Source organism: Arvicanthis niloticus, chromosome 21 (assembly GCF_011762505.2).
Source record: "Arvicanthis niloticus isolate mArvNil1 chromosome 21, mArvNil1.pat.X, whole genome shotgun sequence".
Lineage (NCBI taxonomy): Eukaryota > Metazoa > Chordata > Mammalia > Rodentia > Muridae > Arvicanthis > Arvicanthis niloticus.
Window position 1 is genome coordinate 42,731,285 of NC_047678.1, and position 202,123 is coordinate 42,933,407.

A 202,123-nucleotide genomic window follows, 5' to 3' on the forward strand; every position below is an offset into this window, starting at 1 on the left:
TAGGAACTTACTGGGGGAGGGAGGGGTGACAGACAAACATCCCCAGTCACAGGTAAATGGGCTGGCAACTCTTGAGTCTGAATTTCACAGGTGCATTTCACAGTGTCTCCATTCGGTTCTCCTATTGGATGTCACAGGGTTTTTTTATTTTGTTTTGCTTTGTTTTTCTTAAGTGAAACAGCACTGACTAAGAGTACGGCAATAAAAAAGGGCCAATCCCTTGATTCCCGCACCGTAGGGCAGATACTGAGTTCAGCTGGTGTCCTGAGGGCTCGGGATGCTATGTCTAAATAGCAAGGGAGGATAGCAGTTTCTTGATTAATCAGTGAAAGAAGTGCTCTGTTGGTAAACAAATAAAGAAAGCACATGATGTTCTTCCGGGGAGCCTGAGCTCAATTCAGATCATTCATGGGGAGCAGTGGGCTTACAAACAACAGTAATGACAGCTTTAGAGAATCAGACACCCTCTTCTGGCCTCCAAAGTCAGAAGTTACATATAACCTCTGTGTGTGTATGTGATGATATATTTATATATTATAATATATAAATATAATAAACATACTATATAGGACAATATATTTATCTATTACAATATATGTGTAATAAATGTGTTATATATAAACATATATTGTATATATGGAATACATACAGCACTAACTTTCCTTCGGTTTAGGCAGGAGTCACACTCTGACATCTTGCCCTCCCTGCCTTTGCCACCACTGAACCTATCTTCTTCTGCTGTTTCAGGAACTGGGGTGACAACATTACTGGACAGCCAGTGATTTCGTTCTTATGACATGAATATTAATGACTGTTGAGTCAGGAAGGCAGTTGCATCTTCTCATCTTTTAGTAATTGCCTCAAGTTTTCCCACTCACCTCATGACTTCATTAGATCTATAAAATGTCTGAGGATAGATAAGGTTTCCTCAGTGGCCACACAGGGAGATGCTCTCTGTGTTCTGTTGTCTCCCCAGCCATCTCTCCTCATGTCATAGGCTGAGTGTAGACTCACCCAGGTCTCTCTGCATGGCCATTCTGGTTGGTGTCTCTAACTTGGATCTGTCTTCTTTCTCTTGATTAAGCATATCCTGCATTGGTGCCTCAGTAATGGCTGCTGAGGAAGCAACTTTTGACAGTATATTCATCTAAAAATATTTTCTTTTAAGCTTGGTTAGTAACTTGAAAACATAGGTTCCTTGGTTTGAAATGGTTCTCCTCATACCTCTGAAATTATTTCCTGTCATCAGGCATCTGTTATACTTTTGAGAACTCCAGCATCTTTATGCACCCAGTGCCTGCTGTAGAAGGTCATTTTCAACATTTTCTTCTTTCTTCTATTCTTACTGCCATCCAGAACCTATATGACAGGCTCCAAGGCCACCTGATCCTGTTACTATGTACCAACTTAATGGCTCTAAACTTGATTCTAAGGGCCAGAAATGGGCTGGGTTGGGCCCTCAACTAAGGAGGGGGGACTTTCAGTTCAAATAAAACTTTGTCCTTGATTTGGATATAATAGCTTTTTTTTTGAGATGTGAAATATCTAAATGTTTATGGTCTTGGTCTCTGAAACTTATTCTTAATGTTCAACAAAAATAAGTGTAAATAATAGTGATAAATATGAAAGTGAAATATAGAAAAAGTATGAAAAAATATATAAACATGACCTAGGTGTCTAACAACAGAGGAGTGAGCAAGAAAATATAGTATACATACACAATGCAATTATTTTCACTCACAAAGAATCAGGCTATGCTGTTCACAAGGAAATGGATACAGCTGATAATAATCATATAAAATAAATTGTGTCAGTCTCAGAAGACAAATAACATGCTTCTCTAATTTGTGTTTTCTAGACATGATAGATACACAAACCCATACATGTACAAAGGACATAAGAACATAGTAAAGTTGTTAGGGGTGGGGTTCAGTGGTTAAGAGCACTGGCTGCTCTTCCAGAGGACCTGGGTTCGATTCCCAGCACCTACATGGCAGGTCATAACCACCTGTAACTCCAGTTCTAAGGGATCAGACACCCTCTCTTGCCTCTGTGGGCATCAATTAAGCATGCAGTATACAGACATACGTGTAGGCAATACCCTCATACATATAAACATAAGTAAATAAATAAATAATACATAAATAATCTCACGACGGTGGCGAAGGGTATCCTGCATGTAAATTTGGAATGCCTTCTGTTCTTTATGAAATGTTAAAGTGGTCCTTGACTTATAGAACATTGCATATTAAATCATGGAGTTTGACTTCTTCTGAGACTAGCCACGTGTGGCACCACACATTCTTGCCGTGCTGGGCAGCCATAGCTAAACACAGCTCCAAGTCACAGGACCCTGTTACCGAGCCTTGCCGGTTGGTGTACAAAATGCACTGTTGGCTTACGGTGTTTTCAACCTTTGATTGGTTTATCAGAACATCCCCGTGGTACATCAATGAACTTTTGTCTACTGTAACCCACTTCATTTCAAAATGTCGAGTTTCATGTTATATAAATCACATCTCAATAAAAACATTTTAAAAGTTCAGTGGGCAGCTTGATTTGTGGACGAACTTACTATATGGCAGTATGGTGATAACTCAGGGGTTCAGAGGGCCTCCTGCTCTTCCAGATGACCTGAGTTTGGTTTCCACACTTCCTACAGGAGCGGAGTATTTCCCCAGTTCTCCTGGGCTCCTATGGCACCTTACACACCGTGTGATCTAACAGTTGGCACAATCTGTGGTGGCTGGTTGCTTCTCCCTTGTCAGTCCCCATGGAATTGCATGCTTTAAAAGCCGGAGTTTTGGTTTGTTAGCCCCAAGCACAAGCCTCTTATATAACGAGATCTCAAGAAATGTTTGCCTAGGGGAGTTTCTATTTCTGAGCCATTTTAATGTTGCCAAGCCAGCAGGGTTCTGTACTACTTGGAAGGGGGGGGGTGTTAATATTTTATTGTTTGTTAATTTTTATTTATTTATATTTGTGTGTGAACATGTGTATGTTTGGGGGTCTTTTGTGAAGGTCAGAGGTGAACCATGGGTGTTGTGGGGGGGGGCATTGTAGAGGTCAGAGGTAAACCATGGGTGTTGTGGGGGGCATTGTAGAGGCCAGAGGTGAACCATGGGTATTGTAAGGGGCATTGTAGAGGCCAGAGGTGAACCATGGGTGTTGTGGAGGGCATTATAGAGGCCAGAGGTGAACCATGGGTGTTGTGGGGGGCATTGTAGAGGCCAGAGGTGAACCATGGGTGTTGTGGGGGGCATTGTAGAGGCCAGAGGTGAACCATGGGTGTTGTAAGGGGCATTGTAGAGGTCAGAGGTGAACCATGGGTGTTGTGGGGGGCATTGTAGAGGCCAGAGGTGAACCATGGGTGTTGTGGGGGGCATTGTAGAGGCCAGAGGTGAACCATGGGTGTTGTGGGGGGCATTGTAGAGGCCAGAGGTGAACCATGGGTATTGTAAGGGGCATTGTAGAGGCCAGAGGTGAACCATGGGTGTTGTGGGGGGCATTGTAGAGGTCAGAGGTGAACCATGGGTATTGTAAGGGGCATTGTAGAGGCCAGAGGTGAACCATGGGTATTGTAAGGGGCATTGTAGAGGCCAGAGGTGAACCATGGGTGTTGTGGGGGGCATTGTAGAGGTCAGAGGTGAACCATGGGTGTTGTGGGGGGCATTGTAGAGGTCAGAGGTGAACCATGGGTATTGTAAGGGGCATTGTAGAGGCCAGAGGTGAACCATGGGTATTGTAAGGGGCATTGTAGAGGCCAGAGGTGAACCATGGGTGTTGTGGGGGGTATTGTAGAGGCCAGAGGTGAACCATGGGTATTGTAAGGGGCATTGTAGAGGCCAGAGGTGAACCATGGGTATTGTAAGGGGCATTGTAGAGGCCAGAGGTGAACCATGGGTGTTGTAAGGGGCATTGTAGAGGTCAGAGGTGAACCATGGGTGTTGTGGGGGGGCATTGTAGAGGCCAGAGGTGAACCATGGGTGTTGTGGGGGGCATTGTAGAGGCCAGAGGTGAACCATGGGTGTTGTGGGGGGCATTGTAGAGGCCAGAGGTGAACCATGGGTATTGTAAGGGGCATTGTAGAGGCCAGAGGTGAACCATGGGTATTGTAAGGGGCATTGTAGAGGCCAGAGGTGAACCATGGGTGTTGTGGGGGGCATTGTAGAGGTCAGAGGTGAACCATGGGTGTTGTGGGGGGCATTGTAGAGGCCAGAGGTGAACCATGGGTGTTGTGGGGGCATTGTAGAGGCCAGAGGTAAACCATGGGTGTTGTGGGGGGCATTGTAGAGACCAGAGGTAAACCATGGGTGTTGTGGGGGGCATTGTAGAGGTCAGACGTAAACCATGGGTGTTGTGGGGGGCATTGTAGAGGCCAGAGGTGAACCATGGGTGTTGTGGGGGGCATTGTAGAGGCCAGAGGTGAACCATGGGTGTTGTGGGGGGCATTGTAGAGGCCAGAGGTAAACCATGGGTGTTGTGGGGGGGGGGCATTGTAGAGGCCAGAGGTGAACCATGGGTTTGCTTTGGGACAGGTTCTCATGTTGACCTGGAACTTAGCCTAGCTGAGTCTAGCGTGTCTAGCCCCAGGGCTCCTCCTGCTCCATCTCCCCAGGGTTGGGATTATTGTGTACAGTGCCATGTTCAGCTTTAATGCGGGGGGGGGGGGGGGGGGAGGTGTTAGGGATCTGAGCCCAGGCCTTCATGTTGTGTGGTAAGCTCTTTACCTACTGAGCCGTCGCTCAGTCCCGGGAGCAGATGTTGTTGCTGAAACCTATCTGGGGAGATTCCATAAAGCGAGGGTGTCTTCTCGTCATGAAAATAATAAATGTTACGGGCAGCGGGGAACGGTGTGACTCCGTCCCTGTGACTGGCAGCTGTTCACCCACCACATTCTCATGTGAACTCCAGCAGTTGGTGGCACTTCAGTTTGCAGGACAGAAAAACAAAAAGACAGAGAAGAACAGACGAGCAGTCCCAGTCCCTGTTAGATTATAAATAAAGTAGCATGACCAGACTGTCAATTTGGAAGACAATGCCGGACTATAAAGAATTGTTCAAGAAGCCCAAGTGTGATGGGGGAGGAAGACTCCCACGGCCACAGGGGTCATCTGGTGCTCAGCTCTGGACAAACTTAAACCTCTCTCCTGGTAGCTTTCAACACAGAGACCAGGCTCCCTGTACACCCAGGTTCACCGGGTTCTGGTCCTCCCACGTTTGTGAGTGGCTTCATCGTGTATTAGGCACATAGGGCTGCCATCCCCCTCTCCCATTGTCTTCTCTCTCCCTCCGCCCTCCCTAGCTCTGGCTCCTTCCCAAGTCTCCATGAACATCTGGAACGATTTTTCCATTGTTCTTGATCTAAGTTTGAAAAAAAAAAAAAAAAAAACCTCAGAGAACTTTGCTAAGTACCGTGTCCTTTAATGTTTACGCCGACTCGATTTCAGACATTTCTCTTCCTGTGCCTCTGACTCACGTGTACCTGACTCATCACATGGCTTTTCTTCCCTCCATCATCTTTTTTTTACTTTAAAAAAATTTTTTTTTAATGAGCCTTTGCAACCTGGAACCTGGGATAAACCTCACAATCCTAGTCAGCATCACCTACCTTTTCTCCCAAGAAGGTGGGTCCTGAACCAAAAAGAATATGCCTGAGACACGAGGGAACCAGGGTGCCTTTGCTTACCCCCAAAACATCAGCTATTGATATGGGAACATTAGGGTGTCTTTGAGAGTGAGGGGCCTCTTGGCAAGCTTGCCTCAAAGGTCTAGGATTTCAGAAACTTGACAGCACCTTCAGACAACAGCTTTTAGGTTCTTGTCTGGAAACTTCAAAAAATAAAATTTGTGAACCAGAGAGTGAAAGGGGGGGGAAGAGAGAGAGAGAGAGAGAGAGAGAGAGAGAGAGAGAGAGAGAGACTGACTCTTGTAGGAAATGGAGCACCATCAAATCACCAGGCTGCTATGCTAATCTGGGGCTCTTTAAAGTAGGTCAAGCACAGGACAGGGAGAGAGTGAGTGGGTGCCTTAGTCTAACCTGGTGTCCAGAGCCTCTTCTCTTGGTGCCTGTCACACAGTCACAGTCTGAAGAGAGTTTCTGATCAGTGAGTGGCCTCTAAGTCAGATCAAAAACTCAAGGAAGAGGGCTGGACACCAGGCTGGAAACAAGAAGTGTTTTACCCCTTTTCTCCAAAGGAAAACATTTCTGTGAAGGGAGGATGGAAGAGGGAAGCTCCCCAGGTGCAGCTACAAAATTAGCAAAGACCACACACGGGGTAAATAGTAAGCAATTGTAGGCATTGGGGTTGGAGTGGGGTTGGAGAAGACTCAGCTTCATGTCCAATCTGTCCTCAGTATCCTACCCGGTGTGAAGAGACATCTGTCCATCCGTCACGCAACAAGAATGCAGGTGCATTTTTTAAAACAAAGTACCTTGCCAACAAATAGTGGTCTTGAAATTGTTGACCTGATTTCTGAATCAAATCGTGCCCCACAAAGAGTGAGCAGGGTAGATTAAATTGTAATAAAAAGAATTAGTCTGCACATTGAAGACAATAACCAGGAATGGTTTTGTTAATGAGTGACTGGAGCCTGCGTCTCCTCCTGCCCTAACAGTTCTGAGAAAGGTTGTCTTATTTGGTTTATTATTTATTTATTTTTATTGGACAGATTTGTGCTCAGAGGGTCAAAGCCCCACTAGTAACACAAGAAACTTTATAAACTATAAGAAAAGAACAGGGTGCAGAGAGACAGACAGACAGACAGACAGACAGACAGACAGAGACAGACAGAGACAGACAGAGGTCGAAGGGTTATCTTTGGCTTCAGGTCATCCATCAGTTGACCTTTGGTACAGAAAGTGGTCAAATGTCCTCCAGATCATGTCAAGAATATGCATATATTGGCAGGAGTCAATAATTCAGAACTTGCCAGAGGTGAGATTCTTCAAGAATAGGAATAGCAGATGAGCCTGGGAAAGCACTGCCCGACTCTCCCTGCCCCGCTCTGAGCTGGCTCTCCTAGCTTGCATCCCTCCTCCTGACTGCTCCATTAATATTTGATGTCCTTAAGGTGGATGACAGCAAGCTCTCAGTAAGTGTGATGTACAGCGGTACCAACTGCTTCTACTTTTCTTTTTGTCTGAGTGTTTTGGGGATAATTGCCTTAGTGTTGCTATCTGTCCAACTTGGTGATGACCCCCATTTTACAGATGCAAACATGGAGCCTCAGCTGGCTCTAGTAACTTGACCAAGGCAACAGAGTCAATGATCTCAGACTTTCCAAGTGGAAGACCATGTTTCTGATGTCCCATACCTTTCTGGCTGGATTCAGGGGGTTGCCTGCTGTTACAGTGGAAGCTCTGACTAATCCTGATTTGCCCCCAACCAGAGAAGACTGGGTTTACTCCCTGCCTACTTCCTCACTGCCTTCCACCACTTGCATGAAGCTAAGCCGAAACAAAGTCTACTCTTGGGCTGCAGAGGTTCTAACACCTTGGCATATCCAGCTCCAGCTGGGTGAGATGGGAATGAGGTCCTGCCTACTCTTTGCCCCTTCTGGCTACTTGCTGTCCTCTGGGCACACTGAGCAAGATGAGGGAGAAAAGGAAAGATCAAAAATTGCCAAATTCTTCGTGCAGGCAGGTGGCATGCCTCTCAAATGGAGAGAGACAACTGTCTCAGCTCAGAGCACCGTCGGGAACATCAGCAACAGCCTAAAGGCAGCTCCAGAGCATGGCCCTGAACAGCAAATGAGAAAGAAGACAGAAAAAGAGATGAGAAAGAAGACAGAAAAAGAGAGGGGGGGTGGGTTGTGTAATGATCTGGAGTTCTCATTCGGATGATGGGCTCCTTAAATTTATCCACAGCGATGGGGTGATTAAGAGCTGCTGGTATCACAGGCTTTGGGAATGAGTCTAGCTGGAGCTAGGAGCAGGAGAGTGGTGTATCCAAGGAAGTTGGAGTGATGGAGGCTGGGCCTGCTGAGCAGAGCTGCCAGCACCGGGTCCAGAAGGCTGATTTCCGCCTTCTGCCTTCCGCCTCTGAATTCCAAAGACATCTAAGTGCTTCTTTGAGCTCTGTACTGCATCTGTCATGAATCTTCTGGCTCCTGCATCCTTTTAAAGGGGGGCGGGCAGGCGGGTGGAGAGAGTGCCGTATCCTGGCTGCTCTTTAATAACAGGGGTGGCTTGGTGAGTGTGTGTGAGTAGGAAGGACTCGAGAAGTGGCTGGAGCCATGGTTTCCCTAATTCTATTAGAAAGCCAGTGGACAGAGGGCTGTCTGCTGGCAGAGCCCAGAAGACGGACATTGTAGCTAATGAGCCTGTGATGAATAGGGATCTTGGGAGCCAGTCGAGTTGAAGCTCCAGAGGGATCCACGGCTGAAGTGGAAATTGTCCTTCAGGAGCTTCCTAGACCACAAGGCAAGGGTACCCAAATAAAGGGTCCTTTACCCAAATAGGGTACAAGGGTACAAGGGTACCCAAATAAAGGGTACAACAAAACCAAGCGGCATGTCTCAGGGGTGACACACGGGCTCTATATACCAGTGACAAGGTCCAGGCCCCAGCACACAGCCCTTGTCCAATCCCTGTTCATGGCACACTGGTGAACGTTTCATCAGTTCCTATTCTAGGAGTGGAGAAATACAAAGCACCTCTCTCTTGATGAGCCTCTCTCTTGGGGCTTGGGAAATGGCTCAGTCAGAAAAAAGGTTGAGCTCAAGAACCTGAATTCAGTACACTATGATCTACACACAAAGCTAAGCACTGTGGTGTGTGCTCGGAATCCCAGTAACGGCAAGCTGGCAAGCAGAGGCAGAATTCCAGAGCTTGCTAACCAGCCTACCTCACCTAGCTTACTTGGTGAAGTTCCAGGCCAGTGAGAGAGATCTTGTCTCAAACAAATGAGTGAAGGCACCCGAGGACCGACATCCAAGGTTATCCTCTGACCTCCACAGTCACACACACAGGCACACGCACACAAGCATGCACACACAGTGGCAGTGGAGAGTCATACTGCAACTGCGAAGGGGTGCAGTACAGGGAGGGAAGAGTTCTTTGAGCCATTTCGCAAACAGCATGTGGTATCCCGGCTCTGGCCCACTCAGCTTTGAAGAACTCCAAGTTTATTTTTATCTCACTCAAGTTCATGGACGTTGGTTCAGATTTATATTTTAAAAGGTCACTCTAGCAGAAGTGAATGGCGGGGTGTTGTAGGGCCAGCCAATTGAGAGAATCACTAGCTCTCTGTATCTGTGCGCATCTTCGCTTGCAGACAGCAACGCTTTGAAATGTTCAGGGGAGTTCTTGCATCTGGACATATACAGATGTCTCCCTAACAACACAGGATGACAACTGTGTTTTAGCTGTGTTAGCTGGGTGGCACCTTGCAAGTCACCCAGAGAAGACTTATAGCTTTGGGGAGGATTATGCTATGTATGCAAATTTGTAGGAGGGACTTGCACAATCATGGGATTTGGTATGCAGAGGTGGTACCAACCCCAAAAGAATCCAAAGAAGGATGAAATCTCATTCACAGCCACCCCTACCCCAAAGCAGCACTGCACTGTTTTAAAACGGTCTTGGGTTCACTACACACTGTAAAGGGCAAGGAGGTGGCTCAGCAAGTGAAGGCACTTTCCACTAAGCCTAGTGACCCTGTGCAATCCCCAGGAAGGAAAAAACTGGCTTCTGCAAGTTGTCCTCTGACTGCCAGACTCATGACAAGACATGTATACACACACAGATGCACATGCATGCTCTCATATCTAAGCAAATAAATGTAATGTTTTTCATGCATAGTGTGAACTCTGCGGGAAAGACTTTAACTTTTAAAAAAATCAGTATAATTGGTTTGTCAAGAGCTGAAACAGATCACAATTAGGAGTAACAGGCATGGTGTCCACCCCAGCAGCCCTTGGTCTGCAGGCTTACAACAACATGCAGATTTCCCTATTCTAGCATTGCCTTTCATATGACAAAGGCCTGGTTTCCCTCGACTGAGAAATCCCTGAGGGAAGGAAGAAAACCTTAGTCGTGTGTACATTCCACGCTGCCCTTCTCTAGCTTAGGATAGAAGCCAGGGAGTAGCAAGTGTCATCATGGATGGATGGATGGATGGATGGATGGATGGATGGATGGACAGAAAGACACAAGACACAGGGTATAGATTTCCTTATGGAAAAGGGCTTCATCCCCCAGCTGAGGAGAAATGGTGTTGAACATACCCCTGAGGGATCTTACTATAAAGGGAGATGCTGGGACACTTATGTACCTCACCCCATCCCTCTCTGGTTGGTATAACTGCCCACATTCCTCCACACCCAGTTCTTCCTGCATCTAGCCCAGTGACTTCCTGTGTGTGGGAGAAAGCCTCAGGCCTGTGTCAGCAACATCTGATCCAGGTGCACATGTAGCAGGCTCCTGGACATCAGAAATGCTTTGCCTCAGAGTGAGTAGATCCCTCAGCTCATTCCAACCCAGACAGGTGCTTTCTTTGCAGATGGCCAACAATCACTTGCTTTCTGAAGTGACATAGGCTGCCCGTGTCATAGTCTAGCAGGTGACTCACAGTCTCTGCTCCTCAGAGAGCAGTGCCTCTCTCTCTCTCTCTCTCTCTCTCTCTCTCTCTCTCTCTCTCTCTCTCTCTCTCCCCCATTGCTCAAGCTGCTATTGCCTGTATTCTTGTATTTCTTTTATTTCTTTATTTTATTTGCTTTAGTTCTCAGGCAGAGTCCAGGGTTTTGCATATACCAGGCAAATGCTCCGCCATCGAGCTACATTCCACAGCGAGTTATTACAGGATTTTGGATCACTGGTTGCATTGAAGGTGTGTCCACTAGTCTTAAGGGCCCCCTCGCCAACATGAAACCTCTAGAACACACTGGGTTGCAGCTGCTCTGTCCGACAAAGAGCAGAAGAGCTTTGAGGTGAAAGGAGGATGTGCCATCTCGCTTAAACAAAGCTGTATGGTTCTGCTGATGTTTCTCCGAGCTTAGATGGCCCTTCCAGCTGTAAGGAACATATACGAGGAAAGAAAGAACAATTCAGTTCAGAACAGGGAGGAGGAAGAGCTGTCCACAGCTGATAATAGAACTGCTGGGCTGAAAGTTTCCCATTGTTCTGCTTTTTTTTTTCTTTGCATTTTAGGAGACAATGGAGGGAGCTGGAATTCTTGTTGGAAAGCGAATTCCTTTTCCACTCTGAAAGAGAGCAGTGTCTTCTGTCTTTCTGATGTTCTTATTAAGAACTGGCTATCTGTATTCACCTGCAGGATCCTGAGCAGGAAGGATGGGCTCACGGGCACCAATCCCAGAGAACAAGGCCACTGTGTTAAGTCACAAATACTTCCCTGATCATTGGGACCAAAAACTAAGACCTTCGATGAGAGCCCAGCAGAGTAGGTCTGGACCAAACCTAAGTCCCTTCAGAAGGTAGTGGCTCTTTCAGGTCAAAAGAACATGGGAGAAAGCAGTGCAAAAGGTGCACAGATGGACTCCACATGAAGCCTGAAGGAGTAAGTTTGGGTTGGGGACCATTCTCAGCCTGTTCCCCAGAAGCTCAGAAGCATGAATCACAACAAAAGTTCATCCATGTAGTCTCATGCAGTTCAATCATTGGCTTGGGGGTGGGGTAAGGTTGGAGGATTTATGATGAGGGGGAAAAGTGGGGGCAGGTGAGTCTCTGATGGGCTGAGGCCAGTGTGAGCCCAGTAGCCAACACTCCTGACAGCTTCAGACACACCCAGTTTTCCATAAATGGTCTGTGTAGGTTTCCACAAGACCCACCCAGTAGAACAATCATCACTCAGAGTATCTTCATCTACGTTGTCACCGGCATCTATAAACACCCAGAACCGCAGTGAAGCAGGATGCTACCTCACCTTTAACACATCTCACTCAGTTTGCCATGGAAGATGGGCCCTTGAATTTAACAGCTTGTAGAAGTTCTCCCTAGAACTTCTCATCCATTAGCTTCTGGTATTTTAATTGTTTTTCAAATAACTATGCTGCTTGACTTCAGTGAGCCTCGTCATGTTGAAAAGTGAATCTGAGTTGTGTTTCTATGGCCTGAGTCACAACCAAGTAGAGAAACAAACAGGAGCACAGTGTTGAGTTTGTTAAGTTCAAATGGAGTAGGACCAGGTTTATCTTCACTGGGAGCAGTTTCCACCTTCGAAACTACAGAGCACAGAAACAAGACTCGGCATACTCTCAAAACTGGAGGTGTGTGCGGTGCCATTTCGTCTCTCGTGGACATTTGCTTCAGATAAGCAGCTGACTCAGTCATGTGGACACACTTCTGCACTACTCAGTACTCTCAAAATCTCCTCATGTGCCTTTTGATTTGCCCTTAACACTGACCCAGCAAGGGAAGGATGCCCACGTTAGAACGGGTGGGATGTGAAGAAGGAAAAGGAAGCCTGCAGGAAGAAATGACTCTCACTTAGCTGGTCGTTAGCCAACTTATTATGTCCCTTCCTGCCCTTGTTTCTTTGTAAAAGAAACAAAAAATGCACCTGGCTTTTGTGTGCACGTGTGTTGGTGCACCTGTATGCATGTGTGTGTATGTGTGTATGTGTGTATGTGTGTATGTGTCTTGGTGCATCTGTATGAGTATGTGTGTATGTGTGCATTTATGTGTAGATATGTTCATGTGTGTATGTATGTCATGTATATATGTGCATTTGTGTGTCTGTGTGGGTATATGTGTAGTTGTGTACGTGTACAGATATGTATGTGTTTATGTGTATAGTGTGTTTGTTTATATGTGTTTTATACCTGTATGCATATGTGTGCATGTATGTGTGTAGGCTTGTGTATGTATGTGCATATACATATGTGTATATGTTTGTGTGTATGTATTTATATGTATGTAGGTATGTTAGTGTGTGTTTGCACATTATTGTATATGTGCATGTGTGGGCATGTGTGTATGTGTATGCATAGTTATGTATGTATATATAGGCATATATGGGTGTATATATATAGGTATATGTATTGCTTATGTGTGTATATGTGCATGTATATATGTATGCGTGTGTATGTGTGTATGCATGTACATTTACATGGCAGTCAAGGGTTGATGTTAGGTGTCTTGTTCAATCTCCACCTTATTGTTGAGACAGTCTCTCACTGAACCTAGAGCTTGCTTAGAGTCTATTTGTCTCTACACCACAATACTGGGATTACAGGTGCAGATGTCTGGCCTGTTTCATGGATGCTGGGCGTCTTAACTCAGGACCTCATGCCTGTGCAGCAGACACTTTACTGACTGAGCCATCTCCCCATCCCCACCTTCTTTCCATCATTCTTTCCTTTGTCCTATAAGTTAGTCACACTGAAGGCAGCTTTGGCACTGGAGGCCTGTTACATTCTAGGTGTTGGCTTGCAGAGGTAGTTTTTGTACTGGGCCGGATGCAGCTTCAGTGTCCTATGCCTGTTCCCAGGCAACAAACAGAAACACTGAGACCCACCTCATTTTCTTGAGGATGCCCAGGCTGTACCAGTACTGAAGCTGGCAATTAATGTCTGCTGGGCTTTGCAGGGCCCCAGAGCCGGCTGCTCACTTGGGGTTCTGGCAGGATCCCATTGATGATTTTATAAACACGAGCTCCCTCCCCTCTTTCTCTTTGAATATTTGCTTATATACAGTTTCTCACTTTTCTTTCCATCTCCCCCCCCCCTTCCCACGTATACACTAAAATAACTCCCTTCTGCAGCATTGTGAGAGGGGGCTGCGGAAGCCTGTGGTCTCTTCCCTTAGCTGGCAAGCCGCCAAGCAATGGGGGGTGGATGGGGGGTTCTGGCCCCGAACCAAGGACACAATTATCGACATGCTTAGCATCGGCTCCTCCAAGGGCCCGCTAATGAGATAACCTGCCATGCAGGTCTTTTGCCATGCTCATTTGGGGGAGGAGGGGAGAGCTCGCTCTCAGGATTCCCTTAGAGCACTGGGAAAAGTGGAGTCCCTTTGCCCAGCCTGATGTTTCCTTTCGTTAAAACAAACGAACAAACAAAGGCACCTCAGCGTGCATATGTACCCCTAAGTCATCTTGTTTGCCCTGTCTGATGTTTCTAAGGAGTGAACCCATTTCCAAATTTCCAGACTGGCTGAAGTAGCTGCATACTGAACACATATCAGTGTCACCCAAAAGCTCACATGTCCAAAGGAGATGAAGTGCTCCAACTCTGAAATTAATCACAATCAGTTGTCTCTAAAGCCCTGGAGAAGCCTGCTTTCAGTGATGCAGCCTGTGATCGATGACACCTGAGGTCACACCTTCCTCAGTCTTCCTGCAACTTCTTCCTTCTTGGGCTGTGAAGACCAAAGCTCACGCCCAAGTGACAGGTCTGGCAATGTGGAAAACACCCACTGGGGACTCCTACTGTGTTTGCAGCAGCATCAGAAACTCTGTTGTTATGCATGCCCGTGCTCACAAAACCCAGGCTGCAGTAATGTCACAGGCAGGAATGAAGAACAGGATAGATGGACAGGTAGAGCCAGGTAAGGCACACACCTGCTAAGCTCTGTAGGTGAACTGAATTGCACATGGACATATGGCTGGGGGCTGCTAACAGCTGACACATTCCACCCCCCCCCCCCCAGAAAAGCCAAATATCTAAAATGTGACATGAAATCTCTGGTTTTTCAATTGGCGTTTAAATACATTTTGAACAACACACAAGCCCCATCATGTACCTGTCATGAGTTGGATCCTCCCTGTGGCCCTGAAGATAGTTGTCAAGCATGAATCGAGGCTTCCTGGGGGAATTTACTGATACCCATGAACTCCTCAGAGACCTTCCTGTTCACATTGTTCAGGGGAGAGGCTGAAGAATAGACCCACATTCTCCAATAATATTTCCAGACTCATGGCAGCTAAGAGACCTGCAGTGGGAGACTGCCTCTGCGTCAGCCTGCAATGACAAAGCAGCTAGTCACAGCTGAGCCAAAGATACTGGCTCGCTCGGGCTCAGGGACAGGCAGCCCCCGCAATCCAGGTTAACCCAGGAAGTTGGGCCATGTAACCTCAGTCAGTGGATACTGAATAGAACCCCAGTATCAGGAAGATAAATGCTGAGCCGTTTGGGCTAAAACAAGAGAACAGCCCGGGCATAGTGGGGTATACCAGTAATCCTGGCACCCGGGAGGGAGGGGCATAAAAACTGAGGAACTAAAGCCACCTACGTTCTGAGACCCTGTTTCAAAAACGAAACAACTGCCTCCGCTGAGAGGGAGGGGAGAAGAAGAAGGAGAGAGGGATGGAGGGAAAAAGAGATGGCTGGAGAGAGAGAGAAAGAGGAAGATGAGCAGAAATACCAGTATAGCCCCCTGCTTTCCAACCCCCACCCTGAAGTCCCAGACCCTCAGCTGGAAGGTAGGGAGCCAGGCTGTACAGACTCATCCCGCAGCCTTCCCTGAGGTCTTGGTGCCTTTCTGAGGCCAGCTTTCTTCCTGCTCCTCGGGGCAGCCTCTATCTACTTCCCTTCACCAGTTGCATATGTTAAGAGTTCACTGAAGACAACGCACGCTCAGAGTGCGGCATTCACCTTCCTCGGCCCCCCAGGTAACTCTTTCCTGTTCCATGAGCAGAAGAATACTCTTGCCCACAAGGTCTACCTGGCATGTCAGGCATCCATGGTGTCTGCGTCTCCTCTGTGAGTGTTGCCTCCTCTCTGCTGCCTCTCATTTGAGGTCTACACTCAGAGCTGTTTCATGGTCCCCACAGACTGACGGGGATACCACGTTGAAACTCGCTGCACTTGACACCACAGTCCTGCTGTCTGCTTTTGAGGCTCTTAGCAACTTTTCGGTGAGAAGCTTCCTGTTTTCTTTAAATTGGGCTTCATTGGTTGTGTAGTTAATATTATGTCCTTTCCTCTGGTCTTTCCTGAAGACACACTATGCTCAAGGGAAAACTGGATGAGAACACCCACAGCTCTCCGGGTCCCAGTTCCTTCACCTGTAGACAGCGGTCTCACAGCAGAGTTGCCTGACTAGTTCTGACTACAGTAGAGAGTGTTCTCACACAGCCAGGCACGGAGTAGAAGTGGATGCTCCCTAGTCTTCTGAACCATGGGTGCAGGACATCCTTAGGCATGCGGACAGAAGCTCAGAGAGATTCCCTATTCATAATAAAATGTTATTTGTTGAAAATATATCACACATCAGGCACTTTTTTCTTCTTCTCAGCTTGTCCTCATAGCATGTAAAGTCTCTATTTTATAGAGGGGAAACTGAGTCACAGAAGGTTCTATTCTGGGAATAGAAGGGCTCCTTCCTGTTCTTGGGGCATGGAAAACATCTTAGAGGCATCCATAAGGCAGCTCAGAGCCTGCACCCAGAACAAATCAGAAAAGAAATAAAAGTCATAATTTGAAGTCTAAATGTCTGTACTTAGAACACATTTGTGGCAATGGGGACACCATCAGGTTCCCAGGGGCTTTTGATAATCCTTGGGGACACTGTAGTATGCATTTCCAATGGATGTGTTTTAACATTGTTCCCAGAATCATAGAAAGTACTTGCTCTTCACCTTTTCTAGGAGAAACTTGAATAAATGTTTATTCACCCCGGATAAGACACTAATGACAGACCAAAGAAAGTATTCTACTAAGTCTAGTTTGCTAAAACAGTGTGTTTATTAGGGTTATTCACAGGAGCAGGGGGAGGAGTTGTTCAGAGGAACAGGAGTGACTCTTGTGGCTGCATCACCCCAACGTCCACTTTCCTGGGTTTTATGGCCAGCTTCACACTGCCAAGTGTCACTTGGAAAGAGGGAGTCTTGATTGAAAGATTCCCCAGCTCAGACCTGCCTATGGCCATGTCTGTGAAGAATTATCTTGATTACCGATTGATAATGGGAAATCCCAGCCCACTGTGGATGGTGCCATTCTTGGGTAAGGGGGTCTTGAACTATATAAGAAAGCAGGCTGAGCAAGCAATGAGGAGCAAGCCAGTAAGCCACACTCCTATTCTCTGTGGTTCCTGCCTTTAGAGTCCTGCCTTGAATTCCTGTCTTGAGTTCCCTCAGTGATTTATGGTTGCCTGGAAGTCTAAGCCAAATAAACCCTTTCTTTCCCTAACTTTGCTTTTGGACCTGGTATTGATCAGGGCAACAGAATACAAACTAAAATGAAGGTTATCAGGAGGTCATACCTGTGGATAGAGAAACCGCATAGCAGAGCGAGCAGACACTGTCCTTTAGAAGAGAGTTCAGAGCTGAGCGAGAATGGATGGGCTCCAGTGCCACCAGGCAAGGAGCGCTGAGGTACAGGAAATAGAGTTTTGGAAGCTGAGGAAGACTTGAAGCCTGCACAGCTGGGTTGTCAGCTCAGCCAGCCTTTCCCAGAAAAATGGCAAGACCAGCCTGGAAGACAGTCCAAGATCTATATCATCATGGCTGTCACAAACGCTCCTTCCCTGATTCTCTTTGTAGGTCAAAGCTTCTGGTTTCCTCGGTGATTGGTGAGAGAAAGCTGTGGGTTCCCACTGCCACGCAGTACGAGTGCAACAACACCAAAGTGAAAACAGAGTCTTTTTTCTTAACACTCTGAACATGGAAAGGAAAGGAAAAAGTGGGCAGGCCTCATATACACACAACATGTTCCTCCCCTGTGTTCCTTCTCACTAAAGCAAGCACAACTGTAGTAGGATTTCAGCCATGCCTGCCATGTTGTCTCTCTGCACAGAGTTCTGGGTGTCCCTGACATGTGACAGACATGGCTAGTGCCTGCCACTAAAATGTGGGACTTCCCTGACTGCCCAGACCCCTTCTGAACTCTGCCTGGTGAGTACTTTCTGGGAAGACCACATGCCGTATGCATGCTGGAGAACCAGGGTCTCTACAGCAGCCTCTGTTCAAGATGGAGGAGTTATTGTCAGGTTAGTAGCCCAGCCTCCTGTCCTCCCTAGTAGGACGGCTTATCAGGTGCCTGAACAGTAGCACTAAGTCCCAGCTGCCCTCAGAAGTTAATTGGTCAAGAAAACCTCCTGGACCCGGAGAGATGACTCAGCAGTTAAGAGTACATATTTCTCTTGCAGAGGACCCGAGTTCAATTTCCAGAAACCACATCAGTGATTCATAATTGCCTATAACTCCAGCTCCAGAAGATTTGACACCCTCTTCTGGCCTCCAAGGGTATTATACTCACATGCACACATATAGACATGGAGACTCACAAATATACACATAATTTAAAAAAACAAACTACGTAAAATCTATTTTTTAAATTTTGTCTGATGTGTATGGATGTTCTGTGCATGTCTGGTGCTTATGGAGCCAAAAGATCCATCAGATCCCCTGGACTGGAGTTACAGGTAGTTGGAAGGAGCCATGTGGCTTCTGGGAATCAAACCCTGGACCTCTGGAAGAGCAGCAAGTACTCTTAACTGCTCTGCCATATCTTCAGCTCCTGCTATTTTTAAAAGTTTCCTGCACTGACTTTGCCCTCCCATAAGTTACTTCCCCAACCTTAAGGGACTTCTGTTGTCTCCTCCCAAATTAACTCCCTTGAATTCTTGTTCATAGGCAACCTACTGGGGACACACTGTCACTCCACCTTGTGCAAAAGAGGGTCATTAAACAGCATGGGAAGCCGTACAAATCACTTAACTAGCATGTAACACTCACCCTCTTATTGAAGGGTGTTTGGGGTACTTACATCTGTGATGATAGCATTCATCCTCAGAATATAGAGTCACATGGAAAATGGGCCCCTTGGTATGTCTGTGAGGATTATCTTGATGCTATTAACTGATGTGGGAAGACTGTCCACCATGGGCAGCACCATTCCCTGGCTGAAATCCTGGACTGCTTAAATGGTAAGGTTCATGGAGCTGCAGCACCCAGTCATTGTTCTATGTTTCCTGACTGTGGATGTGATGTGACCTGCTATTTCAAGCTTCTGCTGCCTTGACGTCCCCCTTGAACTACGAGGCAGAGGAAAACCCTCTTCCTTAAGTTGCTTTTGCAAGAGTATTTAATCACAGAAACAAAGACAGCATCCTATGGACAGAATGACTAGCCACGGCAGGATCTGCAGATTCAAAGATTCTCAAACTGTCTGTAGAGTATCAACTCTTCCACGATCGACACATCGCTTTCTTCCATACCACACATACAAAAACCATCATACAGAGAGCACATCCTGATGACAGGTCTTCACCCAGGAACTTCAAAGACAGCTGTGAGTGAGCTCCAGCCGTGTCCTCATCAAGATCCCCATGAAAGGTCCTCTCGTGTCCTGGTGTGTGGAGGTGCTGGGACAGGCAGGGCTTCGTACACAGAAGGCCAACATTAAGACGCAGCCCAGCTTTCACCCCACTTTAGGCGATGTTGCTATGTTGCTGACACATCCATAGTTTGAAGGATGGAGCTCACCTATCTGGGTTTTAGATTGACACAGTTGGGGAAGACACTCTGTGGCTTGACCAGCTTTGCTTTCAGTAGCCACACTGACAAAGTGCACTTCAGCCTATTGTGGAAACAGCTGCTGATGGAGAGTGGGGAAATCTGAGCTTAGTCTTCATGCCAGGCTCGGTCTGGGAGGCAGGATCATGGAGGGAAACGGCACAGCTGTGCTAAGGCTGTATGACCAAGGGGCTGTCCCCAGACACATCCAGTTCCATTCCATGTAGCATAGATCTACAAGATCCGGCAGTCAGAGACACAGTTACTTGCTGAAAAATAGCACTGCCATGTTTGGGAGCTCCTTCTGTATGGCCCCAAGGCTCTGTGAGCACGAAAGGCTTTGTCCCATCCTCCCTTAACTGTTGCCACACATCCTTACCCACTGAGCCACCTTCTCTGCTCCTGGAATCTTCGTATTTACATTTCAAAATGGAGAACCATTTCTCCAGCGTTCTGTCAAGGCTTGGTAACTGCAGTCCACCATCACCATGCTGTGGTAGATTGCTTTAGTCAGGGCTCTCTAGAAGAAAGACTGGTAGAGTTCATATATGCTACAAAGTGGATTTATTACCAGTCTTTAGTCCACATTGGAAATTTGAAGAAGCTGGGCACTGATGTCTAGGAAAGATGGGGGCTGAGCAGTAGTAGATGCACTCACCAGCAAGGCACTAAGGCAGACAGGCAAATCTGATGTTTTCTCAGACCTCACTACATCTGGGTGTGGCGTGGCTGCTGCACTCTATAATGTGCTAACCTTTATGCAGCCTGCAGCTCCTGGAATTCCCACTGTATGAGAAGATACAGTATCTACCTCAGAGACTTATGGTCCACCCCAAGACAGGACAATCAAGCTCAGGCTGTGGCATCAGAACCAGAGTCTCAGAATGGAGCAGCTGGATCATGGGAGGACAGTTAGCACGGTGGCTAAGGGCAGAGGTCACCTGTGGCCAGCACCTTTAGTTGCCAGATTCGTACTCAATTTGCAAGATGATACAGCCCACGGGACTGCATCGTAATGAGACTCGGAACCAGAGTCTGCTTTGGCTTCGGTTCCCGATATCAGAACTTGCTACTTCACAGTCTTTATTGTGTTGGCAAAAGGGAGATTAATGCTGAGAATGAAAAGAAGCCATATTAACAGAAGGGACGTTTTAAATTTGTATTCCAAGAGGCGAATCGGCAGCATTCAGCGGCGACAGGAGCCGAGGCAAAGAATGGCATGTTAAATTACCCCTGTCTCTGGCTGTCAGTTAAAGCACCTTCCCTGCATTCTTTTCTTTGACCAAGTACATGTGCATTTCGCACACAGTGTGAAGGCAACACACGCTAACCTGAAACATTAGTCCCTCCCCCAGATACAAAGGGTTCTGTGGGGAAGGACTCGGAGTGCAACAGAAGAATTGCTTTTATCAAGCAATTTTTTGTGTATGAATATAGGTCGATATGAAAGTGTATGTAGTGTGTGGTATGGTGTGTGTGTGTGTGTGTGTGTGTGTGTGTGTGTGTGTGTGTGTGTGATGCAGTTGCAATTAAAAAATAAAGACTTCAGCAGTTTGAATCATAATGATTTGCAACTAAAAATCCATTAGCCCTGTCTATGGAAGATACTAAATATACCCAGTGTCAGGATGTGGTGGACTGGAAGGGCAGCCTTAAAATAGTTCCTTTGGAAATAGCCCCTCTGCACATCTTTTCTCCACAGATCTATCTCCTTGACATACATTCCTGGGGAAATAAAGCAGATGCACAGAGTGCAGGGAGATCACTGTGGAAGAAATAACAGACTAGACTGCTCCATGGTGTAGAACCCCGGCCCCCACCCCCCGGAATTCCAGGCCAGGGGTCCTGCTTCCTCCCCAACTTCAGGACATCTGGATGGAGGTGACACTGATAAGAGTCAAGTTGCCTCATCACCGGGCAGTCTTCCGGCAGCTGTTAACCTAAAGCATTTAACATGCAGATATTGCCAGGGATGGACAGACAGGCCTCTGGTGCCTCCTGAGGGCTTGTCCTGGCAAGGAGATACTTGTTGTGACTCTGGAATGTGGCTGAACTCCCAATGGGTAGTTTCTACTGCTGTTACGTGGCTGCCTGTGCAGTGGGCTTCAAGGGTTAGGAAGTTACCTCCCTAGGAGCAACCCACATACAACTAACTCTCTCCGCTCTCCTGACTCAATTTGAACAGATTTTGTGTTACTTCAGGGTTTCTCAGAGGACTGAGCCTGATCTCCCCAGATCAGCTGCTTTCCTCCAAGCTTCTGTTGGCCACTTCCCCTTTCCAGTTTCAATTCACCCCACTCCCTTCATAATATTTCCTGGGGAACCCCATTCCGACACGCTGAACATGCCTGAATCCTTCTCCCGTGTGGCTTCTGGAAGAGCTCAAACAAGAGCTAGAACGACTTCCATGGCCGCTGTTCAGAGTCCTTCCCTATTTTTTTCAGAGTGCAGATTGAAAGCTATTGGAAGCATGCCCATCTGAATTTTTAATATGCTATAATTATGTGAGATGACCTATGGAAGCAGGGATGGAGATGGATGGAGAAGAAAGAGCTCTGGGGTGAACCTGCCTCTGAGCAACTCCGGTGTGTTTTCCCATGGGGTCACCTTGGATGTGTGTGTAAGTCAAACCAGGACACCTGTAAACCTTCTAGAAGATATTCTCCAGCACTGGGAAGAATGGAGAAGAGTGTGTGGCTTGATCAAGATAATCTGGGTTTGTGAAGAGCTCAGGCTATCTCAGTCCAGCTCCTTCCTTCAGGTAGGTAGGAAGGAATGGAATTACATATTCCCTACTAACGAGGAGCCCTTGGCCAGCAAATCTCGAGGCATCAACATCTCCTAGAAACACATGAGTGAGGAGGGGCTGAGCCACAAATTCATCCAGAAGCCTCCTTAGCAGACCTGGCATTGGGACGTGGTCACCTCCGGGAAGGAAGGATTACAGCGAAAGGTCAATGGGTGGATGCATGAGTTTGATAAGATATGAGCACTACTATTAACAAGGAAACCATCTGCTTTGTAATACTATTTACAACTATAGATATAAAATCCAAAACCTTGAGAACGTATAATTTGTGTAATGGCAGAGGGCTTAGTCAAATGCCATCTTTTGTAGAAAGGAGCCCAAATACATATGTGTTGGCTAATTGTCATTGTCGGGCAGACTGGGCTTGAGAGTCTCCTAGGAGACATGCCTCCCTCCCAGGGTGCCTGTGTGTCTCCAAGGAGGCTTATTAAGGCAAGAAAACCCACTCCGAAAGTGAACTGAGTCAGCCGACTTAATAAGGACAAAATGGAACGCAGGAGCCAGCTGAGAGCACCATTGATTCCTCTGCATCCTGACTATGGACACAATGTGACCAGCCGTCTCCCATCTCTGCCTGTCCCCCCCCCCCAGCCCCCAAGGCAGACTGTAGTATCAAATCTGAGCCAAGGTGAACCCTTCCTTCCTGAAGGTGCCTTCGTTGGCTATTTTGTCACAAACACAAGAAAAGTAACTAACATGAGAAGCTAAGACATAGAGACATCATCAGTTCAGAGCCAAATCCTTCTCAAGGTCTTGGCAGTGGGAAGCAGCAACAGCAGAGAAGTCATGGGCAGAAAAGAAGGCTTTCATTTTTATTGTTTATTTTAATTTTCGACTGACACATGTGTGTACTCATTTCTTTTATTCCTGGAGTTAACTTTTGAAAAAGAAAGAAGACATGGAGAATAAGATTTAAAAAAAAAAGAAGAAGAAGAAGAGAAGAGGTCAAGGGGAATTGTTAGAACACAAAGGACTTGATCTATCTATAAACAAAGAATAAAACTGGACACAAAGACAAAGAGAAGAAGTAACTGAATCTTGCTTCTTTACTATGGCTGTGCCTTTGCTCAGTTTTCCCAAGAATGTTGACAGGATGAGGGAAAGTCTGTGTCTTCTGAATTTCAAAAATGACAACATGGCTTGTCTCTGTTAAGATCTCCTCCTCCCTCTTCTCCCTTTTTTTCCTCCTCCTCCTCCTCCTCCTCCTCCTCCTCCTCCTCCTCCTCCTCCTCCTCCTCCTCCTCCTTCTCCTCCTCTTCTTAAAGCTAGTTTGCCCATATTTGGTCCTCAAAGGTTGCACTTGTTATCAGTTAGGCATCTTTCTTTTTGTATTAAATTGTAAGTTAGCTAATGCCACCTAACAAAACACCAGTGCCACACAATAGGCACTTGCTTCTGTGCCTGGAGAGGTCAGCACAGTGGTCCTGTTTGCTTTGACTTGGATTGACTGCCAGTCTAGGGTAGCCTTGACTAAGACAACTGAAAAGAACTGCAGGCTCCTTCAGTAGCCAGCCAAGGCACGCTGTCAGGAGGAACAGTAGAGGCACAAAAGCCAGGAAGCCCCATTGTATTTGTGCTGTTCACAACAAATTGGCTCAAATCACACATTCTATTGATTTAAAGCCAATTATGTGCGCCATTCCCAGAGTCTATAAGAAAAGACAAAACAAAGATTTGTAGCAATGAACGTGGAGACAAGAAGGCATAAAAAAAAATCAAGACAGCTGTCAATCACACTGTTTGGCAAGGGGTTGGCAAGTACAGACCGAAGGTGAGATCCAACCACTATCTGGTTTTTACAGTTTCATTGGAGCACACCCACATTCTGTTAAGATGTTTACTTCCTGTCCTTGAACAGAAAAGTCGGCAGGGGTCTGAAGAGCTGGCTCAGTGGTTAAGTGCACTGGCTGCTCTTGCCATGGACCAGAATTCAGTTTCCAGCACCCATATGGTGGCTCACAACCACCCACGGCTTCAGTTCCAGGGATAAGAGCACTGTCTGCTCTTGTGGAAGGCAGGAGCTTGGCTCCCAGCACCCATGTCAGATGTCTCAGAACCAGTTAGCTCCAGCTCCAGGGAATCTGATGCCTTCTTCTGGCTTCTTCAAGTACTGTTCTCAGGAGTGCATATCAACACAGAGATCACTCTCACACATAGTTAAAAATAAATCTCAAACGTTATTTCTAATTGTTTGATTACCACCGATTCTGCTGTATTAGCCTTGGGTCTTTTGACATTACTAAATTTATTTCTCCGTTCAATCAATATTTTACAGATTCCTAGGCGCATCCTACCTAAACAAACAGTTGCACTGTTTTTCTTTCTGATATTTATGCTCTTTGTGTCTTTTCTTGTTGTTTAGAAATGGCTCAGATGTCTAGTACAAAGCTGAGCAGATGTGGTGACCACGGGTGTTCTTGACTGATTTCCAACTCTCAGAAGGACAAGATTCAAAATATTACCAAGAGACAAGCGTAAGCTATTAAGTCTATAATAGATTAATTTCATCAATTTGAAAAATACCCCTTTTATTCTGAGTAACTATTATGAATTGAGTGTTAAACTCTTTGTCTGTAACTAGTCAGACAATGATATGGGTTGTCTTCTCTGTTTTACTATTGAACATACTGACTGATCTTTTAAAAAATTAAACTAACCTTGCATTCCTCATATAAATACTATTTGGTATGAATTATAATTTCTGTAACTCAATGTGAGGCTCACTTTGCTAGAATTTAACTAAAACTCCTTCTACCTACAATTTAGGTCTGACTTTTATATTAGGGTGGCATTCGCCTCATGAAGTTAAACGAAGCGTTCCCTCCTCCCTTGTTTTGTGAAAGTTTGTACAAGACTGGTTAACTTTCTACATGTTTCATAGAACTACCAATTAAACCAGCTGAGCTAGGAAATTAATGTGCAGGGGAAACTTAAGACTAAAGCTGTTTTTATTACAGCATTGCTCGGGTTTTTTTTTTTCTTCCATACTGTGCCTATTTTGGTAACTTATATTCGTCAAAGAATGTAAAGGAGTTATCTATTCTGTCTGATTCGCCAAACAAATTGTCATATAATTATTTGGAATGGTGGGTTGTTATCCTTACTGTCTGTAGGACATAATATTTTTCATTTTTGATATTGCCCAATTCCCCCCTTTCCCTCCCTTCCTCCCTTCCTCCCTCCCCCCTCCCTCCCTCCCTCCCTCCCTCCCTCCTTCTCTCTCTCTTTCTCTCTCTGTCTAGCTACTAAGATCGGTCTCTTCAAATAATAAACTTCTATCCTAGTTAATTTATACAGCTCTTTGCTCATTTTTATTATGTTAATTTCTTCTCTCTCTAATTTTGAAGCACATGACCAGACAAAGTTCATGAAAAACTGCCAGGCACAGCAACTTCCCACAGTACATGACTGCATGGTGCCTTCTCCCTGTCTTCTGTTCATATAGCATTTCATCAAAAAGCCTGGAGATCCTCTGTTTACCACACAGAGGCTTCTTGATGCCGGCTCTGAGGATCATATTCTGGTCCTCCTGGTGTGTGGGGAACACTTTACTGCCTGAGCCATGATTTTCATATTCTTAATCACTATTGGGATCAGACATCACACTATGTGTTTGGTGGCCCTTTGTCTTACCTTTTGGAGACAGGGTTTCACGATGTTTTCCGTGCTGGCTTTTCACTAGTGGCTGTGACTACAGATGTGTACCACCACGCCCACCTTTCCCTAGTTTTAAACAGACTGCTGACTTTATTGGGTTGGTAGATTTTTATATTGCCCTTTCTTTGGTTGTGCTTTGCTGTATTTCAGGACTCAGCACACAGCTCAGCTCTCTCCATGACGTCTCTCAATCACGCCGTAGGTTTCTATCACTCAGTGTTTTACTCTCTGTGTCTTCTCAATGCTAAATTTACTCTCGACTCTGCAAGCATCCTTGTTCACCGCCTATCGTTTATCTCATGGCTGATCCTAAATCCACCTGGAACAATTTGTTTATGACAAGAGATAAAAATCTAAGTTTATTTCCTCTAAGCGAATAGGAAATTATCCCAACCGTCTCCCCCATTGAGTTGAAGGTCCTGTCTTTCTCTTCCAGAGTTATGATTCGGTGAGTTCACAGCTGGTTAGCTTTCTGCTAATCCTTTAGTCCTGGGCCAATGGCGGATTCCATCCCTTTTGCTGTGGTTTGGGCATAGTTTGTCCCCTCCAGATATTATGTTAAAAGTTATTCCAGAGTGCAAGTGTCAGCAGGCACTGAAACCCTGGAGAGGTCTTTGAGTCGGGTTCTTTCCTCATGCTTGCTCACATAGGCTTGCACCAGTTATGGTGAGAACTGATTACTGAGTTTAGGCCACCCCTCACCTCTCCTATCAACTTCTGCCAGTCATGCAGGCCAAAGCCTTTATCAAAAAAAAAAAACCAAGCATATGATGAGGGTCCAATTACTGGAACCAGCAGCCAAAATAAACTGCTTCCCTTTATAAATAATCAGTGTCAGGTGTTCTCTTACAGCAACTGAAAACAGTCTTAGAGCCTCTTTAGAGCACACTCTGCAAGCAGGGGACCTTCGTCTTTGTCCTTTTTTTTTTCTTTTTCAACTACACGACTTAGCTGTTCTCATTAGTTTTCCACTGGGATAATTTTAGCAAATTCTACTGGAGTTTGGCCAACGGTCACTCGGTCTCCTGATTACCACCAATTATCATTGCTTTGGTCAAGAAACGAAACACGGCCTGTGCTCATTCCTTCTGCTCCGCTCTGCATTCTTGAATCTCCTACCTTCTTGCCTGTTTTGTTGCCTTGTTTTTATTTGATAAGCTTTGTGACGTAGGTCACACTCATCGGCTCACTGGGTCATTTTCTTCCTAGGTATGTTTCTTATAAACAGCATGCATCCATTTTCGAATTTTTAGAAAAACAATTTGTCTGCACCCAGACACACACCCGGCAGGTATGAACCACCCACAGTTGTTTATTGCTAATGTGTTTTGCTGTATTTTATATTTTTTTCACTGTTTCTTTTCCTTGTTCATTTCCCGTTTGTCCCATCCTTTCTTCCCTAATTGTCTAATGAAAACGTAAACTCAAATCTTTCTCATCAATACTCTTAAACTGTGACTCGCTTGTATTTAAATTTGTCCACTCACTTTAACAGGCTCCACCCACCTTCAGATCACAGCGACTTCACTTGCCAGCACTTAGTCTCACATCTTGACATTGGTTTATCTGGCCCCAGGTTATAATGATAATAGTTAAGATTATTAATAGTGATATTACTTTCATAATATTATTTATATAACTCGAGCCAGACAGTACATATTACTTAGAAATAAAACTCTTTATTTTTTTTTTGATACTTACTCTCCTTAGATTTTCACTTGTCTCCTCGCTCAGTGATACAATTCTCTATACTTCACAGAGTACCGGAGGCTAGTCATCAAGTCCTGACATCTAAATGGTCTTTGGTTTCTCACTCGCCTGTTTGAGAGTTTATGAATCTGTTTTCAGAAGCCTGCACACCACAAAGCCTCACCCTGACCAACTGAAATGTCTACATTTATTGAACATTAACCTCCTCAGTATGAATGCTGAAAAGAGTGGCTGGTCTTGACAACACAATCTTGCTCTGCTCTCCTCATGGCCACTGGCCCTTGTGATGTCCATGGAGGGAATCCAGATGAAACACAGTGTGTTGGAGGTTCATCACAGGCAAAGGGAGTGAGAGTGGACACTGACCAAGGAAAACATTGTTCTGATTCACAATTTAGGAAGGTTTTAGAGAGTCTTTAAGTCTCTAGAGAAGACTAAGGAGCATTTTTCTGAGTGACCAACAGTCCCGTTGGGATGGACTCTTACAGGAGGGCCATGGTATCGCTTTCTTCTTCATCACAAAGTTTCTTTCTATGCAGTTGACCCTATAAAGCTGAGAACCAGATCTATAATTCCGGTCCCTGACATTGCAGTTCTTGTTTCTATAAGCTATTGATTATAAAGGAGGGCTCCAGCCTTGATATCCTTCGATATCTAATTACTAAAAGCTGACCACATACCTGAAAGCATCAGTGCTGTTGAAGACTCTGGGTTCTATAGTCATGTTTTCCTTGAGAAGGTATTTGTGTTTAACTGGGAAATGAATGAGAAACCCTGAGGATAACACTGACACTGCTCAGCCCTCCCCACGCTCCCCTTTACCTGCACATCCTCAGGATTCAAGAGCAGGAAGAAAAGCCACAGGCTGCCGTTCGCACAGCCAGGGAAATCTGTTTTTGTTTCAGTTTTCAAATCCGGCAAATCATTGCTTTATAAAAGTTATCTCTTCTGCAAAAGAATTCAATGCATATATTTAATATCTAAATTCTCTCAAATACTTCAACTATGATCCTATGTCCAGACATCAACTGAGTTTTTCTGTTTTAAATGAACACATCAGTTGTGTAAAAGCTGTGGAAAAAATATCTGAGTGAAGTCATTTGGGGAGGGGAGGTTTATTTTGGTACATAGTTGAGAATACATTACATATATATATATATATATATATATATATATATATATATATTTGTGTGTGTGTGTGTGTGTGTGTGTGTGTGTGTATCATGATGGGGAAGGCGTGTGTGATGGTTTGCATATGCTCGGCCCAGGGAATGGCACTATTAAAGAATATGGCTTTGTTGGAGTAGCTATGTCACTGTGGGTGTGGGCTTTAAGACCATAGTCCTCGATTCCTGGAAGTCAGTATTCTGCTAGCAGCCTTCAGATGAAGATGTAGAACTATCAGATCCCCCTGTACCATGCCTGCCTGGATGCTGCCATGCTCCTGCCTTGATGATAATGGACTGAACCTCTGAACCTGTAAGTCTGCCCCAATTAAATGTTGTTCTTATAAGAGTTGCCTCCGTCACAGTGTCTCTTCACAGCAGTAAACCCTACCTAAGTCATCACGGTAACAGGAGAAGGGGATGCCTGTCCTTATCGTATCCAGTTGGGAAGCAGAGAAGCAAATGCCTGGGCTCAGCTCACTCTCTTTATGTCAGTATATGGAGCCCATCCTACGGATGGTGCTGCCCGAATTTAGGGTAGATCTCCTCTCCTCAACTAACTCTCGTAGAAACATAGTCAGAATAGTCACACTCAGAGAAGAGTCTCCTGAGTGATCTGAATGGAGGCAAAAAGACCTGAAGGTGAACCATCACAGCCTCTAAAATCAATTGATCAGGGAACTTCCTTCATCGTGTTTTAGGTACTCGAAGTTCAAGAATGAACCCAATTCTCACAAGATCTTGGAGGACTTGGTTACGATTTCTGGGTATGGACATTGTCACAATCTTGTTGAGACAAGACCAAAAAAAAAGAGAGAGAGAAAAAGACTATCCAAAAGCCCCTTCAAGTTACAGTCTGCATGTGTTGTAGATTTTGCAGACATTTTAAACAGACTATCACCACTAAAGATTTGCAAAACCATAACTAATAACCCATCTCCGGTCTTCCTCCTGAAGGTTCTCAAGTTAGCAATACTTTTCTTCCCATCAAACAACCCAGAAAACCAAGGTCTCAAAGACTGACAGACGGTCCGGAGTGATAGTCATCCAACCACAGTGTGGACGGAGCCTGACATTCAGCTGGCGCTCTGTGAACATTTGTTACGCGAAGACTCTGAATCTTTTCCCATCAGCTTTGGTCAATGACATCTCCCTTCCTTGGTTACTCTCCAGGTCACCAAGGACTGTTCACCAGCACATTGTTTCTCAGAGACACGAGCTACAGACAGGTTGGAAGGTCAGCCTCTCGATTGTGGTACTTGTGCATAAAATACCCTCTCAGAAAACTGTTCAGAAAGAAGCTTAGGACTTAACCTAATCCTCTGCTTTTTCTATTTAAAAAATCTGTTTTTGAGGCAAGGTCTCACTATATAGCCCTTTCTGGCCTGGAACTTGCAATATATAGATTAGGCTGGCCTGTAACTCACAAGAGACCTGCCTGCCTCTGCCACTTGAGTGTTGGGATTAAAGGTATGCACCACCACACCTTTCTTAAAAATTCTTAATAATTTTAAAAGAAGAGACTCTGTAATTTTCTTCTGCATTTGGGGCATTTAAGTGAGGTTGTTAATCGTATGGCCACAGACCAATCACAGAAAAGAAAAAAAAAAAAAGAATGAAGGTTTTTGGTATGTGTGGTGGTTTGCATGAGCTGTCCCAGTAGTTCTGACATCTGAATATTTGGTCACCAGTTGGCGGGTTGTTTACATAGGATGAGAAGGTAGGGGCCTTGCTGGCCGAAGTTTGAATTCTCAGATGCCATATGTCATTCCCAACACACTGCCTCTGCTTCCTGTTCACAGTTTAAGAAGTGAGCTCTCAGCTGTTCTCAGCTGCTGTGTCGGCCTTCTGCCATGCTTCCACTTCATGATGGGGATGACATAATCTATCTCCCTGGAACCATAGGCCCAAAATAAACCATCCCTTTTATAAATCACCTTGGTCATGGCGCTTTATGACAGCAACAACAAGTGAGAATGACAACCAAATGAGCACGGTTTGCAGATGTCAGGAGCAGATACCCTTGGCAGACACCGTGGCACGGGTCGGTATCTTTACCTGGAGGGCCTGGGGCAGAAGCATCTCAGAAGCCGGGTTCATCTCAGGTTTTAGAATACTTGGCCTCTGCGCAGTGAGATGATTTGGAGACTCAAACAGGTAACGTGTTTCATGCGCACGTAGCCTGAAGGAAACAGTACCTTGGCGCGCCTGCCCTGTGACTGGGGGAGTCCTCAGGGGTTAGCCACGTAGCTTTCGGCGTGCAGCATCATGGCAGACGCTCAAGAATCAAAGCATTTGAGGTTTTGGAGTTTGGGGTTATTGATGCTCAACCTGTGAATTCTTTGTGGTAGGGCACACCACTTTCATCTAAGAAAACAGCAATAGTAGCTGGGTAGTTTGAATGAAAAATGCCCCCCTGTTATAGGCTTGTGTATTTGAACTCTTGGTACCGTTTGGTACGGTTGTGGAACCTTTAAGGGTTGGAGCTTTGCCGGAAGAAGTTTGTCACTGGGGACAAGAAAGTTTATAGCCTGGTGGTACTTTCAGTTAACTCTCTGCTTTGTTTCCTGGTTGAAGACAGGATATCTCAGCTTCCTGCTCCACTCACCTGCTGCCACGCCTACTGCGACACTTACAGTCTCCTTCTGGAACATCAAGTCAAAGTAAGTGCTTTCTTCTATGAGTTGACTTTGGCCATGGTGCTTTAACACAACAACAGAAATGTAACTAGTACAAGTAGCTTCCACACTGGGGCCTAAGACCTCCCCCGACATAGGTCTCTGCCCAGGCTTACAGTACCAGTTTGGTATCTGTGGGGCAGGATTTCCACCTAACTGGAAAGAAATTGGTTGCACCTATTTTAATTGTACTGCTATTATACACAAGTGAGTACTTCTTACTGGCATGAGGGCAATGCAGTTTACAGGGTCCGTAAATGAACAGGACAGTTAGCAATAATCCCCCCACCGCCCCACCCCCACAACAGTCTGACAGCACCTTCTGGTACTGATAGTTACCCTGCTGGAATGGCTTTAAGCACAGTCTCAGGCTGATTTCCCCATGTCCTGCAACCAAAGTGGCCTCAGGATTTAGATTTACAGTCTAGTTCTGGCATGCGACTGATAACAGTAGCAATCGACTTTATGATTTGTGGGGGTATCAGGGATCTTCCTGCCCAATAATTTCTAGGGAAGTTGCATATTCTTCAAACTGAAATGTGTACTCAGTAACTCTGTGATGCCCAGAAGCACCTTTTCCTGCCCATGCAGGCTGCCTTCCACATCTTTTTCACATTTATTAGAGTGTGTTTTATACCTAATATCTGTGTTTGTGCATATGGGTGCATGTATGCCATGGCTCACATGTAGAGGTCAAAGGGAAAACTTTGAGGCCTTTGATTCTCTTCTTCCACCATGTGGTGCCATTGTAAGGCTTGAAGCAGTCACCTTTGTCCACTGGCTGATCCATTTTAATGGTCTTCTCTTATAGGGAAGAAATGCATGTGGTATATTCTGGGGGGATAATTGCATACTTCTTGTACAAGTCTACTTTTCACCTGTACCGTTCTGTCATTCACTCATCTTTCACACCTCTGGTGAACTGCTGCTCTAGCGCCTTCTAGAAGCCCACGAGCACAGCGTCTGGCTCTTTGTCAGTCCCCCCCACACCCCCCAGAATTTTATCTGAAAACAAATCTTGCCACTATTGCTTTCAAGTGACCCAAAAGAATTCATCATGTTCCCTCCTCCTTGATCCCTCCCTAATTCCTTTATGAACCTGGCTTACATGCCAGCTTCAATCATTCAGACTCACCAGAGCCTTTCATATTTTGTAAAGATCATGTACCACCATGGGGTTCAGCAAAGCACTAAATCCCAGGACCAAATCTGAAGTCTCTGATAAATTCTTTCTTCTCCTTGGAGGACAGTCTTCCCAGGACTAGCAAACAGATCAGACAACACCTCTCTCGTGCCCAGATCACCTGGTAATGCTTGTCCTTGTTCCCTTGTCTTCTGGTCCCTGATGTGCTTGAGCCACACATCCTAATGACACCTGGGAGCTATAAGGAACCGATTTCCCTTCTGTTGCTTCAGGTTGCACAGCTTGTGTTCCAAAGGAGGGTGAGCAATGACATCCTTGGTTTCTCTGTTGCTATGACACCCAGGCACCCCATCCATCCCTTGTCCCGTGGGCTCTGAGGGCTCCTTAATTTCTTGTTTGAAAAAAAATCTTTCCTAATTCAAGAAGTTCAGAGGCAGAATATTCTCTTATGGATTTCTGTCTTTTTTTTTTTTTTTTTTTTTGGTTTTTCGAGACAGGGTTTCTCTGTGTCCTGGCTGTCCTGGAGCTCACTCTGTAGACCAGGCTGGCCTCGAACTCAGAAATCCACCTGTCTCTGCCTCCCAAGTGCTGGGATTAAAGGCGTGCACCACCACCGCCCGGCATGGATTTCTGTCTTAAGGCCCCATCTGTGTGCCGAATTGTGGGGTTTCCTCTCCTCTGTGATAAAGGTTCCACCAGCAGAGTATCTCCTCGATTCTTGTCTCTCTTTCCTTCCTCTCCATCCAAGTCTTCCCAGTAGTTTCATGTTTTTGAACTCTAGGAAGGGTTCTTTAGTCCAGGTATAGTTTATGCCTGCTTTACCCTAATGCAAGCAAGTTCTTTCAGTGCAGACAGCTAATCCTCAGTTGTATGTCTCATCACCCACAGCAAAGCCCACACAGCTGCTGTTGGAGCCTGCTTATGACCCCATGCCTTCTACTTTCAGGGGCTGTACCACTTTCCCTAGACGCCAGTCATTTGGGGACACTCACATGGCAGATTCCATACATCTAGGAGGCTTGTCACTCCATTCCAAGTAGAAGACGGCTGTCCTGGGATTCCCTCTAAGCACACTCGACCCTCAGGCAGCTTAGCCTTGAATGCATGGCTTCCACCCATAGGAGGGAATGAATAACTACCACAGCAGAAGGAAGCACACATTCCCAATCACACAGGGAAAGTAGCCATATTGGAATTGCCCGAAAACACAGGCCACCTCCAGACAGATAAGCCCACCTCCACCCTCATTGCAAGATAATCACCCACAGTAGGGGGCCATTCAGTTTCTCCCCCACCCCCAGACTCATTCTGTTGGTTCCTGTGTGACAACAGGTTTATGACTTTTGCTGTCACATGAACAAATGTCTGTTCATCCACATAGGGTACCAATGATCACCAAGAAGCGATTTGACTCAAGTCTAGCTTGGTAAGGCAAGGGGTACTGGGGTTATTTCCTGGAGCTGGGTGAAAGACTACTTACTTGCAGTAGCATAAGAGGTGATGCACACCATTGGACTTCCCAGTGCAGCCGGCAAGAAGTGCCAAGGGAGGGTCTCTTCTTTCCCAGCAATCTTTTACTGTGTGTATAAACTTGATGGAACACACACACACACACACACACACACACACCAAAACAAAAAAGAAAAAGAAAACACCTTGTCTTGTAACTTTCTTGTGAGTATCCAGTAGAAAATGTTTCAATTCAGAGGAAGTAACCAACATGTGGAATACTCTTCATTCAACAGCAGTGGTGTGTGTGTGTGTGTGTCTGTGTCTGTGTGTGTGTCTGTGTGTGTGTGTGTGTGTGTGTGTGTGTGTGTGTGTCTATTTTACTCAACAGCCAAAAGAACCTATCTTGCCTCATAGGAAAACCCCCTAGAAACTTATAGGAAAACCTGTAGAAACTTAAAATAATTGAATTTTAACTGTATTCTCTGACTATAGTAGAATCAAACCAGAAATCAATAACAAAGGTGTCAAAAAAAATCTTCAAACACTTGAAATTCAGACAACACATTTATAAATAAACTACAGGTCAAAGAGGATGTCTGAGAGGGGAATTTAATGTATTGGAACTGAACTGTAATGAAAATACCTACCAAGACTATCAGGACACAGTTAAAGCCATGCCAGAAGGGAAGTTTACAGCACTGGATGATTACAGCAGAAGGGAAAATTGCAGCCAATAATGCAGGTTCCTCACTCAAGAAGCTAGAAAGGTACAGCCAAGTGAACCCAAAGCAAGATACAGAGGAGAAAATGCGGAGAAAAATAATACCATTCAAAGGAAGAGACTTAGAGAATGTCTCAGTCAGCAAAGCACTTGCTTTCAAGCATGAGGACCCTCAAGACTGCACCCTCAGAATCCACATAACGTGCTGGGCACACTGTAATCCCAGCTCTGGGGCGGTAGAGACAGCAGCATTCTAAAGCTCACTGGCTAAACATCCTACTTGGTCAGTGAGCTCTCCTGTCTCAACGGACATAGACGACATTCTGGAAGATGACATCTGACATTGTTCTGTGACCTCCACGTGCACAGACATACATGTGCACATGCACCCACCCCCACACAAGCACACAAACATGCATAAAAAAAGAAAACTAAACAGGAAATAACACAGCAGCAAAGTGTGAGATGAAAAGCCGGCTCTTTAATGAAATCCGTAAGACTGATACATCCCAAGCTAAGACAAAAAACACAAGTCATCAATATCAGAAATGAGCGTATTGACATCACTACATTTCTGCTACAGTTATCACACAAGCATTAACACAACATCAACACACAAACATCAGCACACAAGCTATGCTACTCTAAACTACAAGTTCTAGTCATTAAAAGAAATTGTAGTTTCCATTTTTTAAATTTTTTGTTTGTTTGTTTGTTTGTTTGTTTGTTTTTTGAGACAGGGTTTCTCTGTGTAGCCCTGGCTGTCCTGGAACTCACTCTGTAGACCAGGCTGGCCTCAAACTCAGAAATCCGCCTGCCTCTGTCTCCCAAGTGCTGGGATTAAAGGCGTGCACCATCACTGCCCAGCTAAGAATTTATTTTTATTATTTTAAATTACATGTCTGTGTTTGGGTGTGTCCATGAGAGTCTAAGTGCCCAAGGAGGCCAGAGTATTGGACCCCCTAGAACTGGAGTTACAGGTGGCTGGCAGCCTTCATGCGGGTGCTGGAAACTGAACCCTCTGGAAGAGCCACAAGTATTCTTAACTACTGAGCCATCTCTCCAACCCCAGAAGAAACTTTAAAATTTAAAAAGTAATTTAATTTTCCTCAAACTAAAAACTAACATTGAACCAGCATTAAATATATCATTTACTCCTATGACCATTAAGAGAAATTAACTTTACAACCTAAAAGCTTATTTAAAAATTTTCCACGGCCAAATGATTTTAGAAGAGAATTTTACCAAAATGTAAAGAATTAACAATATGTTTACATAATGTACTTCATAAAACATAAAAGGATAGACTACTTCCCAATTAACTTCAAGAGGCTCTACTCATAAAACTAGACTGTAAACAAAGAGTAGTAACATTCCTGTCAGCATGAACTTAGATGTGAAAATCCACAACAAAATTTAATCTAAAGATGTATAAATTATTATTAATATATGTTTGCCCATTGGGATATTACACAGATGAATTACTTTGATTCTACATTGGAGAGCCAACCACTAGTAACAATGTGTCATATCGTAAAATTATGGAAAGGATCAAAAACATCTATAAACCCTTTATCTAGAATTTTTCATGGTGAATGATTTTTTCCCCTGAAGATCAGGAATGAGGTAGGTTGTTTACATCAGCATTCTAGCCCAACAAAGAGCTGGAGCTTGTAGCCACTGAACTAAGACAAGGGGGAAAAGCATGCAGATATAAAGGAAGAAACCAAATGTCCCTTGTTTTCAGAGACAGCCTGATTGCCTCTGCAGGAGACTCCTACATGTGCTAAGTAATATCTGAATGGTCACAATGATCACGCTCAATTTGTAAGTCATTTAAGATACAGTTTTAAAATTGTATGTCTGTGTGGGGATCTATGCACTTGTGTACGGTACCAGTGAGGTCAGAAGAGCATGGCAGATCCGCTGAAGCTAGCACAGGTGCTTCTGGGCTGCCAGTCTTGGGTGCCCGACTGAACTCCAGTCTTCTGGATAAGCAAGAGTGCTTTTAACAGCTGAGTCCTTTCTCCAGCCGAAACATGGACATTTTAATTATGTTTCTATATCTCTAACAAGGATCATATGGAAAGCAAAAGTTATCTCATTTTAAATGAGATAACATTTACAGCTACTTCCAAACAGAAAGGAGAAGAGAAGAAAATAAAAGGAAGAAAAAAAGGAAGAAAAAATTCTTAGGTATAAATCTAAGCCAATTCTAAAGTGACAGTTAAAAATAATGAATAAACAACAAGAGATATACTGTACTCCAAAAGAAGCAATGTTTAAAAAAAAAATCTTTCCCCCAAATTAATCTATAGTTGATGCAATTTCTAACAAAATTCTAAGGTGTGTGTGTGTGTGTGTGTGTGTAAGCTTGTTCCTATAGTGTATATGGAATGACTAAAGCAATCCTTAAAGAAGGATTGAATGAAGGATTTACCTGGTACAGAAGCTTGCAACTTAGCTGTGAGACAGCACAGCACTGGTGAAGGTTAGGAAGACACAAGCTGATGGAGCAGCGTGCAGACTACAGAAGCAGACCCACATAAATAGACCACCTAGGTTTCATTGTTACCCACACACATTCTAAATAAATAAATAGACAAATTTACTCTTAACATTGGGGGTAATTGTCAACACTTAGGGTTAAACAAGAGTTCTCCGGCTTAATACAAAAATGAAAGATTGGTAAACTGCATCTATCTCATCTAGCCTGGAAATTTCTGTTCTGCAAATTCCCAAAAAGAGGTTCGACAGACAACCCTGGGGCTCAGATAAAACGTGTGAACATCTCACCGAAGGACCTGTTATAGACTGCACAAAGAACTCTTCTTGCCTGGTGTGACCGAGGCACTGGGTTCAGGCCTAAAAACTAAAACCAAACAAATGAACAGGCAAACCAGACACTCTAAATGGGATGTGGGCAAAAGTCTTGAACAGATATATTTTTTTAAAGGGTACAGCAAAACTAAATCGGTGTTTTTAAAAGTGTGTTCACTATAGTTAGCGCTCAAGGAAATGTACATTTTCTTGAGCTATTACTACATCTGTCAGAATGGCTAAAGTATGAAATACTGACAGTACTAAGTCCTGATAAGCCGCACCACAAATCGCTAATGTGCACGTGTTTGGTGGTGTAGGTATTCAACAAGACATTCACAGTGTCGTATACTAATACACAGCCCAGCAACTATTTTCCTGGGTGTTTATCCCCGAGAAATTTTATGTTCCCACATAAATCTGCACACTGATGTTTATAACATTTTTATCCATAATAACCAAAATAGAGAAACAGCCCTTGGAGGGTGTGCTTCACCATGTGGCAGTTAAACGCTGACCCCTGGATGACCCTGGAGACCCTCAGGCCATGAAAGCAATGCCTTGATCAACTATTGACTGTAAGTAGGACGGAATTCCAGGAAGTAACATTGAGTTGTTTCCTTTTCTTTCCTCTAACGAAAGGATAAAGAAAATGCTACATGGCTATGTAATTTCATTTATTCAATAATCTTGAAATGAGAAAACTTGGGGTAAGGAGGAGTGTTGTCCCTGGTCGCTTTGGTGGGCTTTGCTGAGTCAGCAGCGGTGGTATCTATCCAAAATTGCACGCGTGAATAAAAGAAGTAGAGGTGAAATTAAAGATGGGCGGGGCCTGTCCATCAGTGCTCAACCAATATCCACTGATACGGTATTGTTTGTAGTTTCAACCATTGTTAGTTAGGTGCCTGGGGGCTGTAGCTCAGTTAATAGAGTTCTTGGCCCCAAGAAGCCCTGGGCTTAGATCTTCAACATCATGCACACAGGCCTGGTAGTGCAAGCCTGTAACCCCAGCTTTCCGGTGCAGGGGCGGGGGAGGAAGCAGAAGTTCAAGGACATCCTAGACTACCTGTTAAGTTTGAGGTCAATCTAGGCAATAAGAGACCATATTTCAGAAAGAAAACAGCACCAAAAAAAAAAAGCGTGAGTTCTTTCTTAGAACTGCATGTAAATCTACGATTCTCTCAAAATCCTCCGGTTTGATTTCCTAACGGTATGAATGCTACCGGACTGTGTGTAGTCTTACAAGCCTTGAAACACACAAAGACGAGGGACAGGTGATTTCTTAAATTTGGGGACACTACCTCGCTCTTAAGTGCCACCCCCTCACGTTGCTGTCAGCGACTGCGGGAATGTTGGATCTGGGAGTGGGCGAGGAGGAGAATTCAGGGCCTGGCCTCGCGGCGATCAGGTGCGTGTGGAGGTGGGCGTTTGTTGATGTGAGCGAGCGGCAAAGCCCAGAAAGAATGCGACCAGGCAAAGCCTGCCGTCCTGTAAAAGAAGGAACCGTGCAGAATGCCAGTTGGAGAAGGGTTTCGAGGAGGGTGCTGGAGCCTCGGGAACGCCCTCCCGTGCACCTTTCAGGAGGCGGTGGGCGGCGAACGAACCCCCCCGGAGCAGTAACCGAACCCCGCCACGCACAGAACCAGGTGAGCGTTGGACCCTGCGCGGAGGCGAGGCCTCCCGGCGACCGCTGCAAGCGTGCGGGGCAGCACGGTTCGCAGAGGCGGCGCCGGGTCTCGCAAGCTGCGGCGGAGACGCCAAGGAGGCTGAGAGTGCGGAGAGGGTGGGGCGTTGCGGAGATCCCGCCGGCGCCAGCCGTGGAGCAGCGGCTGGCTGAGGGCACGCTCACCCAGGCACGTGGGTGTGGAGCCACCGGCGCCTCCCGGCCTGCGCTCTGCAGCACCGCAGCGCGGGTGCAGGCGCGGGAGCAACTAGGTTGGGGAGGGCTGGGACGCGCGGCCCGCACCGCATCCTGGCCCGACGCCTGGAGGCGCTCTCCACGCGCGTTCTTTTCCCGCTGCCCGGGCCTCCTTGAATCTCCGGGAGTGGGAAGCCGGAAAGCTGGAGGCTTTGTCCAAGGGTGGTTGGGGACACTGGAGCTTCCAAACCTTTCGCTCACACCCCTGATTAGAGATGACGGGGCGGAGACGTATGGACGTTGACCTGCCGACCAAGCACCTTAGGGGTTTGCGGGGACTCTACCCACAACTGAACCCGGGACCCTGGGGGAGTCGTCAGGTTCCACGTAGGTAGACCCCGAGCTGGCGCAGCAGCGGATCGCCGTCTTGGGTGCTCCGCAACGGCTGCGCCCAGCCCTGGGCAGCCACGCGCACCTAGTTGGGGTGCAGCGGAGTGCGCCAGGGACGAAGATGGTGGGCGGGGCGTGAGGTGAACAGCCAACAAGGTGGGGACTTGGGGAAGGGCAGAAAGCTTGAGAAGGTAACAGTCCCACTGTCGCAGCAACCCTGGACAGGGTCCATGATGTGCCTGCCAGTCGCACTGTGGTCTGGACAGGCCTTGGTCCCGCTTTAGTAATGAACAGAGGGGAGACTGCCGGCTCAGACCCTCACTAGTGCTGGCCAGTGTGCAGGGATTTAGCCATAGGGGCTTGGAGAGGAAAGAGAGGAGGATGGTGCCTGCGCTGTAGGAGATAATGGCACTTAGCGCAGCTCTTGGGGACGTGCCTGCAGACAGGGAGCCTCCGAAATCCATTTAATCCCGGGACCCCAAACCTGCCATTTGTCCCATTCCACCACGCCCTCTTCGCAGCTTTCCAAGATTAACCTGTCGATACTTCCAGATCTCTTTTAGATTGAAAATCAGGACAGACTACACTTCATTAGTATGTCCCACCCCTATCGCCAAAAGCAGCTTCTCATGACCCTAAGGTGTGGTCACTCCTGATGCACAGTTCAATAGACCTCTGACGGTGCCGCAGAAGGTCGCTGAAAGCAAACGCTCTGCAGCGACCTGTCCGGTTCAATGTCACCCTCTTCATCCCGGCTGTGTGTTCTCTCAACAGGGCGTGACCCTGTACACAGACAGGGGTCGAAGTCAGGGTTCCAGGGTCCTACCCCAATACAGACACTGTTGCGAACACTCCCATCCTACACTGCAAAAGGCGTGTCCAGTTTCTCTCTCTCTCTCTCTCTCTCTCTCTCTCTCTCTCTCTCTCTCTCTCTCTCTCTCTGTCAATGGTACCCAAGGGCAAGACACACGCAAGTCCAGGATCTCCAGCTGTGCTGGACCCAGCGTGTGTGTGTGTGTGTGTGTGTGTGTGTGTGTGTGTGTTGCATTTAACTGCACAATCATTCCCAGACGTACAAGATAAAGCATGGGCTGGGGGGGGGGGCAAAAAAAATTGATCTACAGTTTCAAGTTCAAAACCACAACCTTGAGGCTCTGAAGAAGTGTTCACCTCCTTCCGGTTTAGGCTTCCGGATATCACATCTTTGAATACATGCCAGACCCTCAGAAATTATCTTTTCAGGCGATGCCACAAGTGAGCTGTATTCTCCCAGCTTCCCAGGTCCTTACCAAAAAGAGGTGTGGGGTGTGTGTGTGTGTGTGTGTGTGTGTGTGTGTAAATGGATTATTTTCCTCCTTTTATATATACTGTAGTTTTGAGAAAGAGTAGCGAGGCATCCGCTTGGAAAATAAGATGCTTCTTCAGTTGACTGGCCCCCTCCCTCCAAAGTTCTGTCTAGCATTGGTGCCAGAAGCTTTACATACAGTTAAACTTCCTACTAAGCAAACCTGCTGGACATTTGTCCTGTGCCCAGCGAAGCCACACACGCATGTGTCATGAAAGGGCTGGGGAAAGACGTTCTGGGTTGAGGGAGGCGTCGCTTCGCCCGTAGAGGCTGAGAGGGAAGTTGGAGCTACGAGACCAAGGGCCAGAGTCCCGCCTTCTTCCCCATCTGTGCTTTGGACTATGCGGTTTCTGCCTTGGCCAGAAACCGCATCCACGTCCAAATCCAGTACAAAACTCCCTTGTACAGAAGTTAGAAAGAAGCCAGTGTAGAAAGAGACAGTTTGCTTCTAATAATCGCCTAAGTATACCCACAGTATGGCCCAAGTGGCAAGCAGACGTGGGATTCACGGTCCCCATGTGCTGCTGGGGTTGGCGCAGACGCGTCCGCGGGCATCGCGGCGGACGTGACACCGCATTTTCTCCGAATTCCTGCCATCTAGGATGGTGCAGGCTAGGGAGGGGGTCATGGGGAGGTGGAGTGCTCGGCTGCGGAATCCGCTCTCTCTGCAGAGAACTGGAGCATGGAACAGCGCGAAACTCTGAAGGCGTTCACATTCAAGAGAAAAGCAACGCCCGGTCGTGGGTGGTTAATAGCTTCCCACAACCATGAGGCGCGTCCCTGGCGGCGTCACCACCTTATGTTTTAATTTGACCTTTATTGGATCTTTGCTCCCCTAGGCTGAGGACTGGACTTGCACTCAGAAGACCACTGACCTCTCTGGGGAGGGTGGGCCTTCTACTGTGGCTCCCTTCTCCCGAGGGAGCCGGCTCGAGTTCAGAACCTTATAGACCTGGAAGTTATCAGGCATTCCCGGGCGTGGTCTAGTCGTGGGGTGGGGGGTGGGGGGTGGGGGGTTTCTAGCCTTGGAACTGGGCGGTGTCTGCATGCATCGCATCGCCTTAAGCTGTTCTTAGGTACTCACTCTCTCGCCGGTGCGCAGAAAGAGACAGAGAGGGGAGGGGTCACTCTTGACTATGAAGTGACGGTGGTCTATCCAGAGTGTCAGTGTGTGTGTGTGTGTGTGTGTGTGTGTGTGTGTGTGTGTGTGCTGCAGCCGAGGAGGGAGGGTTCTACTGCCAAGGGCAGGGCGGAGGACTGCGAAGGCCGGCTGCTAGTGGAAAAGCCTTCCCAGGTTCAGCTGCGGTGATCACCCGGCACTGCAGCTAAAGGGGCTGGTTGCACCTTGCGTGCTCCCCCCGCCTTCCCTGTGTTCCCCGGCTTTTCCGGGAGGAAAGATGGGGTGCCCATAGCGGGTGGGGCGCGCCGGCTGCCCAGTCGGGCGGTCACGTGTCCCCCTCCCCCCCTACTGCAGCGGGAGTTCCAATCAGAGCTCGCCAGGGGGCTCCTCCCGGGCAGGAACCACCCGGCTCGGCGGCGCGGGGTGGGCCGTCATCACCTGACCGCCCGCCCCCGCCCCCCGCGAGTAAGGGGCGGTGGTAGCGTCTGCTCGGTTACAAATGGCCCCTCCCGCCCCGCTCGCCCGCTCGCTCGAGCTCGGCGCGGACCCGCCCGGGAGCGCTCCTCGCAGCAGCTGCCCGGGTCCCACCGCCCTAGCAGGAGAAGGCGATCAGACTACCTCGGAGGGCACGCTCAGACACCCAGAGGTCCGGCTACCTCAGTGGTCACACTCGGCACCCTGTGATTCGACCACCCGTGGAGGCGCGCTAGCCCTCCGGGTGGGCGTGCTGGACTTCTCTGCGGCGGAAGTCTGGACCACAGATTGTGACTTCTCTTCTAGCAGTAGGTGAGTGCCCAGAGGGAGCGCGGGCATGGGATACCCTCCTACCGTGTGGGAACCCCAGGATCCTCTAAGGCACCGGAGGTTTGCTGTAATGACTAAGTCAAGCTTGCAGAACAAGTCCGAAGTCACTTGCCTTCTGGGCCTCCTTTTCGAGTTTCCCCAGTCCCTGGTTTGAGAAAGCACTTTGATTTGAGAAATTCTTGTCTTGAGATACTTGACAAAGGTTGAAAAGACACTCAGATAGGAGCCGGTAGCTGTAGCTAGCTGGCGCAGACTGGGTACACCCAGAGTGTCTGAATGTGGGGGGCGGGGGCCCTTTTGAGAATCAGCTCTGGGTAGGGCTAGGGCGAAGCCTCTGGGTCCGGTCACTCTGCACCCAAAAGCCACTTGAAATGCCAAGGAGAGAAGAAACAGAGTGGCTGTAGATGTTGCTAACCAGCTAACCCCCTCCATTTCTGATCTACCCCTGTACTGCAGGTTATTCTGCCAAGGATGTGTGAGACTTGAAGGCACCTAGGAAACACCATTTTTACTTTATGACTTTTTGGCAGAAAATATGCGTTAAAGTGTTGAATTACGAGGAAAGATGGGGAAAATAACTTAATTCGCATTTTTGTAAAGTTTTTGTTTGAAATGCAAGGCAATACAGATGTAGGCATTTAAATCATATTTTGCGACTATACCTTTGGCTTTATGGTCCGTATATTTCTTATAACCTTTCAAACAAAACCCTAGAAAAAATAAATAATTAGATAAATAAATACCAAAGTGTGTGTGTGTGTGTGTGTGTGTGTGTGTGCGCGTGTGTGTGCCAGTGTGTGTGCGTGCATGTCAGAGAGAGAGAGAGAGAGAGAGAGAGAGAGAGAGAGAGAGAGAGAGAGAACAGAACTGAAGGAAGCAGTTCTGGGGAACAGAAAACAACCCCCTCTGATGAGTACAGTGATGGCCAATTTAATTTGTCATATGCCACTGAAGGGAATGTCAAGCTGATAACATGCAGACTGGAGAGAAAATGAAGTAGGAGTTGCCCCTAGAGAAGGAAATAAGCCCTGATCCAATTACACTGGGGAAAGAGCTGAAGGCTAGCCCTTCTGCAAGGGAGCTAAGTCTTCCTGGTGGAGGTGGAAGGGTGCAGTTTGGGATACAAGCTCTGAGTTCAGACACCAAGCAGCATAAAGGTGAGAGAGAGAGAGGATGAATATGAGAATGGGGGGGAGAGAGTCAGGATTGGGAAAATGGGTGTGTCCGAAGACAGCGCTTACCCATTTACTCTAGCTTCAGTTGCTGAAGGGTTGAGAGGTGTGCTGACTCATAAGGACGCCAGCAGGGCTTAGCACAGTTAGATTTCACTTCTAGACCTTAACCATCGTGTGTGTGTGTGTGTGTGTGTGTGTGTGTGTGTGTGTGTGTGTTCATTCTTATCAGTCTCCTCCCTAGGAGATTTTCCTTGGTCTTTTAGATTCACCCCCTTCATTTTGATAACCACCATCTGTGTTGGTGCACACATCTCTTTTGGCTTGACACAAAGGTTTTCATCTCCCTCGTAACATTAGAATCAGTGGCAGTCTTAACACCCGATTATATTCAAGGTATTTGTGGGGAATATTGGAAAACTAGAATGTGAACAATTCAGTTTCCTTAACAGCAAAGAACCTCTTTGCCATTACACTGCAAGACCAGGGAGCCCCACCCTTCTTCTGAGTGTCTGCATGACACCAGGGAAGGAACCCTGCAATTGCAGCAGTGCAGGGTGAGGCAGCACTGGGCTCTGCAATGCCTGTGCCTATGTGCAGTAATATGGGGGTGGGTGTCAACTCCTGTGCAGGCTTCAAAACCTAATATTGCTCCACTTCACCTGCCAGCTTCACAAACCATTATTTGCAATAACTCCGAGAGGCTGCCTTTGCTGGAGAAGACACAGAGCGAGGACTGCTTCTTCTAAACTTTACAGTCTGGGAGGTTGAAAGACTCGGTGAGAACAAACAGCAAAGGCTTTCGGTCTCCTGATAAGATTTCTTGATAAAAAAAATAAGGGTTTGGGTTTCTAGTGTTTTCTTTTCTTTGATGCGGTTTTCAGGTAATATATGGAATAAACAAGCATGCGTGGTAGTTAAGCACCTGGTATCTTCATGAGAACAGGAAGAAGAAATAAATGGACGAACTAATCCTTTCCCCGCAAGCTCCATCAAGCAGAACTGAGTCAGGACATGCCACATCTGATTAGAGGAAGCCGCCTCTGCAAAGACAAGATTTCAGATCTATAGGAAAGAAAGTATTATACGCCCTTTGAAGAAAGAGGCGTTATGAATTCATAATTCCAAATTCTCACTGTTACCCGTCTGTGCGTCATCCGCACAGACAGCAGGGCTGACCAAGAGAAAGAGACGTCTAAACCATTTTTACTTTCCACACACACAAAAAGAAAAGAAAAGAAAAAAAACCACATTTTTTTTTCCTCCAGAAAGATGCCCTGTTGGCCACCTACCATCCATTCTTAAGGTAGATAAATTATTTGAAAGGAAGAAAAAGATATTTCTCACCTGATTGCTAGAATGAGCTAGCACATTTCCAGATCTGGCTGGACCTGTTAGCACTTAGCTCAGCCATTACTCTGAGTGAAAATTGCATGTTCCTTTTTAAAGAGATAATTCAAGTTCAACGCTGACGAAGCTCCTTCTGTCCCCCCAACACACACACACTTTCCCCCTTACATTATCTTCCCATCTTTTAAATCTACAAAACACTACAAATCCCAGCACCTTGAAGGCTTTGAGTCACTGGAACAAGCAATCAGGTAAATTGCCTGTGATTGCAGGTCATTCTAAAATCAAAATCGATTTCAGTAGCTTCAGGACTCACATGGACAGGATAGCTCTAAAGCGAGGCTTGGGTGCTAGTGTCTGGGCAGCCGTGCTTCAGACGGTCTTCTCCTAAGACATCCAGCGATTATCTGAGAAAGCTGGCACTGTCTACTTACTTGCTGTTGATTGCAGTGAGAGAAGGTTCCTGAATATTACTGCCTTGAGTTCCCACAGTAAATGTATAAACTGCATTGTGTAAGGAACATTCCAGAACATCTCAATGAAGCCAGCGATCTGGCTGAATTAACACCTGCCCTGCTAAAGCACGCCAACAAATCTCCCCCCCCCCCCCCAAGAAAGATGTTGTTAATGAACAAATCTTTTTCAGGACACTGGAGAGGATTGAAGGACAAAAGGAGGGGGTGTCGGATGTCTGACTTACAGTGGGCCTCTGAGAATCTTTTTCATCTGCCCAGGTCACATCACACCTGAGACTTATATGTGGTTTGATGAAAACCCCGTTTGCAAATCAGCCATTTCAGGGAATTTTAGATTTTTATGTATTTGAAAATTGATACATTTTTATTCATCAGTTTTTATGTATTTGAAAATTGATACATTTTTATTCCTCTCTCTAGCATGTGTGAGTGTATGCATACTCGAGTGCCTGCGTGTGTGTGCGTGTGCGTGCGCGCGCGCGTGTGCAAGAGTGTGTCTGACAGTAAAAGGTAGCTTTAAAAAACCTGAAAACTGGGTGTGGTGGCACATGCCTGTGGTTACAGCACTCTTGAAAGACTAAAAAGCAGAGCAAGGAGGATTCATGTTCAAGGCCAGCCCTTGTCTCAAAACACAGAAGCCACAAGCCAGCATTCTCCACCCCAGCATTTAGAATTGCAGCTCCTTTCATTGGAAGTGGCATTAAATACTTGCATGGACATTTCTGCAGGATTCAAAAATGTGCTTTGCGTGCACATTCTGCCGCGTGCACGCGCATCCCACACAGATGAATTTGCTGCTTGGGGTTCTTTGATTTTTCATTTTGAGGAGACTTTGGGGTTGTCAGATAGCTGGGCTATCTCGACCATCAAGACCCTCCTCTGACTTTTTTTCAGTGTCTCTAAATATCATTTTTTTTAGGATGCAAATTTGAAAGCTTGGAGTCAAAATACTGTGGGTAGCTTTGCTCAGACACAGTTCAGGATTCATCTGGTGTGGTCAAACTACTTGGACTGTTCTCCGTCACTCACAGATTTGCAGACAACCCTAACTGCTAATGTTCTGGCTGTTTTGGTCTTGCAGGTGTTGACTGGTCTGACTGCTGCCCTTCTGCCTGAGAGTTCAAACTGTAAGTTCAGCAAACTAAATAATTAAATATTGATAGTTTTAGAGATCTATACTGATTTTCCAGTCTGTCTACTCAAGATTCGGGCTTCCTAAGAGGAGAGGGGGTGGAGACCATCGCCTGGGGGAATGTGTGACATGGGGACATTTATTTACAACCCAGCAGTATGACTTTCTATGAACTGCTTAGGCTACTGCAGCCATTGACCGGCTTCCTTCTACGCTCTTCCTTGCTACACTGTAATAGGACAGGAACCTTCATTGCAGCATTTGACTGGCTTCCTTCTGAACTCTTTTTTGGCTACATTGTACTAGGAGATGAAGCTTTGGCATCTGGGTAATGCTGAATTAATATTCCCCAGATATCTTTTTCTTTCTGGGTAGCTTTGTGTGTCTTCATGTCGCAGTTCAAGCAGATGGCTCTTAATATGTGAATACTTCCAGATTCAGGAGCTGAATTCTTTGGGTCAGATGAAATTCTGTGACTAGCAATTTAACATATATACTAGCCAAAATGCCAGCTTCCAGCTGATGAAGGCTGTGCTCACAGAGTACTATACTAGTAGCTTATAAAATGGAATGTATTAAAGAACTCAACACAGAGGTTGCACAAGGCAAGACTTTACAGACTTCCTGGGGCTGGTTCTGCCTTCTCTACCTGAAGGGCGTCAAGTGCTTCCAAATGTGACTCTTTAAGCAAGGGGGATTATCTGTGCTCTGAAGGGATTGGTGCTGGAAGAGACACACTGCTGTTTCATAGGCCTTGACATGTAACTTAAAATATTTAAAAAAAAAAAAATTCTTAAGCACTTACTGCATTCTGTCAGTGGCTGGGCTCTGAAAAGCTAGTTTTTAATAGAAAAGACATTTCTCTTAGCTTACCTTTTCTCTTGTTTTTCTACTATCCTGTGTCTGCCTCCTTGTCTAAAACACGAATTTCTGTATCATTCACTTCAGTTATAAATACCACTTCCATTTTGTTTCTCGGTAGCTTATTGCTAGAGCCGATAACAGACTTTCAGCACAAAAGTGTATTGATCACCGAAATCTCTTTGGAGCTTGACTGAATATACATAATGGGGTGTCAATCGGAGGAAAATCTCATAATAAATGGCAGGCGACTTGTATTCCTGAGAAAAATGTCTTGGGCAGCACACAAAATATCATGTCTACTGTAGCATGACAAGCTCACCTCACTGGTCTCGGCCGGTCTCTGCACATTCATGGAGGATGTTTAATAGCAAAGGCAGGGTTAGAATGCCAAGTTCCCGAAGCTTTCTTTTGTTTGTGTGAGAGGCATTTTGTACACTCCACAGAGTATAAACATCTTCTAGAAGCACCGCCAGCAAGAAAGATCTTTTATACCTGAGGAATTCATAAATTGCAAACAAATCTGTTTAAGTTGATGTATATTTAAAATCAGCACTGATTTATGCAGTCCATATTTTTAAATTTTTTACCATGTGTGTACCAGGGCATACACACACTGTATGCAAATATTTTCAGTGCATGTATGAGAACACACAGTATATTTAGAGAGAAGCCTGTTTTACATAAATTATTTTTAAGAGCAACCAAACAGAGGAATAGCCACACATTAGGAAAGCCACGTTTAATCCTTCCACACACACATACACCCCAAGCTTGCTGTTGGATGGTATGTGAAGGAATTTCATTTTTATAATTTTATATGAAATTCTACTTTTCCTGCCAGAAGTCTTGGATTATTTCTACAAACCCAATACTGGAGAGGCTGAGGCAGGAGGATAGCTGTGAGTTCAATGTCAGCCTGGGCTACAGTGTGAGCTCCCCCCACACCCCATGTCAAAACAGTTGATTTTCCGGCTTTGATGGCCCACACCTTTAATCCCAGCTTTTGGGAAGCAGAAGCAGCGGGATCTTGGTGAGTTCCAGGACAGCCGGAGCACTGAGCTAGTAAGACCTCTCGTCACAACAAAATAAAACAAACCGGTCAATCAATACAGAGGATGGGGAGCCCGCTATCCAGAAAGCCTCCTCTACTTGGCAGACTACAAGCCAAGGAAAGACTCTGTCTCAGAAAACAAGGAAGATGGCGCCCCAGCACAATAGCTGGGGCTAACCCTCAACCCTCATACTTGCAGGCACTCACATCAACATGCACCCACACACGTGATACACAAGTATCACTTGACTAATAATAATACACATTGCTTTTCCTGATAGAGCAGTCTTAGAGAAGCTAAGTGTCCCCAGTGAGAAGGGACCTTCAGATGGGTGATGGTAGGCCTTTCTTGCAGGGTCCAGTTCCTTTATGCACTGATTTGGCAGCTGTGGCTGCTGGTTATCTATATAGAATTCCACTACTGAGGGATCATGGGAGGTCCACAGCATTAGCTGACACACTGCTCCACCCTATGGCAGACCGGACGGAGGCGTGTGGTGTTTTCCCAGTCAATTGGGTGAGATGTAGCCCAGTTACCATCGGATATGCCACCTTGTCCCTAAGCAAATGGAGCGAATGGTTTTTGCCATTGCCAAAAATCAAATTTTGGATTTTTTTAAAAAAAATATAATGATTTAGCGTGAGTGTGTGTGTGTGTGTGTGTGTGTGTGTGTGTGTGTGTGTGTTTGCACATGCCTGGTGGTGGTCATACCACAGTGTGCTGTGGAAGTCAGAGGACAGCTTGTGGGAATCAGTTCTCTCCTTCCGCCATATGAGTTGCAGGGATCAAACTCAGGTGACCTTGCTTGGCACCAAGTTCCAATATGCTGCGGATGACAGGGGTGGGGGAGGCGTGCAAGAAGAAATTGATGTTTAGAGAAGAGTCTCAGTAGATCAGAGCACTTGCCTCGTGACCATGAGGTCCTGAACTCAGATGCCAGCACATATACAACAAGCTGGATGTGATCCTGTAACCTTTGTACTCCGTGTGGACAGAGGCAAGAGGGCCACTGAAGCTTGTGAGCTGCCAGCCTATCTCCAGGTTCGCTGGGAGAGCCTCGATAGAGCGGGACACCTGGTATCGTCCTCTGCCATCCTTGTGTGTATGTACACACACATGCACCCCACACACAGTATCATTACCCTGTGAACAAATGTCCGTTCCTGCTTCCTGAAGCATTTAAGATGTATTCACCACGTGTGATGTGTTTATCCTGGGCTCCACCTCAGGAGACATTTATACTCAGCGGCGTGCCAATCAAAGCACTTGACATTAAGGTCCAACCTTCCCTTTCTATTGCAAGGACTTGCACCTTTCTTTCCTGCTACTTTGATGAAATGTTTTTCACTTGTTTTTATTTTTTAAGTTTCAGTTAGCACATGGGTGGGGTACAAAGTTTTCGAGAAAATAGATTGCCAAAAAGCTGGTGTTTAGAAATTCAGGGATGTGCACTATGGGAAAGCTGCCCTTACTGCTAAATCATTACTATAAAATATGCCTGATAAATATATACATATATATGTAATCAACATATCAACAGCTTGGTTCCAATTAAAAACTGTCTAGGGTGTGTGTGGCTTTTCAGAGTTAGTCCAGCTGCATAGCTTCAGCTTGGAGACTATGCTGGTGCGATTTTATGAAAGGTAAGTTTAAACTCAGCTGTGAGAACAAGCCTCATGAATTTTAACCTGCAGAGAAGTACATATGCAAAAGTTGGAAGAAAACTGGGACTTCTTGGATGTCTGTGATGAAAGAGAAAAATTAAATCCTAGAGAAAGAAAACTTGGAAAGAAAAAAAAATATTCCCGAAGAATTTGAGTAGGAAATCTGCATTTGTAGACCTTACTTGTCTTGAATGTTGAGTGGTTTACTGATGTATCTCACTAAAGTGGGCCAGAAAAGAATTTAATGTCCCCCCACCCCGTGGGTTTGTTGACATAGGCTATAGCATTGGACCCCCGTGGTACATACTCACAGGATCCATTTTCTCATTGAAAAGACATTAACATATCTTTTGGCTACACACTATCCAGTTTGGTAATATAAATAAACACACTACCTAAATATGTTGTATCCTTGCCAGTTTTAAACCTATACTTAGATTACAGTTTTAAACTTATACTTAGAACTAACTGGGTAGAATCAAAAACAGCTTCAATGTACCCAGCAAATTTTCGGTAATACTTTTGAGTCATTTAAAAATATATTCAAGGACCAGGGAGGCAGTTCAGTCAATAAATAGCGTGGTGACCTGAGTTAAATACCTAGAACCCATGTTATAAAAGAGAAAGTGGGGGGAGGCCAGGTGTGACAATATATGCTTGTAATCAAGGAAAGCACCAGCCATCCTAGCTGAATAAGTGGGCTTCAGGCCAATGGGAGACCCTGTCTCAGAAAAACAAGATGAACAGTGACTGAGCAACAACCACCAAGGGTGTGCTCTGGCCTCACATAATGTGTATGCACTCAGAATCATGCACACATGCATGGACACACACACACACACACACACACACACACACACAGAGTATTCAACATCACCTGAAAAGCAGCAGAATATACAGCTGTTTTGCAGGCGTGACATCACCACCTCTGGAGTTTGCTGTTTTGTGGCATAGCAGTTAAAGATCTAGACGTCCCTATGCATCCGTTTCTTTGTAACTGAGCTTTCAGCAGCCTTAAATGTGGCATCTTCAGAGTTACAACAACCGAGTAGAAGGGCAGCTCAAACTAGGTCTCATGGCGATGTAAATGAGACCGAGGATGATGTAGATGAAGAAGATAATTTGCTTTTAAAAACTTTTGAGGTTGGTTTCTATTCCACTTAAATAAAAACACACATTTGGGTAAAGAAAAATTACAGTGTATGTAGTAATACAGTTATCAGAGTAGTTGGGCATAAATGACTTTTAATAGTTTAGCTTTCTGTTTAGTAAATAGTTTATTTTACGTTTTTATTGCTTGCTAGGGGGAAAATTGAGAGGAATTTGCTTAGGGTCTATAACTGAGTATCATGCAAGCTGGTCTTCCCAAGGAAGTATTGAAACCAAAAAGCCTTCAGCTCACCTTCATGTGTCTCTCTCTCAGACCTCTAGATCACCACAGAAGCAAGAAGAATATGAAGTCCTCAGGGATACATAACATTATTATCAATAAATGTGATTAAGTATAGGACATACAGTGCAGAATCATTAAGAACATTGATGCTTAAGTGTATACGTCATTTCAAATGAGCCAAAACTATTATTAAGCCTAACACTTAGACATGCCCGAATGTTGTATAAAATTAAAGAAAACAGGCTTGTTGGTTTCCACTACTTAGTTTTGTACGAGGCGGATACTACATTAATACTATAGTAAATTATCTTCTGGGAAAATGTCTCAGTGGATAAGGCACTTGCAGACCACGTATGAGGACCTGAGTTCTGGTCCCCAGCACCGTGTGAAGCTGGACATGGCTATAGCACGTCTGTAACCGACGCACTCTTACAGTGAGATGAGAGATGGAGATTAGAGAATTCCCAGACACTGGCATTCCTGTGTGGAGCAGAGCCCAGCCTCAGACAAGGTGGAAGGCAGGTAGGACGAGCACCCAAGGTTGTCCTTAGACCTTCACAGGTTACACCATGACCTACTCGAGCCAGAGATTTTATTGTTGCTAGGCAGATTTACCATAGCCTCCCAGAAACTGAGTGGAAACTGAGTGGCGATTTATTTGTTTTTGTTTGCTTAATGGGGGTGAGGAAGCTTTAAGGAGCTAGACTTTTTTTTTTTAAGTAAAAAAAAAAAAAATGTGAAACCAACAAACTGTACTTTGAGCTTGAGTTTCCTCTTTTGCCTTGCTCTGTGGCTTTGTCCCCTTCACACCATGTTTTGGCCACAACTATATAACAGTAACGTAACAATATGCAAACCCAGTGAAAGAGGAACTAGATTTTGACTAGTCCAAGTAGAGGGTGGCCTTGCCTATGAATTCTGTCTCCAGGAATATGAACATCCAGTGTCAGAGCCAATGTGATTCTCAGACTAGGCAGCCACATGTACTTCATGGCCTCCACCTCATTGGTGGGTATCCCCCTGTGCTTGGCATGGAACCCAGCCTTGCTTATGCTCTCACTAAGCTCCACCCCACACCCGGGTTCTTTTTCCGCTCCCTAGACACCTGAGCTTTTCCACAAAACTCTCCAGAACCATTTTTTCTCTTATTCTAACAAGATGAAAGCTTACAGCGTTCACTATAAAATATTAAAATGTGAAACCTACATAGGTCCACATGACTGGGCTCTTGCATTCAGATACAATCCTCAGACATCATTTTTTTGGGAAAAAAAAAAGAACAAAAATTTAAGCCTTCAAAAAGGTCCACCTACGTCATGAAGTGCTAGCCTCTGCCGACGCTCTCTGAAAATGCTCCTCATCCCGCTGTGTATGGGGCTGCGATGCCTTAAAGCAGGCAAACAGACAACCTCTAAAGCTAGAATTTAAATTGATAGCAAAATACAACACACACACACACAAACAGCACACAGGGAGGGTTTATGGTGGTGACTGCTTATGCTTCTTGGGAGGTATTACTGAGCGCAAGGAAACCAGCCAAATGCCAGCATTTTCTTCTTTTCCTTTGTAGTACCCAACAGATAGCACTGAAAGTGACCATGACAACAGAATCCTCTGAGCTGTCCTAGCCCTGAACATGAGCTTGTTTGGTTGAATCCAGAGTCAGCATCTTAACTGTATCATGCTGTGGAACTCAGCGGTACTAGACATGTTCTCTGTACGCACAGCTGCTTCGTGCTTGAAAAATGTACAGAGTGCCTAAGAAACTAAATGTATCACCTTAAAATTTTTTAAAATGTTATATATTTTCTACATATTGGTTGATCCAGGTTTGATGACTGATGGGTAAATGTTGGCCCTGCACTAAAGTCCTTAATGCTCTGGACATTGGTGGCTGTGTGGTACCAACCATAGTGTGCCCTAAGCATGGTGGTGGCACAGCACAGCCTGGGGCTGAGGCTTGGTCTAGGAGGACCAAGTCCTCTTGGGAATTGGTGTATGGTGCCACTGCAGCTCCAAAACTCGGTGTCCACTTGCCACCAGTGCCAATGAGATGTGACTGTTAAGTGCTCTTGAACAGGTATTCTTGGCAGTGAGGGAGGCCTTTGTATTTCTTTTGGGTGTGAATGTGCTGCCACTACTTGTGGGTGCTCTCTCACATATAAATTTAAGGCCAATGGCTCAAGGTGGCATGCCTTTTGCAATCCTGATTTCTGACTCCTGGACACCACACAGGCACCGGCCAGTAATCACAGGTTGTAATCACAGCCTGATGAGATGTACCATTTCCCTCTGTTCCACTGAGACTGAGTGAGGTGAGGAAGCCTGATATATATATATATATATATATATATATATATATATATATATATATATATGACATGTATATATGTGACATGTATATGTGATATATATATAACAGGTTTATATGTATATATAATATATACATTATATATACATATATAGTTGTATATATCACATGCATATCATCCCGTCTTGCCCACTGTCACCTCCTCCCTTTGTTATCCTAGTTGTTCACTGTCCCTGCATCTGCAAAGTGCTTTCCTGAGCCATGAAAGTACTTTTGGAAAATACAACCCATCCCCTACCTTCTCCTATCACAAAATAAGGCCCTTAAGACATTTCGGACAAGGGTAGCTATCAGGAACAAAGGCTAGTCCATTTCCCCAGTTCCCTGGCTCCAGGATGTCTAGATCAAAGCTAGCCCAGTGGCTTCATCTTGATCCTTCCTGGCAGAGCCTGGGGAACTCCCATTTCAAGAATTACTAGTGCTTTGAGGGTGGCCTCAGAAGTCTGAGCCATGATTTCAAAGTCATCTGCCTCCATCCCAGGAAGGGCCTTGGGAACCTTCTTTGGATAGGTCAGTGTGGAAGTGCAAGCCCTGGCCCTGTTTTTGAATGACCTTGGTTTAGGCGTGTGGGAGCTGGGGTGCTGAGGGCCTCATCCTGTCAGCCAGATAGGAGTCAATCTGAGGAAGAGGAGGAGGAGGCAGAGAAGGAGGAGGAGGAGGAGACAGAGGAGGTGGGCACAGTGTTAGAAGCCGAGAGGCACCTGTCAGTACAAGCCTGAGGGAGGTGGAAGGCAGCTCACAAGTACTCAGGTGTGTCAAGTGTAGGGTAGAGATGAAGGGAGGCAGCGTAGCCAGGCTTGCCAGCTTTGGGTCTACCTTACTCTCCTAGGCCCTTCAGTTCTGTCTTCAGAGTACCACGGGCCTACATGGGCCTCCAGTCACCTCAGCCTCCCTGACTGGCTGGGCTAGAACAGCTTTTTCTGATATGATCATTGCTAAGTGCTGCTGCTGTGTCCACAGTAGGTACCAGGCAAGGCTGAGGTGCAGTTGTTGCTGACAGCTGACAGATATCCTTACCTCACTCAGCCTCAGTGGAACAGAGGGAAGCAGTAAATCCCAGCAGGCTGTGACTATTAAATTGAGTAGGACACTTCCACATGCTTGTCACTGAGAGGCCATTGTGGTGGGGAGTGCATGGCCAGCCTTTCTCTCTCTCAGGTTGCCTCCCTGTTGCAGCCCTTCTAGAGCCAGGGGTACATTGGACTGGGACTGCCACCTTTCTGTAACCCTCCTAAGCCATGTCCCTTATTAGCCCCACAGGCCTGATGCCCAGGAGGAGGCAGACAGCTCTGGGAGGCCCCCACGCAAGCGCCTCCTCACCAACAAGGCCTGGGCCTTCGGGGAAACTGCTCCTCTACTCTTTGCTGTCAGGCTTGGGGCTGACAATTAAGCCACTGAAAAAAAGAACAATTCACAACGGGCCTACACAGAGAAGTCTTTTCGTGCCACAAATGGCCAAATCGTCCCTGTTGGCACCATTTATGTCTTGTGTATAGGAGGGACTGTACTTGAAAATGGTCAAGAAGCCTCGCTCAGAAAAGGGTGTGTGGTGGTTCTATGGAAAGCATCCTGAGAGAGTTTATTGTTTCCAACTGTGAGGCGGCTGGGGGAACAAGAGCTCCGAGTTTGCTCAGTGGGGGTTGGGGGCATTCTGACACAGTGACGGTCACTCTGGCTGGCAGAGCCTTGGTCATTGACACTATAAGCTAAGGAGGCCGCTTCGTGGCTACAACCAAAGCACAGGCCCTGCCCAGCTCCAGAACCATCCAAGATAGGACACAGGGGCCTGTATGTGTACAGGATGGTGGAACCTAAGGCCTGGAGCACACTGAGCCTCTGGCATGGGCTCAATGGTGGCTTGATGTCACCAGGCCAAAAGCTTACATGGAAAAGACAATGGCTTGCTGGCCTGAGTGCTCTATCCACTCACAAAGATGCTCACAGACACCCTTTGAACTTTCCATACAGGCATGCTAGTCCATAGGGGTCTTCAGAGGGACCTGGTATGACTTTAAGGATGCAGAGCAGCTAGGAAACCCACCTTGGGTCTCTGCTCCCTACTTGGCTGGATACAGCAAGTCAAGTCTCTTGTAGTTCTCGTCATTCCCTAATAGACTGGTTGAGAAGCAGATGCGTGTGGAATGTGGGGCCCTATGCAGGTCAGGGTCACATGTAGCTACCGGGCCAGGGCCCAGGAGCAGCCTGTGAATTGGGGCTGTCCAGGGGTGTGCCCTGTGTCCATTGGCCATCTGGTCCTTGAGCAGCAGCACCCAAGATATAAGGGAACTTCTGCACCGCCCCCACCCACCCCCCATTATGACTACTGTGTTAACTTTGCAGCATTGCCTGGGCTGAGCGTCTGACTGGCTGTTTCAGTTTTATCTCTGTAACCACCCATGCGTTTTGCCCAGAGTGAGCAGGCCAATGGCTCAAGGTGGCATGCCTCTTGCCATCCTGCTGAGGCCTGGACTCCACACAGTCTCAGCCCAGGCTTCCAGGCCCTCCACACCACCCACTCCAGGTGCTTCTGAGTCATGATCTGTGAAGAAGAAAAGGAAGGATGGAGCCAGAGGCTTCATTGCTCCAGGCCTTCATTTCCCACAGCTGCCTTCTCTCAGTTGGGCTAGCAGGCCCCTGCAGCCATCCACGCACTTCCCAGGCCCCACTCAATTCTGTCTGATGTACAAATGACTCATTTCCTCAACTTTCCCTTTTTCTTATTAGAAGAATGAACATCCTGCACAAGGATTTATATCTGTCTCAATTAAATGTTCCAAAGGCTATCAGAACTGGGTCTGTTGTTGTTTCTTTTCTTTTTTCTTTTTCTTTTTGTTTCTTTTCTTTTCTTTTCTTTTCTTTTCTTTTCTTTTCTTTCTTTCTTTCTTTCTTTCTTTCTTTCTTTCTTTTCTAATATTAGACCCTATGTCAGCAAAATCTGTAGCCATGTGCCCTCATCCCTGGAGATGGGCTTGGGTGAGATCAGCTCCCAAGCATTGAGCTGTAGGACATCCTTAGCCAGAAGAGAGCAGAAAGAAAGGTGTCTTAGTTAATTTTCTTGTTACTGTGACCAAATATTCTAAAGAAGCAACTTAAGGGTGGCGGGGTTAATTTTGGCTCCTGATCTGGAGTTCATCATGGTGGGGAAGGCAGAGCCGCAGAAGCATGGGGCAGCTGCTCCCAGTGTGTCCGCAGTCAAGAGACAGAGAGGGATGCTGGGCTCGGCTCACTTTCTCCTTCTAGTGCGATCTGGGACCACAGCCCATGGAATGGCCCTGTCAACATTTATGGTGGTTCTTCCACCTCAATTAACCTAGCCTAGATAATTACTCACAGACATGTCCAGAGGCCTTCAGTGATTCTAGGTCTAGTCAAGTTAACAATCAATATTAGCCATCGAGATTGAAGAGCAGGCTAATGCTTTGGGGGTACACAAGTGTGTATCATTCCTGGTGCCTCATGGCCATGTCAGCAATGAGAACATAAGGCACATAGGCACAAGCTTATAGGCACAAGCTTATAGGCACAAGCTTATAGGCACAAGCTTATAGGCACAAGCTTATAGGCACAAGCTTGGTGTGGTGGGGGCACTGACAATGAGCCTCCATGCAGGGATTAGCTACTGAGCACATTCTTGAGTGCAATAGAGCACATGCCTGAATCCAGACATCTGGGGACACATCCTGGGGACACCTCCTCACTGCTGTGCATCTTTGGGAAAATTATTGAATCTCTCCAAGAATCAGATATTGACTCTGTAAAAGAGTTTTGTTGCTTCCCTGAGAAACATGTTTAGTTGCTAGAAAGGGCTGTTCAGAACACACCCAAGTCACAGTGACAGTCCCTATTCTATATAAACAGAGGCAGCTAGCCATTCTAGCCTTCCAAAATCAGAAGACGCCCCTGCCAGCCACATCTCAGGATTCTGGGAGAATATGTGTCTTAGGGTTTATCTAATCTACTTAAGCCACACTGAGTTCCACAGAGAACTGCTCTGTCTTTATGCTTGTTTGTTTGTTTGTTTGTTTGTTTTCCTCAATTGCTTCTTGATAAATAAGGCTAAGGCAGGCATTGAGCTAGCTCTGGAGCCAGGCCTGGGGCTCCCAGAATCTCTGTCCTGAAGTGTTTGCACACCATGACTGTGTTTTCTTCCTTTGATTACCTGTTCTGAGTGAGGGTGGGGACAGAGCTACACCTGCTGCTATGCATTTCTTCTTCTGATAGACACCTGTCCCTTTCCAGAAAGCTCCTCTTAGGCTCAGACTATGCCACACCCAGTGGTCCTTCCTGTGGCTGGCTCTGGTCTGTCACAGCCTCCATCCCATATCCAAAATCCACGAAAAAGACATCAGATGCCACCAGGGCTGCATTAACAAGGAATGTGGTTTAGGAACTCACCCAGCCCTCTTGCCCCAGGTGTTCCCTGTGGGACATTCTTAGCCTTGTGATGGTAGGCAGGATATGAGTATGGTTCAGGGGACTAGAAGTCCCTCCTATGGTTGCCAGGCATCAAGAACACAGGCAGCCAACTGTGTAAGCCCCAGCCTGCTGTCATCCTGGCATCTTCATCTCCTTCACACCCACACACTCCATCCAGAGCTGCCATTAGCCAGAACCTTCCCCCCACCCCAGAGCCCAAGTTTCCCAGGCCCACATGGGTCAGGGCCTCCCCTACTCCTTCCCCCAGCCACTCATCATCCAGGGGAACCTTGCCTACAAGAATAGTCTTGTTTCCTCCCTCTTCTCTCCTGGGCAACTTCTCCATGCCTCAGAGTTTTAGTTGTGTGTTCGGGAACTGTTTGCTTCTTCTGGTCTCCACTAGCTGTAATGTTTACCAAGGCTGGACTGTGTCTGTTACTCTCTGTACCTTTTTCCTAAGCAGTCCTGACCATCATAGCTCAGAATTGGAGAGATGAACCCAAGAAGACAGACAAATTAAGAAATGTCTGGGGACCATGTGCTCAGGTGAGAGGACCTATTGGAAGTAACTGGATGAGTACAAGTGACTGAAGGAAGCCCCCAAGCCCACTCAGTGGCTTCTTCTGCCTTTGAAACTACCAAGAGCCATTCAGGCCAGGCAGCATAAGTGCTTCTGGGAGCGTGAAGGAAAAAGACACTTCCTCTCCCCTAAAGGGTATTAAACTCAGACTGTACTAGGGATGTCACAAGAGTCTAATATGGCTTCTTAAGGGCCTTTGTCATGGGACACAGTCTCAGTTCACTTACATCCAAGCTTTGTGGGGTTGGCTGGCCTCATTTACTTCTCACCCAAGGAGGAAGTGTGGGCTCAGAGAAGCTGTCACTGCCTTCTTCCTTTTCCTCCTCCCCTTCCCTTCCCTCCCCTTTCCATGAACCTGCACTGAGCAGTCCTCCTGGGAAGAAGTGAGGATTTAAATCTCTGCCTTGACATGATCCACACAGCCATCTCCAGGATATCAGCAAGATGAGGATCTAACATAGGCCAGGACAATTCAGAGATGGTGATGATGTGTAAGGCAGGGCAGAGATTCTACCCACAGAATGTTGGCACTGTCTGGATTTGTCCGGCAGAGGGTTGCCATGTATAACTGAGTGTTAACCAAGCAGGCTGGAGGTCTCACCCTGGGACTGAATGTTGTCAATACCTGAGTGGAGTTGGGGGACATGGATGGCAACATAGACAGGGAGAAAGGCAGGCTCTGGTCTCCCATCTGGGCATGGCCTCATTTGCATCTATATCAGCATGTGGGGGTTGTGAGACAGGGCAGTTTGGGGACGCACAGCAAGGAGAATGGCATTCATGCAGGCAGAACTATAGCAGGCAGGATCTTGAAATGGTGGTGGGAAGCGAGACACTTAAAGGAAATAGACTGAAGACAGAATGCAGACAGTAGCCGCTGGAATGCAGGTGGCACCAGGCATGGCAGCCAGTGCCACAGTCCTAGGTATGGCAGAAGCACAAAGATCACGAATTCAAGGATAACCTCAGTTACATAGAGAATTTGAAGTTACCCTGAGCTCCATGAAGCCTGGATTGGAAAAAGAATTCAGGGGGCTATTGAAGGCATTCCTTGGTGTGTGTTGTCCAGGCTGTGCTGGCAGGGCTCTGGGAGGCTCGTGGGAGAGTGAACCGTCATGGTCAATGTTTCTCCAGCCCACCTCGTCTCTTATCTCTTCTTCTGCTCTGCCATCTCTCACCTTACCTTCCTGCTTGTTCTCTGCCTGGCACTCAAGGCCATGGCATTCTTCATTTGCCTACTGAGGCTGACCTGAGGACAGATAGAAAAACTGCCTCACTACAGCTTCTCCAGATCCTTCAAACGGACATTTTGCGTCCAACAGTAGTTGTATTTCTTCTCTAGGAGGTGTAGGGGCTGGAGAGACTGAGGCAGGGAGATTGCCTAGACCCAGCCTGGGCAACATAATAAGACCACGTCTCAAAAAGAAAATGGACAGATAGGAAGGAAGAGATTGCATCTTTGGTCTCTCACCTCAAACCCCACAGCTATAAGAGCATGGGACAGGAAGCTGCCTTTCCCTTTGCGTTGAGTCTGGCCCCCCACTGTCAGGTCTCCATTCTTGCTTCTGAGAAGGCTTAGCTGTAGAGATTACCATGTGGACCAGGTGAGTCTGAGCTGCTTGTCTTTAACCCATTCTTGGGTTGATAGGGTGATTCTGCCTCCCATGGATAGCACCAACCCATGTAGGGAGCTAAAATGGCGGACATGGTGTGGTCTGGGTTGAAAGACCCCGCCAACGCTCCAGCTTTAGTTTCCTGTGGAACAACAGACGATCTATCCTGGTGTGAACTGGGGTATTCAAACCTCTAGCACCCTGAAATCAGTGGACACAATCCTGGGGCATCACCTTGCTGTCACCTTTGCCTCTTGCAAAGCAGATCTGTGACTCCCAAAGCTTGCAGTGGTGTTGCAAATGTCAAATCTGTATAAATAGAATGGTAAGGGTGTTGTCTTACCTTAGAAACAAGTAATTTTTCTACACTTAAATTACTTAAGCCACCAATGAAAAGGTTTATAATTAATATTTGTTCTCCCAATGAATTTAGCCTCATGCAGAGTGCTCCAATTTCTCCTGTAAAATGATTTGTTGCATGAGATATCGTGAGAGCTTATTTTTGTTCTCCTTCTAACATGAGCTTTTACCTTTAATGGGGTCACAGACAACTGGGCGGTGGCTTTAATGATTAAAATAGAGATGACCCCATAGCCCCACCTAGTTAAATGTGTACCCCTTTTAAAACTCTGTTGACTCTTTGTATTAACACTGTATTGTGTGGGAAAACTTGATACAGCTTCTCTGGTGTCTAACAAGCAGCTGGGTAGAGGCTTTCAACCCTGGTGCCATAATACTGAGGCCAGTGTTTTCATGAGAGAAATTAAGCAGCAAGTCCAAACCTCAGCGGTGCCAAAAGATGTTCAGTTAGATGTTGGACACAGGAGTTCCATGGCCAATCTTGAATTAGAGTGTCAATTGTCAAACAAGTTTTTTTTTTTTAAGTGTGTGTGTGTGTGTGTGTGTGTGTGTGTGTGATATTTAATTAGCAGGCTAATTATCTACCACAGATTTAGAATTGCAGCCCTTCCTGGGAAGTGGGAAATGCTCACATGTTCTCTCAGAAGTGACTGCATATACAGAGACTACAGATTGATTTTAATGCTAAAATACATACAACCTTATCGGAAATACCAAGTGTGTGTGTGTCCCTTATCATTGTACAATGGTGACTTTTGTGCCTCCTGGGGTACACTCCTCACATTCCTACAGGCTGTGATGTCTGCCTTGTTCCTTATGAAGAAGACCGGAACCTGAAAGTGGTTGTCCTACCTTGGACCTGAGAAATTAAGATCTGCATATGTGTGACAATAGTTTTTCCGTCCTAGAAAGAAATCAGAAAGCATCCAGACGAAAGGTTGCTTCTACTGAGGCTCTCCAAAATAGATGGATATAAATGATATTGATTGATTCCCATTGATTTTTTTTTCCTAGGGTTTTTTATTCTGTGGAGTCGGAGGAGTGTGTGAGCTGACGGTGCTGGCGGCTTTCTATTTTTATAAGAACTCCAGCAAATTCTAACATAAATGTTTCCTGAACATTTCGTTATTTTCAGGAAACCTGCATGAGAGCAGCGCCCATCCAAGGGAACAATGAGGCGTTCTGCTTTGTCTGCCTATAGGAGCCACGAGCTAAGAAATGCCAGCCACCTCAGCATGATCTTTCTGCATTTCACAACATTAATTTTAAGAACAGCGACTTCTGTTCTAGGGGCCAGGGCTCTGTATGTTCTCTGTACCTCAGCTCTTCTCTTCCCAGTTTTTTCTCAAACGGATAGATGCTTGCCCAAGGATGAATGAGAAAAATGGTGAGGTCCTGGGTATTTATTTCATGACACTGCCCACAGGGGCTCGCTGGCCTGCAGGCGAGATGCCAGCTACCAGCCCTTGGCTCCTCTGTGAAAAGAGCCTTTTAGCTCCGTCACCTCCTGGAGAGAGCTGATTTTCCAGCAGTCTTGCTTGATCGGGATAAATAATTAGAGAGCTTGAGAGGGAAGAGACATCACCCTAGTGCTGTGTGTGACGCTGCTAATGTAGCCAGCCCCTGTGACTCCAGGCTGATACAGTCTCACAGCTTCTTTCTCTACAGCTGGGAGGGGGAAAGATAGGAGGGGGAAGGGGAGGGAGAAGCAGCAACAAAGCCTTGCTTTGCATTGCCTTGAAAAACCAAAGAAAACAGCTCCTTATCTGGTATGGGGGTGAGCCTCTGTCAACCTGCTCTCCAGTGTCTTCTCTTCTGGAATCTGCTTGCCTGGGGCTGTTACCTGGGCATACTGACTTATTTCACGGACTTACCGGGCTGTTGGAATGTGCCGGACTCTGGGTGGTGTAGGCTGACCCTGAAGGGACTAATAGCTTGTTGCCAAGCTTTTACAGGTATTCATTAAAAGCCACTTTTTAAGTACATTCGTCATATATATATGTGTATCTCTACAAATACCTGCTATTCTGAAACTTACTGGGTCTTATCCTGTCCTGTGTGGTATTTGTGAAAACTTTGTAAGGCAGTGTTTCTCAACCTTCCTAATGCTGTGACATTGGGAACGAATCCAGTTCCTCATGCTGTGGTGACCCACAACCATAAGATTATTTTTGTTACACCTTCATAACTGCAGTTTTGCTACTGTTACATTATATCTGTGTTGTCTGATGGTCTTAGGTGATCGCTGTGAAAGGGTTTTTGACCCCCAGAACCCCTAACTTGAGAAACACTGCTCTAAGGCTTAGTGAAGGGCTCAGGTTTCCTCTGCATGTTTTTACTGAAGCAGGCCAAACTGATGACTGAGAAATAATAATTGGACTAATGGTGTCTTGCTACTTATGAGAAAGACACAGTCACTCATGAATAATATGAAATAGAATATGACTTTAATAATTAAAATTCATAACCACCACATGGTTGTATAATTACAAAATCTCCTTAATAAACAGGACCAGAGCTGGAAAAAAATGTATAAAAGAAAGACAGACCATAGCTTTGGGGACCTCTCCTAAGCTAAATGGACACACACCCCCCCCCCAACCAATATCAAGGTACATAGCAGCCAGCTACCTCCCTAGCCAGGCTAGACTCTGATTTACTCACTGTAAGTCCCAGAATTAGTGGACCTCGTCACTAGTCTTCCATGAAGCTGAGGGATAAAGGCTGCTTCAGTCACTGGCTCAAGCCCTGCTACATCCTGGGTTTGAAAAACCAGGATACTCTAGGTCCATCCACAGATTAATCACCCACTGTGATGAACTTGACATAGTCACACTTCAATGTTTTTCTTGCTAAAGTGTATTCAGATCACACCTCCTCTCTCAAGATTTTTTCCTTCTTCTCTCCTTTCTTTCTTCCTTTCCTGTATGTGTGTGTCCATCCACTAATTTATTTAAAAAGGCAGTTTGTCTTGGAACTAAAAGCAGCCATGGCTGGTTGGTGTTAACCACCTATTTAACCAGCTTAGAAACTTCCTCCCCCTCCCCTTCCTCCTTTTCTCTACCACCGGTGTTCTCTCCCACTCCCTCACTCTTTCCCTCCTTTCTCCTCCTTCCTTCCTCTCTTCCCTCCCTCCTTCCTTCCTCTTTCCTCCTCCCTCCCTTCTTCCCTTCCCAAACCCTAGGGGCTTTTGAAGGCTGCTCTGAGGCTGAGGAGGTGTCAGAAAACTGGTCACCAGTAAAACGAGTCCTGGCAAGAAGGTACGCACACAGGCATGGAGTGTGGGAGAGACCAGAATGTCTTGGGTAGGGTAGTCCCTGGAGAACCTGGAAACGCCTGTCTCACTGTAGTGGCACAGTGTCAAGACTCTGTCCTGGTGTCATCAGAGAAAAACCTCTAAGGGAAGCAGTCTGCAGGAACCCTTGCTCCCAGTGCGCCAGCTGCGAGTCCGGCCCTAGCGGGCAGGGTCTTTGTCTGCCTGAGCCCCGCGCTACGCTTCCCATTGATTTTTAGCAACGCAGAGTTGCCCCCCACTGTCCCCCCTCCTCCGCGTCTGCATGAGGCGAGCCCGAGCCCGCTGCAGCTGCGGGGTTCCTCTAACTTTCTTTATTACACACACACACACACACACACACACACAAAAAGAGGTTCCTCCGGCATCCGATGGAACCATTCCATCGGCTAATGACGCTGACTGGGTAAGTAGGCTCCGTGCTCCAGTGGCCAGCCTTGGGGCTGTGCGTCAGGCGTGCAGGGGACCCAGCAGATGCAGGTGTTCCTCCACTTTGCAAGGTGAGCTCGCCCCTCCCCCGACCCCTGGGGGCCTTTCTTTCTGGGGTAAGCTATGAGTTCCTGCTTCCCAGGCATCTCAATATCTTCCCGGAACTACTCTCGTGCCCAGTCTTAGGCTGTGTTGGACCGCGGTAGCCCTCCCTGCCCATCTCACCGGGAGTCTTCTGCCCATCTTGACATTGCAGGCTGAGTTGCTGATTTATGGGCACAGTATGTCTTATTCTAGGCATTAGGCAGTCTAGGATGCATGGGATCTCCCCCCTCCCCCCCCCCCCCCCCAGACTTTGCAGTCATGTTCATGACTAGAAAAGAGAGACAAAGGTGCCAGCCGGCCTTCCATGGCTAGCCTTATGCTGCTCTATGAAGGGCTAATTAACAAGTGTGTGTATATATACTTCTGTATGTATATATTTGTTGTATATCTTTATATAGTGTAATATATGATTAGTGAGATATATATCTCTATCTCTATCTCTATCTCTATCTCTATCTCTATCTCTATCTATATCTATATCTATATCTATATCTATATCTATATGGGAGATGTGACCTGGGGTTCCTTGGATTCCTGTATATTTAAAATGCATACAGCTCAGCTATCCCCTCCCCACAACATTTGACAGGTAACAGCTTCTGGTCTGTAGAGATTGGATAGGACACTGTATGGTTTCTGTTTGGGAATGACTCTAGGGTTGCGGTGGGCATTCTGCGTATTTTAATAAGGTATATGAAAATGAATGTTGGGTTTTATTGGCAGCGATGCTCCCCGCTGCGACGGTGAGATAGGATGTGGGTTGTCTGCTCCCCTTTATTCTAGCTGGAACTTGGTTTTCATCTTGCTACATTCCCAGCCGTCTGCTCCTCTATCTAGAACTAGACCATTTCGTGAAAAGTGATCTCAACCTTGTTCATCATTTCCAAGATCTCTGCTATGTCTGTAGGCTTGGCCTACATTGTGCTACTCATTTGGTGGCATCTCTACAGGAAATCACAGCCTGGGTCAATATGCACATATGTCATGCCCCACCCTAGCTAAGTCATCTAAATTGTTTTAAGAAATTATTTTTAGGCCAGTGAACACTTAGCGGAATTATCTTTAAAGATTCTGATAAACCTATTTTTAGTTTCAGCACTACAAATGCTTGTTCAAAGCAGCCAGTTCTAATCAATCTTTCTAACTAAATATATTTATGTTGTTAACCATTAAATCAGTGAACATGCTTTGTATGAAGTAGCCCATCTAATAAAATAGACATTTCACTATGCAAAATACCTCTCTAATTTTAAACACCTGAATGCATTTGCGGTGCTCAGAGAGGAGACTCTGTGGAAGACTGAATTAGTCCAGCAGCATTTGTCCTGGGTTTACATTCTCTGAGAACCTACTCTGCATTCTACACAAGAGCCTATCACTTTAAAAAGTGATCTGCTAACATGTGTTCAGTCTATATTGTATTAAGATAAATGACGGAGTGTGCATATGTTCATATGTGATTTGTTCCGTGGGTAGAAATGACAGCCATCCTGGTGGCCATAAGGAAGTGGCTACCTTTATGAGAAGGAGTGAGTGGAAAGTCCTTCAATGTAACTCTCCCGCTGGCTTCTTCAGTGGCTGTCCTTTCACTGGGGAACACTGAAGCAAAGACACAAAGGCAGAGCATTATTGAGCGATAATATGGTCTTTTTATTTTGCTTATTTAATTGCGAAATTGTCTAAATGCCTGATGGTCAGCAGAAAAGTTACCCTACGATTAAATGCTGTGGTGTGCTGTGAGAAGGGGTTAGTGTTCAAGGAGCATCATTGTAGATCCGGATGGGGGTGATAGCTTATGGGAAAACCAGCATGGCAGACTCAGAGCGAGTGTGGAGTGTGGTGTCTTTGTGACTGACTGCTGTGTGGCAAGCTCGTCACCTATGTCTGAACCACCGTGCTGGTGTGTTGCCCGTGGAAAGAATGTGTAAAGTTCGCACAGCCATGATACGGTTATTGTAGTGAGCCATGCAAATGTCTTTCTGAGATCTTGAGAACAGAACCATAGAACAGAATGCAGGAAGCACGCAGGGAAGGGAAGAAGGGGGGGGGGGGTTAAGATGCGACCGAGATGACAAGAGATACTGTAGCTTAAAATGTGGGTTTTTGCAAGAGAGCAGACCACAGGCCTTCCTTTAGTGGCACACTCTCTCTCTATGTGCCCTTTGTTTACTGAGGCACAGTTGGCATTCAGTCCCTAGGGAGGGTTATGGTCTATAAAATCTTTTACTGATGGCCTGAATTCTATTGTGTTTTACAAAATGCATACATTTGAACACACATCCATGGAACAAAACCCTGTGTACTGTGCCTTCATATAGCTCTTTTTAGATTGAAAAAGAAAATCAGTCCAAACCATTTTAAAAAATGAAGGGTTTCTTTTTTTCAGCCTCAGAAATATTTGAGGCAAATATCCTAGCCTTGCCTGATGTTAAACCATCGTTTCACATATTCACTTAAAGTAAAAAGCACTCCTCATTTTGATGAATAATTAAAAGGGATAGGTTGATATGAAAGGCTGTACGTGGTTCCGCTGTGGCTGCACCAGGGATCTAGGGAATCAATTCCACTCTGAAAATCCTGTTGATCTCTCATTTATTAGGGGTGGCGTAGGGAGGGACAGGCCCTCTGGAGAGTGTTAGACATTATTTCGTAGATATTTTACTGGCGCATGAGTCTTTTTTTTTTTTTTTTTTTTTTTTTTTTTTTTTTTTTTTTTTTTTGCGTTTCTAACTTTAGCTAAAATTAAGATAGGACACTTTGGGGATGTTAGTGCTTCCCTCATGTTTACCAGGGACTGTATGTCAGGAAGATCAGAGTTCAAGCCCTAGAACCGAAATCCAAAAGCCTGAGTGTGGTAACACACACCTATAATTCTAGAACTGGGAGGCTAGTCTGCTTGCTGTTCCCAGGCCGAGGAGGAGGAGAGACCTCCGCCCCCAAACCAAGCTGGATAGTGTTTCTGAGGATGACACCCAAGGCTGGCTTCTGGTCTCTCCCCACCTCTCACATACAGAGAGAAAGCAGTGGGAGGGAGATTGAACAAGGTTTGCATGTAGTTTTGCAGAATTCATCTCTCAAAAACGATGAGATGCCTTAGTGGTCGCTTTGCTTTATAACTTGTGGATCAGTGGCTTATCTATTTACTTGAGATGACTAGTCTTAACAATCTGACCTGTCTTGGAAAAATATAAACCAGCAGTCACTTCCTAGAAATCCCAAAGGCTCTAAGCAACTAGTTCATAGTGGACTTGCAGTAGACATTTGTTAGTTTCTTTGACTCTTCCCCCCTGTGACCACTGGGTGATTAGTGGCCATGGCTTGTGTGGGATCTAATGTGGGATGAAGTTCCATGTCATCCCTCAGCTTTCTGCACCAGTCCCCAGTTCCAGAGCAGTCAATCATACTTTCCCTTTGTACGTCAGGATGGCCACAAGGTCAAAGTGCTCAAGGTTAAATAGCACAGCCTCACAGAGACATCTTTGAGTATTTAGACAGTGGGATATTTTAGAAATTGAATGTGGCGACACTTCCTTGGTGTGTCTAAAAAGGCTTACCAAACGCAGCATCCTAGACAAGGTTCCACAGCCTAAAGAGAAACTTGTGACATATTCTTACACTTATTTAAAGCGTAACCTTCACACCAATGCAGAGCTACCAGCGACGGCTAAGTAACAAGGAAAAGAACCGTGTGCAGAGTTGGTCTGAGTGCTGATTTAGACTTGGGAAATGACCAGGGTAAATCTCACTGAACCCCCAGGTCCTTAAGGCAGGGACCAAACATGTTCCTATAAGTGGATGCTCACCCAGATCACCTCCTAAACAGACCTCTCTTTCTGCCCTCAAGAATTTTGTGTCTTCCAAGAACCCCAGAGGCAGGAAGTGGGCTAAGGAGGAATGTGGGCCTGACATGACCCTTTCTCCACTGTGTTGTATCAGTGGCAAAGCAGGTGATATGTGTCACCATGGTATGGGGACAGGGGCTGAGTGTTTTAGCAGGGGAGTCCAACGAACAGTAGAAGGGAAGCTGATAGAGGAGCTTCCATGTGCTGGTGGGTGGCAGGGTGTGACGGGAGCCTTCCCACAGTACCCCCACCACCAGCTCTTCAAGTTCAGCTCCTCCCAAAGACACTGCCCTTATTCTTAGTGACAGCCCCCAGAGCAGGCTTCCTGCTGAGCTGCATCTACCCATGTCCAGCCTATAAAAGCAACACATCCTGCTTCTTGTTTCTAGTCTTGCCCGGGTTCTTCACAAAGCAACCAGATCATGTAATCCCTCTGCCTCAAGATGTTCTGCTGGCTTCTCCATTCACTTGGAATAAAATTCAGGATCCCATCTGATGCCTTCTGAGAACTTGGCCCTGCCTCCAGTAGTTCCTCCCTAAGTGGTCTCTAGATCTCACCAACCATTTTCTGCCTCAGGGCGTTAGGCCATGTATTCCATGGCAGGCTCCTTTGTATAATTCAGGCTTCAACTCAAATTTTACCTCCTCGGAGAGGCCCATCCTTATATCTAAAGGAACTTTCTCACTGGCCCATCACCCCATTTTCTCTTCTTCGGGTACTTTAACCTGAGGTAAAGTCCCTCTTTCACTTGACTGTTTCCCAATTCTCACTTTCTTCACGGCAATGGAGAGATGGCCGTGTTCTGTGCCGCACCTCCCCACACAGATCCAGGCAGCTGGTTAGTATTTACTAACGGAATACATGGGCACTTTGTGCTCACTCTGAGTCCTCCCAGCATGCAGCCTTGCAGAGCCTAGCAATGGCTTCGGGAAGCTCCCTGCAGGTGCATGTTGGGATGTTCTACCTCCCACTTCTGACCCTATGCTAGCCATGCACTTCAGTGAGAGCGTTTCAACTGGGAACGGAAGGCCCTGGGGAGATCTGCTGTCTCTCCTCAGCTTGCTTCCATCTGCTTAGGCTCCTTGGATGGTTCTGTCACTCACAGTGCATAGATCCTATGTTTTTCTGACCTATTTTCCTGTCCTGACTCCGGCTGAATTGTTAGCAGGAGAGCCTTGGTTCCAGACGGTGTTCTTGGGCGGAACTCTGGCTAATGAATGAGATGAACTCACGGAGGGAAAGAAGGTGTGCCAGGTGTCAGGGTAGTTTTCTATAAGACTCTCTGTTCAGTTAAGTTGCTGTGCTCCATGGTCAGTCTGCTAACATGTGATGGTTCATAAGAGAACTGGAGCACTGAGTAACTGTGATAGGTTACACTGCAGCCTGCAGCTAACCAAGTGACGCGCTGATGAACCACACCCAAGGCTGCCTCCCTTCAGCCTCCCTGTGGCCTCAGTCTCTCCTGCTCACCATGGCTGCTTCTTCGCCATTGCCCCTCCTTTCTTGTCCCACTGACCCTGCACTTCTTCTCTGCCTGAAGCAAATCTCTTAAGGTGGCACAGGAGACCAGGATCTGCTTGCTGCTAGCCATTTTTTCCCCTATTCGCTTCATACCCACTGGCCCCAGCATTCTGACCGGCTGGACAGCTCTGTCACTGTGAACACCCAGCATGTGAAGGTCCCTATCACAGTGAGGATTTGGATGTGGAGGTGATTGGATATTGCTGACCTGCACCATCGCCTCCCCTGACGTCTTAAATTGTACCCTCACAGGCCACACTGGGACTGAGTGGGGGGGGGGGGGTTGAGGTGAGCCAGCCATTCTCTATTCTTTCTGCCTTTAAGCTGGAGAGAATGGGAACACAGAAGGGAAGGGTACCGCCATTGTCTTTCCCTTTCTTGACGCCTGAGCCCTCACCACCCTGCCAGGCTGCCTGTGATTGAAGTTCACTCATGTAAGTGTTTTCTTCCTTATTTTCATGGGGTGGACATGTTGTCTGCACACATGCTCATCACAGATGATCGGAAATTGGGGTTTTGAGTGTGGCTCGGTACGGATATTTATTACTTTGTCTGTCTATTTGCTTATTGGGGTTTTTGAGACAGGGTCCTTGTAGCCCAGGCTAGCCTCAAAGTTACTATGTAGCTGAGGATGACTTTGAGCTCCTGATCCACCTCACCCCACCACCACCACCCCCTGCCTCCACTCCTAAGTACTGGGATTACAGGCATGGACCACCACTTCTGGAAGTAGTTCTTAGTTGCCGAAGGAGTCATTAACATGGGATATACCAGGAGCCAGAGGATGTGTTTGCACTTCCAGAGGGACCAAAATGGCCAGTATGTTCAGACAGTGGCACATCGCAGAGTTCTTGTTTCAGCATTTATTTCTGAGGCCTGCCAGTTTCCTTTACTGCGTAGGACTCTCGACATGACAGATAATAATTTATCTGTCCAGACGCAGGGCTTTGCTGCATCAGACAGCCTTAAATTACATGCCATCCCTTTTACAAAACCAAGGAATAACCAATCAGCAAAATGACTGATGTGAAAAATAAAGTATCTTTGCTTTTGGAGAAGACGGGGCTGGGGAGATGGCTCAGCAGTTAAGAGTGCTGGTTGCTCTGCCAGAGGACCTGGGTTCAGGTCCAGGCATCCAGGATCCAGGCAGCTCACCGTAGCTTGTAGCTCCAGCTCCAGGATATCTGAAGCCATTTTCTAGTCTTCTTAGGCTCCTACACACATATAGCACATATGTAACACACACACACTTTCTTACACACACAGTCTCTCTCACACACACTCTCACACACATATACTCTCTCACACACACTCTCTCATACACACACACACTCTCACACACACACTCACACACTCACACACACACACTCACACACACACTCTCACACACATATACTCTCTTACACACTCACACACACACATACTCTCTCACACACACTCTCACACACATACTCTTTCGCACACACACTCACACACACACACACACTCTCTCTCTCTCTCTCACACACACACACACACACCCCACCTTTTAAAAGAAAGAAGAAAGAAAACAGAGCCTTTGCAAAGGCAGTAGATAAATTGTCTTAGTCTCTCTAAACACCTTATTAGCATATATTAATCATCAAATAATGAATTTCATGATGGCACTTTCATACATAAACATAACTGCCTTTGATCACTTCATTTATATGCACCTGCATCTCCTCCCCTGTCCCCTCCCAGTGTCTCTTTCCTCTTCCCTAATAGTCTCCCTTCAAATCTAGCTTCCAAGAATAAGATAATTCACCTGTCTGAATATGGCTTCCTCCTCCTTCTCCTCCTCCTCCTCCTCTTCCTCCTCCTCCTCCTTTTCCTTGCACTCAACATGATTATCTTCAGTCCTGATTTCTTGCACACAATGGGTCTTCTTGTATTTCTATTGTAAAACAAAGTCACACTTTGAGAAACCTACTCTCCAAATTTGATCCTCCATTCTAGTGGAAGGATCCCTGGTCTCTATGGAACATAAGTAGACATAGCAGGCATTTCTCTTCTCTTAGGTCTTTTACCATCCTTCCCAGAAAAGATTATTCTAAAGCACAACCGGAGCCTTTGAATTCCCACAGCTCCCTTACCTACTGTGATGCTTAATGTCACCTGTCAACTTGATGGGATCTATAATCTCAGAGATTATAGGCCCCTGGCCTTGATAAGGTTAATTAAATTGTGAAGGCCCACCCACTATGATGACACCACTCCGAAGGCTGGGGACCTACCCACTATGGGTGGTACCACTCCCTAGGCTGGGGTCCTAAATTCTATAAAATGGAGAAAGTGAACTGAGTATATTCACCGCTCTCTGCTTCTTGCCAGAGGATGTGATATGACCAGCTGCTTCCATTGAAGCCCTTGCTGTCTTGACTTCTCCCAAGTGAAGAACTATACACTTGAACTGTGAGCCAAAAATAAACACTTTCTCTCTTAAATGGTTTGTTAGGGTATTTTATCACAGCAACAGCAAGGCACCTGGTGTTGCTTTCTAAGGCTTGCTTTTAAAATACTGTCTGGAAATCTTCCTCCTGCCTCCATGCCCCTCTTACTCAGCAGCACACTGAGTCAAGCTTTGAAAAGCAAAGCTGCTCTCTTCCTCTTCCTGCTGCAGGATGTGTTGTCATTGTGGTGCTCTGTGTTTCTTCCCACAGTCTGTGGGCAAAGCCACCAACATCTTTTAAGCAAAACTGCATATACTTTTGACTGTTGTAGCTCGGGCCAACTCCTTATCTTTTCTAGGCTGGGCGGTTGGCATTTATCTCCCCCCTGTCTTATTGGAGAGAATGTATCCACCTCCCCCTCTGTCTTATTGAGCGAATGTATCCACCTCACCCTCTGTCTTATTTGAGGCAATGTATCCATGCTTTCAAGTAGGAGAACTAGGTCAAGTGTTTTAGTTTTTTGTTGTTGTTGCTGTTTCTTTTAATTCAACCAATTTTTTTTATGTTTCAAGATGGAAAAGAAAAGCTGCATTTTGGAAAGTGAAACCATTAGCTGGTCGGGTTAGGAGCATAAAATTACCAATAGCTGAATATGCCCGTGTGAGCAGAAGAGCAGCTGTCATTCATGATTTATTCAAATACTTCCGTTGCTCTTCCCCGCTCACTTACAGGAGACAAGATGCTCCTGTGAGATTGAGAGGCATCTTACACGCAAAGTGATTGACTTCCCTACCCCTTTTGTATTGGATTCTTTGTTTGTATACAGGATCACGTCTTATTGTTGTTATCTTATTATCTGTTTTATTATCATGAATTAAATACCCTCAAAGTTGCATTGTGAACCGAAGAAACAAGAGAGTGGCTTTGGTAAGCCCTCACACTCCCTAAAGCCAGTCCTCTGACTCTGTGCCCAGGATGGTGCTTAAATCTGGCTCCCCTGGAGTTACCAATGATAGAAATCCATAGTCAATCAAGAAACGAGTCTCTAGGAGATGGTAGATTGATAGAGATGTGGATGGGGTGACTCCCAGCACCAAGATCACCCAGGGAACTCAGTGGACCCTTGGTGGTGATGCTTTGAGACCACCCGGGGGTGAAGAGTATAAATTGGAACTCTAGCCTGCTGTTCCTGATTCATCTGAAGACAGGGTTGGGAGTCTGCATTTTAAGCCTTCTGATGCCTGTGACTGACAGTCTCATTTGGTTTCTTAGCTTCAGTTCTCACATCCCTAAAAAGAGGGTAATAGCTTCTATTTCACAGGGTTGTTGGCAGGAACTGAGAGAACCTGTGGGCAAGGGCCATGGGAACAGTGAAGTGAGGCTTGCTGGATTCGTGGGTTTGGCGCCTAGTTTCCTTCTGGAGTTTCTGCTCTCCACCCTCGGCTGAGGTCAACCTGCCTTGGGTAGACAGATGCTGAAAATTATTTTATTCCTCATTTCCAGATAAGATTCTGAGGACTCAGATCTCCATCTTTACCTCCTCTTATTAGAGTGCTAGCCCCAGCTCCTCCTCCCCATCCCTTTTGTCTTTCTTTTCTTTCTCCCTCCCTCCCTCCCTCTCTTCCCCCTCCCTCCCTCCCATGCATATGCTGAGCTCCATAGTTCTAGGTGTTTAGGAAACAATAGAAACTTTTTCCTATCATTTGTCTTTGACCCAGATAGGGAAGGTGTTGTGGTTAGGTTGGTAGAGAGGTTGTCAGTCAAATTTCAGCCACACTCTGCATAGCTCTCAAGGTATCTCTGGGCACACACTTCTTCAGTTTGTTCTGATTGCTTCCTAAAGCCGGGGAGAGAATTGCCTCTCTAAAGCTCTCAACTGTCCAGCCTTCCAGAACTCTCCAGAAACATTCAGAGCCCTTCTAATCCAGCAAGTCCCAAAGGCAGGTTTTCCTGAGTCAGACTGCATAGTTCCTTCCTATGATGGCTTCTATATGCGCCCCCCCCCCAGCCTGAAGCTAGACTCCTACTGTGAACCATCCATAACTGACTGCAGAATTGAGAGACCTCATGAGTCACTCCACCAGGTTCCAGAGAACCTGGTTACCCTGAATTATTGTGACTTACTTGAGACCTGGACTATTTTAGGGCAACAAGACCATGAATTAAAGGTAGGCATCTGTGACAGAAGGTGAGCATAGTGTTCTGTCTCAAATGGCATGGGCGTGCTTCTGACAGTACTGATGGATGATAATTCTATGGGAATAGACTCAGTCCACAGTCAAGCTGCTTGCTGCTTAGATAAGAGAATACAGGTGTAGAAAAAGTACTGGAAGTAAGCCTGGAGGGAACTGAGACACAGACCCAGAGGTCAGATAACTTGCCTAGGGGTCATCCAGTGGGTTAGCAGCACTGCACATTCCACGGGGGGGGGGGGGGGGGGGAGGTGGGTCTAGCCTAAGCATCTGTCAGCCCTGGATACCTCTGCCTCCCCTAGCCCTGTGATGTGTCCTTGGCAGACTCAGACACAGGCCCCTAAATGAGGGAGTTACTGGAACAACATCCTGACTCTGGCTGTAATAGTCGCATGTCTGAATGAATTACACTCCTAGGTAGACACCAGATAGAAACCATCTCTCAAGAGAGAGTGAGGGAAACAGCTCCCCAAGGCTCTCCATTACCTATGAAAAGAAGATGCAGCTCCATCTACTGCCTTCCATGCTTAGCCCCACTGCCAGTCACTCTCCACCCAGTCTTTCACTTCCTTGGACGAACCACATAGCCCCACAACATAAGGTTCTCTCCTTGAAATACGGCCTTTTCTCTATTTGTGATCTTCAGATCTCAACTCAAAAGGCAATTCTTCAAAAGTGCTTCCTTTATACTATTTAAAGTAAGAGACAAAGTACCCTGATGTCCAGAGATAGTCCTGCTGCAGCTCCAAAACCTGATCATGGCTCCTCACACAGGATGTGCTTCACAGAGGAAGCAGGGGAGGGAACCTTCAGCCTGGAGCTCTAAATAGCGCTTCGGTTTTGTGACTTGTCAATCATCCCAAGGAATGGATTCAGGAGTCTGGCTGGGCTTTCCCTGTGTGTATCCCAGCAAAGCATTTGCTGTTCTAGTGCTGAGCATAGTCTTTTCCCCAGTTGTCATTCTCCTCCTCTTCCTCCTCCTCTTCCTCCTTCTCTTCCTCCTCCTCCTAACAGCACAGTCAGGCACCAGGCTGCTTAAGTCATGGATCTTACATCGTGCATATCATCTTCCTTCCCACACCATTTACCTTTTGTTATTCCTCCAATGTCTCCCCTCAAAGGCCACTCCACAGCTTCATCCATGTTCTGACCAGCTGCTGGACTTCAGATCTCAGCTTCTTGCCTGCAACAGGGCAGACAGTCCCTACCTTAAGAGTCCTTCTAATGCAGTTATCATGGGTAGAATTAGTAAAGGGCCAGATTGTTAAGTAGACTTTTATTTATGTATGTTGTGTATAAAGCACATGCATGTGTGTGTGTATGTGTGTGTGTGTGTGTGTGTGGCATGAGCATGCTGTGGCGTGTGTGTGGAGATCAGAAGACATCTTTCCAAAGTCAATTCCCTCCTTCCACTGTGAAGAGCCTAGACTTCAACTCAGGTCGTCTGGCTTAGTGGCAAGCACCTTTCCCACAGAGATATCTTGCTGACTTAGAAATAAAATTCTTAGCATTGGCATTTTTCACTAAAAAATCTGAGTGGGAGGAGGGATTGTGGCTGGAGGCTTGTGCAGCACTCCACACCCCCAGAAGGCACCACCCCACTTACCTCCAAATGTCTCTAGAAGAAGGCCTTTGTTACTTAGAGAAGACATGAATTTAAACAGCCAAACAATACGGTGTGAGCAGCTTTCAGTTGTCCTAAGTGTTGCCCCTTTAAGGAAAAGGAAACAGAACATAGCAGAACCTCTACATGAGCCCAGCACTTTTCAGCTGCACCCTTGGGGACAAGTGCTGCTGCCAGGCTTGCTGCTCAGATCTGAAACAAAGTCTCACTGGCAACAAGACAGACTCTGTGCCTCCTAATTTCTCCCTGCATGAGGCTTGCCTCTGCAGTATGACACGCCTTTCCAGGTCCAGTTGGGACCCTCCAGGCCTTCCAAAGTGCTTGCTTTTCTTAGAGTTTTAAAGAAGTTGGGATACAGCTGAGCCTGGTATCGTGGGCCTGTAATCACAGCTACTGGGAGGCTGAGGCAGAGAGAGTGCAAATTCAAGGTCTAAAGAATTTAAGACCAGCCAGGGTAACTTTGGTGAGACCTTGTATCAAAACAAAAATTGAAAAGGCTGGAGGTGCATCTCAGTGATAGAAGACTTATGGAGCATGCATAAAACTCCAGGTTCACTCCCCCAGGACTTTGAAGAATAATAACAGTAAACAGAACGTAAAGCAGGAGTTTGCTGGTGTTAGCCTCTACCCAAGACCTACAAGTCCTGCCAGTGTTACAGTCTTTCTCTTCCATATCACCAACCTGCTATTTTTTATCATGGAGTGTTACGGATACCTTGTTAAAGGTTGTCATCATCGTCGTCATCGTCATTTTATACACTGTTGTGTTCCTTACACAACTCTGACCTCAAGGCTAGGAAATAGTAAATCTTTCTGTATGCTTTTAGCACTCAGTATAGTGAGTAGTAACTAAAGACTGGATGGATGGATGGATGGATGGATGGATGGATGGATGGATGGATGGATATATGGATATATGAATAAGTGGACAAAGGGAAAGGTGGATGGATAGACAGACGGATGGACAGACAGATGGGTGGACAGATGGATGGATAGATGGATAGTGGGGTGAATGGTGGATAGATGGATGAATAGGTGGATAGAGAGGTGGAGAGATGGATAGGCGAGCGAATGGATGAAGGCTTACATGAATGAATGGATGAGGTTTTCCTGGCCTACTTAGCATAAGATGACAAATGAAACCATTTGCTGTTCTCATAGAAGGTAGGTCAGGAACAACCACCCTGAAGAGCTCCTTATGAATGATGTCTGTCACCCCTCTCTTGATCATTGAGACAGGATTTCCAGCCTTTGGCAGAGACCCATATTCTGTTACCTGCACAGTTCTTGTCAATGGGAAGCTAGCTCCTAGAATGGCCCCCATGAACTGTAGTTCCTCTCCTGTGCTCACTCCAGAGTTTTGGGTGCCCATCTGCCTAGTTACTCTTTTGTTTCCAGATCCTTGAGAGTGCCACCATCTCTGGGAGTGACTTCATAGTACCTTGAGCCCACGGTACTCTTGAGTCCAAGTGGGACTCAGTTTGTACCACCATGGGAGCAAGGGCTAGCCAACACAGAGTCCACAGCGGTACCCTCTGAGGACAGCAGATAAACAAGCAGCCATAGACTGAAGTTGCAGGTGGATTTAGGAGGTGGTAGAGCATTGAAGCCCCTCCCTGGCAGCAGCAGCCCCATGTGTTCTGCCTCACTAATTGAGCACTCCCCACACAGCCATGATGAGGTTGCCGGAATGACAGAATTCACTTTTTTTTTTTTTTTGGTTCTCTTTAATGTTGTCCCTGCAGACATTTTGATACAAAACTTAAAATCAAAGATGATACTCTACTTCAGATCTCTTTGGAAAGAGGAAAGTTGTAAGTGAAAAATCCCCACCCAGTGTAAGTACATATAGCTACAGGGATTTCATATTCTTTCCATTTGGGGATAAATTCCATTACCCATCATTTAAGGTCAGATATCTAAAGCCATCTTATTTCAAAAAATGAAAACTTAAATTTACTGTTTGTGTGTGCATGCACATGTATATGGTGTGTGTGTGTGTGTGTGTGTGTATGTGTGTGTATCTGTGTGTGTGTGGTGGGGGGTTGCATACGTGCCCTTGGAGGCCAGACGAGGGTCTTGCATGCCCTGGAGCTGGAGTTATAGTCAGTTAGGTGCTAGGAACCAAAGTCAGGTCTTCTGGGAGAGCAGCAATCACCACTAACTACTACCCCATCTCTCACCAGCCCCACCTGACTTGTTCTAACAAAGATTTGGGGGTCCTTATGTCTGCTTACAAGGCAAACACCCTACTGAGTGAGCTATTACCCTAGTCTATGTTTTTTTTTTCAAAATAAAATTAATAATAATAATGATAAAATAATAATAATGTGATTCCTGAATATTCTCTGTCATGCAAAACAATTGTTTGAAAATAATTTTGTATTGAGAAACTACTTTGTGACTCCCCCCCCCCATACCCCCTCCCGTTTCTCATTTCCCAATTAGACAGATAGCTCAGATAAGTCCTTGGGGTTTGGCACCAGCGAGTTTTGTATTGAAGCCCATTTCCCAGTTCTTCCATCTTCAGGTTGGAGCCAGAGCCTCTGTTTTCTGTGGTGAGGAGTAGTGAGCAGGTTTTCTATCTCGCACCCACCCACACCCACGCCCCTTTAGGAGTACAGTACCGCGGAGTGTACCTCATTTCCATAATAGCACCGCCGCTCCCCAGTGCTGTATGGCACACACATTTATTTTTTACTATCCATTTTTTTCTCTGATTCTAAAAGTAAGATATGTTCATTTTAGACAATTTGGAAAGTACAGCAAAGCAAAGCACACAGGAAAAATAAATACCACCCACAGCCGTACCCTAGGACAACAAGAGACCAACTCCAGTCCAGTCCCTTTGCCTTGGTCTCTGCTAACACAGGTCTGCTGAGCATGATATTAAGTGATCTCCGAAGACTGGATACAAGCTTCATGTGTTTAATTGTTCCCCTGCTAACAAATGTTTGCTTTCTGTGTTTTGTAAATAGCCATTGTTCACTGCTAGTAAACCCATAGGCATGTCCAGCCCTGCGCTTTAAAACATGAAGTCTGTTTTGCATGTAGCATGGCACACAGGCCCTCCATGCGCATTCTGCTCGTGAACTCGCCACGCATATTCAACACTTAAGGATTCTTTTCCATTTCTCTCAAGATCAAATTTGTGCTCAGTCATTTGCTACTGACCCCCTTGGATCGCCACGTACGACTGTGCGCAGAAAGGTGCCTTGCAACGGGAATACTGACAATCCGGTTTGGGAGCTGAGAAAACCGAGTGCCTGAGGTCATAGGGCAAGGGTCATTAAGTTAGAGCCAGATCCCCTTTCACCTGCACCCGTACGCTTTCTCTGAGAAAATGAGAAATGTGAGTACCAGCATCCTCCGATAGAACAGAAAAGCACCGGTTTCATCTTGTTTGGGTTCCTACCACCACCACTTTAAATCACAGTTTGGAGGGTGCTGGCTGGGGAGATAAATTCGACTGGTAAAGTACTTTCTAGGCATGCAAGAGAAACAGTATCCAATCCCAGAATTCACAATAAAAGAAAGGAAGGAAGGAAGGAAGGAAGGAAGGAAGGAAGGAAGGAAGGAAGGAGAGAGAGAGAGGGAGGGAGAGAAAGAGAGAGAGAGAGAAAGGGAGAGAGAGAGAGAGAGAGAGAGAGAGAGAGAGAGAGAGAGAGAGAGAGAGAAGCAAGCCAGGTGAGCGTTTGTAAGCCCTGTGTTGAGCAGTCAGCCTAACCTATCTGGCTATCTCCAGGTCCCAGTGAGGAAACATGGAAGCTGATGGCACATGAAAAGCCACAGCAGAGGTTGCCCTCTGGCTATATATATATATATATATACTCACATGTAGCCATCCACGTGCACAGTACTGACAGAGACCAGCAGTTACCCAGCATCACCAGCCTGATCTCAGGGAGGACTGGCCCCACCACTTCAGGACTGGGTGACATCTTGTGGATTTGGGTGGTGTTTTGCACATTGTACTCAAGGCTGGGAAGGCACTGTCTGCTGCAGCCCTGCCCAACCCACATGCAACCCTCCCACACGCAGGCTTTCCCAGTTCTGTTACCGAGAAGACAGGCGCTTCTGAGCACAGAACCTGATGACAACCAGTTAACAAGTTGTCTTGGGCTTGGTTGCCAAGGCACCAAGAAAGAGACGGCCTCTGTTCAGGTGCGGTATGGGCTGTGGACGTGTGCAGAACTCTGGGGCTGTCCTACGAAGCCTGTTCAGGTCACATGACACGGAGTGTCTGCCTAGAGAGATGGACTTACGCTGGACAAGAAGGCATCTGCCTGGGGTATTTCATCCGGCCAGTGGATGCTGGCCACAAGAAAAGGAGAGCCTACCAACCCACTCCACTGCTTCCTAAGGAGACAGCTGATGAAGGGCACTCATTAGTGTCCCTCCCTAATGCACCCCACTGTTGGGACACTTCCCGACATAGGAAAATTGCCTTTCCCAGAACACCTCTGTATGTGTCACATAGAAGAATTCTAAAATAATCACTTGGGGTGAGATGGGGTGAAGACACTCCCACAACGCCTCAAAGAAGAGTCCTTTGTGAGCCGCTGTCCAGTACATCAGTACATCAGGGTGGTTGCTCCAGCCTGTGGTGTGAGGCTGCCCACACCCAGAGTGTTACTCAGATACTGGCCTCAAATCTGTCCTTGCCTCTATGTGAGTTGTCCCTCGTGTAGGTCACCCGACATACCACCCCAAGGTCACTTCTTAAGGGTGCTTTTGCACTCTCTGGGGAAATACAGCCAATATTTAAAAGGCTGGTCACAGGAGCCCTGTGCCTCTGGGCTGGCTGCCCTTTCTGAGGGGATAGTGGCAGTACCACTTAGGAAGGCAGCAAAAATCAAACAGATTCATAGATGCCTAGCATTTAATATGGCACCATATTCCATGACAATGACTAACTACTGGGTTTATCTCCCATAGCAGCAGACCCTTGACATGAGACTCAAACCACTCCACTCTGTGAAATTCACACGGCATTACTTTATTTCAGGATCGGTCTCCTCCATCTCGTGTGTGTGTGTGTGTGTGTGTGTGTGTGTGTGTGTGTGTGTGTGTATGTTTCTCTGGCAGTCGACATCTCTCTTCTGAGGCTAGAAGCCTTGATTGAAGTGGTGGGATTTCCCAGAAGGAAGGAGCTGCTGGATCCTAGGCTCTGCCAGAGCATGTATGATGCTAGCCAATGCTGACTGAGCCAGTAACCTTCCTTGCACAAAGCCCTAAGAGAGGCAGGGTCACAGGACTATGGCTGTCTCCGGTGATATAACAAGATTCTTTCTCCATGGTCAGCATCATGTTCCTGGCCCCAGTAGCTGCTGGCTTCTCTGCCCAGATTCTCTTACTCCGATGTCCTTTCTGTAGGTTAAGTGACTTCATTCTGCTGCTCCTTCTATGTCTCCTGTGTTCCTTTGGTGCAAGGGTAAGGAGAGAAGATGCCAGGAGTGACCCAAGCTGGCTGGGGCTCAGAGGAGGTAAGAAACCAAGAGGGATTTTGTTTCCCTGGGACCTGCGTGATGTCTCTGAGGAGTGGGTAGAATACCAAACTTCTTAGTTACTGATATAAGAATAAAGGACCAGGATGCTACGAGGCCCGGGTGGACCTGGCCTTCCTGAGCTCCCACAAGCTCAAGCCAGCTCACCTGCCTGTTGACCCTGCAGGGGCAAGCAGGCAACTTGGGAAGTGACCTTATTGTCACCAGCCTACATTTGATTCCAGTGTTCGTTGATGGCAGATCCTAAGATGTAAATGAAACTTGCAAACAAAATCAGATAATGCCAGGGCAGCTTTATAAAATTCTCACGAAAAGCGCTCTTTAAATTCTTAAATTTAAATTCTTAAAATTCTCATGAAAGTATTTTTTTAACTTTTTATCATGTAACTAAAAACCTCTGAAAATGTCTGACTCTATACGCATGTGTATATCATACACACATGTACACACACACACACACACACACACGCATACGCATGTGAGGGCTCTAAGACGGAAGTTGGCAGTGGAATTCTAAGTAGCCTACAAGTCCGCTGACTGCAGAAGTGTATTAGTAAAGCCCGTGAGAAGTCTAGGAAACACATGGGTAGCTTTACATAAAAACCTAGTGTAAAATGAACTCAGTCACATGCTAATGTGTTCCAGTGTTTCAGTGAATGAATAAAATGATTTGTTACAGAAATTTACATTATTCTCAGCTTTAAAAAAAAAATTACCAACCAATGTGAATAAAGGATATTTGCCAAAAAGTTAAAGTAACCATCTTGGCCAGTAAGTAAGACGTTACATATAAGAAATGCAGCGAAGACACTTATTCCTGGATTCTGAAGGGCTGGGGTCTATAACTTAATGAAGAAATAAAAATTAAAAAAAAAAAAAAAAAAACGGTTGAAAAGGAGGGAAATTTCAGTTTTTCGAAACCCATATGGCAGTCTATCTAGAAAAATCTCAGATAATATACATAATTAGAAGCATTCCATGCATCTGGGGATTTTGACAGAGAGTAGTTTGGTAACATTCTTAAGCACTAGCGACTTCTAAGTAGAAAATGAAGTTTGAAGGATTCCATTAGCTGGAAAGTGAGAAACGGAAATAAATGTAAAAGTGAAGGAATGAAAGTGCAGAGGGCTGCGAAATTTTCACTGAAGAAAGAATATTTAAATAAAAGCAAACTAATACTGTAAATGGGGGTGCAGTTTTCCCCAAATTAGCATATCACTTCGATACAGTTTCAGTAAAGGTATTCACAAACTTGGTGTGGCTTGGGTGTAAAGTCCTTGCCTAGCCTGCAGAGTCTAGTTCCATATAAATGGTTCTTGTGGGTGCACCTGTAGTCTCAGCAGATGAGACAGACGTCAGGGGGATCACCAGGAGCTCAAGGCCAGCTTGAGCTACATAAAACCTGGCTTAAAAAACAAAACAAAACCACCCTGAGTTGCATAGCATTAGAAGAAAGCATTTGCAGAGACGGGCCTCTGAAGCTTGTGTTCTATTCCTGAGGCATGGGGGGCATCGAGGTTCATCTTCAGTGGGGGCACTGTCACACAGTTGGCAAAGAGAGCCAGCTTCATAATGCCCTGCTGGATGTCTGGGGTTTTGTTGTTTTGGTTTTGGTTTTCGGGGTTTTGTTTGTTTGTTTTGCTTTACCTTTTCATATAGGAAACTAACTATAAATTTGGATAGCTTTCTCAAATGTGACATTAAAAAAAAAATTTACAGACTACATCCCAGACTAAATGTAAGACATGTTTTTAAAAGTTTAGAAGGAAATTGCGTATGTCTTTATGACCTCGGGGAAGTAAAGGTGTCTTAAAGCACCAGTGATTTAAGGAAAGGACTGACGTGGGGTGGGAACCCTGGTGAAGGGGTGGGAGAAGGCTTCCCTATGGGATCCTGGAAGTCAATCCACCAAGAAGCTGAAAGGGGTAAAGGTCTGAGCTGTTCCAAAGAGGGAGGGGATTAGTAGTGTATAGGCCTGAGAGAGAGAAAAAAAAAAGATTCAACTGGTAATGTGGAGATGCATACTAAAACCTTGAAGAACAGTGGTTGCAGCCTACCTCTGAGCTCTGAAGTAGAGCCTAGCATACCTAAGAAACAGGACTGTATGTGTCACTGGTCAAGGCCATTCTACAATCACAGCCTGCATCCGTTCCACCTGCTGAGTTTTGACTTGTATTTGTCTTATATTCATTCGCTGAGAGGGAGCAAAGCTCTGTCTGTCTCAGCCTTCCTTCTGTTTCCCATTTGCTCCTTGGAGAGTTTGGCGGGGACAATGTGGCCCTAGGGTTAGACCACCACCTCCCTTCAAACCATCTGTATAAAGCTGACTCACAGACTAGTGTTTGATGTCCAGGCAGCAAGTTAACAAACTCTGATCAAGTTGTCTACAAACTCAGGAGAAGCCCATCGTTGTGATAGGACTGTAATGACCCATGCTCCCTCCTTAGCGCATCTGCAGGGGCAACAGACAGCAATGAAAGTCAGCCAGCCGGCTGGGATATGAAGAGGCTCTAAGACATATTCCATACCCAGAAGGGGGCAGCGCAGAGCAGAGTAGGGGGTGGCGGTGCATGACTGTGTCCCCAATGCAGCAAATAGCCACTGGCCCTGCTTAAGGTCACTCCTTCCCTTCTTCTTCTGCCTGGTAGGGTTAGGGTTCTTCCCCAGACTTTGACAGCTTGCTAAGGAGAGCACCCTGAAGTGACCTCCCAGTCATCCTTCTACTTTACTGGCAAGGTGAGGTCCGAAGCTTTGTTTTTCCGCAGAGAATATTTTAAAGGGCGCTTCTGTAAAGCCAGATGTATCTATAACAGGGATCACTGTTACACGTAGACCCTGACATCTGTGGTGGCTGCTCGCCTCTTCATCCTAAGGTGGGGTCACTGTTGTCCTGCTGTTTGCTAACGCTTGAGTGTCACATTTGAGCTGGGATCTCTGACATTTTAGGGTCTCTACCTGATGCACATGGGAAGGGGGTTAAGAAACATTTTTGTGAGACTTTGGGTTGGGTTTGCATTAGTCTGAGGTTAATTATACATAAACTTTTACTCGATTTGAACTTGAAGGGTTTTTTGTTTGTTTGTTTGTTTGTTTGTTTGTTTTTTGTGTGTGCCACTTAAAACCCGTTTGAATGAAACCAGAAACCACTCAGATTCTGCACACTTCTTATTGACTGTGAGATATTTTGACTTTCCCGGTGTCCTGATTGATACCAGATTTTTCATGGGAACATTGAAATCTTGTGCTATTATTAATGACACTCTTCTATTTATAGTTGTATATTTCTAACAGGAAATGAACCCCTAAACCTTGTCTATTTAACCGTCTTGTAGATACCCACCCCAATAGTGGGAAATGCTTCATTCCTTGATCTACCATGCTAAGGTCCCATGTCTCAGCTGCCCTGAGGCCTGTGGGAGAGACTTTTAGCCCAAGGTAGAATCTGGTCCTGTTGGTGATATCTGGCTGTGGGTTTCCAAGGTGATGGCTGATAAATTCTTTATGCCAGTAGAAGGAGTGAGTGTTTGGGGCTCTTGGAGCCCCTGTCTCAGAAACTTCCCAGGTAGCAAGTTAGCACCAGCCATATTGTGTTGGACACTTTACTTTCCTAGCTGTTCAAACAGAAGATAACCCACTGTGTGGAAGAAAGATGCAGAACAATCAATGAACCATTATCTATGCTCTTAAAACTGATAATAAACTTAGTCTGTTAGTATGTTGGTGAATGTGCCCTGTATAATAGTTGTCTGGGGGAGAGCAATCTCTCTCTCTCTCTCTCTCTCTCTCTCTCTCTCTCTCTCTCTCTCTCTCTCTCTCTCTCTCTCTCCTGTTGAGATAATGTCCTTTAAAAAGAAAAAAAAAACAGACAACTACAAATGCTTCCTTAGCTAGTCATTATTAACCTAAAGAAGGTGAATGGATAAAAACATGAAGGACCCTCAGTTGTGTGTGTGTGTGTGTGTGTGTGTGTGTGTGTATGGTAATTCTCCCCTAAGCCTTGTGCACTTGTGCTTATGTGGTACAGACTTGAGTTACTTCCTGCAGAAGTCTGGGATGTGAGATGTCATATTTGATGTCTATTGTTAGCTTCATCTCATAGACTGAAGAACCTTCTAAAGAGACATAATGTCATCAACATTGTTCTGTCTGAGGAAAGGACTGAGCATGCACGCAGTCGATAGGAAGGCCCATTATTAAAATTTTGTTTCCTGTTTTAAATATCTTTATATATATACATTTTTTGGCTTATCACATTATTATGTTAAGATGTATGTATGTATGTATGTATATGTGCACATGAGAAGGGGAAATATGCACACGTGTGCATTTATATGAAGGATAGCAGTCAATGTTGGGTATCTTCTTCAGTCACTCTCTGCCTGATTTTTTGGAGACGGGGTCCCTCAGTGAACCTGGAGTTCAGATGTTCAGTAGGATTATGTGCCCAACAGGAGCCAAGCATCCTCCCATTTCTGCCTCCTCAGCACAGGATTACGAGCCATCACAGGCAGGTTTTTACATGGACTGGAGATCCAAACTCAGGCCCTCATGCATGCCTGGCAAGCACCTCAGCACCCTAGCTATCTCCTGAACAGTGTTCCGTAGCCTCTATTTTCCAGTTTTCTCAGTCCGTGTGTATTTTCTTGTCTAAAGGTGAGAAAAGGACAGTATGAACAGGTTGTTTATAAAGGTGCTAACTTCTTAGCTCTTAACTAAGACTTGAGAAAGCCAGCCTTTTTCCTCACACTTTTTCTTTGTAAATCTAAATGCCCCAGCGGCCTTCAGTAAGAATGGCAGCTTCCACACACACCACAGTTCTGATAGACCCAGTAACATTCTCTGTTCGCAGTATCAAAAAACCACACTGAGTTAAGGATTTGGAAGGTCCTAGACTTGATCTGAACCTGAAGCCATCCCAGCCACGCAGGGCCTTGAGCTCCCTGGCTGAGCTGTAACCAGCTGCTCCAAGTACTGACCTACTTCTCCCAGCTCCAAGTTCTCCATCAAAGGAATTCTGATTGCTTCAGAGACACCTGTTCCTCCACCCCCGCCCCAGACACAGGCATTAGGTAACACTGACATGTGAGGTACAGTGCCTTGAGTATCCTCAAATTCCAGCAAAACCAGAAACAACCGAAGTCTCCTACAGGGGGGTGAAGCTCAAAGGTCCCTACAAATTGCCTCCACCAGAGTAGGACAAGGTTAATAGTTACTAACCAAGGACCGGCAAAGCAGGGTGACAAGGCAGGGTGCCAGCGATGAGCAGTTCCATGGGAGTCACTGACTGTCACCCTCTCCCAACTGCAGCAGGCTCATTTGAATACAAGGGAAATGATTTTATGGATAGGCCTGACAATTGCTATTTTTAAAAGTCAATCATAGTCTTAGATTTTTAACACCTTGTTCACTCTTCCTGGTTTCAAGTTACAGTGTGATGCAGAGGCAGCACACACACAAGCCAGAGTGTGACTCACCATCTTCTGATTATTTGCTGATCTCAAAACAACAAAACTCTCTTCAGGCTTGGGGAGATGGAGCAGTGGTTAAAACCCCTTTGTCGCAGATGCAGGTGCGAGGATCAGAGTTCAGAACTGAAGAAACCCAAGTAAATAGGAAGTGAGCGCCGTGGCTGTAAATGCATCCTGAGACTTTGGAGGCCAGGGTGTCTTAGTTATGTTTCTATTGCTGTGATTAAAAACACCAAGCCAAAGCAATCTGGGGAGGAAAGGGTTCCTACATATGTCCTGTCACAATCCACTGAGGGAAGCGAAGGCAGGAACTGAAGCAAAAGCCATGGAGGAACTGCTTATTGCCTTGCTGAATTTGTTACTTAATTCACTCTAGAGCAGCCAACCCAGGCCTAGCACCTCCCACAACGGCCTGGCCCTACCCATCAATCATTAATCGAGACAATGCCCCACAGGTTTGCATAAATTAGCCATCTGAGCAAGCCCAGTCTGGGTTTGGTAGAGCGCCCCAGCTTCAGAAGTTAAGGTGGAAGAGTTATCAAGGATAATAATTCCTAGCATCAACATTGGTCCTCCACATGTAGGGATGCAGGCACATGAAAACATGGGGAGGGGTGCTTTATCCACACAGGGGAAGACACGGGAACTAGAAGAACCTTGTTGAGTTCATCCAACCATCCAAAAATATCACCAGCACCCATATTTCTCCCAGACCATTCAATGAGTCACATCCACATGTTTGTGGATGGAGAGCCAAGGGTCTCCTCAGTTCATCCGAGCTTCAAGGTTCTAGGGTGGAATGCTAGAGGCCCTCAGTAGCCTCCAGAGTTGGCGAGATAACCAGCAAGGCTCGGGATGGAGGAGATGCCACGAGTCAGCCAACACAGAAGCTATTGTACTCTTGTTATGACTGCCTCCTTAGCTTGGAAATGCGCTGGAACAGTACTGTTTTGGATCCTAGACCATTCCAAATTCTATCAGTCTTCTCTAGTGGCTGAAGCTTCCATCACTAATCAATTCACAACCACCCAAGAAGTCTTTGGTGAATGGTCGTTTCATCTCTTTGTAAATAGTTGTGAATGGGACTGGACTGTTCTCTATGAAGAGCCCAGATAAACAAAGGGTTCAGTGTGCAGGCTTTGTTGGTATTTCTTCTGAGTTCTTTGAACCAGCTTTCTTCAGACGGTCCATTCTTGGCAGTTCTGAGCCTAACTGATGGTTGACATCTGACAACCTTAGGTACAACATTTCCAAAATACATTTCTCTAGCAGGGACACTGGGCTTGGAGCCCCATACTCTGTAGATAAGAAAATTTCCCTCTGGCTTTAAATGAGGAGACACTCTTGTCCTAGTTGGGGCAGGGGCATGGCAAGGGGGCAGGGGTACGGAGGGATGCAGAAGTGGGTTGCTGCTTAAGTGTTGGGAAATATAAGGTTGTATCTGCTTGGTTCATGCTGTCTCTGGATCCAACTAGGGAGTGACAGCCTGCTATCTACCTGCCCTCCCAGGGCCAACCTTCCCGTAAAAGGTCCTGCTCCACTGCCAGGCAGTGCTGCCGTTTCACAATGCCTTGGTGAAGCGGTGTGTTAGTGAAGGACTAACAGGAGTTCACCAAGCATCAGCCTCTGGGTGCTGAGCAACGTCTGATCAAAGCATCTGTTTTCCCGAGGGAAGGGCTACCCTGCCACCACAGAGCCATGATCTTTTTCTCAGTAGCACAAGAATCACGTGGTTCTGTGGGATGTATTCCACATCTGCAGGTGTCGATTTCACTTCTTTGGACAAAGCTGTCACATGTGATGAGAACTTCCTCCTTAGGTAATAAGAACTTTTATATAGACTGAACCCCACAGCCTCCTCTGCAGGAGCTCTCTGTGGTCTCACTTGTCTTAGGACAATAAGGACTGGGGCTCAGGGATGTTAGGGGGAGACTCATGGTGGTTTTCATAGGAGGATGATTTGGGGATAAAACTTCATTTATGCTCTTGGCCCACTTATGCCTTGTATAAAATCCTTTAAAACCAGAGCAGATGAGTAGGTGAGTCTTTGTTTCTTTTCTTTGATGTGGGTATTTTTACATATCTTTTATACGACTGCTCCTTTGACTCAAGCAAGAAAAGTTTCTCCTACTTTTAAAGGAACTTTCTCTACAAATTCATTAGAGAACTTTTGGTCTTCACATTTTAAGGACAACTTATTTTCTCAAGATTTGAAATGCTTCATCCAATTTGAAGTCAACTTCAGTTCTGGTCAGAGGTTGATGTGTTAAGTTGCTGAGACTCAGAGGCACAAATACAGGGAGTGGTGGCCAAGGCGTGCCTGTGGCCTGTGTCACTGTCTTTGTTGTTGGGACAAATTGATAAACAAAGCTTAAGGAAGGAAGCCATTACCATGGCTCACAGTTCGAAGGCACAGTCCATCATGGTGAGAAGACTGGTCGGTCAGGTCTCATCCACAGTTGGGAAGTTAATAGAAACAGGTGCCGGGGCTGAGGTGCCGGGGCTGAGGTGCCGGGGCTGAGGTGCCAGGGCTGAGGTGCCGGGGCTGAGGTGCCGGGGCTGAGGTGCCGGGGCTAAGCTTTCTACATTTTATTCATAGGGACCCAGGACTGTAACACGGCACCTCCCACATGGGAATGGGTTTTCCTTTCTCAGAAGACACATCCTCACAGTCACACTAAGAGGTGTGTTTCCATGGCTATCCAAGCCCAGTGAGGTTGAGGATTAACCACCACACATGGAGTGCCAAGAAGCACAAAGTGTAAAGAAGAGAGTGGTTGGCAGAGACAGCGGCATATGTGGCACTCACACACATACACACACATATACACACACACACACATACACATGTACACACATATACACACACATATACACACATACACAGAAACACACATATACATGTACACATACACACACACACACAAGCACAAGCACCTGGATACTTCTGTGATATTCACACTGCTGCCTGTTGGGGGGTCAGTGTGTACCTGCTGTAAAGCAGTGTCCCAGGCAGAAAGCAATGTGTGTCCATTTGTTCAAAGGACACGGTGCCCCCACTCTAGAGTGAGTGGCCTGCCCTGTGGAGACCATGGTGTGTGAGGACCCCACTGTCCAGTCTGTGCAGTGCAATGCCAGGGTCTTGGCTGACTTAGGCCCTCTTGTACCACAGCCCTCACACAACTGTCCTCTCTCCCTCTCAGCTGCCTTTCCCCATGCTGAGCACGATGCCAGCACCTGGGATCTCAATAAGTTCTTGTTGAATTGAAATGGGTTCTTCTTCCCTGCGCCTTATGTCTTTGCTCCAGAGCACAAGGCTACTGTAAATGGCTTCCCATTGAGCCATGGTGGTACTGAATCAGACAGCGGGAGCCCTCAGACATCTCCAGTATTGATGTGGCTGCTCACCCGCCCTCCCAGGCTGCACAGCTGCCCTGTCGCTGACACAAAGCACAAAGTCTGGTCTAATGCTCTCCAACACTCCCTCACTATCATGCGTAGCCGTTGGGACAGCGAGCCCCACACCTGCCACTCGGGAGCCGAGTTTGGTCACAAACTTTTTTATATCCACTTAAGTCTCTGGAGCAGGAAGGACATGAAGTCAGCTTCAGAGCAGCATTAGAGTGGTTTGTCCTCAGTACAGAGATCCTCGGCCATCCGTGCTTCCCACCGCCCTGTTTACCCTGCATCATGGAACCAACCTCAGTGCCTAACATCAGAGGCATGAGCGTACGTATACGCGTGGCGGTGTTTTCTCAGCCATTAAGAAGAATGAAGTGATTTTGTTTGAGGGAAGTTAATACATACAGAGAAAATCATGGTAAGTGAATTAAGCGAGTTTCAGAAAGACGAAGTATCATGTTTTCTTTCCTTTGTGGTTCCTAGATATATGGTTACATAAAGTCATGTATGTCAGAGGGAAGAAGCTAAGCTATCTGGGGGAATGGGAGGGGAGGGCTGGGACAAAGGAAGATGGGCCGTTAGGGGACAGGCTGTATGTATTTGTGTGACTGTCCTTATATAACACAGATGTGTACAATGAGAAGTGGCTGGTGTGTGTGAGTGTGTGTGTGTGTGTGTGTGTGTGTGTGTGTGTGTGGTGTGGTGTGTTTCAGATCCTTCCTTCCCTGAAGGAATAAGGGGAAACTGTAGGCTTGAAGAGGGCAGCCCTCGGCAAGGGCAGAGGAGCCAGTGTCTTAGATCTCTGCCCAGATCCAGGATGAGGCATTGGTGGGTAAGTGGGGAGGGTAAAGGCTATGAAGGGCCTACAGGTAAATAGCCTGGTCTCTCTGCCCTGGGACCCAGCACCGGGTATCACTGGTGGGAGTCCCTAGGGTGACACATCAGGGCATTCTAATTTCTCCCACCCCTAGAGGCTGCTGTACACCCACCAAGGAGGAACTGAAGGCCTTTGTTGGTCTAAATGTGACTGAGTGCTTGCAGGGCAACTGTGGCCAGTAAAAGCAGCCCAGTCAGAGTGGCCTTCAGCAGCTGGCCTCCTTGTCTGTCCCTTGGGCTTGCATTCCCATCTCCAGAGCAAAGTCTGTTCCCATTCTTGGAAATAGCCAATCCCGAGTGCCAGGTTCTCTGCCCCAACTCCTGATTGACTAGAAGTCCCTGTCATCACCAGCTCCACACTCTGCAGGCCCAGGACTGTGGGCACAGTCCTCAGATCCCAGGCTCAGCACAGTGAGAGCAGCCTGGATGGCATGTATGGATGCAGACCCACTGTGAGTAAACAGGGATCAGGAACCGGAAAAGAAATATAGGGTGCGCACTCTGACCGTTCACAGACAACATCCACGTTTGCCCAGATCTTGACCTCCTCACAGGGAAAAGATGCTTGCCTGCCCTCCTCTCTCATCTAGACAGATGACCCTCCTTGAACCATGGGCTCCCTACCCAAGGGCTACCTTCCAGTCCTTACACTCTGCACACAGTGTGCTTTCTCCAGGAAACATCCCACTCTTCACAAGAAGCGAGCTGCTTCATCCTTACCACACTGGCACAGTGTCACCAGCTTCCTGCAGTTTGACACATAAAGGACTTTTGACACCAGGGTCTCCCATCAACCTTACCACTCCTCACTCTGCCATATTTACGGATAACTTGGTGTTCGGGTGTGGCCAAATCCCTGGAGCTTAAACGGAAGAAAGGCTTGTTTTAGGAGGGAACAGTGAATCATGGCTGGGAAGACAGGGCAGAGTTCACAGCCACAGAAATGGAGCTGGGACCATTCCCTTCTAAAGACACTGGGAAACGGCAGGAGATGGGGGCTCCCCCTTCTTCCTTTTCAGGCAGCCATCAAATGGTGCCACCCCCAGCCAGGACATAAAGTCAGGTCTGAGTCTCCAGCACTAATGACTCAGAAGAGACCCTTCCATGGCTAGACTGATAGTTTTGTTCTTGTTATTGTTTTTAAGAGTTATTTATTTATTATACAGTGATCTGGCTGCATGTATGCCTGAAGGCCAGAAGAGGGCACCAGATCTTATTATAGATGGTTATGAGCCATCATGTGCTTGCTGGGAATTGAACTCAGAACCTCTGGAAGAACAGTCAGTGCTCTTAACCTCTGAGCCATCTCTCCAGCCCCTAGACTGATGTTTTTAAGCTAAGAAAATTGTCCTGATTTTCCCTCTACCGGTCCTACCTTGTGGCCATTGAGAATCACAGAGAAGACATAGGGAGATGTTTGTTATAACTGATACCCAAAAGCCAAGCTTGGTGAGCTTGAAGCCTCTTTCTCATTCCAGGTCTTCCTGGTTTTGAACTATGGGCAAGCTTTTCTAGCCCATTTTCTTCTCTGTAAAAGTGGACTCCTAATGCTGCCTCTCTGGGACTGTGGCACTCAAAGAAGGGTCAGGAGTTCAAGGGCAGCTGGGTTGTAAATCCTGGGTTGCAAAAACCTTTGAGCTTCCTCTGGACTGGAAAGCTACAGTCTTTCTGTTTCTCTGTCCCCAGGGGAAGGTGACAGGGAAAGCTCTGTCCTGCCCTTACTGTCTTCCAGCTCGTAGAGCAAGTAGGCTAGTTTGGGCTTCTGGGTTTTATCCTGTCTTGGTGATGTTTGAGGGGTGTGGACATGGACTTATTTTCTTTTCTCCTATAGATTCATTACACCTCTATGGAGAGGCCTCAGAACATCACTAACTGACAGGTCTCCATATCTGTATCCACTGCTGATACAATGTAAAAACACAGTAGCCCAGCAAAGCCTCGAATCCCCCAGAGAAACAAATGGCTGACGGCTGAATGGGAGCAATTTCTGATGGGACCCAGTCATGGGTCACCTGGGAGCCACGTCTGTGCCCTGGAAGCCCTAGAGAGGCAGGTTTGCCTGAGCATCTGTGTGTGAGAGCCGTGGAATGTGCTTCTCTAGTGTCCGGCTCTGCTGCTGGAGGCCTGCCAGGTGTGGGAGAGCCTGTGGTACCAGAGGAGTTACCCTGTGCCCTTTCTCAGTGATATTGCTTTTGAAAATCTAGATCTAACAGAAAAAGTGGATCTTTGTATAGAGCTTCTGGGACTGAGTGAGCCTGCATCTGAGATGAAATCTGAGATCTAATCAACTCTCAGCAAGGGTCCTATAATTGATTATTAATGTCTGCCAAGGGTGTAAGAAGGAGAAAGCCCAGACACCATGCATCTGCCATTTTTATTTCTTTTCTAAACCCTCCTGTCCATTCATTCCACCACCAAAAGATTTCCACTAAACTAAAAGGGGCCAGTGTAGCCAGTCCTACTAAAGTTGGAGTAAAGTAGTCTGGCCACTCACAAATTGTTCTTTTTAAAAGCTGTTTGAGAGCCAGAGAGATGGTCAAGGGATTAAGAGATTGCTGCTCTGGTTTCCAACACTCATGTGGGGCAGCTCCAGAGGATCCGACTCCCTCTTCTGGCCTCCATAGGTACTGCACCCACATGGTTATAACCCCACCACATACACACACACACACACACACACACACACACACACACACACACACACACCTTAATTTTTAAATTTTAAACATAAATAAAAGTTAGAGTTTGCTGACTTTACAAAGCCCCCAGGCTGAGTATTTTGGAGAATAAGGAAAAGATTCACATGCTGTTCAAATATGTTACCTTGGCCACTCTAACCAATATAAGAGTGTGAACTGCCCTTGGTCAGCACACAGTGCTGCGTTTCATGAAACAGGCAGGGAGCTGAGTTTCTTGGCTGTGGCTCATTTGTGGTGCTCAGTGAGTAGCACGTGTTGCCTGCTGAAGGGTTGGTTGTTTTGTAAAGCTTTTAAAGCAGCTAGACTCACCCTCAAATGCTGTGAATCCAGCGTTGCTGTAGCACTTGCCTGTGGTCACCTCACTTGGCAGATACAGGCAGCAGGATCAGGAGCTCGAGGTTATCCTTGACATGGTGATTTTGAGGTCATCCTGAGCTACACAAGACCCTGTCCCAGAAAATAAATTTTAAAATGATTTAAAAAAAAGAGACAAGAAAACAAAGCAAAATGACATAGACCTGAGACAGAGGTGGCAAGTAGCCCCTAGAATGGACGCTTTTCTCTCTAAATCAGCACTTTGGTCTCATTTTTGACCCACAAATTTTTATTCTGAAATGACTGGGTTTTGGGGGACATCAGTGCTCTGTGAACTGGAACGTTGAAGACAGGACCCCTCATTCTCTCAGTTACTCGGTTCATTTCTTCAAACACAATGCAGTGCTGGGTCAATGGCCTATGCCAATAACCCTAGGGCTTGTGATACTGAGGTAGGAGGAATTCCAGGCCAGTCTGGGGTACAAAGAAAGACTCTGACGTGCCCCAACACACACACACACACACACACACACACACACACACACACACGAACATTTAGGGGGAGGGGCCCACACAACATTTGCCTGTGGCACTAAACTCACAGCTGTAGAATGGGGACAGAGAGCTGAAGCCCTCTGCTCAGCACTCTCTGCTTATTTAAGAAAACCAAATTTCTCTATGAGCTGAAACTCTTTTGCCACTCTTGTCAGAAAGGAGGGAAGCCCGAGTCAGAGTCAGCCGAGGACCTACCACCACCACCACCACCAGCTCCAAAAAGAGCATGTTTGTTAAATTTCTGGCTCTCTTGTGTAAGTGTGGTCTGTCCTGGAGAGGTTGAGAAGTCTGTGACGTCTGTTCAGTGTGGTAGCTGAGAGCTCCTGACAAGGAGTTAACAGGACATGGCGCAGGTAGCCATGGGATTTTGTTGTTGCTTTGGTTTTCTGAGACAAAGTCTCACAGTGTAGTCCTGTGAGGGTGGCTCCTAACCCACGGCAATCTTCCTGCCTCGGCTTCCCCAGTGGCAGAATCTCTCTCTGTGAGAGATGGGACCATTGTGAGAGGTAAGAAGGGAGAGACATGTCGGAAACGAGGACAGAGATTGGACACACCTGATTTCCGTAGCCCGTTTCTTGTCAGAACTCCAGTTATTAAAAGCCTTATCACATTACTCTAAAAATAAAGTCCGTAAACTGTTCAGTACTCCCTCAAGACAGACCCTAGTTCCCTAATCCTTCCAGGGTATTTCTAGGAATTAGAGCAGCGGTAGTTCTTTCTCACCCTGCCTGAAGATTCCTGGGCCAGCCTTCCTGTCAGTGTCTATGAGAGTCATGGCCTCTGAGAAAAGCTGTCAACAAACCTCACTTCCTGTTGCCTTAAAACTTGTGTCCTATTTTGAAAATTGCCTCCTTGGCTCTTTCCTGTTCATGTCTGACCCTACATGTGTCCCTCGCCAAGCTCTTATGGTCTGTGTTTTTAAGCCCACAGTGATGTTCTGTCACAGGTCACTGGCTTCTGGTAGCAAAGTGGACCCTCATCTAAATGCTGACGTATGACAGCCCAGGGAACAAACTGGCCTCCATGATACCCAGGCCCCTGAGATGGTGACAGTCTGCACCACCGAGCTACCCATTTCTGTCCTGTTTCCACCTCCGCCCCACCATGGTGGATCGGCCATAAATTCACCCCCAGCCCTGCTCCCAGCTTCTCACTGACAGCTTTGTTTCTCCTACTGCCTTCCTGACTCCCCAGCTCATCCTGGGACTTCTGCTTCCTCCCCAAATCTCCCCCAACACTACCAGTACAATTTCAGGGACCCACTTTCCCTCAGGTCCCTCTCTCTTCACCAATAGCTTCCCAGGCAGACCCTCACGTGGAGACTAGTCCCCCTACACCCTGTACACCCCAAGAAGCATTTGATGTGCTGCCAGCTCTCTTTTCTCCTGTCGGCCACCACCCCAGCTAGCAGCTGGCAGTTCTGAGCTGTGTCGTATGCCTGCCATTGTGGCCCAGCGTTAGCCTTCCAGATCCCTAGTATCCCAACAGCTCTCTGCGCTCTCTGCAAGTTCCTTGCTGCACTGCAAGGACCAGGGGGCTCTTCTTCTGGGGTCTTTCTGAGGATCCTATGTACAGCCCCCACCCTCACCCCGCTACACAATGCATTTCCCGGGGGCCACCCTTGCATCAGTCACTGTAGTGGGTACTTTTCTTCTGCTGACAAGAAGCATCTGAGAAAGGGAGGGGGATTGTTTTGCTTTCAGTATGTAGGGGGGCCATGATGGTGGGGAAAACGTAAGGGACACGAGGCAGATGGTCACGTCCTGTCCTCATTCAAGCAGCAGAGAGAGATGAGCTCAGTTGGTTCACCCCCTTTTATTCAGGTCAGGACCCTGGCCTATACAGTGGTGCCCCCACACACACACACACATTGGGCGGGGCCTTCCCTCTTCAGTTAAACATTTCTGGAAATACCCTTACATCACAGAAGCACCCAGAGATGCGTTTCCACGATGATTACAACTCCAGTCAAGTGGACAGTTAAGATTAATCATTGTGATTGCCTGTTGTCTGTTTGGCATGCCCTCCTCACCCTGGATGTTCTTCGCTTCTTAGGAGAACAGTGCTGTTCCCCAAACTCCTCTGGAGTAGAACTGGGTCTTCTCCATGCGACGGGTTCCCACCTCCATCCAGGGCAGCTTCAGACTCCTTGGATCTTTTTTTTTTTTTTAATGTGACTCAAAGATTTGGGAAATAACCTTGTCTATTCCCCCCCCAAATTGCTGGTTATCGAACCCATTGTCAATTATTAAATAAGGAATAAAGAGAGAATAATTTATCTTTTGTTGTTGTCATTTGAGACAGGATTTCTCTGAGTAGCTCTGGCTGTCCTGGAACTCACTTTGTAGACCAGGCTGGCCTCCAACTCAGAGATCCACCTGCCTCCCAAGTGCTGGCATTAAAGGTGTTTGCCACCACACACGGCTGAGAGAGTGATTTTTAAAATTATGTTATTCTTTCACTAACACTCATTGGCCCTGTTAACCCCACTTTGGATCCAACTCTACTACCCAATGCCCAGGGCAATAGGTGGACCAAAATCAGCCCTGTTTGTACTCAAGCTGGCTGACCGAACCCATCTTAATTCCTGTCCATTCTTGCTTCTATGTTGGGAATGACACCCGGGGCATCTCTGGCTTGTACCCACATTCCACTGACTGTACACCCAGCTGTCTGCTGTCTTTTGTGGGAAGAAGTGGGAAGCTCAGGTGTCACCAGAAGGCCGTTCATTCCCTGAGTGGTCTGAGGCAAGCAGGTGTGTTGTTTTTATTGTTTTTTTTTTTTTTCAAGTGAGACAACTGTGCTGTTTAAAGGATGCAGTGTGTGCATGCTTACCCCCCTGAGCCTTCTTGAACATCTAACACATCCCAGCTGCCTGACAAGAGTGTCTGTGGAAGATAAAAGGCATTAAAAAGTCCTAAGAGCAAAGCTGGATGAGTCACAGGCAGAAGGCGCCTGCATGCCTCCTTAGCACGCCAGGCAGGGGTTTGGGTGGGTGTGAGCAGCCCTCTTCCTTGGGCGTCCTGCACCTGTACAACTCCTGGCACAGGCAAGTGGCCTTGGCTGCTGCATAATCCACTGAGATCACCAGGCTTCTAAGAGTTTGTGTTCCAACCCCCTAAAGAGTAAAGTGCTATGTGACACCCACATACACATCCAGCACCCCCAAATGAGAGGTAATGCCTTTGGGGGCTTTCTGAGAGCAGCTCCCTTCCTCATCATTATCCCCATGTCAGCCCCTCTGGTCCCTGGAACCAGACAGTCACCTTATCTAACCTCATCCATTGTGGATTTCATTTCAGCCTGGAGTGTCTTCACACCCAGGACATACACAGACTCGAGTGCTGTGGTCCATAGGTGCGAGGGAGAAGGAGCATTGAGGTCGGATCTCTGTGGAGCCTGCTTGCTAGGTCTTTTCATAGTGCAAGAGCTGGCTTTAGAAACCTGAGTTCCACCAGGGAGACTGGAAGAAGAGGAGACGGGCCTTTGCTGGGAGATGTGTTTGGGAAGTCGGGGGAATGGTGACTTAGCAGTGGGGACCTTGGCTTACTACAAGCTAAGACCCTGCGTGCCCTCTCTACCTTTTGGCTGAGGGTAAGAGGAGACAGGCAGTTCTATGGCCAGGCTTGTCTTCCTCCGGTGTGTATTGAGAACCTATGAAGGAGCCACAACCTCAGAGACATACACCAGGACAGGAACTTCATAGCCCTTGGAGTCAGGTGTGTGCGCCGCTCTTAGCTATGGCAGGAAGGTGACAGGGCATGCCAAGGTCTTAACTAGGTGGCCCTTAGGGTAGGTTCTGCCATCTCAGAGCACCTGTGGGTGGGCCAGGTACAGCTTTTCTCTGCGCTATCTAGTGTTCTCAGATCAAAGTCCTTTAGGTGTCTTTTTCCCCTTTTAAACATTTTTATTGATTACACTTGGTTTTACTACATTTATTTTTTCCCTCTTTCCTTCTTTGCTAGATTAATCAAATTTATAATTACATTCTTTTTCTCTCCAGTAATTTAATTTTTTTTCAATTCTATGTATATCTGGTTCACAGTCAGCTTACTTTTACAAATTATCATTTGATAATTTCATGCATGATATCATGTATTTTTATCACACTCACCATGGTCACCCTCTTCTCCCTTTCCAGTGCCTGCTGAACCCCATCTCTCAGAGTCTCCTCTCCTATTTTCATGGGTTTTTACATTTTAATTAGGATTGCTTTCATAGCACGGGTGAGAGATTATTTACTGGAATATGAGCAATTAACCAGGGGTTATACCACTAAGGAAAATGGCTTCTCCACCCCTAGGAGCCATTAATAGTCAGTAGGTACTCAGGGAGGTGTGGGACCTTTCAGGACCCTGCCGTATTCACAGTTGAAAGCCCCAGTCTCGGTCAAGTAGTCACAGCCGTGAGATTTCACCGGCTCACCAGTTACATCGTGTGCAGAAGGCCGCATGTTACAGAACTCTGGCATCTCATGTAGGCCAGACTGGCCTGCAATTTGTGTAGCTGAGGATGACCTTGAACTTCTGAAGTTCTAGAATTACAGATATGGCCGATAGACCTCAATTATTTGTGCCGATAATAAAACCCAGGGCTTCGAGCACGGGAAGCATGCAGTCTCCCCGCTGAGCTGCCTCTCTAGACCACACTAGGGTCTTAGGAAGTCACAAGTCAGGATTATGGGAATATAGAAATTCTAAGATGCTGTACTTGGCCCTACTACATACATCTCAAGATAGGTTTTGTTGTTTGTGTTTTAAGTCAAGATTAACCAGGCTAACCCCAGGTTCACAATCCTCTTGCCTCAGCCTCCCAAGTACTGGGGTGATAGTTATCCATCCTCACACCTGGCTCAGGCTGTGACTTTAAAATCCATTTGCTGTGGTCTGCGGGTAACGTTAGCTTTCCAAGCCACCATGTTGACCATGGGAAAGAGACTTGCTAATCAAATGCATTGTTCACTTTAAGAAGACACTAGAAGGCAAGTTTTAAACCTCCTATTAATCAAGGCTAAAGAAAAAGGTGACTTTCTGACCAACCAGTTGGAATTCTGTCTTCCTCCTTTTGTTTCTAGGAAAGTCTGTTTTTCCTAATTACCAGGCTGAGTGGCAGAAGGCAGTGTGCATAGACCACAGAGGCCCCCTGGAAATTCAGAAATGAAACTTCTGTTATTAGGGCCAGGGTGTCGGGGGGGGGGGGGCATGAAAGAAGGTGTCAAAAGCAGGGGGAGAGAAAAGAAAGACAAACCAAGAAATCAGCCCGCAGATGTGCCCCACCAAACATCCCACCTGCAGTGTAAGAACAGCCCTGCACGCAGCCATCTGGGGATGCCTCTACCTGGCTGCTCACTGAAGGGAGCCTAGGGAAGGCACCACAGAGGGCATTTTCAAGAACGGGTTTCCTTTTTAAACACATTCTCGGGTGTGTTCTTTTACCACCGTCTTGTGATTTATCCAGAGAGTTAATTGCTTTGATTCTTTTCCCTTGACCTTGAGAGTTTTTATAACTGAGAGAAGCGACGTTTAGTTTTCTAATTTAGAAGCACAAAGGGAATCAAGAGAGCTGGTGAATGAGAGGGGCTCGGACTTTGTGTAAAAGCGCTCAGCTTAAATTACAGACTCTTGGACCTGGGAGCAAAGATAGCATCGTCATTAGACCTGTGCAATAAATATGACTGATCGTCCGACAGGGATACTGCCGACGCCACTTTGTGAGCACAGCGCTCGCTGGCTTCTGTACTCTGGAAAGTGGGGCCATGAAGGACCTGGGCTCACAGCAGGGACGTCTCTGGCAGTGAGACTAGAGCCACTTTGTCTCCCTGTTGCTGGGGTTTGGGGCACATGCCACCATGCCCAGACTGCTTCATGGGAGCTGGAGACTTAAACTCGGGTCCCCAAGCCTGTGTAGCAGTTGGCACTTTGCCAATTGAACCATCTCTCCAGCCCCTCCACTGTCGTTTTAAAAGAAGAGCTGATTTAGTCTCAGCTATGAAGGGAGCAGGTTGACTCTCTCCGGATCCCTCTCCCCCAGCTGGTCTCAAGAAGCCAGCATCAGATACATTTCAGAGATGCCTGATCTCTCAGTGGGAAGAATCATAGTTCTCGGTCAGTGGACAAAGAAAGACACATTTAAAACACAGTCGTTTAGGGACAATGGCCGTCCCAGGTAAAACGTAGCTGGCGTATTCTCCTTCACTGAGAAGTATGTAATGTCTTAGTTCCCGCATGAAGAATAAAATAAAAGATTGTATGGTCATTTCCTGAGGGTTAGGTGGTCCCTTTACACCCCATAAATGATTTAGGGGCTTACCAATCTAAAAGACAGAACGCACTGGGGAATCATTTATCTTCTTCTTCGCATCAATATCAGAGTAACGCTTTGTCTTGTGCTTTTGAAATAAAAATGAGAATAGCTAATTAATCCTGCCGGAGCTTTTTAATGCGTCTATTTTTAAAATGCTTCTCGTGAAAAGCTCCATAAATTACTATAGGTTTTAACTTACCTTGTAGTCATTAAAACAAAAGTATATCCAAAACTCGTTTGACTGCTAGAAATGAAATTCATTGATTTAATCTTCCCCCATTATTATGAGTGCTCGTCTGTGTTTGCCAGTGCCTGGTGTTCATTCATTGTGTTGGGAAGAACGAGATTGACAGGAATTATGTTCCCCCCCCATCTGCCAATCATACCAGCAGAAGCACTTTGGGTGCTTCATGTTGGTATTTGCTTTAATCCCTTCAAACCCATGCTTTCTGTGCAGTAATTCCAAGCCAGTTCTTGAGGGTGTGCTCATCAGAACACTCGAGCTGGATCCCTGGAAGCTGAACCAAGTATCAGAAACTGCCAGAGAGCTTGGCCTACGCCGGCACCAGGTCATCACTGTCCCTGTCCCCACAGGCAAGCTCCAGGGACGTCAGCACTGGTCTGTTTTAAGGAGAGAATGAGGCTCTGTGCAGGAGAATCAAATGTACAGCTATGGGGACTGGAAAGGTGGCTCAGTGGTTAAGAACACCAGCCACTCTTGCAAAGGACGCGGGTTTGGTTCCCTGCACCAGTTTCTGGGGATCTGATGCTGTGTTCTGACCTCCCAAGGCACCCGGACACAAGTGGTGCACATCTACACACACACACACACACACACACACACACACACACACACTGGAACAGTGGAGACAGAGTTGAAACTTATGAAGCAAGAAGCAACGGCCAGATTAATGGCTGGCGGGACAGTCCTCTTTGGCAGAGATGCCCAGACTAAATGTAGAGTAAACAGAAGCAGGGTGCTAGATACATACTACTGTAGCAACCTGGCAAGGCTGGAAGATGCACCCACTCTGGGAAGGGAAGGACCGTGGGCTTTAGACAGCTCAGTGAGGAGAGGATGGTGGGATGTAACACTCAGAATGGGATGGCAGTCCTGCCCTTAGCTAGCCATCCATTTGGTCAAGCTTGCTTCTTTAGTTGGCCAGGGCAGCACCTCACACATCCAGTTCCAAGCAGTGGTCTGCTTCTCTGTATCCCCACCACTGACTGCTTTTTCTCATCTCAACTGAAGTCCAGCCAACTCCAGTGACCCTTCTGTCTTCAGCACCACCACTCAGGGATTAAAGGCCCGTGTAACCATGCCCTGGTGTGTGTGTGTGTGTGTGTGTGTGTGTGTGTGTGTGTGTGTAGCAAGTTCTCTTACTCATTGAGCTAGCTCCCAGGTCAACAAAAGTTTTTTGAACATCTGTTTCATCCTTTCTGTTCCATTCTTCCCTGTATACTTTTGCCTTAAGGAAGCTACCCACTGTAATGGGAAGGTGAACAAGTCATATAGTGTTGTGCTCCTGTGATCCTAGGACTCGGGAGATAGAGGCAGCATCCAGAGTTCAGGCTCATTTTCTGCTGCACAGAAAGTTTGAGGTTAGCCTGGGCTCCATGAGATTTTGTCTCAAAATAGAGGTGGGAGGGAAGGCTAGCCTATAATTCCTATGCATGATTCACTAATGCAACAGAAGAGGTAAGGGCTGGACACAGGGGAATGGACACAGAAGTCCAGAAGATTGAGTAGTGACCACCCCTGAGAGCTCTCGGAGAACAGAGACGATGTGTCACACTCTCTGGCAGCAGCTGGCCTCCTTTGTTAGGGTCAGTAGATGGGTTGTTCAGTTGTGTTTAGGGTCTCTGAGAAGTGGAAGGAGAGGGGCAGAGATAAAGTAAACATAGGTGAGGTCTTTTCTGTAGGCATCACCAAATACCATCCAGGAACATATGCATCCTCTTCTGCTAAACACGCCATGCCAGTCCACATACTGGACCACACTTAGTGACGGTAATGGTGTGTGTCAGTTTCTGTGATCTGCTGTTTTACAAAAAAAAAGAAGAAGAAGAAAAGAAAAAAAGGAGCAAGTTGCAGGAAAATGCATGGAGAGAGAGAGAGAGAGAGAGAGAGAGAGAGAGAGAGAGAGACTACATTAAACAGCCCTCTGTTTGTGTTTTCTGAAACTCTCAAAGGACCCACACCAGCCTGCTCACAGCAGTTACCTCTGGGGCAGAAGGAGAGAGAACTAGGCTTTGGTGGGGAGCGTCAGTGGGGGCTGTGAGCAGTCCTCTCGTTTTATTTGAACAAGGAAAATGTTATCTTGACATTAAAATTGATTTTAAAATTCAAAGAAAAAACTGGAGTCGTTGGCTTAGTTTCTGGCTTGCTCTAGCTTTTCAGTTGGAGCTTGCGTGTCTGAGAATTGGGCGGATATTTTCTGAAACCAAACACAACTTAAAAAAAAAAAAAGAAGAAGAAGAAGAAGCCCCATCTACGGCCGCCCCGCCCCGCCCCGCCCCGCCCCGTGCAGGGAGAAGGGAGTTGGAGGCTACCTTTCTCCCACTTGAGCAGCCATGTTTGTTTGGCTCATTGGTGACCAATTGATGAAGGAGACTCCTGCTCTCCAGTGACTTTGCAGAATGGCTCTGTGTCCTGCCTGTGCCTGGGTGGCACCCTGTGGCGGTGGCTGGCTCTGGGCAGCGGTGGTAAGCATGTTTTTCTCTTTCCTGGCACCAAGATCATTTTCTTGGAGAGTCTCTGTGGACGTTGGCAAATAGTTTTGGCCCCCTTCCAACAGATTGGGTTTATACCAGCCTAAATGAGGCAGGCATTTAATCAGTCACCCAGGGAACAGGCTGGAGGCCCTCTGGTATCTTCTTTATAATTGATTTTTAACATTTGTTTTCAGTATAAAATTTGGGCCTTTATCCTCTTTGAAATAAAAACATAGCATGCATATTAGACAGTATTGGCAGTGAACTTCACACACTATTCTTTTATTCCTTTCCAACTATTAACTCCTATTAAACAAGACAGAGGGATAATCAGATCCCCCTGTGCTCCCCCGGCTGCCTGGCGTGTGCGGTGTCTCATCCTCCCTAATTGCCTTCGGTGGCCGAGCTCTTTCCTATCATTTACTGTGCCATCAGAGGCCACTTGGCGGGGACCAGGCCACCTCCCAAGCTGTTCCCTTGGCCCAACATTCCCTTCTAGGCCCTGCCTGCCCTTTTCCCTGGCCCAACCACTGGGGGATTCTGACTTAGTAGGGCATTGTTAACAAGGCACAGAGGAAATGGCTGAGGCTTTAACCCTAGAATTTAAACATAAACTGCTAGGGGATTTATTTATTTATTTATTTAATTTATTTATTTATTTTGGTCTGTTTGGTTGACCTGCTATTGGCTTCTGAGAGTCTACGCCTAGATCAAAGAGACCAGAAACATAACAGCATTTCTCAAGCTAGGATGTGTACACACAGCTTCCAGGATGCTGATGAGGGCATCCCAAGGCCTATGGAGAAGAGTAGAGAATGCCTGGAATGCCCTTTGGGGAACAGAGGCAGCAGGGTCAGGGACCAGCCTGGAATGTATAGCGAGTTCAAGGCCAGCTTGAATGAGATCTTGTCTGGAAAAGCAAAGAAACAAAGCCAAGGAGGCTGGGGGAGGTAAAGTACTTGCAGGAAGATCTGAGCGCCAGCCCCAGAACCCACATGAGAGAGTTTAAAAAAATGGAAAAGCCAGGCGTGCTACTGCATACTTGCAATCTCAGCACTGGGGAGATAGAAGAGGCAGATTCGTGGGACTCACTGGCTTAGCTAGCCTAGCCTACTTGGCAAGTTCCATGCCAAGTGATTCAAAAACCAAGCTGAACAGTTTCTGAGAAATAACATCTAAGGTTGGACCTCTGCACAAGTATGCATGCACAGAGATGCACACACTCTCACAGACACACACACTCACACTCAAACACACTCCAACTCATACACACACCCTGTTAGACTCTTTGGGGCAAAGGTGAAGTCTTTTTCTAGTCCTTTTTCTTTTTTTTTTTTTTTTACAAGCCACTGAAGGAACATTCTTCATTTTGCCTGGAAAAGCTTCGATTTAAACATATTTTCAGGCTAAATCCCCTGGGTGCTCTGCCACTAAGCCTTTGTGCAAGTTTCAAGCAGGTGTCCTGAGCAGCTCCGTGCCCCTGAACTGAATGGCTTCCCTTGAATATCGCTAGTTCCCACCACAGTGGTGTCCCCCCACCCCCATGGTCCCCATTCATTAAAGAATTGTTAGTGGCACTGTTGGGGGACACAGAATCTATAAAAAAGTGGGTCCTATGGGAGACCCTTGGATCACTGGGGTAATGTCTTTGAAGGGGGCAATGGGCTCCCAGCTCTCTCTCTCTCTCTCTCTCTTTTGCTTTCTTGCTATGAGGTGAGCAGTTACCACACACGCTCACCTTCATGTATCACCACAGGCTCAAAACAACCAGACTCAATCAAACATGGACTTAAAACCTCTAACCCGTGAGCCAGGATAAACCTTTTCTCTTGTATACAGTAACAGAAAGCTAATGTAAACATCTCCATGTGCAAGCCTAGGGCTGGGCTTATCTTAGTGCTATGCTAACCTAGACGGCAACCATTAAGCCTTTGTGTGGAGGAATGGGAGGCACAGAAAATTAGATTTTCCTAAGACGAGGCAGTCATAGAGGAGACCTCAGCCAAACCTGTGGTGAGCAGCTGAACTGGTAAGGAGTCATTTAATTAGTGAGGCCATGGGTACTTCCTTGTCTTTCCCTTTCAGAAAATTGTTGACTTAAGAGCCTGGGAGAGATCCCACAGGGCAGGAGTGGGCTGTAGGCCTCCAGATGATGAGAAGGAAGTGCTTAGGAAACACCAGGAGACCCGAGAAAAGGCTTGCGGTCTGGTAAAGTGTTAATGATTGCAAGTCCATTATTATTAGCCAAGTGTCCCTCAATCCAGCCAGTGGGCAGGACACAAAGTCTCATCTCTCTTTCCGTACTGTGGGGAAATATGAGCAAAGTGCTAAGAAAGACAATGGGATAACAAAATTAGAGTCACTAATGACCCCTTACTCAAGTTGTCTTAGCCCCTCCATTAACAGCTCAGCAGTCTGCCCTCTGGGATAAAGAGCCGCCTGGAGCAGAACCCGGACTTGGCAGCCTGAGAGGGGCTGGTGCCAGTTGTATCTGTTCCAGGCCCTTGTACCAGATATCAATGACTGAGTTAAGAACCATCTCAGAACTAGGCGGCTCCTACAATCCACAAGTGTTATCCCAGGCTCACAGGGCTGTGACAGCTCAACTTCTCTGGGCTGACTCTGTTGGGCCCCAGTGCTTCAGGTACCACAGCTGTGTGTCTGTGTTCCCTACTCCCCATGTCTGGGGTTGGCTGAGTGGCTTCACTAGTCTGGCTCTTCTCCCATGGACCATCAGGTAGCCAGGTGAACTCTGCTCACAGCAACAACAGAGGAATCAGCTAACACATCCGAGTTTTCTTAAGACATAGATGGGTGCAGCACACCACCCAGCTGCCTCATTCTATTGGCCTAATTAAGTTGCCTGGGCAACCTAAAGTCAAGGGAGGACAAGGATACTCCCTACCCTGTGAGTGGGAGGGAAAGTTCTCAAGACAGAGGAAGGGTATAGGATAAGAATGGGGGAACTCCCAATGCCCCTGCTTCAGTTCCTCATCCCTGGAGATTCACTCAGTGGAGCCTTTTTCCTCTGCCTTCCCCTGAGGGCAGGGGGAGACACAGAGTCCTTCGTCTGTGGACTTTCCTAATAGCTGTGCTTCTGTGCATGGCTCAGAATCTCCCTCGGCAAGCTGCTCACTCTCGCAGTGAAAATCTGACGATGTTCACTTAATCCAAACACACTTGAAAGAAGCATCTTCTAGAAACAACCCCCTCTGCTCTTGGAGATGACAACTCGGTTTTGATCCCTTCTCCATCCTCGATGCATTCTGAAATATCGAGATTGCCTTTCCCACAGCAGAGGTGGCTCCTCGAGCTCGTCTTCAGTGCCCTTGGTCCTTCTCAAACAGAGTCAGAGGGTAGAAGGTCTCAGCCACCCTCATCGTCTCATGCAGCAACTCAGGCAATGGGTCCTTATATTCACCTTTTGATGTGACTACCAGAGAGACACACAGGCAATACCCCAGGCTAAATACAGTTGAAGCAGGGGTGTGGGGGGTGTCAGTCCTCTAGCCTGGTGGGTCCTGAACCTGTCTGGGCATTAAAACGAGCTATGAGCTGAATACAGACTCAGGGTTCCTGGCCTGGGCCTGCACCAGGCAGTTCTTTATCCCAGAGCACAGGTTACTGAGCTATGAATTAAAGGCTAACACAACATGATGGTTAAGTATAGGGTTTTCACTCATTGCAGTTCTGTGCTCCAGGCTCACAGGTGGAGCTGAAGGGTGAGCTTCTTTGGAAACTGCCAGGTCACTTGAGCTGCCGGACCATCCCCTCTGGGAATACTAAAGTGTTCCAGAAGCTGATGCCTGCTCTCCTTCCCACCGTGATTTGAATGTGAGCTGCCCTCCATTGCTCATGTGTTTAAACACTTGTTCCCCAACCAGTGTTGCTGTTTGGGAAAAGCTGTGAAGCCTCCAGGAGCTGGAGCCTGGCTGGAGGAGGGAGAAGTCAGGGAGGCAGGCTGTGAGACTGATTGCTGGGTACCACTTCCTAATCCGCCTAGATGTGACCAAGCACCCTACAGTTCTTTGTATCACTTATTAGGCCTCTAAACTGAGCGATGTCTGCAGTGATATCTTACCCAAAGCTGACTGTGAAGGTAGAGGACACACTCACCTGTGTCCATTTTAATGGTTCTCTTGAAAAGATCTGTGCACAGGAATTATAGGCCCTGATTTAGACCACCCCCTTTCTTACACGGACATTCCTGCTCCTTCATTTTTGGCTTCAGCTTATAAAAACAGATGATTCAGTTAGATCATCTGGAATCTTGGGGTTCAAAGCGAGGTCCTTGGAGCTTCTAAGATCAGAGTCTGAGGCTCCCCCAGGTGTGCTACAATGAACACATGAGTGATGTGTGTCCACCCTAGATTGTAAAAAGCATTGTTCTGTAAGTTGTCCCCCAGGAATCTCTGTGTCTATGCTTCTGTGACTGCTGTGGCCCACTTTTTGTTTCCTGTGCTTCTGTCCTGCCTTTCTGTGAAAGTGTGTCTTGTAATCAATCTTCTAGTTCCTGGCTCCTCTTCCCAGGTGACCTTAGGTTGTGTCAGATGGGTTCACGGGGCCTCTCTGTGAGGGACTAAGGAGGAACTGAGGCAGTGATGACCCTCTGGGCAGGAGATCACAGCAAGGCAGCCTTAAAGGAACAGAGATGCTGGCATGGGGAATGACCTAATAAACTCTTTGCTCAATCCCTCCTATTGCTGTGGGGATGGTAGATTTGACTGGTAGGCAGAAGGGAGAGGTAGCCTGTTAAAAATGATTGTGACCTCCAAGGTAGGCTGTAGTGAGGCATCTTACACCTTAAGACAGAGATAGTGTGACTATTTCACAGCCAAATGTCACATGAGGGTCACCACACAGCTCCTCTTTGGTGTCTTTGGAAAAAGAGATTTGTACATCACAACCTATATTCAAGTAGAAATTGCAGTGTGTTTGATCAGCTGTAATGAGGCCAGGTTCATATAGCGAGCAGGAGCCAATTGAAAGTTGGGGAGTTGGAGAGAACATGGAAGCTGGAGTGCCTTTCAGTGTGCCTTCCTTTGTTCGCAGGGGTTGTGGGACTCAAAAAGACAATCTCTCTATAAATGTCATGTCACAAAGGGGATGGGGGATTATGTTCATCTTTGGTTTCTAGTCTACCCTGTTGGATCCTGGATTCTGAGAAGTCTGGAGAAGCACTCAGGTAGATTAGCTACACATCCAGAGAAGTCAGGTGTGTCTGGAGCTATTAGGCCTAGGCTGCTAAAGTGTTAAGTGTGTGTCTTTTGAGGTTGTTCAAGCCAGTCAGAAATAGGACGTGATTAATTGTTTAATGGTAAGTAGGACAGAAAGTAAGAGACTGTATGAAATAAGAAAAAACCAGAGCCCTTTGGGGTTTTCCTAAGCAGTCTAGACTCAGAGGGATGAGGAGGACGGATCCTCCAGTGTGCAGCAGCAGGCTAGAGAGGACTGCCCGCTGTGCACTAGCTAGGGAGATGGAGGCTCACCTGGACTGTATGCCAGGAGACAGAATCCTAGGGACCCGAGACAGGGTCTAAGCTGGGCTGACATCTTCCAAAATGTCTCTGTCGCAGGAAAGGGTTGATTGGGGTGGGAGGCTGTCAGGAAGGCACTTTAGGGGATCAGGAACTTGAGAAGGGTCATGATCTGTGTGCCACTATATTCTGCACCTGTAGGGAGCTCGGGAAACTACTCTCCAGGCCTGAAGAAGTCTGAGGCCTCTCCCCATCTGACTTCTGAGATGATTTCAAGAGTAGAATAGGTGGTGACAGGATGGGAAAGCCTGGACAGAGCAGATGGTGACACTGTGGCGAGCTAGCAGTAATGGGCTGGCCTAAAGGGTGCATCCTCAATAGGACGTGTATGAGGCTATGAGGGGAACTGACTAGTGGGTGTAACAGGAAAAGAACAAAGGGGAAAGAAATGGCCAGTGGGGCCTTCAGAAAAGTGAGGTATGCCTGGTCAAGGGCCCAGGAGGCAACAGATGACCAATGGGTTTGCATTAAGAAGAGTTTGATGAAGGGAATACAAACCAAAGAGAACAAACCTGCGCAGATGAGGCCCTATCTGGGACTCACAGTGGCCTGCAGGTACAGAGGGAGATACAAGCAGAGCTGAGCTGATGGGTCTGTGTAGAAAGGGAGCCTGAATCCTGGCTTCCCTGTGCGTGCTACCAGGAAGGGAGGAAGCCATTGATGAAGTCCCTTCCTGTCAGCCTCCTCCTATCTGCTGTTCTGTTGACAGCAGAAGGTATGCAGAGACGGGAGCAGGGAACATCAGAGCCAAACTGCAAAGTAGGGGGACACTGAATGGCCCGGGTGACATAGTGACAGGTTAGTAAGAGAGTGGAGGCGAGTGAGGGCTGAGCAAGTGGATGGAAGTGAGGAGCTGGCTGTGTGTGACTCTGGGAGTGAAAACATGGATGAGAAATCAGAGCTCATGACCAGAGGACAGCCAAGATGGAAAGGGATGGGTCTGAGTCCCCAAGTCAGGCAGAGTGTAGTCTGTAGAAGTAGAAGTAGAAGACATGTACCTGTATAGCCTGTGTACCCCAGATAACCGGGTACACAGGCTGTGCAGAGTCCCAGCAGGCCTCTATGGCACCGAGGAGGCTTTCTACCCTGTGTGTGTGATTTTTGTGAAATTAACAAGAATCAGGGCTAGGGATGTAGTTTGACTGATAGTGTGCTTGACTAACATACGGGAAACCCTGGCTAGAAATCTCAGCATTCAGGAGTCGGAGACAAAGGATGAGAAGGTAAGATCCATCCCTGGCTACGTTGTGATTCAAAGCTAGCCTGGACTACTTAGAACCAAATGTATCCAGAATGTATCCTGGACTACATATACCCAAAAAAGGAGGAAGGGAGAGAAGAAAGAAGAGAGGGAGGGTAGAAAAGAGGGGATTAAAAAAGAACCCATAATGCCCAAACTCTACTACCCTCCTTGTTCCCCTTTTCTGAAGACCTGGCCCAGTTAGTACTTACTGAACACGAGATGACTTAAATCACCCCAAAGGAAGGAGCCCTGCACTCTGGCCTCCCCAGCCCATCAGAACCTACATGGGGATAGGATCCATGCTGCTCTATGGGTGCACATATAGGATCTTGCGAAAAAGCACTGTCCACCAGCAGGGCTAGGATAGGTACCCCAGATTTTACAGGAAGATGACATTGGTCTCCTGGACCGCCATGCAAAGCAAGGTCCTGGGAGACTTTAGAATTTAAGAGAGAAAAAAAAAAATCAAACACGAGGTGAGATGATCACAGGATGGAAACTAGATGGTGAACATCTACTGAAGGAAACATGGCCCTGCGTGGCCTCCTCCTGCCCTTCAGAACAAACAGCCCGGCAGCTCCAGGAACAGGCTCCGCTGGGACGCTGAGACTGGGCTTCATGAATGCTGAAACCGATGCCGGCAGCAGGCTCTCAAGCTCATAGTAAATTACCTGTGAATAGCAGGGGCATCATAAATAGCTTGGCCTGTGGGTTGCTGATTTCCTTCTTGAAATGGCGCTTTACTTCACAGCCAGATGCTTCCCCGGCACCACCCTCTCCCGCTGCCCGCTGCACACTCAAAAAAGCGGTTTCCTCCAGCTCTTGGGGTGATTTGAGTCTGAGAATAGAGGCAGATACTTCACAGCCTCCCTTAACCGAGTCCTTAACACCACTAACCATGAGGCGGGCGGCCTAACAGTCCCTCGGGACCGTCACTAGCAAATCTGAGCCCATTGCACTCCTTAGCTAAAGAGGCTGTTGCGGCTTCTCTGGTTTCAAAAAGCAAAGAGGTTGAGGTGGTGGTGATTTCTCAGCCCCTGACTGTTAGCCGCCATTCTTAAGAGTGGCCTGTGTGGATTAAAAGCTGAGATTTGCCATTTAGTTGTTTCTTGTGAGTGTTTAGCAGTGAGGTGGAAGCTAGGGGTGTGACTGATGTCACAAGAACAGTTTTGTTTTGTTTTTTTCAAAACTCAAGACCATGAGAAAGAAAACTGTCCAATTTCCGTCTACCCTTTTCCTTCTCTGTGTAGAGAATTACAACAGACATCACATCGCTCATGCCTCCCCGAGGTGAACCACAAATATATAATTTCTCCTGCTCTATCACCTCTTAAATTATCTTTGCTTTTGTCTCTGTCTCTCTCTCTCTCTTTCTTCCTCTCTCTCTCTCTCTCTCTCTCTCTCTCTCTCTCTCTTTCTCTCTCTCCCTTTCTTTTGTTTTGGAAACAGGGTATCCCTCTGTAGCCCATGACAATCTTGAATTAATGGCCATCCCCCTACCTCAGCCTCCTAAATGTTAAACTTTCTAAAACAGAGTGGTGCCTTTTGTCAGCCTTATGGTCTTGCCACACCTGAACCCTGTTTCGTTTCCTTCTCTTTCCTGTTTATGTTCTATGCTAATCTCACCACGCAGAACAAGGTCAGCTATAGCATCTTTGGCTTAGCTCACTCCTTGACTTACTCCTCCATATCTCTACCACCCTGCGGTGATGGAGGCGGCTGTAACATCCCAGAGCCCTGCTGAGTCCTTACATTGGCAATTTGTTGTACACCGCACGGCCCTCTGCTGGGTCAGATGCCCCTGGGGTTAGGGAACAATCAGTTCCCGTGTCACTGAGATGCTTAGGAGTTATGCCTGAATCTTCAGAAAAAAAAAATTATTATTAGGCCACAGACTCCAGCACTCAAGTCCCTAACTAGTAGCTGCTTACATTTGAATAAAGAAAGCCATAGCCATTTGAGACATTCAAATTAAAACAGCTTCTTAAAGTGTTGCAAACCAACAATGTCAAGGTCTTGGAGAAGAAGCAGGTTCTGTGAACCTTTCAAGTGTGTCTCAGAGCAATTGTCTAGGTGCAGTCTTTCAGTGAGTCCCACCAGGCCCACTGACAACACCATGGACTCTTTCACGGCACACAAATGCAAAGTGGGGCTAGCATTTTCTCCTGGGTATTTGGTAGCCTAAGCCACAGATCCTTGTCTTGGTTTTAGAAGGCTGTGTAGGAAGCACATCTTATGTGTGATGGAGGTGAGTGTCCAGCCATGAAAGTGTCTAGCCTCTAAGTCAGAGAACTGTGGAAGCTGGGTTATTTCTTTGACTAAGATGATACAAGATGGGGTCCATGCATGATGCATAGTTTAAGTGCATACCTCCCTGCATAGTTTAAGCCCTACATGGGGCTCAGTGGAGAGGCCAGAAGGAATATCAAAGACATGAGCCCTGTGTCTTGGGCCTTGGGGACATGGACAGTGGTGGCATGGAGCATGTCACACAGTGGCTTTATAATGTACTGTAGGAAGCCAGGAAGGGAACAACAGCTGCAAGCAGGAACACATAGAAAGGAGGTGGCAACTGGGAGGAAACTGGAACAAGGCAAAGGGTCTCTGTCAAAGCCCCAAATGGGTAGTGCTCTGCAAGGGAGGTCTCTGCAAGGAGTGGACAAGTTGGGGTCCTCGTGTGCCACAGCCAGGGATTCCTCAAAGAAGCAGGCATCTAATTTCTTAAGGCGGAGCCAGCATCTAGAGTCCCACATTGCTCTCCGGGTGTTCAAAGGTGCTTTACTAATGTCTATTAAGTTATACGAACGATGGTCTTCACAATGACATTTTCATGGAAGTATATACACACCAAGGCTTTATTTTTGTACCCCCTTCTTCCCGATGCTCTCCTTTCTTCTACAGCATTCTCACTGAATTCTCCTCATCCCTACCGTACCAAAGGCAGTAGGTCCCCCGCCTCCAAAAGCCACATACCCTGCAGAATCCTTGGGGTGTGAATAGTGGTGGGGTCCTGTCCATCTTCAAGCCACAAACTCTTGTGTCTTGGAGCCCCACAAACCTCAGCACTCACACGAGTGAGGTGTCTGCAGGAGCCCTACCAGCCACTTTCTGGGTGGCCTGAGGTGCACCTTCCAAAATGTGCTGAGAATGTGCCAATTCTAGCCCATGCCTACCACTCAGAACCCTGTAGCAGCACACCAGGAAACTCTGGTCCTTCCAAGTACCCCAGGGCAGCTGGAGACTGGATGTAGCAAATTAAAACAATTGAAGTCACATCGCTTGTGCCTCTCTGAAGTGAATCATAAATACATAAATCCTCAAACCCGCCTTTCGGATCCCAGCTAATAGGTTTGAACCTCGGCTGGGTCTGTAGGTTCCAGAAAGCAGCTGTGAGGAGCTGAGCAATAAATTGGATTGTAAAAGTACAGGGTGGGAAAATGATTGCTGCGCTTTTTACAATTACCTGGTTTCCCTCCATCTGAGAAGGGGAAAGCTCTCCACCCACCCCACCCCACACACACACTTTATGTACTAGGTAAAAATGTGACCCGTTAAAAGTCTGTGTTGTCATTATGTCATCACAGCCTCGCCTGTACTAATGGCTGGATACCCCCAGGCATGCACCTTGCATTTTACCCTCTCCACTCACGAGCCCTCCGGCCCTTCTGAATTTTAACTCAATGAAGGCAAGGTTCAAAGCCCAGGACCCAACCCAGGCAACAGACTCCAGAACCCACTCTCCCAAGAATGCAAGGGGGTACTTTCTGTTTTACTTCAAGAGAAAGAAATGAGGTCAATTTCCAACTTTCAAATCATATTTCTGTCCATACCCGAGGAACTCCAACAATCTCTAGACACCCAAAATTCAAGCACTGGTTCCTCCAACCAGAGCATCCACACTTGTTCCGGGATGCTTTAGTGGCCCACTGCTTTATGTTCCAGCATGCCGCAACCGCCACTGTCCCCGACAGTCTGCTCCCAGTGATACTAAGAGTTCATAAGTGAACTTTGCGCCCTTGTACCCAAGACAAGCCACTTTCTATTTTTTGCTTTTCTACTTAAATTTTCAACAAATCCAAAATAGCACTTGCCAATTTTTAACCGCCTCCTCTTCTGAAATATTTAATTCTTCCTTGGGCGGATTAACATTTTGCCAACCCAGGATTAAGTGCCATTTTCGAAGACAGTCTATTAGCCCAGAAAGGCAAGCCTTTGACCAAGTGGTAAAGACAGGCAGGGCCTCTAAAGCAAGGAGAAGCAGGGAGGCCACCCAGCCAAGCTGAGGCCATGGCTGGCTGCCTTTATTAAATGCATACTGGTTTTTTTGGTTTTTTTTTTGTTTGTTTGTTTGTTTTTTGTTGTTGTTGTTGTTGTTTTTTTTTTTGAAAAAGCAGAATTCCCTAGCAAAGACCAATTTTAAGGGATTAATGCTGGGTGGATAAGTAGTGGGAAAGACGATAACAGCAACGTTTAATTGGCGGAGAGACTGTCAACTGTGGCAGGTGCACAGGGGGCCTCGTGGGTCTGAAGCCAGTGAGATCGAGGATGACAGCAGCCCCCAAGTCCCCAGTCCTGACCAAGACTGGCCAAGACCTGGGCTGTCCTGGCTGCTGTTTGTCTTAATTGTCTCTTTCTAGAGCCCCATGGGCGAAGACGGCAGGGAAAAGCATTTGAGACATGAAGGCTTTGATAATTTCTGCCTTTTTATTTGATGGTCTTAATTGAAAGCCTTGGTTTTCCATCCTAAGTAATTAAGTCAGCTGGCGTTGCTGGACATTGACCCCGCCCCCAGGGCCCTTGCTTGCACAGCCTGGCCTCACTTCCCACTCCCAAAGGGTCAGCCTTCCACATCTGCCTTTTGTGCTTAGCTTACTGGCTTTTAGTGCCTTCTTCTATCTCTCTTCTTTTCTTGTGTCTCTGTCTTAAGCAAACTGATCTCTTGGCGTGAGAGATCTTTGCTTCATGGACCCATGTGTGTCAGAGCTCAGCACAGCAGCTGTAGGAGGAAAAGACATTTTCTTCTTTAATCTCAACTCACTCACGTTGTTTTTCAAGAGATTTCTGGAGAGATGGCTCAGCCAATGAGGTGTTTGCCACTGAAGTGTGAGGTCCTGCATTCAGTCTCCAGAGCCCATGTGTGTTGGTGTGGTGCAGCAAGTTTGTGATCCCAGTACTGGTGAGGTGGAGACAGAGTCCTGGAGCTGGGTGACCAGTAAGTAGGCCTGGCAAAAGTAGAGAGAGAGGAGAGGGAGAAGGGAGGGGAGGGGAGGGGAGGGGAAGGGAGGGGAAAGGAGGGGAGGAGAGGGGAATAGAGGAGAGGAAAGGAGGGGAGGGGAGGGGAAAAGAGAGGAGAGGAGGGGAAGGGAAAGAAGGGGAGGGGAGGGGAATAGAGGAGAGGAGGGGAGGGGAAAAGAGAAGAGAGGAGGGGAGGGGAAAAGAGAGGAGGGGAGGGAAGGGGAAAGGAGGGGAGGGGAGGGGAATAGAGGAGAGGAAAGGAGGGGAGGGGAGGGGAAAAGAGGGGAGGGGAGGGGAGGAGAGGACAGGAGACGGACAGGAGAGGAGAGGAGACAAACCGATTTCTGTGTCAGGAGAGAAACAGTCCCGCCAGGCTGGTGTGGAAAAATATGACTTGTCAGGTGAATTCTGAGGTTGATTTTTCCCAGTACAGATTGGGCAGAGATAAATGGCTTACCCTTTCCACCAGCTTAAAATGAAAGAGTGTCTGAAAATTTTAAGAGAAGCCGTTAAGGCTACTTTTAGCACCTTCCCCCCTGAGGCTGAGCCCTGCACGAGGCAGAGAACACCAGGTCTCATTCCTACCTTGCCTCTATATCCCTTAGGCGAAGGTGGGTGTGAAGGCTTCCCAGGCTGCTTCACAGCTGGCTTTGCCTGGAAAGATGGACATTCCACACACCCCCCCCCCCGCCCTTGGATGGCTGTGGCTCTGACCTCATGCTCTCCCCTCTGTCATCCCCCAGGTTTGCAGTAACTGTAGACCAGGCACAGGATGGAAAGTGGTGTGGGAAAGGCTGCAGTTATGTAGGGCTCAGGATGCTCCAACCTCACTGCCTCCTAGGACTTAAGAAGTACCTGGGTGAGGGGCATTCCTCTCTTTTAGAAGCCTTCTCTAGCCAGGTGTGATGGTAACTATGGTCCTAGCTACTGTGGTGGCTAAGACAGGAGAATTGCTTGAACCGAGAGTTCAGGGCCAACAGGTGTAGTGGGTTGCCAGTGTGCCTGCCTATTTGTGAGGTGGATTAACCCTGAGTTAGAGTCCCTGCCCCCTTTGGATAAAATGGCTCACACCTATAATCCCAGCACCTGAGAGGTAGAGATAGAAAGATCAAGAGTTCAAGGCCAGCCTGGACTACATAATGAGTTGAAGGCCAGCCTAGACTACATGAGACCCTGTCTGACAAGAAGAAAGGAAGAAAGGAAGGGAGGGAGGGAGGGAGGGAGGGAGGGAGGGAGGGAGGGAGGGAGGAGAGGTTGAGGGGGGGAGAAGAAAAGCAGCCTCCTCTAAGCCTTGCCCTAAACTGAATGGGTAGATGCTGGAAGGACGTGGTTATGTAACCTGATCTAACAGCCCCTGTGTGTGCGTCCACTGTGCACCTGTGTTTGAGAGCCACTGTTCTCAAAGCTAACACAGTCATGTGGAACTTCCTTAGTCCAGGCTTGACCTTAGAGTGAATATTAGCATAAGAAGCACTAAGGAATGTATGTGTTTAAAACACAGGTTGAAGGGGGCTGTTTGATCCATCACAAACCATGTTCTCTCAATGGTTTCTAAAAACACAAACAAACAAACAAACAAACAAAACTCTCCCTTATAGCCTCTGAACTAGTCCTCTCCTCAGGTCTCTCAGCCACCCAGTCTTCCTGCTGTGTCCTAGCCCCCTCTTACTGAGTGGGCTCTCCTGATGGCTGTTTTCCATATTGTTCCCAGTGATTTTTTTTTTTTTTTAATTTGATTGTATTTGTGTCATGTGGCATTCATCAGCTGTGTTCTCCCTCTGAAGATGGCCCAACAGCTTCTGGTCACAGATCTCCCCAAGAAGGAGTTTAACACTTAGGAGATAGGTGAGCATACACTCTTTATCAGACTCAGTATGTCTGCCTTTGTTAACAGTGACAACAAAGCCTTCGAAGGCCCACTGCAGTTGCTTTGTTGTGCTTCACAGAATTTTCTAGATGTATTTTCAAGGCTGGAGAGCTGGCTTATTAGTTAAGAGCACTTATGCCTTTGTAGAGCATAGTTCAATTCTCAAGACCCACATTGGACGGCTCACAATCCACCTATAAATCCAGCTGCTGGGGATCCAGTGCCTCTGGCATCCATGGATGTACACACACACACACACACACACACACACACACACAAACACACACACACACACTCACCAGCAGCAGCACTGGAATTAAATCATTTCACACATTTTTCAAGGCTCACTAGGTAATCCAGACTAACCTCAGACTTATGACCCTCCTACCTCAGCCTCCTGGATGCTAGAATTACAGGCATATGCCATTCTACATACATGTACACCTGTGGGGATATGCCCAGCCATATATGTGTGTGAATACAGGTAGTGACAATTTTGAGATTTTGGGTTTTTTTTTTAAAACCACAGAAATATTGTAAGAATGTGTTTTTGTTTTAATCCCAGGTGTGGGGCTGCTTCAGACGGTCCACAGCAGCTATGATTGACGTCATGCTCTAGCAGGGGCATGATTTTACCAGCTGCAGATAGTTTCTGTGATTGTGAGATGTTTAGAATTCTGAGTACTTTTCAGAGGGTATGTAAATGCTAGGGCCCCAAGAGGTGGGCTGTTTGTTGGTTGCTGTTGGTTGAGGTTTGATAAGTAGTCATATGCAAAGAAGAAATTAGATATCCTGATGGAAAATATCAAATTTACCCCAAGGAACTCTGTCAAGTTTCCTGTCCGCCTTGCTGCTGGAATTGTTATGGCTGCTCAGAGGAGACAGAACCAAGTTCATGATAGGAGTCCCCGGGGGTCATTCTCTGAGGAACCAGAAGGGATAAAATCTGGCCAGAATGAAAGGTTTCCTAGGGCACTGGTCTATCTGGAATGGCCAAAGTGTTACAGTTCTCCAAAGGGAAGCCCATGCAGGGCAGGTAGCCGGGATCTCTCTGATACTGTAACAACGCCAATGCCAGCAGTAGCAGTGGTGGTGGCCCAAGGCCCAACAGCAAGCAGCAGAGAACCACAGCTGGAGCCCCTGGGAAGCAGGTGGCTGGAAATAGCAATGAACATCCGAAAGCAGTGGCAGGGGCACGAACCCAGCCTGCTGGGCAGACCCAAGATCCATCGATGAATGCTTCAGGAGAGCAAACTCTTCCCCAGTGTTACAATTACAGCTCAGTAAAACAGCCTTCTCAGACGATTCTTGGTGAAATAACTCATACACTTTACTCCGTGTGGCTAGGGACTTTATAAACATTGAGGAGTAGGGTGGGATCCAGGGGTAGATGCTTCCCATTGGCTCAGTCTGAGACGTTAGGAATGCTCTATTTGCATGAGGAAGGACGTCAGGTGTTGTCCCTTACCTGACTGATTGCTGATTGTCTTGGCCCTCTCACTGGGATGTCGTGGTCACATGTTCCAGGACAAGTAGAGCTTGGCAGAGAGCTGGCTCCATACCTACCATTCTCAATTCTGAGATTTCCCATGGTTTGGGCTTGCTCGGCCTTACCAGTTCTTCTGTCTGGTGACACGGTCCACTTGCCCCACAGGACTTGATGCCCCTAATCAGCAGGAAGCAGTCTATTGGTAATGTTGCCCCCTTTCCAGCCCTTGAAATTATTCAGGATCTCTTTCCTTTCCTCTCTATCCTTTCTTCTCTCCTATCTAGTGTTGGGGGGTTGTAAGGGTGGGAGAAAAGGTGTGGAGAAGAGTGGGAGAAAGAACCCACAAAGTATGGAAAGATGGCTACAAATGGATGAATTGATTAGATAGATAGATAGATAGATAGATAGATAGATAGATAGGTAATAGACAGACAGACAGACAGACAGACACAAATAGGCCCTTCCACAGTGAAAATGTTAGACATCTAAACCATTAATTATAGTAGATCCTTAATAAATACCTAACAATTTTTAAACTTTTTTATGTTTGGGCAGAACAGGTATAAGGTTGAAGCCAGTGTATCAGAAAGCAGGACAGCTGTGGCCTGCCAGTGGCCACTCCTTTCTCGTAGACAGTAACAGGAGAGGTGTTTATCTGCCCACCATGCATCTGAGAATAAGAAGCAGAAAAGTCTAATTTGGTCTCTGAGTCACCCACTGACTTGGAAATGTTAGGTTCGGTAATTCAAGTTTTGAGACTACTTCAGTTCTGCCTCCCAGGGTTATTACATGCTTGCAAAGGGCTTGTGGGTAAAGGATCCCAGAAGACACCATGAACTATGCTCTAATGTAAACTTAAACTGTCCTCAATGAAGGCTCTGCTATCCTGTCTGCTTTGCACAGGGACGGGCACAGGCTGCCCTAAGATGTGCACTCGAGAGATACGATCCAGCAGGAGCAGAGGTTAAGAAGGAAATTAATGATGTAATAGATGCTTTCCCAGGAGCAAAAGGGAATTTACATCCTGGCCCAGGGAAAACAGCTGACTAGCTGAAACCATACTGTCATTCATGATGGCTTTAAGAATGTGTTTGCCAGGCTGGAGAGATGGCTCAGAGGTTAAGAGCACTAGCTGCTCTTTCAGAGGTCCTGAGTTCAGTTCTCAGCAACCACATAGTGACTCATGACCACCTGTAAGGGGAGTCCATTGCCCTCTACTGGTGTGTCTGAAGAGAGCGACAGTGTACTCACATACATAAAATAAATAAATAAATCTTTAAAAAAAAAAAAAGAATGTGTTTGCCATGTTTTGGGACACTCAGACATGGCTGTGTGCAAGAGGCCGTTCACTTTTAGTTAGGTAGGTCTCACTAGTGGCATGGGGTAGCTGCTGGAAGTTTTAGTTACCTGAAAGTTACGGGCATGTCACATGAGTTAAAGGGTGTCCTCACCCACTCCCAGTTGTATGCCTCTCACACCGCCTGCCACTTTTCACACTGTGTGTGAAGATGGGCATTTGTCCTTCCCATGACGTCATACCACCTTGTGATGTCACATTCGCCTTCCTTTGTGCACACATGCTCTATAATGTTCACGTACGAACCGGCCTCAGGAGGCCTTTCCCAGCCTGCCCTCCTAGTTAAATGACACACGATGACTTTGCAAGCAGCTGTTTCCTCTTCCCTTCTATTTAAGCCATGGTTCATTCTCTGGCCAGGACCAGGTGTGACAGGGGCTCAGGGGATGGGCACATGTTCGTCTCCTGCGCCTCACCTCTTAGGAAGTAGCAGGTTGTTTTGCCCGTGCCTGTTGGAATGGATGTGCCCTGTGGTCTGAGATCTTCACTGAGTCAAGGTGACTGGATGACTTTGCTCTGTTGTTGAGCTGAAGGGTCTCTGGTGACGATCACCCTGTTGCTCCTTGATCTGACTGTGTTGCTCTGGTAAGACAGTCTTCATTTGGGTTGAGGAAACTGTACTGGGTGTTTTTGGTTATGTCTCTTGCTGTTGCCAAACTGCTGACTGCTGTCAGACGGGCTGTCTTTCTTCTATAGCACACTATAGAATTAATAGTATTTTTTTTTTTAATTCCTACTAATGCCCCACCTGGCTTTCTTAGGTATTTTAAGTTGTCATGTGGTTTGTGCTTTGCTGTTTGCTAGACGCTTGGGGAATACATGGGTTTTTTTGTTTTGTCTTTGAGCTTTGTGCAGTCAACAGAAAAGCTTTTGGTAACCTCGTGTCTCTTCAGGCCAGCAGAGGCAAGTGTGTGCTTTAGAGATTGCCAAAGGAAAAAGAAAAGTGCTAAGTCCTAAAACGTCCATCTGCATATGGGACTTTCTGCCTGCAGCCTTGCTTCCTAGTTCTCAGGGCTAGTTTGTTTTAGTGATTTACATGTTCCATATTGTCTTGCTTCCACTTTCTTGTTTACCCTTTCGGATTCATTAGGACTTGTACATACATGTGTGTTGTTATTTTGAAAATTAAATCCATGCCTGTATCCCTGTACCGCCTTGCCTATTCTTGATTTTGCATTGTTCGGCCTTTTTAAGGTTTAGTTTTCTGCCTGTTTTTTGCTTGTTTGTTTGTTTGTTTCTTTTTGGAGGGGGTGTTGTTTTGGTTTGGAGTTTCTTTTTATTAATTGTGACATCTTTAGGGTCTAACGATCGAACCAACTTGCTTCTCTTTCATCATCTTTTCCTTTATTGGATTCCTTCAACTTTTCCATTTCTTTCCTTGAGACAACAGTGGTTTTTAGTCTTCTCTGCTCGCTGGGTGCATTTAAAGTTGCCATTTCTTTGATGCCCCCAGCAGACTTTGAGCTGAGTCCTCCCTTGCCGCTCTTCACAGCACTGCCTCTAATTTCACCTTTCATTTTCCTCATAAATTACTCTTGAGTCAGAGCTTCAGGAGGCCTGGAAGGGTTTCTCTTTTCAAGTAAGTTTTATTGAAATAGTACTTGTGGCCTAACACCGGTGAGATTTTTGAAGTGTTCTGTAGAGATTTAACCACCAACATTTGTGCAGTTTCAACACTGAGTTTGAAGGTGAGAAACATCCCGTTCCGTGCCTGTCTGCTCCGGCCATCTCTCCTTTCCTGTGCTTGGTTAATAAAGTTTCTGAGAGAGAAGCCTGGACATTCCCCCACTCTAATCCTTGGTTTCCCAGGTGCCCCCTCGTGTTTTTAACTCAACCCACACAGTGTGGTTTCTTCAGCCCACAATAGCCACGCTTCTGTTTGTCCTTGGATTCTGTTTTGTCTAAGGACACCAATGCTCACTTGCTCTTCCTTTCTTCCTTCCTTTTTCCTTCCTTTCTGATAACAGGATTTCCAATTACTCCATGCCATGGCATTTAAAGTCCTTTTTAAGGTACCATATAGGTGGTTATACACATTTCCCATCTAAAAGTCTGACTTTAAATAGGAGACCTTTAAGTCCTTCGTATTGTAGCTGCTGGCATACTTAGGGTCATCATTTGTTTTCATTTCCTATTTAACATAATTCTCAGTGAGCATCTCCTTGCCCATCTCTCCTGTCTCACTATATTCAGTGGGGTTCAAGTGATGTGTGTGTGTGTGCATGTGTGTCAGTATATGTGTGTGTGAGTGTGTATGTATGAACATCTGAGTATATGTATATGTGTTTGTGCATGAATGTTTGTAGTATATGTGTGTGAGAGCATGTCAGTGTGTGTGTGAGTATATGTGTGCACCAGTGTGTGAGTTTATGCATGTGAGTGTGTGTGAGCATGTGAGTATATATGTGTGTGCATGTGTGTCATATAAGTGTGTAAGTGTATTGTGAGCATGTCAGTATGTGTGCATGTGTATAAGTATATGTGTGTGTGAGCTTGTGAGTATATTGTATATGTGTGTGTAGTATATAAGTATGTGTGTCAGCTTGTCAGTGTGTGTGCATGTGTGTGAGAGTATCTGTGTGTGAGCGTATATATGAGCTTGTCAGTGTGTGTGTGAGTATATGCGTGTGAATATATGTGAGCATGTCAATGTGTGAGTATGTGTGTGTTAGTGTGTATGTGTGAGCATGTGAGTGTATGTATATGTGTGTGCATGAGTGTGTGTAGTTATGTGGTGTGTGTGAGCATGTCAGTGTGGGTATATGCAAGTGAGTGTGAGTCTATGTGTACATGTATGTGAGTGCATGTGTGTGTGTAGTGTCTGTGTGTGTACGTGAGCATGTCAGTGTGTGTGTATGTGAGTACATGTGTGTGAATGTGTATTTGGTGGGAGGAGGTGATTTAGAATTTTATGCCCTACTGCTCTGCTTTTTTTTTTTTTTTTACTTAAAGCAGAGTGTTTAATCTTTGCCACTAATAGGAAGATACAATTTTATTCAGAATTTGTAATTTGCCCTCCCCTCAAGACAAAACCCTGAACACATTTTTACACATTTTTAATTTCCAAGGACAATCTTGCTCTCGGGTTGCTCTTTTTACAATGGCCTGTTTGTTTTTCCAACACAGTATATTACTAAAGGTTTTATTTCTTTTCTTCAGGAAGGGAGTAGAACATATGTGCTTGGTCTGCCATCTTAAACCAGAAGTCTGAAAGATGGGTCTGAGTGCTGCTCGCAAGGATCGCTTAGATTGAGGATAACAGACACCAGAGCCTCGCCACCATAAACATTTCCACAAGAACCGTAAGTTTCTTCATAAGCACAAATCAGATTCACAGACCGGAAGGATGGGTTGCGTTGGGGCTCAGTGAGGACTGAACACAGGCAGTGTGAGGGACTGTGTTTGTACTGGCGTCCACAGTCCCACATGCTTAGCTGCCACTGTGCACATGGAACTATTAGCAAATGAAATTAAATACTTCAGTTGCTTAGTAACTAATCCAGTCTAAGAAAGAAGCAAAAAATAGAATACATAAATTTAGAACTTTTAGGCTACGTGCCAAGCAAAATATTCTTGCTTTTACATCCTTTTGATTATCTACAATTTGAATGGAAGAAAATATATTTTAGTGTCCAAGAGTGTGTGTGTGTGTGTGTGTGTGTGTGTGTGTGTGTGTGTGTTGATATTCCTTGCTAAAAGTGAATTCTTCTCAATGGTTGAATACTCGTGAGACGTGGTCTGGCTTCCAGGGCAATGCCACCCTGGCCCTCAGAAGCCCAAGTAGAAGATACTGATGACTCTGGGATTTATTTTTCTGACATAATCAAAAAGCCAAAGGACATTATGTGATTCCAGCCCTGTTTGTTATACTCTGGGAAAAAAAAAAAGCAAAAAAATCATCTGTTTTACATAATTCTGTATAAATTAAAAATATCATTTCCTTCCCCAGGCAGTTTTCCAACAAGACACCAAAATGAGTTAACAGTTTAAGTTTTTATGTGACACCAAGAGAAATCACAGGTCACATGATGCTGGTGTTTACAGAAATACCACAATAAATAAATAGGAATTATAATAATGCCAGTTGCTTACCATGTGACTTTTGCCTCCTGGGAGAGCAGTGTGTGTTTATGGCTGACATGTTTCAGAAGAGAAAGGAAAACAAGGGTGTTGGAGAGATGGCCAAATGGTCAGGAGCACACTGACTGGTCTTCCAGAGCATCCAGTGTTGGTTTTTAGCATCCACATGTTGTCTTCACAACCATCTGTAACTCCAGTTCCAGGGCATCCAGTGCCTCACATGCATGCCGGCAAAACAGCCATATGCATAAAATAAAAATAAATACATCTCAAAAAAAAAAAGCTTAAACCCTTTGGGAGTTCTTTTAGGATTTCAGCATCTATTCCCTGAGAACACAACAAACTGTACAGTTGGGAACATGTGACAATGGGGAGGTGTCTTGGCTCAGCTACTTGTTGTGTTGCGTTGGCTGAGTTGGTGAAGTGTCAGACTCTACCTTCTGATTCTCCCCCTTTCCAATGATGTCCTTCACAGAATTCTCCTTTCTCTCTTGACCCAGGCAGTAGCACAGGCTGCATTTGCTCACACAGCTCTCTGCTGCTGAGTATCAAGCCCCCACTGATAATTTTTGTAAGAACTGAGAATGTGCCTCTATTCGGAGTCTTCTGCTATTCCCTCTTGGGTCAATAGAAGGCACATTTTTTTTTCTCTTTAAAAGATTTATTTATTTTAATCTTATGTGTGTGTTTGAATGCCTGCATGTATGCATGTGCACCATCTGTGTGCTGAGTACCCAAGGAGGCTAGAAGAGAGCTTCAGATTTCCTGGAACCGGAGGAAAAACTTGTGGTTGTGAGCCCCATGTAGTACTGGGAGCTGGGCCTGTACCCTCTGGAAGAGCAGAGTTTCTCTTAACCTCTGAGCTATTGCTAATCCCACGGCAGTGAGGAGAAAGATCACCAACCCCAATCATCACCGTCAGATTAATTCAAGCGAGCGTTTTCATTTGTGTACACAGGCTGCCTCTCTCCAAATGGGGTTCAGAGATCAGCACTGGCCATGGAGAAGATAGGGGTTTTTATAGCTCAGGAATAGGGAGTTTCCAAAAGGAGGATTTGGCAGGAAAATGGGCGGGAGTTACAGAAGCAGAATGTAAGCATAACAAGCTGGTCATAGTAAGCTCATGAGACAAAGACGTGGTTGCAAGGTGGGCGTAACAAGGTGGTCATAGCAACTTTTAGAAACAATAGCATGATTGCAGTTTCCTGAAACAGGCAGTACAGAGCCATTTGTAGTTAAGGTTACAGGTGGGACATAACCCAATCCTCAAGAAACAGATTTAATCATAAATAGGAATGAACCTAGTTCGTCTTTACTATAAGATGGAGGCTTAAGATGGTTTGTCACCGTCTCTATAGCCCCAGAGGGCACATTTTTAAATCACGTTTTACAGTGTATCTTGGTGTAACCTAAGCCCTTGAGGTGGGTCATCAAGTTCAAAATGGCTAACAAAGATGACTCCTGTCACTCTAGAGTGTGGCAAGGCTAAGCATGGCTCTTGGCTTTGAGCGCCCAGCCACCCTGCTAACCTAGGACCCTGTGCTTATCCCCCTGTCTCAGCTCTCTCATGTGCTAACACTCAGCCTTCAGTAGACACTCTCTAACAAGCAGGGACTTGCTCCAACATAGAAAAGCAGTCAGTTGGCTGAGCCTGAAGCCAGTTTTTTTCCACTCCCGTGTGGAGCTATAGAGCTCAGGAAAGCAGTCACTTCCGTTCTCAGTGAACCCAACCATTTAAATGTTCTGAGTAAGTTTTTTTTTTTTTTTTTTATAAGCATCTTAACCATTTACAGAAAGGTTGGCTGATACATTGAGGGGCTAAGAATATAGAGTAAAGGTCACTGGTGAGGCCAAATTGGTAAAGAACAGCTGAAAGATTAAGTCTATGCATGCTAGGGTCCAGCTCAGTGATGGAGAGCTAGCATGGGTGAAGCAGTGGAGGAGGGGATGGAGATTTACATTTAAGCCAGCAAAGTAAATATATAAATTGCCCACTCTTAAATTGAGATCTCACCATACACCTGGACTTTCAGTAGTAGGTTGGGTTGGGTTGGGTTGGGTTGGGTTGGGTTGGGTAAGGTTAGGTTAGGTTAGGTTAGGTTAGGAAAGGGTTTTGTGGATGCATGTACTAGATGCTGTACTTAGCACAGATCCTGAACAAGTCGTATAATTTCCCATCCTTAAGGATCTTCTATTCCCATAGAGAGGCTTATGATGTACCGAGTGCAAAAATACAAGAGATGGGTATAAACAATCAGAATCAGCTGCATTAGCATGAAACCCAGAGCAGCGCCAAGACTTTCTTCAGGCTCTGGGTTCTGGTCCCTGCTGAGTAGCCTACCTGTGGGATTTGAGCTGGCACATCTCTGCTCAGGCCTCCTGTGTGCTCCCTCTTTTCTCCCCTGCCGGATGCAGAGAGTTTGCAGAGAGCAGCCAGCATGGTCCTAGAACTCTTTGCAGACAGTTTGTAGAGGGAGGTATTAAGCTAGCTCTCAGAGGCAAGGCAAGGTGGCCATTTTGGATTGAATCTGGGTCAGGGGTCTGAATGTATCCATTTAATATCTGTTCAAGAAGTTAATAGAGTATATTTACTTAACCTAATTCTCTTATCAGAACTATGGTCAGCTTGATACAAACCTAGACATATCTGGAAAGAGGGAATCATAACTGGGAAAACACTTCCCTTCTGTAAGACTGGCAGGTAGGTGTTGAGTATTGTCCTGATTGATGGTTGAAGTGGAAGGGTCCATCTCTCTGGGGGGGGGCAGTGCCAGTCATAGGTGGGTGGTTCTGGGGCATATAAGAAAGCAGACAGGATAAGCACTGGAGAGCAAGACAAGAAACCGAGTTTCTTTGTGGCTTCTGCTTTGTTTCCATCCTCTAGGATTCTCCCTTGAGTACATGCCCTGACTTCCCTTAGTGACAGAGTGAGACCTGAGATCATTTTTTTCCTCCTCAAGTTACTTTCCGTCGAGGCATTTTGTCACAGCAATAGAAACCCTAACTGAGACAGTGGTACGAGAGGTTTAGAATAGATGTTACCTCGTTCCTGCTTCCCAGACACTGTGTGTCTGGTCAATATTAGTTTTTATCACTCTGATCATATCTGCCCCAAATCCAAGCCATGTAAGGTTCTCTTCTGTTATTTATCTTTCAAATTCAGAAGGTAAAGAACTGAAGTTATTGCTTCAGCTAATATTTTCTCACATCACGGCGGTTCATCTTCACTGTCAATTTGACAGGATTTAGCATCACCTGGGACATATACTTCCGGGTGTGTCTGTCTGTTGGGAGGTTTCCAGAGAGATTTAACTGAGGAGGGAAGACCCACCCTGAAGGTGACTAGTACTATCCCACAGGCTGGGGTCCCAGGCTGAATAAAAAGGGAAAAGAGAGAAAGCTCACTGAGCTGTGACCGGACATGTAAGGCTCCCTGCTGCCATGCCTTCCCCAGCATGATGGGTTGAATGAGCCGTCAAACCAGGAGCCAAAATAAATCCTTCCTTGCTGAAATTGGTTTCATGGGACATTTTGTCACAGCAATGAAAAAAAAAAAACTAATTATGTCTTTTAAAATCACCTGTGTAGCATGAATTTGTACCAAAGAGGGGAAAGCTGTATCCATCAGGGTTTAATTAGAAATAATCTTCCATGCCGTTGAAGCTGATACTTTTAGCATCAACCTGGGAAGCCTGAATTATGAATTTAGCTGTGAGACGTTTTAAAGCCAGGATCTCCAAAGCGGATATGCTCTTACCACAACTTGATCTGTGGCACCCACCTGGCAGCAGAAGAACAACACGGGCCCCATGGCCCCAGACAGAACCACTGTTCCAGCCTGGTTCCCTGGCCTCACCAGGGCTAGCTTTCTCCATAGTCTGAAGTAGCCCCACTAGTCCCCTCCCTGCACAAAGCTTGGGGATTCCATGTACCACTTTCCATGTCATAAGAACTAGTTCCTGTGACACATGGTTGGCCCACCCACTCCCAGAGAGCTGGAAGGCTTAGATGCTCACTCTGCCCAGGAAGCCTCTTTGCCTACCTTTTCCTCTGTGCTCATCTCCTGACGCAGAATCCTGGGAAACTATCAAGGCTGCCTGTCAGAACCATACTGAGCAATTCCTGTCCTCAGTAAGGTAGAGACTCCTGCCCATAGAACCTCACTAAGCTTAACAAAGCAAGGCTAGCAGGTCAGACTTCCTGCCTTCATGGCCTTGGGGAAAGCTCAAGGAGTCTGGCCCCTGAATGTCACGTGGATTCTATTGCAGTCAAACACAAGGCATGGCCAAGAATTCCTCCGAGAACACACAGACCGTGTTGGTTTGTGACCTCATAAACTTCCACAGGAAGGGAGAGGGAAGGAGAGGAAAGACACCAGTAAAGCCTGGGTGTCCCTGTTTCCTGTGACTTTCATAGACTCTACCATCTGCCACCACATCTCTGAATCTCTATTCTAAACTAGGGTAGAAAATAAGGCCTCTTCACAGAGTACCTAGCCCCTAGAGGGAGTGTCCTCATCCAGAGACGGACAGATTGGGGGGGGGGGGGGGAGAGGAGGCTTGCTAAAATGCAATACAATAAATAAAAGATCCTCCCTGTGAAAGAGGAGCCCCTTTAGTTTTTACAGGCAAAAGTAACCTGAAACACAGAAGTAAAAGTCTCAGGCTCCAAAGAGCAGCCTGTGCTATGGGCACACAGACACAGGAGTCCTGACACACGGACACAGGAGTCCTGACACACAGACACAGGAGTCCTGACACACAGACACAGGAGTCCTAAAATACAGACACAGGAGTCCTCACAGCCTTCCTCACAGCCTTTCTCAGTGAGAATCATTTACCATGGCTTGCATCCTCTGTGGGATGCATGGAGCACTTCCCTCCCCAGCACACAGCCCACGTAGCTGCAGTTATGGCCACAACATGGTCCCCTGGGAAATGCCACTCATCACAGGAATTAAAGGCAGTATGTCGAGGCTCATTGTTTCGTGTTTTTAATCTCAGACACCAGTGCAGAAGCCCAAGATGTTTATTATCATTTTGCAGACACCGCCAACAAAAGATTTACTCATGAAGGAAAAATTAAATGTTAAGGCTGTGTGGCTGACAGGGGAGGGTGAGCCGTGGAAGGCTCAGAAGGATGGAGAGGGGAAGCAGCATTTTTCCTTTAGGAAAGAAAAATAGGGTGAGCCATAAACATAGCTTCGCTTTCAGGCTGGCAGTTCTTACAATAATGTGTTTTGTCAGGCAAGTCCTCAATACAGATTAACATGAAATGCCGACCAAGTTCCACCTCTTGGCCCTCGTGTCTGGGAACAACGAGGAGTGTTTTGATGAATGTCAGTTAATGACACTCACACTCTTGAAATCAGCCCAGGCAGCCAGGACTGAGGGCTGGGGGAGGGGAGTGCTTTACAGGGAGGGAGCAGGGACAGTTGTTCTGGGATTCCTACTAGCTCCCATTGAAGGTGGGCCAGAAACAATCAGGATGTCAAGATGGGTGAACCTGCCAGGGTTATCAAGCCCAAAGCCCAAAACACAATTTCCAATAGGCCAGGCCAGGTCCCCTGCAGGAGGCATTTGTGCTTTAAGAGCACAAGGTAGGGCTGATCTCCATGGAGGAGGAAGGCAGCCCCTGGTGCACTGGAACCTTAAGGCTATTCCTCGGTAGTTAAGGTAGTTAAGCTTCTGTCTCCGTCCCCTCCCTACTCCATCCAGACACAAACCAGACCTGGAAGCCTTGACCTGCCCACCCCTTTGTGATTGTTGCATTCAGACTTTCCAGACCCCCATAAGCCTGAGGAATTCAATAAAGGCTGAAGCTGCAGCGGTGCTCTGTCACTCACAGATTTAAGTCCCTCCTCCCCAGTGACTGGCAGGTGGGATGCTCTTACTTCTCAGGTCTTGCACTTGAGCTTGCCTGGGAGGACTTAATGTTGGATTATTCTCTTACTGTTCAGAAGAAGAGCTGTCACTGGAAATTGCTGACTAATTTTCTGGTTGTGTAGCTGACAGTTAATGCCTAGTTCTATTAATCCTCGTGAACAAAGGCTGACAGGCTACCTTGGTGTCCTACACATAAGTGGCAGTGGCCATCTCCCTGGCTTATCTTTGGTTGCTTACGTGCTTTTTATTGGTTTGTGTTTTGAATAACTGCTCACCAAATTCTACAGTTTCAAGCATGGCTTCTTAGGCATTAAATCATAAAGGAATTCTCACAGGAAATCAAGAGCCAAGTGGAAATTTTCTCTTTTGGTGACCAGAACCGAGGTCCCAAAGGTAAGAATAAAACTAAAACACTCTAGGCTCCCCTGTTCTCATCTGTGTCCTGTGATGGTTTCTCCTCCCTCACATCACCTGCAGTGATCTGCCCAGCAGCCCTCTGAGGGACACTGTCCCCATTCTACCTAAGAGGAGACTGAGATACACACAGCAGGGAAACTACAGAACCAAGAAACAAGCATCAGTCTTAAGCAAAGTCACAATGCTCTCTGCAAAGCTTATTTTTTTTAGAAGGATTATAACCATCAGACAGGCAACCATGGCACATGCCTGCAATCCCAGCACGTGGGACACAGAAGCAGCAGAGGTGGCAAAGGCAGGAGGATCAGGAGTTTGGAACCAGCCGAGGCTATAAAGCAAGACACTGTGTCAAAAAAGGTGGTGGGTTGGGTGTAGGAGCAGGAGACCTAGCTCAGCTGGTAAAATGTTTCCCCTTCAGCCTAAAGACATAAAAATCAGTTCCCAGAAGCCACAGGAAAAAGCTGTGTGTGGTGACACTTGCTCTCAAGTCCAGCACTGTGGCGGCAAAGACAGGAGAACACTGAGGCTGCTAGCTCTGAGCCCAGCTAACTTAATGAGTAAGCTCAAGATCCAAATGAAACTGTCCCTGAAAACAAGGATAGTTGCTAAAGAATGGCACCCAAAGGCATCCTCCCACTTCCACCGGTGTAGAATGGAGACAGTATGCTTGGGGGCCTGCTCCCACACAGCTCACTCCAGGTGATGTGGGGGAGGAGAAACCATCACAGGGCACAGATGAGAACAGGGGAGCCCAGGGTGTTTTGGTTTTATTCTTACCTTTGGGACCTTGGTTCTGGTCACAAAAAGAGAATTTTCCACTTGGCCCATGATTTCCTGTGAGAATTCCTTTATGACTTAGAAATGTATTTATCCTCGTTGCCAAAGAAATGAAAATAAAAATAAATTAACTACCAACTGGGAAGAGCACCTCTTGTTGTACTTGCACACCAGTGCTGAGCTTTTAAAGCATTTAGTCTTGCACACTCTGGTCAATAATTGTTCTCAAAGCCTAAGATGATTTCCAAGAGCTGAGTCTACAGCAGAGGGCTGCCTTGTACATTTAGAGCTAGTATTATGGAGAGGAGGGGCTTCCAGGCAGGAAAACAGAGAAGAGTTTGTCCACCACCTTCTGCAGCAGCGTCTATCCCAGAGCCTGCCCACCCTCCCCCTATCATGATTAGGGGTGCCCTGCACTGCTGCTGGCTCATTACCAGAAGCACATGCAAATGGTGGGAATGTGTTTATTTTCTCACTCCCAAACCAAGGTTGATGATACCCTCTTAGTAGATGACCTCGTCAGGGTTTCTGTTGCTGCAAAGAAAAACCATGGCCAAAAAGCAAGTTGGGAAGGGAAGCATTTATTGGGCTTACATTTTGATGTTGCTGTTTATCATAAAGGAAGCCATGACAGGAACTGAAATAGGGCAGGAGCTGAAACAGAGGACATGGAGGGGTGCTGCTTACTGGCATGTTCCCCATGGCTTGCTCAGTTTGCTTTCTTAGAGAAGCCAGGACCACCAGCCCAGGGACAGCACCACCCATAATGGGCTGGGCCCTCCCATCCCCCATCAATCACTAATGAATTATGCCCCTCAGCTGGATCTTATAGAGGCATTTTCTCAGTTGAGATTCTCTCCTTTCGCCGTGTCAAGTTGATGTAAGACTAGCCAGCACACTAGATGACTACAGGGCGGAAGCAGAGGTATGTAGAATGAGGCAGTAGGGCTCCGTGTTTTCCAGAACCTGCAAACCCTGCCAAGTGTCTCAGCAGCCCTGAACTAGGCTACTGCTGACTTTTAGTTTTTAGACTGAGTGTCTGGTGTCTGGAACAGCAAGGTGCTCTGAAGGTGAACATTATTTCTTAGGTCGCAGTCTGTGGAGACTAATTCAGAAAAGCAGCGGCTGCATTTGGGCCAGAGAGTACCAGGGACTGGCCTCATACTCTGAGACCTAGTCAGAGCTGGTGGGCTACCTCAGACTCCTGAGCCTGCTTCAGGCGCCTTCCATCCCAACCCCTCCTTCAGTTTCAAGATCAAGATTACACCTCTGGCAAGACACTAACATCGAAGCAATTATCTCTGTCAGGGAATTTCGGTTCCCGAGTGAAGTGTCAGAGGTCCCTGGAAAGGCAGGAGGATTCTGAAAGCACAGGCCTTAGCCCTGAAGAGAGAAGGTGTCTGCCCCACAGGGCACAGGACGGGTTGGGTGGCTGAGCCCTCAGCCATGGTGACTATGTAAATGAAACCAGCTTTCTATCTTTCCTTACCTCATTTCTCCTGCAGTCAAGGCGGGAGACTCGGTTAATTACCATGTCTGTCTTGATGACCTTTCCCTCCACCCCGGGAACTCAGGTCTCTGTGGGTGCTCCCTGAGAACCCCTGGAGTGCAGCACAGCCACCCGGAGCCTCCGCCAACTTAGTCTAGCTAAACTCTCTGAAGGAATTGCTTTGTTTTCGTTTGCTCCTGTGGGCCCACTGTAGCAGTAAAGAATAGTGCCAGCCTTGAACCAAAGGCTGCTTTGAGGAAGCACTGAAGATGTTTGCAATATAGGGATAAGCCCTTTCAACCTGTGATCTTTCTCAAAAAACTGCTAAACCCCCTAAGCTCTTTTTTTTCTAAGTCTCACTGTTTACAAAATGGAGACAAAACAGAGACCAGTGTCACTAGGTCTAAGGTCTCTTCAGCTGAGAAGACAATGTTGTAAGGGTTTTGGTCCGTTTCCCCCCCCCCCACCTTCTTCCTAGCTTTCCTTGGAAGCTCTGTAACTGTCGGTGGAGCCTCTAGCGGGGAGGGGACAAAGGAGAGCCATTGGCTAGGATGTGTATGTGGTACCTTATCTACAGAGCGTTGTGCCAGTTTTCTTTTCTTTCTAACAATGTGTGGAGAGTCTGGGGGTGGAGGTCTGGAAAGGTCAGTGTCAGAGACAAACAATCAGAGCGAGCCCCGGCCCTACAGCTGGAGCTCTAATGCTCTCTGCCTGTGCTTCAAAGGCCCATGACAGCACTGGATCAAACAGGAACTGAGAGGTACCTCGAGGGGACTGTGATAGTGTGAGCTGTGTCCTATCTCTTTGTCAAAGAACCTGGTCACACAGGAGAAAGCCCTGCTTGGCAGCCCTGGCTGGCAGAGACCACCATCCCCCACCCAGCCCTCAGTCTCAGGAACCCTCCAGTGGGCCATGAAGCTCACCTGTGTTCCAAAGCTGCTTTGGCTGAGGATGACAGTGTGGATGTCCTTGCAGAATGAAGACTGAGGCTGTTTCAGGGTGACAACGGGTCAGGGGGGTTATTCTGGGCTAGCCGGTGAGGTCTGAATTGGTGACAGCTATAGCCTCAGACCAAGCACATATGGTTTGATTTTGAGACTCAAGGGTGTTGTTAATCCTATTTTAGCAATGGGGAAACTGAGGCACAGGCAGAGCACTAGCCAGCATAGGATGTAGCATTTCCAGGTAAAACATCATCTCTGGAGTATGGAGATGTATCCTGATACCCTTGCTGCCCTCTGTGGCAAAAAGGCTTTACTTTGAGCAAAGCCTCTGGAATTTTTGTTTAAGCATTCCTTACTTAATGACGTCAGTATTTAATTATGCAGAGAGTTATCAGGGAAGCCATGTTCTTCCCTTGACTGTGGTATCTTACCTTGTGTTTCTCACCTTCCTGTTTCTCCCATGACTACTCAGGCCTGGAGCGCCTCCGTGTGCAGTAAGCTGCCTCCTGTTCCCAGAACTCAGCAGCCTCTCTGTGTGTGTGTGTGTGTGTGTGTGTGTGTGTGTGTGTGTGTGTGTTCCCGTGTGCATGCCCATCTGCATACACGTGTGTTAGAGACCAAAGATCACTATCAGGTATCATTCTTCAGGAGTCATCCATCTTGTGTTTTGAAACAGGGTCTCTCACTGAACCTGGAACTCACTGACTGAGCTAGAGTTAATGTTGACAAAGCCCCAGGAATCCTTTGGTCTTCTACCCCTCAACATCTGCAGTACAGGTGAGTGTCACTCCTGGAGATCTGAGGTCCAGGGACTTCAGCTCAAGTCCTTATGGCCTTGCATGAAACACTTCCTGACTGAGCCATTTTCCCAGTCCCTAAAACACACTGTTGAAGTGTAGTGGATAGGCCAGGACTCCAGGGGACCTCAGAAGTGCCAGCTACAGTGTATCCTCAGCTGCTGCAGTAAAACCACACAAAGTCCAACCACAGTCTGCAAGGCCAGTGGTCCCTGTGCCAAGGTGGCAGTTAAGCTGCCTGGAACAGTTTGGACTTGTGGCTTGGCCTTTTGCTTTCGCTGGTCATTTTCCACATAGTGGCTGGGCAGTGTGCCCAGTGCCGGCAGGTCTGAAAGTGATGCAGGTGACATGGCAGGAGTGAGCCTGTGTTAACATTGTCTTCCCAGCTCAGGGCTGTAGGTGTAAGAGGTGGGGGACTCTCTCATTTGTTCTCAGAAGCTGTCGTCTGTCCCTGAGTGCTGGTTGGCCTGTCAGTAACTTATTCTATCCTGGAGCAGGATTTCTCCCGCTGATCTGTGAATGCTCCTTCCATTTAAGATTTAGTGTCTTCCGTGACGACATTGACGGCTGCACTTGTAAAAAGAGAATGTCTTGGGAGAAATACTGGACAGATGGCAAATCTATCATGGCAAAAGGCATGAGACCTTTCAAGAGAAGCATCCTAGGGCCTCACGGCAGGACTGTGGGAAGGAAGTGGGTCTGCTGAAGGTAGGTGCAGCCGACCAGGCAGTTCAGGTCCTGATATGCTGGGCCAGGTTCCCAGACCCAAACTTCTTTTCTTCCTGGAGAAAAACTGTTCCTCCAGCTCTACAGTTGGGTATCTTATCTGACAAGGGAGCATTTGGTGCCGTGAAAATGGAATTGCCAAGAACCCCCACAGGAAGAAACAGCTCATGTGCTCTGGGCTTGGAGCCCTTCAGAAAGTCTAAGACTTCCTTGGAAGTTCTGAGTGGACAGGCAAGGAAGGGGACCTTGTAGGTGACTACCTTGCAGTCAGCATGACTAAAAGAAATTGTCTCTGCTGTAATTTGTCTCCCTGGGCTGGTGAAGGGTTGTGGATTTCTAGAGATATGTGCAGACAGCAACTCTCTTTACCCAGGGACATGTCCCTAAAATAGAGTGTGTCTCATAGGAAGTTCTGGGTGACAGGGAGGTAGCTTTCAGCAAAGCCTTTCTAGAGCTCCGGGGTAAGTAACTTCGTGTGTGTGTGTGTGTGTGTGTGTGTGTGTGTGTGTATAGCCGTCCAGGTAACATGGCTGGTGGAGGCAAGCGGCCCACAACCCTTTAGGCAGCCCTTCATCCCACAGCTCCTCGGGGTTGATGGATTTCCACAGGGCCTTCACTTCCTGTTGTTATCCCACCCTTTAGCCCAGGACAGAGATGAGGAAAGTGATGGGGAGAGAGGGGGGAGGGGGATGACACAGATTCAGATTCAGAAAAGCAGAATCAGATTCAGAAAAGCAGAATTTCAACAGCAAAGTCAAAGGAAGTCAGGACATTTTGAAATCACCATACTTGAACTATTTGAGTAGAGACCACTAAGCACCCTGTCCCCTCACTCAGGCACACACACTCACACACACACACACACACACACACACACACACACACACACACACACACGAGACACCAAATTTGAGTTGTGGAAAAAAAAACTTCAGCAGCATGCATAAAGCGAATTTCCTGACAGTGAGTTGATCACATGACACAGACATCGTCCTCCCAAAGCCCTACTTACCACTCTGCTCCCAAACCTAATTTTCCTCTGCTCCTCCCACCAAAGCTACACCCAGATCCCTAGACCCATCACAGAAGAGCTATGCCTCCTCCCCCCCGCCCAACCCCCAAGATGAGTTATGAGCCAGAGCCATGTGTCTGGCTTGGAGCGTGATTGATCTTTCTGGAGAAAGTGTTCAGGGTTGCTAATGGGAAGCTAATGTCTCTTATCCAGTGCACAAAGTTCAGAGATTTTTGCAGTCACTAGTTAGGCAAGACTTGATCCAGACCATGATGGAGGAACTGATTTCTCAGTGGTGTAAAAGCAGGCTTTTGCACTCTCAGTGGGCCTCCCCTGGGCCACCAAGGCCACAGTCAGAACTGCTAATTTTGCAAATAGCCTGAATCCACAGTTTTAATTAGCATGGAATTGCTGACTGATTCTACTCAACGGATTGGCAAGTGAAAACTGGGTTAGGGGTGTGTGTGTGTGTGTGTGTGTGTGTGTGTGTGTGTGTGTGTGCGTGTGCGTGCACGCGCGCCCCCGTGCGTTCGTGTTCTAAGCATTGCCGTATGCTAGGTACTGGGGTTGTCTAACTCCATAAGACTCTATTTTTACATATACCCTCATCCTACTCCCCCCCAAAAAACTCAAATACAATATTCATCAAAATAATAAAGAAGACCAGGGATGTAGCTCAGCTGGTAGCATCCTTGCCTAATAAGCACAAAGCTTTGGGTTCAGTCCCCAGCACTGCACACACATAGCATTATGATGGATACTTTTAATCCCAGCCCTTAGGGGTTGGAGGCAGAAGGATCAGAAGTTCAAGACCATTCTCAGCTACATAAGAAGTTGGAGACAAGCCTGGGATACATGGAAACCCTGTCCTTAAAAATATGCAATAAAAAGAAAGTGAACACGAGGTTGGAATTTTTGCAGGAGGCATAGCTGCAACTTGGAATAAGTAAATGCTAGATGAATCTGGTGATTTGGGAAGCCCACCCATGCCACCAGAAGACATCATAGCCCACTAAAGATGTAGGTCTGTAAGTCGCAGCTTAGTGGCCTAGAGAGCCAGCAGCTCCAGGTTCAACCCTGGGCTCTGCAGCATCTGCTGGCTACAGCTGCGACTGGGACCATCACCGTGCCTGCACCCGTTTCCTTGGGTAGGAAACTGGTAAACCAGTAGCCTCTCGTTCTAGTCAAAACTAAGAAAATTAGTTGGGTTGGGGGCAAGCATGACAGCTCAGCAGTTAAAGATACTTTCTCCAGAACCCATATGGTGGATGGAGAAAACCAAGTCTCACATGCTATATCCTCTGTCCTCCACACAAGATCCGTGGTCTGCACACCTCCCTCCTCAGCTGACACGAATGAATGAATGAATGAATGAATGAATGAATTGTTTTGTTGCTGTTTTTAAGAGAAGGTAACAAATGTGGTGTGGAGTCTGATGACGGGGTGTAGTGTGGGTTCTGAGGAGCTCTGTCAGGATCCAGGAGAGGAAAAGAAGGAGTCGGGGAAAGCTGGGTAGCTGAAGGCAGCATAATGCACCCTCCTCTAGCAAAATAAGTTTGTCTTCATGGCAAGGTGGAGAATCCTGTAATGACACATCTGACCCCAGATAGGTTTAAAGTGCTACATCAAGGTCATCAGAAAGATGTGTGAACATTCACACCAGGTCCGTGGTCAGCCGTGCCTCATGTAGGGCAGCTCCAAATCTGTACATGGATGCCACCAATTGAAAAGCACATTCCAGATGCTTGAGGCAATGGGCAGGCTGCATGGGGCTTAGGATGTTCAGATGCAAGCCAGCCAAGTAACCTGTCCACAATGAGACAACAGTGCGGCCACTTCATTTCCTGAGCCTGAGTCAGAAGCCAGGCTCTATACTGGTGGTCTTTCTCCTCATCCCATGTAACAGCCTCTCCATGAGTGCTGTGGAGAGAGTAGAAGGCAGGGGACCAGGGATGTAGTTCAGTTGGTAGAGTCCTTGCCTAGTAAGCCCAAAGCTGGGTGAGGATTAGAAAACAAAGCCCTGGTCCCTTGCAGGGGACTCCATAGCCACAAAGCCACAAGAGGTATTTCCTGTGTTTTTAGAAGTGTGCCAGGTACCTCAGCTATACCTTTTGGGTTGAGGTTATTGTTTTGGGTCATTTTATTTTATTCTTTGATGTGTTTGTTGTTGTTGTTGTTTGGTGTTTTATTGTTATTTTGTTTATTTTGGTGGTGGTGGTGGTTGTTGTTGTTGTTGTTGTTGTTTTTGAGATAGGGTCTTGGTATGTAGCCCAGCCTAACCTGGAACTCGAGATCCTCCTGCCTCAGGTTGAGTAGTTTGCCCAGTGTCACTGAAGCTAGTGAAGGACCCAGGGGCTGGGATAGAATCACAGGTCCTGTGCTTACTTTCTTTACAGGGCCTCCTCAGGCCCACCAAAGTCTGCCAGAATAACGCAGAAGCCCGTGCTACAGTAAGAAGTGAGGTAAACACATCTCCTCATTGCTATATTTCTGTGATTATCAGACAAGAGAGCGGGTTCCCGTCTGAAGATCCTCAAAGCGGTTGAGCCTACGTGAAGCTTCAATATGTACTCAGTGGAGATGTGACCAGTTTCCAGATCCTTGCAAATGTGAGCTAGCCTTCCCCTGACGTTTGCTGAGTGCGTGCCAACAGCATTCTGCACGGCTAACATGTCTCAGCAAACAAATCCCTGGCGCTGTCATATGCAGAGAGTCTGTGGCGTGGCCATTTTATAAATGAGCCGTGTGAAGGCCAGAGAAACAAACAGCATGTTCCAAGTCAGAGCAGAAGGCAGCTTCCCTAGGATCTGTTCTAATGTTTGCTTCTTTACAACACAGGCTCTCATGAAGCCCAGGCTGGCCTCAGACTCAACGGTGTAGCTGAAGATAGCCTTGAATCTGATTCCTTCATATCTCTTACGAGGATTGTAAGCCTGCACCACCACACCCAGCTCAGGAGGTACTGCAGACAGAACCCAGGGCTTCCTGAATGTTAGGAAGGCACTCTACCAACTGAGCTACATCCCCAGACCCTCCTCTGGGGATAAGCCCAGGTTCAAATCCAAGGCCTTAACGACACCAGGATACAGCGTGCTATGGGACCTGCTCCTACTGTAGGGCACGTGCCTACACTGTCTAGTGCCAAAAGCCAGATAGCCCAGCTTCCCATTTTAAGCCGTTCTCGGCATGTTTAACTGATGGCTGTGTGGGACTGCTAGAAAAAGTCAGGAAATCATCAAGAGCTTTGACTTTCCTGCCCACAAAAAAAAAAAAAAAAAAAAAAGACAAGGTAAGACAGGCAGTAGAAAGATCTTGACAAAAATCTTATGTGCCCTTCCTCCACTGTTGCCTTGGCCAGACAGGGCCACAAAGCTGATACGGTGGGATTAGGACAATTGCTTTGTTAACACACAAGCACAGCATGACGAGAACTCCAGAAAAGGCATTTGGCAGGATTAACCTGCTGAGGATAAAGATGTAGCAGACGGGACCTGAATTAATGGACTGGTATGGCCAAAGTGGAGAAATCTATTTGCATGTAATATTAACTGTACTAATAAACTCCAGGCTGGGCTCCAACAGCCCAGGAGCCTCTTTGAACCAGGACTTAATTCCTGCACATCCTATCTCTGGCATCTGCCAAGCTGTCGAGTGCAAGCAGCTGCCTTCAGATATGCATTCTGTCCTCGGTGCCTGCTATAGCACAGGCCATTTACTGACTCTAAATTCGGGTAGATCCCACTTACAGGATTATTTATTACCTATGGAAAAACAATGAAGAAACTCGGGTTCTACACATGTAAAAAATATCCCCTGGGCTGGAGAGATGGCCCAGTAATTAAGAGCCCTGGCTATTCTTCCAGAGGACCCAGGTTCAATTCTTAGCATCCACATAGCAGCCAACAGTCATCTAACTCCATGTCTTGGGGGGGGGGGGACTGAAGCCCTCTTCTGACATCTGCAGGCACTGTGCATACATGGTGCACACACACACACATGCAAAACACATAAAATAAACAATATAAAATTTAAGAAGAAAATGCCTACCTGACCCAGGCTGTTGGCCTGACTTGTGTATTCTGATTCCTTAAAAGTCTGTATGGGACTAGGGTGAGCAAGCAAGACTCCTGGGATGTGACATTTCAGGAGGTACCATAGTCTGGCTCATTTTCAGAACAAGGTGAGCACCCAAAGATTCACGCATTGCCCCTCAGACTGCCGTACTGCAGGTTACCATAGGAACAGTGTAACCTATATGCATTCAAAATCAATATGCTTACAACAGACAGCTGGATGCTGGGCCGTGTGGTGGAGAAGAACGTAGGCAGGTGAGGACCTCTGAGGGAGCCTATAAAACTCATCTCAGATCATTCTAACCAAAGAGCAAGAGAGCCTGGTATCTATCTCCCAGGTCTTCACTGTACCTGGCCGGTAGCTATTAACGGAGAGTAATTCCCCGCCATGCAGACTAGACGTACTCCCCCAAAGAAGCCCGGAAACCTAGCGCCCTAGGCAGTGTGCAGTGTAAAAAGGTGTGAGTCGGGGTGTGAGTGACACCCACTGAAGTTTCCAGGTTCTTGTGTATTTCAACAAAGAATTGGACCGGGAATGTTGACTAAAGATAGAAATAAAAGGGAGAGGAAAAGCCCTTGAAACAAAGTGAGCCGCAAAGCTGGGACAGGTCTGAGATTCAAAAGCCTCAGGTCCAGTCATTTACATAGCACCTGCCTTCCTTTGCATTTGGAGGCGGGCTTTTCTCTTGTGGTCTGTTTTGTTGTAGGCGGTCAAAGGGATATTTCCTGCCAGCTGGCTTGGGGTGGGTGAGGGAGGCAGGGTTGACAGAGGGAGTCTTCCTAAATTGCTCTTCATCTCTTCATTGATACAGGGCCTCTCAGTTGAATCCAGAGCTCACCAAAATGGCCTAGTCCAGCTAGCCAGCGTGCTCTGAGGATCCTCCGCATCTGCCTCCAGAATGCTGAGACTGCAGTGGGGCTGCCTGCCAGCTGCCATTTCTAAGGTTCTAAGTTGTTAGGCTTGCCCCAAGCAAGGTCAGAGAGGGAGATGGCCCAATCAGTGAAGAACTCACTACACACCCATGAAAACCTGAGAGTGATGGTTCATACTCCCAGCACCGGGGGAGATGGAAACGGGACTGCCCCTGGGACTCCCTGGCCAGCTAGCCTAGCCTAATGGGCCAGTCCTTGTGCCAGCAATTAACCCTGTCTCAAACAAAGTAGGTAACTTCTGAGGAAGGAAACTCTAGGTTGACTTCTGGCCTCCACATGCACACACACACACACACACACACACGTGTGTGTGTGTGTGTGTGTGTGTGTGTGTGTGTGTGTGTGTGTGTGGCTGGCTGGCTGGCTGGCTGGCTGGCTGGCTTTTTCAAGTTAAGACATAACTCACTCAGTTTGTTGAGATAATCATTCTCTAACCAAAGGAGTAGAGTTGGCTACAGATGATCTGCTTGTGGCTCCAGCCTCTCCCTTGATTCTGAGTGACTTTTTGTCCCTTGGTGCAAGGTTGGGATGGTGCCAATACAAAGGGTTTGGGAATTTTGCATTTTCTAGAGTATGCTCGTGTGTTACCCAGATCTTCCTGTGTGACTCTTGACCAAAGGTGTGTGTTACCTGTGCTATAACTAACTACTCCCCAGTTTTCTTACTGTGATTTGCAAGCAGCTGGCCCCACTGTCTGCCACTGGCTTATTCTCAGAGCAAGTGGTCCAGATCCCCAAGACAGTCCACAGAAAGCACATGCAGGTCATTGTTCACCCAGTACTTAGAGAGCCAGCCACATTAACTCGGTCAGCACCAATAACCACCATCAAGTGTGCCCGTTTATCAAGTGTTCACTTGTACCAGGCTTTCTGAGCTTGGTACATTGGTTGGTGGATATTGAAACTAATATCCAGAAAGGTTCGTAAATGCTCCAGAACCCGGGAAGGGAAGGACAGACTCGGGGGGGCTGCACAGACACACTTGCCTCATACTGCCATACCCCAGTGCTGCACAGCCAGCCGCTCAATCATCTTCGGTGTCTAGAGAGTAGAACCAGGATGGAACCTGGAGCATGCATTCTAGGACCTCCCCCAACAGATGAGCCATGTCAGTGTGGTGAGGCCTCTCCAGCTCCCCACACAAGACCCTTCATGACGCCAGCCTTCCCAATTTCTAATCTCCACAGTGAGACACAGAGCATGACTTTCACAGAGTTCGAGGTAAGCGGTGCCCAACACCACCCCTGGTCCAATGGCAGCATCCTTCTGTCCTTGTTCACCGCAAGCTTCACATTTAATTTTGAGTCCTTTCTGGGAATCTGGGATGCATAACCATATTGGCTAGAGATACTACAGTATAGCAGCCTATGCTATGCAACTCTCTGTGCCCTAGCAGGAAACTGAGGTGCTTCTGGACATCGAGGCTCAGGTGGTCCATGATACAGAGAACACTGGGTGACTTTTTCAAAGCGCCTCCAGACTCTGACAGGAATGTTGACAGAACCTCTGTGCCAGGGCTAGGAACTTGTGAGGTTTGTGTCCTTAAAGCAGATTCTAAGATAGATGGCAGAAAGTGAAAAATGTGATTTTTTTTTTTAAACTGGATGACTAAGAACCATGAAGCCGACAGGAGCCACTGGGGCCAAAGAGCTGTTCATTTAAAGCATTTATTGACATCTGGAAATGGGAATTAAACCTCTAATGCCATTTCACGTCAGTTGGTGCTTAGTAATTTTATAAAAGTAATAAATCCAGGCAGATACTGAAAGGAAAAACTTCCAAGGTTACCTGCTGACAGAGAGGCCAGTTGCCATCATGGCTCACTGATGTGTGTGTGTGTGTGTGTGTGTGTGTGTGTGTGTGTGTGTGTATGTGCGTATGAATGTATGTGTGTGTGACAGTATGAGTATATGTATGAATGAGGTTGTACAAATGTGTGTGTGTGTGTGTGTGTGTGTGTGTGTGATTCAGACATCAACCCTGAGTGTTGGTTCTCAGGACACTATCCTCTTTAGCTTTTGAGGAAGGGTCTCTGATTGGCCTGGAACTCGCCAAGTAGAGTAGGCTGAGGGGTCCATCTGTCTCTACCTCCCAGAGCTGGAATTACAAACATGCACCACTATGTCTGGCTTCTGTGTGAGTTCTAGGAATCTAATTTAGGTCCCTGTACTTTATCAGCAGACATCTCCCCAATCCCTGGATTTCATGAGGTCTACTTGATAACTATCTGGGTTTTTTTTTCTTTTTTTCTTTTTTTAGTTTGTCTAACAGTCTGAGTCCTCAGCAGTAACTTGTCGTGTGTGGATGGCTCCTGGGGAATGACAAAAAGATTGATCATACACACATACACACGTGCATACTCATACACAGAAACACACATACACACACACACATTCACACTCTCACACATACACACTCACACACTCATACACTCATACACATTCACTCACACATTCACACACTCACATATACACACACATACACATATACACACTCACCCACACTCACATTTACACACATACATACACTCTCACACATTTACACACTCACATACACATGGACACACACACATTCACACTCTCACACATACACACTCACACACTCATTATACACTCACACACATTCACTCACACATTCACACTCACATATACACACACATACACATATACACACTCACCCACACTCACATTTACACACACACATACATACACTCTCACACACATTTACACACTCATATACACACTGACACACTCACACATTTACACTCACACACACCTTCACAGACACATTCACACACTCACATATATATATATACACACACACAGGAAATGTCTCTACTATAGGAGATCAAAGGAAGGTCTGCTAGCATCCTGGTCCTACTTTGCCCTCACTGTCATCCTGTCTCCCCCACCTTCCAGCAGCAGCTCTGCAGAGCCACCCTTGGAGCATCAGCCGTCTGCCATCCCAGGACCACCCAGCAGCGACCACAGAGGCAACCCCTTCTCCACTGGCCACTTCAGAGACCTCTGGCAGGGTGCTGTGGGACAGCTGGTGTTGTGAATCAGGCCGTTGCCAATCAGAGAACGGCTACTTCACAACACCAGGGTCACACTGCACTACAGGCATCGAGAGCAAGCAGCAAGCATCCAGACACCTGAGCACCAGGATACCAGAGAGAGCACCTGCCTGTGAGGCCACCCCCCTCCCACCCCTCCACCCCAGGTCATGGCAGGATTCCTCCAGCTGGCTCCAGACCACAGGTGGTGACTCTGCAGCTCCTGCCCTGGTGGTGTGCGCATGGAAGCTGCTGTTTACTGTAACACAAATAGCCCAACTTCAGAAGAGAGCACTACCTCCAGGCAGCATTAGCTTCCCACAAAGGACGTAGCACAAACAGGTCTCCCAGGGTGAGGGAAGATGTTCTCTGGCCCTTAGGCAGGCTGAGTGCTCTTAACTGAATGTCTCCTCAGAGGGTCTGGAAACACACAGAGACTATAGAACCAGGCCTTTTCTCTCTTTTGTGTCCTTCACTTTCATTTTTCTGTTACTTTTTCTTTAAATTGTGTATATGTGTGGGTGTGAATGTGTGTGCGTGTATGCAGGGAGGGGGGTGTTGGAGGGTGCATAAGCCAGGGGTATCTTCCTCAATCAATTGTTCTCTTTTTAAGAAAATGTAAATTCTGCTTGGTGTGTGTGTGTGTGTGTGTGTGTGTGTGTGTGTGTGTGTGTGTGTGTGTGAGAGAGAGAGAGAGAGAGAGAGAGAGAGAGAGAGAGAGAGAGAGAGAGAGTTAGTTAGTTTATGTGCGCAGGTGCCCAAGGAGTTCCGAAGATGGGTGTCGGAAATCTCCAGAAACTAGAGCTATCGGGATTATGTGAGTTCTAGGAAATGAGCTCTGCTAGAGTGAAAATCAATTCTTAAACCTCACAACCAGCTCCTCAGCCCCATTTCTGATAACTTATGTAGTGCCCGTGTGTGTGTGTGTGTGTGTGTGTGTGTGTGTGTGTGTATGTATGTATGTGTGTTAGTGCTATAACACTGTGTGTGTTAGTGCTATAACACACAGGTAGAGCAATGATTCTCCACCCGGGGGTCATGAGCCCCTGGGGGACAGCGAATGATCCTTTTATAGGGGTTACCTAAGACCATCAGAAAACAGAGATGTTTATATTACGGTTCTTAACAGTAGCAAAATTACAGTTATGAAGTAGCAACAGAAATAGTTTTATGGTTGGGGGGGTCACATGAGGAACTGTATATTAAAGGGTTGCAGCAGTAGGAAAGTTGAGAACCACTGATGTAGGGGTCAGAGAAGAACTTGCAAGAGTTGGCTCTCCTCTTCTAACATGTGGGTCCTACATTTGGCAACAAGCACCATCACCTGCTGAGCCATCTCACCAGTCTCCCCTTTATTTTCTTAGTAGATTCTTAACCTAGCCGGGAGCTCATGAATTCAGCTAGAGTGGCTGGTCAGCAAGCCCTGGGGGCCCTCATAACTCTGCCTCCCCAGCAATGTGTGTTCTCATGTCTGGCTTTTAGGTGCCAGGGATCTAACTTGGGTTGTCATGCCAGCAAACGCTTTACTGACTGCGCCATCTCTCCAACTCTTTGTTTTGATGTTAGCAATGGTATCTTTGACTTGGGCAGTGGAGGAGGGAGAACCTGGTTACAGGGCGATGATCTTAGTGGGTGACTCCACTGTAGCCTTCAAACGGGTCCCCTATATAGGGACAGCTTGTGTTTTTGTCCCAAATGGTCCCATATTCCCAATGCAGCTGACTCTGTCCTTTGAGAGCAAGATTTCCACAGCTCACCGCTGGGCACATGCGTACAGGCACACCTGCCTGTCTGTGACAAAGACTGACCAGAGCCAAGCACTTGGTGTCACCAGTGCATAGAGATGTCAGAGGCTCCTGTGAGGTCGCACATGCTGTTACTTCTGCTGGCAAGTGGTTTCCTGGCCCCCAGGTCATAGCCAGAGACCTTTTAGACTTGAAAACCTAAGGTCTCCTGAGCTTGAATATTTTTTGTGTCTAACAAAATTACTTGTGGCACTATCTTTCAGAGCCCAGGCAGACTCGTAAGAGCTGTTATAGCATGCTTTCTGACGTACGAAGGAAAAATAAAGATCTCCGTCTCTGCCTGTGTGTAGCATAAGGAGCCGAGACACCCCGAACCCTGTGCTGCAAACTGTTTACATGAGGCTTGTGCTGGGACCCCATAGGAAGTGGACAAAACCCAGGACAAAACCAATGCAAACACTGCCGAGCACGAAGGTCACCCAGACGGATCCTGGGCGAACCAGAGCCACTTACGTCTCTGTCACCTTAGAGGTGGGAAGAAGAGCCTCTTTCTTCTTACAGTCTCGTCTCCCTCACCCCATTCCTAAACCTCTAAGGGCAGATGTGGCATTTGTACTAAATTGTGTTTGCCTTCAGACTAAAAGGAGCTCTCAGTACGACCCTCCCTGGACTCTCATTAGAACACGTAAACCATAAACCTGACATCTCTGTGAACCTGACTGTCCCTGACTCAACTTCATTGTGGGGCACATATGGAATCCTTGCCCCATGTCCCCTGCTGCATCAGCCTCTCCATCAGGGGCCATGAGGCAGGAGGTAACCGTGGTCACAGTCTGTGCAGGTTCCTTCACTGTGCCTGTCCCCACTGCATCCTCTCCAGCCCCATATTTTCTGCATGCTCATAACCATCTTGTCAAAATACACTTTTAGACCATGCAAGTCCTCCACAGGGCCGAGTTACTGTAAGGACCTGGCCTCAGCCTCCCTAAAAGACTGGTGATGGGTGTAGGTCCTTATATTGTCTCCCAATTCTCTCCCTTCCCGTCTGTCTATTCTCTTCCGAGATCCTCCTGCCCTCCCCATGCCCGGGGTTTAGAATACTCCCAGCCTGCCCTCCCGTGATTGATGCCTGATTGGTGGTTTCACAGATGTTTCAGAGAGATCTAGTTTCCCAATTGAGAGGAACAGGTACTTGTGGGTCCTTGAACACGGCAAGATGCAATCCCTGTGCTTCGGAGCCTTCATTATTTCCACCCTTCTGCATTCCATTGCAAGGTTCATCTTTGCCTGGGGGCGGGGCTTCTGCTCACTGACTGCTCCAGCCTTGTCCCTGCTCACTGGCACTGAAATGATAATGTCTGCTAAATGAATGGGCAAGTGTGCCCATGCTGTGAGCATCCCCCCTCAGCATACCCCCTCAACACCCCCCTCAGCATCCCCCTCAGCATCCCCCCTCAGCATCCCCCTCAACACCCCCCTCAGCATCCCCCCTCAGTATCCCCCCCTCAACACTCCCCTCAACACCCCCCTCAGCATCCCCCCTCAGTATCCCCCTTGAGCACCCCTTGCTTTTTATTGAATCCTGCATCTTTTATTTCCTTTTAACACTGTTGTATCAACAGCTCCCAGTAGAGCAGATCTTCTGCCAGGTGCTACCTCAGTTCCTCAATTTTTCCTACCAGGTGGGCTGTGGACCCATGCTAACAGAAAGTGCCACCAAGGTAACATCCATTTCATTGTCCTTGCTGTTCCAATCTAGGCCCTGAAGTCTGTCCCCTGAGCCACTGTGCCATGACACAGAGGGGCTGGTCATGCCCAGGGACCCAGGAAAGCCCTTTGTATTCTCAGAATCTTCTACCCTAGTGTCTTTAACTAGGCGTCCCCACCACCAGCACACAGTCCTTTATAAGGGGTTTTAACCTTGTTTGAAGGGCTTTGTAATGGAATGTGATGTAAAACCTTGTAAAATATGGAATGAGGTCACATCCTGAGAAAATGAGGGAATCTTTTAAGGCCTAGAAGAAAGTCAATTTGAATTTGGCATGATACCAGAAAGTTCTTTTGAGGTTTATGTATGACCTTCAAAGGCCTAAGCTGCCAATTCTGATGAGGGCCTACTTGGAACTCAGAGTTTGGGGGGAGCACAGTTCTGGGCTCTCTTCTTAGTTCACAACTCTGCCAGAGCACCACTCCAAGCCACACATGTCTGCCCGTAGCATGGCTTTCGTTCCAAAGTGCACTGTGCCTCACTGAGAACATCAATCCCGGCCCCAGAACATTCCAGACCCTCCACATAGGTGGATTTGATAAAATCTATGGGAAGGAAGCAAGCCTGTACAGGCTTTCTTCCGTAGCCTCCTCTTTGCAGCCCATGCCACAGGAAGTGGTAAGGGGTTTTTTTGTAATTAAATTTATTTATTCGCTTTACAATCCAATATCAGCCTTTCCTCTCTTCCCAGCATCCCCTCATACAAGTCCTTCCCTATTCTACCCTCTGAGTGTCAACCCCACCCTACCCCCGCCCCCACCCCCTGCATATCCAGTTGCTATGGGACTAGGTGCATCCTCTCCTACTGAGGTCAGACAGGCTGCCCATTTAGCGGGATCCACAGGCCAGCAGGCAGCAGGCTCAGGGACAATCCCTGCTATGCTGGAGGACCTCTATAAAGCTGCTTATCTACTACACAGGGCCTAGGTCCAGCCTGTGCTTGCTCTTCGGTTGGTGATTCAGTCTCTGAGAGCCCCAAGGGTCCATGTTAGTTGACTCTGTTGAGCTTCCTGTGGAGTTCCTGTCCCTCAGTCTTTCTCCCAGTTCTACTTACTTCTTACTCCCGAGCTCCATCTACTGTTTGACTGTGGGTCTCTGCATCTCTTCCCATTGGCTGCTGGGTGGAGCCTCTCAGAGGACAGTTATGCTAGACTCCTGTCTGCAAGCATAACAGAGCATCATTAATAGCATTAGGGATTGATTCTTGCCTATGGGATTTGGGGCAGTCATTGGTTAGCTATACTCTCTGCCCCTGCTCTTTGTTCCTGCACATCTTATAGACAGGACACTTTTGAGGCTGAAGGGTTTGTAGGTGAGTTACCGTCCTTATCCTTCCACTGGGAGTCCTAACTGGCTACAGGAAGTGGCCACTTCAGGATCTGTATTCCCCATTCCTAGCAATCTCAGCTAGAGTTGCCCCCTTAGATCCTCTGGGGCCTCTCCCCATCCCGGGACTCTGGCAAGACCTAGAGGTTGCCCCTCCCCCAGTCGATCTCCCTTCTCTCTCCCCTGCTCTCCCCAGGAAGTGGTAAGTTTAGCCTCTCTATATCACAACTTCTGTGAGGCCTTATGTTTATAGCCCAGTTCCAAAAGGCGGCTTCTTTAGAGTGGCCCAATGCAGACCACAAAAAGCTATGGGCACAGTGGGCTTGTCACACACATATGCACACACATACGGAGATACACACATACACACACACACATACATACACACACACACACACACACACACACACACACACACGCACTTCAATACCCAGTGTCTTGTTCCTTTGGACTGGCTATCATCTGCAGGCCTTGGCTAGTACTTTTGGGAAAAAATGGATTCAGAAAGGAAGTTTCCTTGTAATACTGAATACCAAATAGAATAGTGTTTTTTCTAACTTGTTTCTGAGACTCGCAACCTCAGCACCCCTGAGAACTTACTGGCCATGCAATCGGCCAGCCATACCCCAGCTGTGCTGACTGTTGGCAAGCAACCCAAGAAGTGCCGTAGCACATGAGAGAAAGAAAAAGAAAATTTTCTTATTACACGGTAATGCATACCTGTAACACACACACACACACACACACACACACACACACACACACACGGTTCAAATTCCAAACCAAGCCAGCGGGACCATGTTGGAAAGGAGTGAGCTAAGAAAATGGGTTGAGCATTGTACAACAGGGAAGCTTCCTGGCCCACTGTCTGCAGCCGTGTGTGATGCTTATGGCTTTCACTGAATACTGAGTAGCCGTTTCTCAAAAACTCATTTTCCAAATCTTAGCAGTAAGTCTCCAGGTGCCCTGGGCTGTGGGGTCCTGACCCCTCTTATGTGCTGAACAGATATGCCCAGGGCATGTCTGATCCCTGACAGGGAGGCTGCAGGTACCAATGCAAAACCTTAGCTTGTCTTCATACACGGCGTGCTGCAAAGGCTCCACGAGCTCTACTCCCAGTCTGCAGCAGCCTCGTTTTAAGAAGAGGATCTTAAGAGGTTTGATGGCCTCCCCCTGGATCAGGGATCGAAGTTGCCGCTCTCCACTGCAGAGTCGTGAACCTTCTGCTGTCTCCAACACTTCGCTAAGCCCTGCCTTTGATCTGACTCCTCTTTCATGGACAAATATGAAACAGAGAGGCCAGCAGGTCCAGCACAGAGCGCCCAGGTCCATGGGATCACACTTACAATCTGCCTCTGGGCTGACGACTAAACATTAGGTGGTGGCTGCAATTAAATGTGAACATTGTGCCGCTTTGACCTCAAACGAGTTTCTGTTATCATCTTGTTATCTTGGTGATAGTAGTTGTTAGCCTTCATGGTCGCCTTGTGGATGATCTCATACATTCTGGATAAACCAGAGGCCGAGACCTTCCAGACCTAAGCCATGGCCTCTTGGTAGATACTGGCCCAGGAAAGTACTTTCTTCCCTAAGAAAACCAGTCATTCAGACCGAGAGTTTTGATGTTTGCCATCATGTGCACTGTGATCACACCAGGAGAAAACTGTCTTCCACTTCCCGTCACAACCCAGGAAACGGAACGTATTGCTAACGATGGGGGAAGAGCATGTGGGCCTTGGAGGCAGAGTTGAAGTCCAAGGTCTTCACCATAATTCTGATTTTCAGTGGAAAATCAGAAGAAAAATAAGAAATCTGCTGTTCCCTCTGTCCCCTAAACAAAACCCCCATGAAAGGGTGTCGCATGGAGTTTGAAATGCTGTTTTTAAAGACAATAGCATGAATGGGCTGAGAACAGTGGCTCAGTCAGTGCTTGCTATACAAGCATTAGGAACAGAGTTTGATCCCCAGCATCCTCATACAAAAGGTGGGCATGGGGCCAGCACGTCCTTGTAATTCCAGCAGTTGAGAGGCAGAGACTGGAAGACCTCTGGAGCTTGCTAGGCAGCCAGCTCAAGCAGCAGCCTCTGAAAGCCAAGAGGTAGATCAGGAACGCTAAGAAACCTGCCCTGGGCCATACAGCCTGGCCCTTTCTTTCCAGAACCAGTTTTTCATGATCTAGGACAAAGACAGTGCTGCCAGTACCCTGGTGGAATTTACCATGTGCTAAACATTTGTGTCATTTCAGAGCCCAGAGCCTCCTAGGAAGGCAAGCAGATTCTTTCCAGTGTTTATGTGAGGATCAGGTTCAGGTCTCAGAGCTGGGCAATGGGCTATCATGCCCCCAGAGGTACTCTGTCATACTCTATAATCAGCCTCTGCCACCCACCCACAGGCTATGGTAGATGTGACTGATTTCAAAGGTTCCTAACTGTCTCCATTTGAAACTTGGAGCTTGGGGCCAGCATGCTGAAAGTGAGAAAAAATAAAAATTAAAACAACCATCAATCATGCCTTTTTGGAGGAAAGGTCATGTGGGCCCACAGCAGTCAACTGTGATCTGGTCTCCTTCCACAGGACCATGCGTCCCCAGGGCAGGATTCACTGTCTACTTTGATACACAGATGCACCCAAAGATCACACAGTAGGGCTTAAGACACAGCTGGTGTTTGGTACAAGACTGTATTGTGAAACAGTCATGGGTTCCTCTACTGTCGATACTGGAATTCTAGAAGCCCAGCCTGCCAAATGTGTACTGTTCTCATGGGAGACTCATAGGCTGGCTGCATGTTAGCTCAGCTCAGCAGAACAGGAAGGTCTCTGGGCCCAGAACCCCATATCAATAATCTGGGCACTAAAGCCTTCAGCAGAGGCCTCTAACAGTGACCCTGTGGCTGTCACAGACAAGCTTTGTAATTGGTTGCAACTTGCTGATCTATTAAAGACAGGAAACAACTTGTCTGTTATCTTTCATGAGCTCCAAAGCCAACCAGGCTCCTCTGTTACACTCACATGGTACCAGGTCCTTTAACAGGGTGCACAGCCATCATTGCACAAGAAATAACCTCTAGAATGTGTGAGGCTCAGAGCGTGGGGCTCGTCTCTCTCCCCCATCAGCTGGCATGGTAGTCAGTATGGTACATCTGCAGGACCTCTGACTTGCCACTCATACAGTGTCCTGCTGGGTTTAGCAGGAAGGTTACTTATGTTCCTCAGTACATCAAACACAGGCAGTGTTAACAGCCAAGCGGATGCCGTTTCAGCCAGCTTGGGGAAAGGCTGTCAACACAAATACTGTGCTTCTCTGTGCAGGCACGGAGAAAAGTGAGGTGGCGTGAACTAGGACCTAGGGGGGCGGTCTCAACACTGCCCTTTGCAGCCAAAGCTTAAGTAGCAGCTAAGCCAGCTATTCTGTCAGAATTGTCAACTGGAACATGAAGCCAGGGGACAAGGAGGTAATGCCAGGATTTGGGGATACTATTCAAAACTCTGACCTCGTCCCTCTGTGCTACCACCCTCTATGATCACAAAAGGGACACTGGCCTTCTACTTAGCACCTCCATGTTCCAGGAGAAAGAAAGGAGAGCTGGAGTCCAACAGACTTGGAAATCCTGGGCAGAGCTTCATCTCTGGGCCACAGAGCTAGGAACTCTGGGGAAAGCCGAGATGTCACGGTGTTGGAGATTGGTTCTGATGCTTTGATTCGATCAAGAATCTGTGTGCCCAAACACTAAGGTCCTGTCACCAATTGGTTTTTGATTGATCGATAAAGATGCCAGAGGCCAATGGTTGGGCAAAGGGAGATGGGATTGGGGGAGACCCTTAGAGTTGTGTGGGCTAACACACAGGAAAGAGGAGGAGAAGCTGAACGGCTGAATCATCAATGACTTGGCGGGGAGAGAGACAGATAAGATTTAGAGCTGCAGAGGGAAGATCATCTGAAATGCAGGTGTAAAGAGAAAGCATTCTGAAAGCTGCCCAGAAGCATCTTGGGCAGCAAAGACCAATGGGCCTCACAGAAGGTAACAGGAGAGTAAAGTAAAGTAGAGTTAGAAGATGTTGAGCCAGGAGTACCAGAGGGAAAAGCATGCTAGCCAAGGGAGGCTTAGAACTGCCAAGCCCTTAAGTAGCCAAGGCATTCCAAAAATAAGCTAATGTGTGTGTGTGTGTGTGTGTGTGTGTGTGTGTGTGTGTGTGTGTGTGTTTCATCCTCAGAACCAAAGAATTCCTGGGCGGCCGGCTAGACGCATACTCCCAGCCGCCACATCACAGTAGAGAATGAAAAACTAAAGCAACAAGAGAGAAGGTTCCTGAGCGCCCTCATCACTGCCAACCAACAGCAGAATGGGCGACTAGTTAGCAACTGTTTAGCAACTGTTTTGTGCATCTTTCTACTACCCAAGCAACAAATGTGTGTTGTCATTTAAGACACAAAAAAATGTGAGGGGGTGGAGACAGCTCAAAGCTAAGTGCACTTGCTGGTCCTTTCATTCTCAGCATCTCAGAACCATCTCAAACTGTTCTAAGGGATATGACGCCCTCTTCTGGCTTTTGTGGGTACTGCATGCATGTGGTACAAATACAGACATGAAGGCACTCACTCATACAGACAAAATAAAAACAAGTAAAATTTAACTGCCAGGCTGACATGCCTTGGGGAGTGGGGGAGGAATCTAAAATTTCCATGTCCCTTCACAGCTAAGCACTGAGTCTCTCCTGCCTTACTCATCTGATTCTCATTCTTAACACAGATAGAACCACACCGTAGGGTGCTCTGAAATTAGACTTTTCTGGTAGTGTGGAGAATTTAAAAAAAAAAAAAAAAATCCAGATCATTAAATGTCCTTTGCAGAACTTTCCATTGTGGCTACACACTCCCTTGAATCTGTTTGTCTGATCCCTTGATATTAAGCCTCTGACACTAATAAAGATCAAATGGGAGAGGTTGACCCAGGGCTTCTCCTCAGTGTATTCAATCTTGGATCCCTTCTGAGAATATGGTGGGAAGGAGACTTGGGGACAAACTTCCAAGAGATTCTGAAATATCAGCCAAGCTGCCTTTCTTGTGGAAGTGCTCATCCCCCCAAAGTTTTCACCTTCCTGATAAACGGGTGACAGAGGAAGCAAACCCAACTGTTGTCAATCAAGCCTAGCACCCTGACTGCCCAGCTGAGGTGGGAAAGAATCACTTGCACAAGCATGAAACAATGCTATCCCTGGAGCACAGGCCTCAGGATCCAAGGTTGGCCCCAAGTTCTCAGCTTTGGAGACATAAAGGACATGGGGTAGGCCACAGGTCTGAAAGGTCCCTGGTCTGTTAGGCAGCTGGAAAACAGCTTCGATTCCACCTTAGGGTGATGTCACCACTTAAGCTATGTGGTCTTTGGGTTTCTCACCACTATTTTCTAGGACCTGTAGACAGAAGAAATGGAGAATAATGATGTCTCCTCTTTCCACTGTCATGATCTGGACTGAATTGTGTCACCCTAAGAGTATATGATGGAGCTCTGAGTCTTGAATGAGACCTTTAAAGAATTAATAATAAATTAGGCCATAAGGGTAGGGTCTTAATCCAGTATCCTCATAAAAAGCAGCCCCAAGGCAGATTCAGAGTGCAGGCCTCGTGAGCACACAGAGCCGTGTGCCAGTCTGCAAGTAAGGAGCAAGGCCCTGGAAGAAACCAAGCCATCATACACCCTGATTCTGAACAACTGGACGCCAAATTAAGAGGTCCCTAAGACACAGCTGCTCCTTTAGCTAATCCGAAGTGGGTTAGGTTAGACAGGCCATGGGCAATAAGATGCCCGTGGCTGCTACTTTTCCCAAAACCTAAGACACAGCACCACATACCCTGAGACTCACACATGGCAAGTGCAGTAACTAGTATGCCATCATCCCAGCCACTGATGAGATCCTCAGTATCACCCCAGCCTTCCTAAGCTGTGCCTGTACCTGTCAGCCGGGAGTGCTGGGAGCTAATGCCTCCCCTCCTGCTCCCTCTCCTCCTGAAGCCCCAGCTGCCTTCTGCTATGCAGGAGAAGGCAGAAGAGTCACCCCCCACATTCAGCACAGCTCCCAGGCATTCTGCTACAGACAGAGCCCCATTGCCCACGATGCCTCTCAAAAGGTCCATCCCTCGCTCTCTTTCTGACCCCAGACTTGTGATTCCTGGAATGTTCTCTCAAATAAACTATCTTCTCAGGGTCTGCTTTGAGGGAATCCCAACTCAGGCCCAGAAGAAAGACAGCTGTGGAGATTCCTGCTTGGTTTGTTGTTGGGTTTTTTTTTCCATTTTGCTTTATTTTATATTTATGTATTTGTGGGGTGAGCACAGGCCAGGACACATTGGTGAAGTTCAGAGGACAACTTGTAGAAGTTGGTTCTCCTTCCACCACAGGGCCCCAGGGACTGAACTCAAGTTGCCAGGCTAGGTGACAAACGCCTTTAGCAGCTGAGCCGTCTCTCTGGCATGCCCACCTGCTCTATTTTTGTTTTGGTTTGGTTTGGTTTGGCTTTTAGTAGTTGAGTTTGCTTTTTAGAGCAGTTTGAGCTGACAGACAAACTGAGTGAAGGGCACAGACATTCACTCATACTCTTGGCTCCACTTTTGTCACCTTCCCCTCCAGAGTGACACGCTTATTACGACTTATGAGCCTACACAGAGGCATCATTATCGCCTGAAGTCGATGGTCCACATCAAGGTTCATCAATGTGAACTCTGTGGTGTGTCCATCATTACAGTGTCAGTCGTGGTACTGCCCTCAGAGACCCCTTACACACACACACACATACACACACACTGTCACACACATACCGTCACACATACTCAGACTCACACTTACATACTCACGCTCACACAGTCACACACATATACTCACCCACACATACATACACATATAACTCATACACTTGTACACACTTGTATACACACTCATACACACATGGTCACACATACACTCACAGTTATATACACACATACACACTCACTCATATACACACACACTCACACACATACATACACAGTCACTCACATACATACACAGTCACTCACATACATACACACCCACACACACACACTTACACATACACACTCGCTTACACGCCGTGTAGTTGGAATTGTGCTTTATGGTGCCTTTTAGATTAGTTTTTTTGTTCATTTTATATTGAACTCATGGTCCACTTGGCCTCACAAGTAACAGCATTGCCACCACATCCAGCTTTAAACACCTACTGAAGGGCTCGAGTAGGCTTGAGCATGGCAAACATGACTCTAGCAGGTCTTACCCTTCGCCATTCCTTTTCCCCATTGCTAAAAGCTGTTAGATTAGATTCCTAAAGCTAGCCCCCAGGTCTATTTCCTTATTTGCCCACTTCCTCCTCTTTGGGCTGACTACCAAGGTCCAGCTACCAAAATATTGAAGTCCAGCCATCAAAACCCTCTTTGGCTCACCTAATTGATTTACCCAATCAAAACAAACCAATTCATCCTAATATGGGGAGGGGGGGGTTTCCTCTATAAACTGCCATTTGCCTACTGGCCACATCTGTCTCCTCTCTACCCAGAGGCAGACCTTTGTCCTTCTAGGGCAAATAAATCTTTTTTGTGCTAAGAGCTTGGTCTTGATGTGTCCTGGGCCGGCTCTGGCCCTTTCACCTCCAAAACCCAGAAAACACCTGCTTGGGTTTCCTCCTAACCCAGCCCTTGCCCACTTGCTGTGATGGAGGGCAGCTGACCTGGGGACACCAACAGCCCCTTGGGGAATCGGGATGGCCAGTCCTTTAAAGATTGTTTCAGATCCCTCCACATTTTCAGATCAGCTCCTCATCTCAAAACAGAATGATCTGTATGTAGGGAGAGTACTGTGTTACAGCTCAGCAGGGAGGATGCAAGCCATGTCACTCCAGGCCTGCATCTGCTTAAGTAGCTACACGCCTCTACTGCCTTAGCGCTAACCCTTGACTCTCTGCCCAGGGGCTTTGTGTTTTCAGATTTTGCTGTGATTGTTTGAAAAGTCAAGCTATATGTGCAGAGTCAATGCCTCAGAGAGGAGCGCCATCTAATGACTGTTGAGGATTGCTGCTCTTTTACCCCCAGGGGACAGACACCTCAGCACCCTGGTTTTGGCAAGACTACCCTCTGTTTGTCCACACAATCACTCTGACAAAATGACCTTACTAACCAGCCGCCTCCTGCACTGGCAGAGCCCCAGAGCCAGGCATCTGTCAAAGCAGCCTTTCCTGCATCCCTAGGCCTGAGGAAGTGCCGGAGGTGGATGCTGGGAGCTGAAGAAATAAGATACCCCCAGCCCTTCCTGCCATAGGCACATTTCACACTGACAGGCTACTGGGGGTGTAGCACTATTTTTATTTAAACCACCAGTTGCCATGGTAACATCTACATAGCCCAATCTTTATTCTAAATCACACAGAAAATACCCTCAGGGAGGGAAAAAGAGAAGCCCTGGTAAGCAGGGGCCACCCTGGGACTGAAACAGCAAACAGGCAATTCCTGGTGTGAAAAGGCCACTAAGCCCATCAGTCTGTGCTGGTCTTCAGCACTTGTGCATGTCTCTCTGTGTCTCACTTTGCAGTCAGTTTGAAGGTTCAGAGAGGTGTGGGGAAAGTCCCTGCTCTGTCTAGGTGGCTTGCAAACAGCAGCTGCTCCCTGAATGTTTCTTCTGCAGTGAATAGAGCCATTTGTCAAGACTCTAATGGACAAAGGGTAGAGGAGTGGTCAGAAGGTCCTGCTCACAGCCCCACTCAGCTTCCCATACCCTGTAGGGAGACAGCATCACCAACACCACTTGCAGTGGAGGAACCAGGAAGGCACAGGAAGTTATCAGCACAGTGGACTCTTTATTCAGGATACCAACTATATTCAACACCACTTACTCGGGATAACGCTTGGCCATGGGTTTTAACAGAGGGCATATCCCGTGCATTTATAAGCTTGTTAGACATTCCCTACTCTCTGAAAGGCCTCTGCTTTGGTATTCTATTGGGCAACAAATGCTCCCATGGCAAATTCTTGCCCACATAAGGATGGTAGAAAGAATTCCTGCACTCAAGAGACAGGCAGGTGCATCTCTGTGAGTTCTAGACCACACAGGGCTACATAGTGAGACCCTGTCTCAAAAAGAAGAGGGGAAGAAGGAGAAGGAACAGGAGAGGAGAAGAAACAGGAGGAAGAGGAAGGGGGGAAGGAGAAGGAAGAGGAAGAGAAGGAGGAAGATGAGAAGAGGGAAGAGGAGAAGCAGGAAGAGGAAGAGGAGGAAGAAGAGGAGAAGGAGAAGGAAGAAAAGGAAGAGAAAGAGGAAGAGGAGGAGAAAGAAGAGAAGGAGGAGGATGAAATGGAGGAGAAAGAGAAGGAAAAGGAGGAAATGGAGGAGAAAGAGAAGGAAAAGGAGAAGGAGAAGGAGGAAGAAGGAGAAGGAGAAGGAGAAGGAGAAGGAGAAGGAGAAGGAGAAGGAGAAGAAGAAGAAGAAGAAGAAGAAGAAGAAGAAGAAGAAGAAGAAGAAGAAGATGATGATGATGATGATTAGAAGAAGTTGTTTCATCTTTGAGAACAGTTCCTCTAATAAAATTTCCAATAACACAAAGCAGAGGTGTTGTGGGAGCCAAGTAAGAGTAAGGCCTTGGGCAGATAATGTGGTCAGCTGCCTCTTCCCTTTACCCCTCAGGCTCACTCCAGCCCCTGACAGTTGACCTTCCCTTTGCCACTCTGAAGTGCACCTGCACTGCTCCTGCAATCCAGCTTACCTTAGCTATAAAAAACAGAACTAGGCCCTGAACTGTGCTAAGATGTAGCTGCTTGCCTCTAACTGTAGAGGAGGGGCATATACCATGGCTATCTTGTGGACAGCTAGTGGCAGATCACTGGAGAGCCATCCCTTCTCCCTCACGCTTTGGGATCCACCTTGATTTTAAAGAAAGATGTCTCACTAAACCTAGAGTTCATAAATGGGGTGATACTAGCAAGCCTCAGGGGTCCTCCCACCTCTGTCTTCCCAGACCTGTGCCTCAAAGAGAGCATCACCTCATGCCCAGCTTCTAGGAGCTTCGGGAGTCTAAGGATCAAGCCCAGGTCTTCCAGTCTGTGCAGCGGGCCCTTTTTTGACTGAGACTTCTCCCCAGCCACTCGCATGGATTTTTAAATTCTATTCTACTGTCTGCCCAAACTTCAGAAAATTAGAACTGGAGTCACAAACCTGCAGACGCATTGAACGGGAGCCACATTTTGTGACCTCGACTGTGAAATTCCTTGATTCTGCTTACCGTCTGCCTTTGTGTCTTTAATTCCACCAGGCTGCTTTGTGTGTTTGCAGAGAAGAAAGCAAGGGAAGATCAGACGCCTGCAGCAGAGGATTTGGATCAGAAACCTGAACCGAGGTCGGCCTGCGTCATCGCGTCATCCGCAACACTCATTCTCACTTAGAGCAAGAGATGAGTTAGGGGAAGGGTGGGGACTTTTGAATCCAATTTCTCTGTCCCATCCCATGAGGCTTTGAGATGTGCTACCACCTGGAATTCAGGTCCTTTCAGTGAAGGTCACCTTTAGATCCTGGTTGTGCTCCTTTTACATTAGCATTTCTCACTAGAACATCCCTCCACCCCTCGTCGTTCCAGCCGGTGCCCACGGGTATTTGAACAGATCACAGGATACCACCGCTTGTGTATCAAAAGCAAACAAAACAGTTTGGAAAACGGATCCTCTATAAAGCGTGTGTACCTCAAGGATTAAAGCCCGCAAATGAACCAGTTTGTTCACTCCCGTTCTGGCGAATAAATATGACTTTTAAATCTGTGGTTATTTATAGATTTCAGGAGTTTGAGCTGGCTGTGGTGCGTGGCCTCTGAAGAGAACACACATCCCAACCGACAGAGAGATATGCAGGCCGCCCTTGGAGGTGTTTGCCAGGTACCTGGCAGGTGGACACTGTGCAGACAGTTCTTGGGGTTCCTACATCAGTTCTCCACTCAATTCTCATGCCAAGCATAATCCCTCCGTACACGCCTCAGGTTTTTGTTTCTTTGGTACATAATAACTTCCATTTGGGTCGAAATCCAAGAGAACACACTATAATGGTATTGAAGAGACCAATGAAGGGCTGGTGAGTCGGCTCAGTGGGTAAAGGTGGGCGCTGACAACCCGACTTTCATACGTGAGGCCCACATGGCAGAAGGAGAAGACCAATCCCACAAATGTCTTATGATGCTTACATGCTTGCTGGGGCACATGCACACGTGAACACAAATAAATAAATATTTTAAGTAAATCAGTACTTTTTAAAGTACTTTTTAAAAAAAAATAGAGAATGATGCAATAAGTAAGAAGATCTCTATCTGGGCGTGGCAGTGCCTGCCTTTAGTCCATCACTAGGGAGACAGAGGCAGACACAACTCTGTCAGCTCAAGGCCAGCCTGCTCTTCACAACAAGTTTCATGGAGAGATCCTGTGTCTCTAGGAGCTCTAACACTGTGACCAACGCAACTTATCTCCACACCACTGTTTATCATCAAAGGACATCAGGACAGGAACTCAAGTAGGCAGGAGCTAATAATGAGGACGTGGGTGTGCTGCTTACTGGCCTACCCCGCATGGCTTGCTCAGCCTGCTTTCTTATAGAACCTAAGACCACTCGCCCAGAGGTGGCACCATCCATAATGGGTTGGGCCTTCCTGACGCCAATCACTAATTAAGAAAATGCTCTACGGCTTGTCTAGCTATATAGCTGGTTCTTCTATCATCTCTATAGCTGGTTCTTCTATCTATATAGCTGGTTCCTATGGAGGCATTTTCACAACTGAGCCTCCCTCCTCTCGATGGCTTTAGCTTATGCCAATTAACACTAGCCAGCATACCTTGCCTTTAAAAACAAACAAACAGTGCCTCCTCCCAACCATACGGATTCATTCTTCCCTGCGTTAGGTTGTATTGTTGTTTTACCTCTAGACAGTATCTCACTATGGATAAGCCAGCCTCAAACTCACAGAGATCCAACTGCCTCTGCATCCCAAGTGCTGAGAATTAAAGGTGTGTGCCACCATGTCCAGCAGCTAATAAAGGAAAGCTTCGGGAAGGCATCGCTAGACAGACGTACAGTATCCATTGTACAGTTTGAGTGCAGCTGGTCCAGCAGCAGCCCCTGAGGAGGATGCCTGGGCTCCCGTGGCCTCCTCAACTAAAGCTTCCTCTTTTGCAGTGGGTAAAAGGAATGGAACACAGGAGCCTTCGGGTCTGGACATGTATTTCAAACTAGATTGATAGTAGGGGCGGGGCCAAAGGTCAGGATGCTCCATAATTCCACATAAAGAAGGCTACCATTTCCTGTGCTCACTACCAATGCTGTCAGAGATACATAGGGAGCCTTAGATACCTGACCAGAGACAAGACGACCACTGTCCTGAGTTTATTTGTTGGCGTCACAAAACATTCTGACCAGTAGGCAACTTAGGAGAGAAAGGGATTTATTTGTCTTACAAACTCCAAGCTGTAGTCTATTGCTGAAGAAGTCACAGAGGCCAGAGCTTGAGACAGCTTGTCACATGACAGCTACATCAATGAGAACAGAAAGAAGTGAGTGCATCCGTCCTGCCTGCTCAGTACTTAGTACTTAGCTAAGCTTGCTTTCTTCACAGTAATTAGTACTTAGCTCATCTGGCTTTCTTCACTCACACAGTTCGGGGCCCATGAAGTGGTGCTGCCCACATTTCAGGCTGGATCCTCTCACCTCAACCAATAATCAAAACAACTCCCAACAGGCATGCCCACAGAGCAATCTATCTATCTATTTCCCATGAAGACTCTTCCCAGATGATTCTGGGATACGTCAAGTGGACAGTGAAAACTAACCCAGCTCACCCTCTAAGCCAGCTTAGTCCCAAAGAAGGGGCAGGTTCACCAGCTTCCAGCAAGGGCTGTCCTTAGACAAATTTCTGGCCACATGGAAAATGTACTAATCATCCACCACCTCACTGTTAGTCCCTACTGGATGAGTGTCTAGAGCCTTCTGACTCCCTTCCTTCCAGCTTTGATTTCACAATGTTGTTTAAGAGTACAAATGTGGGGGGGGCTGAAGAGATGGCTCAGTAGTAAACCACTTGTCTTGTAAGCATAAAGACCTGAGTTCAATCCCCAAATCCAACCAAGGCTACATAGTAACGTGTACCTGCCCCCATCCCCGTTCCCGCCCAACCATTTCTCTCTTGGTTCTTCAAGACAGGGTTTCTCTGGCTGTCCTGGGACTTGCTCTGTAGATTGGGCTGGCCTCAAACTCAGAGAGCAGCCTGCCTCTGCCTCCCCAGTGCTAGGTTTAAAGGCAAGAGTCACCATGCCCGTCTAACCCTGTCTCAAATAATAGACAATTACATACACAGAGATGTAGACACACAGACACACAATGAAAGAGGCTCTCAGAGAGATTATGTTGCCTGTCCAGTGTCAGACAGCTCTTAGTTGCCCTCTGGTCTTTATGTGCACCTACACACACACACACGCACCTGTATGCACACATATTTACACACCAAATAAAACAAATCTATAAGTATCCAAAGTTTACCCTGGTGGACACCTCAGCTCTACCTTCGAGGGTCAGCCCCATTTCCCCAGTTGTATGGCTTTCTTACTCGGAACACAGCCACTGAACTGCTCTACAGTGCTCAGTACACTACAGTGCTCTATAGCCTTCCGTCAGGCTAGCTTCGTCTCCCTCCAAATTCAGATTTTAAATGAAGGAATCATGAGCATCTAAAGAATGACCTCACAAAGCAGGAGCCAGGCAGTGGGATGTGGGACAATTAACCTGAGAGCGAATTGTGTACAAATGAGCAGGTCACTGCTGTGGACAGTGAACTCAGTCCTGCTGGGACCCTGCATTAGAGAGGGAGCTGTACACTCAGGTCCCCATCCCCCAGAATCCATGATCTCTCCTGCACATTTAGGCAGAGTGTATGTACAAGTACCATGGGCTCTTCGGTTTGAGGAAAGCATGAAAGTTATGGGTTTCTTCAGAGAATCCGGAAGTCTACTGTGGGTTTCTGTGGAACCTGTTCTGAGGAGTAAGTCACCTGCTGAACCCTGCCCCCATGTGCCACAATACACTTATCCCATGGTGAGTGTATTGTACCCCAACAATATTGAAACCATGGCCTCTTAACCTTGTGCAAAGCCCCTCTTGGAGGGCAGTTTTTGCTCAGGGTCTCTCTGTCAAGAGAGATAGCCCAATCAAGACAGATATGAAAGAAGCCATAGACACCACACCACCACCCACACACACACATGCACTCACACACATGCACGCACACACGCACCCCCACACGTACCCCACACATGCACCCCACATACACGCACCCCCCCCACACTCACCACACACACTCATCACACACACACACACACACACACACACTCACACACACACACACACAGAGATGGAGGGGTAACCATTTGGAGATCTAAGGCTTCCCAATGTGATTCTCTGCCCCTTTTCTTTCACAAGTGGTAGATCCACATTGTCATTTAAGGCGCTCTCTACCAACTCCTGCTTTGTCCCCTTTACCCTTCACAGCTTTCCCTGAATAAATCCCTTTCTCATCTAGTTCTGTTTTAGCAGCTACTTCTAAGCGCTGAACTGAGAAGCAGGCTGGCTTGGAGCTGTCCGACACTGTGGTGCTGAAATCAGAAACCGTACTAGGGGGAAGAACCACAATGCAGACACAATGTATCTGTGTCCCCCCTCTGTGATTGGGTGACTATTGTGTGGATCTGTGACTTCTGTTGGTTATCCTTATCCCGGGAACACACAGATGGTGTTTTCAAAGGACTTATGCAAGTGCAGAGGGTGAAGCATAAAGGCATTGCAGGGATCATGAAAGGTATGCCTCTCTAGGAAATGCGAGTGCTGTTGAAATCTGAAAAGTCACCCTCAGTCAATCACATCTCCAGAAATAGGCTCATGCTGGCTTTCTGTTTCTCCTACTCCTCACCCTCCTTCAAGAGCCTCACATTGAAATCCAGGAGGAAAAGTCTCATCTGAAAATGTAGTTCCATGCAGCAGCAGAAGAAGGACCACAGGAAAAGTGAGAATAACAAGACTCTGCCAAGATGGACAGTAGTGTGCCCTTTAGTGCCAGCAGATGTCACTGACTATGTGACATCAGGTGTACCAAATAGATGGTGAAGTGGACAAAGAGGGCTTCTTGTCAATGAGGCCAGGGGCCAGCTGCCTGACACTGGACAGGCAGCATAATCTCTCTGAGAGTCTCTTTTCAGTGTGTATCTGTATGTCTTCATCTCTTGTTTGTCTACTATTTGAGACAGAGTCAGCCAGGCATTGTGACTCTTGCCTTTAATCCTAGCACTAGGGAGGCAGTGGCAGGCTGCTCTCTGAGTTTGAGGCCAGCCTAATCTATAGAGCAAGTCCCAGGATAGCCAGATAAACCTTGTCTTGAAAAACCAAGAGAAAGATGGCATGGGGAGGGGGTGGTGGTAATACACCATACTATGTAGACTTGGCTGACTCATAAATCACTATGTACACCAGTCTGGTCTCAGACTCATAGAAATCCCCTGTTTCCACCTCCAAAATGCTAAAATTAAAGGTATGTGCCACCACACTAGGCACCCCCCGTGTGTGTGTGTGTGTGTGTGTGTGTGTGTGGTGTTTTATATATAAAGAAGAATAAAATCCTGTCATTTGCATCAGTGAGGATGAGTCTATAGTGTGTCAGTTACTTAGTTACATGAAATAAGATAGACACAGGAAAAGAAATACCATTATTTTTTTTCTCACATATGGAAAGATATCTAAAAAGAAAAAAAGTCAGCCTGGAAGTAGAATAGAGATTATTAGAAATTTGGTGAGAGGGGAGGATGAAAAGTAGGGGCATTAGAATTGATCAGTGTTTGCATGTAAGAAAAACCACTCTGAACCCGATTAAAATGTATGATTTATGTGTTGCATCATAAGTATATAATAAATAAGATAAACCCCAGAAAGGGACCTGACCCTAACTAATTTATATAAGTAGTCCTTGATCCCCCTGGTGTAGATGTTAACAATAGCCCCTAGCATTCAGTAACTGATTTAAAAATGCAAAGTATTCACTATCCCTTGAACGACATTTTATCCCAACTTAAATTTCCACAAGAAATATTCAGGAGACTATGCGGTATATGTTGAATGGTGTAGAGGATTCACCACACTGATAAATTATCATGAACATTGTGTATCATATACTTGGAGATGTTGTAACAAACAAAATGAAACAATGTTACAGAATCAAGCTCTGTTAGCCAGGGGTTGCTGACTATGTGGGAATCAGAGGGGAAGCATGGGAGTCTGGTGGTTTGCTCCCGACCACTGGGAATGTTTTCTTTGGCTGTGTATTTAGTTCTGAACTTCCAGAAATGTTTCCTGGGAAATTAGAGCTTTCTACCATCTTCTAGACAGTTCCACATAATCCTTTTTAAAACCAACTGTTTATGTGTTTGGGTTTGGTTGGGTTCGTATGTTTTGTTGCTTTCATAGTTTTCTAGACAGGGTCTCTATATAGCCCAGACCAACCTAGAAATCCCTGTAGTGATCCCACTTCTGCCTTCTGAGTGCTGGAACTGCAGGCAGTGCATTCTCCTCCCAAGTGTCTCTTCTATTTGTGTCAAAAGAGCAAAGTTTATGCAGAATCAGACCCCTGAGGTGTGGGAACAACATTTAAAGTGTCAACGAAGAAGAGGTTTAACAAAAGCCCAACTCAAGCAAGAAGGATGTGAAGCATCAAGCAGGAAACTGTGTCCCCTGTGTCATGCACCCTCTTTGGTCCTCTGATCTTCCAACTTGCTAAGAAAGAGATAGATGGACACAGATGCCATCTCTTGACAGGGTCACAGCCTCTAGTTTCCAGTCACAGCATCTAAAGGCTTTGAAAGACTTATTTGTAACTCAGTTATAAACCCTTGCCCTCCACTGATGGGAGGTTATTTTTAGTATTGATGCTATGCTACATGAATATTCATGAGTTTGGCTGCAGAAATATTAATATGTTGATGATGTCGTGCTTCTCTAGACTCCACTGGAGGTGACAGGAGCATGATATACAGGCTGGATTGCCTTCCTACAACCCCCAAAAATCTGACCTCTGGATATATTGAGGTTTTGAGACAAAGGATTACAGATTTATATTTCACACAGTCCCCAGATGTAGTAATCTCTTTTAAAGATAAGAAGCTAGATTCAGAGATGTTAGCAACTACACAAGAGCACCCAGTCAAGAGCAAAATGCAAAAACAGACAGAACAAAGAATGTGGATTATAACTCACAGAAAACCAGATGTGGTGCGGACAGTGGCTGATTATGCCTTCAGGTGAGGCTGGGACTTGGGTGTGAGGGCATATGGATATGCATATGGAAGTCAGGGGTCAGCTAGCCTGTTTGGATATCAAGTCCCAGGGACCTTCCTGTCTCTACCTCACAACCACTAGGACTGTAAGCAATGCCACCATGCCCAACTTCTTTTTAATTGTATGGGTTCTGGATTGAATTTATGTTTGCACATTAAGTACTTTATTGACTGAGCTATTTCTACAGCCCAGGGCTGGCACCGTTTAATAGACTGAACACTATAAAAAGAGTCTTGCCACTGGCTAAGCCATGCTGTTGGCATTTCCCACCAGCTCTGAGAGGCCTTCCCATCTACAGCCTCTGAATCCAAGAAGATGTGTTTCTTCTTGTCCTTTAAAAGCAAAAGAACTTGGCAAAGAAGCTGCCTTTAAAAAAATATGGAAAAATGCCTACTAGACTGAAATCAAAACAAATCATTTTTGCATATTAATCAGGTGCCTGATTGAAACTACACTAGCTGCTTCAAGAGAAGAATATTAAAAGCAGATTACTGTTAATTTAAGCATAACTAATTTAAAAGACATACCTAGAAATAGACACATGGAGAATCTCCGAACTCTGTCTACCACCTGCTTTGTTTGATGGGATATACCTGGGATGGGAGTCCTAGTGTCATGGCATTAATCCCTACAGGTTAAGTGGTAAAGCCAACCATCCCTACAGATATAGACTGTGGACTTCACCAAGCCATCCCAATTTATTCCTGCCTTGAGAATAAGTAAAAAGAATCCAAAGGAAAGATCAGAAACAGAGATCCAAGGATCCTGAATCCTGCCCCCAACAAAACTGGGAGCTACTCCTTCCAAGAATGGGTTCCCATAAGAATAACCACTGACTCTGGATAGCTTTTCTGCAGCTGTCTCCACTGGACTCTGATGCTGATGGTAAAAGGGCATGCAAGATCATTCTGTTTCCATGCCTCTATTCCAACATGCTTCATGCTCCAGGACCTCTGGACTAAGACAAGACAAAATGTAGCTTCTTCTGAATTCTTTTCCATCTTTCTTTTTTCTTTTAAAATCTACAGCTGGTAGTGGTGGTGCACACTTTTAATCTCAGCACTCAGGAAGCAGAGCCAGGAGAATCTCTGCGTTCAAGGCCAGTCTGATCTGCAGAGCAAGTTCCAGGATAGCCAGGATATGCAGAGAAACTCTGTCTCAAAAGTCCAAAAGTAAACAAATTAATTAATTATTTACTTAAGCTTATATTCAGTGTGTGTGTGTGTGTATGTGTGTGTGTGAGTGTGTGTGAGTGTGTGGTTGCATGTGTGTGTGTTTGTGTGTGTATACCATGCATGCTGAGGTCAGAGAACAACTTGCAAGTGTTGATTCTCTACTATCAGGTGGGTCCCAAGAATGAAAATCAGGTTATCACATTTGGTAGCAATCACCTTTACCCACTGAGCCATCCCACGGACCCAAATCTCTCCCTCTGCACCCTGCTTCACACACTCCTCCCTGCTTTCTTATCCTGCAAAAATTTAAAAAAACAAAAACAAAAACAAACAAAATAAAATACCTCTGCTTTCACATCACTCTGCCTACGAGCACTTCTCCCAGGTTTCAACATCTCAGTATAGAGGCTAAATGGCATGCTTTGAGGTGAATGACAAACTTGGACTAAATTCCATTTCTGGAAAGGACCAACTTAGAAGATCAGCTCTCCCTGGAGAACTCACAGCTCAGCATCTTGGCTGCATGGGGATGATAGAAAGAAAAGAGAAAGGAGCTGAGTTGACCTCTCTCCAGGGTAAGGGAAAACACAAGTCAGCTGTGGGCGTGTTGCAAGGGACTGTGGGCTTAGAAGTCTCCTCTCCATCCTTTCCAGCAATGGAAACAAAAAAGCCCAAAGCTACAACTTAGACGTGTTTGCTCAGCTGGCCCCCATTCCTGCCAGATGGGGCCATGCACCTGAGAAGACAGCGATTTACACACCTTCCTCACGTCCAGGGTGAAGGGAGCTGTTCCATACCAAGGAGATGAAGCCACCCATCCTGAGAAAGGAGGAAACTCAGAGCAGAGGATCTCTCAACCCAGGTCTTAATGTCATGGAGTCCCAAAGATTGTCTCAGGACCAGAAAAATCACTCCTCACCATAAATCAAGTTGCTTGAGGTTCTGTTGAGTAGTCAGATTGATAACCCAGCTGGTTCCTTAGGGTGGAATGGAATTAGTGAATTTCTAACTAGACGCTGAATGAGAAGAAAAGAGGCTGCCTCAGCCTGAATCTCCTCTAAAAGACCCCAATGTGAGGACTAACCAAGTGTTGTGTTTTATAAAAAACAAAAAAAAAAAAAAAAAAAAAAAAAAAAAGTGGGGACTGTTTGGTAGAGGTGCGGTATGGTGCAGGGGAAGGGGGTGCCTCTGTGGGCCCATGCTGAGGCATCTCTTCCCCCTGAAGTACCAGTCACATGACGGCGGGTATAGTTTAGAATGGACTTTATTTTTGGCATGGGAGGGGAGTTGAGGGGGTAATAGAGACAGAGAAAGGCGGAGCTGGGGAGTAGAGGTTGGCCATGAATACGTGGAGAGAGGGGGAGAAGAATGGGGAGAGAAGGGACAGAGAGGAAAGAGCATAAGAGGATAAGAGAGCAAGAGAGTGAGGAGGGGGCAAGTAGCCCCCTTTTATACTGAGTCAGACATACCTGGCTGTTGCCAGGTAACTGTGGGGCGGAGCCTAGAAGGAATGGTAACACCAAGTGTTTATCAGAAAACACTCCCTGGACACAGAAGTAGACAGAGAAGTGAAAGAAATTGGACCACAAATAGCAACAGGCAACCTCCTCCCAGGGAACCATGGGGTCAGCACCTAAGGGAAGTCCTAGGGACACTTTAGGTCCAGCCAAAGCATGTCAAAAACATGGGCAAAGACCTGCCTTCACCGGTCTTGATACAAGCCAAGAACTCTCTCCTCACCTAAGACTTTGCTATAAAGCTCGGCCTGCAAGTCTCAGCCAGGGATGGAAGTCATGAACCGATCCCTGAGGACAGACAGAGGTGGGTGTCAATGTACCAGTGGTTTCCTGTTTCTGCTGCCACATGATGGACTAACTGTTTCCCTTCACACTGTGAGCAAAACAAATGTTTTGTTGATTAAATTGCTTTTGTCAGACATTTCACCACATCATCCAAACAGCAACTACCACACTCTTTCACCAAGGATTTCAGGAACTGTGTAATGGGGTGTATCTTCGAACATGTGACTTTCCGATATCTTAGCAGCTACCCCCACCCTTCCCTTTCCCCTCCCTCTTCCATTTCTTTCTATCCTTTCCCTTCTCAAAAACTGCGAACAACCAGCCAATTCCTGCTCACTTAATATTCTGTTCTCAGGTCCCTCCATATTCTTAACACTTCCTAAGGGTCTGACAAAGCACTGCTCTCCAATGTACCCAGCGTCTCTGCAGGAGAGCATAGTGCATTCTTTCAAAAGCAAGAGTAGCTGTACTTCCTCCTATTTCTCCAATGAGTTTTCTCGGTTAATGAAAATAGCTAGGAAAGCAAATGAATCAACCTACTTAAGGGGGAGAGCGAGGGGTGAGATGTGGGTACCCTGTATCCATATGTATGAAAGGATTGCCCAGCAGTTAGGATGCTCTGAGGATCAACACACTGGGGAGAACAACAGCTAAAAATAGCCCTTGACACTATGTATCTGAAGGGAAATGATGAAAATGTTAACCAAAGAATTTAAAGTATCTTCGAAGAAAAAAAAGAAACTTTTTAAAGCTCCATGGCCGTCACTTGCCGCACTCTCTGGAAAGGAAAACTTATTTAACCAAGACATGGATTTTTAGGGATAACCTTTAAAATAGACAAAGGGCAGCCATGCCACCCTATCAAGTGGATGCTGGGAGCACCAGGGTGGCAAAGAGAATGATAGGTGTCCCCAAACATTAAAGTGGTCACAAAAAAGGAGTGGCTAGGTCGGAGGGCAGCCGTCATTGAGGAATCAAAAGTAGACAGAGCTGCTTTTGCTGTTTGCAGAGGGATGGGAGGGGCTGCAGGAGCTAGGACATCTGGAAGCTAATACAGGTTTTCGGGGATGGACTCTGATCCTAACCTCTTGCTACAACTGTGCTCACACCTGGACCACACTTCAGCCAACCTTGTAAAAGGGTTCTGATTCTTTCCCAGGTCATAAACTGCCTGTGTAAGGCAGTCTCATTTTCCAGTTCTCCAGAGTCCCTCATGTGTGGTGAACCCTTGACTATTTAAGAGAAAAGGAGCTCTCTCTGTGCTCAAGCCTAGGTCTTGGTGATAAGTCTCTGTGCACCAATAAGTTAGCATCCTAACAAACACCTGATCCCCTACGGGAAGCCAGCTACAGTCATGTATACTTGGTCCTTCTGTGGCAAGACCAAGCTGAAGAAGTGGACTGTTGGCATCTGGCACTGTGGTTTCTGGATGAAAACAGTGTCTGGTGGTGTCTGGACCTGCAATACCACTTCTGCAGTCACAGCCAGAAGACTGGAGGACCTGAGTCATTCCTAGCCTCCAATAAATGGCCAGTGAGGGGGCAGCATGTAGTAATAAGACATTTTATCTACTGATTTGTTTGTAAGAACTAATGTTCTTACTGTGTCAAATCCAACTTTCCACCATTAAAGCCTTTGATTTCTTGTACCAGTGTTTTGGTGTTTTCAACAAAGGACTCCTGTTGGGAGCCGACTTTAGTAGAAAGCGGCTAGATCAACTTTGCAGCCATCTGGAACCATATACCCTGATGAAAGACTTGGTGGTCAAAAGCCTATAACAGCTGAAGCACACTCTGATAAATATATTGTTTATCCCACATAGCTTGTTTTGCTGTTTAGTGACCTCACCTGTATGGTGCATGTGGTAAAGTGTTTTCACCTGTGTTCTCCTGCTTGTGTATATAAATACCTCAGAATTCCCTTCAATAGAAGAGACTTGAGAGAGACTTGGGAAAATAGAAGAGAGACTTGATAAAGAAGAGATTTGATCACACCCTCTCTTGTCTCCATTCTTCCCATCGTTTGCCCAACACTCTCTCTCTTGACCAGAGCACTTAGCCCCAAAGCATTGAGGCAGAGTAAAGGCCACAACAGACTCCTGTGTACACTCTAGATTAATACCTAAGTATTTGTTTTTTAAATGGATTATAAATAGTATTGTGGGTTTTTTTCATTTTAATTTTCATGTGTTTGTTGTTGGCATATAGATTTCAACTTCTCCTATAAGCTTTTGTCTCACCAAAATCACTTCCTAGTTCTAAAAGGTTTTAGTTTTGTCTTTTTCAGTACCTTGAATTTTTTGCTTTTTAAAATTTTTTTTAACAGAAAAACGTATCACCTATAAATAAAGACAGTTTTAAATCTTTGTTCCCAATCTGTATTCCTTTCTAAAATTTCAAATATTTATTTTATTACACATTAACTTTATTATCTATATTAAATATATTCTCAGAGGAGAAGTCAAAGATGGATATAAAATCTGGAAGATTCAAACATGAGTCCGAGAGACAACACAGATGTCAACCATCAAAGATGGTGCAGGGCTGAGCTCTGAGGACCACTGATATTTAGAGAGTCTACAAAGCAGCATACGGGTCTCCTTGTCCCACCCTCACCTCAAAACATGACGCTTCCTGACACATCAGTTCCTCCTAATAAACTCAGAAACCCAACTGGCAGCATGCCGGTCCATGGCAGCCCAACAGCCCTTGTTCCCACTCCAGACAGGGATTTTCCAGCGGTGCTACAAGTTGCCCAGCCTTCAAATGACTGGCTCAAGTCATTTGACAGCAATATCTCTTAGGAAATCAAAACACAAAACCTGCACTCTGATGAGCAAACTGAAGGACTTCCGATAGTCAGCCCTGGGGCACAACAAAGGCCAAAGGCTCAAAAGGAGAAGAATCCTGTCTTTCTTGCCCCCCAAATCCAAGTCTGAGTCCTGCCTCTGTGGGCTGGTTGCTGGGTGATTTCAGGCAACATATTTAACCTCTCAGAAACTACTTTCCCATGTAAATAGAAACAATGTTGCCTAACAAGGAGATTGTTTCCCTTCTAATGAATGGCTGCAGATCTTTTTCTGCGTGCTGTCCTGGAGACAGCTACATACGGATAACTACACTGTACAAGTTTCAACACACAGAGAGACTTGTCTTTCTCTTTGTACTTCTCAAGATCACCTTAAGTCCTCTTTGGACTAACACAGAATAACAGAGCGAGATTTTAGTAATTACATTGGGGCAGGAGGGGTTTTGCTGTCCATTTGGCTAGGGTCAGAAGGTAATCTGTAATTCAGAGACAGACTAGATGGTTGCTTTGATCTCCCCATGTATGAAGGTTGTGACCTCTGCCATGTCTTTGGAGGCCATTATGAAATAGAATTATGAGTGCCCACACGGAGCACTGTTAATGAAGTTGCCAGTCTTATGAGTACATAGGTCTCTTGCACACTGATCACACAGTGTTCTGCAAACAAGCTTGTCTGAAATACGAAAGATGGAAGTTTGAAGGATGGAAATAAGAAGGTTCCATCCTTACTCCAGTAGCACTAACTTCTAGGTGACTCCTGTTTATCCACTGAGGTCTCAAATGGGAATTTCTGCAAGTCTATAACATTTCAAAATGCCTCCCCTTCAAACCTAAAAACTAAGCAACGAATGAACAGAACCCACAGACTTCTCTTTTTAATTCTTTTTTAAGTGTGTGTGCGCGCAAACATGTGCGTGTATGCACACATACCACAGCATGTGTGTGGAAGTCAGAGGACAACTTTAGGAAGCTGGTCTCTCCTTCCACTTTGCTGAGCAGAGTCTCTCTTGCTTCTCCCACTGGGCTGCATAACCCAAGCCCAGATGATACCCCTGCTTCTGCATCCCGTCTTGCACTAGAAGTACTGGGCTTACGGTTGTATGGCACCAGGTCTGAATTTGTAACGGGGTTCCAGGGTTGAATGCCAACACTTTTACCTGTTGAGCCAGCTCACCAGTCCCTGCAGATTTCACTTCTGTGGGGGCTTTGCTGCTTCTTACTTTTTTTTGTAGGTTTTGTTTGATGTCCACTCCCAGGGTCTGCTGTAGGCTAGTCATACTGAGGGTTGTAGTCTTCTGCTCTCCATTCACAGACCCTGCCTGACATGTCTCATGGAAATAGCAGATTCAAGATTGCTTTCTCCCAGCCTGGCAAACACCCACTTGTACTGGGCCTCACTTCACTCTTGGATCTCAGTGCACTTTCAATGCAGACAAACTAGGTCAATTGTATAGGAAAGAGTATATGTGACCCAGCTCTGAAACAAGCCATGGCTGAGGAATCAAGGATGAATGAAAGGGTGGCTCCCAGACTCTTAGCATAATGAATGCTGGTTTCTCCTTTCAAAATGCTGTTTCAGATTGTAACAGTCAGAAGTCAGGGTTGGGGATGGGGTAAGGACCAGAGTAATACAGTATCCTCTGAACATGACAGGGACCAGTGCACTCAACCACCAAGGGTTTTTGCAAAGATGACAAGATTAGAGAGAAGCTTTTGAGTTGTTCTTTCTAAGCACCTCTGTAGAAACGGCCCAGCACAGGTGCTCAGAGGTTTTACTCTTAATAACTGAAGAAAATCCAAAGTGGTTTGCACCATGTTTTCCTAGCACTGGATGCTTCAGAGAGATACAGGAAGATTGTAATCAAGTAAACATAATTTTCAGGTCCAGAAAGTATCTAGAAGCTGATCTGAGGAATCACCATGTATCCTCATGTATATACGTCAGTCATGATGCCTCTGTGCTTCTACTCCTCACCGGATAGCCATTAAACTCTGAGACTAAGAACAAACCTATTTATTTATTTATAGCTCTGACTGTCCAGGAAAAAAAAAATATATATATATATATATATATATATATATATATATATATATATATAGACATATACACATATATGTGTGTGTGTGTGTGTGTGTGTGTGTGTGTGTGTGTGTGTGTGTGTATGCGAGCCCTGGCCGTCCTGAAATAACTTTATTTATTTATTTATTTATTTATTTATAGCCCTGGCTGTCCTGGAACTCACTTTGTGAACCAAGCTAGCCTCAAACTCAGAGATCCATCTGCCTCTGCCTCCCAAGTGCTGGGATTAAAGACATGTGTCACCACCATGCAGCTAACAATTTATAATATTAAAAGACCATGGAACCAATGAGATGGCTCAGCAGGTAAAGGTACTTGGCCTTGCTGCCAAGCCTGATAGCATGAGTTCGGTCTGTAGCACTTGCATGGTGTAAGGAGAGAAACTGCAGGCTGTCATTAGACCTAGATATGAGCCCATACATAAAGCCCATACATACGAGTGAAGAGGGAGTATGGTAAGACCTGCTTATTCTATGAACAACAGGGGCAAGTTCATACTCATGAAACACAATAGACTACCCCCAGCAGCAAGCTTACTTAATAGGATGTACCCTGTTATTAGGACCTCACTCTGAGATTTTGCCCTACCTGCAAGCTAACCAATTAGTCTGCCACTGTTTCATGATCGAATTGCTGTGTAATGTAGTCCTCTGAACAAAGCAGCCACCATCTTTATCATATCAGCTGAGCCTGTTTGCAAGAGGCCTTCAGAAACAAACCTGTGGACTGCTGACCTTTCATCAGTCAGAGAAGGAGGATGAGGGTGGAGGGTGGGGGTCACTGGAGCCTCACCTGAATTTCTAGCCACTTCTCCCAGCCGTTTGTATTCAGTTTTTCCCTGACTGCATTACGGTCTCTGGGTCTCCAGAGGTGCTGCTGAGTACCTGCCAAGGAAGGTTGATGGAAGCAGGGAAACTCCATCCATGCAGCCAGGGGGAAGCTGTCACCCATGCTCCCATCAGTAACCCCAACCACTGCTCTGTGACTTATGTCTGAGGGAGATCCTTCTGGCTAAAATGTGGAGGAAAATCAAAACAAAATAAAATGCCCAGGCGTCAGAGTGAAAACTCAGTCGAACGAGAGATGAAGATCTGATTAGGTGACCGGAAGACCGAAAGAGTGGGTGGAGATCTCTAGGCGATGAGGAGCTTGAACCGACTTGTCTCGCATATGGATTGGAATAATATTTATTCTTGGAATAAAGGAAAATGGGGGTTTCTAACTTGAAGAAAAAAGTAAGCAGGAGAGGAAAGTAGGAAAGAAATTGTTGGTTTAGGTTTTGCTTTTTTTGAGACAGGATCTTGTATATCCCAATATGGCCTTAGACTCACTGTGTGGCAAGAATGACCTTGAAGTCCTCATCCCTCTGCCTCCTCTGCCTCTGCCTCTGCCTCTGCCTCTGCCTCTGCCTCTGCCTCTGCCTCTGCCTCTGCCTCTGCCTCTGCCTCTGCCTCTGCCTCTGCCTCTGCCTCTGCCTCTGCCTCTGCCTCTGCCTCTGCCTCTGCCTCTGCCGCCTCTCAAATTCTAGGATTATAGGCATTACCACCACGCCCAGCTTTAATGGAGTCCTTTGAACAAAACAGTTGAATCATGTAATCATATTTAAATACCATCTAGTAGGTGAGCTCGGAGGAAAGATCAAGCTGGTCCCTTGGTAAAACAGTAGCCCCAACTCACGAACTGGAAATAAAGTGGACTGTGTTGTCAGTTAAGATGACTTCATTTAATAGTGTATTTACACAGAAAGGGATTCCTGGTATTAGAAGAGTTACTAAGTTGTAAATAGTCTGTTTTTTTTTTTGTTTGTTTGTTTGTTTATTAATTCAAGGTGTTCTTAGGCCAGTGAGATTGCTCAGCAGATAAAGGTATTTTTTACCAAGCCTGATGGCCTGAGATTTGATACCTGGGTCCTACATGGTAGAAGGAGAGAACAGAGTTCCACAATTTGTTGTTCCTCTGACCATATGTTTGCCATGGCATGTATACACACACACACATTTACACACACACACACACACACACACACACACAATCAATCAATCAGTAAGTGTATTTTTAAAGTTTTTTTTAAACTTTTTTGTTTTAAATAAACAAAAGGGAGATGAAGGGATGTGTCAACAGATGATAGAGCACTTGCTGTTCTTCTAGAGGACCTGGGTTCAGTTCCCAGACCCCACATAATGGCTTACAACTGCCTGTAACCCTGTTCCAAAGGATTCATTGCCCTCTTCCGGCCTCCTCAGGCTCCTGAACACATATGGTATACATGCACATAAAGAACAAACAGTCATACACATAAAATAAAAATTAAATATTTCAAAAAGAAAGGTACTCTTTACACACCTGCTTACAAAATAAAACCACACATTAAAATATACACCCAAGTATTAATCTGTGTGGTTACACTGATTTCTGTCACTGTATATTCTGAGCTTTATTCACTGAACAAAAGTAATCTGTCTAAGAGGAAAATAGCTAAAGTACTGTAAGCTTCTGTCCCATAGCTCGTTTCTGGGACTAAACCCTCCTAGGGAGTCACGTGCAGCCTGACATCCAACTCTGCCTTCTCTCAGCATTCCTCTGTCTCCAGTGGTTCTTAACTCCGGTTGTACATTAGAGTCACAGGGGTTTCCTTTCCTAGGCCAGGGCCCAGCTGCTGGAGATGCTGACTTAAATGGCCTGGAAAGTGGCCCGGATGTAACTACTTATTTATTCTGAACAATTCAGCTGCACAGGAGGGTTCCACTGGTAAGACCTGGTTTGGTTCTCCAAAACAGTGTTTCCAAGTTTACAGGGGACGGAAAACGTAAAGCATGAAACTGTAGAAGTATCATGAAAGGGTTTGCTGAGAAAGAGGATATCGAGGGACACACAGTACCATAAAAACCACACTGGTTGACCTTTTACACTAGAGACTTACTGGATGCGGGGATGCAAATTAGCTGCCTCTGGGCAGGGATGGAGACAGACAAGCTGGTCCCTGACAGCAGGCTTTAGCACAGAGGGCATGGAGCATGCGCATAGGAAAACAGTGTCGAATTGGCCACTGGAGATGGCAGTATGCCCAAGAAAAAAAAAAAAAAAAAAAACTTGAAAATAAATGATAAAAGAGAGGCCCGGCCGCAACTCACAGAGGAAAAGCTGAGAACTCCCACCACGTTGAAACAAGAGCTTTAGTTAGCTGTGAAAATCTGATCCTCAAGTAGAAGTCAACAATAAGAGACCGTTCCTGATGTCGCTGAAGCAGATGTTTCTACCAGAACAGTGAATCTTACTTTGGAAGTTTCCAGGCCTAGGAACTCTTATTCTGTAGCTCTGCCATCTGGATAGAATCCCCACTTCATTTCTGGGGCAGCCTACAGTTTGCATTCTTTCCCAGCATGTGAATGGAGGGGGAGTGCCTTTGACTAGGCAGCCCAGGGGTCCGCTGCCCTCAAAAGATTCGCCAGCGACCCCAGTCCCGCTGGTGTCCTCTCTAATTGGCCCATGCTGTGGAGAGCAATTGAGACTAAATGGCTGCTTGCTGGGTGGCTGGGAGGAAGGGCTTGTCACATTAGGCATGTGTAGTGCGTCCCAGAACTGAACCTAGCAGCAACTGGCGCTCTGGAAGCTTGCTCACAGCTTTGCTTTCAACCGTGTCAAAGCAGGCTCTTCATTTTGGGTTGCAGAACCACCTCCACAGCCAATGTGGCTCACAGTGGAGCCAATCTAAGCCAAGGGACATTACAGCAGAAGCCAGAAGCCATGGAAAGGACCAAGTGGGAGGAAACTTGGGCCCCCTGTAATTACTGCCACAGAAGGATAGGGACCAATAACTTTTAACAATCTAACATCTCCATGTTGCTGGGCGACTTCTGGGGCAAAGGTTGTCTTCATTCTGACTTGTTGGTACTAAGGCTTAAACCTTGGGTCTGCTAATGGGAGGCTGGGGAGATGTCTCTGGGACAAAGTGCTTGTACAAAAGCATCAGGACCTGAATTCTAATTCTTGCCACTTGTGTAAAAGCCTGCTGTTGCCAGCACATAACTGTAACTCCATTACCAGAGAAGTGGAGACAGGGGCCAGCCATCGAGTTCCTGGTTGATGAGTTCCAGGTTCACCAAAAGACCCTGTCTCTGAGCATAGAACACACATTTAATCCCTGCTTGGGAGGCAGGTAATCTCTGTGTGTACAAGGCCAGACTGGTCTGTACAGCAAGTTATAGGCCAACAAAAGCTACATAGTGACAGCCTGTCTTTTAAAATATAAACAAGGTGGCGGGAGACATTGCTCAGGGGTTAACAGAACTTACTAAGATCCTGCAGGGGACCCAGGTTCAGTTCTCAGCCCCACGGCAGCTCACAACTATTTATAACTCCACTTCCAGGGAATCTGATGCCTTCTTCTCGCCTCCACAGGCTCATGAACACATGTAATACAAAAACACACATACAGGCGAAACACTCATACACATAAAATAAAACAAGCCTTTAAAAAGAGTTAACAGAATAAAGTAGAGAACACTAGAGGAAGGTACTTAAATGTTATCTCTGGCCTTGACATACATGCACACACATGTGCAGATCCATACAAACACAAACGTACACAACACACATACGCACGCACACACATCGTGACAGAAAGCACTAAAAACAAAAGGTAGCTTACTTCCTCCAGGAGTGTTTTCTCAGGGGGCTCCTGGAGCCCTGTTCAGATGGGCAGACAGGGCTCATCCAGATATCAGCCCTCAGCAAGTACAGATGCTTTCCTCTGTGCATAGCCATAGCTTTCCTGGGCTGGGCTCTTAGACTCAACTCCTTCTAACCTTCCCCAACACACACACATAAACACACACACACAAACAGACACACAACACACACACAAACATACATATATGAACACATACACACACAAGCACACTGACACATATATACAAACACAGAGACACACAAACAGCCACACACACAAAGACATACAGACACACAAACAAACACACACAAACAGACACACACACAAACACACAGACACACACACAAACACACACAGATGCACACACACAAACACACACAGACACAGACACACACAGACATACACACAAACACACACAGACACACACAGACACAGACACACACAGACATACACACACACACAGACACACAAAGACACATATATACAAACACACAAACAGCCACAGACACACACAGCCACACACATGCATTGCCACAGTACTTTTGCTCTTGACACATATATACAAACACATACACACACAAACACAGACACAAAAACACAGACACACAAACACAGACACACACAAACACAGATACACACAAACACAGCCACACACATGCATTGCCACTTTTGCTCTTGCATCCTTAATCAAATCCATACTGTAAACAGAGCTGTGCAGAAATAAGCATTCCCACCGACTGCACTCCTCTCTGGCCCCTGACATGAACGACTTACAATATGCACACAGCAAGACAACTTATTGTGGTGGTTTGAATGAGAATGTTCGCCATAGGCTCATATCTTTGTACACTTGATTCCCAACTGATGGTTCAATTTGGGGAGATTATATACTCCCTAACCATTAGGAGTACAGCCTTGCTGGAGGAAGTATATCTCCGAGGGCCAACACTGAAGGTTTATAGCTTTGCCCCAGTGCAGTTCACTCAGCTTCCTGTGTGGAGAAGTACGATCTCGACTTCCGGTTTAGCCACCAGCTGCCACACCTCCCCTGCCATTACGGACTCTTCCACTGCAACCACAAGCCCAGGTAAACTCTTCGTAACTCAAGTTACCTTTGGTTCTGGTGTTTTAGCTCAGTAACAGAGATACTAATGGCTAATAGACTGCTGTTCCAGATGACAAGCTAAAAGCAACTCCATATTGGGAATCGTCAGTAGTGTGCAACCCTTGATTCCAGATCAAAGTATCTGGCTTGGCCAATTTGTGTGAAAGGCTGTGAAGCATTTACCCCACTGGAAGAAGTGAGTTACTGGGAAGCAGGCCTTGAAGTCTTACAGCCTAGTCCTGCTTCCTGTCAGCTTTCTGCTTCCTGACTTCAGATGCAATGTGACTGGCCAATTACCTCACACTCCTAACACCACCATGACCTCCCCACATGGAGGACCAAGGCCCTTCTAAACCATGGGCCAAACAAGTCCTCCGTTCTTTAAGCTGCCTCTTTTCAGGCATTAACAAATGTACATAACAAATACAAACTCTGAAACTCTCATGTGATGTTTGGTGTTTTAAGCTGCAAGGAGTGTGTGCGTGCGTGCGTGCGTGCGTGCGTGTGTGTGTGTGTGTGTGTGTGTGTGTGTTTAGCACAGTTTGCCCCCACATCAGTAGATAAGATCAACATTGAACTTAACAGAGCCGATTGGCAGCTGAGAAGCTCAAGCATGGATGGTGTGGCTGTGCTTTTTTCTAACAAGGCAAACATGGCCCCCACCCCTGTGCTACAAGAAGAGCTCCTTCAGAAGAGAGGAGCTTGATAGGCCAGAGTGAAGCCATACCTGCGCATCTGCACAGAAAAAGTGGTACATAGAACTGAAACACGAGCAGGGAGGTTCGCTACCTACAAAGCTAAAGAAGCCAAGTGTGTTTCAGGCTTCCTGAAAACATGGAGGCAGAACCGCAAGACCCAGTTGGGTGATTTAAGGTAAAGAACAGTTTCTAAGAGCAGTAAATCTCTGCAAGTCACTATTTTTCCTCCCACTTAGGGGGGAAAAAAAGCACAGAAGGGGAACATTTGCTGTTTTTCAGTGCTGAGAGCAGTCACATCTGCCCCTTGCCATTTGGAAACTGACAACGCTGATTGGTAGCCTCTGCTAATCACTTAGCTCCCATCACTCCGAGAGAGAAACCATTACGTGCAGGAGCACTGAGCTGCTTTAGCCCAGCATTTCAGCTCCACACCTCTGACGTTATCCCTGTGGATGCTGAAGCCGTTGGGTACAGCCAGACTGTGAACTCAGGCTTGGGAGGAAAGAATGGGGAAAATCTGTGGGGTCCACTCTGGAGACTTCCCGTGGCCTTTCTTCTGGGACGTAAGTCTTTGCTCACACTATCCTTTGTCCTAGGAGACACAATTCAGCCTTCAACAGTAAGCAAACCTACTCAAAGTTATTCCCCAATAGATCCAAGTCCACCTCCCGCCTTCCCCTGGCCAATGCCCTTTGCAAAACAGCAATGAATAAGGTGAGGGGAGATCTCCATTCATGCTTCTGAGGGGACATCTCCATTCATGCTTCTGAGGGGACAACTCCATTCATGCTTCTGCCACAGCATCCTTCACTGACCAGGTGCCAGGATAAACAATGGATGAAGTAAAGAGTTCCAAGTTCAGTCAGGTTTTTCTCATCAACTTAAGCTTCTTTTCTCTAAGATTTACCTAATCGTATCTTTAAATTTTGTGTATGCATGTGTGCACGAATGAGTATGGATGTGTACATGAGTGCAAATACCTGAGAAGGCCACAAAAGGGCTGTAGAGCCACTGGAGCTGGAGTTACAGGCAGTTGTGAGCCCATTCAACATGGGTGCTGGGAATTGAACTCAGGTCCTCTGGAAGAGTCGTACACGCTCTTAACCACTGAGCAATCTCTCCGGCTCTCAACTTGGTTTTATTAACTTCTGCTCATGCTGATACACTGATTCATGCAGCACTAGGGACTGAACCTCAGGCCTCTCACATGCTAGGCAACTACTCTACCCTGGCCCTGATACTCTAACTTCTACAGTTAGAAGAGACAGAAGGGGGAGGGGCACAGTGATCTTAAATCAACGATCTAAGATCTTGTTTATTAGCTACAAACAAAACAAAGTAAACTCAAGGAGAGTAAGTTAGTGAAACAGATAAAATGTATAGGCGGTTTTAAAATAGAGAAACTGAGGCAGGAGAGGCAGTTGGAGAGGTGGCTTACTGGTTGAGAACACTTACTACTCTTACAGAAGACCAGCAGCTCACAATCATCTGTAATTCCAGCTCCTGGAATCTAATGCCTTCCTTCTTCTGGTCTCTGTGGAAACCAGGCACACACAGGGTCCACTACTTACATGCAGACAAAACACTCATACAAATAAAACAATAAAATCCCTTTAGAAATAGAGAAAATACAAAAGGAAAAAAATTAAGGTCTAAAAAAGGTCAAATTCCTTCTTAATTCTAACAGCAGACTGACAAAAATCACTTTTTAAAAAACTAGCCATGCTAATAAAAGGTAATACAAATTATCAACATTAGGAATGAAGGGCTATAAACTGATAAAAGAAGATTAGAAGAACTTTATTCATGGCAATAAATCATTCATTACAGGTGAAATGAACAATTTCACGAGAACTACAACTTATTAAAGCTTATGCAAGAGAACATAAGCCCAGAACTAGAAGACCCAAGCCTTAAAGAGGCTTTCCAAGGTGCTTCCTCCAAGGAAATTAAAATCCCAGATAGTTTCGTTAACATATTTTATCAAGCTTTGAACAATAACAAAAACATATATCAGTTTTACATAAACTCTTCCAATAAGTAGATGATTTATTAACGTTTCATGAAGCCAACTTGTTTATGAGGCCAGCATGTCCCTACTACCAGCACTGGGGAGAAACAATTCTGTCGCTCTTAACAGTGTGACCTTCAGAGGGAAGTGCCAGGAACACATCATGCCCACAGTTATCCGTGCCTTTTTAAGAAGCTCTGAGTGGGGGGGGGGGGGGGGAAGAATGAAGTTGCAGTGGAGGAGCCATTCATTAAATGGGAGCACAGGAGCACGGGAGCATGGGAGCACGGGAGCACAACCCAATGCCCATTGAAGAAATCCCACCTAAGGCCATAGCAAATGCTCTAAAACAGCTGGAGTGGAACAGGAGTGGGTTTTAGAGATGGGAGTTGGGGAGGCTCCTGGCTGCAAAGTGAGGCTCGGCTCCGTACCTATAAGGAGACACCGGGCTGACAGATGGGAGAGGACAGTATTAAGGTGCATACAGACACAGGCCCAGTGTCAAAGGCACTAGACTTGGCTGGTAGAAGGCTCAGTGGTACAGCTTACTTCACAGAAATAAAAAAATAAATGTGTATACGTGTGTACGAGTAGATGCTGAGGACAGAGCTCAGCTGGCAGCGAGCTTGCCTGGCATGCACGAAGGAAGCCCTGGTTCCATCCGCAGCACACGTAAACCTGGAGAGGTGATGCACACCTGTGATCCCAGCACTCAGGAGTGGAGCAGGAGCATCCTGGTCAAGGTCATCCTGGGCTACATAGTGAGTGTAAGTCCAGCCTGCGCTACATGAGACCCTTTGTTTCTTTTGAAAAAAAGTATAGCTGGGCAAGGATGGCTCACCTCTTTGCACTCAAGAGGCAGAGGCAGGCAGATCTCCGGGTTCGAGGCCAACCTGGTCTACAGAGCGAGTTCCAGGACAGCCAGGGCTACCCAGAGAAACTCTGTTCAGAAAACTAAAAATAGTAATTAAATAAAAATTTTTAAAGATTACAAGTGGATATTGTCAAGAGGGGCTGAGGCAGAGCTCAGCGGTACCAGGCCTAGCATGTATGAAGCCCTGTGTTCAGTCAGCCGTGGGAGGAGGGGAAGGGAGAAGGCGGCACAGAGGAGAAACAGAAAGAAGGGAAGGAGGGCAGAGTGCGTAGAGTTCCCGAAAGCTCTTTGACATTTATACCATTTCCTAGCGGGATGGCATATTCTGGCAGGTGCAGACTGTAAGTTGAAATAGTGCTTGTTGGTGTGTTTCCAAGAAAAGGCCATTGAGAAGAGGGGTTGGATTATTTGAGTTCTATCTGCGGGCACCTTAAAATGGGAATTTGACAGATTAGTTACAATTGAGATGATTTTCCAGTCAAAAGCTCTTTGCCACTGGTCTGAAAGTGAGTCTGAGTCTTGAACAAAGATTTAGTGCAATGATTCACACTTACTGGCACTGCGGCAAGCACATTCCAGAAGAAGAGGGCCCGGCCACTGAATGATCCTTTTATGCTTTAAATTCCAGCAAGGAGGACCAGAGGCAGAGTTCCTGATCCACCATGCAGTGTGTGAGTTATGTATGACCTTAGATGAGGTTCTCAGAGAGCTTCCAGTTGGTGTCTAACTGCTACAAAGGGTGTCACAAAATGCATTTACAGCCCTACTGATACGATGACAGCCATCAGCACTGTGCCACTGATTAAAGAGAAACTTATGAAATTGCTTCTGGTCTCCCGGCATTATTAATGGGGGAGGTCTTCCAAGATGCCTGGCGGGTATCTGAAGCCTCAGCAGCACCGCATTCTGGATGCTCAGGGTTTCCCCACACCTACACGCCGATGGGACCGCTTCATTTCCAATTAGTCATGGTAAGAGATTAACCATAACTATTAGTTATAAAACAGGATAATTACCACAGACTGGAATCGGAGTTATTTAAAATTTGTGAATTGTTCATTTCTAGAGTTTCCTATTTGAGGGTTTGCCATGGCAACAGAAACAAGAAGGCAAAACTGTAGCTGAGCATGGGCTCTGTGCACATAGGGCACCAAACAGGCCGGCTCCCAGTGAAGCAAACTGTGTGCTTATTGTTTGGCTACATCTTAGTAGGTGTCTGAACACTAGTCCTGACAGCGAGGAGACCCAAGCAGGATCTCTGTAAGATGACAGAGAGATGGCCCTGATGGGAAGGGGCCTAAATTCTGACCCCCTCAGCACACTTAACACACATCTGTGAACTTCACTGTAGAGTTCCTCAAGACTTAGATACTGGAGAATCTGTGGGCATCGGGGACTTTAGTATGAAACCCTTGACCCCTTGACCAAGGCTGTGAGACAAGTCAAGGACACAGTCACCTACTGCCTGATGCTCTGCAGCTGTAAAATGGCCGACGGAACCAAGTAGGATGAGAAGTACCATTTAACCAAATCCAGAAGCATTTGGCTTCTTGTGCTGGGGCAACGCGTGTGCATGTCGAGAGCGTCCCAGGCAGGCTCCTGGCTCAGACATAGAGATGCTGGGCATCATTTTATGTCCTAGAACAAGGTAAAATTGAGGAACAGTCCCGGACTATGATTAATGGCCTTTGGCATAAGGAATAGCCTTTGGCACACTGCCATCTAGTGGCCAAAAGGAAAACTCACAACACAGAAGGGGAGGCTTGAGGATTCTAGGTCCTCTCTGAAGAGCAGAGTAGCTGTTTTAAATAAATCCTCTGCCCTTGCTTGTCTCAACAGCATCTGTCCCCAGACTGGTTTTAAAAATAAAAGTACGTCCTGTGTAAAGCTATGCCTGCAACTGGTGCTGAGCTAAAGCTCACGCCCCCATCCCACACCTGATTGTCTGACATAGGGAGACTGAGGCAGGAAGATGGAGCCTTACAAGGTCAGCCTGGGCTGCATAGAAGACTCTACATCAAAGAACAAATAAAAATAATTTAAAACTAAATACCCATCCACTGTTCTTTAGAAATAACCCAACCTGTCTCTCCAGGCCCTTCTGGGCACACTGGCAGACAAAGCCAGGCTCCCATTAACTAAGTGCAGAAACCACCAAAGTAAGAGACTTAACATCTTTTGTTTTGTATGCATGCATATGTGTGTATACAGGTCCACATGTGTGGGGGTGCATGGGATACAGATGCATGAGTAGGGTGTGTTTATATACAGGTGCTCTGTGTACATATGCATGGTCTCTGGAGTCATGAATGCTGTCATTCCCATCTGCCTGTGTGACAAGCCTATTGTTTCTGTTCATTAACACATTCAGGGGACTTGTGCCGTCTCATTTCGGGTCTCATGAAAAGGCACTCTCCACGTGTTTAGATGGTGAACGTGAGGAGAGTGAGCGGCAGCTATCTCATCTCCATCCTGGTGAATCACAGCCTCCACCATAACTACTTTCTGTCTCCACCACAGTCTCCACCATAACTGCCTTCTATGTCTCCACCACAGGACCCTCCTTACTTTCCTAGTCACATCCTGGAGAAGTGTGTACTGTTCCTGCTCCCTGGATGGAACAGAAGGGACAGGATGCCTTTCTTTCCTCAACACCCAAGGCCAGCAGGGTTCCTTTTGTCTGTCTGTATACCTGAGTTACCTGGGCTTCTAAACAGTATGGATGTTCTTCATACCACCAGGGAAACAGCAGGCAGTTGCTTTCCCAAGGCAATGTTGGGAAGAGAACAAAGCCACAGCCTCAAGCTTTCCCCTCATAACCTCCCAGCTATGCCACACTCAGATGCCTACACGTCCACAGATGCCTATATGTCCACTGTGCTGTGAGTACCCGGATCCTATAGACAGCAGCAGACACAGTCTCCCCACTGTGTAGTGAGTTCCCAGCTCCTATAGACAGCTGCAGATAGAAGGGCACAACTGTTGAAAGAAAGGCTCCAGGGCAAATTCAGAAGAAACAAATTTCCTAAAGGATGTTACAAAATGTGTTTTAATCAAGAAAAAAATGAGACCCTTGGCATCTCTCCACAATCTAGAGCTGAGGGCCCAAGGAAAGAGACTGGGTACAAGGGTGTCTATTCTGATCCATATCTCTTTAAATGTGTCTCCTCAAACCGGGGGCCTCTGAAGCCAGCATTGTACAGAAAACTAATTCCAGCTCACTTTTTGTTACATACTTACTTATTTACAAAGGTAGTATGGTATGTTGTGTATGCGTACATGTGTGTGTGCAGAAACCAGAGAAAAACATCAGACATGTGATGGTTTGAATGAGCATGGCCCCCGTATGCTCAGATGTTTGAATGCTTGGCCCCCAGCTGATGGACCAGCAGAGCCAGAGCCAGAGATTGTGTACAGGTGCACATATGTGTGTGCACTTAAATTGTGTTTTATTACATTTCCGTTTCCAGTATTTCTGAGTTTTCATTTCTAATATTTCTGAGTTTTCACTCCTACTCTCGATTACTCTGTTGAATTTCTTAGCCACGTTGCTAGCTTTCTTGTTCAGGTTTCACACTGACTTCTCATCTGCTTATTTATCCGAATTAAAGTAACTTTGGGTTTTTTGTTTGTTTGTTTGCTTTTTTTTAGAATTTCTGTTTCTCACTGAGACGTCATGTGCTTTTGCAGGAGTCATACTGCCTGCATTTTCATATTTCTTGTGTTTCTGTATTGTAACTGTGCATTGTTGTGTGATAGATGCGTATTTCAGGGGTCTCTCCACTCTCTTCCCTACTATTACCTTATGAAGTCCTTTTAGGGGGCAGGCTTCTCTCGGGTTTATGATCTTACTACCACTTAGAAGGGAGAAAATGGCTGCAGTATTAAAAACTACAATTTAAGAACAATCGAGGTATTAAAATGTAATAAAAAGGCAACCAACAGCATTGAGTGCTTCCTCAATAAGGTCAGAAAGAAAAAGCCAAGACAGTAAACAGGACAGGCTATGACTCTACGAGCTAACAAAGGCTGTAATAACTGAGCTGTAAAATAAGAAGTCCAGTGTGGCCATTCATGGCCATTCATGATTCTGATCACAGCACTTGATAGGTTGAGTAGGGGTCATAAAGCAAGGTATGTCATTTACACCTACAATCCCAACACTTGGGAGGGTGAAGAGGGCCAGCTTGTGTGATACAGCAGGATGCAGCAGCCAGCTGAGCTACATAGGCACACTCTCAAACAAAAGAAAAGAGGAATAAGAAGCAAGATATCAAATAGCCAAAGATTTTAAGCCCACTCGTTGGTGGACAATTCTCTAGGAATCTTGACTTAGTACCTATGGGATAAAGATGTAAGAGATAAATATAAGTCTGTGGAGACAGCTCAGTGAGTAAAGGTGCCTGCTGTGCAAGCGTTAGGACCTGAGTTCAAATCCCAGACCCACATAAAAGCCTGACACATACAGTATTTGTCATCTCAGTGTGCTCCTCATATGAGAGATAATTCCCAGAAGCTCATATGCCAGCTAGCCTGACCTATATAGAACAACAAAAGAGAACCTGTATCGAGCAAAAAATGAAGACACACACCCAAGACTGTCCTCAGCCCATATTCAGACAGTGCTCACATGTGAATATATATATATATATATATATATATATATATATATATATATGTATATATATATACATATATATATATACATATATATATATATATACACACACACACACACACATATATACACACACTTAAAGAAAAAAACTGTTTAAAGCAATGGATGGAAAATTGATTTCTCTTGTATGTGTGACAACGATCTGCTAACATCTCATTTTTAGAACTGCAGTAAACTATTCATTTGCAAATGTGTGTATGTTGATGACATTGTTTTAGAAAAACACTATTTTCAGAAGGATGCAAGAAGGGAGAAAAGAGATTCTGAGGGTCCCAACCCGTTTATTAACTGGGAAGATATTTCAGGTAAATGTGCAAATATTAAAGAAAATACATCCATCAGATTCCTAGAAGAAAGAAGGCACTAAGCTCTGGGATCCTTCTTATTCCAGCTGTTGTGACTAGCCTCGGCCAACAAAGAAAAAGTCTGTGAGTCAGTGCACTGTGAAGGAGAAGAGGGGAAGGCTGGCCTTTACAGAAAGTCAGATACAGTTAGAGACCTTAGAGACCTTACTTCTCGGCCATGGAGACCTACCATCTCTGCGTTTGCTGAAGGTAATGGAGATGAGGTTGCTGCACCCCACAGAGATGCCACTTGAAGCTCTAGTGTGGCAGTTGCCTCAAGAGGTGTGGTTGAACACCGCAAGCAAGTTCTCCATGCAGAAATCTTGTGCATAGAAAAGGGTAATTAAGTAGTAATTGGATAAAACGTGGAGAGAGGGTCTTATTGATGTTCAGTGTCTACAAGAGTCACTTTGTTTCCAGAATGCACTGGTTCCATAATAGGCTAGGTAGGCATCTTGGTTAGTTTTTCGTCAACCTGACACCACCTAGAGTCACCAGGGAAGAAGAATCTCACCCAAAACAACACCTCTACAGGATGGCTGGTAGGCAAATACAAAATGCAAACTTGTAGGGCATTTTCTTATTTAATGATTGATGTGGGACAGCCCAGCCCACAGGGAACAGAGCTACCCCTGGGCAGACGGCACTGGGTGACAGCCGTGAGCAGCAAGCTAGTGTTCCTCCACGGTTTCTGCTTCAGTTCCTGCCTCCGGCTTCCTGCCCTGACTTCATGATGAACTGGAAGCTGGAAGCCAGATAAACTCTTTTCTCCCCTAGCTGCTTTTGGTCATGTCCCTTATCAAAGCAAACCAAGGCAGCAGGTGACTCCAGCGCAACAAAGACCTAGTTCTCCGAAGCAAAGGGCTGTGCTGTCACCTCTTTATGACCCGGCAGCTCAAACTTCAGCAGGTTATTAACCTCCACCTGGAACTGCTGGGGTTTTAAATCAATGGTTGTTTGGGAAGGTCAAAGCAGAACCGAAGAGACAGCAGTCAATATTTAAAAGCAAAATGCTGGTGCTTGCTTCGTCTAGTTGGTCCGTTAAGGATGCGAACACTAGTAGGACGGCACCAGGTAGATGCACTGAAAATCAATTTTGCAAGCCTTCTTTATCTCAATGCCACAACTTCTTACTTGTGTTCTGCCTCTTATGCCTGTGTAGTCAAGTGCATTGTGGTAAGAAATTGCTGCTTTGTTTGTGAAGAGGTCGTGCTTGCAATGATACTCCAACAGCTTCAATTTATGGAACGTTTCTGTATTTTTTCAAAACATCTGAGTCTCATTTTTTATGGTTGTAAGGGTAACTTACTCACATCAACCCATCGTGCAAAACAACTTGGTGAATGTTGAAAATTGAAGGAGTTAAGAGTAAAAAAGGTAACAGAGGTGGTCACGCGACTGCTGTGCTCTTCCACTGGACTCAGTTTACTTTTATTTTAAATTTTAAAAGAAAAGGTAACATGGAAATTATGAATTAATGCACACAGCACTGAGCGTCATCAGCCGCTCAGTCACAGGAAGACTAGGATGTGTGCCACTCACTGGGAAAAACAAACGAACACCAAAAAATGCATTGCCACCGATAACATTATGAAAAAATGAATAAAGTTCAAAAACAGAATTAAATGAAAAAATTACAGAATTAAATGACAAATCACCATGTAATTTAATCACCCAACCTAGTCTGTTGAAAACTTTATAGAGCAAATAAGTAACTACCTATCTTCACGTTACAGCAACAGAGGGGGGGATGGTAGCAAGCTGTAGGTTTAGAGAGGCCTAAAGAATTTTTTTAAATTACATCTTTTATTTACTTGTATGTACATGTGTAGGCATGTGCATGCCATAGCTCACAAGTGGAGGTCAGACCATAATTTAAAATACAACAGACCCTTTTGCAAAGCAAAGGATTATTCAGGTAGCAAGAGAATGTCACAAAGAACTAGAAGGTAACTAATCTTTACTATCATCTTTGTTTTTAATATATTTTATATGTTTATATACTTTTTAAAGATGTTTGTATTTTTTTAATTAAAATTTTTCTAATTCTCAATTATATGTGTGGTGTGTGACAAGCTTTCCCTGGGGAGATGCAACATACACATCTACTCACCCCAGATTGTGATCCCAGGAAGACCAAAGTGAGTCTGGATTTCAAATCCAGATTCCACCAAAGTCCTTCTTGGCAAACTAATTTGGTTTTTTTTTGGGGGGGTGCTTACATGAATATGGGTGACAGGTTACTTACAGAGCAGAAATGACTCAAAGACAGCTGTTTGGTTCACCAAAACACAACCCATCTTGGGTGACAGCTCACAAGCTGGGAACCTGGAGCACACTGTGCAGCCTGCAGGCATTTCTGCAGGCTGGAGAGTGTCCTCTCCAGGTAGCTCAGTTGACCTAAGTCCCTTCCTGACAGCTTGGCTTGTATTTGTCTCTTTCAGGCTGCTAGGTGGTCCTAGAGTCTTCTTTGCAGCTTGTCTTGTCTGAGAGTGGGTCTTAGCAGTTTCAGGAGCTTCCTGAAGCTATTTTGAGTTATTTCCTCCCTGAATGAGCTTCCTGCAGGATGGAATGCTTTCATCTCTGAGGAAACTGGTACACAACACTCTGTCTAGCACATTCTTTCTGTACCCTCTTCCACCATGACCCCTGAGTGATGGAGGGGGTGACCATAGATACCCACCTGTGGCAAAGAATTAGGCCACTGTGCCAGAGCAACGGGACCATCACCTGTGGTTTTGAGTTGAGGCTGACAACAGTGATCCAAAGATATAAACACACGTCTGTTTGACAGGCATATCCCATCCATATGATGAGAAGCAGCAGTGGCCTTCCCACTAGGGGCAGCCACATGGCTTTAATCTGTATTCCCACTAATGGATGTAAACGTCTCCTTGTGGAGAGAAACTGGGCTTTAATATCCAATCAGATGGTTGGTTGTATCCATAACCATTCTTTCATCTCTGAGGAAACTGCTACACAACGCTCTGTCTAGCACATTCTTTCTATACCCTCTTCCACAATGATCCCCGAGTGACGGAGAGGGTGACCACCCTTTCACTAGATGGCACAGCTTGTCTGGAATTTCCATCATGGAGCATGATCCCCGCCCCCACCTTTTGTAGCAACCTCTGGCACTGCAGGAGCTAGCTCAGAGAAGGAAGACCTTGCAGGCTGAAGTCTAGCTTTATTCCGCCAAGTCCTGCAACCAATGTATGCAATGTCTTCAACCATAGGGTCTTATTACTCAGGTATGTAATACAACCAACTACTGTGGCGATAGATTTCCCCTTTTAGATGCCCTTGAGGCCTCCTTTTACAACAACCCCTAGAGAGGTAACTGAGACCTGGCACTGGGAGTTTCAAACAACAACCTTTTTGGTAGCATCTGTTTTTCCCCTTGCAAGATACCCTGTGGACTCTTTGTGAACTAATGCCTCAGACTTACTCCATAAGGTGCCCTCACATGTCTCTCCAGTGGCTTTCCAATCTACCAATGACTGAGGAGAGAACTGTGTTATCTATATAACAAACCTTTCTCAGAGGAATGGGCAGGACAACCCAACGACCTGAATCACAATCTCATAACAAATAGTTGGATTACCGAGATCACCTTGGGGAAGTACTCTGAAAACCTGTGTCATCTGTTTTGAACCTCAGAGTTTCACAACTAAAAGATACCAAAGTGGAACATAAGCCACATCTAATGCATCCCGGAAGAGTCTCATCCGCTTGTATCAGTTGCCTCTTCCACAGATAAGGTTGGGTACCAAATCGTGGATGGGGCAGTAACTTAAATTAGTTCTCTGTACTCCTCAGTCTGAACCATTGTATTTCCATAACCTGGGGCTCTTCCATGAAAACTACCTACACTTCTACCCTGATTGATGCAGAGCTTGGCTTAATGTGATTAACCCTACCCCCTAGATCTAAGGGAGAGAACAGCCCTGCTCACCCCTGCTGCATTTGCTAGCTTCCTGGGTCAGAGAGACCCTGGGTTGGCACAATGTCTTCCCATTTATCATACCTGACTGTTAGGGGAGTTCCTAGTTGGGCAAACCATCACTACCTCTAGTATAACCTTTCACTAGAGGAAAATGAACCCCCTCAGTCTGGAGGGATAATTACCCACCCTGGGACAGGCTTGATCAATTTCACCTGTACTGTTTTATGTCTTCTGTGAACTGCCCCTCTGGCTTTAAAGCCATCCAGAAGCCTCCTAGTTTGGGTCTCTCTTCTCCTAAGGTGTCAACAGCCACCAGCCCATGAGGGAGGAAGGAGCAGAAGCCTGGAGCAGGGGTCGGTTGTCTGTGAGTATGGAGAGTATGGAGGAGGGACTTGGGAGACAGCTGCAGTGAGGCAGCTCAACTTTATTGTTCCAGAGGTAGGTGTATAAGGGCTCTTAGGAGCACCAAAGGGAAGGGCTGGCTGGTTATCACACAGCACCTACTTATCATTCGGTGGGAAGCTGGACTGGGACTTGCGTGCTGCGTCATGCACAGGGTCTTTCTTTAGATAAGGTCGGGTGTCTGTGCTCAGAGATACTCTCCAAGTAAAGTTAGGCAGAGAAACGGAAACCCCAGCTGAGAAAGGGAGTCCTCCATTTTGCAGAGCTTGAGAGCTATGTGAGTGTGATAACAGGCTCTCTGACACCTTAGCACACAGTTTGGCTCTCCATCAATTTTCTCCTTAGGAACTTCAGCTCGCCACTAATCTTGCCACCATGTCTTTTCGTAATACAGGCTTCTTCCTCTGTTTCACCTTTCTTTCTTCTCTAGGTTGCACTTAGGCACTTGTCACATGATGGTCTACAGAGCTTAGGTCTGCCTCTTTTGACATAGAAAGCCTATTTTATAAAGATCTTGTCCCCACAGAAAGAGCTCAGTAAAGCCACTGAGGATCCAAACCAGCCTCGTGGTCATTCATTACTGAACACATCTTCTCTCTAACTCCTCTGTGAACATGCTTCTATCTGGCCCAGTGAAGTGGAATTCAAACATAACTTTTCCAATTCCCAGTTCCCTCAGTAGCCCCTGGCCCCTGACCCCTAGTCCTTGATATTTATGAGAACCTCAGATGAGGATTAAAGTGTTCCTAGTGGCTCTGATTATCCAGTCTATCAGGAACTGACTTCCCTTTCATGCTGTCTGAGGCTAGGCAGCCCTTGCATTAAGGAGGAATGGATGTTATATGACCCTGTGTTTCTGCCTCCACAGCAGTCAAACTGATGCATCAACTCCTGTGTCCCATAGCCTCACAGTGACAGGTTGTTTCGTTTATTGTTTAAAAGACTTCTCCAATTCCAGCAGGTCAGGTACTGAATGGTTCCTGATCACCCCAGTTTCCTGTATTGGACCACTGTTGAGGTCCCCATTGTTAAGCTGAAACCCCTGCTCACTGCCGCACAAGCTGGGGAACCTCATATCTGCCTTCCTTCCCCCAACCCCACTTACATTGAAAAACTCTGAACAAAGGAACTCCAAACAAAAGCCCAGCTCCGCCTTCTTGGGAGCTGCTGCAACCTCCTCCCCTGATGCTGCCAGCCACCCAAGTCACCTCCTCAGTGCTGGCTCTTGACCTTATGTGGGCACAGACCCAGCTTGTGACTGATACCATCACTCCTCATCTCAGGTCTACAAAGCTTCTTTGACCTAGCCAGGCTGTGCAACTTCCTCAGCCCAGTTCTTCTGGACTGATGAACTCACCCAGGAGTAGCTCCTAATAAACCCACCTTTATCTGCTTTTAGTCTGGTCTAATCTGGCCTGTATCTGTGTCACCCAGGGAGAGAAAAGGCCTATCTATCATCTTGGGGCTGAAACCAGGAGGTATAGCAGTAATTGGCTCCACCAATTTGTGCTCCCTGCAGTTTGCCCCCTTCCAGCCACCAACCCAGGAACTCTTTGGATCCATGAATGAAACACACACATACATACATACACACACACACACACACACACACACACACACACACATTTTTGAACTGCTTTGGCTAGTTCAAAGGCTGGGCAATTCTAATTCTCAGCCCAGCTATCATAGATTCCTCTCCAGTACTCCTGACTCTAAATCTATGATCTATCTTTGCTGCCTGTTCCTTCTTGGAGGCCCCCTGGTCTTTGCTGCTCAAGACTCTTCTGGGCAGCCCTTTTGGGGGCCTCAATCCTTCTCACCCACATTTTGGATGATTTTCCTTCTGTAGCATTAAATCTGATACATCTCCCTCTGAAACGTGGTGATTCTCTTCTCCTCTTCTTCCCCTGCATCCTAGTCCGTGCAAATCTAAAGGTCCTGCACCATCTCCCTTTGCCCAGCCATTGACCACTGGCATCTTTATTGATTAATCAAAAGCCAATTGGGGACAAAGACCTTCGGAGTATAGACAAGCAGATTCCCACTTAAATCAAAGCATTAGAACCAATCCCCAACAAGGAGTTAAGACCCTCCAGTGGTCTGGGCCCCTGTTGTTTGGTGCCCACTCCTCTCCCTCTCTCTCCCTGCATTAGATTTTCAACTCAGGGCAAGTCAGCATTTCCCAGCCATGGCCTAAGAGGTATTGGGTGCCTCTTTCAGATCCAGAACCCCTGGGATCACCTGCCAAGCAGCAGCCAGTCCAAGGCAAACCCATCCATTCTGGAACAAAGACAGCCTTTATTCTGGTAGTCTTGGGAATTTGGAAAAGTTCTTTTCAAAGCTACTCAACCTCCCACTGTTCAACAACAAGCTGTTCCGAAGGACACCTCACAATAGTCTTTGGTTTCCAGAAGAGGCTCGGAGACGAACAATGCCTCCTCAGCCGCCCCTGGGTGGCCTGCTACAAAATTTATCCAAATTGTGTTTGTCTCAGGTCTTGCATCCACAATGTCAGATTCTCCTTTGTTCTGTGGCCTGGCTTCAGTAACCACCAGAGGGCACTCTTGACTTTAACATCCTCCATGATCTTAACATTTTGCTGCCTGTTTATGGGCAGATGGTTAGAACTCTCTTCTGTCCAGGTTTTCTTGGGACCCGCACTCTTGACTCTCCCTCTGTAGCCACCTTTCTACAGCTCAGATCCCACTAGCATAGATGGTCACACTCGCATCCCCCTTGCCTCCAAGGATTCAGACCCCAAAGCCGAGTCCCCTCCCCTAACTGAACCCCACATACTCCTCCCCTTTCTACACCACAGCACATTCACCTGTTCCAACTGCAGTGGCTGCTCCAAACCATGCCACCCCTGAGGCATGTACAGGCCTCAGTGACCATCTTCCCCTTAGGCCCATATAGGGATACTGCGACAACAGCCCTCCAAGCCTCTCCCCACTCTCCACTGCCATGGATCCCAAAATGTGGGGAGCCGACAGAAGGCAGCTATCATCCTTGCAGCCATCTTGAGCCGTATACCCTGAGAACATACTTGATTACAATAGCCTACAACAGCTGAGCACACTCTGATAACATCTTGTTTTAGATACCCAGGATTTTCCCTTGGGTGTGTGAGACTTAAAGGTGTGATTTAGAGCCAAGACTTAAGGGCGGGACTTAAGGTGTGATTTAGAGATAAGACCTAAGGGTGTGACTTAAGGGTGTGACTTAGAGGCGTGGCTTAGAAGTGAGACATATAAAAGGTGAGAGGCAGACAGAAGAAATTATTATTATTAGACATTAGCCACTTAGCACTTGGAAGAAGTAACTTGGAACTTGGAGGCACTAGGGACTAGGGACTAGGAACTAGGAACTCAAGACTTGGGACTTGGAGAGAAGAAGAGAGACTGAAGAATAAAGGGGATTGAATCACACTCTGTCTGGTCTCCATTCCTCGTGTCCGTCCTCACTCTCTCTCTCTTGCTAAACCCTGACTCGTGGACCAGAGCAGCCTGGGGCAGTACGGGCTCTAACAATTTAGCCCCCAAGGCTTTTGACAGTGTGGGTTCCAACATTGACAGAGCGGTCCCTGACATTTTGGCCCCCAAGTGTGGGACAGCTCAGGCCACACCACCAAAATTTGTTCCAGCTGCACCACTCCAACAGTCCCACCTCCTCCTCACTGGCATGCTCCAAAATGCCCCCTCATTTCATCCCAAAGTAAACTACAATGCTATTTATGGCCTTGTGATAGCAGTCCCCTCAGCCAAGGTCCTTGCCATTTTCCCAATTTATTAATCCTTTCCTGTCCTGACAACTGCCTTCAGCTTAAACCTAATCATACAACACTTATTATAAACTGTATAGGTTGACCTGATGCTGCTTGTATTCTAATGCTAATTTGGGGCCCTCAAGACTGGTGCCCCAGAGATGAGCATCTGCACATAAGCCACTGAATGATCCTGTCCCCATTTCATTGTGATTGGTAAACAAAGATGCCAACAGCCAATGGCCTGGCAGAACAGACACAGGCAGGATTTAAGGTTTGCAGTCTTGGAGAGAGAGCACTACAAGGAGGGAAAGGGCAGAAAGAGCTGTCATGGAATGAAGGAAGAATGAGCAGGAGGGAGAAGGAGAGAGAGCTGTCATGGACTAAGGGCCAAGAGAACATGGCCCAGAGGGCCACTCAATTGGAGTCAAGTGCAGCCCTGGTGAAATACAGTAACAGTAAGTGATCATAGGAAAGGAGACTCTTCACAGCCTGGAGGGTAGGCAGCTGCCCAGCTATTGTGCTGCCTAAGGCAATTTAAAATATAAAAGCTGTGTGTCTTTCATCTGGGAACATAAATGGTCCCAGGCAGGATAGAAGCCTTGGGCCAAGATTTTTACTATTTACTATTTTTTACTACAATAAAGTGGTTTTTTTTTTGGTTTTTTTTTTGTTTTTTTTTGGTTTTTCGAGACAGGGTTTTTCTGTGTAGCCCTTGGCTGTCCTGGAACTCACTCTGTAGACCAGGCTGGCCTCGAACTCAGAAATCCACCTGCCTCTGCCTCCCAAGTGCTGGGATTAAAGGTGTGCGCCACCACCGCCCGGCATAAAGTGTTAAAATAATCAAAACAAATTAATTATCAAGTATCTCATAATCATATTCATAATATGCCCATATATACTTATAGTTATGATTAATTACCAACATAGGCTTTATTTGGCCTCCTATGTCTGTTTTATATATATGAGATTAAATTCTCTCTCTCTCTCTCTCTCTCTCTCTCTCTCTTTTTTTTTTTTTTTTTTTTTTTTTTTTTTTGGTTTTTCAAGACAGGGTTTCTCTGTATAGCCCTGGCTGTCCTGGAACTCACTCTGTAGACCAGGCTGGCCTCGAACTCAGAAATCCACCTGCCTCTGCCTCCCAAGTGCTGGGATTAAAGGCGTGCGCCACCACCGGCCAGCAAATTCTCTCTGTATATGTTGTAAGGGTCCATGAATCAATGGAGAATGATACCCCAGACTCAAAGAGTATGCAAAAGCAAAGAGCATGTATTCTACAGAAATGAAGCATGCAGGGGACTACCATTCATCAAACTGGAAACCAGGAGGTAAACTCACAGGCTCAATTTAAAGCAGATAGGGGAATTCCAGGGAGGGAGTAGGTGACCTTTGTCATGATTGGTTGGCTTGGTGTCTAGGGATATTAGTGTCCTTGGGATTGGGATTTGGGAAAGTCTAGGAACTTGGCTGGGAAGGCCTGGAAACTGTTGCTGACTCACTGTATTTTTGCCTCTGGCCAGATGGCAAAGCAGTTCCTGACTGACTGACTGACTGACTGACTGACCGCTTTAGTTTTCCTAGGAACTGACCTGCCCAGACTTGACCAGTTCTGGGAAACAGAAACTTAGGCCTAGTCTCCTGAACTGCCAATATGGAGACTATTATTTTGAGTTTCTGTTGCTTATCACTTATATAACTGTTTAAAAGGGAAAACAAAAAAGAAAGTAAAAGCTCCCATTTATTCCCCTGTGGTGGCTCAGACCTGTAGCAGGATATTCTGCTACATTGTATTCACAGTGGAGCTTGATGATTGCGCAGCAGAAGAGGAGGTGGAGCTGGGAGAGAAAGGGAGGAAGGGGAGGGGAGAAAAAGAGGAAGGGGAGGAGAAGAAGGAGGCTATCAGCCATTGAGAACCACAGATGGGTCGAAAGCTGTCCTGGGCAGCAACTTCTATAAAAAGGTTAGATATTGGGTAACAACTCTAATTGTGTGGGCATCTTGTTGATCAAGCATTTCTAGATAATCATTAAGCTTTAAGAGTCTCATTTCTACCTGGTATTGTGAGGATGGCAGATATTGTCTGGGGCTCAGCGTGGGGGATTGGCAGAGCCTGCACATCTAGCTAGCTGGAGCCCGGGTAAGAGCTGAGGAGCTGAGGAACATGGTGGCTGCCGGGAACAAGCTGGATATTTTCTAAATATCACCCTTACACAGGCCTGTAGTTCCAGCACTTGGGAGACAGGCAGAAGAAACATCCAAGTTGAAAGGCAACATGAGCTACACAGTTCGTTCCACGGTTATCTCAAAACAACAACAAAGTTCAATGAATTAGCAACAATTGGAAGTTACCTGTTATACAGTTTTCTGTAATGGTGAACATTGTTTAGAGGAAATATTTAAGATTTAATGTGCAGCTCCACTCCAGCCAATTGATCAAGTTCTTGATTAGAGGTGGGAATTATATCCCAAATGTATTGCATTTCTAATTATCAAATTGTGTTCTTGTCTGCATCAAATGCTGCTATCTCCCCTCCCCACATTAATATGAATTCCACTCTCCATGTAAATGCATTGGCCTTGCTCTTCCAAAGGACCCCAGCAGCACCCTTGTGAGTGGCTGCTAACAACTGTAACTCTAGTTCTAGGGCATCTGACACCCTCCCACAGACATGCGTGCAGGCAAAACACCAATGCACATAAAATAAAAAAAAAAACTTGAAAAAACAGAGGAAATATTTACTGTGCTAGGCTTGTAAAAAATAAAATTGTTTTTAACTTGAATAAGCAATGAGGAAACTGCCCCTACCTTGAATGTACCCTGTGAGCTGACTTGAAAATGGACTACTTCCTGGTACGGTTGGGCTATTCTTAAAAAATAAAATAAATAAAATAAATAAATTGCTGATTGCTGCAAAACATTTCACTGTCTCAGCTATTCTACAAGGTGATGAGTCACAGGCTAAATTGCTAAGGTCCAGTTTTGTATCAAATGCTTGCTTGTTTGAATGGCTGAGACACCTACGGGATACCTGTTAGAAAAACAAGACTTGCCTGCACCCAGACAGGACGTGAGTTAATATTGCTCCCAAAACTATTACTTTATGGATTTTGTCTTTATAATCCTTAGGCTAACAATAACTGGGTCCTTGCCCAGAGAACCCTGGTCCTGGCCAGTCTCCTTTTAATAAGAAACTTCTAATTTACTAAAACTAAAACTTGAGTCAGACTAGTGAATCTCTGAATGACCACCACACCCACAACGTTTTCCACTGAAGAACACTTTTCTTCTACAAGGTCAGTAAGACAATACCGATTAAATATTCACAAACGGACACAGTAGACAGGATCCAAAATAACACACAAGGAGGTTAAATTCCATTCCAATCTTTAAGCAAAGGAGATTTGTGAAGGGTCAAGATGGGGCATACCAGGACCCTCTTTCAACGGAGAGGCACGGCCTGGCAAGCTGGTCAAACTTGACTGAACCGATTCAAGGATGGAGACATCAATAAAATTAGAAGCATGATGTTGTGGGTCAAAGTCTGAGGGCCAGAGCCGCAGAAATGGTAAAGGGCGAGAAGAGGTAACAATCACAGAAAATAGAACCAAGCCGATTTGGTAAATCAACGTGCAAGGAATCCAGAAGAGCATCTAGAAGCTTCTGTCCGTCTGCCAACACCAGAGAAGCAACCTTTTACAGGAATAAATGGTATTTTGCATGTCAGAAGCTGGGGTACCTCTGAGCCATCTGGATAAACGTGAAGGTATTGAGAAGTAAGCGACAGTGGGCTCCCGGGCGTGTTGGAGAGCAGTTAGAAGCCGCTGGCAGACA

General features: G+C 46.4%; 1 long non-coding RNA gene across 2 annotated transcripts; it reads left to right on the forward strand.

The window, feature by feature from the left end:
- The first annotated feature begins 42,812 nt into the window (after window positions 1-42,812).
- LOC117693489 (uncharacterized) lies at window positions 42,813-163,836 on the forward strand. Of its 2 annotated transcripts, XR_013105728.1 has the most exons (6): window positions 42,813-43,074; window positions 47,172-47,217; window positions 82,329-82,438; window positions 124,680-124,822; window positions 135,789-135,889; window positions 160,849-163,836. It is a non-coding gene; the product is annotated as an uncharacterized LOC117693489 (long non-coding RNA). The 2 variants fall into 2 exon arrangements; XR_004604446.2 differs by lacking the exon at window positions 82,329-82,438 and having other exon boundaries at window positions 42,819-43,074; window positions 160,849-163,833.
- The last annotated feature ends 38,287 nt before the right edge of the window (window positions 163,837-202,123 follow it).